Below are 240,179 nucleotides of genomic sequence, written 5' to 3'. Positions count from 1 at the left end.
ACCAGGCTCAGCTGGGAGAGCCAGTGAATTTTCAATTATGAATTTAGTTTACTAATGTTTACTTCTCATGAAGTTTAATCAAATACTTCACATTTATTCTGAATTCATAATATGTACACTATTTAAATACTACTCTATTCAGTTTGATGTAAATTTGTTTTACAATTGAAATGCACAAACCTTAAAAATACTTGAAAATAAAAAGTGTCCAAAATGGCAGGAAAACATACTGGCTACTTAACTTTGGAAAGGTCAGGGGTCACAAAGTAGGATCTTGAGGGCTGCATTCCTAGTATTAAGAGTAATTATTTCCTCTTTATTAGGTGAGTAGACTATGACCAAAATCTTTTATCAAGGTATGAGTTATTCTATATCACGGTAACAGTGACATCGCTATTTTTGCTGGAAATGTATCCCTTAAATATTTTATATATTGCATAACCATGTAGTAATACCTGTTTTGTTATATAGTTTAGTGAATTAGGCCTATTTTATTTATTATTATGTGCAATAAATGATCACTTAGGCCCTTTCTCACACTGACCAAACACAAGATCCAAAACACAGTTTTGTTTAGCATAGTGATCAACTTATTCTCAGCTTCCTTTTAAGAACCAGCCCCACTTGCCCCTCATACCTGCAATCAATGTAGTGGTGGGACTACAACAAGGCCAGCGAATGATTTTGGTGGAATGATAAAAGCTGTAAGGCCTCAAATGGAAGGCAGATCGCTTGCACATTTCGATGTGTATGGCATGAATAATGTGATTTACACAAGTAAAGTCCTTGGTTTTTCCTGTAACAACATTAATGGTGAATCATATCCTTAACACTAACCCTAACTCTATCAAGAACCGTATTGATTGTACCCTAAATATTTAGAAGGCAATGATTTGTTGAACATTGTTCCATGAACACCAATCGATTTTGATCAGGAACATATGCTGCTTGCTAAAATTGAAACTCTAAAATGCAAGTACAAAAGTTGGTTAAAGAACCCTATTACTGACAGTGGCCAACCAGGGCTCAGTGGTTGTTGCTTAATACAAATCAAAATACAATTTAAGATGGCCTTTTCACAGATTGCTCTCTTTCAGCCATATATAATGGGCAGAGACCTATTGTATCAATTTGTTTTCTGCTTAACAGAGGCCAAGCACCGAAGGTGCTGTTGCACCTATTGTATCCGTTAATTTTTGTTAATATTCTTCCTCCCCAATGGGAGTCTATGGCAGCATATAAAACCATAAATAGGAAAATTGTGAAATTTGGCACACTCATAGGGGTGGGCATGAATAGCTCGCATACCAAATTTGGGGTCTCTAGGACAAACTCTATAGCTTGGCCCTGTAATTGCTGAATGCATCTATATTTATTATTATTCCTCTGTCATTGAAGTCTATAGTATCCCCATGAACCATTTGGAGGAAAGTTGTGAAATTTGGCACAATGATTGGGTTGGGCTTTAAAAGTATTCTTACCAACTTTGGGGTCTTACAGACTAACTGTCTAGCGCCACCACCGGTTCAAAGTTTGACTTTCTTTTGCTTTTAAAATTTGAATGCCTTGGCCTAGAAGAGCAATTATTTTTTTTTTCTGGTTTCCTGGTTGGGATTTTCAGTGTATGTTGTATTGATTCGGCTCCGTGAATTTAGGCCTGGCTTGGCCCCATCATTTCTTAAGCTGACCTGCAGGTTATCAATTTTACTGCCCATGAATTATGTGTGCGACAATTTAACTTCTTTAACTCTGACTTTGAGTAAGAAAACTTTCTAACCATTTCTCTGAGTTTGATAGTTCAACAATTGTATTGACACTGGTTTATTGGCAATGGCTTTGGTGAGAAATTGTTTTCCAAGAAACCAGCCTCCCATGTCTGCAATAGAATTTTGCTATAAATAATGTATTTATGTTTTATGGCAATCTTGCACAACATATTAATGCAGTCATCTATAAAGTTTTAATAATAAGTGGGGACTTTCCAGAAGTAAATGGTTAATGGTTATGCAACTGCTAATCTAATGCTCAACCAAAGCTTGATAGTGACAGTAAAGACATTGTAAATGTGGGAGCAACAAATCTGAAAGGAACATAAACATTTACCTGTGGACACTTCCTGAAACTCTCTGACGTCTTTGTTGAGAAATCAAGCATTTTAGTATGACTCTTTACTGTTAGCTGAAACTAATAACTGAGGGTGGGGAGCACGTATGCAACCTGGAAAATTATTTTATTTGATTTATTGGAATTTGATAAAAAAAAAAAATAATGTCCCCATATTTACACAGTGATTCAACAGTGCAGTCAATGTAGAAGATACAATTTTACCGAGGACACTTCTCAAACCCTGGGATGGAAAATAATTCCCTTTAATATAAAATATATTTATGAGAATGATCAGAAAATCAGATATGTGCTGTTAGAGGTTTTGCTTAAATGTTAAGCAGGTAATGAAACAAGTCTCACATTATCCATGACGTCTCAGTCACTTCGATAAAAAAAAAAAATGGTACAGTGATGGTATCAGATGGTAATACTATATGGTACTTTGAAATATACAATGTAATTACATTGTACTGAAAGGTACTTCAAAGAAAACCATGTCATGGTGCAATGGTTAAACAGCATAAAGACTTAATCTGTAAGAATTATATATAATATAATATAATATAATATATGTATATAGAAGATAAAATTTTTCGGGCTATTCAGCCGAGGAGAGGGATAAATGCAGACGGATGCGGCAGTTCGGGAGATAGAGAGCCACACGCAGCTGCCGTGTGTGCATTTGTGTTTGTGTCTTTTTGTTTAAGTTTACATTAAATATTATTTTGACTGTTTAGCCGGTTCCCGCCTCCTCCTTTCCCATTTTAACCTTGTTACAGTTATTTATTATTTTTAAAGATACTTTTGATATACAGTGGTCCAAAATTCTGAGACCACTAGTAAAACTTTAGCATTTTTCTAATTTAATGCTATTTTTTAAATAAATTTTTTACTATTATCACACTTTTTTTTTTTTTTTTACATGAATTTCACAATTTAGTAGTGTTTGGAATGTCGTCCTTTTGCTTTAATGAGAATATAGACTCAAGCTGCCATTGATAACATGTATAACAAGATGATACCAGATTTCCAATGTTCTTAAATTTTTTTTGACCAAACTGACCTCTTAAGTGTGTGGTCATTTACAGGATATCGGAGTGTGCTGAATATATGAGTCAGAGAGGCAGCATAAAGGGAGTGTCACTTGATTAGCTTGAGAACGTCAGTGAGATTCAATCAGAAAACATACAGATAACAGCACATTTCCAGAGAGCTATGACATCTCGTTAACACCCAAAAATGTCAGGTTACATGCAGATTTATGCATGGTCACAGTTGCCTTTGTGTGATTTCAGTTAATTCAAGTCTTGTCATGTCAAGTAAATAGGTAAAGAGTACAGGCAGATGAATTCATACAGTCACGCACATTAAAGTCACACTCAAAAAAGAAGATTTTTGCTGCTTGTTAAATTTACTTCATTAAAATGAACTAAAGCAACATAACATTGTCACAACTTGATTTCATTGCGTTCTATCCATTTCAATTTGTAAAATGAAAGTTTGGACTACATGAATACATTCTTTGGTGTAAATGAGCTTTGCTTGGGACTCGACAGGGAGAGTAAATGTTAAATTAAGTGGGGATTCATGTTAGTGTTTAATTGTTTGTTATGTTGAGATATAGAAGTGTTTCCGTTATGTTGGAGTTTTGAGGGTTACCATTATGGTGAATAGTGGACCTTGATTTTACAATGATGACAGATTAATGTCACACATAAAAATGATTGATTGTTTCGTTAAACAAATGTTGTGCTAACTAAAGCATAGTTACTAAACTACACTCTGTAGTGCTTTTCACCAGCATGTATTTTGCATGCTAACATACACTTTCACTTGTTAGTACATAAAGAAATTAAAGAGATTTATTTGAATTACATTGACACATCTACATTTGATGGGTTTACCCAATTCAACTAGGTTATTTCTACACAAAGTGTTTGTGTTGAGATTACATTGTAATTTTAAGTTAAGAAAACAAATTTCAAACATGTGGAACTACTTTCCATGATTGAATCAATTTTCCTTGATATTTAGACATATAAGAGGTAACTGTATTATAAAAACATACTGTAAATTTCAGAACTCAAAACTTCCTCCTCAGTCTAAAAAGAGCATTTATAGTTGCCACCCTGCTGAAACGTCTCGTTTTGAAATCTGTCTGTTCGTGACGTCATGACACATTGCTCATTTGTGTTTACTGGCGCGCAATTCAAGTCCATAGAGCAGGCCTTCCGTGGCTAACTATTCCTAATATAACACCTATAGGGACCCATCTGGACTATTTTTGATTATTTTTGAATATATTCATGCACTAGACAGACATCTTTGATCACTTGATACATATCTTGTGTGCTTTTAAAAGATGCGGTGTCAAGTTACAACTCTGAAAGGGAGTAGCAATTCTCTTTCATTCAGCTACTGCCTGAGTTGCTTTGAGCACAAACACGTCATGGACACATTCTTTCACCTATCTGCACTATTTTTAATTGTTGATGTATGTAAACATAGGACGTCTTTGAAGATGGATGTCTTTGATGATGGACGATGGACGTCTTCAACCGTTTCGGTGTGTTTCCAGCAATGTGCACCTCATTGCACTTACAGAATGTGTGTGCTTAATTTCACCGTTCTTTGGACTATGTGTGGTTTTTTCGGCTTATGTCAGCATGGATTGCTTGTGAACAGACACAATACGATTCAAGCTTTGCAAAGGAACTGTTATTGAAGAATGGGGCAGTTCAAAACACTTAAAAAACTTAAGAAAACCATTTCATTCATGAATATTTCAATGTCTGTTTAATATGGTGCTGAGTGTTAACAGTTGTGCTTGAGATAAACAGTTTAATATATTCAGATGCAGTGTGTTGGATGTGCATTGTGTAAACCCTGAAAATGTGTTTTATAATGTTCTTCTGATTGAGTTTGCTGAATTTGAGGGCTGCATGATGTTAGCCAATCAGAACAGTGGGTGTTTACGCTGAAGTTTTAAAGAGGCGCTTAGGCCAAAACCGAGCGTTTCAGACCGAGTGCCAAAAACAGGGTGGAAAATGATCATATATTACTAAATTGTGACTGTTTTGGTGCAAAAAGCTTTCATAACATTATCAGTGGACCTCAGGGAAGATAATAAAATTATTTAAAAAACAGCACTTTATGACCCCATGCTGACTTTCAGTATTTTGTCTCATACAGTAGGCCTATGTGGTTTAACAGTTTCTCATAGTAATTACCCATAATGTTATCAATAGTAGTTCAGAAAATATCTAGTTTCTCTGTGTCACTGTGATTGATAGCATATGAACAGGGGACAGATGAACAGTGGACCATCAGAGACATCTCATATGAGCACAACTACTGAGACTTTGCTTCCCTCTACTGGAAGAATCTGCTACTACAATCAAGATTTCTAGTAATTGATGAAACAATGTGTGTTGAGCAGCATTTTCCTTCACTCTTTATATATCAGTAGTTTTTATAACTTAATTAAATTTTAATTTTAAGATGTGCACATTTAAATTTCATAACAATCTTAAACAAAATAATAAATACCTAAATATTTTACATTTTATTAATTTAATTTTGTAAACATTACACAATTCAATTTGATGGAAATTTGTTATGACATTGAAATGCATAAATCTTAAAAATAGACAAAAAAAAAAAATATATATATATATATATATATATATATATATATATATATATATATATATATATATATATATATGCGATTTAAGAGGTGGAAATGTTCAAGGTTTTTATTTATTTATTTATTTTTACATTTTTGAATTAAAGTTTGCAATTTTACCAGTGACAAAAACAGCAAAGTTTAAAACTGTATTCAAACATAATACATATAACAGGGATACTTTTCCAAACTGGCAACAGCATTGACAGAATAACCTGACCGTGGTCTACTTAATAAAAAGCTAATCCTATTACTGTCTGTAAGTACCAAGCACGTATTATGTCCCTGTCCAGATTGTGCAGTTCTCTAAGACACCTTGGGTGTCACAACAAACACTGTGTTTATGGGAGAAAAACATAAAAGAATGATCACAAACTGGCTGTGAAAAAAATATGCACTTTCCTTTCTTCTGCAAAATTGACAGAACAATAGCAGGAATACTTAATGTGAAGATGTTTGGAAGTGGCTCTAAGAAGTGGTTCATAAAGAAGAATAAAAGACAACGGACAAAAGGAAGAAAACCAGTCAACAGACGAAGGAAAAAGTGGGTTGCCAAGGTTCTAAAAGAGCACAGAGAGATGTTACTGAAGGAACTCGATGTCAACACGGTGCTGCCATACTTGGTGTATGACAAAGTCTTTTCTCTTGGGGAATACAAAGAGATACTGGGTCAGGACTCCAGCAACAAACGAGCCGAGCTGTTCCTGGACCAACTGTCTCAGAAGGGCCCGAGTGCATTCAACACCTTCTGCTCGGTGCTAGAGGAAGTGTCCCCTCACCTGCTTACCTGTTTCCTGTTGGATTGTGAAGGTAAGCAAAAGAGACTTTTAGATATGTCTAAAAACTCACTGAGCAACCTACCAAGGCAGCATTTTTGGGAAGGTGTGTGAATCTCACAAACAGTCAGAGTCACATGTAACCCCAAAAACTAGCACATTAAACCTCCAAATTGTCATTATAATTCCTATTATTCTCAATAGTGATTCTTATTAGATTGTCCCACATGCGTAGATCAATGAATTTCACATTATAATGTGAAAGATTTTAAGACACAGATGTTTTCGAAAGTATTTGGTAATTGAGAGCGTTTAATAAATGTTCTGTTTTTGGTAGAAGAAAACACTATACTAGTGTAGATGAGAGGCATAAATGTAGCGAAATTTTCAAACAATTTGCATTATGAAATTGAACTATGAACTTAAATGAGCTGTTTACACACACACACACACACACACACACAAAACTATTTAATAATGCACTACCCTAATTCATTTTTCTGCACTTTATTCACATTATTTAAGTTTACTTAACCTTTGTATTTAACCTTGAATAGTTATAAAAAAAAAAAAAATCAATTTTGATCTCAAGCAAACACTAGGTGAAAAATGCAGATTAATGTGAATTCGGTGACAGTAGATCAAAAAGACTGCCGCTGAAATCGGTCTGTGCTTACCGAAATTCAAACATCTGCCCCAGTGGCTGAAGCTGGAAGTGTTGTTGAATGTAGGGGCACGTGTGAGCTCACTGGAGTAAAAAATTTAATCTTAGCCTCCTGAGACCCGAGCGTGACTGCTGTGTGCATTTTTTATTTGTAAATAGTAGCAACTAATAAACATGCAAAAAAAAAAAAAAAAGGAATACAAATTCTAGTGCAAATATTTTTCCTAAAAATGGATGTCCACATATGTGTTCAGCGGGACTTAGTTGTGAAATTGTAAATAATACCAAGCTATAGAAAGTCTGATTTTTTTTTTTAAATCAAATTGTTTATTATCTTTCCAGGAGTGCTGGTTATTCATGTTTTTGAAATGTTATAGACATTACAGCTGATTTTCTGCAAAGCTGCTTTGGAACAATATGTACTGGGAAACACACACACACACACACACACACACACACACACACACACACACACACACACACACAAAACTGTACAAATAAAAATTATTTGACTAGATTTGACTTTTATGTTACAATGTTTTTTCTACTTTGTCAACAAAATCTCAGTGTTCTCTCTTTGCACTGTCAAACAAACAAGTGATAGCCAGTGCTGAAGCATATTACCAATCAGATATTAGCATAATTAATTCTGATTCAAAGTTATGGCCAGCATTGTCCAATCACTGTCAAATATGTTAAAATAAAATCATTATAAATTCTGAATCTATGTACTGATTAACATTGTCCCATAACTGCCAAACATGTTGAGTGGTCCAAACATCATCTGCAGCCTGAAACTGAACTTTTGATAGGAAGTTTAGATTGAATGCACTTGGCTTCATAGGAAAGCTATAGGATGCTCTCTTGCTCCCTTGCTCCCTATTAAGTTAATGACTTAATCTCCAGTGTGCTGTCTGTCTGCACTGGTGTCAGAACAGTTCGAAATGCACTCCATATAAAGCCTCTGAAAGCAATAATAATAATAATAATAATAATAATAATAATAATAATAATAATAATTTCTCAATGTGAAAATGCACAGTAAATATAAGATTTCTAATGAAAAGTTTGAGCTATTGTACACATTGGTGTAGATTGTTTTTAGCAGCGTGGTGTTTCGCGATAAATCGTTTAAATTTTAAAAATGGCATATCGGATGAAACTACAGACTCTAATCTTTTGTATCATACAGTTTTCAATATAAAAACTTAATTAGGTTTCTTACCAGATGTAGTTTTGTTGGTGTTTCTCCCAAAGACAAACTCCGCTGTGATTAGCGCCATGTTGTTTTGTCACATGAATCCGTACGTCGAAAGTTTAACCTTTTACTGAAATGCAACCTCCAAATGGTGCTCATTATTGATTATGTGAACGTGATTACTTTCTGGTTTCCATGCTGGACCAGAACTTTTGTCTCTGAGGCTGCTCGCACAACACACTAACATTAGCACCACAGGAAAAGGTAAACATATTTGAATTGATGCAAAAATGTCTTATGGGAGATGGCGCTTGTCATTGAATTGGTAGAATGGGGTCGATGTCAGGGTACCAGAACATTCAGTAGCAACATGTTGACTTCCTACAGTATGCGATCATGTTGGAAAAATGTACCTACTTTACATAAATGCAAGTCTCTGGACCTGTATAAACACCATTGCGAATTGCTGAGGTTTGTTATCTTAGGGTAATCTTAAAGTTTAGTTAAAGGCGCTGACTACCATGAAAGTAGACACCAACCAGGTCTATCCGGCCCAGGAAGGCACTTTAATGCAGTGTGTCCCACTAAGAGCCGGCAGAAAATAGCCTGCTTATATCCGCCTACTGAGGAGATTAGCGGCTAGCTTGAGCGACAAACTGTGATGGGCAGAACTCAGCATATGGCCTCAAACTAAACTGTCAAGGTTAAGCTTGTCATCTTATTTAGCTTAATCTTCCAAGTTTGATGTAGACAGATTAATATGTGGATGATAAACATGGCAAATTATGTGGAAAGCTCAGTGATTACTCAAAACCAGGGGTCTCATGATTAATTCATGTAATTAATCTACAGACGTTACCTCTATATAAGACCTCTGTAAAAAAAAAAACATATCTGGGCTTTAACTTTCAATCTTACATTAAAGTTGCCTCGTGATATTAGATCAAGAGTAGCACTTTTATTTGGCAGCTGAAGGGGGAGCTGAGTTTGTACAGTATGAAGACCAGCAGTATATTTTACAACGCCTTGGACTTAAGACACAGTTAGTGGTGTGCAAAACCTTTTTGTTGCTTTGTAAAATTAATTGGCCTATTTCATATGTTTGTTTACATTATTATTTCTGGAAGCATTTGACTTTAAAACAAACTCTTCTGAAAAAGTCCCAGACACGATAAAACAGATTTGTTGGTCCTGAAACAGCATTAATATCAGCCAATCATGTGTAGGGTTAGGTTTAGGACATGGGTTAGCGGCTTAATAATTATTATCCAACCAATCACTTTTCTATGGTTTTAGAGGCAGGTCAGGGTTAAGGGAAACTCAACCAGTGGTGCCTGGTTGAAATTATTATTATTATTATTTATTTATTTATTTATTACTGGAGAAAGATAAAGATAAATGATCATAAAAGTGCAATACCTATATCAAATTTTTGGATTTCAGAAATGTACATCCGCAAAGTTCTGGAAATTCATTATAAGGGTCCATGTAGCAAAACTGCTGAAACACTACTGTATTTGTATTGCACTAATGAAGAGCCACATGCCGCTTATTCTGAACAGTAGTGTATTTTTGGACTCTCGAACATTGAGATGTTTACATAATTGTTTTAATGTGAATAAATAAAGGTACATTTCTAGTTTCAACATTATTTGTTCTTCAGACCTTTGCTTTTTGAACAAGAAAAACTAGCTTCATACAGTGTGATGCATATTTGGGTTTTCGACAATTCAAAATGGGGACATGGGGACATTTTACAGATAAAGCCAAATTGAGAACCCCATGTCTCTGGGATTTAATCATATAGGGTCTTTAAAATAAAGATACAAAAGGGGAAGTTTGTTCTGAAACAGAATATAAAAGTATGTTAAGATATCTTAAATATGTCTGGAGTTATAGGCACTCCAATTTTGGCAATAAAACACAGAAAGAGTTTTAGAAATAGATCTACCTATGTCAGTGTAAAAATAAAATAATGATGCGTGCCACCATTTTTTGACCTGTAGTTTTGCTCCAAAATCATAGGTGAAAATAGTCATTTTGATCCCCTCTACAAAATAATTGATTAATCAGTAAAAATTTATCCATGGCATTTCATATGTTGGCTTTCATCATAATTTATGTTCATCTTTCCTCAGAAAAATATAAACACAATCGAAAATTTCAGCCAGAGCAGTTTTCTGAAATTAGTTTGATTTGGGATGGAATAACGCAGAAACATTCTAATTACGCAAATGTATGTAAAGTCTCATTGTACATATTTAATGTCTATTGGACCGTCACTGTTTTGGTAACAAACCTCAGTACTCAAGCGATGATGTCTGTGCCATTAAACCGAATGTGTTATTATTTAAGTAGCTAGCTATTAAAATGTTGACAGTTAAACTATTTTTCTCAGCACAACCCTTTTCGAACAGTAGCTGACCTAAAAGAGAAAACTGACCATAGAAGAAGATTTATACTAATGTCTGCAATAGTGCCCCTTGTGGTAAAACTGAAAATGCATTGCGTTATTGTGTTTCATTTTGAATTTAATTTAGACCCATTTTGGGAATGTATTTGCATGAGATTTAGCTTGTGTAGCTTGATGTGTTTGCGTTCACTTGCTTAAAGTATATTTTGGGCCTTGGGGTTAGGGTTAGGTTTAGGGTTAAAAGTAGAGGGTCAGGGTTAGGTTTAGAGGTGGGGTTAGGGTTCTGGAATAGGGTTACATTTAGGACTGGAATAGCAGCTTAAACATTATTTTCAATCAGTCATTTTCCACTGGTTATAGGGGTAGGTTAGGGTTAGGCCAGAAACATACTCTTTGCAAGTATGCAAATGTAGACAGATATGCTTTGCCTACACATTGCTAGTGTGCAGTCCAATTGCACATATTTAATGTGGATGTAGTGTTACTTTTTCGGTAACAAACCTGATGTGTTTGTATTCAAGTAGCTAATTATAAATTGTGTTGCGATAGAAACTGAATTCTGCACATTTGAGATTGAGCTTGCGTTGCTAGATGTGTTTGCATTCACTTGCATACAGTATATTTCAGGCCTTGGGGTTAGGTTTAGGGTTAGGGTTAAAAGTAGGGGTTAGGGTAAGAGATAGGGTTAAGGTTTTGGAATAGAGTTTGGGGTATGATTGTCTGATGGGAATGTTGCTACTTGGCTAAACCATTCCAATGATTCCAAAATGCTTCCAATGTTTATCAGCTCTGCCATTTCACAATACAAAAATTTAACTTTATAAATATAATAATTATATTACTATTCAGATACTGAAATCAAAGTAGTTTTTTCAAAGGTGTTTGAAAGATATTTGACTCCTAAATTTGCTGTACCCAGACACGGTTTCTCTCTGATGTTAAATTCATTTCTCCTCACAGATGGCTCAGCTGGAGGAAACAAGAAGCAAGGTCAAACAAAACCAACTCACAGCCAAGAGAACGCTCTGTCCAAGGGACAAGACACCATTTGTTTTCTATCTATGTACACAGACCCACTTTTTGACACAAGGTAAGGTATCACATCATGGATGCTGTAATTGTGACAATCTGTTCCTCCAAGCTCCCTTGATGTCTTTTTGCATAATGAATGTGAACCTGAAAGGACCTACTCTAGTTCTTTATGTAGTGTACAATGTCAAGCTATAGTCTACTGGAAATGGTTGGGCAAAATTTAGAATATAAGAATTGACTTCCTTTCAATTCATTCATTTCGGACTGGCACGCTTCTCAGGATGCAGAATTGGAATTTCAGTTGGAATGTCAGGAAGAGGAATTTATTGAATTGTAATTCAAAGAAACTTAACACAGTCAAAGCAGAGGAATTTTATGAAAACATAAATTAATGAATATATTATGGCTAATTATGCCCATTGTTGACATTATTAGTTTAATAATGTCAAAACAATTACACAATCAAAAACAGATTTTCATTTTGCAATATAGCACCAAAAAATTACTTGATAATAAAACAATAAAATTCAAACTTGACATCAACATGAGAACAATATTTAAATCTATTGAAATTTGGCTCCATTGTAATGACTTTGAAATAAATGCTCAGAAAATGAAGTGTGATGTTTATAAAAATTTTAAAACAATATTAAATATTTTTAAATATATTTAACATTTGTATTAAATGTAATATACACACACACACACACATATATATATATAATGTTTCTAGAAATACCCTATATGTTGTATGTATGATAACGTTTATGGTTAATTCTACTAAAAACAACACTTACAACAGTTATATGAATTGTTTTTTATTTTATTCAATTTTTCTTCTACTTTTTAAAATTCAAATTCAAAATGACAATTCTGATTCCTTTTTGCTACGTCAAATCAAATTCAACTCAAATTCAGGAATTGAACTGAAATTGACAAGGCATTCTCAATTCAATGCTGAATAGCACAAAACCCTGCTGCTGGTTTAATGCAAGTCACTTGTCATTTTGCTGGGTCAAGTCTTTCACATTGTCACTTCACTGGACATGATCTATCAATGGAGGGTGTCACAGTGGGTGAACAAGCATGAAAAGGCAGTTAACTTCTGAGTGGGCCTTTTTGCTTGGCATCAACACATTTGGATAGATAGGCAGAGATGCTGAGAAAGCTGCGGTTTGTCTCTTTGATGTGTGAATTCCTTCTCATCAGTCCTTCGGATTTCTAGAGTCTCTCGAGACATTGACCTTTTCTGAGGGGATGCTTATCTGGCCTGGAGGAAATTCTGCATTTCTGTGCCCTTTCTGTGTAATTTCTTCAGATGTCTAAATTGCAGATATATTATATAAAGTCTATACAGTAATAAGAGTTATGCATGTTGTGCATGTGCAACGTGTGCATGCTTCTGCCTCTAACTCCTGTTATGCACATTGGAGCGGCAGTTACTCTGCCATTGTAAATTATGTTTATTGAAGCAGATGTCAATTGGCATGTGGGTCCATGATAAAGGAATAATTAGTGTTGCCAGGGTTTGGGGCTTTGGGCGCACTAGTCTGAAGCACAACAGGAATTTCAGGTCAATGAATCCTGCAGGATTTTTAGTGTATCCATTAGTATCTTTTTTTAAATTTCAGGCTTTGTTCACACTTCAGGGGCTATCCAATTTGTATTAAATCCAATTTTATTTAGACAGACTTTCAAACTGCAAGTTATATGTGGCAAGAACTGATTTTCCCTCTTCAGACTGCAGTCGTTTTCACTAGCACATCCACACTGGTTATCATAGTAATGACACAAATGAAGCGTAGATTCATCATGTGTGAGACTTGAGCAATTGTTTTTTCGCCATTTATATTTTTTGGTAGACTTAGCAATGCATGTTTTGCAATTGATTATGTTTTTCGTGAGATTTGGCAATGAATGTTTCACCACTGATGATGTTTTTCGTGAGACTTAGCCAATTGTTGTTTCAGCATTAATATTTTTTGGTAGACTTAGCAATGCATGTTTCGCCACTGATGATGTTTTTCATGAGACTTAGCAATACATGTTTTGCCATTGATTATGTTTTTCGTGAGGTTCAGCAATGGATGTTTTGTCATTGATTGTTTTTCGTAAGACTTAGCAAGACATGTTTCGCCATTGATGCTGTTTTCGTGAGACTTAGCAATGCATATTTTGCCATTGATTATGGTTTTTGTGAGACTTAGCAATGGATGTTTCACTAATGATATTTTTTTTTTTTTTTTTTTGTGAGACTTTAGCAATTGTTGTTTCGCCATTGATGTTTTTAGGTAGACTTAGCAATGCAAGTTTAAAAAAAAAATTTTTTATGGGACTTTAGCAATGGATGTTTTGCCATTGATTCAGACTGAGAATCACTAACAAAACACTAAAGAAGGTGGTTTGGATTGGACTTGTATTTTTTGTATTTTATTTCCTGTTCATACTACAAAAAGGGATTCTGTTAAAAATAATCTGATTTTTTTCTGCCTGTCTAGGCCTTAGAATACTATTTGATGTTGTGTAATTTTGTATTATATCAGAGTAATGTCGTTCTACTGGACAAATAAGACTGAAACGTTTTCTACAGTACACAAATACATAATCAAAAATATTTCTACTTGATTTCAAGCATCAGTGCATTCTGAAAGGGGTCTGACTTCTCAATGTTGCCGCAAGGGGCACGATAGCGGGCATTAGAGTAAACTGTCTTCAATAGTCAGGTTTTTTTTTTTCTTTCAAATCAACACTTGGAAGTCTATAATGCCTGTTGAGAGCTAGCATTCGAATTCATCTCAATAGCAGTTGTTTCCGTTGGTAAATGCTATTGGGTGATCGTAGTCCTATTAGAACAACATGATCACATGGGAAGTAGTCATGTGGTTTCAGAATGTTCCAGTATCCTGATATCAGCCCCATCATGCCGTGTTACTGACAAGTGCCACCTCCCATCAGATTTTTTTGTCTCATGTGATTCGACTGATAGCCTGCTCTGAAGATGACATATAAGGAAAACCATACTGCACTTTCCCATTAACTTAGCGTAGTTTGATTGTCAACAGAGACGTCTACATTATCAAAAGCGAGTATAATTTACTATGTTTAAATACCTGTTTCTGAAAACATTTGCTAAGCAAGTTCAAATTATGTTATGTAGGAAATTGGGGTGATTCATGCTTTCTATTTGATTAAAGTATATGTTTATCATCAATTTAATATATCTCCCTGGGTGCCGCCATGTTCAAGTGACGTCATACACCTGCATTTCGGCAAAATTAAGTTTCCAAGTTGAAAGATCAAATTCAAGTGCCGTTCATTTGCACTTTTCCAAGTAGGAAGTTGGAAATTACAATATACCAGGCTGAATGGAATGCAGCATATGTGCGCTAATAGATCTTTTCTTATTAGTTCTCTTCTCATTATAATGCCTTAAAACTGGTTGAAAATGATTATCAAAATTCTTACTGGAATCCTATGGAAATAGCATTCTTTTAGGATTTTAGTCTTGTGGTGGATTAGTTATTTGGCCACATTTTATCCATATTTTGTTATATCTGCACCGTGGAGTCATTCTGTTCTCATGAATTTAAGAATTTTTGCTTTTGACTGTGAATACATGCTGACATCACTGTTACAAGCTTGCTTATCTCATCTCCCTTATGTAAACCCACCACACCTGTCTGTGTTCTAGGAAGATAGTACATCTGTTTGTTACCTGTACAGCCATAAATGGACATCACATCAAAGTGTTTTCTGAACCTTTTCTTTTAAGCATGAGGAATTTTTACAAGCACATATACATCATTTAGAGCGAGGGAAAGGGTACTAAGAAACGAGAGACTCTCTAGATATAGTAAGCATGAGAGAGAGGGTGATAGATAGAGAGTGAAGCTTGCCAGAGGGGTATTTTGTAGTCATGCCATGTGTAGTCGCTTTAGCTGTCGTGTCAGCGTGCTGTTAGATCACCGAGTGTGTAATATCTGACAGTGGTTGTAAGTGTGTAGTGTGTATATAAGTGAGTGGAATGTGACATGATTGGTACCCAGAGCGACCATGGGGCACTAGGAGAAGAAGTTGTGTGTGTGTGAGTGTGTGTAAGGCATCTTTACTTGGCGTGATGGAAGATATTGTAAAAATAGAGATGGGCCCTTCATTGATCGTGTGTTGTCAAATGAAGAGACAACACAACCAGTCATTTTCATTTGAAAACTCTGTTTTAAGTTTCCTTATGTCATAATTACCCAATGTATGTGATAATAGAGAGCATTTTCCAAACGCTCCATTTTTGGAGGAGGAAAATGCAAGCTGAAGTGTACATTTTTTGGTGTTAAAATACTTTCTCCTGTCCCAGCCTAATATACAGAGACAACTATAAGTAAGCCATGTGAACACTGTTCACAGCCCATCCAGCCAGACACAGCAACATCGGGACTATCTGTTTGTTCGATCAATAGAAGACGGGGGGTGTATTCAGAAAGCTGTTTGAAAACACTGTTTAATTTTTGCAATTCCATTCGCTGGCGCTAGAGGGACAGAAATTTCAGATTTAATGCATCTCAAGGCTGTCTAAAATGTAAGTTAAAAGTGCACATTTGAATGCTAAAACTGTGCATTCAAATTTAGAATGTGTGCCAAGCACTAACGATGACTTGGGGATGTTCTGACTGAATCGCGTTCTTGTGCTTAAAAAAAGCTAGATGTAGTGTAACGAATACAGTTGAACATAAAGTCTTGAGATGCGTTTTTAAAGGTTGAAGTTCTTTTTAACTTGATATGCCATCTAAAAAATGCAGTGCTCCTGCACGAAACACTAAGAAAAACGTCCTGGTTACTTGCGTAATCTCCATTCCCTGATGGAGGAAACAAGACGTTGTGTCGATGTAGTGACACTAGGGGTCACTCTTGGGAGCCCGAAACACCTCTGGTCTTTGATAAAAGGCCAATGAAAATTGGCGAGTGGTATTTGCATACCACTCCCCCGAACATACGAGTATAAAAGGAGCTGGTATGCAACCACTCATTCATGTTTTGTGCTGAGGAGCCGAGACAAGGTCCCAGCCATTTCAGCATGTAGTCCAGCGTTGTGGCAGGAGGGACACAACGTCTCGTTCCCTCCATCAGGGAACGGAGGTTACGCAAGTAACCAGGACGTTCCCTATCTGTCACTCACTCAACGTTGTGTCGATGTAGTGACACTAGGGGTCCCTATACGAAACGCCACAACTGGCTGAACTGTTACTTGAACTGGCGGTGTGTGACGGGCAGACCACTGTGTGCCTTGTAGCCAGCGCACCAGGCTGACACGTAACCTCCCCCAATGCTGTTATGAGTGTCGAACGGCCCTTCGGGGTCAAGTCGACTGCCCAAAAGATAGAGACAGGCTAGCCCAGTCGTGGCCTCTTATCCTCTCTTTTTTTCCTCTCCCCCAAAAAAATTAGTTAACCGACTGGGGCCACCGGGGGGGGGGTGTCCCTCCCAAGGGAAAGACACCACGGAGACCACACCCCACCCAGAGAGAGAGGGGGTATTTGAGTGGAAATACATCACATGGTCTTGCCGAGCTTTGTTGGAAGTATGTCATGTGGAGAAGTCCCATGGTAGGTCCTACCCTACGGGGGAGGAGATTCTACAAACATGGTGACTGGAGCAGAGGGGCCTCTGCCCAAGGAAGACGCAGTTTACCAACAGGGAAATTAATTAGCGGAAGATATACGTCGCATGGGGTTACCTATGGGGAGCCAACACATGCGGAGCACCTACCCCAGTACAGGGCTTAGTTAGCACATGTACTGAGCCGGCAGCGAGTTTCTCCGCAAACTCGTCTGCCACAGGGCTTGGAGGAAATCATCCAGGGAACACAGTTTGTGAAGACGACTGGGAGTCAAAAGCGCACGTCTTCAGCTCAGGGGAGGTGAAAGGCACTATGCGCAAGTGATACACCCAGCCAGCTGTTCCAGACTTACCTGCTTGTGCCTGCCACTACACGGGACGAAACCGGTTCCACCCGGAGATTGTAGAACCTCGCAAAGGTGTTGGGTGTTGCCCAGCCCACTGCTCTGCAAATGTCTGTTAGAGAGACACCACCGGCCAAGACCCAGGAGGCCGCCACACTCCTGGTAGAATGGGCTCGTAGCCCTGCCGGGGGCGGTACGTCCTGGGCGTGATATGCCATTGTTATGGCGTCAATGACCCAGTGGGCGATCCTCTGCTTGGAGACAGTGCTTACATCTGCTGTCCACAAAAGCAGACAAAGAGCTGCTCAGAGACTCTAAAGCTCTGCGTGCGATCCAAATAGATGCGTAAAGCGCGCACCGGACACAGCAACGTCAGGGCTGGGTCTGCCTCCTCCTGGGGCAGCGCTTACAGGTTCACCACCTGATCCCTAAAAGGGGTCATGGGAACCTTGGGCACATAGCCCAGTCGGGGTCTCAGGATCACATGAGTAGCCCGGACCGAACTTCAGGTATGTTTCACTGACAGAGAACGCTTGCAGGTCTCGTACTCTCTTGATGGAAGTGAGCACAGTCAGGAGGGCAGTCTTGAAAGAGAGTGCCTTAAGCTCAGCTGACTACAGGGGCTCAAAGGGGGCTCTCCGTAGACCCTGAAGAACTACAGAGAGGCCCCATGAGGGAATGAGGCGTGGTCTGAAGGGATTCAGCCTCCTGGCGCCTCTGAGGAACATGATGATCAGGTCGTGCTTCCCTAAGGACTTACCGTCCACTGTGTCATGGTGTGCGTTATAGCGGCTACATACATCTTCAAGGTGGAGGAGGACAGCCACCTTTCCAACCTCTCCTGCAGGAAGGAAAGCACCGATCCGACTGCGCATCTCTGGGAGTCTTCGCATCGGGAAGAACATCACTTAGCGAGCAGACGCCACTTCAAGGCGTACAGGCGCCTCGTAGAGGGGGCCCTAGCCTGAGTGATCGTGTCTACCACTCTCCCCTGAGGGTAACCTGTTCTTTGTAAATTTTATGCACGTCATTAGTAGTGTTCGACAGATATAGGTTATTTAACGGCAGATGCCGATACCGATATACAGATATATCAGCAATTATATAGATATAACTGACCCATCATTTTTACAATGCTGATAATCTCAACATCAACAAATATTGGTCTAGCTTATAAATTGGTCAACAACTAGCAAACTGCTAATGTCCAACGTAGAGCACTCCACATCAGTTACTTATGAGGTTCCATGAGGGTTAAAATTGTGCCTTATAGGTAGTTTCCTAGGTAGTAGGCAGCATGGTAGGTTTTGGAGCAGAGAGAGAAATAAAGAGACTAATAGTCTTGGAGACTTGGTTTTTGCTTAGATATGGCTTGTATAATGAGGCTACATCCAAGCAGGGCTTGAAATAGAGGAAGTGGGCTTGCAGTGGGAAAGGAAAGACATTGAAAAGATGAATCTCTGTGAGGTGAAGGCACAGTCAGGCGTATTGTTCACCAAAGTAGGCCTCCTTTCTGTCTGACTGACAGCAAATTCATCATGGAGACAACAGTGCCAGTGGTTTGACCCAGAGCTGAAACACATCAAACACACACTCACTGACGTGGCAATATGACAGAATCATTTTGGGTCACACAACTTAGGATACAGACAGACACACACAAACAAGCAGGAAATTTTGAAATCCACAGACACAGTAACGGCACAGAGCCGAGAAGCATGATTATGAATACCATGAGAGGAACGCAGCACTATGGCCGCTGTATGTAAGTACGCTATTTATAACCACCTATTCTAGACATTTCAGGTTCAGAAGTTTGAGGGCGAGAGGTCAGATGTCACTTATAGAATCAGTCTAGGAGGGTGAAAATATGTATTCAAACTATATAACTTCATTTTATGTGGATACTTGTATACAAATTAATGTAGAAAAAAAGAGGGAAAAGAATGAATGAAGGACCTGGTAGAATATGTATGAATACTGTATACAGAAAGAACATCTAGTTTTTTATGTTATTACCTACTTACATATATACATGTTTATAGGTGAAGTTATATAATGTACACAATGTTGTATGTGCTGCAAACATCAATTTTATTGCATCTCTCTCAGTTGACTTTGCTTTGATTCAGATGTGAAAAAATTGATTTGGATAGATCAAATAGGCCACACTGGTAGCAAAGTTTTCTTTATGATGATACATTGCCTGGGGATTGTCACATTTTACAAAACTTGTGTTTTTCTAATAAAGAGTAAACAGAGCTCTTAGCCAAACAAAGTCTTTACAAATGTTGCAAAATGAAGCTAATAGGGTGATTTGTTTGTTTGAGTTGCTGCTCTTTGAGCAAGTAGGACACATCCTGCCTCCAGCCCAGTTTCATGACATCTGAGTATAAACCTAGCATGTGTGTGCGTAGTTTGTTTGCCTGTAGTTGTGTATGGCTTTTAGTGTGTGCGCATGTAAATTGTAAGCATTGTGCGTGCAGTTTAATGTTTATCTTTGTTCTGAGATTTGGTGATTTCAAGTAGCTTACAGCAAGTTTGTGCACCATTTATAATTTAATTGAGAATTTCTTTTAAATACCCATTCAATTCCCGAATTTGAATTGAATTTGAATTGAGGCAGCAAACAGGATGCACAACTGTACAATCAAAATGATAAAAATAAAAAAAACAGTTTGAATTAACCATATACATGTTATCATCAGTGTTGGGTGTGTTTTTGAAAATAACTTAAAAGTAAATTAATTAGTAATGTGATTACTTTGAAATTAACTTATCAATAAATTAATCTGATTACAATTTTAAAATAAGTAATTAGTTATTTATAGTGAATGATTTTTTTGAATAACTTGCCCAATACCAGGGGCGATTCTAGGATTTCAATAGTAGAAGGTCTCAGCCCCCAATGATACACATTTAATATAATATAGACTGTTGCATAGATAGTTTGTTTTTGTTTTGTTTTTTAACTTTGTTTCAGCATTCAAGATAGTTAGCTAATATTCATTCAGAATATTGTCATTTTCTTTAATAAGCAAGCACACTTATAAAGTTATAAAAATGACTGAAACAGCTTAAAGAACCATTCAAATAATTTTTTATTCTCCATTTATTAACAAAAATTGTAGAACATGAATCAATAATTTCGCAACTTAAAAAACGCGAAAATAATTACAAGTTTTATTTAAAATGTATGCCATGTGCACTGTGCACAAAATGTAGCAGCATGCAGAAAGCTAGGGGTCTATAAAAATTTTGATTTCCTAATGCATCATGGTCTTCATTTGAATGATCACAATATTTATTCTTAAATTGCAAGACCGATCTTTTACTCTATGCGTAAGCCTCCACTACAATGACAGGAAATTAATTTGCAACCAAATTTCACGCTATGTGACTAAAAGGTATATATATAACAACTGGCTGTTAAATGTTCAGATTTCACTCACCAGTGATTGTGTAGTATTGTGGTGGAGTATTCAGCAGCGAGATCCTTTCACTGCATGTTGAGAGTAAAAGTCGTTCCGTGTAATACTTGTACAAAGACAAGATCCACACAACCCATTTGTCATTGAATAATGTCTCTTTAATACACTTTCTGTTCTCTACTGTCAGTTGTTGATCAAAAACAACAACAAAAAAAGAAACATTTCATTCTAATCATGCATAGCACAGATGAGATAAAGCCGTTCGAGTCTCTCTCATTAACACGCGCTCATTTACAGACGCTCTTTACAGAACTGCCAGTTTGCTTAAAGACACAGCACCTGTTTTAGCATGTGTTCAACAAATCAATGCAAATACTTGTAAACAGTACAAATTCTGCTATTAAACAATGAAAATGTGACAAGAAATTATATATGCAATATAATATCATATTTATTGATTAAATTGTGGTCAAAATGAGACCAAAATAATGAAAATATAATAATATATAATTAGAAAAAATAATATTTTCATAATTTACCTAGTTAGAAGGTCCCCTGTATAATTAAAAGCATTAGCTGAGAGAGAATTTATTTCATAGTAAGCAAAAGGGACATTATAACTGAAATGTATCCATATGAATCGATATCGAATCGAATCAAATCAAGAGCTTGTGAATTGGAATCAAATTGAATCAGGAAATCTAATTAAATACCCAGCCCTATAGAAAACCTAAGTATACATTAGACTTAATGCAATTTAAATTTAATGTCATGCACCATGTTAAATTTCTTTGAACTCCAATTCAGGAAATTCATTTTCCTTTCATCCCAATTCAAATTCCAGTAGGCCTACATTCTGTGAGACATGGTCAATTCAATAAAAAATCTAACTTGAATTAAAAGGGAACCAATTCTTCAATTCTAAATTTTGCCCAAACCTGGCATACAGTAAAAAGACTTTTCTTTTTCACACACACACACACACACACACACACACACACACACACACACACACACACACACCCACACAAAGGTTCTTGCTGAACAGAAACCAAATTGATTGATCACCACTACAAGTTCACTGTTGTACAGGAGGATATGGTATTTATCTGTTAGGCTCTCACTTTGTTTGTGTCCATCTAATAGTTTTCAGTTTCTTGCTGACTTCGACCAAACATGCAGTTCTAAATCATAGACCAAGACCGGTCTCCACTGGGCCGAGACACAATAAAAGGACCCGGTCTGGCTGGACTTATCTTTGACCATCTACGTTAACTACTCTAATGATTTCCAATTTCAGAGTTCTGTTGTGGAGCTAATGTATTAAATTAGGTATGCAGTTAGATTAGATTTTTGCTTGCGTTGTGTTTGTAACGCCATGTGTGGGTTGAAAGTTAGAAAAGGTATAACATAAAATTCAGTGCCCGTGAGGCAACTGCACTTGAAAATGGAGATATTATTCAACATAATCAAAGATGCAAGCATCTTACGAACTCTCAGGTGCACTTTGTGGATGCTTTGATCAAACGCATAGTTACGAAGAAAATTGTCATGCTACGTTTCATTTTCTGAGCTGTTAAAAGCACCATAAGCAAAATAAAAGTGGAAGTAAAATGAAACATGATTATTAAAAGAGAGATTTTGCTTGTTTTATTAAGTAACTGTCAAATGTGTTATACAACATAATCAAAACTGTAACCATCTTAGGAGCTCTCACGTGCACTTTACAGATGCTTTGATCAAATAGGTCTGTGTTTGATTACAAAGGAACATTTTATGCTACACTAACTTCACTTTCTGAAGTGCATGTTAAGTGAAATATGTTTGCTGAAAGAGAGATTTAGCTTGTTCTGAAAGGTAACCATTGAAATGATCAAATATGCAATCTTCTTACAAGCTCTCACATGCACTTTGCGGCTGCTTTGATCAAATCACGTTAGGTTTCAAAGAAACATTTCATGCTATGTTTTACTTCAGGCCTCATTTCGAGGTGTTTAAAGGACCATAAGCAAAATAAAGTGAAAGTAAAGTGAAATATATTTGATGAAGAGTGATTTTGCTTGTTTTATAAGGTAACTTCTGCATGTGTTATACAACATAATCTAAGACACCATCTTATGAACAGTTATGTGCACTTTGTGGATGCTTTGATCATATTTCTCTGCTACTCTAAATTCAAACCTTTCATTGAGCTGTTAAAAGCACAATAAGCAAAATAATGTGAAACTAAAGTTAAATATAGCCACAAGCGGCAACTACCAGGATCCAAGCAGTTAGTGAAGAAAATTAACATGATTGTCAAATTTGAAGGAACAGATTTGTCAGGGGCAAATTAATCTCATTATTAAGTACTCTGGTTACTTTGCAGGCATTCCATCCGCCATTTTGAGTTTTCTGAAAAACTCCACAATATTTTGCATGTTTCATCTAGACACAAGAGCATCATAACAAAAAGTTGTTCAAAATGAATTTCGATCCATCAAATCATTTAAAAGATATGAATTTGTAGGACGTGGCCTGTCACGATCACTCTCCACGTGATCGTAGGAAAATGAGGGTAGGTTGAAATGGGTATTTATTAAACAAACTAAAACAAACTAAAATACAACAGAAAAGCAAACAAAAAACAAAACCTCCACAAGGGGAGAACACAGTCCAGGGCGACAAACACATAGACGGTCTGGGCTGGAGCAAAACAGATCCGAACAGGAGACACTACAGACAGGAACCGACAGGACAAGGAAATTGTCAGAATCCTGCCAAAAACTACAACAAACCAAATCCAAAGATGGCAGGATCCTGACAGTGGCCCAATTCACTTATCAGCCAGTATCTTCTGAACTATGACAAATCAAAATACTTTTGCTAACTTTTTGTGAAAATGAAAAACTTTTTGGCAAAATGGACCAATGGTCTGGAAGAGTTTGAAAAACTTAAAATGGCGGAAACATTTTATAGACACTACATGCTGCATTAATTTAAAACCTCTTTTAGATGTGTTAAAAGTACAATAAACAAAATTAAGTAAAACTAATGTAAATATGTTTGCTGAACGAATAATTTTGCTTGTTATGTAGGGTAACTACCAAATGTGATATACCACATAATTAAAGTTGACACCATCTTACACTCACGTGCACTGTTTGGATACTTTGATCAAATCTGTCTGCATTTGGTTACAAAGGAAAATTTCATGCTACAAAACACTTCGGACCTCTTTTTGAGGTGTGAAAAGCACCATAAGCAAAATAAAGTGACTGTAAAGTGAAATATGTTTGTTGAAAGTGCAAGATTTTGCTTGTTTTTTTTTAGGCTAATGGCTGAATGTGTGATCTTTGGATCTGTGTCGCTTTTAGCTTTATCTTCTCTCACAGTATTGCTCCTGTTGGCACAGCCGTGGAGAATTTAGTTCATTATTAGTTAAAAATAACCAGGCTGAAATCCTAGTCTGTCAAGTTAGCAAAAGAATAGAAGGAGGGTAAGAGGGAGGGAGATTAAAGTGCCTGGGTTATGCTACACTGTTGATGACTCACCTCATCGCACACAGGGAAAGAGCAATGCGACAGCAATGAAGTGTGACATGAGGGGTGTGTGTGTGTGTGTGTGTGTGTGTGTGTGTGAAGAGAGAAAAGAGTGTATGTGGGTGAGTGTGTTTAAGAAGATGTGGAGTGAATTCACTAAACAGTTGTGCCACTTTGTGCATTGGTATTTCAGTGCAAAAACCTGCATCTTGTTCACTAACCACTTGCAATCAAGCTTAAACTGGCACTATTTGCGCTAGTACAGCACTGCACCATGTGTATTTATATTAAAGGTGCTGTAAGCGATTTTAGCTTTTCTAGAATTTCCACAAGCTGAGCCATTGGATTAGCCATGCCCCCTCTTTCCTAAACCCCACACTCCAAAGATACCAAATGAGCTTTATTGAGACAGACATAGAGCAGAAACGGTTGTCAAAAACAGCAATAAAATAGTGCCCTCAACAGACAACTGTTATGAAAAACATGGTATAAAAATGGCATTAAACCTCAATAATTCGCTGCAACAACAATACTATGAGAACACGCAAATGACTGACAGGCAGAAAACGTCAGAGACCGCGGCCCACTGACACATTTTTGTTTGCTGTTTATAGAATCTATTGCTGTAATAGAGACAGGTGAGATTATTATTATTACTTCATTAATATCTTTCAGGGTGTGGGACAATTTTTTGCATACCTTTCCATGAAGAAATCACTAACAGCACCTTTAAGTTATTGTCATTCTATTCATGAGAAACACGCCTCCTTATGTTTGAAAAAATTATTATAGATTGCGCATTATTCACAGAAGTTAGCACTATTTACCTGCTGCAATTGACATTGTACTATTACCACCCGCGGAAAGCAGGCGGTTAATGGAATTTTGTTAAAAAGAGATGATTGTGTACAGTTCCTTGTGATCATGGTAGTAGTAATTCTTTAACAGATGATCAAATTATGGAGAAGAGCGTTACAACTGGGTATACAGTATATCCAGACGCTCAGTGTAGTCGAGCACACTTTCAGCATTTTAAAGAGTCGATTCAGGTGTCTGGATAGCAGTGATGGAACGATGCAGTCCCAGTAAAGTATGCTTAACCGATAGTGCCAGAAAAGGCAAATGTGACATGAAAAACACAAGTGAAAGTAAAAGTACTTTGATGTCATAAGATAGCATTGAGTTAGGAACAGGGCAAAAGTGTTTATGAACTGATAATCTGTAGTTTAACTCATGATTTGTGTAAATGGGAAAAAAGTTGTTGTTGTAGCGCCTCTAGTGTTTCACAAGAAAAGTGCCATGATACATACAACGAGTCACGTAAAAATGTTGCAGAAATATAGGTTTAGTCACAGGCCCGTATCTCAAATGGTTACATTGGGGGGCATAATTTGTATTCCGCCGATGGGGCATGGTGTGTTTAGATAGGGTTAGGGTCATGACAATACAATTAGACCCTTTGCTTCACTTGCACTTGGGTGGACATAGGATAATTTGGGCTGACAGAGCAAGCAATTGACCCTTCGCCTTAAAAGTGTTTCTGACCAATCCTGTCATAGCAACTGTTAAGAGAAATACCGTCCGCCATTTTTCTGACAAGCACTTGCTTTTTTACAATTAGAGTCTACAGGAGTAATGTGTGTTTGAGTAGTTTTAAGCAGAATTTTATAGGAATTATCCAAAAATGGGGACCAGGGGGCAGTAAGCAAAACTCCAGCTGTGTAGGCAACATGCACTTAGAGTTTACATAGAGAACAACAAAGAAAACTGCCAGCAGACAGCACAAGATGAGAACATGTCCTTGCTTTCAAACACAGCTTTATGGAACGCAATTCCAATTGCATGTATCTCATAACATGTTTTTCTAAGTTTCATGTTTAACGACACAGCGACCTAAAAATGATTTGTTTATGACATGACGCAACCAAAGTGATACGCTCCTAAAGCGTCCGTCTGGCGTAGATGTACATTTACGCTTCTTTAGAAAAGCCCTTATAATAAATCTCGGACTAATTGACGAATTCAGTTGTGAAATGGATTGCTGTAAATGTAGGCCAGTGATTGGCTTATGTTCAATAATATGGAAGTAAACAATATATTGAATTCTAAAGACAATTTTTGTATTGTCTTAGCAATTCTTTTTTTATTTGTTTATTTTTATTATCTATTTTTTTTTTTTACAATATATATATTTTATTTATAATTATTTAAATAAAACTATAAATAATTATTTAATCATTATTGAAGTATTGTTATTTGAGGGGATTTCTCAGCTAATCTTTATATAGGTGATTAATTGGGATTAATTTGATTCAAAATTTTAATCGATTGACAGCCTTGCTAATAACTTTAACATTAATTACTTTTTGTATTGATTTACGTCTTATGGTGGTATATTGTGTGCATTCCCATGTGCACATGTTGGAAGCTCCCTCTCTTGTGTCTCAGAGTGTGTTCTCTCTCCTGGTGCAGTCTGCTCACATTTGAAGGACCGCCTCCTTTTTTACCTCATTTCTCCTCTTTGCGCGCTTGTGAAAAGTCATAAATCACACTGCCCCAGCTGGAGAGGGTTCTTACGGCTTTGGTTCACCTCTCCCTCCTTGGGGAACTGGCTCTGAATCTTATAACCCAATCCTGGACCCACATTTTTCTGTTGGTGGAAGACCAAAGGCACAAGAAGGAGGGCAACTCCTAACTTGTCCTATTTAATGGGCATGTTCCTCACAGCATATCACGCTGGTGTAGTTAACGACACGCTAGGGTTGAGGAGAGAAGGTCCTTGACCAAGTTAGAGTGGTGCGCTTCCAGAAATAGAACTCTGAATGTTTGAATTTGTGTCCTATATAGAGGTAAAGAGACTGTGTCCTTTGCAAATGTAGTCAATATAATGACCTACAGAATGTAGTCGTATCACAAAAAGGTGTGAAAAAGAAGGGCAGGCTCTTGATTGGTCTTGTCTGGTGTGTGTATGTGTGTTCTAGTGTATGACTCTGGGGATTAATGGGAGATGTATATGTGTGTGAAATTATGGTTCTGCAGTAAAAGTGTGCCATGCTCAAGATGCATTAGACCATCAGACTGCAAAAACAGTGTGTTCTTTTAATCATCAACAGCACAGACCAAACAAACCTCAGTGCTGTGTTGGTGTATGATTTAAAATGCATTTGTTCTTCCAAGCACAACATCTATCCCACAACTTTAATAATATAATTTTTTTCTGGAATTCACATCTTTTTCAGTTAAACTGATCACAAGTAAACAGTGCTAAATTACAGGTGTAAACATTGTCCAGAGGAATTTGGCAAAAGTGATACGATCAAACTTAGGACAACTCATAATAATTTGTACGTGATGGTGAAATTGTGAGATATTTTATGACTCATATGAAAGGTTTTGATTTTTATTCCCAATTAACAAACAGAATTTCAAATAGCTACAATACAGGCATTAAAATTTAGCTAGCCTCCTATCCAACACTTTATTTTAAGACATGAAACATGCTTACTCATTCCATATTTTTTATGCAACAGAGATGATGTTGTATGTTAGTAAGCTTTAATTGCTAACCTCGTCTCATTCCAAACCCCAATGTTTTCTTTCTCCCATTGTACACAAAAGTTATGGTTAGGTTATGGTTTGGGTTAGGGGTTAAACTTTGGGGGGAAAAGTAAGATCGCTCGTTCAAAACCCAACGTTTTGTTTCTTTCCAGGTACACATTTTCCGTGGTACACAACAGACCCAACTCATACGATTTTTTAAAGATTTCGACATTGTAGTTTCTTTCTTTCTCTATATGGTAGTAAAGGTTGTATGTTTTTATATGAGACAACTCATAAGATGCTTTACAATTTTGACATCATTTGTTGCTTCGTTTTTTTTTATCTATGGGAGGTTCATTTATTTTTATCTATGGGAGTAAAAGTTGAATGTTTTTATACGAGCCAACTCATACGATTTCGCCAACAAGTACTGTTATTACGACTATCATTAGACTGTCACGATGTCGGTCTGACAGCCCTCTCCTTTCTGTTGTCTGTTAATGTGTTTGTTACTGTCTCGTGTTTGAGCATATGGCTCTGTTGTGTTTTCTGTCTGCCATGCGCTCCTCTTAACCTGCCTGCTTATGTTAGTCCTCATCATGTTGATTGTCTGCACCTGTCCCTCATGTGTGTTCCTCTATATATTGTGCATTCTTTTCTCTTGTCTTTGTTGAATCGTTTGTTAGTGAGTTTGTTTGTTCCTATTCCAGTCTTGTTCCTGTTCCCAATCAGTCCTAGTCTTTATTCTAGTTTATGTTTTGGTTTGTTTTCTCTACCCTGGGAAAGTTTTGTGTTGTCTGTTTTTCTGTTGTTTTAATAAATATACTTACTTTAACTCATTCCTGCACTTGGGTCCTTCTTCCTGCTAACGTACCTTTACAGAATGATTCAACCACAAAAAAAAAGATATTTTTTTTAATTCTGATTCTCCGGTTCGCCAAAGAGCTATCAAAGCCGAAAAGCTCTCTGGTCTCCGTCAGGGGAACCAGCCAGTGAGGGAGTATTCACTGGAATTTCTAGCATTGGCCTCGGGTTTGGGCTTCAACCAGGAATGCCTCATTGATCTCTTTGTGGCAGGCCTGATTGAGCCCATCAATTCTTGTATTCCTGTTGGGGGTGAAGAGGGGAGTCTTTCCGAGACCATAAAATTGGCTTTAAAGTGGGATTATTTTATCTCAGCCTGTGTCTCGGAAGGCTCTCTCTTCATCCCAGCCCGAGGACAGCGATGCCCCCTCACCGATGGTGGGTGCTACAGCCTCTCTTCCCATCACTCATAGGCGAAAGAGACGGAGCTCTACACCTGAGTCCGTGGCTGCCCGCCAGTTTGTCTGCACTATTGCCCGACCGATTTATCAGTCGGCCAATATTAGCCTTTCACCGATATATCAGTATCGCTGTATGTTTACCGATATGCGCAGACATGAAAACTTTTTTTTGTTGCAGAAAACAATGCTTGAATTGGTGTCATAACGTAGTTTGTCCAGCAGAGCGTGCTCCAACTCCATTGTTTACAGAGCTGAGCTGATGGTGGTTCTGCAGACAGGGCGGAGTTAAGCGGTGTCTTCTCGGTAAGCTGCTAACTAGTTTGTGAAATACATACTGGAAGGTTCATGAACAATGACCCCATCATTTTCCATTTTCAATATAACTAATATAACATTAACCCTGTCCCTGACAACCATGTCACTCGTGTTTATCACATCTGTTTGCTGTTAGCCAGCTATAGTTTGTCAGTGCAGTCAGTAACATAGCAGATTGAAAGTTAAACATCAGAGCATCTTTTTGCAGCTCAGCATACAATGGTGCAGTTGTAGATTGTGTCTGTTGAGTGTTGATTTCACACTATGTTGTTACCTAGTTGGTGAGACGCAATGCTGGAAAGTAAAATAAACAACGTCTATATTTTACTCTTCGTGGCAATGAGCTTATAGCTAACTAGCTAACCACGTAGCTGCTTTCATTGCTTGTCAGTTGAGTGGAAGCTAATGTGTAAACTTGTATTCACCACACTGTTTTGTTCAAGATTCACAGTTTGGTACCCACTTCAACCAAACAGTTCCAGTCGTTGCATTTATAAAATGTAATATTTAAAAGTCTGGTTTTTCACTGTTGAAAGTTTCCCCTGAACTTGTATAGCAGAACATGATTAACATCGCTGCCACTTTTTATCTGTTGACTCGGCAGGTGCAAATGCTTTTTTTTTTTTTTTTTACAACCTGCCCCTAATTGACTGGCAGTATTAAAATAGTCAGCATTTGATTAATACTAAACAGTACTGATGTTTATTTAGCTATTTATTTTATTTGAATTTATTCTTTATTTTAATGGTCAGCAATTGACTGATACTAAACATACAGTACTGATGTTTATTTAGCTATTTATTGTATTTTTATTTATTCTTTATTTTCTCAGTGTTCATTTCTAGAATTTGTTGACAATGTATAATAATAATAATAATGTCAAATATTCTTTGATAAAAATATTGAATTTAAGAAAGCAGCCTTCTGAGTACTTTTGCATAGTCATATTGGTGCAAAATTGGTGCACAATCCACATAGAATGAATAGTTTTCATTCCAGCTCAAAAATTAACTACAGTGCATCCAGAAAGTATTCACAGCGATTCACTTTTTCCACATTTTTATGTTACAGCCATGTTCCAAAATAGATTAAATTCATTATTTTCCTCAATTCTACAAACAATACCCCATAATGACAACATGAAAGAAGTTTGTTTGAAATCTTTGCAAATTTATAAAAAAATTAAAAATTAAAAAAATTAAAAAACACACATGTAAATAAGTATTCACAGCCTTTGCTCAGTACTTTGTTGAAGCACCTTTGGCACCAATTACAGCCTCAAGTCTTTTTGAGTATGATGCTACAAGCTTGGCACACCTATTTTTGGGCAGTTTCTCCCATTCTTCTTTGCAGGACCTCTCAATCTCAATCAGGTTAGATAGGGAGCGTCGGTGCACAGCCATTTTCAGATCTCTCCAGAGATGTTCAATCGGGTTCAAGTCTGGGCTCTAGCTGGGCCGCTCAAGGACATTCACAGAGTTGTGACGGAGCCACTCCTTTGTTATCTTGGCTGTCTGCTTAGGGTCGTTGTCCTGTTGGAAGATGAACCTTCGCCCCAGTCTGAGGTCCAGAGCACTCTGGAGCAGGTTTTCATCAAGGATGTCTCTGTACATTGCTGCATTCATCTTTCCCTTGATCCTGATTAGTCCCCCAGTTCCTGCCGCTGAAAAACATCCCCACAGCATAATGCTGCCACCACCATGCTTCACTGTAGGGATGGTATTGGCCAGGTGATGAGCGGTGCCTGGTTTCCTCCAGGCATGACGCTTACCATTCAGGCCAAAGAGTTCAATCTTTGTTTCTCATGGTCTGAGAGTCCTTCAGGTGCCTTTTGGCAAACTCCAGGCGGGCTGTCATGTGCCTTTTACTGAGGAGTGGCTTCCGTCTGGCCACTCTACCATACAGGCCTGATTGGTGGAGAGCTGCAGAGATGGTTGTTCTTCTGGAAGGTTCTCCTCTCCCCACAGAGAAATGCTGGAGCTCTGTCAGAGTGACCACTGGGTTCTTGGTCACCTCCCTGACTAAGGCCCTTCTTCCCCGATCACTCAGTTTGGCCGGGCGGCCAGCTCTAGGAAGAGTTCTGGTGGTTCCAAACTTCTTCCATTTATGGATGATGGAGGCCACTGTGCTCATTGGGACCTTCAATGCTGTAGAAATTTTTCTGTACCCTTCCCCAGATCTGTGCCTTGATACAATCCTGTCTCAAGGTCTACAGACAATTCCTTGGACTTCATGGCTTGGTTTGTGCTCTGACATGCACTGTTAACTGTGGGACCTTATATAGACAGGTGTGTGCCTTTCCAAATCATGTCCAATCAACTGAATTTACCACAGGTGGACTCCAATCAAGTTGTAGAAACATCTCAAGGATGATCAGTGGAAACAGGATGCACCTGAGCTCAATTTTGAGTGTCATGGCAAAGGCTGTGAATACTTATGTACATGTGATTTTGTTTTGTATTTTATTTTTAATAAATTTGCAAAGATTTCAAACAAACTTCTTTCACGTTGTCATTATGGGGTATTGTTTGTAGAATTTTGAGGAAAATAATGAATTTAATCAATTTTGGAATAAGGCTGTAACATAACAAAATGTGGAAAAAGTGAATGCGCTGTGAATACTTTCCGGATGCACTGTATATCGGCCACCATATCAGTAATCAGTGAATTTTCCCCCTCTAAAATCAGTATCAGTCTAAAAAATCCCATATCGGTCAGGCTCTAGTCTGCACCTGTCCCTCATGTATGTTCCTCTATATATTGTGCCTTCTTTCCTCTTGTCTTTGTCGAATCGTTTTGTTAGTGAGTTTGTTTGTTCCTGTTCCAGTCTTGTTCCTGTTCCTGGTCGGTCCTCATTATTTGTCTTTATTCTAGTTTATGTTTTGGTTTGTTTTCTCTTCCCCATGAGAGTTTTGTGTTGCTTGTTTTTCTGTTGTTTCAATAAATATATTTACGTTCACTTATTCTTGCGCTTGGGTCCTTCTTCCTGCTAACGTACCTTGACAGAGACAAACAAAGCAAGACCACCTACATAAATACCATGTAATAATTGTGACAAAACAAAGGTTTTAAACTAGATCAAATTAAATGAGTTAAGAAAACAAGTGTCCAATCAAAAAAATTGGGAGTTCATACATGCAGTATGTGCACAAGACATCATGGAACATTTTGTGGTATAACTGTCTGAATCCAGTTTTCGCATCACATCCTGTCAAGTGAGATACCTACATCTGATCAGTTTTTGAAGGCAGCATAGATGTATCCTTCACTGCCATCAAATCGCACAATCCTGTGCATGCGGATCCATAGTGGTTGAGCTGAAGAAATAAAATGGCGGCCGAAGAGGCATTTTGTGTATAAATGTATTTTTTTTTCCAACTTTTGATTCCATTTTAGCGAGAAGTAGAATTGTAGTTATTAAATATACGCTTGATTATCGACAAAACTCTCTTGATTTTGTTCTAGATTATTAGACCTTTGTGATTCAGTTGAACTGAATGAATGCTGGTATCCTAGAATCGATGTGAAATAGTGCTGCCTAGGAAGCCTGTCTGAAACCAGTCTCCAGGGTTAACTTCATACGCAAACGATGTCTGTTAAGTCATTGACTGTCAATGACTGATACAATACGAGCACCCACAAATGTTCCGCTCAAACTTATTTAAGGATTCAACATAGGCCTAAATGGTAAAACCATTGTTTTACAACGGTAATATTGTTGTAGTAGCCATGGTTAATTTTGTGGTAACTATGGTTTAACTAAATGCTATGGATAAACTATAGTTACTGTAGTAAAACCATTTTTGTAAGGGTAAACAAAACAGAAGTCTAATTTCTGTTTAGGCTCATAAATGTAAAAAAAATAATGACTTGAATTATGACTAAAAATAATATTTTAAATTACCCAGTTTATCCCAAGAAATCGCAAAAAAACCTTTTAATAGAGTCAAGTTTTTCTAAGTTTAAACTACGTTTAATGTTTATGACGTGACTTAACCAAAGTGAGACGCTACAAAAACGTCCGTCTGACAAATGTTTACATAGATTTACATTTAAATGTATTGTCAGTCCTCATTTTTTTTTACATTTGCTTCCTTAATGCTATATTATTATTCTTGGAGCTCTGCGACCTTAGTTCAAAGATGTTTTATAATAAAAGTTTAAAAGCTTCAAATTAAGCATAAATTCCAGCCCAAGTACCATGATGAAAGACATTGTCATATGCCAATGTGCACCCAACACCTCTTTTATAATTTTCAGTTACTCAAAAGCACAAATTTGAAACAAATGAAGCTACATTTCTTTGCCATTATCTGTTTATACTTTGTCTTCATTTGTGTCATTGTTTTAATGGAATGCAATTTTCTGAATGTCATGGACAAAAAAGATTGTAATTATCCTTTGATTACTGGAAATGAAGTACTGGAGCACGAGTCAGTGGGCTGACACCGCCAGTGACATCACAGTCATAATTATACTCGAGATTCAGCACAAACTCTCTCTGTTTCAGCTTCCTCATTCTTCTTTATGCAATTCCATGTATAAAACACAATCCTCCTTTCACATTACATTTGAAAAATATATTTGCATAAGAACTGGGTGATCTAATATCCTTGGATAGAAGGAAAACTGTCTTGATATTCTAAGCATCAACACTGAGTCCAAGAATAAAACCTAGTTAACTGAAAATGGGAATCACAGCAAATTAGCTCTGCACCAAGTGCCCATTTTTAGGCTTTCTGAAGAGTAAATTATTCCCTAAATAGAATCTGCCCAAATTAAATGGCCTACGTAGAAATCAGATGAAGCAGGCTATTTTCTTTCTGGTTAATTTGTAGCCTTGGCTCTATGAGTGGGTGATGCATATTGCAGTGTCATGACCACTCTCGAGATATTACATGAACCTGCATTTCTCGTAGATTCCTCTACATTTGCCTATTTACTTAATTTGAGAAATGCTTTCATTGACTCTATGTTAAGTTTTTTTTCTCTCATGAATGAGATGTCGACGTGTTGTGTCAATTCTAGTGTACCAGAATTTACAGTTCTGCCATTCATTTATAAGGTCATTTAATTCCTGGACAGGTTTTTAATATATTTGTAACAGAAATCATGAATCGCAATGTTTCACAAACAGGGCCGTATTAAAGTACCGTGAGGCCCTGGGGTTCTCCGTTCCACAGGGCCCTTGCCAGCCATCTGACAGTGGGTGGGGGAGGCGAAACAGTGTTACCCTTTAGCCTGGTTTATACTTGATGCAGCCGCTTGCTCACGATGGTGCTGTTGCGGTACCATGCGAAAGTATAAACAAGGCTTATGACGATGCACCACATGGATGGCTTTCGCTGTTATGCACCATCTCCGTGTTTATACCTCTGTCTCCCGCTGAACGTGTTTCCATGTACCCCTCCCGCGAACGCCGCCAGGGGAGAAACAAGTGGCAGATGCTGCAAACTTGCGGGCTGTTTCTTAGCGCTATATAGTGGAGGATGCAGCAGACTTGGTGGAATATATGTATATTGTCAGTATATATTAGGGGTTGCATAGACTAGTCGACTAGACTATAACTAATGTAATCGACACTGTCAGCCTGAAGTGAACTAGTCGCTTTCCACGTGATTTACAAAACACGTCTGTAGGAAATACAGCTGGTGGAATACACTAAAATATTTTCAGACACTCATGTTAACTTTTAGCTATGTTACAGCTCAACTTATGCCTACCTTTTGTTGCACATTTCTAATAAAAAGGTACTTACGAGGAGATAACAAAATGGTTGACGTTGATGATTCAAATTCAACTCTACTAATGGGCTCGACTAGTTGACTTGAAAATCAGTAGTCGTGCAGCCCCTATTACTTTATATATACAGAATTGTGTTATATTGTGTTGTCCTTATTCACATTACTATTGCTGCCATTTTATAAAAGCAGCAAGCCACAGATAGAGGATTTTATGGTTACTGTGGTAAAGGGGATTTAGGCACTTCATTTTGTGCTTTGAAACATCCCTTAACTGTGGAAAAATGACTGTAATGCATGGCCCTTCATGGCTTATAAAACCCTACACAGTTCTGACCACTATGGGTCATTTCATTTCAATTATATTGGGGGAAACTATAGATTTATGATGGTCTATTCTTCAAGCACCTTCACACAGTTTTGTGAAGGTCATCATATATATATTTTAGGACACACTTTCAGCTAATAATGACTTACATTTCAGTTTGCTCTACAATTAAAATTTGTATCTGCTCCTCTTCTGTTAAAATAAATAAATAAATAAATATAGATAATAACTTCCACTGTATGGAAAAGAGCAGCCAGGACATTCTGTAAAATATCACCTTTTGGGGTTGGGGTACTTTTGGTGGGTTCATGTTGGAATAATAGAATTCATGAGCTGAGCACATGAGCGGCCACACAAAGTTGTGTTTAACATTGGGAAACTTCCTTGGAGGAAGCAAATTTGTAGCTATTGGAAATAATTCAGATTTACTTGTGGATTTTTATAAACATTCGCTAGATGGATGTCTTTTGACAACTGCGTCACGTTTCATTGTGTTTTTAGGGTCTCTCACAGGAGCGCTGCATTTTTAGACGTTGTGTCAAGTTAAAAAGTCAACTGATAAAAATGCTTCTCGAGACACTTGCGTTCTGCTCTATTCGTTGTGGTGCGTTTTGCTTTTATAGCGCGAAAACGCATCTGTCTGAACGGTTACTGGAGGAAATTTTTTTTTTTTTTTTTTTTTTTTTTTTGGTGAACTACCCCTGGATTTCATACAGAAATTTGTTTTTAAATAGAAACCGTTTAAAAAAACTCTAACCCGTAGTACAGTACACACCCCAAACAAACCACACTGACACCAGTTTAACACTTGACCATTATAGTAAAAGCTAGAAGCGATAGGCTATTCCAAATTATTTGATAAGTCATTTAACACAGATCACACCCCCCCTCCAGCCCCGAATCCCCTCCTTCCCCTCTTTCTCCAACCACACACACAAACACGCACAGACTCTCCTACCTCACACGCACGAACGCGTGAACGCCGAGCCGCAGAGAGAGAGAGAGAGCGCGCGCGCGTTCTAACCAGAAGTGGCAGAACGCATGAGTGGCGGGAAAAAGAATGCCCATCTCGTGACTAATAACGAATGGACTGGCGAGCTTTCTATTCCTAATACGACACGAGCAGACTGTTTTTGGTGTCATGGGTGGCTGCGGCGTGCTCCCTCCCCGGGAGTGTTTCCCTCTCGGTGCTGCTACGGCTGCTGGAAATGGCGCTGTGATGCTCAACAAGGAAGACGCAGTTGAAGCCGATGCCAGGGAGTAGACGGAGAAGGCGGAGAGTTTAAATTATTAGTAGTAGTACCTGCGCTTGTATTTTGGTGCGGATTTTTGTGTTTTAAAAAAAGCGCTGAACCAAGCCATGGTGAATTACCAGAAATACATAACTGTAATGCAGCTGGCTCTAGGGGTGACAGCCTACAACAGAGATCGTAGCCTGCCTCCGAGAAAACATATGTGGTGAGTATAAATGTATGTGTAAAAAGGGTATTTATTGGTGCAGGTTGCTGGGAAGCAATAATAACGATGTACTTTTCCAATCTGAATGTTGAAATCTCATTGGTGGACTGAAGGCAGCACGCACCATGCTGTAACCGTACAGGAAAAGGCGCAAGCAAAGTTTGAAATGAGGCTGAATGTGTGCATTATGATGTCATAAACCTGCTTCTGTGTAGTGAACATTGTTTTTTTGCTTTTCATTCACTTGTGTGCCATTTCATTCATAAATCACTCTACTACAAACCCAAGCATGAGCCAAATCATTGTGTATGTTTACTGTGTGTACTTTCAAATCAAATAAAAAGTTATGGCATGAATGTGTGTGTTTCTTTGCACCAACCTGTCAATGTAATTGTGTGCATTGGTTTTCTTTATATAAGCATGTATTTGTGAGTGTGTTTTACTCCACATTTGCTACTACATTGTGTTGTGTTTCTATTACATTGTTGAATTTCCCATTCATTTCCATTCGGTCACTTGTGTGCCTATTCCAAGTCCTTTTTGTGTGGGCTGATTGCCTCTGTAATCACTATAGGATTACACTTTTAGTTGAATAGAGGACACAAGCATCAATTAAGTTGCAGTGTGCAGCTATAGATGGAGATCTGACATAATCTCGCTTTTCATATGTGAGCTAAGTGAATGTATTATTGTGAATGTCACCTTTACACGCTTATTGGGTCATAAGGTTTTCAGTTTCTTACAAGGTCAACACATACAAACAACCAATGTATGCTGACCCTTGCTTCCCGTTCATAGCTTTTCAATAAGATCAAATACTCAGGCCTTCTTGGTTATTAATTTAAGATTTTTAAGAACCTTTTTAATTAACCTAAACTCTTTTACAATGAACAGATTCTAGCTTTGGACCACTGTTTTCTTCTTGTATCGGATCACAGAGCCAGATATAATCATATTTTATTATTGTCATCTCATAATGACCATATTTCGCAATATTATCTCCTTCTGACACAGTACCCTTGCATCAAAATTGTTTTTTCCAGGCCTGGAGAAGGTAGTGAAATTAGTCAAATCTAAAAAGTAATGGAAATCTCTACAGTGAACTTGTATTCTAATTATGAAATATTTTATCTGCTAAATATTGCTCTGGAGGTAAACTTGCTTGCAAGCCCTAGTAATGTCCAATTTATGGGCAAAATTGACAGTAGAAGCAAAATAAGAACTTTTTCAGTGTTAAAATACTTTCTTTTATCCCAGCTTAATATGCAGAGAACACTATAAGTAAGTCATTCATAGATTCATTTTCTCGAAAATTGTAAACACTGTGTCTCTGTGGCGCTATAAAAATTCCTGTGTTTGTTTTGAGCGATCCGCTTAGACCTGCCCCAACAACATTATTCAACCAATGGTGTAAGTTGGGGGTGGGACTATGTGACTGTTTAAACAACAACAGAGGAGGGCCATATTCGGAAAGCTGTTTTGAAATCATTTATTTTTGCAATTCTATTTGGTGCTGCTGGTGGCAGAATTTACATACTTCAGTTTTTAACTAAAAATAGTCTGTTTACCAACATTTTGAAGCACTGCCCCCAGTGGCCGAAGGTGGAAGTGTTGAACGTATGGGCACCTGTGATGCCAAAAGTGAGTTGAATTTTTAGTTGTAAATGACGTAACACAACTGCTACAGGAATGCATATTTTATTAACTCAGCCCCCTAACCCCAACCCTCAATTTAACCATCAGTGAAAATGTAAATTTAGAGTGAAAATGCACCCTCTGGATCACGCTCACCATTGATTATGTGAACATAATTACTTCCTGGTGTCTGTGCGACTGCAGTAGTGCCAGAAGAAAACGCTATAACATTTAAATTGATGCAAAAATGTTTGATGGGGGAAGTCGCATGTCAGTAATTCAGCAGAATGGGGTCGATTTCAGGGTACATGATCATTCTAAAGCATCTTGTCAATGTGCCGTGCGATCATGTTGCTCGAGTCAGTTCTTTCCAAAGAACTGGTCAAACTGGTTCACAAATATGTCTGAATGATTCATTGGTGGATCATTCTGAATCAGTTTTGAATCTCTCTCTCTCTCTCTTAATCTCTCACTCTTCCACTGTGTGCATATGCCCTGTTTATTGCTTGGTATTAAGATTTATTTTAGGCGATCCGATTACAAGTGGACAGGGCCATTGCCATTTACACCTGGTAATACAGTATGCATCTCTTTTGACCACTTGTGTTGAGATTTCTAGTGGAGGGTCTCGGCTTTCACGACTGCATACATCAATCATCATGTCAGTGTGTTATGTCATGATAATAAAGTGCAAAAAAGTATAAAACAAAAATAAAGTGTATCGTTTCTGCCAATTATACTTGCATTTAATCTAAGCGCAAACATGCTTAACGTGTGATATCAGGCATACTGAAAAAAGATTTGTGAACGTGTGCATGTGTGCTTTTTAAAAAATAAAAAATAAATAGACTGGGTGGTTATTTCTTTTAAAGCCACATGTAACAAGCAAAGTTTAATATTCTTGTTTTAGTACAGCAGTTGATTGACAGGTAGAAATTTCTCCCCAGAACTCTTTGGTTTCACACCACACTTGGGGAGTCAAAAATCTTTTATATATCCTATGTCATGTGTATACTATTATAATGGATGCTGCGCCCCTGAATGTAGCCCTAGTACATACGAAATAAAAACAAGTATGACGGATAAAAATAGACCATGATGAAACTTTACAACTCAGTCCATCATATAGCTTTCATATAACATATATAGCATATCAAATTTTTATTAAATTGCACAATGTTTCGGTCAGAAACCTTCGATGAGTACTTTACGAAGGTCTCTGACTGAAATGTAGAGTGATTTAATAAAGATTAAAAATTACAGGAAATTAATTGGTCAAAAGTGCGTGAACCCTGGCTCCTACTCATACTTCTATATCTTCATTACTTTGTAGGTTTCAAACAAACCGGAAATTGCCAAGAAGTTATTTGGAGTTGTTAAGGAGGCTATGGTGACTAGGCTCACATAAAATAACTTGCTTAAGGTTGAGAATTGTTGAAGTATCATTGGGACTTACATGAGATCAGGTGACATGCCCCCCATATTCCATCGGTGGTTTGCGCATTAGGGTTTGGGTTAGCACTATGACGATACAATTCAACCCTTTACTTCGTTTGCGCTAGAGGGGGGAAAATGGGATAAAAAGCCCAAAGCCCACCCCAGCACCACCCGAGATCTGGCCCTGAATCCTACTACGGCTAGCAGTCACTTACCTGCATTACAGCGCATTCTCTAGGCTCAGCAGGTCTATAGGCCACACATGGGACAAATTTTACCATAGCAAATTTACTCCAGTGCTGCTCTAAGGTTAATGGGGCAACAAGGTTCTCTCAGGCCACTGTAATTACACGCCAAAGAATCAAACCAGGAAAGATCAAGGACAAACTAATGAACAGAAAATTGTCAGTAAGCAGACACGGTACAACAATTGTTAAGCCAATATTGTTGTAATGGCATTTGTCTTTGTAAGAAATGGTGAAAAGGTGTCAAATGCTGTCCTTAAAGTTATTTTGTAAGTAAAGTAATGTTTGCAGATGGTCTTGCTTCCATGATTCAACACCCATAGGCATTTTGTGCCCCTTGGGGTCAGTAAAGGCAGCTAATTTGAATGTAGCTTGCTGGGTAGTTCATTTGTAACTAATGAGGAACAAGTTGCAAGTACTTTCATGTTGTAAGATTTTGCCCTTATATAGAGGATAGCATGTTTTGCTTGATGTCAGCATTACAGCAAATTCTTAAACGAGAACTCAAGCCATGGCATTCCGTATTCAGAGGTTCCACGTTTGCCACTGCTACAACACCAGAACGTGACAGAAATCAACCAAGCGAGCAAATGCAATTTACCATCAAGCTAATATGCTTAACACAACAAGCTCCAAATAACTATAAAACTTGCCAAATCCACATAAATCCAAAAGGATGATGAAGCACCTTAAACCCTGAGAGACATCCATGCGATGCAATGTTTGGATGCAGGTACTCAGCTTGTTTGAGTTACTGTTAATTATTCATGGGTTTTGGAACATGACATCGTTGCTGTTTACAGGAATTTTCTCACCTCACAGCTGTAGTGGGATTTGCGTCACTTGTAAACAAAACTGGCATCATAAAAAGTTACATCACATTTAATTATATATATAATACCTCTGTTATGGTCCTAAAGGTAGGTTTTATTTCATTTTTTGAGGGGGGAGACGTGCTCTAGACAGGTTTCGTGAAATTCACCTAAAAAATTAAAATAATCGCTTCACACAAAAATCATCTCCAAAATATTTTAGCAACAGTAATTGGTTTATGGGAAAACCTATCATGGATATCACATTTTGCATACTTAATATAAAGGAGCCTTCATACTATGAGACTCAAATGTACATTTCTCTGATCAGAGAATGCTTACGAATTTCTCGTCTTTGAGAGTTCCTACATTCGATTTGTTCCTAGGTGAGCCTCCCTGTCTGGGGTTTAAACTCTGTCCAATTTCACCCAGAAGACTTCAGGATCTATCCAGGAAAAGAGGTAAAAGGACATACATAGAGCAGATGAGTTCTCATGAAGTGATTGAAGATTGCTTGACAGGGCATTATGGATGATAGTCGACAGGCAACATACTTCAGTTTTTGCTTTGTCATATCAAAAGATGCTGTGTGAATATCACGTAACTTCATCAGTCAGATAACATTAGCAAGAATTGACTTGACGTGACTGTAATAAACCATATCTCATTTTTGTTTGATCAAAAGAAATCATGCCTCTATAATCATGAAGACATCAGTTCTGGCAGGGCTCATTTTTGCAACACTTAATGTTAATAATTGGGTTCTATTTAAAGAAATAATTCACCCCAAAAATGTAATTATTTTATTATTTCCTCAACATTGTCTTTTTAAATCCCTATGCTGCTATTTTTCCATGGAAAACACAAGGAGAATGTTTTATGAATCTTCATCCAGCTCTCTCTATACAATAACAGTTCATTGTGACTAGGGCTGGGTATTGATACAGAATTCCAGATTCGATTTCGATTCACAAGCTCTCAATTTAATTCGAACCGATATCAGTTCATATGGATACGTTACAATGTCCATTTTGCTTACATATAAAATAAATTCTCTCTCAGCTAATGCTCTTAATTATAAAGGAACCTTCTAGGTACAATTTGAAAATATACATTTTACAAATTATATTTTATCATTAGTTTTTCATCAAATTGGTCACATTTTAGTTTTGGAAAAATGTTAAAATTCAGTCTTGAAATTGCATATATTATGTTGCAAATATGTTTTTGTAACATTTGTATTGTTTACTTACATAACTTGTAATATTTACAAGTATTTACACTGATATGTAGAACATGTGCTTAATCGGAACTGTCTCTTTAAGACTAGCCTGTAAGTGCATATAATGAGAAAATTAAATGTTTCTTTTTATGTTGTTTTTAATCAACAACTGTAAAAAACAGAAAGGGTATTAAAAGAGACATTATTCAATGACATATGGATCCGTGGATCTCGTCTTTGGACACACAGAATGATATAAACCAAACTTTTACTCTCAACACACAGTGAATGGACCGCTGTGCTAATAACTTCTTCTCTACTATACTGCTCAATCACTGGAAATCTGAATATTTACTAGCCAGTGGCTAATCATGTGAGTTTAGGCACATTGAGTGTAAGATCGATCTTGGAATTTAATAATCAATATCGAGATCGTTCAAATGAAGATCGCAATGCATTGGAAAATCGATATTTTTACCCAGCCCTTATTGTGATTATGGCTCTCAAGCTCCAAAGAGGACAAAAACAAAAACACCGAAAATTTAGTCCATGACTTGTGCACTATATTCCAAGTCATCTAAAGCCATACGATAGTTTCGTTGTGTAAGAAACAGACTGAAATGTAAGTCATTATTCACTAATAATCTTCACGTCCAAAATCTAGACACACGAGAACCAAATACGTTGGTACACCATCTTTGAATCTGGATGCAAAGAATCCAAAAAATGGTCACATTTGAGTACTACACACACAAGAACCAATTGCGTTTTGGCGTCAAGGATGTCATTATGCCATTTTTTAATTTGGACGCAAACACGATCTAAACGCGAGCTTCGGTGGTAGGAAACATTATCAGAGAATAACAACAAAACTTTTGGTCTGTTCCTCACACAAAACTTTTGTTCGGCTACAGAAGACTTTGAATATTGTGTCATATGGCTAATTTTTATAGTGTTTTTGAAGCTTGATAGACATAGTCATTAAAAGAAACTGTAATTTTATGGAAACAGCTGTGTAAAGGTTCTTCAAAAAGTTCTATTTTGTGTTCCACATAAAAAAAAACAGCATTTGTGTTTCAAACAATAAGAGTGCAAGTAAATAATGACAGTATTTTCATTTTTTCACAAACTATTCCGTCTTTGGAAATGACCTTTCTTAACCCTGGGTATTGCCTGTCATGAGTGGAAATAGAGAGGTTCTGAGAATTGATGTTTGAGTCCTGGAAGCATAGCAGATGTTCCTCTTCCCCTGCAGTCATAACAAACTAGAGACTAGCTTTAACATGGCGTAATGAAATTAGCAGCAGTTGCCCACCCTGAGGCGTCTTTACATGTGCGTTTTAGCATATACACACTTATATAAAAGTGAGCTGAGAGTGCATTTGACTGACAGAAGCCACAGAGTTCAGAGAACGCAGCTTGATCACGTTTATGCTAATCTCTGGGTTCCCCCGCGCAATTCCTCACTCCTCATCTCCCATAGACAAGTAGAGTACTCATTGAGACACTCCGTAAGTACCGCTCTTCCATCAAGACAAATAAACGTCTGTGCTTTCCACTTTCATCCCCATCCAGAAATGTTATTTACTTCATTAGCGGTTGATGGTTATAAACCAACAGCCTGCTAATAGAATCCCTCCTCTTGTAGAAATGTTCGTGTTGAGTCAGGGCCGAACACACACGACTGAGCTTGTTCCTGGGTCCATCTGTGATGCCCTTGGCCAATTTAGGGCTGGCTAAAGAGAAAATCATATTAATGTTTGTGATAATGGAAGCAAAGAAAATGTTGATGGCAGTCAGGGATGAAAGCTTTGTGGTCAGCATTCACTCAAAGAAAGAAAAATATTTTGCTGCTTGCTCAATTCACAGATAAAATTAGCAAATGCTACACACTTCTTGGATCATTTTGTCATAACTTCATTCCATAGCATGCAATCCAAGTTTACTTGATCCATTTTGGAACTAAATTAATTTTTGTTGACGTTAATGTTGCGTTGCTGAAACAAGGAATTTCCAGTTCCCAGCATGCTTTGATTGCGACTGAATAGGCAGAGCAAATGTTGAAATGATGTGTTAATTTATGAGTTTTTGAGCAAGATGAGAAACATTTCACACTTGTTAGCATTCTGTTATGTTGGGATTTAGAAGAGTTTTGTTATGTTGGAGTTTTATGACTTCCCTAATAGCACACATACATCACCCAGACATCTATTTGATGTGTGTTTACATCTGGAAGACGTATTTTTTTAGGTTATATGCTCATCTGCAATATGTCTAAAAGACGTTTAAAAAAATTATTCGGAAAACATCTTTGAGAAGTTTATTTTAAGTTTATTAGCATGTATGTAAATCGGCTCTTTTTAAGATGTTTATCAGATGTTAATTGGAATGTGATGCTTTCCAGATGAAATGCTTTAAAACAGACATCTCAGAGATGTACCTGTGCTATCTAGGTTACCAATGTTGTGAAGAGTGGAGCTTTTGTAAAGGTTGAGGACGGGTATTCAAAAATTATGTTATACTGTATGTTGCTTTACTCAAAGGTCACTGACACACATACACAAAAAAAAAAAAAGCTAACAACTTAAGCCAGTGTATGCTGGTTTAATGGTTATAGCTGGTAGGCCAGTCTGTTGGCTGGTTTTAAAGGGTTTAGGGCAATTTTCAGCTGGTCAAGCTGGCGTTGAAGCTAACTCAGATAGCACACGTACATCTCCGAGATGTCTGTTTTAGACTTTTCATCTGGAAAGGATCACTATCTAATTAACATCTGCTAAACATTTTAAAAAGATGAGATTTATAAAACCTTCTAAATCATAAACGTCTCAAAGACATCTGCTGAATGTCTAACTGACAGAGACATACTTAATGACAAACGTCTCATTGTAGATGAGCAAACAACATAAAAAACAAATGTCTTCCAAATGTAATCACACACATCAAATAGACGTCTGGGTGAAGTATGTGTGCTATAAGGACACATGGGATAATTTTGCTTAGCAGCAAACTTGCCGCAAACTGTCCATTGCTGCCAAAGGTTTGCCAAAGGTTCACCACTACCGGCAAAGAGCTGCAAACTTCTGGCAAACATTTGCGTGAATCAAAAGGTAATTTGCATGTGAAAATAATTTGCTGCAAATTTGCAGCTAGTTTAGCTTTTTTGACCAGCTCAGGCTGGTTTTTAGATTTTTTTGTTTTTGTTTTTTGTACAGCAGGGTATATTACTAACATGTGCTGTTGCTAGCTAGGCTGGTTTAAGATGTTTTTAGCAGGGTATAGCCAACATTGTATAGACAGTAGTTAATAAAGAACATTTAGTATACTAACATGCGCTATTGCTAGTTTAAGATGTTTTTTAGCAGGGTATAGGCTACATCAGCGTTCATCAAATAGCGGACCATGGTCCAGGTCCGGACCCCGGCTTGGTTCCACCCGGACCGCGAGACATCTTGACATTTGCTGCCCCATCTCACCGTTTCTATACTTCAAGTGATCAGCGCGACAAAACAACGGAGCTGTGTACAGCGCAAGCGCTTGGGCACAGATAGCACTGATCTTTCAGCGCTGTATCCTCAAAAACTTTTCTCTTTTACAGAACACGCTTACTTTATACACTTTTGTGCGCTGCACGCAGAGTTGCAGACTTGGTTATTTTAACGACGGTAGACCATAGCGGAGAAATACAGTGAGCAGCAATATAGATGGATACTGGCATCTTTCGTAAAACACACTGCAGAAAACAAGAATGAAGTGAAGTGAATTCAACTGTTTTTTTCCGTCTAGCGTTTCAAGCCTTTCACAAACAGATTAGTTTTCAGATTAGTTTTCAAAGATCATCTCTCACATAAATAGCAAAGAAAAAATCCAAAAATTTTACTAGTAGCATAGTGGAGTTCTCATGAGAATGTTTCCATTATTTGATTTGATAATCCTTGGCCAGTTTTAAAGACTATTTTGACTTTGATGTGTTTTTTTTTCTTTTCTTCTTCTTCTTCTTTTACAAAGTACTATTACTGCCAACTTGGAAATTTACAATTAGGCCTACTATTTAATTTTTTTTTGCATTCATTATGCCATTTCATAGCTATACTGACTACTAACAGCATGTAAGTCATTGTCCGGACCTTTGCTGGGAAGGAAATCTAGAGAACGGACCTCTTGAAACTTTAATTGAACACCCCTGGCCTATATTGTATAGTTAATAAATAACATTTAGCATACTAGCATGCACTATTGCTAGCTAGGCTGGTTTAAGATGTTTGTTTTTTTTTTGCCCAGCAGGGTTTACATTATAGTACATATAGTTAAAAAAGTGAAAATTAGCATGCTAACATGCGATATTGCTAGCTAGGCTTGTTTCAGATGGTTTTTTTTAGCATATATATTTAATAAAGAACATTTAGATTCAGATTCAGATTCAACTTTATTGTCATTGTGCAGTGTATGCATACAGAGACAATGAAATGCAGTTAGCTTCTGACCAAAAGTGCAAATAGCAAACAATATGACAAGTTCAATAAAGTATTAACTGTAGAAGTAAAGTGCCAGATTATGAACAGCAGTAGTAATTATAAACAGTAACAGTTAGCTAACAAAAGCAGTGCAAATACTGTAAAAAAAAATGCCGTGCAAGCTATTGTAAAATACAGTGCGGAAGGTGCAATAGTAGCAATAGTCTTGTACAAAGGCAGATTAATGGGCCTGAATGGGCCACTGTGAATGCGCATTGTAAATGTTCATGAGGATCCCGGATGGACCACTGTGTGTGTGCATTGTAAATGTGGATGAGGGTGTGTGAAGAATGTGTTGGGGGTAAGTTAACACATTAGCTCAGAGTTCAGAAGGGCAACAGCAGAGGGAAGGAAGCTATTCCTTAGCTGACTGGTGCTATAGTACAGGCTCCTGTAGCGTCTCCCTGAAGGGAAGAGGTTAAACAGTCCATGATTGGGATGAGATGGATCCTTGAGGATGCCTCTTACCCTCTGCAGGCAACATTTATTGTAGATTTCTGTAATTGTTGGGAGCTAGGCACCGATGATGTGTTGAGCAGTTTTCACCACTCGCTGGAGAGACTTTTTGTCAGCTACTGAGCAGTTGCCGTGCCACACTGAGATGCAGTTTGTAAGATTGCTCTGTGGTACAAACACTAACAGTTCACCAGTATCTGTGAAGACAGGCGAGCCTTCCTCAGTCTCCTCAGGAAAACAAGGCGCTGTTGTGCCTTCTTGACCCGGTGGTCAGTGGAGTTAATGCTCCAGTTCAGATCATCGGAGATATGAACTCCTAAGAACTTAAAGCTAGTCATGTGTTCCACCTCTTCTCCATTTATGTGAATAGTGGTGTGTGCAAGACTCTTCTTGGTCCGTCTGAAGTCTACAATAATTTCCTTGGTTTTTTGGGTATTGAGGGCCAGATTGTTATTGGGACACCACTCCTCCAGGTGCCGGACCTCATCCCTGTAGGCCATTTCATCGTCATTGCTGATAAGACCAACCACTGCATTTTTAGCATACTAGCATGTGGTATTGCTAGCTAGGCTGGTTTAAGATGGTGTTATTTTTCCCAGCAGGGTGTACATTAAAGTACATATAGATAAAAAAGTGAAAATTAGCATGCTAGCATGTGAGATTGCTAGCTAGGCTGGTAAGAAGCTTTTTTTTTAGCAGGATTACCTATAGCTAACATGCACTTTTGCTAGCTGGTGGTTAAAGGTGCACTCAGTAAGTTTTTGTTTTTTATTACATTGACACCTAGTGGCGTGGATGTAGCATCATTCAAATGCAATAGTTTTCAGTTACAGAGGGCAATGTAAAAATTCACTTTTCATAGTCAGCCATGATCAGTTTTATCCATGAGTGAAAGTGTCCAACAACAGTGTGGTAACTGAGATTTAAATAGTATTATAGTAAATAGAAAGCCCATTTCAAATGTTTTAAACCAATGCCAAATAATTATTGTTTGAGTGTTTCTATGTGTGTCGAAACCTTTCTATTGACCTGGGTTTGTTTGGACTGTAACAGCATTAAGCATCCACTTACCACTTTGTTTTGGACAGCAAAATTATCCCGACACTAAACTGCATGCACCAGCATCATTCCTACCGATTGCCATATGCTACTTTTAATCTCAATTGTCATTTTGAAAACACACTTGGGTAGGGCTGAGCAGTATGATGGTATATACTATGCTGAGGTACAAATATGTCAGCTGGTAGACAGTTTTCCTGTTGTTTTTGTACTGATGCCAGACATACAGTATAATTTATTTGTTATGAATCTTTTGGTTTGCATCCATCAAGTTCCAAATTTAAAGACTAAATAGTCCAATTTAATGAAGTATTTTTAATTTGTGAAGTATTTTATTCACTGTAGTGAAATTCTTGGTATGACTTTTCTCCCCACAGTTTATGATAAAATTATATATATATATATATAGAAGGAGTAGAAATAGAAGTAAAAAAAAAAACACAATTTACAACACAATAAAATACACAATAAAATAGAAGAAATATACTGTATGAAATAGTGCATAATGGCAGATGTAGAGCCTTTACCGTTTCCATTTAACACTCTAAGTTACAATCTGGCAGAGACATTGCAGATGCTTCTTAAATTCTTGCTTATTTTATGGAATTCTTAGAAATCAGTAATTGTAGCCCAGAAGGCTTCCATAATCCACCACTTACAATGGAAATGAAGTCTCTGTTTCATTGGTGCCCCAGTCAGCGCATTCAAACAGAAGATTTGCCTTATTGAATTTCGTTTTGCAGGGGTTTTCAAACAAATCCTCTCACAAACACAGTGTGCCCTGATATCAATAAGGGAATGGTGATGTTACAAGGCTTTCAAATTACCTTTCCTACTGAACAGGGACTGTCTTACATCCTACAGCTACTGTAAACCATGTGCTCCTGTGGTATTACATAATCACTCCCCAATGGAGTCAGGACTTTCCTTTATCACAGAATCATTTCAAGGTGCATATTGTTAACTAAAATGTACAAAAATATAGGGACTTTAGCTGTTATACACTCAAACTTTTTCTCACTCAAACACCCATGCAAATATGTGTACGGGCTTTTCTGGTCCTTTTTTGTAAACCAAGGTCATTCCTGTTATTCCTGTTAACATTTAAAAACATGATTATGCTTTTTTATAATATATATATATATATATATATATATATATATATATATATATATATATATATATATATAGATATAATTTAAAGAAGTATTTCTATAAAGGGTGTCCCTGACTTTCAGAAATATGCTCTGGTCTAGCCCAAGCACTAAAGTTAGCCATTTCAAAGTGAGACACTGAGAGTTAGTTTACATGAAGATGTCAATTTTTGTTAATTTTAAATTTTTTAGAGGTGCTTCCGTTACTTACTGATCTTTCCCCTGCTGATTTCCCACCAAAAAATGATGTCACCTTCTGGAGGATGATGTCATTAAGAAACCTGTTTGGATTACAAAAAAAAATTAGTAATCTACATTTATTACCACTTTAACCAATATTCCCAAGTAAACATGTTTTGTTTGAAACATTTCGAGTATAGACGAGAATTTAAAAAATAAAAAATAAGAAAACAATGTTACTAAAACGTAGTAACCCATAAGACGGCAGTGGTTTATGATCGCTTAGGAGACTGCTGATGTCTAGATTTATAGTGAAAAAGGAGCCATTTTGTGCTCTGTTTCCTCCCCAAACCGATTGGATCGCTTCAGAAGACATAGATTAAAACACTGGAGTCATATGGATTACTTTTATGCTGCCTTTATGTGCTTTTTTGAGCTTAAAAATTTTGGTCACCATTCACTTGCATTATATGGACATACATAACTGAGATATTCTTCTAAAAATCTTTGTGTTCTGCAGAAAATAAAAAGTCATAGACATGAGGGTGAGTAAATGATGAGAGAATTTTCATTTTTGGATTAACTATTCCTTTAATAATTTGCCCATTTTTTATTTTAGAAATTGACTGAGGAAATAGCAAATATGGCAACATCTACTCAAACCAAAGTAGTGAAAAGATTTAAAATTCAACCCTATTCTCATTTAATTGTGATACATTTTTTTTTTAAATATGATGTTTTGTGAGTTCATATTTCATTCAGTTTATTATGACATATATGATGGGGACATGATAACCTCATTGGACCCACCATATACCCATATTATTAATTGCTGGGTCAGAAAAGCTGCATTTCTATATAATCAACCTTGGTTTTGTTGTTTATATAATGCTAGATTCACTTGGTGCGGTGCTTTTCCTGTACTGAAATTACACCATAGTGAATGGCAAGATCATATAATTCCTTGTGAATAATGCATATGTGTTCAGCATTGAAGATGCTTCGGGGTTCAGACAGAGCAGATGGGACACTAATTATTAATGACTGAAAATGAATGAAATGACTAAACTATAAAGAGTGTGTGGTATCAACCATGACTGTGATGGCATTTTTTATATTTGGTCACCAAAAACTTTTGTTAGAGTTACTGCCTCTGGGCTGCAAAACAAACAGGGTTTGTTGGACTAATGGTTTTTATATGATGAGGGTATATTGATGTTTAGGACATGATTATGCAGTATAATCAGAGCTTGGCCTGTACTGGCTTTTTTGTGTGTTTGAATGAAAGTATTAACAAATATGGAGTTGATCAACTGATGAGTGAGGATTTAGCTTCAAAAACATTGTTCCTTTTACTTGTTAAGAGGGTAACATTTGCAGATTTAAAGTAAAAAAAAATCATAATTCACCATGTTTACTTTCTTGTAACATACGTAATGTTACTGGTGTTATTTTGAACCATTCATTGGTGCATGTTATTCAAAAGAAAAAAAATTGTCTTTATAATCTTTCATCAAAATGTAACAAATGACTAAGTTCAGGCATGAATTTCTGAATGGCGCAAGCTAACATGTTCTTTGAACTTGTTATTCGTAAGCCAATCAGCTCGTTCACATGTGATATGCCAAGCCGATCGGCTGACATTATAAACTGATGGGTCCTTTGACTTGTAATTAGGTAGCCAATCAACTTGCGTATTCTCTCTTTGCCTAACATTTAAATTTGCTCAGTTTGCAAGTAAGTCGGTTTCACTGCAGGGCACAGCGAGAGTTTTATATGAAACCCTCCACCTCCCCAGCTCCATTTGTCTAGATCTGCTACATGACAATTGTATTTATTTCAAATTGTGCAGCAACATGTCATATATGCTTAAAGGTGCTGTAAGCGATTTTTTTCATGGAAAGGTATACAAAAATTTTTCCTACTCCCTTAAAGATATTAATGAAATAAGTGTCCTGAGATATCTCACCGGTCTCTGTGACAGCTGTAGACTTTGTAAACAGCAAACCAAAATGTGTCCATGGACTGCGGACAATGATGATTTCTGCCTGTCAATTATTTTGCGCGTTTTCAGAGTATTGTAGTTGCAGCGAATTATTGAGGCATAAAGCAATTTTATGCCATGTTCTTAATATCAGTTATCAGTTGAGGGTGCTATTTTGCAGCTGTTGTTTATAACAACCATTTCTGCTCTCAATAAATCTAATTTTGGTATCTTTGAAGTTAGGGGTTTTGGAAAGAGGGGGCGTGGCTGATTCATCAGCTCAGTCTTGTTAGAAATCACTTACAGCACCTTTAACTCAGTATGTCTGTGTATCTTCTAGCAGTAGCAAGTCTCTGTACTTGCTAAGCAGCAGCAGTGTCCAATAGTGTTCAAAAAGATAATTGAGAGGTGAACAAAATTGACATCCTTACCCTTAACCAATGCCTAAACCTAACCGATAACGTCCTAAAAGCAAATCGTCATGAAAAGCACATTTATTGAAGCAACTGTGTAATTTTGTATCGCTTCTATGGCATTTTCACTTCGTTTAGAGCGTCCTTGGCTGACCTCAAGGGTCGGTCTTCTGAATCCAAAGTCCAACACTCTATCAGGAGAGCTACCGGGCAAGTTAATTATACTGGAATAATTGTGTAAATGTAGCGTTTTTCAAATGATGTGTCAGAGTAAAAGTGTTTCGATATCATAACATAGCAGTGTGTGAGTAATAGAGCTAGAAATAAGTGTTTATAAAGTCATAAACAGCCATTGTACCCATGATTTATGAATAAAAAGCGCATCTAGTGTTAATTTCACCAGGGAACTGCAGGAAAATGTTGAAAGCGACACAGAAACACTCAGTTTGCAAAAATTTTGTTACAGTAAAGATCATTCTATTAGACTAGGTTGTATCTGGCATGTAGAGATGACTTTCCAAAAATCCAATCAATTCCCAGTATTATAAAATCAAGTCCAGTTCTATTTATTTATTATTTTTTTCTCATTAAAAAATCCAATTTCACTCTGAAACATATCACATTACGGAAGTAAAATGGGTTGCAAATGCCATTTCATGATGACTTCAAATTAAATTGATTTGTTGAATACAAGTGGAACCCTAGTCTGTAAAACTTTTAGTATATAACAGCTCACACCATCACAGGAATGTCCACACATTTTACCATCCTCGAGCCATCTCCAAATTTTTTCATTTTTTAAACCGAGCACGTCGACAGCATTTTTGGTTAGAACTATTCATACACGAGTGTTTAAATAGTGCAAAGCCCAGTGGCTAAAGTGGCGTAATAAATTTAAAAGCCCCTGAAACCATTTTACGTTATATTAATCTTTAATATCTCCCTGTTCCTCTTGCTTCTCATAATCCTGCAAAGAGTAACAAAGCTTGGTATTTCCAAACTAAAAAAGCATATTGCTTAGAGTTCACACAACAGAAGACAATTGAATAAAAGCAAAGTCAGTCCACTCGGTGGCCATCGATTCTACAAATCTGCAAAGATTATGATCAAAGAACATATTTATTATCAGCAGAAAAATCTGAGAACACTGGAATGCAAAAAAACGAAATTTTTCCAGCTTGTCTAGCTAATGTGCAACGTTTTTGAGTTGATTGACAGGCGATGTCTGTATGTAAAAGGTGACTGGCTCTTTTACCTGTAAGGCGGGATTTCCTTTTCTACATCTGTTGACCATTGGGCGTTCCAATTTCTCCCACTCATTTGAATAGAAGTGGCCCGTCTCTGCTAAATAGTTTCTGATAAAAGTCATTTTTGTTGCTTGAAAATATGGTATTTCATATACTTTTTAGACTTAACTGTTGAATATTTAAATGTTGTTGCATTTCAGCATCTTTATGCATTTACAGGTTAATGCAAATTTATTTAGGCCTAGATGGCATATTCTTGATGGTCCTGCATGTGTATAATTTTTGCACCACCAAATGTAATTGCAAAAATAATGGCTAAACTCGAAATTCCATACAGCCATAGCACTCTTACTATTTCTGGTGTTTATAGATACAGCAGAAATAGTAAGAGTAGTATAGTAGTATGTGGTTTCGAATTTAGTCAATGACTGTTTTCAAACATGCCAATTGGTCGGCCAAACAGTTCCACCCCCAAACTCATGCCATTGGATGAGACAAAATTTGCTATGTTAGGCTCAAAAAACAGAGCAGTGTTCTGATAGTGCCGTGGAGCCAGAGCATTTGTAGAATTCAACCTATGGCTTACTTATTGATGTCTTTGTATATTAAGGTGGGAAAGGACAAAGAATTTTAACATCGAATAAATTACAGACATATACAAATATATTTTTCTTCATATGCTTTCACATTAAACGATTGAATATGTTTTCACATGTGAGCATCTTTATGCTTTATGCATCTTTTTGCAAATTTGTCTAAATTCCTTTTTTTTTTTCGGTCCTGTACTTATATGTGCAAGTGTGCAATAAAATGTTCCAAAAATATTCTCCACAATGTCTCTTTTCATGTTTCTTCCTATTGCTTGTCTTGTCGTTTTTCTGCTGAGATTTAAAAATCTCTATCTTTCTCTTGTGCTTCAATTTTAGGGTCTTCCCCAAACACGACAAAGACAAATACGGACCTGCAGTGTAAGCATTTTCTACTCTTCTCACTCCATTTCACTAAGGAACCCCCTTTTTAATGGCAATTATATTCATTCCACATTCCAACACACACTTTGTGCCTCTTTTTTTCTAGTTACTATCCCAAGGTTCACGGCTTCATCCACACCCCAGAACTCTCTCTTTTGGAAGAATCGGAGGGGTCGGTGCATGGCAAACCATCCCTGCGCAGAATCAAGGGCCGAATTCACCGCAGCAAAAGCCTGGACAGCATCGACCTACTGGACTCAAACGTGAGTTAAAGGCTGCATCCACTGCAGCAATGCCTCCATGTGTGGTGGAGTGGGGGTGGGGAGTGTGTGTATTTGTGTGTGTGTATACAAATTAGATTGCACCCTTTGATGGTGTGTGTTAGGACTCCATGTGCATGTACATAAATGTGTTTACTGAAAGCGATGCCATTGGTGTGTATATGTGCATGTACAGTATGTTTGTTTAAAAAAATGCACATTTACCAGTATGTCTGCATGAGTGCTCAAGGGGATTTCTGCAAGAGTGAACATGCACAGTTGTATAAATCCATTTATTCTCAATTATTCCAGAAATTATTAATAAACTCACATCTGGAGTCAATTTATAAGTATCCCAAAACACATATCTGGTGTAAACGGATGTGGAAGGAGTTTTTTTAAAGGAAGAGTTCATCCAAAAATGACATTCTGTCATCCTTTACTCACCCTCATGTCATTTCAAACCCATATGATTTTTTTTCTTTTTCGTGGAATGCAAAAGCAGATATTTAGAAGAATGTAAAAGCTGCTCTTTTTGATCCTAGATAAGCGGATGGGGACTGCGGACATTCAGCTCTAAAAATGACAAATACATTTTTGTATAAATCCATTTTTTAAATCAATATATATAAATTAGTGTTGTCAGTTGATTACAATTTTGAATGGTGATTAATCGCAAATTTATTTTGTAGTTAACGCGATTAATCGCATATTTGGAGAGTGCTGAAATTTGACACTATATATACATATTTTCCTGTCAAAATGCATTTATTTCCATCTTAGGAAAGAAAACAAAACAATATGTAACAATATAAGGATTTATTAACATTTTCAAAACAAAGTCTTCCACAGTATAAAGATAGAAATGCACTAAAATAGCACCAATTCAAGTAACAGTGATGTTTCCTAAATTCTAATTGGGAGGTTGACTAAATGAAAGAACTAGTCCCCACATAGGTTGCTTTTTCATTGTAATGGGCATTAAATCCCTTAAACTTAAATCCTCCACAATCCTCTGGCAGACTGTGGCTATCCGCTTTCCTACAGCAAATGTGAGGCCGCATTCATGATTCACGTCAGGGTGTCGGTTCCAGCGCAGCTTTGAACTCCACATGAAAAGCGCTTGCAGACAAAAATGTTTGTACATCATTTGTTTTGTATATCAAATAGCGTTAAGAGGTCCTTTCACCATCATTTTAGCATTGACACTGAATCATTGCTGTGTGTGTTTGTGGTGTATACATCAGTGTAATGACTCCGGGTGGACACATTACAAAGGTTCCGCCCTTCCAGCATGTGTTTTTGCTGTATTAACGGTTAATGCGTTAATCGCAATTAAGAAAAATGTACGCATTAAACTTTTTAAAATTGCACGAGTTAACGTGTTAATTCTAACAGCTTTAATATAAATATATATATTCCATAAACAGTATATGCACTATATTCTAGTCTTCTGAAGGCCAGCTGTAGCTTTGTGTGTGTAACATACCACATTTTAAGTAATCCCAATCGTCCGATCTGGTGCAATGTGTCTTGAGTTTTGATTATGCACAAATGCAAATTAGATTTTAGCGCGATGACCGAGGGGAAGATTTTCAGTGAATAATGACTTAAATTTCAGTCTGTTCCTCACACAAAACTTTTGTACGGCTTCAGAAAACTTGGAATGTAGCGCACAAGTCATTTGGACTTTTCTTATTGTTCTTGTATTTTTGAAGCTCGACAGCCTCGGTCCACATTCACTTCTAAAGTATGGAAAAGAGCAGCTTCGACATGCTGTTAAACATCTCCTTTGTGTTTTATGGAAGACAAAAAAATATGCGTTTCACATGAGATGAGGTTAAGGAATCAGAGTTTTCATTTTTGTGTGAACTTGCCGTGTATTCAGCACAACTCCCTTCCAACAAATCTCAACATCTAATATTCCTTCTAAAATTACATTTCCTACCATGAGGCCCCGTGAATGTTGCAAGAGGCTGTCATGTTCGCCTTGTGCACACTGTCTGAATGCCTCATAGATACTTCATAGGGTCATACTTAATGCAACACCCTGGTGAATCCGATCCAGTTCTGGGATGCGCCGGCGTGTGTTCTGTTTGTCTAGGAAACACCTGGGATTTGAATTTGCCAGGATGTGTCTCACAAATTGCCTTGCCTCCTCTGGGAAAACACACTCTAACATGATTATTATTCTAATGAGCTCTGAGTGGGATTTCCATGAGATGCCACAGTGTAAAAAAATCCAGACACTTGTTTGAGTTCCTGTATGGTTCAATTGTTGTTGTTTTAATAGCAGTCCGTAATACAAATGCTCCATGGTTCATTCAGTCTAAATAGAACCAGTCTATTTTAGAAATAGACTATATGGCTTAAACTATATGGATACATGAGCACCACACCCATTTTTGGGGGAGTTTTTAAAGCGTAGTTTGTATTTGAAGCACAGTTTACAATGATTACCAGGAGAGCTGCTCATTGTCAGATTTACATAATCTCAACATGCAATGTAGTTATTAATTTTCCACAATATTCCCAGATGAGTTTGCGATTTCTTTCAAATCAGTTGGTTAGAAAGTAATAGAAGGAAATGGCCATCACTCAAATAGTATAAAACTAGGTAATTGCATAGTTAATCATGGTAAATGGTAATGGTAAATGGTCTGCACTTATATAGCGCCTTTTTTAACCTTAGCGGTTCCAAAGCAGCTTTACACTGTGTCTCATTCACCCATTCACACACACACTCACACAACAAACTAATCATGGATGTCTTATTATTATTATATCGAAATAAGGCCACGTGCTTGAATGCTGCCTTTTTGGGGTCTATGTAGACATTAAGTATCATTAATGTCCAACACAAACATTTTAATGTTACACATGACTAACTGAACCAAAACAGATACAAATGATAAATATGAGTATGTAATGCATTATCTTAAGTTTACTAAGCAAATAAAAACTATAAACTAAGATAATTTCTAGCAGCGTGTATGTTAACATCCTGTTGTTTAAGTCACTTGTAGGTTTTGAAAAACATCCTTAAAGGTTTCTTTCCTCATGTACTCCCTAAGAAATTAATTGCAATTTTGATCATATGTGTAAAATCATGATCACTCACAAGAGATAAAGACCCCAGGCACATCAGTAACCTAATAAAAAAAGTTTTTTTTTTTTTATTCTACATGGAGAGGTCCCCTCCTGGGGGCAGCCATGTTAGAATCACATGACCAGCCGACTACTCGCTTAATCTCAGTAACCAGCCTGTTATTGAACACTTTTTCTCATGGATTAAATGAATCATGCCTGACTGTGAATTGTGAATTTTTACATGACATCTGTATCTAAAATCTATTGCGTCTGAATGATGCTGCATCCAGGCCACTGTCCATTTTATTGAACTGAAAACACGCATTCAACAAATCTTTGCATCATTGCTCAGAAATGTTCACTGAAGTCTCCACATTTTTCACATAGATACATTTAGTAGAATATACTGTAGATGTAGGTCAGTGTTGTTGTGTATTATTATGTATTGCTATATTGGTGCATATAAATGAATATAATTAAATATAATTCTTTCTAAACTAGATCTTTATTGATTGAGTTCTTACATTAAACACTGAATCTGCTTGGCAACAATGGCTGTTGGGTTAATCTGATTGAAAAAAATTTCATTAATAATTTAAGATATTTCAGAGCTAATACATATATATTAAAAAAATTATTCAATATTGTCAAAAGGAAAAAATATATTATATATTAAATACACACACACACACACACACACACACACACACACACACATATATATATATATATATATATATATATATATATATATATATATATATATATATATATATATATATATATATATATATATAGGGAGGGAGAGAGAGAGAGAGAGAGAGAGAGAGAGAGAGAGAGAGAGTATATACATATAGTTCCACTCCTGAACATTTAACAAGCTAAAGGAGGCAGGGCTAGTTCAGTGCCAAATGACTGAGCAAATGTGCATTTCAACAAAGCTTCGTCCACAAAGGCTGTCAGCCTTAGTGAAGTGAGTTAGCACCGGTTCATTAAAGCCCTTTAAAACTCAGCTGCTCTGCCTGTGCTTAAAACATCTCACCTCTCCAAGACATCTCAGTGAAATAAGCAGGTTCCACTGTCCAGGCCCCTGGACTTTAATACTCTACATATTTCTCCCTTAACAGAACACATACATACACATACAGTACACGTACACAGACTGGAGAAACTTGCTGACTGCAGCCGAATGCCAAACGCAGCTGATGAGAGTAACGTTCCGGCACACAGTGAGTGATGATGCCGCAGCAACACTTGAGTGAAGACCTTTCTTCTTCTGCCACTTGCTCTTTGTTCTCACAGAGGGATATAAGGAAGACACATAGAGAATCACCCACTGCAGAGGGTATAGGGGGTTTAACACTCATGCTAATAAATATATATAAACAAACTAGATTATATTTTTGGAAGAAAATGCGAGTGGTTCTTCCATAACTCGTCACAATGCAAAAGTATTGTGGGTGGTTGCTGGGGTGTTATGGGTGGTTGCTAGTTGTTTGCGTACTGGCCCAAGTCAAAAGACCCAGCCCCAAGTCTGTATGATATTCTGGTCTCAAAATATGACTTGAAGTCAATTGTTTTTTTATTGTCCGCCAGAATAATTTTTTGATCGCTTGGAAAAGTAATAGCACACCTTTGCTCAATAAGCTCATCTATTTGGGGTATCATTCATGTCTGTAGCATGAGAATTATGTGCTGAAGTTTTATACTCAGGGTTAGGGATTTAGAACAAATAAACAACAATAAGAGTGCAACTCACAGTGCATTTTAATAGCAATAGAACAGTGATAGACTTAGAAAGTCACTAATGAGACAATAGAAACGTATACAGTAAAAGAGCACTTTGTATGTACTGTATATGATATAGTACCAGTGTTGGGTAATGACTATAGATCCTCTTTGTTCAAAGACTTGTTCAGGGCACACAACCTTCAGCAGTCACCGAAACGCAAACAGATGTACATAATAACATAATTTATGTTTTAAATGAATTCAACATAAATAATATTATTTTAGAAATATGTGTATCCTTAGTAATGTACTTAAAAATAATTAAATTAATTGAAAGTCAGTAACTGTAATCTGATTAAAAAAATTAAAATGTAATGCATAACATTATTTTTTATTTTTTTAATTATAGTCTGGTGTAAAAAATTACTTTGTAATCGGAATTACACCAAACACTGTACATACATACTTCAAACAATAGTGGTTATAAATGATAAAAATTGGCAATATTGTCACCCAAATTCATTATGTTTTATTATCCTGTTCCGAATATGTAATTTAGATGTTTGTTACTTTACAAAATCATAAAATACTGTGATCAAACCAGTTGAAGTAAAATCAAGTAGAAATCCTGTTAATTTTCTCCATAAGCGAATAAATTTTTAACAGTAACTTTCAAACCTTTAAAGACAGGCCTACCGTGACCTCCAAGTTTGTTAACAATTGTATGTGCCTCGGTTGAATTAGTCTGCATTATTTCAACTTCATTTTTTAGAAATAATGTTTAATAGCAGATTTCCTGTTGAAGAACTACACCACCCATAATCCTGAAGAGAAAAGATCCACCAATCAGAGAATCGCAGCCAACAAAGTGCGCCAAAAAGCTCTGCAGTGACCGCCCACTCCCCTGACATATTGTGAATGACGCAATCGAGTTGCTCTCCCTACACTCTCAAACTAATTATATATTTGTAAATATCTAAATATTTAACAATAAAATCAATATATATTGTTTATGCAATATATTTACAACAACTTTAATACAATATTTTATATTATAAATAGTTTTAAAATCAATTACATCATTTGCAATGATTCATATGAATGTAGTTCATTCCTTCATTTAAGACGTTAAGTATGTACACAGTCATGTACCTTTTGTCTTTTTGTCCGATTTTCATAAACTTTTTTGCTTTTTTCAAAGTTTGTAATGCCGTGATTTACCTCGGAGCTGGTTGGTTTGGTTCATGGCTTGGAACTCTTTAAAGAAGATTTTTATGAAATCCCTATTGAATAAATGAATGGGAAAAATACTCCTGGATCCAAGATGGCTGATAAAGTGGATGGGCACTGTTGCGATATATTTCAGGTTACCATTATTTACAGTGTAGTTTACAGACCATTTAGTAGCTCAGTTGCAAAAATTGCATAATACCTGCATCAGTGCATGAAAACATGATATTGTGCTACAGCAGTCCAGACTGAAGCATTTGAAGCATTGTTTTTATGACACTTTGATTTTTATTTATGCATGTGCATGTGTTATCTGTGTTATTGGTCTGGGTTATAAAATTGGAGTGTTTGAAGTCAGAGCGTTTGGCAGAGTGCCCACTCCTGCTATCATCTGTGTTGGCGAGAGCCACTCTCTCTCTCTCGCTCACGTAGAGCATGAATCAGTTGTTAGTGCATAGGTTGCAGAAAAATGCATGGCAGAAAGAGAGAAAGAGAGAGGGCAATGGAGAAATGCAGCACTGTGAAATGCATCATAGAGTTTTGGTCAAGCAAGACCCTCTCTCTCTCTCTTTCAATCTTTCTCTCCATCCATCTTTTCATCTTTCCAACATTCTCCTTGCTCTCCTTTTTGCTGATATCAGCTCTCCGCCTCTCATCTCCATTCAATCACTCCATTCATTTTTTTCGTTTCACCTTGAAAGTCAATATTAAAGGCACGGGAGCAGAAATTATAATAAGACATAAATTGATATTGCTATCCTTCGCTGCACTTCGGTAATCCCTGCGAGGCTTTCAATGTTTTTTTTTTAGGATAAGTGTGAAAGACATTACCATTTTTCCAATGCTTATTCATTCATCCCGTTTCAATGTGAACAAAATATATTATTGGCCTTTCTTGGTAATTGGTTATCTTTGCTCAAAAGGAATAGTTTGCCCAAAAATAAAAATGTGGTTTTTATTTACTCATATTCATGTCGTTCCAAACCTGTATGACTTTTAGAGGTCTTCACGGGAATTAAGTTGAAGCCCAAACCCGATCTGAGATTGTGATCCGACCTAGCCAGTACCAACATGAACACGAAATTGCTTGCTCCCTTTTTAGACATTTGTTGCAATAGAATTTTTTTATGCATCATAGGCAATATTCATAACAGTATATAATCAGTAAACATACTTGAAGTTATAATTGGAAAAACTGACTTGAGCCAGGCCCGAGCCCCACCAGTACCTCAATGGTGTGACAAAGTATACAAAAATCATACAAAAAACATAAAAAAAAAAAAAAAAAAAGTCATTTCACATATTGCCCTCTGCTGTTACCCTCAAATCAAACATTTTGTAATTATATACATCGCATCAGGTTTGAACTGAATTACATCAAACAGCATTGGGCAAGTGCAAGATTTGGGCAAGATTTTTAGTTATGGCAACTTAAATGTAGCCTCACACAAAGCTATTGAATGGCTTCAGATGACTTTGAATATAGCACACAAGTTGTATGGATTATATTTGTGGTGCTTTTTTGTAATTTGGAGTTTGACAGCTTCCGTTACATGGAAAAGAGTGACTAGGACATTCTTCAAAAACGCACCTTTTTTTTCTATTCAAGACATCATGAAGGTGAATAAATGAGGACAGAATTTGTACCTTTAAATTGTGCCTGCACGTTGCTACATTCATAACCTCAGGATATGATTACAAAGGGACACGTATACAATATATTTTTCATGCAGCCTTTTTTAGGCTTTCTCAGCTGTTCTGCTGTGTGAAAAAGTGACACACAAAGGTGTTGTTTTGCTGTACAAATCCACATGGAGCTAGCTGCAGATGACAACAATGCTAAATCTAATCTTAACGCTAATCCAACAATTACTTACTCTACAGATTCTGAAAGGAAATTGCTTAGGCTACTATTACGGCAGTGCACACTCTTTAACCTACTGCTCACAAGTTAGCGTCTTGGTTAGCATCGTAATCAATTACATGCTATTCCATTAGCATGTTAATTTGGCCTTTATAGGTCCCAACTAAAAAAACAACCAGCAGTGACACATATTTTGGCTGCAGTCTGCTGCGAGTAGGAGCACTCCACTCGTTGCATTCGCCAAAAAAAAAAAAAAACCACCAGCGTAAGCACTTAGCGCCCTGCTCAGTGTGGTAAAAGTGCTGCAGCTGCAATTGCAACAGGGACTAGACTGCAGTTGAATTAACCAATCTGCATATTCAGAGATATTTGAGAGAGAGACAGAGAAAGAGAGAGAGAGAGAGTGAGAGAGAGAGAGAAATGGGTTGAAAGAGGTAAGACAGAATGGGGACAGAGGTGTCCTGGCACATGAGGCAGGAAGTGAGGGTTGCTGCCCTTGATTAAGGCATGTACTGTGAGGAGGGAGTATGCAGAGGGTGAAAAGAAACAAGGGTGTGGGGGGTGGGGTTTCGTACCTACAGTATATGTCATGGAGACAGGGAAAGGAGGTGAACTGGAGGGAGGGAGAACTGAGTGCAGAGTGTTTTTAACCTTTACATTGGGGGGATGTTACCTTGAGTGTTGCTAGAAGCTCCATGCTATGGCATAAGGGTCCCAGGAGCATGAGAGAGAGAGAGAGAGAGAGAGAGAGAGAGAGAGAGAGAGAGAATGGGAGGAGAACATTTTGTTCTTTGCAGCACTAGAACACTGCTGTGTGTGTGCATTAGAAAGAGCGTGTCACGTTTGGTCAGTGAAAGGTATAATGAAGTATGTATACCGTGTATTATTTGGTCATTCTACAAAACGGGTGCCATTTGTGTCCCTCCTATAAAAAACGACATTAACAATTTCTAAGTGATGGTGATTATTATATGTTAATATATGGGGCAAATTCACAAAGTTGCATCACTTTTGTGCACAATATATCAGTGTAAAAACCTGCATCTTATTCACTTACCCCATGCAATCCATTACAATTAGAACAGGGAGGAATTTATTTTCGGAAATAGTTTTGCATTCCCTCGCAATAGTTTGCATTTCTTCACAATAAGTTTTGCGTTCTTTTGAAATTATTTTGGGTTCCCTTGCAAAACCCTTTTCCATCCCTTGCAAAAATAGCCGTTGTTTTACTGCAGTAGCCATAGTTGAACTATTGTATTTGTTGTGAAACCATAGTAACAGAAATATTTACCATTGGTTTTACTACAGTAACTATAGTTACTAACTACAGTTCAACTGTGGTATTTGTTGCAAATTTATTGCAAGGTAATGCAAATGATTGCGAGGGAATACAAAACTATTGCAAAGGAATGCAAAATATTGGGAAGGAACGCAAAACTTATTACAAGGGAATGCAAACTATTGCAGAAGAAATGCAAAATATATTGCAAGGGAACACAAACTACTGTGAGGGAATGCAAAACTTTTTGCGAGGGAACACAAACTACTGCAAGGGAACACAAACCATTTTGTGAGATAACGCAAATTAATGTGAGGGAAGGAAAAACGTATTGGGAGGAAATGCAAACTATTGTGAGGGAACACATACCAATTTGTGAGGGAACGCAAACTATTGCAAGGGAATGAAAAACTTAATGCGAGGGAATGCAAACTATTGTGAGGGAAATGCAAAATGTATTGCAAGGGGACGCAAACTATTGAGAGGGAAAGAAAACCATTTTGTGAAAAAATGCGAAACATTTTGTGATAGAACGCAAAACTATTGCAAGGGAATGCAAACTATTGCATATGAACTGAAATTTTTTGTGAGTGAACACAAAACTATTGCGAGGGAACGCAAAACTATTTCTGAAAATAAATTCCCTCTCTGTCCTCTAAGGGGCTCCGTAAAATAAAGGGTGCACTCAGTAAAATTTGTGTTTATGCTGCGCTGACACCTAGTGGTGTAGATGTAGCATCACGCAAAAAGATCTCAGTTACCAATGTCCTTGTAAAAATGCCCTATTCACTGTCAGCCACATGCGTTCTACGACTGCTTTGTGATACTGTTAAGTTGTCGGCAGGCACAAGTAACGACAGGCACATGTGCAGACGGATGTGCATAGACTCGTACTGTATACATGGCTAGAAAACTGACAGACAGTCCCCCTGTACTGTACTGATGACAAAATTTGCGTAACACGCAAAGTGCACGAGACATAGCAAAAACACCTTTGTGCATAAACTAGTCTTATTATAGATTGCGGCTTATTCTCAAAACTCTTACAAAAGCTTTAAAAATCACCTTATCAAATGGAAACGACACCAGTTTCATAGACTGACCACATCTCCAATGTAATATTTCCACCCAATCAGATTTATTTGTGTGTGTGCATACTGAGAAGTGAATGTAGATCAGAAATGGTGACCCTGAATGTCCTTGAATGTGCATTTCATAGCGTGTGTTTGCTGAAAAGGTATGTTACTGGACATCTGTAATGCAAATTTATACTCCACATACAGTATGGTCTTATTCATTGTGAAAATCCATTTATTGAAATGTGTCTTTGTATATAAGTGTATAGAGTATGTGTGTTCTGGGATGTGCAGTTACATGGTGCATATTGGATGTCCATATGTTGTGTGTCTGCAGTATGTATCAAATTTATGTCTGTTTCTGGTTGCGATGTGGTTGTGCAGTGGGCTTGTGGTTTGCAGGGGCCACAGGGGCCCTGCTTAGAGCAGTCCAGCTGTGAAGTCAGACCTTGTGAGTTAAGAGAACCATGCAACCATGTGTTCCCCCTCAAGCTTTCCCATTCCTCAATATATGGTGGAGCGCTTAAAGAATTCTGTCCACACATAATGTGCAGACTCGAACTTCTAGTAACAAACCACACAGTCATGAAGGGTTTTTCAACTACAACGTGAGTTTATTGCATATTTCATATACACAAATAAGATTGAACGCCGTGAGTGAACACTTTGAATGTGAATTTGAGAATTTGTCTTTCAAAGAAGTTGCTGTAGACACTGTGTCATTTGCATTTTGTTTTGTCTTTTGCCATGGGTGAACTATTCCTTTAATTATATTATCATTGTTAGCAATATTGTTCCCACACTTTTACTCCTAAATAATGTGAACTCTTACAGTTGAGTAATTTATAAACACTTTACAGTCGAATCTGCTGTTGTGGTAGAAGACATCTTCATAGTTGAGCAAACATCTGCCAAGGACATAGATGATTCTTTCATACCAATTATATTAGCTGTGTTCAGTAATAAAATATTAAATTGAATAAAAATAATCAATTTGAAGCAACATTCCTTTTATTTTCTTTGTTAGGTGCTTGGTTAAAATGTCACTGTTCAGTTACTGTTTAAACAACACATTGCATTGTCTAACAATCCATTTCGGTTAAAAGAAAAAGGCACTGAATTGATTCTTGCTGATAAAATATAAAATGCAAGGCTTGTCCTTCAGGTTTACTGAAGCCGCTGTTTTCGCATATGTGAAGGTCATTTCCTTCCATTTATCTGTCTTTCATAAAAGGCATTCAGGAACACAACAGAAGCGATTCATCCTAAGGAGGCAGTAATACGTGAAGTGCTGTACTACAAAGTTGCAAATCACTCAGAGAAGCACAAGTAGAGAGTAAGGTGAGAGAGTAGGTAAAAGAATGGATTGAGACTGTTTTTTTCTTGATTTTTTTTTTAAGAAGAAAGAAGACAGTTATTGCACTAATAGTATTGGGTCAAGTGCTTGCGAAAGAGATGTGTCTTTAGATGTTTCTTGAAGTTGGCTAGAGAATAAACTGCTCGGGTGGAGTTTGGCAGGTCTTCCACCCCCGAGGAACAGTTTAAGTGAAAGTCCGGGAAAGTGAATTTGAGCCTCTGTGAGATGGCACCACGAGACACCGCGCACCCACTGATCGTAAGCTTCTGGAGGTCATAGATTTGAAGTTGCGAGTGTAGATATACTGTAGGTGCGCAGCGCCAGTGGTTGTTCTGTAAGCAAGCATCAATGCCTTAACTTGACACGAGCAAACATTGGCAACCAGTGCAGTTTGATGAAGAGATGTGTGATGTGCGCTCTCTTGGGCTGCTTGAAGACCAGTCGTGCCGCTGCGTTTTGGATCAATTGCAGAGGTTTGACTGTACATGCAAGAAGTCCTGCCAGAAGAGCATTGCAGTAGTCCATACTAGATATAACAAGAGCCAAGGAGTTGTGTAGCATGCTCAGATAGGAAAGGTCTGATCTTCCTAATGTTATACAGAGCAAATCTGCATGATCGGGCTGTTCTTGTGATGTGGTCTGTGAAGTTCAAGTGATTGTCAAACACAACCCCAAGATTTCTGGCTGTCCTGGATGGTGTAATTGTTGACGAGTCTGGCAAACACATTGCATACTGATTCTTGAGTACTGGGACAAAACAGGTTACAAAACTGAAACAAAACAAAAAACCGGCCGTGCTGTTTTGATGAATGACTGTCTCTGCCAGTTTACCAGAATGCCCTCTAATACACTCTGCTGTAAATCCCAGAGACGATATTGGCGTCCATGCTTGATTTATGGCTAATGGAATCATTTGGAATCCAAGCCCAGCTGGGTTACAAACCATTGACTGGTCTTTGTGGCTCAGGTGTGAATGCAAATTTTTAGATCAAATTTCCTGGTAAACATTTTAATATCTAAGGTGTATTGTTCGAAGTTCTTGTGTAGAGGATGAAATGCGTCACTAAAGCGATCTGCCCCTGATAGTTTGATTTGATGAGTAGATTTTGATGAGCGCACAGCTAAACATTTACTGTTGACCCCCCCAAACCAGCCAAGTGTTGCGTTAATTTACTCTAATGGAAGGGACTGTGCCTCCTCAGCTGAATACTGTTAAGCTCTCTTGAGAGCTATGACACAAGGCTAAGACTGAGCAATGCTTTACCGCCATATGCACTGTACGACTGTTTTTCTCTTTTTGCGGACACAAAAAGAGATATTTAAAAGAATGTTGCGATTGCTGACTTCCATACAATGCCAATAGATAGTGCCTCACTTTAAAAGTAAAATAAGCACACCAAAGTGTCATAAAATAGTCAATGTGACTTGTGCGTCATAGACCAAGTCATCTAAAGGCATGAAATCACTTTGTATAGTGAATAGACCAAAATTTAGGTTGTTATTCACTCTCAAGTCAAATCAAATCAAATCACATAATTGATCAGATCATGTATGTGCAGCCCAAATCAAATATGGACACTCACTTAACACTTTATTAGGAACACCTGTACATACTTATTTATGTGATTTATCTAATCAGGCAATTGTGTGGCAGCAGTGCAGTGCATAAAATCATGCAGATAGAGGTAAGGAGCTTCAGTGAATGTTCACATCAACCATCAGAATGGGGAAAAAATTTGATCTCAGTGATTTGGACCGTGGCATGATCGTTGGCGTCAGATGGGCTGGTTTGAGTATTTCTGTAACTGCTGATGTCTTCAAGTATTCACGCACAACAGTCTCTAGAGTTTACTTAGAATGGTGCCAAAAACAAAAAACATCCAGTGAGCGACAGTTCTGCGGATGGAAATGCCTTGTTGATGAGAGAGGTCAATGGAGAATGGCCAGACTGGTTCAAGCTGACAGAAAGGCTACAGTAACTCAGATAAACACTCTGTACAATTGTAGTGAGCAGAATAGCATCTCAGAATGCATAACATGTCGGACCTTGAGGCGAATGGGCTACAACAGCAGACCACGTCAGGCACTTTATTAGGACCAAAGTGTTCCTTATAAAGTGCTCAGTAAGTGTATGTTTCATATATGAATACATACATACACACACATATATATATATATATATATATATATATATATATATAAGTTTCGTTTGCTTAAATTATTATATTTATAATGGCATTGTTATAGCATTATTTTGACTATCGCCCACCACACTGCTCTCATAGATATTGGCAATAATTAAAATGCATATCCATTGACCACTACTACAGTAGCATGAACTACCAAAATTCTGGCATAAACACAGTGCTAAGCATGACTTTTGACAAAAATAATACTAGAATTAAAGGGATAGTTCACCCAAAAATTCAAAATCTGTCATAATTTACTTTCTTTCTTATGTCGAACACAAAAGTAGACATTTCAATAAATATCATACTATTTTCAATGCAATGGCAGTAGATAGTGACTCACTTTAAAGCTTTAAAAAGGACCCAAAAGTATCATTAAAGTAGTCTATGCAACTTGTGCACCATATTCCAAGTCTTCTGAAGGTGTACGGTAGGTTTTGGTTAAAAGCAAGCTGAAGTGTAAGTAATTTTTTTGTGAAAATCTTGATGTAATTTGTGCCCTTTACAAGCGCTATGAGAAAAGCTTGTTCATGTGGCTCGCCTGTTATCACAAGAACTTGCATTGTTTTAAAGGGATAATTCACCCAAAAATGAAAATTCTCTTATCATTTACTTGCCCAAATGTACATGACTTTCTTTCTTCTGCTGAACACAAACCACTGGAGTCATATGGATTACTTTTATGTGGCCTTTATGGGATTTTTAGAGCTTCAAAGTTCTGGTCACCATTCACTTGCATTGTAAAGACCTATGTAGCTGAGATATTCAAAAAAACTTTGTTTGTGTTCAGCAGAAGCAAGAAGGTCATACACAACTGGGATTGTATGAGGGTGAGTAAATGATGAGAGAATTTTCATTATTGGGTGAACTACTCCTTTAATCTCTTATTGCACTTAATTTTTCCTTGTGGTTTGTCATGTTGTGTGTGTTTTGTCATAAATCTATTGGATGGTTTTGGCCACACCTACTTCTATTTCATTTGCTACTTTATCTTGACTCTCCTGGTTGTAAATACCATTAAACCACTATTTGTTTTACACTTTGTAATTTTAGTCTTTTATTTTGTTGTGTAGGTGTGTAGCTGTGTAGCTGTGGTCAGCGTTCTGTGCCTGTCAGGCTGGGCTTGTTTGTGCTGTGTTTTGTATGTGTGAGATCTGTGTGGAGCTCCCACTGAGGCGCCATATGCTGCTGAGACTGTACCATCTCCTGCATCTGTAGCAAGAAAGCCTGCACGCACAAAAACACACATACTGTATGCCATGAACATTTCATAAAACACACAGAAATCATGCTGAGCAACATTTGAAATGAAGAGTAAAGCTTTTATTCAGTCAGATGCCATAAGCTGCCCTGTGCGTCCCAAGCAATTAGTCTTTTTGAAGGACATGCTGGGTGTGAGGGTGTGAGGTAGCATTCGCTTCATGTTAGAATGCTCGTTTCTCTCCACATTACTCAGTCTTAAAGGAATAGTTCAGCCAAAATGGAAAGTTCTGTCATTATTTACTCACCCTCATCTACATTTATGTCTGTTTCTGAACAAAAGCTTTCATATAACTTCAGAAGACTTGGAATATTGTGCATAAGTCATATGAACCACTTTTATGGTGCTTTTGCATCCTTTTTATAGCTTAAAAGCTCCAGTCACCATTCATTATGTTTGCATGGAAAAGAGCGACTGGTACATTCTTCAAAAGTTCTCCTTTTGTGTTCCACGAAAGAAAGAAAGTCATACAGGTTTGGAAAGACATGAATTTGAGTATATTTTTATTTTTGGTGTACTACTTTAAATACCAAGCTTTTTTTCTGTGGCCACACCTAGAGCACAAAATTTTGTATAATATTTTTTTTTTTCTTCATCTAGTTCTAAATCACAATATAATATAATAAAAACACTATTCTATCAGACACCATGGAGCTTGTTTGAGGGAATGACCTCTCTGCACCCTATAAAGCTAATTTATGTGTGAAGGCCCCACTTGGCTTTGTGTTTGTGTAGTGAAGTCATCACAGCCGTAAGGTTGATTTGCAGCCAAGCTCCTGTAGAGGGCAGGGTTTTACTATTCAAACAGACTGTGTGAATAATGACCTCACTGCTCAAGCTCTGTGAAGTCAGCAAAGTGAATGTTCTCTAACAGAGGCTTTTAGAATGTCACTAGTCTCACCTTCTTAAAGCAAGTTACGTAATGTAGCTTTGGTTACACTTTCATGGCATATCAAGCATTTTCTTTGCATGTGCATTGCACATTTTGTCATACAGGGAGAATTTCAGGAGGCGTGGGTATGTTTGGTGTCATTATGCGTATATATTGTGGCATATACATGCTTGGACTGTTTAGGTGTTTGTTTCTGCTTGTTTTCAACCAGTTTAGACTTCCAGATGTTATATTTAAAGGAACAGTTCACCCAAAAAAGTTCTAGCATCATTTACTCGCCCTGATGTCATTCCAAACCTGTATGACTTTCTTTGTTCTATGGAACACAAAAGGAAGAATTTATTAAAATGTTCTGGCTGCTCTTTCCCATACAACAGAAATGAATGGTGACTAGGGTTGTCAAACTCTAAACTAAAGATCTCAACAAGAACAACATCAAAAATATCATAGAAGTAGTCCTATGACATGCAAGAGGAACAAACTGAAATCAAAACCTTATTTGCTTAAAATCTTCTTCTCCACTGTAGGTATCAAATCTCATTCGAAATCGCTTCAATTTAAATTTGACATCAAATTTCCGGCTACTAATACACCTTGTCTCATTGTCTGTTGACGTGACATTCAGCAAATAACTATTTACATTTTAGTTTATTCCTCACACAAAGCTATGGTAAAGTTTTAGAAGACTTGAAATATAAAGCATAAGGCATTTGGACTACTTTTATGGCACTTTGAGGGAGCGTTTTTGTACTTTTTGGAGCTGAACAGCATCCGTCACTATTTACTTTCATTGTATGGAAAATAACATTCTTCAAAATACCTTTTTTTCATGTTTCACAAAAGAAAGAAAGTCATACGGATTTAGAAGGATATGATTGTGTGTAAATTATGACGAAATTTCATTTCTGGGTGAACTATTCCTTTAAAAGCCATTTGATGTATATGCACTCCAAAAAAATAGCTATTGGGCTGAACTTGATTTAATCATGGACAGTGGTTCCATGTGTTTGAAATGAGTTTTCTTAACTTAAAATTACTCTGTAATCTCTACACAAACACTTTAACAAAAACTGCAACAATAAATGAGAAGTGCTGATTTCTGTGTGTATATACAGTGTCTGTGTGTGTTTGTACTTTGCTGTTTGCATGAGCGAAAGTGTGTAGCCACTAGTTTCATTGCATTTGAGTATATCAGATTTATCGTGTCATAATATGAAATTATTACACGTGACAATGAATGCTTCTCCTCGCCTTTTGTTCTCTGATGTCATCAGTCATGTCTTTCCGCCACATATTTTGATGTCACTAGGCCTGTTCATGTTTTTAACGTGTCACACAAAGCAAGCTTGTCCTTTACTGTCACTCCTTTAGATGCTCATGTGAAGGGCATACATGGCCATATGGGGAAACATAATTCATGTTTATGGGATTGAAGAAAATAACTCAAAATGATAGCCGATGTGTTCAGTGTAATTGCTTTAGGTCGATCAGATCCAAATGTATTTATAAGTGAAATTCCAGATGATGTACACGTGCAATGTTTTTAATAATTATTTTTGTCTTATTTTTAAGTAAAAAACATCTAAACATCCTTAAAACATGAAACAAATTCTATGAGATATTAAGACTTATTATTTGGGGGTGGGGGGGTAGGGGGGAATCTTAATTTTTTTTTTTTTTTTTTTTTTACCCAGTTGGCAAATGTTTTTTTCTTGTTTTAAGCATAAATCATTAAGCAGAAGTCAACATTATTTAGAAAGTTTTATGCCTAAAACAAGAAAAAACACATAAAGGAATATTCTGGGTTCAATACCAAGTTAAGCTCAATTGACAGCATTTGTGGCATATTGTGGATTACCATAAAAAATGATTTTCTTTAAAAAAAAAAAAAAAGCAAAAATCGAGTTTACAGTGAGACACTTACAATGGAAGTGAATGGGGCCAATTTTTGGAGAGTTTAAGGGCAGAAATGTGAAGCTTATAATTTTACAATAGCACTTACAAAAATTCATCTGTTAAAGCTCATGTATTATTTGAGCTGTAAATTTGTTTAAATCATCATTTTACAGTGGTTTTAGGGTTTTAGGGTTTGTTGACAGCACATCGTCAAGGCAACGAAGTTGTAAAATTGGATATAACTTTAAACAGAAAGGTAGTTAATTGATTTAATCACACTAAAATCATATTAACACACATATTGTTTACATCTTGTAACTATACATTTGTAACAGTGAGTATTTTAACATTTACGGATTGGCCTCATTCACTTCCATTGTAAGTGCCTCACTGGAACCAAGATTCTTTTTTTTTCAAAGAAAAGGACAGACGAGTCTAAATGAATTTTTTTTGTAATCAATATAATGCCAAAAATGCTGTCGATTGAGTTTAACATTCCTTTAATACAATACATATTCTCTTTAAACAAGTCTTACAATTTGCCAATGGGGTAAGAAAAATAAACTTAATTCAAAAAACATATTCTCTGAAAACATGTCCTATTATCTTACACAATATCTCGAATCAAATGTATCTTGTTTTAAGGATGTTAAGATAGTTTGACTGGACAGCAAGACAAAAATACTGATTAAAATATAACCTTGCAGTTTATGGGATAAAACGTTTACCCCTCGTAAGTACTTGATTATGTAATTTGTGAGTAAGGACAATGACAGGAGCCATTTTCTTGGAATGGGACGTAGTCAAGAAGAGACATTTTTAAAGCACCTGTCACTCTTTGAAGAATGACTCACTTTGTATTTACCACCGCCCTCTGATGACTAATGTAGCCCACCCATTGGAAACACACACACGTATTCCTTTCATGGTGGGAACATTCCGTTGACTTCTATTGTTTTTATTCTGAGCTTACGATCTCTTAACCTAACCCTCACAAAAACCTTTTCGCTTAATTACATTTTCATTAAGACATCATGTAGTATGTTATTTAAGCTATTTTGGCTGGTCCCCACTATGTAGATGATTCCAATTTTTACTATGCTTGTGGGGAAATTTGTTTCCCACAATGTAGGCAAAACCTGACCAACCTACACACACACACACTTGAATTTGTATCTCATAATTTCTCTTTAATTGTGTTGGATGGACGTTGAAACATTTGGACCATTTCTTAAACAAACCTTCAATGGAAACTGCAGGTGGGAGTTCACTGAATTGATTGGCAAAGAGAAAGAGCTTTATTACATTGTTGGGGTTTTTTTGCGCAGTGCAGTAGATTAGCTCTCAGTTGATTCCTATTTCCTCACCCCTGCGCTCTTACCCCTGACTACCCCCCTTACCATCCACCAATAAGAGCGTTTAGCTCCGCCTTCACCATATTTGATAATTGTTTTCCCTTAGCGCCAACCAAGCAATCTCATCCAACAACAATTGACAGTAAAACCCATTGCTCATGAGAAATTGGTCTAGAGGATAAATGTGTTGACAATGACTAAAGAGAGTCTGAATTATTTACTGTCACATGTACAGTATATATATGAAGCTGTGTTGCTAGAATTTACAAGAGGGAGCTAGAGACTGCATTTTTGCTCAATATCCTGGCATGTTAACTTTTTGCCCAGCATCATTTGTTTTCTCATCTTCCTATCATTTATGAATAGCCATTGTGTTTATCCAGATATTCCAGCATCCCTTTAAGCCATTGTGAATTGAACGGCATCTCCAAAGGATTATTATTGGTTAGCGGATATGATCTGAACAATGTATGTTCAAATCATTTGGCCCCAGCTCATGAGGCTAATTAAAAGTGGTTAATTAATCTACTGTCAGCCTCTTCAGGATGATGAATTTGGTGAAGCGCTGAAAGATTTTGCTTCTGGAGTAAGACCATCCCTGCTGAAAGAACTGAACACATACTGTAATGTACTTTCACATTTAAATGAATCACATTATTTACATGTTTTTATTAACCTGTATATAGGTATGATCAAACGTAATGTGCTTTCATTACATCTCTTCACACATTTACCAACTGCATGAATTTCCAGGCTGGTTTATTCTGGTTATGTCTTTTGGGCACTGTCCTGGTGGCAGGGTTCCCACAGTGATGGAAAACATGGAAATATCTGGTAGTTTTAAAATTGAGATTTTCAGGCCTTGAAAGTCATGGAAATTAATAAGATCTTAAAAAAACATGGAAATTTCTACTTTGAACTGGGGAGACCGGGGATAACTCTCACACTTTTTACTCCAGGGAATATTTCTCAAGGTTGTTTTAAAAAAAAAAAAAAAAAAGTCAATTTTTGCATAGACTTTTTCTTTTCTTTTTTACATTTTCACCATTATAGCCCAGGAAAAATAATACAATTCATTGAACACATGTTGACCTTTTGTAGTAACTTGGCCAGAAACGGTCTATTTCAGGCTTTTTATCAAGTTGCACAAAATGGTTCATAAAACAACAAAATTGAAGGTAACATAAAAAAAATCTCAAAACATTGTTTTGGCTAACAAATGTTGAAATTGATAAATTGTATACGTTTAAGACAGTTAAACCACATGTGACAACCTGCCCAGATTAAAATGTGACAACATGTCCCCATCAGACTTTCATGAAAAATAACTTAGTCCTAATAACACATTTAAACAAATAAAAATCTGCCTTCATAATATAGTTGACCTTTGCCTGAATGTAAACTAGTGTAGTTTGATTATCTTCGCTTGTGTACACAAGAGCTATAACAAAAAATATGATGATAGTGACTTTGTTTAGTTACTTTGGAGGGTAGAATTCACAAGAATTATTCTATTTTAAGAGGGTTTTTAAAAAGATGTTTGAAACCAACATACAAAACCTCTGCTAGAGAAAACACATATTTGCACAATTGGACTTTTGCCTCCAAATGTTATCGTTATTGAGATATAATCCTTGTGACAAATTCCCCGTGTGACAATTAGCCTCAGTCTATAATTTTTTTAGAGCTGTCGATTTTATGCGCTAATTCTGCTGATGAATTGTATAAAAAAAATGACACCTTAAAAAAATAACGCAATTAATCATATCCCCGAAATATAATCTGGAATATTCCCACCATCAGCGCAATTTAAGCTTGAAGTACCAACTGTTTTCAGCAGGGGCCAGTAAGTGAAATTCCAGCAGTGTAGGCAACGCACAGCTGTACAGAGAAAAAAACACATTCAGGCTTGCTTGACACTAGCAACAGCACAAGATGAAAACACATTCTTGTGTTCAAACACAGCTGGACAGAGCGCAATTCTGAATGCAAGGATCACAAGATGTTTTATTTTATTTATTTTTTGGATTTTCTCCCTTTTCTCCGCAATTTGGAATGCCCAATTCCCAATGTGCTCTAAGTCCTCGTGGTGGCATAGTGTCTCGCCTCAATCCGGGTGGCAGAGGATGAATCTCAGTTGCCTTCGTGTCTGAGACTGTCAGTCCACGCATCTTATCACCTGGCTTGTTGAGTGCGTTACTGCGGAGACCTAGCGCGTGTGGAGGCTCACGATATTCTCCGCAGCATCCACACACAACTCACCACACGCCCCACTGAGAGCGAGAACCACATTATAGTGACCACAAGAAGGTTACCCCATGTGACTCTACCCACCCTAGCAACCGGGCCAACTGGTTGCTTAGGAAGCCTGACTGGAGTCACTCAGCACGCCCTGGATTCGAACTTGCGACTCCAGAGTCGGCGTATTTGCTTGCTGAGCTACCCAGGCCCCCAAGATGTGTTTTTCTAAGTTTTAAATATCTTTTACTTGATACAGCGACCAAAGTGAGACGCTCCAAAAGCGTCCATCTGACGCATTTGTACATTGACACCTCGTTAGAAAAGCCCTTATAATAAATTAATCTCAGACAGATTGATGTATTCAGTTGCAAAACGGATTGCTGTGGACTGTAGGACAATGATTAGCTTAAGTTCAATAAAATGGAAATAAACAATATATTGCCTTCTAAAGCCACTTTTTGTAGCCTGTTGTCTGCTGCAACAATGTAATGCATTTTAATTATCTAAATTATTATTTTTTATCATATTTATTATATGAATATTACTATTTATAATTATTTAATCATTATATATTAAATTATTGTTATTTTAGGGGCTTTCTCAGCAAATATTTACATATGCGATTAATTGCAATTAATTTATCAGCATATCATGTAATTAATTTGATTAACATTTTTAATTAATTGACAGCCCTATTTTTTTTTTAAGCCAGTAATCAAGAAGAGCTGGAAAAGTAATGGAAATTCATTGGTCAAAAGGTGTCATTCAGCTTTTTACATAAAAAAAGTTGACTTAAAACATTCGTGTCATTTGAATTACCATGCCAGTCTTCTCCAAGTCATAGTACGTTTGCTCTTCTCTCTGTCTCCTGGACAGCATTCCCGCAAATGACTGTTCCCTGGTGGATTTGCAGTCTAGATGTTGATTTAGATGATGGATAGGCAGACACCAAGCAGCTGAGAGTGGGAGAGGTGGTGAAAGATGAAGCAAAAACTATTTTTCCACCAGATTGAGAAGTTACAGAATTGTCTTTTTTCGGGAACAAGCAGGCATCCACTTTAAAATCTTGACACATGACAAATCTCATCATTGAAGTATGTCACTGATAGGCTACTCTGTGATGTCACCAAATTTATGGTTGACTGACCAATACAGCTGTTTGTGTACTTTTGATTGGCTGTTGTGGAAATGCCACTTGGTACACCTAAATTAGAAAGTCCACCCTAACTCCTGCATCAAATCAACAATCAATACAACAGCAGAATCGTCCCACATTTATTTCCTGTAAATCGTGGGTGTAAGATAAACCTGGCTGGAAAGAAGATCCCTTGATTTTGCTGTTAGAGGAATTGGAGCTAAAAATAATAATAATGACTAAATTATTCCCCCTTTGAGGTATAGACAGGCCAGTAAGCACAAAATGAGTCTTCTTCCAAATCAATTGCTTAATTGCTTTACAGAGGAGCTCTCCTATAAGAGCTGACAGGACAAAATTCTGTCTAGTAAGATCTCCTTTTCCAATACTGGTGGACAGAGAAATCGAAATTAGGGAAAGAGTCTAATACATGAGCTTCATTACTTACTCTGTGCTTTGATGACACATATCTAAACTATTGACGTTTTCATGAGACGTCTTAATGAATGGACTGAGTGAATCAACTGTAGACAAACATGCCCAATGTGATTTACCATTTTGAATCATTCAAAACTTGATTCACACATTGGTCATAGAGCTTCTTTTGAGTGTAATTCTCCTACAATTTACTTTCTGTTGGTAGCATTTGCATTCATGTATTATCATGATCCATGGAGCATTCTGGAATAACAGCATTAGATGGCAGTATGTGATGCAGTTGTTGATAAAAGTGATTGTGTGATCTTATGCAATTGTTTCCAGTGACCAATGAGACCCTAGTTCTGTCAGAGGAAGATTTGCGTTTTGTTTTGAGAAAAATGTAGCTTTATATTGGCTCATGTGACTCAGTCATGAAAGAGTTACAAAAATGGAAAGCCTGGTCATGGAAAACTTGGAACTATCAGGGAATTTTAAACTAGTGATTTCCAGGCCTGAATGCTTCTGCGACCTTTAGGTGAGCAAGACCTGAGTTTGAAAAGACATCAAAATTGAAATCAAAATCTAAATTGAACCTAATTACCTTCTTAATCTTTTATCAAATGTAACTCGTTACGCATATGAAGCAACTTTGCTTTTCAGTTGACATCAACAAGCCCTCTTACTTTTCCAACCCTTCCACCTACAGTAGCTACATTCTGGTATGTAGGGTTGGGAGGGTTAATTTTAAAATGTATTCCACTACAGATTACAGAATACATATGGTAAAATGTACTGTAATTTGTAACATACTCCATTAGATTACTCACTTCGTCAGCACTGGCAGATTTTTTACTTGCTTTGACTGTAAAATTGAAATACTAGTGAAACAAATCTGCCAATTCAGTAAGACAAAATACACTTACCGGTAGTAAAAATACATTATCTGAAAGAAGCCTAAATATCTTACATATTGTTGCTTCTCAAGTAAATGTATCTTGTTTTAAGGATTTTTTAGATATTTGTACAGGAAAACAATAGATAAAATCTCATTAAGAATTTGATTTTTGCATTATGTATTTGCCATAATATCAAAGGACTTATTAGAGAGAAAAAAACATGATCTGACTTGGATTTTCTTGATAAAATTAATGTAAAAAATAATTGTGTCTGGTAACAGATGCATGTAAGGGCTAGAAATAGTATGTTTGCTTAGCATAAAGCTAAATGTTCTCATAAAAAATACACAAAGTTAACTATTTCATCTGTTTCAAACTTACTTCAAAACCCCACAGAGTCTATACAATGACATATTTTCTGATTGTATTGGATTCTGTTCATAGAATGAGGCAGAGAATATATTAATTGTAGCTTTCTATACAATGCTAAAGGCTACATAGGCTAGCATTTCTCATATAAACACTTAATTAATGTAAAAATACCCAAACCGCATACAAAAACATCGACAACCCATATATTGTTGTAATCATGTATTTATTGGATTAATGTTTCATCTTCATAGCATTTCTAACTGTTTTCTGTTAAGCTGTAGAAACATGCTGCAGTTCCTCTAAATTAAGAGGAAGTTTCTAAATGAGCATGTTTACATGCACACCAATATGCTGATTACTCCCAAAAATCAGTTTATTTAAAAAATCTGACAAAGCAAGAACATTTTTTTTTTTAAATAATTTGAAATAATCATGTTAATCTCTGCTTTTGACGTCAAACCATAAAGAGACACGCACTCAACGCGTGTGCACTATTGACTAGCTGGTGAGAACACCGTTAAAGAAGTGTTTACATGCCAAATGAAATCTGTGTAATGGGCAAAAATCTACCCGTGTCAACCGATTTATTCTTATGCCATTATACATGCATAATCGTGTAAGAACGTGCATGTAAACGCGCTCAATGACATCATATTTACCTTTGATTTTTTGTATTTTAACTACGTTACATGTTTTCCATTACTCCCCAACCCTGAATGTACCTCTCGCTTTTCACAATCCAGTCAATGAATGGATAAAATTAAGTCCTGTCTACATTTTTCTCATTGAATATCCTGTTTCACTCAGACATATGTGAGATATGCAAGTAAAATTGGTTGCAAACAGCATTTCAGGTTGAATAAAAAACCTGGATTTCTTTTCTCAGACTTCCCGGAAGGCTTTTGCTTACTAGACTGTTCTGCAGTTCTTTTTGGTGATTAAGTCTTGCTCAGGGCCAAACACTGTAATAGATTTAGGAATCGCCCATTGAATGCAACTCACTTTCAGCATGTTATTGACTCATTTTGTCCCCCTTAAATGCATACTTTTCAATTATATTAAAGGAAAAAAGGACATTTTGCTGTTGCAGTTGTATTGAATCGATAAAACCACAGAACTTAAGCCTGATGTCATGTACTACCTTTATCTTTATCTTACGCTCCCCATCCCTTGTGTAATTACAGCATATCACATCCTTATAGTTTTTTATTGTTGTGGTACGACCTTGTACCACCCTTAAAATAGTCAAGCCTGCCCCCTCTCCCCCTATCTCTCAGTCCTCTGCTGTAAACGGCATGAGGTCACCTTTGATCAGCAGCATTGCTGGACCCCTGTTCCCCTAGATGGTCACAGGGGACATACTGACTCATTAGTGGCCGAGATAAGAGGTGATAGTGGTCGCCAGGGAATTGCAGAGGGCACAACTGCCTGCTCATACTGATAGTGCTTACATTTTAATAAAGGTCTGAATGCAAGAGTGCATTCATGCACGTTTGACCATGCTGCCTCATTAACCTACCTCAACATTTCATTGTTTACTAATGAAATGAATGATTTGAAAGCACATATTCACCTACTTTTTAATTGTTAAAGACACAAAATGGCATTAGCAATGCATTTAAATTCAGTAACGTGACATATTTCCATAAGAAACAGAATTTTCAGCAGAATATAATCTAAGGTGGGACTTAATTTTATCCATCAGGATTTGAAGTGAAACATGTTTGCGGCCATTCACACCAACGTGACCTTCCAATAAAAGAACACTGCACTATTTCTCGATGTGTTTGTAACAGTTGAAGTTCTTTGTAACTTCAAATGTAAAATGTAAAATATTTGAACAAATTTGACGTTGAAAAACAGCGAGATGTGGTGTAACAGTCAAAGACGTCTGTCTAGCACATGTTTACATCAGAGTATGTGAGTGGAGCAGAGTGGAAGCAAAGTGAGGAGTGGAGTGGCATTATTTTGCCTGGAGCGAGGAGCGGGTTTTAAAAAATTGGAGTGTAATTGTTTTCTCTCGCTTCAGGAGCCCTCCACTAATGCTCCATCACGGGCACAACACCTGTTAATGGCCCTTAATGCAATAATTCACCACGTGTTAGTGTTAAACACTATTGGCATGAAGGAAAGATGGAATTTCTGATATAACCATAAAGAATGTGATAAAAAAATAAAAAATAAAAAATCTAGCGGCACTTGATAATGTTCGACCTCCAGCGTGAGTGTTACTTTCGCTTTCTGTGTTCATGCTCCCTATTATTGAGTTAAGCTTGCGGTAAAGCTTGAGTTAACTACATGCTCGTGTCTCATTTCTTTTATTTTTTCTCCCCAATTTGGCATGCCCAATTCCCAGTGCACTTTAGGTCCTCGTGGTGGCGTAGTGACTCGCCTCAATCCGGGTGGTCGATCCACGCATCTTATCACGTGGCTTGTTGAGCACGTTACCGTGGAGACATAGCGCGTGTGGAGGCTTCACGCTATTCTCCGCTACGATGTTACCCCAATGTGACTCTACCCACCCTAGCAACCGGGCCAATTGGTTGCTTAGGAAGCCTGGCTGGAATCACTCAGCACACCCTGGCGACTCCAGGTGTGGTAGTCAGCGTCTTTACTCGTCTTTACTCATCTCTTTATTCCTACATCAACTGGTGTAATTGAAAATTAATGACGGGATGGCGAAGGAGAACACAAGTGGGGAGGTGATTGCTACGATCAAAGGTTCATTGTGAAATCCTAAACGTGTCCAGAAAACACGATGATAATCCATTCACATGTGGAGAGAAAATATAAAGGTCAGTAATACATAAAAATCTCTCTCCCCTATTAAATATTTTGAATAATCATATAATCATTCTAATCTAATGCATCACAATCTTAACTGTAGGCTATTATGTGTTGCATTAAATAGAACTGAACTTTTAATGACCTAAAACTGAGCTAATCAATATGTTAATATTGCGTAGTTTGACTTTAATCGATTGCCATCAAAAATTTATTTTAGTGCCGTAGGCTAATTTATGTATTATACATTTGCAGATGAAGAAGCTCAGCAAATGCGAACAGAGAGAGATAGATTTAAAATCACAATAAAACTTTTGGTGTGAACAGCCCATTTAGCCCATTGTATACTTGGGGTACAGGATGCGTGACACAAATCTCACCATCAGCAGAGTGCTCATGGACTGAACGCATGCTGCCCGATTTTTCTAACCACGTGTCTTTGAACGCCCAGAATGCGCATGCGCCTGGAATTATTTGCACTAATTAGTTGGTCCACAAGGTCACAACACTCACATTTGAGCCGTTGCTGTTAAGAAGTGCTAGAAGAAGATGTAATTGCTGGTAAATAACAGGAGACGAAGGTAAAAACAACAACAGTGGATATCTCCTGAAGAGAAACAGTCCAGCGTGTCATGCGCCAACTGCATGTCTATGCGCGCACAGTTAAATTGAGGATATTTGACAGGTTCGCGTTCAACTGTACGCAGATGCTGAACATTCGCGTCAAAATTTAAGTAAATTTTGTGCTTTAGGCTGCAATTATTAACTGCGTTTTGTTCAAAATGTGCACAAATCAGTGTTCTTGAATAAATATTTTAAGTGAACGAATCGTTCTCGCTCACTTCCACTCTGACGAATCAGTCAGTTTTAACGAATCAGTTGAATCAATGATTTAATGAGTCACTATTCATAACACACAAAAGATGCTTACTTGTTGCCACCAACTTGGCTGGCATATAAATCTAATCTGCAGAAATGGTGACTGAACAAATCGGAATGAATCTGATACTGAATAAACAGCGAGATGTGGCGCAACGGTCAAAGACATTCGTCAAGCACATGTTTACATAGTAAAACATTTCAAAAACAGCGTGGACAGGCACAACAACATATTCGGTGTGAACGGCCCCTTAGGCAACAATTATTATTTGTGTTTCCTTCATGAAAGAATTGGTGTATCTGAATGCAGCTTTTGAGTGAACGAATCCACTATATCAGTAATGATCAAATCAGGGTGTTTTAACAAATCAGTTGAATCAATGATTTAAACAGTCACTCAACACACCAAAGATGACAATTTGTTGCAACCTACTTGACTGGCCAAAAGATGTTGTCTGCAGAAATGATGACTGAACTAATTAGTGAACAAATTTAAACAAATTTGACAAAAAAAAAAAAAACAGCAAGATGCGACGCAATAGTCAGTCTAGCACATGTTTGCATTGGAAAACAATTGAAAAACAGGAGCTAAAACACATTTGGTGTGTACAGCCCCTTAGGCGAGACTAGTGTCTCTGCAGAATAAAAATGGGCGTTTCCCAATCAGTGGGCGTTTTCAAACCGGGATGGCCGTTTTTCAATGGTTTACATAGTTTGTCTACTGCATTGCGATTCCCCACTTTCATTGGATAGTTGAGAAACTCCCATCCTGGTTTGGAAATGCCCACTGATTACTATATTGAGATTCCCTACTTTAATTGGATAATAAAGAAACACCCACCCCGGTTTGAAAAAGCCCACAGATTAGGAAATGCCTATTATTAACCTATGCTTCCCTTAGGTTACAATTATTAGTTATTTTCCTTAGTAAACGAATCAGTGGTCTTAAATCTTTTGAGTGAACAAATTGTTCTCATTCAGACTTGGTTGTTTCAGATGAGAAAGTTATTAAGATTTTGAAGTAATGAAAACAAAATTTTTTTCTTTAGAATAATATGCACTAATGAATCATGCACAAGAATACCAGGGACATTTATTAAGAAAGTAAACTGGGTCAATTTTTATTTCATGTTGAACATTGCTCTGTGGTTGGGTTTTGTTTTGGAGTTTGTCTCGATTGTAGTTTTGTACATCTCTATACGTCACTCAGAAGGGCTAACACATGTCACAGCCCTTAGGAGACGCCCTGAAAGACAGGTTAGGTAATAACCTCCTCTCATTCTGCTGATTATCTCAGTGTCCTTCACGGTCTCTTCCCAGCCCTTCTCTCCTGTATGTTTTGCCTGGTCTGCGTTCACTTGCTCTTTCTGCATGAGAGCTCATGCAGCAGATGGAGGACATTCATTATTGGCAACGTCACTCGTTTTCTGCGTATGCAGCTAATGATAATGACATGTCAACACCCCAGCTCTGGTTCAAAACCTAGAGAGCTGCCTAGCTGCCTACATACAGTAGGCAGCTTCCTTAGAGCAGCATTCTAACGGTCATGGAACCTTATAAGTGAGTGATTTGGAACACTCTCATAGGCAGCAACTCCAGACGCCACACAAATAGCGCTCCTCATGTGAAATGCATGGAAGACTTTATTCACAATTTTAATTTTTTTATATATTTCATGTATAGTTAGCAGTATTTAGTGAATTGTGAGTATAATTATAACTCACCAATCCTGTTTTATTTAAAAATGAATTGTTTATTATGCTATAAATCTTTAAGAGAGCTGACTGTTGTGCCACACAGAGACACAGGTTTCAAGAGCAATTTATCTTGTTTTTTCTGAGATGTGACAGGTGGGTTGACCTCGCATCGCTGCCATTTAGAGCTCAGTGTGAATGTGAGAGGTCAGTCTCTAAAACTGTAAGATAAAGAATAGCAGTGGACATAGGGAAACTGTAGGGGGAGCAGTCTACAACTGACAACAAAAGAGGGTACGAAAAGATTCCTCTGTTTGGATGGTAGTGTATGGGATTATTTTTGTTTCAAATTAACATAAAAATGGAAAGAGATTTACAAATAAAAAGTTGGTTCACAAATAAATTGAATCAGATCCACAAATAAATGTAAGGGGTTTCACAAAAATGAAATTAATTCACTAGTAAAAAGAATGAGATTTATAAATATATGTTAGGATTTTCACAAAAATAAAGTGAATTCACAAATAAATAAAAAGAGGTTTACAAATAAAAAATTATTTACAAATATATTTTTTAACTCACAAGCACAACTCTGTCCAGCATTCATTTGTCAATTGTGCGCATTTATTTGCGAATCTCTTCCTGTGCTTTTGTGGATCACTACACGCATTTGTCAATTTTGAAACAAATCTAGTGTCAAGATGTGCACACAAATCTACAAATAGGTGGACTCCACCCATCGTCTACTCAAGCCAATCAGATAACGGCCACATTACTCGGACCAATCGTAGCACGTTCTATCTTTAACCAGTCACACTTCGTTTTACTATCAGGGCGGGACCAGAGTCACAGCTCTCATGAGCATGGAATCAAGCACATACAGATAAGCTCCAAGGCCACAAACTTTTAAAGAAATGGACGCCATCAGAGGAATACTGTGACTTAAAGGGTTAGTTCACCCAAAAATGAAAATTATCCCATAATTTACTCACCCTCAAGCCATCCTAGGTGTATATGACTTTCTTCTTTCAGCCAAACACAATGAGAGTTATATTAAAAAATATCCTGGCTCTTCCAAGCTTTATAATGGGAGTGAATGGTACCTTAGATTTTGAAGCCCAAAAAAGCCCATTCATCCATCATAAAAGTAATCCATATGGCTCCAGGGGGTTAATAAAGGCCTTCTGAAGTGAAGCGATGTGTTTTTGTATGAAACATATCCATATTTATAACTTTATACACTATAATCACTGGCTTCCGGTAACGGCCATCCATGCGTTCACGAGAGAGTCGAGTTCCAGCATATGACATAGGTGTAGCATAAGCTCCGGTGAGAAGCGACAAACGCAGAAGCGCAGAGGATTTTTAAAGAAAAATATCTGAGGATTTCGATATAAGAGAAGAGGAGATTGAGTTTTTTGCCCAGCCCTATTTGTTTGAACCGGAGTACACCGACCAGGAACTCACTTCTTTTCGCCGTTTTCCTTTGCTGTAAACAACGCACGCTTCCGCGTTCGCCACTTCTCACCACAGAACGTGTGGACGGCCGTTACCGGAAGCCAGTGATTATAGTTTATAATCACATTATAAAGCTTGGAAGAGCCAGGATATTTTTTAATATAACTCCGATTGTGTTTGGCTGAAAGAAGAAAGTCATATACATCTTGGATGGCTTGAGGGTGAGTAAATTATGGGATAATTTTCATTTTTGGGTGAACTAACCATTTAAGGGTTCATATAATTTTCTGTCAGTTACAAACATGTGCAGTGTGTTGTTAAATGTCGACAGCTGAAAATTGCCCATTTGTAGAGTGTCCTGATTATTAGCTTTATAACTAACCTGCCTGACTGTATGAGTATGCTGTTTTAACTCTAACCAAGTTTCTTGACTGAAATGTGTCATCAAAACCTTTTCACTAAATCTCTATCTATCTCTATCATACTCTATCTATGGCAGATCCAAACAGACACACAAAAGATCAGTAGTACAGATAGTGTCTTTATAAAACATTAATCATATTTGATGATCTTAGGAGCACAAACCATAAATTAATACCCTATATTACACAGTGTACAAAATCTGCTATGCCAATAATTTGGTTTCACATGAAGTTTCACAATCTCATTTTATTTATTTGTGAATTCACTTTATTTTTGTGAAAATCCTAACATATATTTATAAATCTCATTCTTTTTATTAGTGAATTCATTTCATTTTTGTGAAACCCCTTACATTTATTTGTGGATTTCATTCAATTTATTTGTGAGCCAACTGTCTATTTGTGAATCTCTTTCCATTTGTATGTCAGTATGAAACAATTCCATCTCCATAGTAGTGCTCTGTTTTCTCTTTGGTCTGGTTGTACTAAATAACTTAAACATCTTGTTTCACTGCACTACATGTCTGCTCACATTTATTGAAGCAATATAACCTCAGTCTAGACAATTTCTTGCCTGTGGAGGGCTGTGTATTGTACACCTACATGGTAATCCAATGTGAAGGGCTACAATGGTTGGTTTAATTTCTACATTCTGACTGATGGTAAATCTATCCAATATGGGGATAGCTAAAACTACCAAAATGAGACTGAAAAGTTTACAAATAGAAGTACCTAATCTAAGTAGAAATATCTATCTATCTATCTATCTACTATTTGTCCATCTATCTATCTATCTGTCTGTCTGTCTGTGTGTCTGTCCGTCCATCCGTCCAGCCATGCATCCGTCTATCCGTTTATCCATCCATCCATCCATCCATCCATGCATCTGTCATCTATCTATCTATCTATCTATCTATCTATCTATCTATATGTCCATCCATCCATCCATCCATCCATCATTCTATCTATCTATCTATCTATATGTCCATCCATCCATCCATCATTCTATCTATCTATCTATCTATATGTCCATCCATCCATCCATCATTCTATCTATCTATCTATCTATCTGTCAAGTCATTTTTATTTGTATAGCACCTTTCACAACACACATCGTTTCAAAGCAGCTTTACAGAAGATCAGGCATTAACAGAAGATAAAACTGTAATATCTATAATGTCTTAGAGTCATCATTGTGTAGTTTGATAAAATACGATTGTGTATTGTTTAAAAATAATAATTAAATAATAATTGTATTTAGAACCCCAGTGAGCATGCCGAAGGTGACTATCTAAGTATCTATCTGTCTGTCTATCCGTCCATACATCCATCCATCCTGTTAAATATATCGTATATATTTTAACAATAAAAAAAGAAGGAAAAAATACATAAAATATGTGCTTACATAAAAATATTTTACCTTATATTTCACAAACATTCACAGTAATTATGAAATCAATAACCCTAATGCTTAACACCATGGCAAAGTGGAACATCCCAGTTAGGGATGCTGCTGACCTGCTGTGTTCCCAGAACTTCCCACCCCTGGAGAGATGCAAATGGAAATGTCCAGTCTGACAGACATGTCACTGCTGTGCTGTGGGAAAGAGAGCAGAGCTCATCTCATCCTACCGCTAGTACTGCTGCACAGGACTAAACACGACATCCCGCTCTCCACTTCCTCGCAGGTGTACCAACACACCTCTAAACGGATATTAAACACCGGGACAGCTTATAGTACACCACGATGGACGTTTTATATTAAAAAAATTGTGAAATATATTCGCTTCATCAGCAATAAGTGGTGATCGCTGGCAGTACATAGAGAACTTTACGCTGATGTGACATGTTGCTGCTCACCTTTATAAGAGATCACAACACGCTTTAGCCTGACACACGGGTCAGGGGAGGAGGAAACACGGATTTGACCTCTCAGGTGTTGATCAAGCCGATACAACCCTGTTTATTTATTTATTTATTTATTTATTTATTTGAGGCGACAACATTTAGCCTCAACTTGCTTCAGCGCGAGCAGCTAAGGGAACAAAATGTCTGCCCGGGCTGCCTCTAATAAGGTTTGTGCTCGTTTAATAACGTTTTGTTAACTGATAGATACACTGACAGCTGGTGTTAGAGATAAAAGATGACATTTATTGTAACCAAAGCTGTAAAAATGTGTGTCATCGATGCCTGAGGTCATGCATTTGCGCGTGTTGTACCCTCAGCTAACGGAGATTCCTTAACTTATGCTAACGCGCTAACGTTAGCCCATATGTGCTTTAGTTTTGGAGCTTCACTTATTGTTCTAACAGTATAGTTTTATACAACTCTAGTTTTATGTTCTAACGTTTTGTTTTGGGATTGATCTCTTCTGTTTGTGAAATTGTGACACGGAGGCACTAGGTGGTTAACTGTTTAACTAAAGTGGTTTCCAAAGTCATTTAGTTTCACGACGCCTCTCTCGGTTTAAAATATTACATGGGAACGTTTTAAACAATTTTGATTTTTTATTTATTTATTTATTTATTTATTTTTGTGTGTGTGTGTGCAATTTTAGCTTTTGAAACAGCACTGGAATAATTTCGCAAGATTTCTGAAAATATGTCAGGGAGATAAATGCATTTGGCGATTATCTCAATTCTCCTGAAGTTGCTATGAAATACGTGTGATGTAAAAGTGACTATTTAGGAACTTGAACTTTCTTGTTTAACAAGAAGTAGTCATTATTCGTTTAGGCCAATAGAAACTAAAGAGGAGTAAGTGTAAATGATGAGCTGTCACACTGAAACAGTTTCTGTTAGGCGTGGTTTTTCATTGACACCTGTTTATAACGCCCTTAGCCCCTCCCACAACAGGTGAACTTGCAACAGGTGTCAGTATTCCAGGAATGTGCTTCTTCTCTGTTATGACTCATGGGTTGCTATGCTGTGAATAATGTTTGTTTGATTGAGTAACAATAACCTGAATGACCAGATCCACCGAAAAAGTGTATTAAGTTTTCAAGTATTCATTTACAAGAGGCAAGACTTGGAGTTATGATCTGACATTATGATTTTTTTGTTGTTGTTGGATGTTACACCTAAGTAGATGAGCGTAAACAGGGGCCAGAGCTAGCGATTTGCCACACCTGCTGATACTGATACCGATATCTAGACTTGAATGGCTAATGATGGCCGATGTAATGCTGATATATTCGACCTAAACTGTGTCCCAAACGACATACTATGCACATAAATACACTATGCACTCAGCCATGTAGTGAATGAATTTGTGTAGTATCATCCCAAATGGAACAATTAATGTTTTTTACTACACGAAAGCATTTGCTGTTTAACAGCTGATGGAACTGACGTTTCAAACACACATGATTTGTTGCAGCTTGCTTTAGCGTGTTAGCCAACCTCAGTTCAATACTTGTATATTAAACAACGTACATATTAATTCAGCTTGGGGCAGGGGCGGACTGGCCATAGGGAGAACCGGGACTGTTCCCGGTGGGCTGGCCGCGAAACGAAGCCGAACACAATTTTGACTCAAAATGTATTGAAAACTTGAAAAATATCCTTTGACAAGGCTATCAATAGATTTTGGAACTTGTGATTTGCTCAGTGTCATGCACATTTGCTGTCTGATTAACGTGTATACGTACTGGACGGGGGCGGACTGGGAAGAAAATTCGGACTGGGATTTTACATAGAAACTGGCCCAAAAGTTGTTGATCGGGGGGAGTGCTGTCCTTTTCTGCCCCCTTCCGCATATCGCGCCGGTGTTTTGTGGCAAAAACACAATAACGCGGCTGCCCATGCAAAAACAAACTGGTATGATTTTTTTTCCCCTTGATGTCTTAAAGCTAATTGTTTTAAGTCCAACTAAAATCGAGCTTTTAAAGTGCATGTAAACGTACTGAGTAAAGGTCAGACTATCATTCTTTTAATGCAAACTAAACTTAGCTATGTTGTGATTTCTAAAAATTTACTGGCCATCCAGCCAGTAAGTTTACTATTTACTCACCAACAGAAATGTTTTATTGGCATTTGGTGGCGAGTGCTAATTTTCGAGACTTGATTTACAGGCTAATAGCAGTACTTGTTTGAGATGTAGAAACTCAGGGGTAAAGAGATTCTGCAGTAGTTTCTATTGTTTGGATATCCTTATCCCTCTCTCATGGGCCGTGACTTTGGGCTGGTCGTTTCACTGGTCAAGTTTTAGTAATCCTGTTGGTCTAATCTCTTCATGAGATCAAAGGCAGAACCACAACACGATTTCCTGTCTAGCCTAAATGCAGGATTTTGTTTGAGCCTCGCTCATGGCCATTTCTTGGTAAAAACACAGGGAAAAGTTTACTGCCCTAAATTACATCTTAAAGGTGCACTTCCTGAGAAACACTGTTGATATTCAAACTCAGCTGCCAAAACAAACACACCCCTCCCTTCAGTGCGCCTTTGGAAGCTCCGCCCCCCAAATTCATGCACGTGTATTGCCAAGGGAACGACAGTAACAGTTCAATTTGCTGACCACAAGACAAATATGGCTTGACAGGGGCAGTGGAGATGGTTTAGATGCACCAGGCTTATAAGGCGTGAAAGTCGAGGTCTCTTTCTCATAGCTGAAGTGAAGCAAAATTATAATCTAATACGTTAATAAACGACAGACAAGCAAGCACAAAAACAGCATACAAAAAACAGCAACTAGAACTAGCGAGAGTTAGTTGTTTAGTTTGATTTTACAGTAACACATACAAAACCACAGTTACCAAAGAGGGTGCTACCAAACATGTGTTTTTAAATCTTTGTGGCTATGAAACCCTTTGCAAACATTGTGCGGACAAATAATATTAGACGATTAGAGCGAACAACAGCATAGCAAGTAATGTAAATAACATTAGCTATGTAGCCATTAGCCAGCTCCAGACATTCGCAACTCTCCTGTTACTAAATCTAACATCACAACAACAGCATATATGGGTTCTGTGAAACATAGCAAAATATATGTTACCCACCTATCGAGAAGAAAAAGAGCAACTTCTGCATCCGTCTTCAAGCCTTTTATCTCTCTGAGGTCTCTCCACCGCTGAAAAGCCTCACTGATGTTGACGCGGCTCCTAGCCGTCGACTTTATCATGATCCTTCTTTTTTAGTTTATATTCGTCTGACCTTTTTCTCTTGGTCTGTTTCTCAGCCATTTGTCCTCCGTGGAGTTTAGAAAGTTCACATCAGCCAGATTTGCCATTGCTCTTCTAATGAATTTCCCTCTCGCTCTGCCCCCACCCCCCATCCTGTGCACGTGCAAGAACCACCCCCGTTGCTGATTGGCTGGAGTAGTGTTGAGTGGATCGGTCTGATTCACTTTGTTTTTGTCCCATTTACAAAGCCAGGGCTGTGTATAAATCCTAGATTTTTTTTTTCAGCCCACCCACAGAACAGACAGCTAGCAGACTGAAGAATTTGACAAAAAGTGTATTGGATTAGAATTACTGAGTGCACCTTAAAATGAAACTTTAGATTTGTTTAAGCTTTAGACTTGGTAATGCAGTCGGTCAAGGTATCTTGCTGGATGCGAGACAACTTAATGGTGGCCCTGATTTCTCATTTCTGCTCTCCGATACAATCTTGCTTTAGGAAAATAAACCCTCCATCATTATGATAATAAAAGCCAGTGATTTTAATCTTTGTCCAATAAGTACAGTTCAGTGTTACCCCTATATGCTTTCAGTAACGTCGCCATTTCACATGGTTCATTAATATCCACAACTCAACGTAACACTTGCCAGAACCAGTCTGTTGCACGGTTTCTACACTGTGTGCCGTTAAATGGGACACCTGTATGAAGCAAAAGGGACCCACCCCTCCAAATTAGTGGTCATTCGATATATCGCATCAGCCAATACTTTTTACCCTTTGGCCGATTTGTTTCTTGAGGGCACTGAGAATTGCCTACTTGCGTGTGAAGCGACTGAGACATGTAAATGACCAGTCTAGGGCTGCCCCCGACCAAAGATTTTCCTAGTCGACTAGTAGTCGTTAGTTTAAGCCATTTGTCGACTAGTTGTTGTAAGTTTATGATATTAATTTAATTACTTATATATTGGGCGGCTTCAGGAAATGGTGTGAGTTCCAGGGCTGAGAAAGAATAAGTAACATTGCTTACACTGTTCTACATTACAGAGAAATACTAAACCGTAATAATGAGCCTTTAAAATATAAATTTTACAAGTGCACGTATGAAGTAAGCCGCAGCGACACCGGCAAAAGCGGTAATGATTCTGAATGCGTTGGAAAAACCAGCAAGGAGTCTGAACATTTTGTTCATTTATAGAGAGAAATGCACATTAAGTTAAACATGCAGTAAATTAGAGGTACTAATTTAGTTTCCCCACTCCCCACGAACACTTGGGTAAGCCTAATAGCGTATATTTATCTAGGTTATCTAACGTTAGGCTACTTAAAAATGATAAGCCATGTTTGAGGTCGATGAATGATAGGCGAAACTTTGCCTGCAGAGTTTGGATGTCACCTTCTTGGGGTCATCCTTTACCTTCTCAAAATTATCCCACACTTTGGATTTCCTGCCTGTCATAATTAAGTCCCGCATGGACCAGCCATGTAAACGATCATGTCTGTCCGTCACTGACTGTGTGACTTCGCCACTTCCTGTGGAGTTCTTTTTTCTGTGACCAACCAACCAATCAAAACTTGGTCGACCAAGACTCTTCTCATTGACTAACGTTTGGTCGACTATTAGGGGGCAGCCCTAGACCAGTCATGGTTTTTATTGTTATGTCCCATCATGTTACTACAATAATAGACCGGTGTGCAACACAGTGTTATTTAAATGGTCTGCATATGAGAGCCGCAGCAGAGTGCGTGAGTGCAACTTCAAAGTAAAAGCGCTTCACGTGTGCTATTAGTAAATGTCTTATTCACTATGCACTGTATGTTCAATTGGTTTGATTCTGTATATTTTTGAGAAAATGCGATTGCTAACGTGGACATGCCATCCATGGTTGCTGGTCTACTGTGTGTACTGTTATTTCCTTCTTCCTAATATATTAACAATTTCTTCATGTGCAAATCAATTACCAAAATTTGATGATTAAACAGAAATCAGAAGAAACTGCTATCTACCATTTAAAATACAATATTATTTTTTTCAGATTCTTGTTTACAAAGTTAAAGTTTAGTGTGAAATTGAGTAAATATAGTGCTAAATAAGAGTTAATAAATTTTTTAGTAATTTTATGTTTGTTATTTACTATATTAAATTGTGTGTTATATCGCCATTGTATCGGCCTATCAGCCACCCTACTCTCTGGATATCAGCATTGGCCATTAAAAAACCCATATCGGTCGATTACTACTCTGAATACATACAAATACACCCACTTATCCACATTGACTTCACCGTAAAGCAGCCCATCAAAGGCTGTTCATGAGTGTGTGTGTACACAACAGAGAAGCAGGAGACCTACCTACCTCTTCTAGCGGAAAGCCTTTGACTTGGATAACTTCTTTAGTAAAGGTAGTAGAAATATAGGGCTCCAGACTGCGACTAAATGGTTGCATTTTGCGACAATTTTTCCTGCCGTTGAAGTTTTTTTAGAGGTTGCACTGGTTCAACAACAGTTTGCCAGCACTCATTGATTATATGCGATGCATCTGTTTTCCGTTTCATACAAGAAAACGGAATGTAACATCGCTAGCCACTACCCGGATCAATTATCAGCCTGCTGAATGAACAAAGCAGCGCGAGCACAGATCAGTCTCACCAACGCAGCAAAAATGATTATAAACAGCGCTGCGAGAAGCATGGTGTGAGATGCGGAACCTGGCTTTGGCTGTGGAAAAACCCTATTAAAACCCTTAATGTCACTTGCCTTGGTAATTAAATGAGTTTAAAATCATGTTTAACAATTATAAACAATACTGACCAGGACATACATTATAAGGCTTCAAGTCAAAATCAATGCTATACTGTCAAATGTACATTTCAGTGATAAAATATAAAATAATGTTACTTTTTTGTCACAATCTGTAGAACTTGGTGGCACTGGTGCCACTGCTCTCATATGTTAGTCTGGAGCTCTATGGTGACATGTACAGTGGATATAAAAAGTCTACACACCCCTGTTAATACAGCAGGTTTTTGTGATGTAAAAAATTAAACAAAGATAAATCATATCATAATTTTTGCACTTTTAATGTAAAAATTACAACCTATGCAATGCCATTGAAAAACAAAGTGACACATTTCAGAAAAAAATAAAATAAAACTTAGAATAACCTAACTGCATAAGTGTGCACATCCCTGAACTAATACTTAGTTGAAGCACCCTTTGATTTTATTACAGCACTCAGTCTGTTTGGATAAGAGTCTATTAGCTTGGCACATCTTGACTTGGGAATATTTTCCCATTCTTCTTTGCAAAAATTTTCCAGATCTGTCAAATTGTGAGGGCAGAAAAGGGCAACAGGAGATGCCCTTTTCTGGTCCCCCCACATATTTTCTACAGGATTCAGGTCTGGGCTCTGGCTGGACCATTCCAAAACATTAATCTTTTTTTGCTGAAGCCATTCTTTTGTTGATTTGGATGTGTGCTTTGGATCATTCATGCTGAAAGGTGAAAGATCTCTTTATTTTCAGCTTTCTAGCAGACACCAGAAAGTTCTAGGCCAAACTTGACTGGTACTTGGAGCTATTCATGATTCCCTTCATCTTCACTAAAGCCCCAGTTCCAGCTTCACCGTGGGTATGGTGTTCTTTTGCTGATGTGCTGTGTTGTTTTAATGCCAAACATACCTTTTACAATTTTGGGCAGAAAGTTCAATCTTAGTCTCATCAGACCATAACACATTTTTTCACATGGTTTTGGGAGACTGGATATAGGTTTGTTGCAAAGTTTAGCCAGGCTTGGATGTTTTTTTTTCATCAGAAAAGGCTTGCGTCTTGCCACCCTGCCCCATAGTCCAGACAGATGAAGAATACGGGAGATAGTTGTCACATGTAGGGAGCAACCAGTACTTGCCAGAAAGAGCTGCAGCTCCTTTAATGTTGCTGTAGGCATCTTGACAGCCTCCCTGACCAGTTTTCTCTTTGTCTTCTCATCAATTTTGGGGGACGTCCTGTTCTTGATAATGTCACTGTTGTGCCACACTTTTTCCACTTGCTGATGACGGTCTTCACTGTGTTCCATGGTATATCTAATGCCTTGGAAATTTTTTGTAGCCCTCACCTGAGCGATACCTTTCAACAATGGTTTCCCGTTCATGCTTTGTAAGCTCTTTGTGGGCCATGGCTCTTGTAATAGCATGCAACCAAGAAGATGTCAGAAAAATTAGTTAATCAGAGTCACTTCAGGTGAAGACAAGTATGTACTGTTTCACATGAGCTTGATGATTGGTTGATTCTGAACACAGCCACATACCCAATTATAAAAGGGTGTGTACACTTATGCAAGTTTCTTATTTTTATATTTTTTTTCTCTGAAATGTGTCACTTTGGTTTTCAGTGGCATTGCATAGGTTGTAATTTTTACATTAAAGGTGCAAAGATTCTGATATGATTTATCTTTGTTTCATTTTTTACATCACAAAAACCTACTGTTTTAACAGGGGTGTGTAGACTTTTTATATCCACTGTATGTTCTGTTAAATAAGTTTATATTATCTGTTGGTATTTACTGCTGCTGTCACCCCAGTTTTAAAAAAACCCGGCCTAGACCCCTCTGACCTTAAAAATTACTGTCCTATTTCAAATCTCCATTTTCTGTCCAAATTTATGGAAAAAGTGGTTGCCTCTCAGCTACAAACCTATCTGGCCTCACACAAGCTCTTTGAGTATTTTCCATCTGGTTTCCGTCCACTCCAAAGCACAGTGACTGCACTCATTAGAGTCACTAATGATCTTCTAATGGGCGCAGACTCTGGTGCCCTCACTATTCTTGTTCTCTTAGATCTCAGTTCTGCATTTGACACAATCTCACACAGCATACTCCAGTGTTTCCCACAGGACTTTGTGAGGCTGTGGTGGATGGACCTCGGACGCTCTAGGGCAGGGGTGTCAAACTCAGTTCCTGGAGGGCCGCAGTCCTGCAGAGTATAGTTCCAGCCCTGCTCCAAAATGCCTCCTTGTAATCTTCAAGCACTCCTGAAGACCTTGATTAGCTGCTTCAGGTGTGTTTAATTAGTGTTGGAGCTAAACTCTGCTGGACTGTGGCCCTCCAGGAACGGAGTTTGACACCCCTGCTCTAGGGGGTCAAAATTTTTTACATGTTAAATGCATCAATCTGATGCACTTTGAGAGCAAAATTAAGAGGCTAGATCTATGAAGAACTTTGTGCTCTGGTAAACAATTTTGTGCTCTAGTAGTAATTTAATCAAACACATTAGTTGTGTAGATATGAATGGTGATGACACGGCAGAAAAAGTCACACCCGCAAAGCATGGTAAACGAGATGGAGTTTAATGCAGTTCACAAATGGTCAAAACACAAAATCGACTAGAGCATACACTTGAGCCATCAAAGAAATGAAGCAAAATGGTCACCTGTGTTGAACTTGCTCCTCAGATGCTGACTGGGAGTGAGATGCTTTGCCGAAGCAACGGCACAAAACACAACGCTATAGATCTTTTATGTTATTATGAGAAGTGTCAAAATATTTTCAGTTCATTATGAAACTGTGGTGGGACAAATTAGGTAATTAATGGGAAACACTGATACTCATTTCTTGCCTCTCTGCTATTGGCATTTCTGGTACTGTACTATCCTGGTTCAATTCTTATCTCTCTGACCGTCAACACTACATCTCTATTCATCAGTCAAAATCTACTACAGCTTCTGTTTCTCAAGGCATCCATCAGGGTTCTGTTCTTGGTCCACTGCTCTTCATCACTTATATGCTTCCCCTGGGTCACATCGTCCACCGGCATGGACTCATTAGTTCAAAACCCACTACCCCCTTACCTACAAGCTCCTAATCTGCATGTATCAATGACATCATTACCTGGATGACCAATCATTTTCTCAAACTTAACAATGACAAAACTGATGTACTTTTAGTTGGTTCCACAAATCTTATATCTCGTCACTCTGATCAGTCTGTTGATATTGATGGTGTCCTGGTCAGACCCTCCTCTACAGTCAGAAACCTCTGCATTATTTTTGATTCTTCACTCTCCCTCCTCCCTCACATTTCTTCTCTCACAAAAGCTGCTTTCTTTCACCTCTGTAATATTGCAAGACTCCACCCCATTCTCAGTACAAAAGATGCAGAGACTCTTGTTCACGCTTTCATCACTTCACGACTCCACTACTGTAACGCCCTCTTTTCTGGTCTCCCCATCAAAACAATCAGTAAACTGCAGTACATTTAGAATTCTGCAGCTCGGGTTCTCATTTATTCCAAGAAAGCATCTCACATCACCCCCATTTTACATACAGTTGAAGAAAGAAGTTTACATACACCTTAGCCAAATACATTTAAACTCAGTTTTTCACAATTCCTGACATTTAATCGTAGAAAAGATTCCCTGTCTTAGGTCAGTTAGGATCACTACTTTATTTTAAGAATGTGAAATGTCAGAATAATAGTAGAGAGAATGATTTATTTCAGCTTTTATTTCTTTCATCACATTCCCAGTGGGTCAGAAGTTTACATACAATTTGTTAAAATTTGGTAGCATTGCCTTTAAATTGTTTAACTTTGTTCAAACATTTTGGGTAGCCTTCCACAAGTTTCTCACTGTAAGTTGCTGGAATTTTGGCCCATTTCTCCAGACAGAACTGGTGTAACTGAGTCAGGTTTGTAGGCCTGCTTGCTCGCACATGCTTTTTCAGTTCTGCCCACAAATTGTCTGTTGGATTGAGGTCAGGGCTTTGTGATGGCCACACTGTTGTCCTTAAGTCATTTTGCCACAACTTTGGAGGCATGCTTGGTGTCATTGTTCATTTGGAAGACCAATTTGCGACCGAGCTTTAACTTCATGGCTGATGTCTTGAGATGTTGCTTCAATATATCCACATAATTTTCCTTCCTTATGATGCCATCTAATTTGTGAAGTGCACTAGTCTCTCCTGCAGCAAAGCACCCCCAGAACATGATGCTGCCACCCCCATGCTTCATGGATGGTATGGTGATCTTCGGCTTGCAAGCATCACCCTTTTTCCTCCAAACATAACGATGGTCATTATGGCCAAACAGTTCAATTTTTGTTTCATCAGACCAGAGGAAATTTCTCAAAGTAAGATCTTTGTTCCCATGTGCGCTTGCAAACTGTAGTCTGGCTTTTTTATGGCGGTTTTTGAGCAGTGGCTTCTAACTTGCTGAGCAGCCTTTCAGGCTTTGTTGATATACGACTTGTTTTACTGTGGATATAGATACTTGTCTACCTGTTTCCTCCAGCATCTTCACGAGGTCCTTTGCTGCTATTCTAGGATTGATTTGCACTTTTCGCACCAAAATATGTTCATCTCTAGGAGACAGAATGCGTGTCCTTCCTGAGTGGTATGATGGCTGCATGGTCCCATGGTGTTTATACTTGCGTACTATTGTTTGTACAGACGAACGTGATACCTTCAGGCATTTGGAAATAGCTCCCAAGGATGAACCAGATGTGTGGAGGTCCACAATTGTAATTTTTTTTTTTTTAGCTTTTGGATGATTTCTTTTGATTTTCCCATGATGTCAAGCAAAGAGGCACTGAGTTTGAAGATAGGCCATAAAATACAGTACTGTGCAAATGTCTTGGGCACATAAGATGTTTCACAAAAGCATTTGTCTTAAGATGGTTATTTATATCTTCAGCTTCAATGTGTCAATAGGAAATATAAAGGTTAGACTCCCAAACATTACTTTTGCAAATAGAAAAGATTAGAATAGAAGAACAGGGAGCCCCACAAAGCCCCCCACTGAATGTCGTGTCAGTCTGAGATTACATAAAGAGACGGAAGCAATTGAGACAGCCTAAATAGATAGAAGAACTGTGGCGAATTCTCCAAGAAGCTTGGAACATCCTATCTGCCAACAACCAAGAAAAACTGTGTCCAGGTGTACCTAGGAGATTTGGTGCTTTTTTGAAGGCAAGGTGGTCACACCAAATATTGATTTAGTTTTTTTATGTTTGTATGACTTTAAATGATAAATGAAAACTATATGTCATTATTTTTGAGACATCCTCACTATGCAACATTTTTCACAAGTGCCTAAAACATTTGCACATTACTGTACATCATCAGGTACACCTCCAATTGACGCCAAGTAGCCTATCAGAAGCTAATTGCCTAAAGGCTTGACATTATTTTCTGGAATTTTCCAAGCTGCTTAAAGGCACAGTTAACTTGGTGAATGTAAACTTCTGACCCACTGGAATTGTGATACAGTCAATGAAAAGTGAAAAATCTGTCTGTAAACAATTGTTGGAAAAATTACTTGTGTCATGCATAAAGTAGATGCCCTAAACGACTTGCCAAAACTATAGTTTGCTAATGTGAAATGGTTAAAAAGAGTGGTTAAAAAATTAGTTTTAATGACTTCAACCTAAGTGTATGAAAACTTCTGACTTCAAATGTAGATTGCACTGGTTACCTGTCGCTTACCGCATTCAGTATAAATTACTCCTCACTACATTTAAAGCTCTACATGGTCTTTCCCCACCTTACATCAAAGATTTTATTCATCCCTACACACCAACTCGCTTACTCAGATCTTCTGACTCTGGTTTACTACTCATCCCAAGTTATTAGCTAACATCACTTGGTTGCAGGGCTTTTAGCACTACTGCACCAACATGGAATTCTATCCCACAATCCCTCTTTGACCTAACCACCATACATGATTTCAAAACCCACCTGAAAACATATTTCTTTGCCCTATGTTATTCTGACTCTTAATTGATCTGCTCTTCTGTTTTTGCTAAATATTACATTATGCCACATTTCAATCTGATATGTTGTTGATCAGTATTATTATTATAAACTTTCCTCAAGAAACTCAACATCACAAAGCAATGCAACAAAGAAAATAATACATAATTAAAAAAAAAAAAAAAATTGAAAATAAACACTTATAGGCTCCTAATGATAAAAGTCAAATCTATAGAGAATATATATGAATATCTGAAAGCAAACATGGCCATTTTGTTTCCTGATATTTAACATCATTTGAACAGAATTTTAGTATGGGTGATGTTTAGTTTAAAACCCCCTTTATTTTGGCGCATGTGTTGTAGCTGTTTTTCTCCTCAGTGGTGGTTAAAATGTTGGGCTGTTTGAGATGTTTGAATTTCTCCATAGTAGAGGTCGACCGATAGTGGATTTTTCGTATATATAGATGACCAAGGCTTTGGAAAAGGCCGCTTATCGATTAATCGGCCGATAAAAAAAAATTTGGATTAATTGAATGATAAAACTTGTATTTTATCTTTAGAGATTTCTCCTGATAACCAATAGTTCCAAAAATTGGCACGATTAATTGGTAAAACCGATATATCTGTCTACCTCTACTTTATAGTACATTAAGTAAAAAAAAAAAAAAAAAAAAAAATCTCAGTAAAATTCTAAGTTTCACATAAGTTGTAGTCTGCGCTGTGATTTTGAGTAGCGCTAGTGAACCCGCTCTGTGCTCTCCTGTCTCTGGAGCCCAAATATCGGGAAGCCTGCTGGACTCAAACGCAGAGATAATGCATGCGACACTCACGTAAAACACAAATGAGTGTGTCAGATGAGAAACATATTTAGAGCTTAAGTGCCGAACGCAAGTTTAATGTCGTTGAATTTGCTGAATTTCAGTGAAATTTTAAATGTCGGAAAAACCCTGTCTTTTCAATCCTCTCAGTCTCACGTGAAGCCCTGCTCCCTGATAGATACACACACACGTCGCACACATGGATATTTACATATCACGATATACACAATATACACTGCCTGGCCAGAAATAAAGTTGCATACTTTAATATTTCGTTGGACCACTTTTAGCTTTGATTACAGTGTGCATTCGTCATGGCATTTTTTCGACAACCTTATGCAACGTTACAACATTTATTTCCATCCAGAGTTGCATTAAGTTTTGGCCAAGATCTTGTATTTATAACGGGAGAGTCGAACCACTCCGTAAAGTCTTCTTCAGCACATCCCAAAGACTTTCAATAGAGTTAAGGTCAGGACTCTGTGGTGGCCAATTTATGTGTGAAAATGATTCCTCATGCTTCCTGAACCACTATTTCACAATTTGAGCCTTGTCAAATTGGCATTGTCTTCCTGGAATATGCCCATGCTGTCAGAGAAGATAAAATCCATTGATGGGATAACCTGGTCATTCAGTACATTCAGGTAGTCAGCTGACTTCATTTTATTGCTGCATAACGTTGCTGAGCCTAGACCTGACCAATTGAAGCAACCCCAAATCATAACACTGCCTTCAGAGGCTTGTGCAGTGGGCACTCTGCATGATGGATGCATCACTTCATGCGCCTCCCTTCTTACCCTGACGTGCCAGTCGCTTTGGAAAAGGGTAAATCTAGACTCTTCAGACCACATGACCTTTTCCATTGCTCCACAGTCCAATCTTTATGCTCCCTAGCAAATTGAAGTCGTTTTTTTTTTCCAGTTAGCTTCACTAACAAGTGGCTTTCTTGTGACCACACAATTTAGCCCCAATCCTGTAAGTTCTTGTTGCATTGTGCGTGTGGAAATGCACTTCCTTTCACTATTAAACAAGCCGTGAGTTCTACAGTCGATGTGACTTCAAGCATTTTAGTGATCTGCGATCACGATCATTCAAGATTTTGTTTCGACCACATATCTCCCACGAAGCTGCCGGTTCACCACTATCCTTCCAGGTTTTAATAATGCGTTGGACAGTTCAGTGATTTCAGCAATCTCCTGAGTTGTTTCCTTTGCTTGATGCAGACCAATAATTTGCCCCTTCTGAAACACAGTAACATCTTTCCCACGACCATGGAATACGTCTTCCGACATGGTTGTTTAAGAAATGAGAAGCTACACACTGCATCAGTTAGGGTTAAAAAAATTGTTGCCAGCTAAACACATTAATCACTGTGATAATTGTCCAATCATAGTCTCTTACGTCTTATTTAAATCCAAACGGCGACTTTTTTTGGCCAGGCAGTGTATCGTATTTTAACATTTATGGACTGGCCTCATTCACTTCAATTGTAAGTTCCTTATTTTAACTGCAATTAAAAAAAAAACAATTGGTAATTAACATTATGCTACAAATGCTTTCGCTTGAGCTTAACTTGTATTGAGCCTGGAATATTCCTTTAAATTAGAGTATATGTTATCTTATGTGTTGTGGCATAGTAAGCAAGCTCCTAATCATTATATTTAACAACTTTTTTGTTCCCTTAAAAAAAAAAGTATCTTGCAGTACCATAGTACAGTGATGATTATGGTTATACCATGGTACTTATTGGCCAATAAACTGTGCCCACTTGGCTGACTAACAGAAGTGGTAGTTTCCCTTTATGCCAGTTTCAAAATCAACCAGCACCTTAGGCTGTGAATAATGCAAATGTTACTGTTTTCACAAAATTGTTTGCGAATGAAGTAAATATTGCATAAAATAAGTGTTCATTTTAATTTCCATGATTTTGTTTGTCTCTATTACTATCAAATATATCAATCCTCCCCTTGCTGTGTAACTATATCAAATCTGCATCAGCCATTTAAAAACCTATAGGCCTATACATTGAAAGCATGGTACCTGTCCCAAAAAAAAAACAAAACATGCAAATACCATGGTACATTTTGGTACTTTTTAATGTAAATAATGTTCTACCTATATTTCTCAAATATTTATCCCCAGCAAGCTCATAGTGAGCAAAAGAAGTTAAATGGCTACAGCAATTATTAACTGGGATTTGGTCTGTTTGTTAGGTAGTGTTTCTGTCGTAAGTCCTTTTGTCACAGTGAGAGTTTGAGAGTTGGCATGGTGAAGCCACCCCCAATTTGTTTAGTCTTATAAAAAGAATGCGAGAGCTGTCTTTCACAGCAGCACTAGGCAAATCCAAGAGTTGGCCGAGGATATGGAGAGAAAAAGCTATAGGCTGTATTTTCAAACATACTGTATTTCCTAAGGGTGACAGTGTCAGATACATTAAATATTTAATAAGAATGGCAAGCTTTTCTGCTATGTTTTGCAGTATTTAGTTAGTGTATGCGTGTGTGTGTACTTAGTTATCCTGTATAATGATGCATTTGATACATGACTTTAATGAAGGGATCAAGGTCAGAGCTCAGACGCTGTGTGTCTCTCTCTCTCTCTCTCTCTCTCACCCTTTCTCGCTCACTTTCAGTGTCTCACTATTCTATGTCAGGTGACCTGCTTTTCTGTGAAACTTGGACATGTATTCTCTCTTGTGGATCAAGGGATTATTTTATTTGTGTTAGTGGGTTTGTGGGTAGGACACTGACCCAGTACTTTTGCATGTAAGGCTGTAATGTCGTCCACGTGAGATGTTTAGTGGATGTACAGTATAACTGTCATCAGCAGCACATCAATAGCACTGCAGTTAGTTGCAGTATGGACAGTGATTTTAAACTGAAAACAAAATGGATTGCTGAAATGGTAGAATAAGTTGACAATAATGTTAATTAGAAATTGCTCCCAAGATGTGTGGAGGTCCACAGTTTTTTTTTTTTTTTTGGAGGTCTTTGCTGATTTCTTTTGATTTTCCCATGATGTCAAGCAAAGAGGCACTGAGTTTGAAGGTAGGCCTTAAAATACATCCACAAATACACCTCCAGTTGACTCCAATTAGCCTATCAGAAACTAATTGGCTAATTGTCTAAAGGCTTGACATCATTTTCTGGAATTTTCCAAGCTGCTTAAAGGCACAGTTAACTTAGTGTATGTAAACTTCTGACCCACTGGAATTGTGATATAGTCAATTAAAAGTGAAACAATCTGTCTGTAAACAATTGTTGGAAAGATTACTCATCATGCAAAAGTAGATGTCCTAAACGACTTGCAAAAACTATAGTTTGCTAATATGAAATCTGTGGAGTGGTTAAAAAATTAGTTTTAATGACTTCAACCTAAGTGTATGTAAACTTTTGACTTCAAATATATATACAAATTTTTTAACCACTCCACAGATACTGAAACAGTGCATAGACGGCGCTGCCACTTGATACTTGTTACTTGTTTCAGCGCTGGCTAGGATGCAACAATCACAGTCAATTATTATTACTGGATGAGGATTTAAAAAACACTTTTACGGAGACTGCTGAAGCTAATTTCCATTTATAGGTATGAATCCTTGCAATTATCAGTTTTTATTAAAAAAATAACTATTCTAGAGTAAAATTGTCTCCAATGAGATATAAAACTTTCTGGTAGTTAAATGCGGATGAATGGAGGATTCGGTTTTCTGAGCAGCCAAGCGCCCTCTGGAGTGAAGTGTAACCTTCCATTCAGTTTTCATTGTATTTTAATTAAAGCCTTTGTTGTCAAATGAAGATGAAAGAAAATGTTGTTTAATCTTTTAAAAGCATTTTTTTCAGTAAAAACAAAATTATTTTCGATTAGATTATTGGGGCGTGAAAGTTTTTGCTTGTTTCAATGGGAGGCGTGACCCCAAAAAAATGAGAACCACTGGGTTAAGGTGTATGTAAACTTCTGACTTCAACTGTAATGCCAAATAAGAAACTAAGAAAAAAAGTAAAATTTTTCTTTTTTTTTTTAAGCATTTTCAACAGTTTACATTTGTTCCAACATGACAGTAGTTGACCTGAAGGCGAAAACTGGCCATAGAGAAAGACAGTTTACGCTAATGCCTGCTATAAAGCCCCTTGCGGTAATCCTGAGAATGCGACAAGCACTTGTGCGTTGGGTTGCATTTGAAAACATTTCAGAGTGCAGTGACGTGTGAAATTGCACTTGCTTAGCTAGATGTGTTTGCGTTCACATACTCCCATAGAGTAGGTTTCAGGCCTTACATGTGGTACAATATCAGATTAAGATCTTATTTTGTGTTCCATTCCGTTGTGCTACATTTAGCTGTTTTCGAACATGATGCATCCTATGTGAATACACTTAAATGCATTAAATGTTTTAATTTCAAAAGATTTAACAGTTGGTTCATCCTCTCTTGGACAGGTTGGCTGGTAATTAAGTCATGTTTTTTAAGGGTAAAGAATGAATACACACTACAATCTTTCATGCACAATATCATTACATTTTCACTCCAGCCAGAAATAGATGTGCTGAGACACCACATTTAAAAATAGTGCTGTCAGAATAGAGAGACTTCAACTGATATTGCTAAACTTGAGTTTATATTACGATTTGTGAACGTGTGTGGAACGCTTAGCATTGTTGTACAGTATCTAATGTAATCTGTTATTGTATTTACCGTTGGAGCAGTCAGGAGCATTGCAGTAATTTAACATGCTTTTTGAAAGTATGTTGACCGCAGTGGAGGCAAGTGCATCTAATCTTGTCCTGTTCTGCTCCTGTGTCCTGATTCTGGCTGCTGTCTTAAGAATTTTGTGTAATTTTTGGGTACAATTGATCTTACGGCCTTGCTCTCTCTGGCCATCACTATCTCCTGAACCACGCCAAAGTCCTTTTTTATTGCCATCATTTAAAACCTGGATTTACCAGTTTCAATGTTAAAACTCATCTAGATCTAGGAATAGAAACTGTAAGCAATGAGCTTAAATGTTTTTTAAATGAATGATTTCGAGACCGATTTCTGAGTCTTTTTAACAGATTCATTTAAAGGAACTGACTCGAATAATTTGTTCACAAGTTGGACTACTCTAGTCCATTTTAATCCATTATAATTATTCTCAGTTCCCAACCCTATCTAGATAAATGAAAAAACGTTAGGTGTAGCCAATATGCAAGGCAGCAGAAATCCTTGCGAACAACAAGGGGCGGGATTTAAAATTCATACTGCATACCAAGAGGGCATAGTCAGAAGTCTCTTGTTCCTCTTGGTCTCACTTTCATCCATCTACTGAAACTATTGTGTCATCTTGTGTAATGAAAGTAGAGTTTATGTGTGTCATTTTATGCAAACAAAACATAACGTGTCACTTCAACTAGGTGAAGCTTAGTTATGGAAGGGTGTGTTACATCACTGGAGTTAATGTGTGTAATATTTGTGTACACCACTGGCATTTTTTCCAGATTGGTGGCGGGATGAGGGGTCTAAGGTCTGCCTTGACAACGGGGTTAACGAGGTCTTCCTTGCCTGTGTAGTATTACTCTAACTCGTATCACCTGGACGTGAGCCAGATGTTGTAATGTAAACACTATAAGACACACACAGACACTGTGAGAGGGCAAGGACATGCTATTTACCTGGCATAACTTATCTCACATACCTGATTGTAGCCTTTTGTTTTTGTTCGAGTAATCTATCCAGCTGGTTTCGGGAAAACAAGTTGTGTAGACATAGTGAGATGGGCAGAGGCCAGGCGGTGTCTTTCTAGGATTACTTTTGCACAATAAACATTTGGCTTGAATCTGTATTACTGAGCAATTTAGAGTGTATAATTGTAATTTTGGGGTTTATCCCCTTTTCTCCCCAGTTTTGCATGCCCAATTCCCAATGTGCTCTAATTCCTCGTGTTGCCGCAGTGACCCACCTCAATCTAAGTGGCGGAGGACGAATCTCAGTTTCCTCCGCTTCGGAGACTGTCATCCCGCGTATCTTATCACGTGGCTTGCTGAGTATGTCACCGCAGAGACTTAGCACATGTGGAAGCTCACACGGCATTCATGAACATCTCCTCACTCATAAGGGAAACAATGCATGCACTCTATAGAGACCACGCATCCACGTACAACTCCCCACCCATAAGGGAAACAAAGCATGCACTCCATAGTGACCACGCATCCACGCACAACTCCCAACTCACCCCACCGAGAACAAGAACCACCTTATAGCGACCATGAGTAAGGCAACCCATGTGACTACCCACCCAAGCAACCAGGCCAATTGGTTGCTTTGGAAGCCTGGCTGGAGTCACTCAGCACACCCTGGATTCGAACTTGTGACTTCAGTAGTCAGCGTCTTTGCTTGCTGAGCTACCCAGTTATTTTTGAGGAACCTCTTGAAAGTCTTGGACTCTGTATGTTTCTTTTGTAAAACAGGGTCACATGTAAGCACTAGAGGTCGACTGATATATCGGTTTTACTGACATAACGGCACAGATGGTTCCTTCGGTTATTAGCAAAAATGAACACAGATAGTTGCAGATATATATATACTCTTGTAGCATCTATGTCTGTGCCTGTCACGGTAAAGAAATACTTAGAAAAAAGATTGCTTTTTAAAAACTATTGGTCGATTTAATCCGTTATCCTTTTCCACCAGCTTAATTATCGTATCGGCAAAGTCCACTAATGGTCCACCTCTAGTAGGGCCTAGTTGGAGGGTTGTCGGTATTAAAAAAGTCCTGTATATTTAGGCTGATTTAGGGTCATGTCCATTAACTATAACATTTTATTGCACAAAATTATTGTATTCCTCACAAACAAACTGAGATCTACGTATTATGCTTAATAATGGGAATATGTTCATTGCAGGCATTCTGACGTCCGACAGTAATTGTCTTGAAATTGATCAAAGGTGGTGAATTTTATTGTTCCTTTGTTGGCTATTGCATCAGAGTTTTTAAGGGAATGTATTTGGTGTTCAAGGTTTTAGCTTGCTGACAGTCCAACAGTTATTGTTACACTGTTAGCATGCTAAAGTACAGCATGCTATTATGTATTTTTTTTACTGCTGGTGCTTAAAGGAGATGCTACTTTCTATCTTCCTAAGAGAGTGTTTTAGGGTTCTGACAGTCCCTAGAGTTACTGTTACACTGTTAGCATGCTAAAACCACCTCTGAGAAGTTGCTTTTCTAAATTCAGAACTTTGCTGCTTAGGAAAGCTTGAAGATGCTTGTTTGCATGTGGCCACTTTAAATTTCCTTTGTCAGTTTTAGATGCAGCGCCCCGAGACATGTGCCTGTTTATAGGACTTGAGCACAAGCACACAATTATTCTGCTTCTCTAAATGAGGGCATTTTTTACTTTTTGGGATTTATTAAAATAGCATTTCAGCTGTAAACGGTCCAAAAGATGTTCACATATGACATAGGCCTATTCCTAATTGCGTTTTCATTAGAGGCTGTTTGCACGAGTTAGTGGTACACAGAGTCCATCTATCAGTGCCAAGCACAACTATGATCAGTCATGTGACCTTGTTAATCCTCTGAATTAATTACGTGAAACGAGAGCCCTGATATCCATATCTCACTGTAGCTGACCGTGCTGCTTTTGTATACCAGGGGATAAGGTGTGTGTTGGGTGCTGAAATCTTTGTCTGGGACAGCTCTTATCAGGCCATTCCTGGTCCTCCCAGCATGCACTTTGGTGTGATTGGAGTCTGTTACATATTAGTCTGGATTTAAATAGTCACCATCACTTCTAATAGGTCTGATTATTGTTGTACTTAAAGGATCTGTTTTTACCTCCCTTTACGTGCACACTAAAGTTGTAAGGGGCTCTTTTATGAATGCTCTTACATTTAATTTCTGGCCAATACTTTAACAAGATTAATTAAAAAAAAAAGTAATAAGATAAATGTTTAATGTTATGACTGATAATTATTATAAATCTATTTGTACTCTCATCAACAAGGCCTTTCCGTCCGCAGAACTGCCGCTCACTGGATGTTTTTTTGTTTGTTTATGGCACCATTCTGAGTAAACTTTAGAGACTGTTGTGCATGAAAATCCCAGGAGATCAGCAGTTACAGAAATACTCAAACCAGCCCATCAGGCACCAACAAACGTGCCACGTTCGAAATCACTGAGATCACATTTTTCCCCATTATGATGGTTGATGTGGACTGTGGCGAGCAGGGCATGGCCGATTGGCATCTGGGCAGAGCGAGGCCAGGAAGATAAGTGGTGAATGAGTTCCATCTGTGTGCCACACCGGTCTCACATTCCAGTGAGGAGCGGTGGGGGTATTTAAGGAGAGGAGACAGCGGCAGATGGGGAGAGAGAGACACACGGAGCTGTGTGTGTGTGTGTGTGTGTGTGTGTGTGTGTGTGTGTGTGTGTGTGTGTGTGTCAGTGTGTTATGTGTGACACTGAGAAGTGAATAGTGTTTGTACAATTCAATTTCGTTGGAGTGTTCACCTGGTCACCGCTTCCTCTTAAGAGAGTTAAAGAACCTGTTACATGGACTGAAGATCCTGACCTGTTTCTGCATGAGTTTTTGCAGTGCACTGCTGCCACACGATTGGCTGATTAGATAATTGCATGAATAATTAGATGTACAAGTGTTCCTAATAAAGTTCACAGTGTACATCTGGAACACTTGCTATGCTTTTATCACCTTTTTCTCCTCTGAGTTTGCATCCCTGGAGTTGAATTGATTACTGTTGAATATGAAGAAATAAGACCTCATTATATCGGCTTTACGATATCAGCTAATGCCGATACATTAAAAAAATCAGATTCCAATGTTTGTGCATTTTTAGCCTCTAGCTTCTTTGTGTAGTCAAGCATTTTGTCTTCTAGCGCACTTTGTGAATTTATGACTGTCTGCCCTCGTTGCACACCATTAAGGCTGATCTAAAGTTAGCAGTGTCACTGTGGAATAACAGGACATGAGTGATCCCCGACGTGATCCTTTAGGCACAAGTGTGACGTTGCCGGTGGTCTGGTCGTTATCAAAGATTCCCTCTGCCCCACTCTGATACCAACTGTGGTCCTAAAATAGCTGCCTCCAGAAAACTTCCCCCACATGAGATCCAGCACATTTGCTTCAGGTACACTTCAGGAGAATTTAAAATGGTATAAAACCTTTTAAGAGGTATGATGGATAAAGCTTTTCAATGATGTCAATCATCCATGAGAAATCAAAGATACTATAGCAACATCATATAAATGTTTAGCAGTGATTCAAACATTGTTCCTTTGTATTGGATACTTTTCAAAGCCATTGATATCCATTTTTATTATTACTTTATATATTTATTTATTTTTATCCCCTTTTCTCCCAATTTGGAATGCCCATTTCCCACTACTTAGTATGTCCTTGTGGTGGCTTGGTTACTCACCTCAATCCGGGTGGTGGAGGACAAGTCTCAGTTGCCTCCGCTTCTGAGACCGTCAATCCACACATCTTATCACGTGGCTCGATGTGCATGACACTGCAGAGACTCCGCATGTGGAGGCTCATGCTACTCTCCACGATCCACGCACATCTTACCATGCGCCCCATTGAGAGCGAGAACCACTAATCGCGACCACGAGGAGGTTACCCCATGTGACTCTACCCTCCCTAGTAACTGGGCCAATTTGGTTGCTTAGGAGAGCAGGCTGGAGTCACTCAGCACACCCTGGATTCGAACTCGCGACTTCAGGTGTGGTAGTCAGCGTCAATACTCACTGAGCTACCCAGGCCCCCAGATATCCATGTGTTAATCATTTATGGCCTTCTCTAGAGGTCATTCATTTGTGTACATTGGTTTGAGGAATTTCGCCTACTGAATTTTATACATTCCTCATACAGAATGTTGACATCCAGTTACACGTCTTCTCCAATGTGGATGTCACTGGTGGAGGTCATTCAATGGAAATTAACTACAGCATCCATCAATCCATACTGTGTCTCCTTGCTCCCATTGAAACCTGAGCCCTAATCATTACCTATGGGATCTTTATAATACTGTAGAATCAGCAGCCTTGAGTCTATTTATAGCTTTTTAGATACAGTGGTGTTGCTTCACTCGTGTCACATTTCCCCCCTTTTTTCACCCCAAAGAAGACCTAAAAAGACTACAGAAGATGTCGGACTTACCTGGAGAAGCTTTGGATAGCAGTTGCTTTGGGACAATTTTTTTGTACCTACAACATAACCTTAAGCACACCATCAGTTTCCAGACCATTGCACAGTGGCCTGGATTGTTGAAAGAGGCTAATGCTGTATGCACTTCACAGCCTCATTTGGACATTAGATGTGAATTCTGAAGATTGGAATTAAGATTTGATGAGAGAACCAATCAGCTGATCTTTTGGTAGGTCGAATCGGCTGGGTACCAATACTTTGACAGTACTAGTCTCGATCAATACCGTTCTAGTTCTGTCAGGATCATAATATGAACTGACCATACACAATTTATTCTAGATATTGGTTGACGATATTTCGCCAAGGCCGATAAATTGGCCGATATTTGGTATTTAGGCTATGTGTTTCACTCTCCCTCTATTTCCTCAAAAGTTCCCTGTTATTTTTAATTGTCTTGTCTAATAATGAAAAGTTAAATAGAAATAAAACTTCTGTCATAGATTGTCTGCAAATATCTTGTTTAAACAAAACGTTTGAATATCTTTCAAAGATTTAATTCTCGAACCTCACAAAACTTGTACAAATCCAGAGATTTCTTCCTGTAAAAAACATATTCTTGTGGAGTGCAAATAGATTTTCCTGCTCTCTAGATATCTGCATCGGCCATTACAAAACCGACATTGATCACCAGTTGTAGACCATTGACTAGCTCAGACCATCATAGAAAAGGCAAAACTGGTCTCTGATCAGGCTAAGAACGCTGGTCCATAATTGTTCCAAGTAGTAATTTGTTGTGACCTGAAAGAGTATTCACACTGTAGACCGTTCTGATTTGCAAGTCAGATTTTTTTAGGACTGACAAACTGGTATACTGTTATTTATAGTCATTTTTAAGCAGATCTACATAAGTTTCTGTCATATTGACATAGATGTCAAAATGCTGCCAAACAGCTTTCAAAACAGGGTGCAGCAAGCTTGCAGAGTAGTGATGGCTTACAAAACTCTGGATGTTTTTTCCTCTGTATATGTTCATCAGGGTGTCTAGCCATGGTGCTGAACGGGACAACAAAAATGAAAATGGTATAATATAATATATGTATGCATCTAACCCTAACCCTTACCACACCAAATAGCATTATTGTCACTATGGGACATAAAGCGCATGTTACATACTTAATGAGGTAAAATAATGAAACTTGAATTCTAAGTCTGTTCTTACCGATTAGTCTGAATCCCATCTCAAGATATCCGAATTAAATTCAGACTACACATTTTGGTTACCACTGCAAACAAGACTTTACTAACAAACACCTTTAGGACATAACACTGCTCATATTTAATCTATTTGTTAAGTGCTGACACAGCCTGTACAGCAGTAAGACATGTTTATTCACTTGACGAGTCGACGTTATCAGCCTTACACCTTGCAGATTGTATTTAAAGAGCAATAAACACAATTAATATAAAGCACTGTAAGCACAAGAGTTATTATGTCTGGAGTGACTAGACCATTCATAAATGAGCTCTGGTCAGCACACTATTCCTCAGCTGTCTCTATTGAAAGCAAAGCAATCCGTGTACTGCCCGTGCCAAATCATGTGAAAGAGCAAAGACAGGAAAACGTGTGTGGAATCTGTCGCCTCTCCGACTCATACATTCCATTGTGACAACCCGCCAAAGTAATCACACTTACATAGTCCATTTCCGACAGCTATCATTTTTATGGGTTATGGGGTCAGGTAGTTACAGAGCAAGTTTCAAGTTAACTCTAGGAAGCCTAGGTGCCATAGTGAAGCTGTTGCTGGGTTTCAAACTCATCAGTGACGTGCCACCAATTCAGGCTTTTTGGCATTTGTAGACTCACATTTAGTATGTGGTCTTGCACCAAACTGGCCTCTTAATTTGTTTTTTATTCTTTTTAAAACTACTGGTGAAGAAGAAAAACTATACATGCTTTGGTTATGATCATAACAGTCAGTTATTTCTCATTGTCCAGGTAGGTAAATGGGTAATTTAATGATCACTTGTGTAAAATTGTGTTCTATTAACAGCAAGATGCAACCAACACAGGGCAGTACACGAAAGGGTACAACACATTACAGTTAATACAAAAAAGTAGATATGCACTATGTACACAATATGTACACTAAGGCCCATTTACACCTGGTATTAAGATGCGTTTAAAGAGCACCTATTATGTTTTTTCAAATATTACCTTTCATGTAGTGTGTTATATAGCTGTTTGTGAATGCAAAAAAAGTCTGCAAAGTTTCAAAAATCAAAGTGCACGACAAATGGAGTTATTGACTCCCAAAAGAAAGAACCGATTCTGAACACTTGAAACAAGTCGTTAGTAATTCCAGACTTACTTCATGTACTAACCTACGTAATTTGGTAACAAAAAACCTGCCTCTGGTCTTCATTGGCTGCTCGTGAACAGCTTTGACCCGCCCTCAAATACTACACTAAACGGTAGACCAATCACAACAGACTGGGACATCTGACCAATCAGAGCAGAGTAGGCTCTCTGAAAGGAAGAGTTTAGAATGAATCCTTTAGAACGGATCATTGAAAGAGTTGTTTTTGACACTGGGAAAAAAAGGTAATGCTGCAATTTAAATTATGAGCAAATTAAAGTGTTTTTTGACCTTGGGTGCATGTAAGTCTATTGTATGAGACCTTTAAAACAAAATTAGGCACGCTTAAAAACCATAATAGGTGCTCTTTAAAATGGGATGACGGTAAAGACAGGTCTAAACGGGTTCCAAAACTTTTTGAGATTTGCCCATTTTCTTAACACATCCAAGCACATTCGGAGGGGGTTCAATGTGGTCATTGTGGTGTAGAACACATATAACCACATTGGGTTCATATTGTAAATGCTCATCAATTCACATGCATTCTGACAGCAGCGAAGAACCACCTACTCGCCTGTTCATCAGTCACTGCGCTAAAACCTAGAGTTTTACGCAGATGCATTTTTTAATTCTATTGCCAAGATGTGTTTTTAATTGCACACCGTACCTTTTAGAACAGTTTTGCGAGAAAAATGTTACAAGAAGACCAAAGAAGAGTTCTGGATGTAAGATATGCATAAAGAATATTTGTTTCAACAACCTCAAAAGTGCATCTATGCCTAGACGAAGTGATTGTATGCTTAAGACTTCCATTGCATTTCTCTACTATTGTCTGCTTCAGAGTTTGCAGGGTTTGCCTGCAGGCTTCATAGCCAGTGGAGTACTTGAGGGATTTTGAAGTCTTGTTAGCCCTGCAGCATTGAAAGGGTTAAGACCGATACAGTACATTGTACTGCAGATGGATCTGTGCTCCTACTGAGCAGAGCAGTTCTACAATGAAGCACTGCTGCAGATCGGTACACACACTCGCTCACTCACTCACTCACGGAACATTGCCAAGCCACAGGGATTTACTTCAGTGCTGTTAGAGGAAGAAATTGCAGAAAAAGAAAGATGATTCAAATGGAGAAATGCAACTTTACCAGTGTTTCAAGACCTTCAGGAAGTGTATGGAGTACCTTTTAAATGTACCTGGGCTACTTGAAGTGGATCATTGAATCAAAGCTTTAGTGGATGCACCTCTAAAGTGACTGAACAGTAACTCTTGCCGTTTTCTGTGGGCAAATGCTTGATACATTGAGGAAGGGTTAGGACTCTTTTTGTCTATACCTCTCTATTCCTCCCTTCCCCCTCACTCTGCACTATCTTTCTCCCTCCCCCGATCTTGCCGTGATCAGGCAGGTTCAGCATGTTAGCTCGAGGGTTGCCAGCATGCACGTGGGTCTGCAGGACCCTGGATTTAAATCACACATGGGACTGAAGAAAGCTACAGATATGCCCCTGATTTGATCTAAGGAACAGATGTAAGTAACGTCTCTTAGTTGTTAACATCAAGTCACTTACATTCAAGCTGAACAAGTCTTGGCTTATGTTTTGAATGCAGAATGCAACATATCATATATTTGGTGTTGTTGCGTTTAAGTTTCTTACTACTTTGGCGCAGTACAACAAGTGCTACAACAGTTGCACATATTTGACGTTGGAATCAACGTAGGAAAATTCTGTTTTCGTTTAACTGCAGTGATCAGGGTTGCTTTAGCTCCGTAATTCTGCAGCCTTGATGACGTTGGTGAGGTGCGTATGGGCAGGTTGTCACTACGTCCCTAGGGGACAACCACCCTCCTTTGCTGTGAGCTTTCCTGCTTCATTTGAATTAGGGTATCACAGGCTCCTGGATGGGCACTTTTAGCCACAGTCAGCACTTTGAGACACATCTTTCTTCATTTCTAAAGTCATCAGTCATCATCTTCTACATGTTGCAGTCTGATGCTAGATCCAAAAATGGTGTGTGTGTGTTTGTTTGGATGTTTTCCCACCCTCCCTCATTTTTTGGCTTCCATTCAACATACGCAATGTTCTCAGCAAGCATTTGTTTGCAGTGACCAATCTATTGTGCAGTTTCTTGCATCTAGTTACTTTCCACTGCACTAATTATGACTTAAAGACAACACTAAATTATAATTGACCCTATACCCCTTATTTGTAGTGATTGGAATCGTAAGGAATTTAATTAATTTAACTGCTTGTTGCACAATAGTCTATTTTTTTCAAAAAAAATTCTCAACACAACTTTAGTAAAGCACGAGCGGCAGGGTAAATGGTAAATAAAGACCCCGTTTACACCTGGTATCATGATGCGACTCAGGTGATCCGATCACATGTGGTCAGATTAGACACATCGCTGTTTATACCTGGTCCTTTAAATGTGTCTCCTGTGACCACTTGTGTTAGGATTTGGAGGGAAGGGTCTCTGTTTCATGACGACATACATCATTCACTATGTTAGTGTGTTACTGCATGATATTAAAGCACAACAAAGTCAGAAAAGACAAAGAAAGTACAAAATAAAATGCGCTGTTTCTCCCAGATGTGGTTGAAATTAAATCTAAGCACAAATGCAACATGTCAAGCAGAATTATTTGTTACTTTAGTGGATTACCTGTATTAAAGGGCATCAGGTGTTCGTGCTTAACACACTAAAGATGATCCATGAAGCTGTCATGATTTTGTATGTATCTGCTTTTTATAATTTTACAGTTGGATGGTTATTTCCTTTTAAAGCCACCTGTAATCGGCAAAGTTTAAGCTCTTGTTTCAGCGCAGTGTTTAATTGACAGGTGAGGGGTGGTGCTTCGCTACGGCTGGGACACATTCAGGACTGATTACTGTTTTCACCTCAAATGCGATGTGGACACATGCGTTTTTGACCACAATCGTATGTGGTTTCTAAAATCTTTCATCTTAATACCAAGTGGAAATGGGGCCAAAGGGACACCGGACAAATCTGGAGAATGACATGGTGCAATCTAAAATTCGTAACAATTATTTTCTACAAAGGTAAGCACACACCGGCACCTTTTAGCGTAAAAATTTTGAAGTGCCACAGGGCTGAACTTGCATAGTTTTCCTTTTATATTCGACCCAAATCATTATCAAAGATTATTTACTTTAGCCACCACTGGATGATATATTGTGTATGTGTATCTTTCATATAGCCTACACAATTTATTTTCAGTTACAAGTATGTCATTTTGGGGTTTGACAGCTTGAATGAAACCTCTTCAAAGATACATACAGAGAAATTGCATGATAAATGTCGCCATTTCTAATAGTTCAGTTTGTGCATTAACACCAGTTTCACACACTAACCTGCAAACTCATCAAAGTCACTTTGTTCATTCTTGAAGAAGTACAAAAACCTTCGTAACTTTGGACTGCCATCTGCTGCGCCACATCAGCTCATCCTGTGTGTGTGTTTGTTTGTGTGATCATGACCGTCTTCAGTAAATGGGATATCACCCTCTTGTGGTCTCCCAAGGCTATTACGCCAGATGTTAAACAGAGGCCAACTTCTGATTAACATTTTTTATTGATTCATATAGATAACAAAGCAAAACATATATATATATATATATATATATATATATATATATATATATATATATATACACACTATATTGCCAAAAGTATTCGCTCATCTGCCTTTAGACGCATATGAACTTAAGTGACATCCCATTCTTAATCCATAGGGTTTAATATGACGTCGGCCCACCCTTTGCAGCTATAACAGCTTCAACTCTTCTGGGAAGGCTTTCCACAAGGTTTAGGAGTGTGTTTATGGGAATTTTTGACCATTCTTCCAGAAGCGCATTTGTGAGGGTAGATACTGATGTTGGACGAGAAGGCCTGGCTCGCAGTCTTTGCTCTAATTCATCCCAAAGGTGCTCTATCGGGTTGAGGTCAGGACTCTGTGCAGGCCAGTCAAGTTCTTCCACACCAAACTTTCTCATCCATGTCTTTATGGACCTTGCTTTGTGCACTGGTGCGCAGTCATGTTGGAACAGGAAGGGGCCATCCCCAAACTGTTCCCACAAAGTTGGGAGCATGGAATTGTCCAAAATCGCCAAACCCAGACTGGTCCATCAGATTGCCAGATGGAGAAGCGTGATTCATCACTCCAGAGAACGCGTCTCCACTGCTCTAGAGTCCAGTGGCGGCGTGCTTTACACCACTGCATCCGACGCTTTGCATTGCACTTGGTGATGTATGGCTTGGATGCAACTGCTCGGCCATGGAAACCCATTCCATGAAGCTCTCTAGGCCACATGAACTTTGGAGGTCTGTAGCGATTGACTCTGCAGAAAGTTGGCGACCTCTGCGCACTATGCGCCTCAGCATCCGCTGACACCTCTCTGTCATTTTACGTGGCCTACCACTTCGTGGCTGAGTTGCTGTCATTCCCAATCGCTTCCACTTTGTTATAATACCACTGACAGTTGACTGTGGAATATTTAGTAGCGAGGAAATTTCACGATTGGACTTGTTGCACAGGTGGCATCCTATCACAGTACCACGCTGGAATTCACTGAGCTCCTGAGAGCGGCCCATTCTTTCACAAATGTTTGTAGAAGCAGTCTGCATGCCTAGGTGCTTCATTTTATACACCTGTGGCCATGGAAGTGATTGGAACACCTGAATTCAATTATTTGGATGGGTGAGCGAATACTTTTGGCTATATAGTGTATATACAGAATCAACATTTAACCCCACTATTACCCCTCCCAATCCCCAACTCCAACACACACGCACAAAAAAAACATAATAAATAAATATATAATTATCACACAGATTTAAAACTAAACTTCTCTCTCCACTAAACAGAGGCCAACTAAGTGAATTGGAAAGCATGCAAATTAGGCTTTTAATTTAAATGTCGGCTGATTTGAACATATCGATGCTTCAAAAATATATCGATAAAATAATTCTATAGGTGAATATTTTATGACATCCCTACATTTAATACGATTCTTGTAAAACGTGTAAGGGTGACTTTTACAGGCATAAATGCAATCCAATAATTGATCCTATCTCTGCATTTAATAATGACAGATTCTAAACAAACAAAAAAGTGATAACATCAATAATTTATTATTTTGTATCATTCCACTGATTAGAGCAAAACTTGTGTGTGTGATTGAAGTCTCTTGAAGTCTGTAATTTCTCCAAAACATAGAATAGAAGGTCCTCTCTCTGCAGAGGTCAACATTGTACCTAATTTGTTTAGGATGTGGAAGGTATGGCAGGTACAGCTGTGTTCACATTTGGATAAGCTTCATCTCCTCTTAGGCCTGCACTCACACTGGTCACAGCTTTGAAGGAACCAAGGAATGCTGTCAGTTAAATTATTCTTCTCCAGCTGTGCATCTCTTAGCAGCACGATGCCACTACCGTTTCCACTGAATGTCATCTTCCTGTTGTCCTTCCAACACAGCCTCGCCAGTTCCCCACATTTGAACCTACCATCGACAACCGGAGAGCTATTTTTAGTTCCTCCCTTTGCTCTCTCTGTTTCTCTATCTCACTTTCACTCTCCTGTGGTAAGGGATCAGAGCATGTGAGCAGAGCGGTGATAATTTCACCTGAGCGTAGAGCGCCTTTTTGAATAATCCGCTCCGCTCGTTCAGGCCGCTCAGCGCCGCTCGCTCAACCCAGAATGCGCTTCGTGATATGCTGGTTTGGGAATCAGCGAAATAAGCTATAGGCCTGGTGTTATGGAGCTCTAACATTGTTTTAGTGAAGTTGCAAACCTTATAACCTAAATAAATGCAAAGTATAAATCAAAGCTAAGAATGAGGAAATCGTAAGGGAGTGTGGAGAGACCGTGAGAATTAGCAAATATTCCTTCTGGAATCGTATGTGTCACATTGCCAGAGAGCACGAGGATGTGCTATGAGAACATGGTAGTGCATCAAAAGGTGAGATAGTAGACTACGCTACTATTTGATAATAAATTAATAGATAAGTAATGTGTCTTGTTGTTTTGCCATCATGTTAGTGCAGCTGCCATCTAGATGCAGACCCGGTTCTGCAGGGGTGCGAACGTTAGAGCACCCTCAATTGAATATGTAAGATTAATAATACTGTATATTGGCAAAGCATTTTTCCTTGAATCCCAGCGAACACACACACAAAACCAATAAACGTATGATCTTGCAGTGTCCTAATTTGCAGGTGCAGCATTCTGCTTTCATGCCTCTATTGTACAGTTGATCATTTGATTGGTAAAGATTTCCGCTCTCGCATAGAGAATTTCATAGCGGAATTATCTCACTTAATCGACCAGCTTTCGATTTTTGCTTCAGGATAAAGTGGCACATAACTGCTGGTCAGTTTCCCAAAGCCAAATCCACACCTTAACGAGAAGTGAAATGTAAAATATAAAAATGATTCTAGATTAGTGTTTGCGAATATCCTCTTCCGACATCGCTTGCTGCATTCATGCGCAGAGAACAAATCTATAAATGATTGAACATAAAAAATAAAATAACTTAAAGGCAGTGTAATTTGTGAATTAAATAATATTTATTTGTTTTAGGATCATTAAACATGATTTCATCTAATATATATATTGGACAAAATCTCGCTTTATGCAGGACAGTAATTTTGTATTCGTTAAATCCATGGTTAAACCCTGCTGTACATATAAATAGCGCATGAACAAGACATGATTTTTTGACGCATATAAAGACCAGATCACTTTATAATACTTTTAAAATTATCAAGGAAAAACAAATGGGGCACATGGTATCTACTAATGTAATAATTATAATATAAATAACCACAGTCCTTTTAGATTGCATATGATTCATACATGTAAAATTCTAGGGAATATTAATAAAGCAACAACACTGAAAAAGAGAAAAATATTCACTGCTCTTTTCTGGATAATTTAATACACCCTTTAAAACTGAACACAAAATTAGGATGAGAAATTGCTCATTTTAATTTACAGACCCAAAGTCTGATAGCATTAAATCAGAAATCTATTAATGTATCAAATCTATAATCATTCCGTGGAGACAACGCAACTGGAAAAACAGTTATGAATTTCATGTTTTCATTATTGCATAAACGACTCGAACAAACTTTAAAGTTGAAAAGATTATGTTTTTCTGGGTCGTTGAATCGCTCGGGTCCAGTTTAAACCGAAAAGCGCAAATTTGCGCATATGCGAGTTTCCGTGCCAACGCACATATGTTTTATCACTTGTAGAGGCGTGTTTGATAACTTGTTTAAAGTAAATAATGGTAATTTAGAACGTAATTATTTTTTTTAAGGCATTATTTGAAGATGTTCAATGACATGTGCTAACAGAGAAATATTTGACTGATTGCAAATTAATAAGTAAGGTCTGGTTGACACGATTATCTAACAGCCGTTGTAAACCAGTCCAAAATAAACAGCGAGATTTTATATACTAAAACACAACAATACAATCACATAATTTCAGATGTGTACATTACTAATCATTTGATAATTTAATAAATGTTGGCGTATAGTCTATATCTCATCCCATGTGGGCAAAGGGGCAGTTGCTTGGGCCCAAGTATACTACAGAGAAATTAAATGTCGGAGCGGGATTTGAGCGAACGCTTTTTTACTGGTGAGCAGTACTTGAGCGGAGCGTCCGCTTGGGCCGTGAGCGGCTGAGCGGAGCGCACGTGTATGGAGCGGGTTATTGAGTGGAGTGTCACACCGCTCCGCTTCGCTCACATGCTCTGTAAGGGATAGGGGTGCACCAATCAATCGGCCACCAATCTAAATCGGCCGATATTAGTCTTAAATCCGTGATCTGCGATTGGCACATTGTGCCTAGAATCAGGGCCGATCTTTTTTGCAGCATGCAGTGAATCACACATGCACTGCTCGTCTAATGAATGAGTGCTTTCTCAGCCCTTGAAGCATGACAGAGTGGCTTTTGGAGGGTGTTGATGGCAATTCTAAGCATTCACAAATGTAACCTTTCAGACATGATGTAATTCACATGAATATGCCGTTTTGTTATTAAAAATGTATAAGAATTACACGTATGAATATTAAGTTGCCCATTTTCTAGAGTCATTACGGTAGTAATTCTGAATCACTGCACAGTGAGCAGGAAGAGGATAAAGAGGCTGCTAACGGGTATAAAAATGAATTAAACAACAAATAAACATGCGTATACAAATCTGAGTATACGTGATGTAACGTGAGTCGAGACAATCAGACGTTGTGTTGAGCAGTAAAGACTGTTTGAGTGATCATGAGCGCTTTTAACTTTACTCTCTTGAACATGAGCGCTCTCGGTGTCAATCAAACATGCGCGCTCTGCAGGTGCTCTCAATATCCCATCAGTCACTCATCTCAGCGCTATTCTGTGAGGATCTTAATTTAAATCAGATTAATGTTGGTCACATTACCACTAATCATAGCAATTACATTTTAACCATAACGGCACTGCGTCTTTTTCACACGTTTGCTTAATAATTAGAGATTTGTGTTACAACAAGATGCCAAAGACAGTAAACAAATCATAGATACTAATGATTTCTTACTGGAGCAGTTTTAGAGCTTTTAATGGATATATTTTTCTTATATTTGAACGTATCTCTGCTGTGTGTGATGCTCTCATGGTTTTTGGTTGCCAATATGTCACAGTGATCTTTTGATATTGACAACAGAACTATTCATAACTGTTTTCAATACAAATAAATGTTTGCAATTCACAATTATTGTAATTTTAATGTAACTTAATAAAAGGGTTTCATTTCTTTAACATTAGTTAATGCATTAGGTATCAAGATCAAACAATGAACAATATATTTTTACAGCCTTTATTAATTATAATGTTAGTTAAAATCACAATTGTTCATTGTTAGTTCATGTTAGTTCATAGTGCATTAATGTGCGTTAACTAATACAACTTTTGATTTTAAAAATGCATTAGTATTAGTTGTAACTAACAAAGTGTAACTGAGTGCATTAGTTCATGTTAACTACAGTAGTGTTGTTAAATAATGTTAACAAATGGAACCTTTTTGTAAAGTGTTCCTGTAATTTTACTGTGTGGGGCATAAACATATAACTGCAGCATATAACTTGAAAAAGTGTGGCAAAGGACACTTAAAAAAAAAAAAAAAAAAAAAAAAGTATCGTATCCGTATCGGCCGATCTTAGTGTTAAAGACTCAAATTTTCTGATCGGTGCACCACTAGTAGTGTTGTCAAAAGTACAGGTACTTCGGTACCGAGTCGCTACTAAGATAAAAAAGATGTAATGATATCAGTGTTTCTGCAGTACTGAGCACTGACACAATCCAGTACCAGTATGACTGACACGTCTTTAAAATGCTCACAGGCTTATTGCTCTTACACATGCTCTGTTACTCCTTGTGCACTGAAATGGACAATTAATCAAAGTAAAATCGTGACATGTCCTAGTGTGATTTTATTAAACTACTGAAGGCTGCAATCTTACTATGGATGAGCTGCAGACTTTAAATAAATTCGACCACTCATCCACTAGAAACTCCACAGACATTGAGAATCATTCGTGTTGTATGAGATGACAGAGCACTTATCCATTCCGAACCACGCAACACATGTAAAATGTATATTTATATAATTAAAATCACAGCATTTGCACTTTAATCTCAGCTCTGCTTTATTTATATCGCATTTAAATCAACAGAGTTGACCAAAGTGCTTCACAGTAATCAAATTGAAAATATAACATTTCAAAATTGCCCCATACACAAACTCCAATAATCTAAGATACAAACACTTCAAAACAGTGTCCTACATTTAATTTGTCAGACTCAAAGCCAGTGTAAAGAGATGAAATTTCAGATGTGACTTAAAAGTCTTCAGTGGTCACACTGGGCATGTCGCAAACTATTTATCCGGAAAAGTGAAGCATCCGGCAGAAAACGCGTCATAATAAAAGCACGATTCAAAATAAAATCTAGATGCCTGAAATTGAATAAAAATATATTATAACAGTATAGTAAAATGTAATATTCACTAAAAATAATAATAATAATAATTAATGAAAATATCACAAGCAAGACAGCTGTTGAATAAAAGTTTGCAAAAAAATGACGTTGAAAATTTTTTTTTTTTTTTTTTTTTTTTTACTTTTTTTTACTTTTTTTACTTGTTAAAAGTTTTAAGAATTTATAGATTAGACACCATTTTGATGATGAAATTAAATTAAACTAAAAACAATTCTGGAAATGTCTGGAAAATAATCATTATTAAATAATTAAAAATAACTAAACTGGTGTGTTCAATAATACATTATCATACCATATTTTTGCTGTGACAAAGTAACAAATTTCACTGGTATCGGTAAAAACTACTGAAATTTTGGTACTGTGACAGCTCTAACCACTGGTAAGGGATGATGTGCAATATATCCAGATTTAAATAATACATTGTACAATGAGCAGCTAGACAGAGCTTAACAGTTTCTAGTCACAATGCCTGAGTCAGTCATAACAAAGAGATGACTTGGCGCTAAGTAAAGAATCATTTGCACAACTGTCACATTTCTACCCTAATGATACGGGTATCGGTTTTGGTTTTAATGGGATATCTCTGGCCTTGGCATAGTCTCCAGAGTCCCATAAAGTCTTGCCATTAGAAGGCCAAGTGTGAACTTGTGCACAAAATGCATGGATTGTTTGCATGCTACTTGCAGGCCAATTATCCTGACTGGAAGCCTAGACCCAGGTTTTACCATCCTTCCTGTCAGATTGCCTCCGTCCAATTTTTGTCATGAAAAACCACAGATACGTACACCATCTATGCATCTTCCTTTTATAATAGACTATTTTCCAGGTCTGTCTAAACTAATAACCCTTTCCACCTCCTCAGGTTTTGTATCATTGAATAGAAATGACTTGGATAGATTCCTCTTGGATGTTTTGGCCCTGACCGCTCGTTATAGCTGTGCTCAGCTGTCTGATCCATCTGTGAGTGGGTCCATTGCTGCCCAAGCCTCCAGACCTCTGACAGTATAGAGCATTGGCTGCCTGTCAAGCCAGGATTCTTCCTACAACATGAAGCCTAGGTGCATAAATGTGCAGCCAAACCTTCTGGTAAGGCAGTACTTTCTATAATATTGCAAAGAAAAGTGGAGCTACAATAGATGCTCATAATGAATATAAATAGTAGTGGAAGTAGTCTTCACTAAAAGCAAAGAACCCCAGAAAGCCATTTTTTAGGTAGTTTTATTACTTGGTTAAAATTAATAGTTTACTTCTTAAAACGACATCTTTACTAGGACAGAAGATGACTAGAACGCCTAACATTAACTATGCTAGTCAACTAACCATTTAGTTTCCGTTAACCATTGTGAGTACAACGTTTAATATAACATACCAAAGCAACCAAAATACATGTCAGTTTTTAGTTAGAATCCAACATTTTACAGAGTGCAACAGTCGGTTTCCAGAAGCAAAAATCCAATTAATTTTCCCAGTTGGTGAATTAATTTTTTTAATGACATTTTAGAAACCTTTAAAGACACACCTACCATGAACTCCAAGGTTTTTAATTGTTGGAATATGCTTCAGTTGTAGCCATCAGTCCTTGTTATTTCAAATCATTTTTAATAGCACAATTTCTGGTGGAAAAACTACACTACACAGGATCTTGAAGGGAAATGATCCACTAATCAGAGAAATGCAATAAACAGACCAAGGCAAAAGAGCTCTGCAGTGACTGCCCACTTCCATATTACACTGCAAATGATGCAGCTGAGTCGATCTACTTTGTATATATCTGAAATGTTTGCAGTAAACTTGATAGATATTGCTTCTGTACTTATAATAACAACTTTAATCCAATAGTTTTATATTTTTCCATAATTTATATTTTGTTTACTTAACACGCAATGCTTCATGGTATTGTAGTTCATTCCCTAATGAAAGATGTTAAGTACAGTCTTGTACCTTTTGTCTTCTAGAAAAATTGTATGAAATCCCAATTGGAAAATGATTCAGGAACTAAGATGGCTTGAAAAAGTGGGCGGGCACTGTTGCGCTCTATTGTTCAAAGTAGGGTCGACTGTCGATTTCGACAAATTGATTTTTTCATCCATTATACTAGCAGTTTGCTACGTGAGTGGAGAGATTGAATAAAATCACTTGATAGAGGGAAATCCATCAAAATGAATTTAATTTTTTAAAAATGACACACTTAGCTTAATGCTAATACAGTGATTGATAGATAAATATAGGAAAATATATTTGTTCAGAGTTCAACACGAACAGGTTTTCTCTCTGAGAAGTTTCTTCTCTTTAATTCTTTACGTTTAGTCATTTAATGTTGCAGCCATCAAAGTGCCGCTTGTTAACTGTTGGATGTAAAATCCTCTGCTATGGGTAATGTTCCTGTTACTATGCATAATCCACAGATTTATTTGTGAGGTGCTGTGAAGAGTATTTGTCAGGAGTCATTCTACAGATTCTGTCTTACATTGCTTTAATAAATAGTTTAGATGTATAAAGGCTTATCAAACTGTTGAATGCCATGAACAACGTGTCATGCCCATGCAATATTTATAATCTAACAGCTGTGCACTTCTGAATGTGGAGCTGATCGCCATGTGACTTCAAGTGCTGCGGTTACTTGAAGCGTCTCATCTGCGTCTGGATGTGCAAAATCACACTGAACATCATCATTCATCATCTGGGATGTGCATAAGTGATTTTGTGCCACTCTTATTTGGAGCTTTTTGTGTTTCATACTTTTCTTACTTTAGTAGTTTTTGGGATATGAGGTTATAGTTATTTAGCCTATTTAATAGTTGAATATTTGTTAATTATGCCATTAAATGGCCATGCTTAGAATCTATGTGTCCTTATGAAACACATCTGATTGGGTAACATGGACATTTAATGCAGCCTAATTATACATGGGTTCCTTAATACTGACTAGTCAACTAATAGCTCAGACAGTGCACAGACTGGTCAAGTAGTAGTTTTAAATTGATAGTTTTACACATCCCTACCTGCAAATTCTGTATTACAGGGTGAAACAAATGTCATTTCAGACACAACTGTTCTCCAATAGACGTTTCTTCATGAGAAAAAGGAGCTAGCACAGTCAAATATATTAAAACATCAAATCGCAATACTTACAGAATCGCAATACTTAAAAAAATCGTAATACATTTTGAATCGGCATGAAAATATCGTAGTAATATCGAATCGGGAGGTCTGTGGCAATTCCCAGCCGTAATGTATTACATCAGACGGTTGATTGCAGCCTGTGGGCATCCGGAAATATGTGCCATATTGCATTTTTAGGACTGCAGGAGTGACAGCTAGCAGATATGATGTCTACTGTTTTTTGTTTTTCAAGCAATACTTACAATTTCTATTGTCCCAGGGGGATTGTCCCTGTAATAAGGACACTGTAAGTCGCTTTGGATAAAAGTGTCTGCCAAATGCATAAATGTAAAATGTAAATGTAAGTGAAATCATGCAAACCAACTGTGAGGATTGAAGCGGTACGAGAAACTCCGAAGCTTATCAGACCAGTATGTGTGTATGTGCGTTAAATCTGTAAACACGGGCAGAGCGCATTTAAAAAAGAAAAAAAAACAACTTACACCACTTGTTTTTCTGAATATTAACATGTAAAATGATAAAAATGTGATAGTCTTTATGTGGACTCAGCATTACCCTAATGCGTCAGCATTGGTTTCTCTGTTTCTAAGCTCTGGGTGAGTGCTAATGTTTTTTACTTGTAAATCTTTTTTTAAAAATTATTATTATTAATGCATATTGTTCATTTCAACATAGTTTGTTAAAGTGATCTTATTTTGAAAGAGGTCTTGTAATGTTTGTAAATAAAACTAAATATACATTTCATGTACATGTATTACTTGTTATTTTTAAATTGCATTTTTATTTACGAGTAATCGATTACTCGTTTTTTTGCGGATTAGAGTACCTGACTACCAAAAAAATTAAAATACCCATCCCTACTTCAGAAAATTTAAAAATCTAATTGTCTCAATCATTAACCATTATCCTATATCCCTTAAACCTTAAACCTTATCTCTGTTTCATCTTAATTTTTTTGTAGTAAGCTTCTTTGCCCTTTTAATGCTTTAAAGTCATTTGAAGAAGATTGGCGCGAGACAAACCAGTCAATTAGAAAATTAAAGGGGACAATGTCTTTCTCTCCCCACCACCCCCCAGTATGTCTCCCATCATTTCTGCTCTCAAGACCAATTAGTGCGAGTAGATTCCACACTACAAATCTTTATATTTACAAACACAACCTCAAAATGCTGCCTCATCAGAAAAACAATGCCTTCATTCTGCTGTTAGCCCAAATAAAATTGGACGCCTTTGCCAGCAAAAGCAGTCGTCATGCTTAGTCATGGAGCTTGAGCATATCTGCCTAAAAAATAAATGGCTTAAACCAGCCTAAGATGGTGTGGTTTATAGCTGGTTGAAGCTGGTCTCCTAGCCTAACCAGCTGACAAGTGCTTAAAACACATCGAAAACCAGCTAACCATACCAGCCAAGACTTTGATAGCTAGACAGCCACAAAATCTAAGAAACTATGTTGTGCCTGCCTGCCCTTCTTGAACAAGACTGCCAGTGTGTTAATAGCTATGTTTCCATCTACGCTTTTTATGTGCATTTTATGATATCGCATAAATTCTGGTGGATGGAAACACCAAGATGCAAATAAAATCTCTAATGCGCATGGAAAACGTATACGCTCGCTTGAGGTGGTTACGTTTTTTTATTCGATTAAAAAATGCGCATAAACTAGGATGGAAGCACATTTGCCAATAAACTCCTATTGAATTTAACAGGAATACAAGATGTGCATAAAAAAAAAATCATGTGACTGAATAATTAATTCATAACTGGACGAACCAGGGGACCAATCGTCGGAACTGAATTGTTGCCCTGGTCATTCTGAAATACCGGTGTCCTAAAAATCCAAAGCCTGCATAGAATTTGCAGAGCAAATAAGTTAAACACAAACTTGCACTTTTTCCAGAAGAGCAGGTTTATTGATACGTTTAAGAATATCTTATAGATCCACACCACAAAGTCATAATGGAGGAACGCACACACACACACACACACACACAGTGCTCCTAGAACTGTGTGACGCGCTGTCATTTCCAGTCATGAAACGAGTTATTAAAGTGTTTTGTCTGCGCATCCTAAACCGCAATTATTTTATTAATAAAAGAGTCACACAGTCACTACAGTTTCGGAAGTGACTATTTTGTTCTTTTGAATGCAAAGGATGGAAACAATGCTTTATCTGCACATTGTTTTTGCGATATTCAGTTTTTTTGCATAAATTTAATTTGCAACTTGGATGGAAACATCGGTGCTGCCATTGTAACGCATAAAAGACGACTGCTGAGATCTCCAAAGAGCACCGTCCCTGCATGTACACTTAGCCGAAACTTCAAAAGAAACCGTGAACCAAGATTTAGTGTCAACAGGAATCAAGTGGCCCTTTTGTTATCTTTTTGGCTGGCCGATGAAAACCACCCATAAATTCTTACAAAATGGTGCAGGGTATGTTGCATCAACGCTTTTATGGTGGCGATCAGCCTTAAGACGTGCATAAATCCTCCCAACCCCCCTCCGCTCTCCAAAGAGCAAACTTTTCCCAGCCTGGCTTCAGGCTCTCCTGCATTTTGCATTCTTCTGTTTATGAATATTTAAGCTTCCTGGCTTTCTGAAGTGACGTATTGTATTTTTCCTCAGAGAGCTTTCTGCTTGTAAATGCTTGATAGCTGCAATAGTGTCTGTGTGTTTAAAATGTATGTACACATATACAGTGGTGTGAAAAAGTGTTTGCCCCCTTCCTGATTTCTTATTTTTTTGCATGTTTGTCACACTTAAATGTTTCAGATCATCAAACAAGTTTAAATATTAGTCAAAGATAACACAAGTAAACACAAAATGCAGTTTTTAAATGAAGGTTGTTATTATTAAGGGAAAACAAAATCCAAACCTACATGGCCCTGTGTGAAAAAGTGTTTGCCCCACCTGTTAAAACATAACTTAACTGTGGTTTATCACACCTGAGTTCAATTTCTCTAGCCACACCCAGGCCTGATTACTGCCACACCTGTTCTCAATCAAGAAATCACTTAAATAGGACCTGCCAGACAAAGTGAAGTAGACCAAAAGATCTTCAAAAGCTAGACATCATGCCGAGATCCAAAGAAATTCAGGAACAAATGAGAAAGAAAGAAATTGAGATCTATCAGTCTGGAAAAGGTTATAAAGCCATTTCTAAAGCTTTGGGACTCCAGAGAACCACAGTGAGAGCCATTATCCACAAATGGCGAAAACATGGAACAGTGGTAAACCTTCCCAGGAGTGGCCGGCCGTCCAAAATTACCCCAAGAGCGCAGCGACGACTCATCCAAGAGGTCACAAAAGACCCCACAACAACATCCAAAGAGCTGCAGACCTCACTTGCCTCAGTTAAGGTCAGTGTTCATGACTCCACCATAAGAAAGAGACTGGGCAAAAATGGCTTGCATGGCAGAGTTCCAAGACGAAAACCACTTCTGAGCAAAAAGAACATTAAGGCTCGTCTCATTTTTGCCAGAAAACATCTTGATGATCCCCAAGACTTTTGGGAAAATACTCTGTGGACTGACGAGACAAAAGTTGAACTTTTTGGAAGGTGTGTGTCCCATTACATCTGGCGTAAAAGTAACACCGCATTTCAGAAAAAGAACATCATACCAACAGTAAAATATGGTGGTGGTAGTGTGATGGTCTGGGGCTGTTTTGCTGCTTCAGGACCTGGAAGACTTGCTGTGATAAATGGAACCATGAATTCTGCTGTCTACCAAAAAATCCTGAAGGAGAATGTCCAGCCATCTGTTCGTGACCTCAAGCTGAAGCGAACTTGGGTTCTGCAGCAGGACAATGATCCAAAACACACCAGCAAGTCCACCTCTGAATGGCTGAAGAAAAACAAAATGAAGACTTTGGAGTGGCCTAGTCAAAGTCCTGACCTGAATCCTATTGAGATGCTGTGGCATGACCTTAAAAAGGCAGTTCATGCTCGAAAACCCTCCAATGTGGCTGAATTACAACAATTCTGCTAAGATGAGTGGGCCAAAATTCCTCCACAGCGCTGTAAAAGACTCATTGCAAGTTATCGCAAACGCTTGATTGCAGTTGTTGCTGCTAAGGGTGGCCCAACCAGTTATTAGGTTTAGGGGGCAATCACTTTTTCACACAGGGCCATGTAGGTTTGGATTTTGCTTTCCCTTAATAATAACAACCTTCATTTAAAAACTGCATTTTATGTTTACTTGTGTTATCTTTGACTAATATTTAAACTTGTTTGATGATCTGAAACATTTAAGTGTGACAAACATGCAAAAAAATAAGAAATCAGGAAGGGGGCAAACACTTTTTCACACCATTGTATGCATTTTTTTTTGCAGTTTATTCATTTTTAAAGCTGTCTTGGTTAAGACAACAAATTGTTTGTACGCCCTCTTGATGCTTTGTAATTCCTGTGTAGTTTCTTTCCATGCCCTCTAACGGTGGAACTAGCTGTCCAAGCCTGACAGGAGAAAATGAGTTATGGATGAATAATGTGGTGGTTGGAGGAATAGTTCACTCAAAAATTAAAATTCTGTAATTTTCAAACTCTTTTGTTACAAACCCTTTTTTTTACTTCTGTGAATCACAAAAGGTGATTTTTTTTAAGACTACAGTGGCTGTTTTTTTTTCTTTCTCCATATAATTAAAATTTATGGGGACTGGGTGTGTCAAACTCCAAAATGACAAACAGGCACATTAAAATATCATCAAAGTAGTCCAAGTCTTCTGAAGCCATTCAATAACTATTCACTGCAGTCTTTCAGTGAAAAATGAATTAAATTTCAATCTGTTCTTTACACAATGCCATTGTATGACTTCAGAAGACTTTAGATATAGAGCATAAATAATATACACTACTTTTATGATATTTCTTATTTTGTCATTTTGGACTTTGACAGACCCAGTCCCCAATTACTTTCATTATATGGAAAACTGTGGACAGGATATTCTTTGAAATCTCTCTTTTTGTGTTCCATGGGAGAAAGTAGGCCAAGTCAAATGGGTTTTGAATGACATGAGGGTGAAAATACTGTCTCCCCATGCCAATGGGTTTCTTGTTCGCAAGATTTCTCTGATTCAGCCTGTTGTTCCAGAGAGTGGCTGTCTAATGCCCCAAACTACAAATCTGATAAATCTCCAGTGTGCTTGTTCAACTTAAGTAGCATTCGTTACAAAACATTTGGATTTGGCCATCTCTGTTTGGATGCACCGTCTGAACATTTACATCTCCTCTCATGCATGTCCTTTTTAACATTTAACAAGAGAGAGAGGAAAAGATCCTTCAAAAGGCAGATGGAATCTCTAATCCACTTCCTTCCACATGATGTAACGAGCTTGTTTGCTGCAGAGGGAATGAGTGCAGTGATTTGGAGTCACTGACTACATCTGAGTGAGCTTGAATTATTATGAATTAATACTTCTGAATGGGAATGCTTGGATCGTTCTTAAGGTTTTACCTGGATTTAGTTCACTCTCTTTTTTTTGCATACACTCGATTCAATAGATTGTACTGTACTGAAGTTCTTGGATCTTTTTTGTCCTATGTAAATTTCTTGGAATTATGTATTTTTAACATTTTGTTGGCTGTGTGTTTTAGCGAGCCTTGGCTTACTTACGTTTCATCCAATATACCACGGAAAGGCCAGCACAAATGTGGCAGAGGATACTGCTGAGAATGGCAGTGGCTTTAACAAGCCTCTGATGATGCATATGTTAATAGCATACAATCGATCCAAGAAGCTCCCCATTGCAGTGCCGGGCACAGGTGAAGGGTTAAGCTTGTAGTAATTGTCCCCCAGGTCAGCACATTTCCCACCACACAATGCCTTCTCCTTCCCCTCTTTCTCATTTCTACCATCCCCATTACTCTTCTCTCTAGCTCTTGCTGATCTGGGTTTTACTTTAATCCAAATTCCATTAGTCATGTTTCATTTCGCTATAATCGTCTTCTGAATGAACTTGTTTGTCTGGTGTGCTGACGTTACAATACTTTCCTCCGAGTGAACATTCAACCTTCCTAGAGTGGTACTTTTCGTTCTCCCACCTTGCTTAAGGTGTCCGGATAAGGGATGGTTGACCAGTCACCCAACCACCAACTGGTCGATTAGTGAGGTCCACAATTTTATTTAATTTTATTATGTTTTTTTTATTTATTTTTTTATGTAGTTGTTGTTTTAGTTTAGCTATTTTTAGCTGCAATGCTTTTATTAGCATGCTGACAGCGTGTTGAGCTTTATCTGTTTGTAGGGCTGCACAATTAATCAAAAATAGATCAAGATTGCAAGAAAAGTAATCAAGATTGCAGTTATGGCTGCCACGATTAATCTTGAAAACTGCCGATTACAGAAAGTCTACTCCTGTTGCGTTTTTATTTATAACGTGGTTTTGTAGCGGTTGAGTATTTCAACCAATCCCAGACATCTCCGTTTAGCAATGAAATGGCAATGGCGAATCGGAGATGATTAAGTTAACACCTATTCACGCCAAGCCCAAATTTTCTTTGTGATTGTTGGTTGTGAACAACATTTTTATTAGAAACAATGGATTCCTATGGAGCTATTGGCTAGTTACATATGACGGCCATTTTTAAGTTCCCGTTTAGTGAGTGTGGGCATAGCTACTTCTGGTTTCGCCAGGTGCCGGCCAGAGACAGCTGAAAATGACATTTTATATAAGGTGTTTTCAGTTTACAAAAAAAAAAAAAAAAAAAAAATCCCCCCAAAGTAAATCACATCATCCAATCCACCTCTTAGCTTTAGCAAGAGACCAATAAACATAACTCTCACTGTCAAATCAAAGTAGACCTATAGCGTATTTAACTAGCAGCACGCTAACAAGATCTAGTGCACCGTTTAAGATGGGCCCAGTGTGAAGATATAATTCCAAGAAAATGTGATCCATACCATGGAAAAATGGCGATTTTAATCTTATTTCAGTTCATCATGCAGACTTGATGGGTGTTACAACATAATATAATATATCTCAAGATTCTGCAGATTTCGGAGCATTTTGGATGGTTTCCCCATCGGCCATCACAGAGTTTTTACAAAGTGTGTGTGGTCTCCCAAAAACTCATGTCCATTTTTGTCACATCCGTAACGCAAGTTAATTTCCTGGTCTAAACTGGAAAAAAACTTGTCCAGACTTTAACTTTTCTGAGGTCTGTACTCTATCTGTACGGGTCTATGATTAAACATACAAATTGTTTGATATACTGGTAATGAGTACTTTATATATGAAGTTAAATTTCATGTTTTCAGTGAAAATGTCACATCCATAATGCTGGAATTGCCCAAAGGGAGCTGCGAAGTGGAAGAGACACGAGTTGAGTTATTATCTGCAAGGTCAAAGGCACTAGTCGGATGGACTGAGACTTGATCTCCCAACTCGTGAAGATGTGATCCATGGTGTCATTCATCCTTCTTTACTCACCTTGAAGTCATGAGGCAGTCTGTCATGCTTCACAGATAAGGCCAATCAACTTCATCACGTTTTTTTTGTTATAAAAATGGTATTCATTTAAACATCTAATGCAATTTGTTCCAACACACCTTTTGAATTGCAGATTCCTTTACCGAAACTCAACTTCGTTTAAATTAGGGATTTGAAAAATCATATTTTCAAAATAGACGTGTCTGTGATTTGTCAACAAGGTGGTTTTGAGGAATTCCCTGTATAATCAGGTTGGTTTAGGGTGAAGTCCACCAGACATGATCAGACTAGTTTCTTAAAAGGCGTTTATACAGGACATGTTCTTGCTTTCAAAAACAGCTGGATTAAGGGCAAAAGAATAGGAAATGAGGCAGGGGTCTTGAGATGAGTTTTTAAAAGTTTAACTATTTATGGTTCATTGACAAATAAGGTTATCTGAGATGATAAAAATGAGAATTAATGTTGGTTTAATAAACTTTGTAAATCATTTATAGCACTTTCTAAAGTTTTTTTTTTTTTTTTTTTAAATGCAATTAATGTGGATGGGCTACAACAGCAGAAGACCATGTCAGGTTCCAGTTCCGTCAGCCAAGAACAGAAAGCTGAGGCTGCAGTGGGCCTACCATTTGTGTACCTCAGCAGAAATCCAGATTTGTCAGACCAGGCTATGTTTTTCCAGTCTTCAACTGTCCAGTTTTGCTGAGCCTGTGCCCACTGCAGCCTCAGCTTTCTGTTCTTGGCTGACAGAAGTGGAACCCGACGTGATCTTCTGCTGTTGTAGCCCATCCGCCTCAATGTTAGACGTGTTGTGCATTTTGAGATGCTGTTCTGCTCACTACAATTGTACAGAGTGGTTACCTGAGTTACCATAGCCTTTCTGTCAGCTCAAACCAGTCTGGATATTCTCTGTTGACCTCTCTCATCAACAAGGCGTTTCCGTCCGCAGAACTGCTGTTCACTGGATGTTTTTTGTTTTTGGCACCACTCTGAATGAAATCTAGAGACTGTTGTGTGTGAAAATCCCAGGAGAACAGCAGTTACAGAAATACTCAAACCAGCCCGTCTGACACCAACAATCATGCCACGGTTGAAATCACTCAGATCACATTTTTTCCCCATTCTGATGATTGATGTGAACATTAACTGAAGCTCCTGACCCACATCTGCATGATTTTATGCATTGCACTGCTACCACACGATTGGCTTATTAGATAATCGCATTAATAAGTAGGTCTACAGGTGTACCTAATAAAGTGGTCTGTGAGTTTATATATTTTATTTATAATTATTTAAATATAACTGTATAATTATTTAATTATTATTGAATTATTGTTATTTGAGGGGATTTCTCAGTGATTATTTATATATGCAATTAATCGGCATACCATGTTATTTGATTAAAAATTGTAATCGATTGACAGCCCTCTTCAAAACAATTGTTTCACTGCTTATATTTTTAATAAATAATAACGAAAGATTATTTCACACTACTTACGCCAGCATTTCAATATTTCAGCTTGTATTAAGACTTCTTTACTGTCTCCGAACGGGTGCACCACATAGACTTTAAGAAATTTTTTAGACTTTAAGAAAAAAATATATTCAAAAAAATATAAAAATTACTTTGAACTCATGCTCATAAAACAAGTTCATCATAGTAGAGATGTATTCAAGTAATTGTTTTGAACGAATTGCATTTTTTATGTATTTTTGAACAACTTTCAGACAAAAAAAAGTTATCCTTATTACTTATTTTTAAACTCATTTTCAATGTGAGTGCATCTTGTGCGTGATGCTGTTAAAACTTTAAAATGCAACACAATGGCTTGACAGTAACCGTTTTGAAATGTATTGTTGAAGGCAGTGGATTTAGAACAAAAGTCACACTTGTGCACAGTGGTGCATTAAAGGGGATGAATTTAGAGCTGTAACTTCTATTGAGAGTGATTTGAGTGTGATGAAAGCGTCTTGTGCTTTAACATGCTAACAGTAAAACAAAGAGAAAAAATATAGAAAAAAAAATGTCCTAACTCACTATTAGAACTCAGTTGAACGTCGACCATCCTGATGCATCCCTAGTTTAAACTGCAATATGTGAAAACAGTGAATGGTTTTACTAAAGTTTCCCCCTCCCCCTGTCTTACATATGGTAAACGATAAACAATCTTGTGAGTATAGGTCAAAGTCTTAGTCTTGTTTACAGGTGATCTTGTGGGACGTACAGTAATTGTGTCTTACGGAGGGTGGCAGCTTTTCTCTCTACCGAAACAACGAGTCTTGTAAAAAAAAAACGTGGTGAAAGCTAGAGAGAGTGAAGAATAGATATTATTAGATTCAAATGTGTCTGTGTACATAAAAGTAGTGGATATTCCCGCCAGATGCAGCCTCTGGTCCTGACATGAATGATATTCCATATCCTTCATGAATTTCCTCACTCAAGGTCTTGCCGTGGACATGATTGAGTGGATGACATATTTGGAATATTCTAGAGCTTTAACTTGCTATCCTTCATGCTCACAGTTTCTCAGGCTAAACCATGGACAGTTCAGGGATGACATGGTCATCAAAATGACCCTATACACTTTCTTAAAGGGACAGTTCACCTAAAAATGAAAATTATGTAATTTACTCACCTCAAGTTACCTATATTTGTCTCTGCATTAGGGCTGAAACGATTAGTTGATGTTATCAACAACATCGACAATAAAAAAAATTGTCAACAAAAATTTTCGTTGTCGAATAGTTGTTTGATGTCATTTAACTTAACATGAGATCACATTTAACTCTAATGATGATGTGCGAGAGCAGCACTGCAGTTCGCGCCTGACTGAGGAGAGGAAGAATTACACAGCTCACAGTCCAGATGACCTTCTAAACTTCCCAAATAGCTTCAGGTGTTGTAGATCGCAAAGTATGAGGGAATTATACAAAAATACCAAATAAGTAAATACAGAAGCACTCTCGTTGTGGAATAAGCGGAGCTGGAGCTGCCGCTCCTTAAGCAAAACTTGCATGTCGAGCGTCTTTAAAGAAAACACCCCGTTGTTACATCTTTAATGCTGTTATATTTAATGTCTTATAGCTTTATTAAAGTTCAAATAATAAGGAAGCAGGTCATGTAAATAACTACAAACTTCGAAACTAGCATTTCTCTGTGCGGTCAACGCCTCTTCTATGGGGGAGAGATTGAAACCGCACCTGGCTGATGCACACTGTCGTGGGGACGCTCATCCATCGAGCGTGCACGCTTAATGCAGCTAGATTATAACGTGATGGCTCGTGACTTATTGAATCATAATATACGTCACTGTGCATTTCTTATCGTGAAGAAAATTGGCAATACGCAACTTTATTAAAATGAAAGAGAGTTTGTTCTTTGGTGAGTTAAAGATGGATTAAAGTGAACAGAAAGGTGAGAGAGATAGTCTTCACCCCATTATACACTGCAACAAAATACGTTTTGATTTGTTTTTGTTTTGGCTTGTTTTCCAATATAAATATCTAAAACTCCTGAAAAACAACGTACATTTACTTAAGCAGCCATACTGCAGAAGAAAAAATTGTTATCTGAGAATGTTGAATATAATATTAAAAATACAAATATTTTAAAATATCTAAAAAAGATGCATTCACCTGAGAAGCAGCATATATGATATTTAGACTTGCTTTTAGAGAATAGATCTTGAATAGAAGTATATTTTGCTTACTGCACTCGCAGAAGTATAACCAAGTGAAAAAATACACTTATATACAAAATACACTTATATTTAAGATACATTCTCTGAAAGCAAGTCTAAATATCTTATATTTTGCTTCTCAAGTAAATGTATCTTGTTTTAAGGATTTTTAGACCATTTTAGATGGAAAACTAAAACACTAGATAACAACAGGATTTTTTGCCATGAATTTCTTTACTGAATTTAACTTTAAAAAGTATTTTTTTTCCCTTTAATTCAGTGAATGTCATTTAGAGGTATTTTTAAAAGATGATTTTGTCCTCTTTATTGTTAGTAAACACGTTTAATACAACCTTTTAAGTTGGGGCACAAGCTGAATAATCGGTTAAGAGCTAATGATTAATCGTTGCAATAATAGCCGATTAGTCGATTATCAAAATTATCGTTAGTTGCAGCCCTACACTGCATGTTAAGCTGTAATAGAAGAAATTACTTTAACGTAAAAGACATCTCACTTTTACATAATCCAATCCATTCCCAATGGTTTAAATCAAGTCCCTTGGAAATACGTCACATTTCGGAAATGATTCGCATGTGTTGCGAATGCCATTTTATTGTTGTCATTCAAAGTCATTCAGTAAATGTTTTCTTTGATTGTGACTGAACCAGTTTGTTTGTATTGTTTTGGTTGGAGCTAATGATCCACAAAAGTGTGGCACTGGCATTATTGCCATAACTATGTGAAACTTGTAGCAGACTGCATTGCAGAAGCCATGTAGTAATAAATTAATAAATCAATGCTTAAGCACCTCAGGTGGCTTTGTTGTATGTCAGCAGGGAGGTCTCACCCTGTCCTTCTCTGCTGGAACACCATCAGAGGTTCAGAGACTCATGAGATTAGCCTTGTGTGGGCTTTCATCGCCTTTGTTGTTACCTTGACTGTTGTATTACAGTATTTACAGATTCAGTTATATAACATGTGGGAAGGTCATTAATACTAAGTATAGGGTTTACAGTCATTTTTGCTGTTAAACTCCCAAGAAACGCTTTCAAGTGTTTTTCAAGCACGTGTGTTGGTTTCCTCACTTTTAATGAGTGTGTCTGCATCCTTTGGGCTGTGTGGGAACATTAGCAATTAAAGTTGTTGATGTTAATCTAACAAGTTTTGTGTTCAGCAATTAATCCTTTTCTTTCTCTGTCTTGTTTTTTTGTTTCTCAATACAGAGTGCAGCAATGGAGGAGACGGTAATATGGGAACAACACACTGTAACTCTACACAGGGTGAGAATTTAATTGTGATTGTTGATCTGCGTTATATCTCAGATCTTACATAAAGTCTCCCAGAATTTGCAGTAAAATAATATTCAGAATAAAATGGCTTCTTGTTAAGCTGGAGTGCTGAGTTGGGGACAATTTTTTTCTCTCTAAATTAACGTGTAATAATAAACTACTTAATGGAAAATAATGCGTTTGTAGTTAAGTTGCATTATAGTTTTGTCGTGTTTTGTCACACCTATCACTTGCTTTGTACACATGGGCTATGTTTGGAATAGCATACTACTATTTCTGCAGTATTTTCTATGCATAGTATGCACATTTTCTTCAAAAGATGCTGTATACAACATAGTACAGTTGTGCTCAAAAGTTTGCATACCCTTGGAGAATTGGTAATATATGTACCATTTTTAAAGCAAACATGAGTGAGCAGGCAAAACACATTTCTTTTATTTCTTATGGGATTCATATTCAACTGTGGGTTATATCAGAATGGCACAATCATAAAACAAAACATGGCAACAAAGAAAAAAATGAAATGACCCCTGTTCAAAAGTCTGCATACCCTTAGTTCTTAATACTGTGTTTTGCCCCCTTTAGCATCAATGACAGCGTGCAGTCTTTTGTAATAGTTGTCTATGAGGCCCCAAATTCTTACAGGTGTTATAGCTGCCCATTCGTCTTGGCAAAATGCCTCCAGGTCATGTAAAGTCTTTGGTCGTCTTGCATGAACCACACGTTTGAGATCTCCCCAGAGTGGCTCGATGATATTAAGGTCAGGAGACTGTGATGGCCACTCCAGGACCTTCACCTTTTTCTGCTGTAACCACTGGAGGGTCAACTTGGCCTTGTGCTTAAGGTCATTGTCGTGCTGGAAAGTCCAAGAGCGTCCCATGCCCAGCTTTCGTGCAGAAGAATGCAAATTGGCCTTATTGACCCCTCTCCAAACATAGCGCTTATGGTTGTGACCATAAAGCTCTATTTTGGTCTCGTCACTCCAAATTACAGTGTGCCAGAAGCTGTGAGGCGTGTCAAGGTGTTGTCAGGCATATTGTAACCGGGCTTTTTTTGTGGCATTGGCGCAGTAAAGGTTTCTTTCTTTCTGGCAACTCAACCATGCAGCTCATTTTTGTTCAAGTATCATCGTATTGTGCTCCTTGAAACAACCACACCTTCTTTTTCCAGAGCAGCCAGTGTTTCTCCTGTGGGTTTTTCTTTGTATCCCGAACAATTCTTCTGGCAGTTGTGGCTGAAATCTTTCTTGGTCTACCTGACCTTGGCTTGGTATTTTCCACTTCTTAATAAGTGATTGAACAGTACTGACTGGTATTTTCAAGGCTTTGGGTATCTTTTTATATCTTTTTCCATCTTTATAAAGTTCCATTACCTTGTTACACAGGTCTTTTGACAGTTCTTTTCTGCTCCCCATGGCTCAGTATCTAGCCTGCTCAGTGCATCCACGTGAGAGCTAACAAACTCATTGACTATTTATACACGGACACTAATTGCAATTTAAAAAGCCACAGGTGTGGGAAATTAACCTTTAATTGCCATTTAAACCTGTGTGCGTCACCTTGTGTGTCTGTAACAAGGCCAAACATTCAAGGGTATGTAAACTTTTGATCAGGGCCATTTGTGTGATTTCTGTTATCATTATGATTTAAAAAGGAGCCAAACAACTATGTGATAATAAATGGCTTCATAAGATCACTATCCTTAAATAAAAAGTCATGATCAGTCATATTTTCAAAATCAATGCTAAAGTTTCACAATTTCTGCCAGGGTATGCAAACTTTTGAGCACAGCTGTACACTGTAGCATAGCATACTGTATCCCACAATGCAATAGTAATTGCATGCTAAATACTAGTGTGACTAATAAACCGGAAGTAATATCCACCACCATTTTTCTTTACTTATTTTTATATTTGATCGGACTGCCAAGAGTTGAGATGCTTTCACCAGAAAATATTTAATGAAACATGCACAAAATAATGTCATGTGACTATTGTAGCATACTGCGGTTTAAAATATTTTCGTTGCTTGCTGCATACTGTTTCACACTATATGTAAAAAAATAAAAAGGGTTCCCAAGCATCCTGGAAAACCTGGAATTTTGCAGTCCAGTTTTCCAGTCATGGAAAATTAGAAAAATACCTAAATATCTTGTAAAATGATGATTTGTCCTGGAAATTATTAGAGTATAATAGAACTGTTTGACTGTGTTGCTAACAAGGTTTTTGTTACATGTACAAAATCATTGTAACGATCGGGACTCGGAATAAGAGTCAAATACACATTTGTATAATTTTGTCACTGCTTGCGGCTGCTTATTGTGAAACAACGTCTACGGTTAACTGTCATAAATGAAGCCCTGTCACATACTTCCTCTGCTTATCTGCTATAATATCTGCTTTGCTCCGACAGAATAGTTTAAGTATTAATATAGTACAAAATAAGATTTTTTTGTTCCAACATTGCTGTTAATGTTAACCACAAAAACATTTGACCACTGGTCGGACCACTGATTTTTTTGAAAACTAATACACACCCAGAGTTGGTAGCGGGGTTATTGGCCTTCACACCTTGAGATGTGTATTAATTGTGTAAGAGATGTTCAATAATTCGACGATCGGTGGCTGCTTGTACTGCGTTTACCACATGTAGTATGCGGAAAACACAGACTGAATTATGGAATCTAGTCATAAAAATGGCATTTGCTATAAAACGCAGAATGTCATGGAATACGACATATTTGGACAAATTTTTTTTGAATGTACAATTAATCAAATTCAAATTGTGATATGTCCTAGTGTGATAATTAAACTGCAAAAGTTTATATAACTAAATATATAATCTGCAAGTGATGCACGCTTCAAAATGAATGTGTAAATCTGGCCACTTATACACTGAAAACACCTCATCATGATCATCGTGCACTTTTGTGTGTGTGAGATGACTGAGAGCAGAGCACTCTAAAGTGTGCAACACATGCAGACTATGTATTTATTTAAATAACAGCTTTAAGGGGATTCATAATCACACTGGGCCACGTAGCAAACTGCTTATCTGGAGGTGAGAAATTACTGTCAAAACACACAAACGGCAAAATAAAAGCACGATTTAAATGGTCGCATGTGTTTTTGCTTGAATATTACACTTGTTTGGCACATAAAATGTCCTGTAAAATTGTGCCTTGAAAAGAGTGGGAACCCTGAAAAAAGTATTTAGTGTATACTGCACAGTATGCAGTGAGCTTTTGTTCTAGAGGTCGACCGATGGTGGAATTTGCCAATACTGATAATTGAGGTGGGGAAACAATAATTTGAAAGAAAACATTTCACTCAATATAACATAGTGCTGAACTTTATTACGGAATAAACTAGAATGACTTAATCATGATTTTTGTTTTCTAAATTAAATTAATTGAAAAATAAAATAAAAAATACAGATAAACATCCAAACTGAACCAAAAAGTAACTTCAAATAACATAAATAAACTCCAAATCAGGGACTGAAAACAAAATGTTTTTCATTTCTGTTCGTTCTGAGCAAACATAGTATTTTTTATTCTGGTTCTGAAGTTCTGCAGGCTCCTTTCCAAAAGGTTACTGGTTAGAACAAAATAAAAGAACGGTTAATAACGTTCTTTTTAAAATGACAGTACTCTGCAATAAGGGGTGAGTGAAACCCCAATGTTGCCAGATCTCGCAAGAGAAACAAGCGAACTGGTCTGGAAAAACAAGCTCTTATCAGCATAGAAATCATAACAAGCAGTTAATTAACAGTTAAGTATAATTTTAAATACTGATCTGCTTCTCAGTCAAAACCCGGCAGCGTCAAATCTGTATTAATGCATCATATCTAACAATAATTCAGTGACGACTTGGAAACAACCGAGAAATGTACTTTTTTACCTCTAATGCTTTCCTTGTATCTGGATTAACCGTGCATGTACACTACCGGTCAGAAGTTTTGAAACACTTGACTGAAATGTTTCTCATGATCTTAAAAATCTTTTGATCTGAAGGCGTATGCTTAAATGTTTGAAATTAGTTTTGTAGACAAAAATATAATTGTGCCACCATATTAATTTATTTCATTATAAAACTAAAATTTAAGTTTTTGAAATTGATGACTTGGACCAAATAATAAAGAAAAGCAGCCAATAAGTGCCCAACATAGATGGGAACTCCTTCAATACTGTTTAAAAAGCATCCCAGGGTGATACCTCAAGAAGTTGGTTGAGAAAATGTCAAGAGTACATGTCTGCAAAATCTAGGCAAAGGGTGACTACTGTGAAGATGCTAAAATATAACACAGTTTTGATTTATTTGGATTTTGTTTAGTCACAACATAATTCCCATAGTTCCATTTATGTTATTCCATAGTTTTGATGACTTTAATATTATTCTAAAATGTGAAAAAAAAATTATAATAAGGAATGAGTAAGTGTTTCAAAACTTTTGACCGGTAGTGTATATGTAGAATTTATACATAGTTGTTAAAAGGGTCTTCATTCAGAGAATACGACATCCACAAAGTGCTATTAGGCAAAGAAATGTTTGATGCAGCAGTTTCCTTCAGGATCAAAGCACATGTTTAATTTTTTCAGGCAACATGAAGTGGTGTAGTTCCAGAAATTTACTGTGATAAACCCTTTTAGCCTTTGGTTTCATGAAAAAATTATCAGAACAAAATTAACTGGTTATGACTGGTTGCCAGCATTTAAAAATAATGCTTTCACAAAATATTATTCATTTTCGGTTTTTGTTTTTGTTCCTTGAACCGTTTTTGTTACTGTTCCAAATAACATGAGTCAATTTTTAAGAATTAAATGGGTGAACTTTGAACAGTCTTTTAAAAAAAAAACTGCTACTGAACAATAAAACATCTCGTGGCACTCATGTTTACAACTTTACTCTTACAAATTGGACTTCCACATCGACCCTTGAAAATAAAGTCATTGGATCTGAACAAATCATAAGTGACATTTAAAAAAAAAAAAAAAATGCCAAATTAAGATAAAAGCAACTAAGTTCCAAAAGCAACTATCGGTGCCTATTAATTGGCAAAACCGATGTATTGGTCTACCACTGTATCTAGTAAACCATTTTGGACGTGGTCCTTTGTTTTTATGTGTGTTACATTTGCCTATGTTAAGGAGAGGTTTTGTTAGTTTTTGAATGAAATAGAAAAGTAACGTGTTGTAATTTGAAAAGGGGCAGTGGTGGCTCAGCGGTTAAGGCTCTGGGTTACTGATCAGAAGGTTGGGGGTTCAAGCCCCAGCACTGCCAAGATGCCACTGTTGGGCCCTTGAGCAAGGCCTTTGACCCTATCTGCTCCAGGGGCACTGCATCATGGCTGACCCTGCACTCTGACCCCAGCTTAGCTGGGATATGTGAGAAAAAAAAAAAGAATTTCACTGTATATGTGCAAATGTATAACATGTGATAAATAAATACAATTGTTATTAAAAGTTAATGCCTTTTATGATGTAAATTCAAAAACTAACATTACCCTTTTTTTTTTTTTTTTTAGTAACTTGATTACTTAACAGTTGTTGCTTGGAATTTGTTACCCAACTTCTGCTACTGATAATCTACTGTGGCAGAATTCAAGTTTTGTGCTATTGTTTATCCTGTTTTTAAATCTGTGATAAGGTCTTTCTATCTCTGTGCCCTTCTCTGCTCTCCCTCCATATCTCTCTGACCATCACATCCACTCATTTATATTTTTCCTTTCTGTTTCCTTCCCTCTGATCTTATCCTTTCATTCCCTTTATCCGATTTCTGTCCCTCTCCTCCAACATGAATGTGATTTGAATATTTTGGTGCCCCTCCACCCCCCCGCTAGCTGTTAACTTGTAGATGTGTGTTTCACAGGCACCAGGGTTTGGCTTTGGGATCGCTATCTCAGGTGGCAGGGACAACCCTCACTTTCAGAGCGGGGAAACATCCATCGTCATATCTGATGTGCTGAAAGGAGGCCCAGCTGAGGGCTTGCTGCAGTAAGACTGATCTCTTATCCTCCCTACTGTTATGGCACTTTCCATGAAAAAGTTCAAAATAGAGCCAGAAAATCTGGCTGTTATCAAAATTTAGGACATGTCTTAATACAGTTTAATACTTTGCATAATAATACAGTTATCTGTGTGATTGTAACAGGACCAAATGTTGGTTAATAGTTATTGATAAACTTGTATTTTTATATATACAGTGTATATATAAATTAATAAAGAAAACATTTGTTTGATCATCTTTCAACTACCAGTTTGACACTAACATTTGACGCTAATTTTTATTTGTGTAAAATAAATTTGTGTTAAATTATTGAGACTTTTATTGTCTTCCTGACGTGCTGGAGAAAGGTCCAAATTATGTTACTTCTTGAGTGTCACAAAGTAATGCTCCATTTATTGTAATGGGGGAAAATCATCTGGTAATGTGGACTAGAAATGTCAAAAGTACAGTTGAAGTCAGAAGTTTACATACACCTTAGTCAAATACATTTAAACACAGTTTTTCACAATTCCTGACATTTAATCGTAGAAAACATTCCCTATCTTAGGTCAGTTAGGATCACTACTTTAAGAACGTGAAATGTCAGAGTAATAGAAGAGAGAATGATTTATTTCAGCTTTTATTTCTTTCATCACATTCCCAGTGGGTCAGAAGTTTACTTACACTTTGTTAGTATTTGGTAGCATTGCATTTAAATTGTTTAACTTGGGTCAAAGGTTTTGGGTAGCCTTCCACAAGCTTCTCACAATAAGTTGCTTGAATTTTGGCCCATTCCTTCAGGCAGAACTGTTTAGGTTTTGTAGGCCTCCTTGCTCGCACACGCATTTTCAGTTCTGCCCACAAATCTTCTATCAGATTGAGGTCAGGGCTTTGTGATGACCACTCCAATACCTTGACTTTGTTGTCCTTAAGCCATTTTGCCACAACTTTGGAGGTATGCTTGGGGTCACTGTCCATTTGGAAGATCCATTTGTGACCGAGCTTTAACTTAATGGCTGTTGTCTTGAGATTTTGCTTCAATATATCCACATAATTTTCCTTCCTCATGATGCCATCTATTTTTTGAAGTGCACCAGTCCCTCCTGCAGCAAAGCACCCCTACAACATGATGATGCCACCCCCATGCTTCATGGTTGGGGTGGTGTTCTTCGGCTTGCAAGCTTCACCCTTATTCCTCCAAACATATCGATGGTCATTATGGCCAAACTGTTAAATTTTTGTTTCATCAGACCAGAGGACATTTCTCCCAAAAGTAAGATCTTTGTCCCCATGTGCACTTGCAAACTGTAGTCTGGCTTTTTTATGGAGGTTTTGGAGAAGTGGCTTCTTCCTTGCTGAGCAGCCTTTCAGGTTATGTCGATATAGGACTCATCTTACTGTGGATATAGATACTTGTCTACCTGCTTCCTCCAGCATCTTCACAAGGTCTTTTGGTGTTGTTCTGGGATTGATTTGCACTTCTTGCACCAAACTACGTTCATCTCTAAGAGACAGAATGCGTCTCCTTCCTGAGCGGTGTGATAGCTGCATGGACCCGTGGTGTTTATACTTGCATAGTATTGTTTGTACAGATGAACGTGGTACCTTCAGGCATTTGGATATAGCTCCCAAAGATGAACCAGACTTGTGTAGGTCCACAATTTGTTTCTGAGGTCTTGGCTGATTTCTTTTGAGTTTCCCATGATGTCAAGCAAAGTGGCTGAGAGAGTTTGAAGGTAGGCCTTAAAATACATCCACAGGTACACCTTCAATTCAGTACACCTCCTGTCAGAAGCTAATTGTCTAAAGGCTTGACATAATTTTCTGGAATTTTCCAAGCTGCTTAAAGGCACAGTTAACTTAATGTATGTAAACTTCTGACCCACTGGAATTGTGATATAGTCAATTAAAAGTGAAACAATCTGTCTGTAAACAATTGCTGGAAAAAGTACATGTCATGCACAAAGTAGATGTCCTAAACGACTTGCCAAAACTATAGTTTGTTAATATGAAATCTGTGGAGTGGTTAAAAAAATTAGTTTTAATGACTTCAACCTAAGTGTTCAACCTAGCTTCTGTCTTCAACTGTACTTCGGTACCAAGTCAATAATAAAATAAAAACGATACTGATAATGCGGAGTACCAGCTTCTTTACTACCTTTGCTTTGTTTGACTGACAGGCAGCTGCTTTGGATTGTTCGCAAGTATATTTATGTGCGCTCTGTGAAGTGTGCTTGCCCTTTGTGGCAGTGCGCACAAATGGTCAAACACACTTTTCGGTCCTAATGCTTGTGCTGCGAGGTTTTAATATAAATAAAGTTGGTTTGTAAATGTTAACATCCGAAATAAAATATTTAACAATAGGTCTGGGCAAAAAAAAAAAAAAAAAACTATATATAATTTATTTTTTATTTGGTCACTTTGATATCGATTCTCAAAAGCCATGGATCAGTCTTTTACTCTATGCGCAACCCTGTACTGCAGTGAGAGGAAATCACTCGCATTTGCAACTAAATTTCACCCTACTTGACTAAAAATTTATATACAGTATTTGACAACTGGCTGGTAATGTTTACATTTCACTGACCAGTGTAGTTTATTGGTGTAATATTCAGCAGCGGGATCCTTTCACTGCGTGTTGAGAGTAAAAGTTGTTCCATGTAATATGTGTCCGAAGACTAGATCCACGCAACCCATTTGTCATTGAATAATGTCTCTTAATACCCTTTCTGTTGTCTACTGTCAGTTGCTGATCAAAAACAACAAAAAATAAACATTTATTTCTAATCATGCTTAGCACAGATGAGATAAAGCCATACGAGTCTCTCTCATTAGCATGCGCTAATTTAAAGACGCTGTTTACAGAAATGCCGGATTTCTTTAGAGACAGTACCTGTTTTTAGCATGTGTTTAAGAAATCAATGTAAATACTTGTAAATACTGCAAATTAAACAGTAAATGTAACTAAATATAATATATGCAAAATAGTATCATATTTATTGATTAAATCCAAATTAAATCACTAAAATGTGACCAAAATGTGGAAAAATACTTATAAAATATATAATTAGTAAAATTAATATTTTCATAATGTACCTAGTTAGAAGGTCCCTTGTATAATTCACAGCATAAGCTGAGAGAGAATGTATTAAATATGTAAGCAAAAGGGACATTATAACTGAAATATACCCATATGAATCAATATCAGATCGGATTTGGAATGGAATCAAATCGGGAAATCTGTATCGATACCCACATTTTGTGGGTAACACTGTACTAACTGAAATAAATTTTATTTTGCAGTTAGTAAATACATTAGGTATCATAAACTAACTCTGAAGAAATGTTATAACCATTTATCTTGGTTATTTGATAAACACAATTGTTCAGTGTTGGTTCATAATTCATTAATAAACGTTAACATATAAAACGTATTATTGGTACATGTTGAAATTAACAATAACCAAGTTTGATAAGTGCTGTAAATGTATTGTTCATTGTTAGTTAATAACTAATGTAGTTAACTAATGTTACAAATACAACATTATTGTAAAGTGTTACCATTTTGTGTGAGAGTGCAAATAGTTTAACATATCTAATCCAAAATATTTCGTGCCTCAAATGCTTTAAAAAATAATGGGGCACAAAATTGTACCCAATTTGTGGTAAGTGCCTTATTGAGTTTCATAACCTGTAAACGGTTGAGCACACAGTACTGCTGATGAAGCTTTGCTTAGTGTTGTCTCGCACTGAGATCAGTACTGTAAGAGTGGCACTTTTGCTTACTGTCTTTTGCCCTCGGCAGGGAGAATGACAGAGTGGTGATGGTCAATGCAGTCTCCATGGATAATGTGGATCACGCATATGCAGTGCAGCAGCTAAGGAAAAGTGGGAAGAATGCAAAAATAGTACGTATACCAGTCTTTAATTTATTCATTTACTTTCCCTTCCTGCATTAAGATACAGATGCCTCATCCATAATAAACAGGAACCGTGACGTTGAGATAATTATCCCATGTGAAATTTGCATAGAACTGCATAATAGCGTGCAAGGTCATTTGCATACAATGCAAAGTAAAGTTTGAAAATGAGAAAAGTTTAGGACATTACCTAGCTAGCATACATATGTTATTATGCATCATGTAATGTAATTTAAGAAACATCGCAGTATAATATTTTGGACTCGGTGAAGGAGTTCATAGAGATTAATTGATTCCTTGTGCAATTTTATCTTGCATGTTTTAGTTTGGAGAATGTTGTGAAAAGGCCTTATATCTGTTTCTCCCTCCATCCAGACCATCAGGAGAAAAAGGAAGGTACAGGTCCCCATGGGCCGACTGGGCGAGCGCGAGACTATGTCTGAGCATGACGAGGATGATGACAGCTACGAGGACGAGATCTACGAGTCACGGAGCGCACGGAGCGGGACCAGTGCATATAGCGGGGGTGGGGCCACAGGCCGGAGGAGCAGCAGGGGCGACCGGCTGAGCGGGAGGAGGGACCGGGACAGAGAGCGCAGCGGCTCCAGAGAGAGGAGTCTATCCCCACGCTCGGACCGCCACTCTGTGTCCTCCAACCTTCCCCCACGCCCAGCCAAGGTCACCCTCATCAAGTCCCGCAAAAATGAAGGTGAAGATGACCGTGTCGACCCTGCTAGCTAACTTCATCCAATAGCATTCAGCTATTTTGCATTGCTATTGCAAATGATAACTTTACCAAGCAATTTCATGTCATTTGAGCTTAACCAGGTCCAAGTTTCCAGCAACAAGTAATTTGTCAATCACTGGAGGTGAAACTGCAGCGTGAAGTGACACAATCACAATCAATCGGAACGTATTTGATGTTTAATGCACCGTTTTCTAAAGGGGGTTTTGGCCCACTGTTGCAACACAGCTGAAATAGAAACCAAAGTGACTAAAAAAATGTGGTCTTGCTCATCGCTGTAACTTTATAGGACAAAAACTATGATTTGCATGGAATCGCTTGCCCGATTTATTGTGTTGCATGGAGTTAGAACACTGTAATTTCCAAAAAATGATTGTTACATTAAATTCACAATGTTTAGCCAATAATGTGCTAACATGGCTTTTGTTGCTGCGTTTTGCCTTGCAAGTAGAATATGGACTTAAAGGAATTGTTCACCCAAAAACAACAGTTTTCGTTATTTACTCACCCTCATGCCATCTTCTACAGAACACAAACAAAGATTTTAAGAAGAATATCTCCGCTCTGTAGGCCCATACAATGCAAGTGAATGGTGACCAGAACTTTGAAGGTCCTAAAAGCACTTAAAGGCAGAATAAAATTAATCTTCACGACTCCAGTGGTTAAATCCATATCTTCTGAAGCAATATGATAGGTGAGGGTGAGAAACAGATCAATATTTAAGTCCTCTCTTACTATAAGTTCTCCTCCCTGCACAGTAGGTGGCGATATTCAAAGAATGTGAATTGCTAAAAACAAAAGAAGAAGAAAGTGGAGATTTATAGTAAAAAAGGGTTTTAATATTAATCTGTTTCTCACCCACGCCTATCATATCGCTTCAGAAGACATGGATTAAACCACTGGAGACGTATGGATTACTTTTATGCTGCCTTCATGTGCTTTTTGGAGCTTCAAAGTTCTCGCCACCATTCGCTTGCATTATATGGACCTACAGAAATGAAAAATATTTCTAAAAATCTTCGTTTGTATTCAGCAGAGAAGAAAGTCATACACAACTGGTATGGCATGAGGGTGAGTAAATGATGAGAGAATTTTCATTTTTGGGTGAACTATCCCTTTAAATTCAACGTTGGCATTGAAAAAAAACTACCTCTAGCTAACCTATACTAACATGGCATGTGTATGTTTGCTGCTTTTTACTCTGTAAGCAGAATATGGGCTTCGCCTGGCCAGCCACATCTTCGTAAAGGACATTTCCCCCGAGAGCCTGGCGGCCCGAGATGGAAACATACAGGAGGGAGACGTAGTGCTCAAGGTAAGATAAATTACAACCTCTAGGGGAGGAAACGCGATGAGGAGTGAGTGGATAAAATGGAGAGGAGGAATCTATTAAGTCAGTGATTTGCAACCGGGGGCACTTTGATAGATTTCGATTTTACTTTGTCAAACCTGTTTAACAGAAGTCAGTGTCAGTTGATTCAAATAACTGATTATCAGTAATCTCATATGTTTGTTTTTTCAGTTCCTTTTTAAGGAAAGAAATAAGATTTGAGTTTTGTCAATTTGTGTGGATGACACTCTAGCATAGCAGAAAGCAAAGTCTCACTTAGCCAGACCATTGAATACAGCAAAAGTTTCTGCTGATGTTGATGAATGATAGTTCTGAGATCTGGATGTCTCTGAATTGCATCCCTTTTAATTGAATCACTCTTTCTTGTAGATTAATGGCACAGTGACGGAGAACCTGTCCCTGATCGATGCTAAGAAGCTCATCGAGAGGTCAAAGGGCAAGCTGAAGATGGTGGTGCAGAGGGACGAGAGGGCGACCCTGCTCCATATCCCCGACTTGGACGACAGCATACCATCAGCCAATGCCTCTGATAGAGATGGTGAGGGAGTTTTCTGTATGTTCTCCGTTTCTACCTGCTAAAAAAATGTTTTTAAATGGATAGTCCACCCAAAAATGAAAGTTGTCATTAATTATACACCCCCATGTTCCAAACACATATGACTGATTTCCGACGAACACAAAACAAGATGGTATGCAGAATGTTAGGGACAATGAAATAATGAAATTGAATGGTAACTGAAAGTAAACGTCCAGCATAACATCTCCTTTTGTGTTCCATGGACGAAAGAAAGTCATACTGGTTTGGAATGACATGAGGGTGACCAAATTTTTATATTTGGATGTACTATGACTTTTACGTAATAGTTCTTTGGAAATCTCGTAGTCATTGTGTCGTACCTCAGTTTAAATGATTGTGATTGTATCGCTTTTGAGTAGACACACATGAAATGGTGTGAAATGGTGTGAAATCATGGATTTGTTAGATATTTCAGACATCCACTCCGTGGCCTCCGATCATTCCAACCGATCCCATGACCGGAAAAGGAGCAGTCGCTCGCGATCTCCGGACCGCCGGTCAGAGCCCTCGGAAAACTCCAGACACTCTCCGCCACAGATCAGCAATGGCAGGTCTGTTTAACTTGGTTTTCTTTCTACTTTTCTCTCCCTCACTTGTTTTCCCACAGGCACGGAAAACCTGAAAATATCAATTGTGTTTTTCAGGCCTGGAAAGTCACAGAAATGAATCAAATCTTAAAAGTCTTGCATATATCTGTAATGAATGCATATTTTTCTAGTTTTGCTCTGCTTTAAAATATTTCCATGGTTCGATATTGCTCTTGTATGGAGCTTTTTTGGAGTGAAACTCGCTCTCATTCTTGTTCGATTTGTGAGCGAATAATTCCAGTCAGTTTTTTTTCATTCACAGAGTGATCTGTATGATTCATTAGTGAATTGTTCTGAATCTAAATTATTTTAAAATATTCTCATCCGGTAACCACAAGCCACTAGAAAAGTCATGGAAATTCATTGGTTTAAAAAAGTGTGGGAACCCTGTCTGTTATTTCAGTAAGAAACACAAATTTCCACTCCAACAGATTCAGGTGTACTCAAACTATTTTAAGAGCAACACTCAGGCACAACTACTTTTTTTGAATTGGTGATTTTAGGCCTGCTCATTGCTGATATGAGTACAGCCCTGTGATAGACTCTTTCAGACTGTATTGCAAAATTTGACAATGTGTCGGTAATTTGGAAGTGGCCTAGATAGATAAACCGAAGTGTGACGGTAGTAGGGATGAGAGAAGACTAATTTCATCCAAAATGGTCCCAGCATCCTAAATAAAATCCTAAATTTGAAAGTGAAGTGTGGAGTTTTTTCGATGTTCAAATATTTTACCATATCCCAGTTTCATATACAACATTCGTAGTTTGATTTCTCTGAAAAGTGTATATACTCTGTGGCGCTTTCAATATATTGCTCTGTTTGAGCTATCCAGCACGCAAACACTGGTTAAACAATGGCGTGAGTTTGAGGTGGAACCACCTGTAATCAACCAATGGCAGATGAGGGAGCATTTGGGAAAACCTGTTTTGAAACAGTCATTATTTTTGCAGTTCCGTTTGGTGCCACTAGTGGTGCAGAAATTACACACTTCACCCTCAGTGGAACAGCCCAATCCCAGCATACTCCTGTGAAATCAGTCTTCATTCACACTCTCATTAATCATGCAAAATCAGTTCTCTCTTTCCATCAGAAATGCTCTCAGCTGTGGTATGATGGCGCCGGTGTTTGTGGCATGCCGTCTACTACGTGCTCTAGTTGTCGCTTTTTTTCTTTTATACTTTTTAATTCAAGATGTTACTACTGTATTAGTCAAACACTTTTTAATCTCCAAAACACTACTGAAGACTGGACTAAATCTGTTCTACGGGGGCCGGGTACCTACCCTCTCCCCTTCTTAGCATCTGTACCTGCTCATCTGCACCGACTACCTGGCGGTGTCCCTCAGAAAAAAAAACGCTGTAGAAGACTGGGAAAGCGGGAAATGTGAGGCTGTTACTTATAAACTGATTTGGAAGTCCCGGCGTATGCGACAATCCTACCTGCTTTTCCTCATGGCGGATGATGACTGCGGTGGTTTCGTCCCCCATTGCTCATTGGGGAACCCTTGTCAATGGCTTGGATACATCATGTCATGCTCTCCTGTCGGGCTTTCTCTGTGAATGTTGCCACGGCTTTGCCGGCGTGGAGTGGAGTGGACCATCGGAACCTTCGTTCGCTGTACCACCGATCAATATGGTGCTGACCAACGCCAGGTAGCTGGTAAATAAGACCTTTATTCTTAACGATTTTTTCACCTCGCGTGGTCTGGATATATTATGTGTGACTGAGACTTGGCTAAATGTATGGGATTCTAGCCCCTTCTCGGAACTCGTGCCGCAAGACTAATTTTATCAACTCTCTTTGGATCACAGGACGGGGCAGAGGGTTAGCCACTATTTTCAAAAACAAGTTTCTCATTCGCACCCTGCCGACTGAAGTTTATCATAGTTTTGAACTGCAACTGTTTTTATTGGACTCTACAAATCCGATGGTTGTTGCTGTGATTTATCTTCTGCCAAAACTCAATAGGAACTTTATTGATGACTTTGCTGACTTTTTAGGGAGTACTGTACCAAACTATGACAGAATTGTACTACTTAGAGATATTAATATTCATGTGTGTTGTTTATCTAATCCATTATCCAAGGAGTTTTTAAGCCTTATTCATTCCTTTAACTTTGAACAACTGGTGAAAGGCCCTACGCATATACAACTCCATACTTAAGATCTGGTTTTATCCCATGGCCTATCTGTTAATGATATTGACATCTGTGATATTAACTTTTCTGATCACAAACCTGTTATTTTGAATGTCTATCTTCCTGCCCAAACTGCTAAATCCTGTTCCTTTGTTCGTCGGTCTCGGATGATCTGCCCTGCCACTCAGGGGGAGTTCTCTGCGGCATTCATGGATGCTTGCAAATTCTTATCCTTGGACTCTCCTTTACATCATCTAAGCTCTGATGGCCATCTCACCTTATTTAATTCAACCTGTTTAAATATTTTGGACTCAGTTGCCCCACCGAAGTCTAAACGTGAAATCTTTGAATAATACTGTCCGCTCGCTCAGACAGATTTGTAGGAGAGCCGAACGAAAATGGAAGAAAGGTAAATTGCAGGTTTCCTATGAAATTCTTAGTGATGCTCTTTCTGATTTTCAGAAGATGGTGAGGGATGCAAGGAATAAATATTTTTCAGATAACATTGCTGAAAACTGTCATAAGCCAAGGTTTCCTTTTTTCCACTATCAGTGCTGTTATCAATCCTATCGCTTCTGCTTTCCCAGTTTTGTCGTCAACAACGTGAAAAAATTTTCTTACATTTTTGTTAAGACTGCAAATTCAGTGCTACACAATGTTCCTCCTTATCAGACTGCTACTGATTCACCTATTTGTTAAGCTGTTTGGAAGGAGTTTAAGCCTATCTCTCTCCCCATGCTTTACGATACTATTGGTCAAAGTCTACTACCTCCCCTCATGATATTATTCCTACACATTTTCTTAAACAGATTGTTGATACTGTTGGGGCTAGCATTCTTTCCATCATAAACAGGGAGAGCCACATGCTCTTGAACCACTTTTGGCTTGCCTAAAAGTTATAACAAAATGGCTGTCTTCCAACCTTTTGCACTTAAATGAGAGTAAGACTGAAATTATTAGATTTGGACCTGCGCATACTGAATCAAATCCAGAATTGTACATGGATCAATTTGCACTTCATATCAAACCGCATGTAAAAAGTATTTTTACTGTACAGCGAGCTCAAACTCGATATGCATATTAATGTGGTTATTAGAGAAAGTTTCTTTCAACTCAGGCTTCTAGCTAAGGTAAAGCCCTTCTTGTCTTTTAATAACTTTCAAATAGTGATCCACGCTTTTATCTCCTCGCGTCTGGATTACTGTAATTCTCTTTACACCGGGATTAACCAGGCATCCCTGGCCCGATTACAATTAGTCCAGAATGCTGCCGCCAGACTTTTGATGGGTACACGGAAGCATGAACATGTCACTCTGATTCTCGCCTCACTTCACTGGCTACCGGTCCGCTACAGAGTTGACTTTAAAATACTTCTTCTGGTTTATAAATCTTTTAACAACTTCGCTCCTTCCTACCTCACAGAGCTTCTATCTGCTCATAATCCATCCAGAGCTCATATATCATCTGACCAAGTGTTGCTATCAGTTCCTAGATCTAGACTGAAGCATAGAGGTGATCGTGCTTTTGCCGTAGCTAGCCCTAAGCTTTGGAATAGTCTGCCTCTACACATTAGGACTGCTCCAGCACTAACTATCTGGCTTTTGAACATTCTTAATGACACTTCTTAAACTTGTTATATGCTTTTTATTGTTATTATTTTTATTTTCTTACTCTATTATTGTTATTACTAGCATTTTTACTTAAGGGTTTTTATTTACTGCTGTGAAGCACTTTGGTCAACTTATGTTGTTTTTAATGGTGCTATAAAAATACATATGACATTGACATTACCCCTAGTCAGCTGCAATGTTTAACCTTAATCGGTTGTTCTGCGATCATCTCTTTTGAACTGGCCCACGTTTCTATTGACTTGAGAGCAGCATGATGACAACATGGTTAATCAGCCAACCTTGAAATGTATCCAATGAAATTGAAGCGGCATATGCACATATGCGTGAGGTTACAAAATCGTATGCGGTCATACGAAGCGCGGAGCCACAAAAAGCACAATAAATTGCATTTTTGCGTGGCTGTGGATGCATCATATGCACACTGTTTGCACTGTAGATATGAACGATACCTTAAATCATGTGGCTTGTTGAGGAGAGGTGTGCCATTACTTTTCTAATCAATCAGACCTCAGATTATATGATTGGCAGGAATAGTAGTGCAGCACAACAAAAATAGGGGTGTCCTTCAACTGAACACACCAAGTGGTGTCACAATATGCTGCATCAAGCATTTCCGGGGTTGACAGATTTGCTGATTTTGTTGGAGCCAGCTAGTAGGGCTCCAGTTGTTGGGCTTTCTTTTTCGATTAATCACATCTACATTTGAACGATCCTGACATCAGTTATTGAAATCCCAATATCGGTCTTTTAATTTTGGTTTTTAAATTGACATGAGGTTTGGTTGTGTTGATTATTATTAGCTTAAAATAAATAGAAATTGAACTGCAAATTTTGGGCTCAGTTGTAAAAAAAATTGTATTAATATTTTAAAATCTACCAATTTAGAAGGTTCCCTTTATGACTTACAGTATTAGCTGTAGGAATTTCTTTCATTATACTAGAAAAATGGATATTAAAACTGAAATATACCCAAGTCGTATCGGGATCAAATCAAGAGCTTGTGAATCAGAATCTAATCTAATCAGGAAACCTGTATAGATACCCAACACTACCTGCTAGTTTTGTCAACCGATCTAGCCAGAACTGTTGTTGTTTTAAAAAAATTGGAGTGATGCGCTCCATCAGACACTTCAGAATCTGTTGACAGATTCGCTGGTTAAAATGGGAGTCAACTAGTTTTGTTGCGTCAGTCTAGCCAAACTGCTGAGAAGTTTTGAAGACATTTTTAGTGAGAACATTATCACTGATGTTAGCAGCCTCAAGCAGGTTTAAGACACTAGTGCAGGGCCAATTTTTTTCTGCCCCAGAACTGCCTTTTTTAAGTGGAGGCATGTTGAATGGGGCCATGTTGGGCTTCGTCTCTGTGTCGGTGGAAAAGGGGCTTGTGAGAACATGAAGCAAAACTTCCTGTCGGACAAGGGAAAACATAATGAGAGAAGATAGAAGTTCTTGTTCAAAGTCCTCATTGCATGTAATGGAGGAAGTGATGGTACAAATTAAAGACAATGCACTCAGCCTTGTTCCATTGACTTGTGGTCGCCACAAGATTCAAACTTTGAGGGTGAGATCCTGGAGGAATTGGAAAATTTTCTTATTCCACTTGCTCTTTCATGGTTGATTTTACCAGGTCTGGTTCCGGCTTGTCAGTCTGTGAACAAAGAAGAAAGTGTGTGTGTGTGTGTGTGTGTGTGTGTGTGTGTGTGTGTGTTTTAAGAAGTCCTGCAAAGCTTCTCCCTCCATTTCTCACCTTCCATTTTCTCTTTTCAGTAAAAACTAGTCGCATGCCATCCAGAAATTGACATTTGGACACTTGGCTCAGGCATGTTGCCGGTTAGGGTTGTTACAATAGCCTAATTTTAGAAGTCCATACCAATGCCAGTACATTTTCACAATTCATGATAGGGCTAGGTAAAAAAAAAAATATATATTTTTAGTTTTAGTTGTTGATTATTATCTGTATTAAACTGCATAGTTTGGGGCCTGTTGTTAATCTTTTTAATAAAAAATTTTGGAATGTTCTAAGTTAGAAGTTTCCATATACATTTTATACAGGGAGAATTTCTTTCACATGTAAGCAAAATGAATATTAAAATTAAATATACCCAAATGAATCAGAATCAAATCATATCTCTGTAGAAATATGCTGTCTCATGCACTGCCTTTTTAGATAAACTAACAACATAACTGTGTTTACATTAATACTCTGCTGAAACTAACATTTCAACCAAAAAGCGCAAGGTATAAACGTACTTCTCAGAGCACATGCAAATGCTGTCTCGTTGAACTACCAGTACATTAGAAAGACTGGCAACGTTACTTTTTTAATTTAGTATCGACTTAGTATCAAGGTACTGGTACTTTTGATATTCCTATTGCCAGTTACAAAGATCTAGAACCAAATAAAATCATAGTCCAGCATCAGAAATATCAATAGCATCAATAGTTCTCTGTGATGGAACAAAATTCTTAGACATATGAGAGCCACCCCCTCAGCGCTGAGCATTTTATCTCTCTTAGTTGGTTTTATGGATCATAACATTTATAAAGAACCTCGTGTGGGCCATGATGGCTGTAATACTGCAAGGCATTGTGCGTGATGCTACACACTTATCCTCAATGTCATCAGCCAAGCTGTTTTATTGAGCCACAGTGTAATTGCTGAGAAGGATATTCATCAGTGTCATGAATTAAACAGGATCACATGTGGTGGCATGACATTACAGAGATGAAAAGAGAGAGATGCTTCTGCAGTCTTTGAACGTTGCTTGTTGTTGTTTACCCTAATAGCACACGTACATCACCCAGATGTCTATTTGATGTGTGTGTTTACATCTGGAAGACAAATGTTTTAGGTTGTTTGCTCATCTGCAAAACATCTATAAGACGAAAGTCAATAAGTGTCTCGGATGTCAATAAAACATTAAGCAGATGTCTTTGAGACGTTTATGATTTAGAATGTTTGTAAATCTGATCTTTTTAAGATGTTTAGCAAATGTTAATTAGATTGTGATGCTTTCCAGATGAAAAGATCTAATACAGACATCTCTGAGATGTACATGTGTTATCTGGGTAGCGTGACAAAGATCACAGACCAGACCATCATCTTTGGCCGATTGCCGATTTTGGCATGCCTTCATTTACATTTACATTTATTCATTTGGCAGACACTTTTATCCAAAGCGACTTACAAAAGAGGAACACATAAACGAATCATCTTAAGGAGACAGTGGTACGAAAAGTGCCATATTACAAAGTATCACTAGCCTCAGAGTAGCATTCAAAACAGATTAAAGTGCAACAAGGAATTTTTTTGTTAACAAGTGACTGGTTAAGTGCTCATGGAAAAGATGTGTTTTTAGCCGTTTTTTGAAGACAGAATGTGAGTCAGCTTCACGGATGGAGTTGGGAAGGTCATTCCACCAACGTGGTATGATGAAGCCGAAAGTCTGGGAAAGTGTTTTGGTGCCTCTTTGTGTTGGTACAACAAGGCAACGTTCCTTAGCTGACCGCAGGCTTCTAGTGGGCACGTAGCTCTGCAGAAATGATTTTAGGTATGCTGGAGCAGACCTAGTGACTGTTTTGTATGCCAGCATCAGAGCCTTGAACTTGATACGTGCATCAACCAGCAGCCAGTGAAGAGAGACAAGGAGTGGTGTAACATGCGCTCACTTTGGTTGATTAAAGACCAGACGTGCTGCTGCATTCTGGATCATTTGCAGGGGTCTAATTGCACATGCAGGGGGGCCTGCAATGAGAGCGTTACAGTAGTCCAGTCTAGTTATGACAAGTGACTGAACAAGAAGTTGTGTGGCATGTTCAGAGAGGAAGGGTCTTATCTTCCTGATATTGTAGAGTGTAAATCTACATGATCTTGCGGTATTTGAGATGTGGTCTGTGAAATTTAGTTGGTTATCGATGGTTACTCCTAGATTTCTGACCGTTTTGGAAGGCGTTACTGTAGTTGCACCCAGCTGTACGGTGATGTGGTGTTCAACAGCAGGGTTGGCTGGAAAGACTAGGAGTTTGGTCTTGGCTGGGTTAAGTTGCAGGTGGTGTTCCTTCATCCAGGCCGAGATGTCTGCCAGGCAGGCAGAGATTCGAGCAGTCACTGTGGTGTCGTTGGGCTGGAAAGACAAGTAGAGTTGCATGTCATCAGCGTAGCAGTGGTAAGAGAAACCATGTGCCTGAATGATGGGTCCCAGTGATTTTGTGTATATAGAGAAGAGAAGTGGCCTGAGCACTGAGCCTTGAGGTACCCCAGTAAGTAGCTGATGTGACTTGGACACCTCACCTCTCCAGGCTACCTTGAAGGACCTACCTGAGAGATAGGAATTAAACCAGTCAAGCACAGTTTCTGTGATGCCCAGAGTAGAGAGGGTGGATAGTAAGATCTGAATGCCTTCATGCATTAGGGATGTGCAAAAATACATATTTTCAAAATCAGCAAAATGGTTAATTGCATGAACGACTAGATGACTAAATGTTCTTAAGGAAGACCTTTATAATTAGGTGATTCTCACAAAACCTGTCAAATAAAAGTCCTAGTCCTATTTTACTCCAAAATAAAAAGAAACCTATGAGACAATTTTTTACAGATAGAAAATTAAGCCTATTTTTAGGGCCTTTAAGGTTTATGAAAGTGTGTCATTATTTTCATGGCACTTTTTGGGTTCACCTGGACCCAATCAGACTCATTTTCTTAGGGAGCGTTTACATAAGATGCGTTCTTGCATTTAAAAACAAAGTTAGACGGAGTGGAACAAATTGGAACAGAATGCATGGGTCTCAAAATGCATTTTTAAAAGTTGGACTATTTTCAAATTGCCACAGTGCCTTAAAGGCGAAACACTCGTGGCGGGGCGCTCAAAAAACAATGCTAGATGCTGTGCTATGACGGAAGACTTCCATCTGAATGTATATAAGTGTAGTAGTTGTGCTTTAAAGAGGATGAATTTAAAGACGCAACTTTTCTGAGTTTTTGTTATACCATGCAAATCGTATTAACAGCTAAAATACAGCACGCAGTCAGCACTGAAATTAAAGCATCGCCTCTAAAAAGAATATATATATATATATATATATATATATATATATATATATATATAAAGAAAAAATCTAGGTAAACTATTTTCTGGAAATAAAGTCACACCTGAATATAAGTTGCACCGGCTTAAAATAAAATTTTTGAGAGAAACAAAACATGGATAAGTCGCATCTGTGTATAAAGACTCGGGATACTTTGTTTTTCTGCGTTACGGATCGGATCACGCCCGGTCTACTGCATTGCCAAGTATACTCTTTTGACCACGAGCAGATACGAATATGCAAGATGCATGCACACTACGACTGCTTTGTGAAACAATCAACGGCTGGTGCATGCATTGACGATGCACACAGACGAGGACTGTCTCGTGTTGAGAGAATCTTGGCGCGGACAGTCCACGCAGAGTGTGCTTATGCCGAAATTTGCGTCACGCATACTGTGCAGACCAATTAGCAACGTGGACACATGAAGAATACTTTGGACATACATCGCACTTACAGGGGTTGCATACGGCAGTCAATAGGACCCGGGAGCAGCCGCCCGACTTCCCTTCAGCTGCACAATGTGTCAAAACGCGTTCCATGAAGAGGATAACCTTAAGTCTAGGATTAGACTAGAAGTCATAGACCTTTCGGATGATGAAAAACAAATGTGACTTGTATTCCGAAAAATATGGAAGTCAACCTCACAAATCGACTAGTCAGGTTTTGGATGACATTGTAACCCATTCCTATCACCAATAGCTCTCTGAGATGCACCTGGAGTCCTTTTCTCTTTCTCTGTTCATTGTCTTTGACTCCCTGATTTCTCTAGATCAGATAGGCTGCGCTAAATTTAGTCCAACAAAGGAGCAGCATAGCACAGCTGTGACCTTCAAGACTGCCTAGCTTCCCTAAACATACAACTCCCTCCCTTTCTCTCTCTCCTCTCCATCACCCTCCCTCTCATCTGCCATTTGTCTTTCAGTGTAAACAGTTTTTTATCAATTGTGTGCTTAGGCTTGATATTGTGGAAAAAGCGGTGTTGTTTTTGGTTGTCCTTCTGAGTGCAGAGCATGCATTAATCATCAAAAACTGAACAGCATAAAGCTTACATTATCATTGCACATGGTACTGTATAGTAACTGTATTTACAGGTGTATTGTATGATGTAAATTGGTCTGAAACATGCTTTACGCAAGTACAAGAATGCAAACAATTCTTGCTGCACTAGCTTGATTTCATACTTTGTAATGTTCTGAAACGAGAGCGCAACTCAAATGGTAACGCATTTCATAGCTCCTTTCAGCAAGGGGGTGCTAACTTATCTGGTTAAATGGCACAGTAATGGAAGAATACACATCAGTTAGAGACTCCATGCTCACAATGAGTCATCCAAGTATTCAAGTTTGTGTTTGCATTCTTACGTAGGGTTTATATCTGGTCTTAGAAGGAAATGTATTTTTAAATGTATGATGTACAGTAAATAACAGTCGGTAAAGTGAATTTGGGGAGTCTGAGTCATTTTAGTGTTTTTTTATTTTTGAGATAGTGTTTCAATTTATGTCTCAATAACCAGTAAAAAACTGATTTCATGATTCATATCGCAGTCATTACTCAAATGTGTTTCCAGAGGCGTGGTGTTTTATGTACTTGATTTTGTAATTAAATAAATATTTGGTTAAAATATATTAACCCCAAATCAATATGGAAAAAAATTTCTTTATTTGCATGAAGAAAATAAAGCCTACATTTAGGATTGTTAATATTTGTCGCTTTGTGACAATTATTTTCATGATACATAGGATAGCACATTTTACTCCCCAATTCTCTGTTTTTTTTTTAGTGTATTACCATAAAAAAAGATGCTGTTATACAATGATTTTCTATATTAAAATAATCTCAAATGAAAGGCAGTACCAAGGGAGTAGTACTATGATGTATAAAAACTTCACAATTTAAATAATTTATCTCTTTTTTCACATTGCGATACTTAGAATTGGGGGCTATATATCGGCAATATAAATGCCGATACTGATATCTAGAGAGCAGGATGGCCGATATAAATCCTGATACCAATATCTAGAGAGCAGGTTGGCCGATGGCCTGTATACATGCTGATACCGATATCTAGAGAGAAAGATGGCCGATTCCCTGTATAAATGCCAAAAACAAATATCTAGAGAGCAGGATGGCCGATATAAATGTATATACCAATATCTAGAGAGCAGGATGGCCTGTCTAAATGCAGATACAGATATATAGAGAGCAGGATGGCCGATATAAATGCCGATACCAATATCTAGAGAGCAGGATGCCCAATGACCTATATAAATGTGATACCGATATCCAGAGAGAAGGATGGCCGATGGCCTGTATAAATGCCAAAAACAAATATCAAGAGAGCAGGATGGCCGATATAAATGTATATACCGATATCTAGAGAGCAGGATGGCCTGTATATATGCAGATACAGATATATAGAGAGCAGGCTGGCCGATATAAATGCTGATAACAATATCTAGAGAGCAGGATGGCCAATGAGCTATATAAATGTGATACTGATATCCAGAGAGCAGGATGGCAGATATAAATGTGATACCGATATCTAGAGAGCAGGTTGGCCGATATAAATGTGATACTGATATCTAGAGAGCAGGATGGCCTGTATAAATTTAGATACTGATATATAGAGAGCAGGATGGCCGATATAAATGCAGATACCGATATCTAGAGAGCAGGCTGGCCGATATAAATGCTGATACCAATATCTAGAGAGCAGGCTGGCCGATATAAATGCTGATACCAATATCTAGAGAGCAGGATGGCCAGTGACCTATATAAATGTGATACCGATATCCAGAGAGCAGGATGGCAGATGGCCGATATAAATGCGATACCGATATCTAGAGAGCAGGATGGCCGATATAAATGTGATACCGATATCTAGAGAGCAGGATGGCCGATATAAATGTGATACCGATATCCAGAGAGCAGGATGGCCGATATAACTGCAGATACCAATATTTAGAGAGCAGGATGGCCGATATAAATGTGATACCGATATCCAGAGAGCAGGATGGCAGATGGCCGATATAAATGCGATACCAATATCTAGAGAGCAGGATGGCTGATATAAATGTGATACCGATATCTAGAGAGCAGGATGGCCGATATAACTGCAGATACCAATATTTAGAGAGTAGGATGGCCAGTGATCGATATAAATGTGATACCCATATCCAGAGAGCAGGATGGCAGATGGCCGATATATTTTTTGACCTTGGAGAACTCGACTAGTCGAAGAGCGTTGATGATTGGCTAAAAATAATTGTGGGTGTGGTTTGGACATAACGTTCTTTATTTTCCTCAACAAACTAATTTTAAAACTACGCTGCATGTAGTAGAAGTGCAGGCTTTGCCTAGGATGCATTTGTTTGTTTAGATAAATTATGCTCTACACTTTATCTGAACTTTATCAGTCCATGCATTCCATGGGAATTGAACCCCTGACCTTGGCGTTACTAGCACCATGCACTTCCAGTTAAGCTGCAGGAACACAGCTAAGTTTGATGTCATCATCCTATTGGAGATCCTGAATGTTTTTGTTCCAGATAAATACCTGAAGAAAATATTGTCAAATACTGTCAAAAACATATAGCTTGTAATTTTGCTCTCAAACAAACATCTGACATACAAACGTTCTGTGGATCTAGAAGGACTCAAAAAAACTGGTTGAAACGAATTATTCATTTCCAAATCGTACATCACTGCATTAAGCATGACATTACTAATTAAAGATAAACCATCTCTGCTGGATGTCATTTCCTGTGTAGTATTCTAGCAGCTTTTCTTTGTGTTGTCCTTGTGTCCACACACACAGCCACAGAAGTCGTGAGGAGGAGAGGATCTTGAAGGCTGGGCCACTCCCCCTACCTGCTAAGATGGTGGAGGAATCTCCCAAAGAGCAGACCGCTGTCAGAGAAGAGAAACAGCTACCCCCTCTGCCAGGTCAGAGGTCACTGCACATGCGCACACTTACAGGAGCATACATATACACTTTTAAAAAGCATTCCTTCAGAAGCAAATTGTACACATTAATAGTAAGAGGTTTCCAAAAAATCAAGTTCCAATATACTTTTATGCATGTATGTTCTCTATTTAAATATTGATTGTGTTTCAATCCCCTCAGAGCCCAAGCCAGTATACGCCCAACCCGGCCAGCCTGATGTGGACCTGCCCGTAAGTCCAGCGGACGCCCCTGTGCCAAGTGTCACCCACGACGACAGTATCTTACGGTACTACAGCTTTCCCAACACAGAGTTTTATGTCCACACCAGTGGGGCAAACCAATTTTTTGCTCTTTAAACAAATGTCATGATTGTGTTTGGACGTGAATGTTTGTGTCTGCCTGCAGGCCGAGCATGAAACTGGTGAAGTTTAAGAAGGGCGAGAGTGTTGGGTTGAGACTCGCGGGCGGTAATGATGTTGGTATATTTGTGGCGGGTGTTCTGGAGGACAGTCCTGCTGCTAAAGAGGGCCTGGAGGAGGGAGACCAGATTCTCAGGGTGAGAATGCTCTTTCCTGACCATCTCAATCCAGGAACTTCATAAAACTGAAATTAATTACCATTAGAAACTTAATAGTGCTTTATGAGCATCACACTATATCCGCACAACACTTCTGCTCTGTTCCAAAACCTGGTACGTTTCCTAGCTCATCTATTGTCTGTATAGACAGCTACTTTCTAAGGAACCATATTAGCCAAAATGGAACCTCATATATGACTGATTAAAAACACTTTACGTGGGAAACAATTCAGTTAATCCATTTAAATTGTTGTGAAACCACCCAGGTTAGTTCCCACAACAGTTTTGAAAAATCGCATAAGTAGGCATAGGGAAGAAAAGCTTCTGAGAGGAGGGGCCAAAAATAGTGCAAAGAAATACCTAAATTGAAAATAACATATACTGTCATGTAATGTTCATATTATATGTATTTGAAACAGCCTTTACATCAGGAACATGCCTTTATGTTTGACCTTTTTAGCTTAAGTTTTGTCTTATTTTGATACCTGCTTGGTGTGTACTCAAACCATTGCATCTCTTACTGTAGATGTGATTTTGGCCTTAGATCTTCTAGATGATTGTAGTGGCTTTTAGCTGTTGTGATGAATAACTGGAGTGGGACTCTTAAAGGTCTGCGGGTGGAGGGAGATTTGGTGTTCCCGCTTTTATAACACTGTTTTTACGGGCTCTTTAATGGCAGCATTAGTTTTATGGCAGTTCCTGCTTCCAAAATGTCCCTCCACTGCTGTAAAAATGCTGTTCACCTCAGTGTGTGTGAAGATGCTTGCCTTCTCACAGGATGGTTTCCCTGGTGACGTCGATTCCTTCTCCTTTCTGCCAAATTCTGTCTCTTTCTCTTTCTTAATGGGTTTTTTTCTTTATTCAGAACAGTGTTTGTCACCTTATCTTTCACAAAAAAACACATCGCCAGCAATATACACAATCACACTTTCTGTATGTTGCACAGACCTGTTTTGGAGCAGTTAGGACAAAAATTCTCATTCATTAAGCTACCTTCTAGAGAGGCTTTAAGAAAATGCTTTTTTAATGGCTGTTCTCAGGTAAACAATGTGGACTTTGCAAACATCATCCGTGAGGAGGCAGTGCTGTTTCTGCTGGACCTGCCCAAAGGAGAGGAGGTCACCATACTGGCTCAGAAGAAGAAAGATGGTGAGGATATGATATGTTTAAACATATTGTTGATGAAAATAAGTCGAGAAAAAGACTTCAAGATATTAACAATGCATTATCAAGGTTTTTGTTTTCCTTAAAGAATTGACTGAATTAATCCAGTCATAGTATATTGTTTTTACTATGGGGTTTGGGATTTATGGGATTTCCCAGAGTAACTTCTGAAAGTAGCTTATACTTCAATATATTCATTAGAAGTTTTTAAGGAGCTCAGTCCTTTAATCTAACATATTAATCTTTAATATATTTGATTCATGTTTATTAGATCTGTCGAAATTAACACGTTAATGCATGCGATTAATTTAAAATGTTGAATGCGTAAATTTTTCATTAACATGCTTAACTCACGTACAAATTTTCACAGTAGATTCTGACATTTTATCAGCTCCGTGTGAGTGCTGAACACTGATTGAAATAGAGCATAACCTTTGCAATGTGTCCGGGGTCATTACATTGACATGTAATGGAGAATGAACCTCTTAACCATAATCTTTTTTGTACAAAACAAACCCAGATGGGACTTGTAATAAGCCGCATTCACACGACCCACTGGAATGAATCATCAGAATTTACATGGTGCCGTGTTCCAGACAATTCGGATGAAATATAATTTTTGTGGACGGTGCCAGTGCTAAAAGCAAAATAAGATGTTCTCTGCAAGTGCTTTTTATGTGAAGTTCAAAGTGGCAAATCATGTGAAATGCGGCTTCACGATTGCTGTAGCAAAGTGATCAACTATTAATTATGTGGAAGGTGAGGGATTAAGAGATTTAATGCCCATTGCATTGAAAACACAAACAACAAGGAATAAATATTTCAATTAGTTAAAATCCCAACTCGACTTTGAGAAAAGTTTAATGTTACTTAAATTGGTGCTATTTTATATATCAGTTGGTCTCTTTATACTGTGGAATACTTTATTTGGAAAATGTTAATAAAATATTAGTGTTACATACTGTTTTATTTTCTATTCTAAGAAGGAACTAATGCATTTTGACAGGAAGTGTATATATAGTCAAATTTCAGCACTTTCAAAACTGAGAATAATCACGATTAACTATGAAAAATCATGTGATTAACGATTAAATACCATGTGATTAATTGCGATGAACTATGAAAAATCATGCGATTAGCTATTAATAATCATGCGACTGAAAAATCATGCGATTTGGCTATTAATAATCATGCGACTAACTATGAAAAATCATGCAATTAATCGCAATTAACTATGAAAAATCATGTGATTAATGATGAAAAATAATGCAATTAATTGCGATGAACTGAAAAATCATGTGATTAGCTAATAACTAAATGTGATTAATGATGAAAAATAATGCAATTAATTGCGATGAACTGAAAAATCATGTGATTAGCTATTAATAATCATGCGACTAACTATGAAAAATCATGTGGTTAATTTTGATTGGCTGTGAAAAATCATGCAATTAACTATGAAAAACCGTGCGATTAATCGCGATTAACTATAACAATTTGTGTGATTAATTGTGATTATGAAAAATCATGCAATTAACTATGAAAAACCATGCGATTAATCGCGATTAACTATAACAATTTGTGTGATTATGAAAAATCATGCGACTAACTATGAAAAATGCGATTAATTTACATTTACGCATTTGGCAGTCGCTTTTATGCAAAGCGACTTACGCTGCACTTATTACAGGGACAATACCCCTGGAGCAACCTGGAGTTAAGTGCCTTGCACAAGGACACAATGGTGGTGGCTGTGGGGATTGAACCAGCAACCTTCTACCAGTTATGTGCTTTAGCCCACTACGCCACCACCACTCCATTAATCGTGATTAACTATGGAAAACATGATTAGCTATGAAAAATCATGCCATTAATCGCAATTAACAATGAAAAAACATGCAGTTAGATATGTAAAATCATGCAACTATGAAATATCATGCGAATAATTGTGATTAACTATTTTAGTCGACTTACATCATTAATGTTTATGTTATTTCCATCAACTAAAATCATATGCCTCTTCAGTCAGAGTAAAAGTTCTAAGTAATATATTAATCTAAAAATTACAATTTCTTAATAATCTAAAAACTGATGTTTCTCTACTGGCTGATTCTCATGTCCTCTTTTTGCGTCGCAGTATACCGGCGCATTGTTGAGTCCGACGTGGGTGACTCATTCTACATCAGGACCCATTTTGAATATGAGAAGGAGTCGCCGTATGGTTTGAGCTTCAATAAGGGCGAGGTTTTCCGAGTGGTTGATACCCTTTACAATGGCAAGCTGGGCTCCTGGCTCGCCATCCGCATCGGCAAGAACCACCAGGAAGTGGAGCGGGGCATCATCCCGAATAAGAACAGGTATAAAGATTGTTTATTTGTCAGTTTGTATTTTATATTGAGTCATGCATGCTTGATGTGGTATTGCTTCAGCATTTTTATATTCTTTGCAGGGCTGAGCAGCTGTCGAGTGTACAGTACACTCTCCCTAAGACCCCAGGAGGAGATCGGGCTGATTTCTGGAGGTTCCGTGGCCTGCGGAGCTCAAAACGAAACCTGAGGAAGAGCAGAGAGGATCTTTCAGCTCAGCCCGTCCAAACCAAGTTTCCAGCTTATGAGAGAGTGGTGCTTAGAGAAGGTACATACAGCTGTATGCCATTCAAACTGCATCCGTTTTTAGCTCTGCTATGTCGTTGCCATGGTTGTATCTCATTTGATTATCTATTTTTGAAGCGTTTCACAGGTTTGTCTGGCAGTGCTTTCTGTGTCCCCTTATAAATGATAATGTTTTTTCTAATTGTTATTTTCTGTTCAGATGGCTCTTTAAAGACAGTTTGACATCAGAACTGACTGTTTACTTTCTTAATACACTTTCCTGGTCTTATTGTGCTCGATTCATCAGTGCACGTTATTTCAAAGACATAAAGTTTGCCTTCGTAATCTTTCATCAAAATGTAATAATGTTCTCCGCCTCTGAAACAACTTTTATGTTTTTGGCCCCATGGGTGTGGAAAATAATGTTAACCAATAGCCAAATAGCTATTTAGGCATGGTTTAAGGCTACTGTTGTAGGAAATGCAGCTTTTGTAAACTCTTGGCAATAATTAACACAGTATTTTAATGACTGTTAATGTTAAAGTATAAAAGGTTACGGCAATAATAGCAAATAACAGGTGATTTGAAAAAGAACCATTACTATGGGGATTCATTGAGATGCTCTTTAGTGTGAACGTGACCCTCAGCCTCTTTGACTCTTTTTGACCCTTTTTCTACATCTTTTGTTGTTTCTCCTGCATAATAAGCTGGTTTCCTGAGACCTGTGGTCATTTTCGGACCCATTGCGGACGTGGCAAGAGAGAAACTATCCAGAGAGGAGGTGGACCTATTTGAACTTGCGAGTAAGTTTTATTCAAAAGCATTTAAATCATATCTCCTTCATACACTGACGATAATCTGTAGAACAGCAAAAAATTTTGAGTTATCAAACAATGCTGTCTCCTCTCTCAGAGAGTGAACCCAGAGATGCCGGCACAGACCAGCGCAGTTCTGGAATCATCCGTCTCCATACCATTAAACAGATCATTGACCGAGTAAGTATGGACACATAATTCAGTTAACAGCCATCCAGTGGCAATTTCATCTGTCAACTCTATTTTTGCAAGGATAATCCCACAAACCGGACCTCTCAACTGGTTATATTGCATAATTAACTGATCGTGATTATTTGATTTAATCGCTATTATTTTGCTATAACAACAGTTATTGTGCACTTTCAATTCCAGTCCAATATTGCCATCCAATTCCCTTTATTCAGAAAAATAGTACCATTGCCTAATATTATAATAATACCACTATCAACAACAACAATTATAATATAAACAAATAAATATTAAATAATAAATAATACATGATTATAATTTCCAGGTTGACTGGGTTCCAAAAATATAACAGGATGTAGTAGACCCAAAAAGAAACATTTGTAAAAAGAAATGTGTATTTAAAATATTATTCTGCATGCCATTCTACACTTGTTCAATATTTATTTACAGTAATTATTGATTTTATTGTACAATTGTATGATAATGTGAATTAAGGACTACTACTTAAAGGGATAGTTCATTCAAAAATGACTCTCTCATCATTTACTTACCCTCATGCCATCCCAGATGTGTAAGTCTTTCTTTCTTCTGCTGAACACAAAGTTTTTTAGAAGAATATCTCAGCACTGGATGTTCATACAATGCAAGTGAATGGTAGTCAGAACTTTGACGGCCCAAAAATCATATAAAGGCAGCAAAAATTAATCCATAAGACTTAAGTGGTTATGTCTGTATCTTCAGAAGCGATATGATAGGTGTGGGTGAGAAACAGATCAATATTTAAGTCCTTTTTTACAATAAATTTTCCTGCCTGCCCAGTAGGTGGCGATATCCACAAAGAATGTGAAACGCCAAAAACTAAAGAAGAATGTGAAAGTAAAAGTGGAGATTGATAATAAAAAAGGACTTAAATATTGATCTGTTTCTCACCCACACCTTTCATATCGCTTCTGAAGATGTGGATTACTTTTATGCTTCCTTTATGTGCTTTTTGGAGCTTCAAAGTTCTGATCATCATTTGCTTGCATTGTGTAGACCTACAGAGCTGAGATATTCTTCTAAAAATCTTAATTTGTGCTCTGCAGAAGAAAGGAAGTCATACACATCTGGGATGTTATGAGGGTGAGTAAACGATGAGAGAACTTAAATTTTTTGTTGAACTATCCCTTTAAGGTGTAAGTGTATTAAAGGAATGTTCCGAGTTCAATACAAGTTAAGCTCAATTGAAAGCATTTGTGGCATAATGTTGATTACCACAAAAATTTATTTCAACCTGTTCCTCCTCTAAAAAAAAAAAAAAAAAAAAAAATCTTGGTTCCAGTACAGCACTTAAAATTGAAGTGAATGGGGGCCAATTTTTGAACTTTAAAATGCTCACTTTTTCAAAAGTATAATCACAAGACATAAAGGATATGCGTGTAAACATGATTTTAGTGTGATAAAATCACTTACAAACCTTTTCTGTGTAAAGTTAGAGCCAATTTTACAACTTCGTTACCATGACGATGTAATGTCACTAAACACTAAAATGACTGTAAAAATGGCCATTTAAACAACTTTACAGCTCAAATAAGTTTTACCAGAAGAATTAATGCAGGTGCTTTTATAAGATTATAAGCTTCTGTGTGTGTAAATTTCTGTGATTAAACCCTTAAAAAAAAAAAAACATTAATAATTTTTTGTGGTAATCAGCATTATGCCACAAATGCTGTCGATTTAGCCTATTCAGTATTGAACCCAGAACATTCCTTTAAGCTTACACTCTAAGTGACAACACAGACAATTAAATCATTATACGCAATTATTTGTGTGACGAATTAATCGTCAGCCAAAATTTCTGTGACAGACTTTGTTGCAACCTGGCTTTGACATCTATCTCATGATTTCATTGTGCTGTTAGGACAAACATGCAGTGCTGGACATCACCCCTAACGCAGTGGATCGGCTGAACTATGCTCAGTGGTATCCCATCGTGGTGTTCCTGAATCCGGACAGCAAGCAGGGCGTGAAGAACATGAGGACCAGACTCTGTTCTGAGTCCAGGAAGAGTGCCAGAAAGCTGTACGAGCGCGCTCTCAAACTGAGAAAGAACAACCATCACCTCTTCACCAGTGAGTAGAACGAAAGAGAAAGCAAGCAAATGGACCACTAATGCATTGCACTTCAAGAGGGCAGCACATAGTTTTTTTTATTAATGTGTTTAACTCTGATGTTTGTCAAGGCTTCTGTAATTAATTGCATTGTTACTTTCTTTTAGCCACCATTAACTTGAACAACATGAATGATGGTTGGTACGGTGCTTTGAAAGAGAATATCCAGCAGCAGCAGAATCAGTTAGTTTGGGTCTCAGAGGGCAAGGTAAGCTTCTATATTTCTACATCTATGCCAATATACAGATCTCTTGGCCTAAACGGTAGAAGGTCTGGTCCAGATTGCAGATTATTCTGGTTAGAAGCTGTACTTCCAACCTAGTGAGGAAGATTTACCGTTTAGGGGGAGATTCATTAAAAAAACGAATCGTTTCAATTAATAGTGCAGCAGTCTCCACAAATGGTTGTACAGAAAACATCGTGGAAAGTGTATGTAGGCTTTGTTATTAGAATTTCTTTCCTCCCAAAAGTAACATGTACTGATTATTTCACAGACATAGCATCCACTCTCACCCCTCCACCATTTCATCTCCACTGCTGCGGGGCATTAAACTCATCCTAACCATCCCTCCCTCCCCCCTTCTCTCCACCTGCAGGCAGACGGTGCTCCTGACGATGACCTTGACATCCACGACGACCGCCTCTCCTACCTCTCGGCACCAGGCAGCGAGTACAGCATGTACAGCACCGACAGCCGCCACACTTCAGACTACGAAGACACTGATACGGAAGGCGGGGCCTACACCGACCAGGAGCTGGACGAGACCATGAACGATGAGGTAGGCCTGCCTAGTGAGCCGGCCATCACGCGCTCGTCAGAGCCCGTGCGAGAGGACCCGCCCGTCATTCAGGACGCAGCCGGGTACCCAGGCTACCAGCATGCCGTGCCACAACCAGAGCCAGTTAACCGCATTGACCCAGCCGGATTTAAGATGGCAGCGCCCCAGCAGGTACGGATAATAAGGAATACCATAGTGTTTTTATCATGGAGAATTTCAGCTCTATTTTTGTTCAGCATAATGTTGTACATAACCAAATCAAAAGTTCGGACACCTGCTATTACTATTTTTTACATTTTTGAAGAATAGTTAAGTCATTAAAACTACGAAATAACACAAATGGAAGTATGGGAATTATATAGTGAAATTTTTATATATATATATATATATATATATATATATATATATATATATCTTCTGAAGTGAGGATAAAAATTACAGATTTAGACAAAACTGTATCCCCGCAAGGAGTCAGTGATATTTTTTTTATGTTTTTGTATTTGTTTAATTGTTGGTATTACTGCCAGTAACCTAAACTTTTATCTGCAAAGATTTATCGGTAAAAATGATAAATCGGTCGACCTCTACTCTTGGCTTTCTCTCAACCAAATTCATAAATGTCACCTGGGATGCTTTTTAACCTCTTCCACTCTGCGGTCCCACCGGCTGGTCCAAAAGGGGGTGCTATATCTTAAAAAAAAAAAAAAAAGAGCCATTTTTGTACTTGAGTACTTGTCTGTGAGCTTGCTTGTGTGAATAATCCAATGTTATATCTTAGATGTCCAGAACAATATTTGTGGTCCAGCAGGAAAAGCATGCTAAACAAATCTTTTCTAAATATATGTTATTGACTAATGATGATAGAGTATTATACATCAGTGCAAATGGGAGGATCTCTGCTTGCTAATGACACCTAGATTGAGCTTCTAGTCCACTCAGAGGCCGAGATATTCAATGAAACAATGGGAGTGGTGCATAAACTGAAAATTAGACAATGTCTATGGACGAGCACCTCTGTGAGGTCTAAAATACGTTAGAGCACCACCTACATTTCAGAATGGCATTCTGTGACAGAAGGTGGGGAAAAAAATTATACTACTTGCTGCCATCTAGTGGAATAGCCCTAAAATACCCCAGAGTTGAAGAGGTTAAGCATTTAAGCAGAAACATTTTAGATCAAAAGGTTTTAAACATCAAAAGAAACATAAATTCACTTAATTGTACCCAAACCTTTGACTGGTTGTGTATGATAAAACTAAACCTGTTCTCCTTTTTCTTCTTTGGAATACTATTTGAGGTATGCTCTTTGTAAATACATTTTGTAAGTCTTCATTTTCTGCTTCTTTCTAATTTTTTGTGGGGGAAAAAAAATGATATACTACAGGATTGAACCACTTCTAGTTTTTCTGCGACATGTAAAACTAAAGACAGTCATACCACTCATTCAATATCAGGAGAACTTTGTTCAGCTTTCAGTAGTTACCGTTTAACCTGGTCTTGGATGCTTTTGGTGGTTGTAGCTACTTGTTTTAGCTGGTGATGTTGGCAGCATTTGTCTGTAACCTCTTTGCCCCATACTCCACAGCAAACTGAGGCCACACTGGCCTCTCCACCCCCTCCCTCTGCAGTGGCAGCATCGCCCCCTACTGTCGAACCCACCGCGCCACTAGCGGGTACGAACCCCGAGGAGCCACCTGGCACCCCTCAGGCCGACTCCCTTAACAGCCCTGTCCCCGTTCCCGACCCCCAGCCCGAACCCGAGCTCGCTCAGCCCCCAACACACGAACCCCACCTGCCGATTCCTCCTGGCCCAGATCCAAAGGTACCAGCACCACCCAGCACAACCAGAGGCTGGATCCGCTCCTGGGACATTCTGGCCCGGTTTTACCTCAGCTCTCTTTTCAACCTTGCTTGTCGATCACTTTTTCTTTGTCTCCTCCCACTCCACCATCTGCATGATGCTCCGCCCACCCCACGCGTGTGCTGTGTGTGTTCCTATGACACGACGACAGAGACTGTGTAACTGGTACACATGCACCACAGGACAACAAGGCCCCGTTGCATTTGTCTTTTTCTAAGCCGTAGAAGTGCAGTATTCTCACTTGTTGCCTTGTACTACCTCCTCTTGCATGGCTCCTAATGTATGATGTTTCTTTCAGCTTGTTGTGTCTGTAGTAGGGTTGGGCGATATATTGTATATTCGTGATGAGTTTCTGGCGACGTAAATTTAAGCAATAGTGAGAAACCGATAATCAGTTTGACCGATCATTTTACTGATATTCACACTTTTTTGCTTAATCGGTTAACAATTCTTCAATATCGGGTCTACCGATAGATGCCGCTATTTGAGTTCCTTAATAATAGTGCCCACAAAATCCACTACAGCACTTTGTATTTAACTGGTAAAACGATGTTTATTGGTGAAGTAACTTGCTCATAAGTTACTCAACTTTTTACACAACCTCCCTTAATTTCAAATGAGAAACATTTAGCATTTTGAGACCAAAAATATTTCTACCCCAAAACAAAGTTGACAACCATTTAGATCGCAAAACAACTTTTCTTGAATACAATGGCAGTATTCATAATACATATTTTTATTTTTGTAGTCTAATGAAGCAAAAATAAAATTATAATAAAAAAAATTCTGCATATAATTTATCGGATACTTAAACAAAAATAATTTGTATCATAGTTGGTCATAAAAAAAGACTGTCGATCTCCATTGAGCAACATAGTGAATATCGCAATGATTCTGATGCAACATGTAAAGACATGTTGTAATAGCATCTTGGATTTAAACTTTAGTAGCAAAAAACGTGTTAAAAAAGGTAACTCAACGTTCATTCTGAAAATCAGTTCAGAAATTGTTAATTTCAATGAATCTATTCAAAACTCAGATTAAATGATTAGTTTGCAGCATCACTAAAATTAAAATCATACAATGTATTTAAAATTTTGAATCTACTTTGCAAAAAAAAGTCCATTTGGTTGATACAGTGGTCCCTTTATATGAAGAAAAAATAAAATAAAATCAAGAGCAATACATAAATAACTGTGTGTGTGTGTGTATATATATATATATATATATATATATGTATGTATATATGGTCAAAAAGTATCTAGATATAATTTTCTTTGCTATATCGCCCAGCCCTAGTCTGTAGTGATAGCCATAACTGTAGCATTTGGCTTTGACCTGAATCACACCTGTAATTATGGCCGCTGGATGCACTGTAGAGTTGTCACTTAATTGCAAACGGACCTTTCCCTGATTTGCAAGAATTGACTTCTGTAGTTGCATGTTCCTTTAACCTGCAGACAGTATCTACAGCAATGTAAAAGGAAAACAGCTGAATTAATTCTGCATAATGTCTTCAGCGTTTGCTCTCAAGGACGTGAGATGAAGATGTTATGTAGGAGCTCTTGTGTTTTTCACACCGTAAAAATGTCTTGTAGGAGCCATTAGACCTTTTACAGCTCTACTGTCTTCAGGATATACTTTGAAGTTTGAGAAGGAACCTTTCAAGAACAGATGTTTTCGAAGCTCCACTTGATCTTACTATATATTTATTAGATATCTCTCAAGATGAGGAATGGAAGAAACGTAACCAAGTGGAGGAATTATACATGTCAGTGTTGAAGGGCTTCTTATCAAACTGTAGAGCTGTGTAGTAAACTGATAAGTTGCTTGTTTTATTGCATAATTAATCCATTATTAATATTTTTCTGATCAGTCAGGAGTAATTTTTATTATGGTGCTTGCGAGGCAGAAATTGATATTCCACAAAAACATTTTTGTCATTTTTTTCTCACAATTTTCTGCAATTCATTTTGTAGATAATGTCAGTCTTAGGTGTGCTATCTATTTTTAAATATATATGTATATATATATATATATATATATATGTATATATATATATATATATATATATGTGTGTGTGTGTGTGTGTGTGTGTGTGTGTGTGTGTGTGTGTATATATATATATATATATATATATATATATATATATATATATATATATATATATATATATATATATAGATATAGATATCGACATTTTAAATTAAAGCCCCTTTGAAAGAAAATGTTTACTTTTGTTGCTTTTGGTCTATGTCTGTTAGCTTTGAGACTATTTATATGCTAGTGTACTGTTAACCATTGACAAAATATACTTTTAGCAGATAAACACATTTAAAAATTACTTTCTCTTTTGGGAAAATGGACCCAAAAACATGGGTGACGGATCAGTTTTAGTCCAATAAAACTTCTCATATCATGCAGATATTATTGCAGTTGATTTGAAACCTGATGCTCGTTTTATTACCCTTTAAAATATTATTATTCTTTCTCTCAGATTTGTTTTGTTTCTGAAATTCCTTACCTCTAACGATTAAGGTTTTTTTTCTTTCGGTAAAATTGCACATTTGTTGTGAGCACCCTGCACTTTACATTGCAAAGATGGTATCACGTTATGTTGGTTCTGTTGTACAATCACGACTACGGCAAAGCAGCTCTGATGCGACATTTCATTTATGCGGAACCAAATCCTCAAACCTAAACTTACCTGAAACTTCAACACTATTGTTTTGCTGCCTTGCAAGCACTAGTATTTCCTTCAGGAAATGCAGATATTATTGCAGTCGATTTGAAACCTGATGCTTGTTTTATTACCCTTTAAAATATTATTATTCTTTCTCTCAGATGTGTTTTGTTTCTGAAATTCCTTACCTCTAATGATTAAGTTTCTTTTTGGTAAAATTGCGCATTCGTTGTGAGCACTCTCCTCTTTTCTAGCTCTCAGGCTCTAATAGTTGATGCTTTGTCCCTCACAGATGTATAAAAAGGATCTATACAGCATGGATGAGCAAGTCCGAGTGAACCACGGCGTGAAGCCCACCCCTCCCCAGCAGCAGCAGCCTTTAGGCCCCCCCACCTCTCTATCATACAGCCACCAGCCTGTCTACCAGGACCAACAGCCATACCGCCAGTACGACCACCCGCCTTACGGCTACGATGGTGGCGGCTACTCTCAACCAAAGCCTCACAACTGCGACCTGCACCTGCACTACGACAACCGTGTGCCTCACTACAATGAGCAGTGGAACCCTTACGACCAGCAGCAGACTTCACCGCAACCGCTGCCCATGTCCGGCTACCATCAGGGCCCCCAGCCTCCTCCCCATCTGGGGTACGAACCCCGCTCTCCGTACGAGGATGGCCCCACCAGGGATTTCAGTCCCCTTCAGTCCCACCACGATGGGGCGCCCCCTATGGGCTACGACAACCGGCCACGGCACCCTAAACCCGCACCGGTGCGCTACGACGAGCCGTCTCCTCCACCCCCTCCCACAACCTCCTACGATGCTCGCTCGCCTTTCGAACCCGAGCTGCATGGTTTCCCAGGCAACGCGCATCGCTTGCCAGATCCACCAAAGCAGTATTACAGCGATGCTGCAATGAGACCCTCATACAACCATGGACCCTTGAACCAGGCGTACAAACCTGCCCAGCACGAACCCATAGTGAACTCAGAACCTCCCGTTCCACCACCCAAACCAGAAGCGGTCTTGTCTCTAGGGGAACAGTCTCACCCAGCAGCACCCAAACCTTTGCTACCTCCCCCCAGAGATGATAATGATGACCCCGCAATGAAGCCCCAGTCTGTGCTAAACAGGGTCAAGATGTTTGAGAACAAGCGCTCCGTGTCTGTAGACCGAGCCAAGGACACTGGGGACATAACCGGTGTCAGGGTATGTCCATTTTCTTGAGTATATGATGACATTGAACCCATACTTTCTTATAGAGTAGTTTCTTTGTTATTAAATGATTTTGTGTGAAGTTTGTTTGCTGTATTAACTAGTGATGCACCGGAATTAAGTTCTTGGTTGAAACTGAAAATTCTGGACACACTGGGATGAAAATGAAAATTACTTTTAAATTAGACTTTGTTTGGAATGATTACAATTAAAGCTGTAGTGGGTAATTTCTGTGCCACCAAACGGATTTGCAAAAATAAACATTGTTTTCAAACAGCTTTCTGAATACGCCCCCAGTCTGCTGTTTATCAAACAAACAGATAGTCCCACCCCCAACTCAAACATTGGTCGAGTCAATGTTGTTGTAGTATCTGGCTGGACGGGTCGTTCAAAACAAACTGAGCTATTTTTATAGCGCCAGAGAGACAGTGTCTACAGTTTTTGAGAAAATTAACCAACGAATGGCTTATTTATAGTTGTCTCTGCATATTAGGCTGGGATAGGAAAAAGTATTTTAACATACGAAAAAGTAAAGCTGTCAGAATTAACGCGTTAACGCATGTGATTAATTGAAACAGTTTAACACGTTATTTTTTCTTAATCGCAAATAACGCATTTACTGTTTATATAGCATAAACACTGTTGTGAAGGGCGGAACCTTTGTAATGTGTCCACCCGGAGTCATTACGCTGCATTATGCACATGCCACAACTCACTAGGGCTGCATCTAATGATTATTTTGATAATCGACTAATCTAACGATTATTAGAATGATTATTCGACTATTCAGCAATTATTGCAACGATTAATCATTAGCTCTTAACCGACTATTCTGCTTGTGTCTCGACTTAAAAGGTTGTATTAAACGTGCTTACTAACAATAAAGAGGACAAAATCATCTTTTAAAAATACCTCTAAATGACATTCACTGCATTAAAGGGGACAAAATACTTGAAAATATTACAAAAATCTATGCAAAAAAATCCTATTGTTATCAAGTGTTTTTGTCTTGTTTTCCATTTAAAATGATCTAAAAATCCTTAAAACAAGATACATTTACTTGTGAAGCAACATAGAAGATATTTTGACTTGCTTTCAGAGAATGTATCTTGAATAGGCCTATAAGTGTATTTTGTATATAAGTGTATTTCTTCACTTGTTTATACTTTTGCCAGTGCAGTAAAGACAAAATATACTTTTATTCAAGTTCAAGTTATTCAAAATATACATTCTCTGAAAGCAAGTCTAAATATCTTATATGTTGCTTCTCAGGAAAACATATCATGTTTTAAGGATTTTTTGATATTTTAAAATATTTAAATATTAAATATTATATTCAACATTCTCCTATAACATTTTTATCTTCTGCAGTATAGCTCCTAAAGTAAATGTACGTAAGGAGTTTTAGATATTTATATTGGAAAACAAACAAACAAAAAAGACAAATCAAAAAACAGTTTTTTTTTTGCATTGTATAATGGGCTAAGACTACACTCACCTTTTTGTTCACTTGATTTCGATCCATCTTTAACTCACAAAAAACAAACGCTTTCTTCTTAACAGAGCTGCGTGTTGCCAATTTTTTTTCATGATAAGATACACACCATGACACACATTATGATTTACTACGTTGCGATCCATCGCGTTATAATCTAGCTGCAGCAAGCGCGCGTTAGGGATGAGCATCTCCGCACGAGCAGGGTATCAGCTGGGAGAAGTTTGAAACTCTCTCGCGCTGTTTTTCATGCTACTCATATAAGCGGCTCTGACTGCATAGAGAAATGCCAGTTTTGGAGTTTGTGCTTATTTATACAAACCACTTCCTTATTATTTGAACTTTAATAAAGGATGCATTAAAGATATAATGTGTTTCATTTTTAGATGCTCGGACAGGCAAATTTTGCTTCAGCGGAACACCTTGTACAGCTCAGCTTTATTTCATGTCGTGACAGCACTGCTTTTGTATTTACTTATTTAGCATTTTTGTATTATAATTCCCTCATGCTTTGCGATCTACATCACCTTAATCTGTTTGGAAAGTTTGGAGTGTGTCTGGACTGTGACCTGTTCTTTCTTCCTCTCCTCAGTCAAGCGCAAGCTGAAATGCTGCTCTCCCACATCATCATTAGCGTTTCAAATGACAATTTGTTGTTGATAACATCGATTAATCATTTCAGCCCTACAACTCACACACAGCAGTGCTTTTAGAGCTATTTGATGTACAAAACAAGCCCAGATGCGACTTGTGATATTTTTTACAGCCTGTGTAAGGCGCATTTTAATCACCACACCAAAACGCTGAATGAGACGTTTTTGTCTGCAAGCGCTTTTCATGTGGAGTTCAAAGTGACGCTGGTGTTGACGCTCTGACATGAATAAAGAATGCAGCTTCACGATTGCTGTAGGAAAGCGGATAGCCACAGTCTACCGGCAAATTAATATTGTGGAGGATGAGAGTTTAAGGGATTTAATGCCCATTGCAATGAAAATGCAACCTGTAGGGAGACTATTTCTTTCAATTAGTCAAACTCCCAGTTAGACTTTGCGAAACGTTTAATGTTACTTGAATTGGTGCTATTTTAGTGCATTTCTGTCTTTATACTGTGGAAGGCTTTGTTTGGAAAATGGTGATAAAGCATTATATTGTCACATATTTTTTAGTTTTCTTTCCTAAGAAATAAATAAATGCATTTTGACAGGAAAAGAAGTATATATGGTGTCTGCAATCTGCAATTAATCGCGATTAACGTCAAAAAAATTAATTGTGATTAATTGTGATTAACGACAACAAAATTATGAGATTCATCGCGATTAACATTTTTAATCAACTGACAGCAGTACGAAAATGTTACACGCTTCAGCTTTAATAACTAAACGCATTCTAAATATTCTAATAATTTTCTACGTGATTACACTCTTTCCTCCTTCAGGTAGCATTACTACCATTACCATCTAGGCTCCAACAACTTAAAATATTGGACGATATTTTAAATTTACCCTACAAAGTCCTTATGGACAAAATTCATATTTTAAATCTCTTAATATTTTTCCTTGAATCTGTCCATCATCCTTGTTTCCATTATTGCTGAGGAAAAATGAACTGGGTTTCTCTGTGACAGATCTAGTTTCAGATGAAAATCGTGTCTTTGCAAGTATGTGCGAAACTACGAATGCTGCATCAATATATAATCCATCATCAGCTGGATTGTACGAAAAATGTTATTAAACCTGGATCATTACACATGGACACCTTTTCTCCATGTCAATGTTTCTATTATTGGATTTTAAAATAATGGTCTCGGTCAAGATTTTCATCCTTTTTTGTCTTTCAGCCAAAAAACAAAAATGACATTTGGCTGAAAATATTGGTGCATCCCTAGTGTTAACTAGAGTACTGATTCAGTTGTGCTTCTTAATTGTGCCACAACCTGCAGTAGATGTTCTGTAATTTGAATATAAAGTGTTGATTGAACGCATGTACCTTTCTCTTCAGCCCACGGATCTTCCCAAACCTGTGAGCACTCCAGGCCCTGTGTTCAAAGCCAACTCTCTTAGCAACCTGGAGCAGGAGAAACCCTCTTACAGGTATAACCACACATAGATACAAACATCATCCATAATTAATACTAGCCAAGCACCAAATGCAAATAAAATTGTCTTTAGCCAGTAAAAACGTTACTGACCAGTTCATTTTATTAAGAATTACAGTGTTTCCGACAGAATTTTTACTACGCTACACATTGTCATATAAACAAACAGTACCGCTCTGGCAGATTCAATGAGTAATTCATTAGACTCATTCAAATAAACCGATAATTCAGATGTTTGTGGGTCTTTTTGACCAGTCATTAAATGAACCTGCTCATAAGAGTGCTGCTTGTTTGATTTTGCTTGCTGCCAGCAAATACAACATAAGAGGAAGACATGTTTCTGTTTCTGTTTATTTATTTTTTATTATTTCACAGAATGCAGTCTTTTTTTTCTTTGCGATGATACTATAGATTCAGTAATGGTGCACGGTACTAAAGATGTTGATTTTTCCCTTTTATTGTTGCAATTCCAGAAATCAATGTGGGAAGTTTAGCCACCTTAAAGAAAATGTTTTTAAAAGATATATTTGGAAAGTGTATAGTAATAAATATTTAGAAAATGTGTAGTACAAATTAAAATTTTGCGATCAATATTTCAAGAAATATTTGTGGCTGTCATTGGCAGCTGTAGCCAATTTCTTATTTTGGACAGTATATATAATACAGGTTGATTGTTGACATCTACACTCTCTCTCTCTCTCTCTCTCTCTCTCTGTCGAAACGATTTTCTAAGTCTTTTAGTAAAATAAAAGCAACCTGCAGAAGTCACCCATCAATATATTTAGGAAACTTCCAAACATGCATTTGTTCTTTAGTGGGAAATGGTTTGAATACTCTAAGCAGTCCTAGAGTGCCCTCTGCAGGTAGATGTTTCATTCTGAAAAGTACCATTAGATAGTACATAACATGAACTTGTGATCTTTTGTAGTATAATTATTATGCGCTTTCTCATTACTATTCATTATTCTGCTCCTAGAGCCCCGGAGCCCCAGAAACCTCAGATACGTGTAGGGGATGATGTGATCCGCTCCAACCACTATGATCCGGAGGAAGATGAGGAATACTACAGGAAACAGCTGTCTTACTTTGACCGTCGCAGTTTTGACAACAAGGCCATTAATCAACCCAACCCTGGAATCAACCGCTTCATTGAGCCCCCCAAACCATCACAGCCCCAGATAGCATACCCTTTCACCAGGTACATCTTAGTCAAGGTTTCTTTCACCAACAACAGTTAGCATTCAGATTTTTACTACCATTTTCACCTTTCCTCTGGCCTTTAGAATTAAACAGGCTGTTATTGCTACTTTACCTTTAAGACTTTTGTATGTTAATGATGTCTGTTATGATGTGAAATGAGCCTGTCAACTTGCTAAACTCTGGAGAGACACGAGCCCCTCTTGTGTGGCAATAAAGATTTTAGTCTAGATTCTGATTCATTGCATATCTTTTGCATCAGGACGGAGTCTTCAGAGAAGGTGAGCCCTGTGGACAAGAGATACGAGCCTTTGCCACCCGTCAACCCGTCACCTGCTCCATATAGCCAGGGCACCCCTGCTGCTCCACCCGCATCCCTGCCCAAACTCACCAACATAGATGGTAAGACCAGTACTAAAATGTTTTAGAAGAGCAACAGATACATAGAATGGTGATATTAGTGCCACTCAGATGTTGTTTTAAACACGTTTCACTATTTATTCAGTGAAAAAAAACAAGTTGATTACAGTCACCTGTGATTGGTCAATGACAATATAACACTTTTCTGATATTGGCGGTTTGTGCCGCAAACAGTCCTGCATGAAAATGTGATTGAGTTCTTGTAAACGAGCTTGACAAGCAGTGGCACCTCCGTTTAGCTGCTTTGCGCCTCTCTTCCAATCCCAAAATGAATAGGGAACTCACGGTAACCACATCCCATGTAACTGCCCTTAACTAATAGACCCTTCTAGATTTAAACATGTATCTTATCTGTCTGCACATGACATCTCATCTTTAATTATAGGTGCAATATCATAATGTTACATTATATGCAAACCTATCACGCTTATTTAAGGGTTTACCATCTGTTTGTGTGTGTTTACATCAAGCTATTATGTTGCATCAGACATAATGTTATTCTTTATTCATATCATATATATCTATATGTACCACATTATATCTGTTTGTAACATATTCATAATATCTATTGTGCATATCATGTAATGCATTTTTGTTAATATATGCAGCCACACATATAAGCCAAACCTCCTTGGTCCTAAATGCATCTATGACTCTAGTGCTCAAGTCTGGTGCATTTCTGTGCTGTCTGATTTACGAATGTTCAGTAAAAACGTTGAATCTCTTTTCGGCATTATTTTAAAAATTATTACAGGGCTCAATGCTAAGGATTTTTTCTAGTGGCCCAGTGCTTCAGATTTTTACTTGCCCTGCCAAAATTTTCACTGGCCTCAAAACAAAAATAAAAAATAGCTGTTTTTACCATCATGGTTTTAACAAAATGTGTCCGAAGTTAACTATTTTTTATATATATAGTGTCTTTAAGACAATTTCCCCCAACATTGTTACATTTATAAATTACATGACATTATTTATGCCTTATGTAATCTCATACAAGCGCTTTACAGTTATAAATACATCGTATTAACCTCAACCATCCCACCATTTACACGTGTTTATTTATTTGTATTTTTTTGTATTTTCTCCCCTTTTTCTTCCCAATTTGGAATGCCTAATTCCCAATGCGTTCTATGTCCTCATGGTAGCGTTGTGCCTCCGCGTCTGAGACCGTCAATCCGCGCATCTTATCACGTGGCTTGTTGAGCACGTTACCACGGAGACATAGCGTGAGGAGGCTTCATGCTATTCTCCGCGGCATCCACGCACAACTCGCCACACGCCCCACCGAGAGCGAACCACATTATAGTGACCACGAGGAGGTTACCCCATGTGACTCTACCCTCCCTAGCAACCGGGCCAATTTGGTTGCTTAGGAGACCTGGCTGGAGTCACTCAGCACGCCTTGTATTCGAACTCGCGACTCCAGGGGTGGTAGTCAGCGTCAATACTCGCTGAGCTACCCAACCCCCACCCCCCCCACCCCCTTTACACGTGTTTTTAAGCAAAGAGTTCTGTGGAGCTGAGGATACATTAGCCTATATTTTATGTGAGCTGTGAAGCAGCATATAATTGATTTCATCCGCTGAATGAATACAGGTTTTACAAAAACTATGAAAAACCTGAATAAAGGATTTTTAAAAGCAATAGATCTGAATGTATTGCTGTTGTGTTGATTTTTATCATCCCTCTCTGTGTTCTACCAGTGAATTCAGTGCCAGATCCTCACAGTTCTCCCAAAGCCAAACCGGACCTGTCCACTCTCAGAGCTCCCGCTCGGGACGACCCCATCCAGACCAGCTACCTGCCCCCGAAGTCTTCTGTCAACGGCACTGACGCTCCTCCCAAAACACTTGCTGTCCCTACCAGCTACAACCGCTACGTCCCCAAGCCTTACACGAGCACCGCCCGACCCTTCGAGCGCAAGTTCGAGAGCCCCAAATTCAACCACAACCTGCTTCCCAATGACACGCAGTCCAAGCCCAGTGTGAACAACAACCTGAAACCTCAGATCTCACCGCAACCCCTGGACACTGACAGCGGAGTGGACACTTTCACACGCACCATGGACAACAGGCCCAAATATCAGCACAACAACATTAACGCCATTCCCAAGGCCATACCCGTCAGGTAAGATAAGGAAATAGGTCAGCCGATTGGGGTGGGCAACTATTTCAGCCAGCACTGGATTTATTAACGGCTTTTCACAGCACAAACCTTTCTCTTTTCTATTCATGTTGTTCATTTCGAGTGCATTGAATCATACCTTTGCCTAAAAAGTCATAAACATAAACATGCTCACAAGAGAAATGTTGTGTGTATATATATATATATATATGTTATAAGGGTAAATCTCACGAAAAAAGGGTCATATTTTAGCCCAAAATCAAAATTAATATGTACAGTGGCAGGAAAAATATGTGAACCCTTTGGAATTAGCTGTTTTTCTGCATTAATTGGTCATAAAATGTGATCTCATCTTCATCAGTCAAAAGTATAGACAAACACAATATGCTTAAGCTAACAATACACAAACAATTATAATCTTTCATGTCTTTATTACACACATCCCATTAAATATTCACAATGCTGTGGAAAAAGTAAATGAACCCTTAGATACATATAATAATTGGTCGATCCTCCTTTGGCAGCAATAACCTCAATCAAGCATTTACGGTTGCTGCGGATTAGACCTGCAAAACGTTCAGAAGAATTTTGGACCATTCTTCCTTACAGAACTGCTTCAGCTCAGCCATATTTTTAGAATGTCTGGTGTGAACGGCTCTCTTGAGGTCATTCCACAGCATCTCTATTGGGTTAAGGTCTGAGCCCTGACTGGGCCACTCCAAAAGGTGGATTTTCTTTTTTTGTAGCCATTCTGTAGTGGATTAACTGATGTTTAGGTTCATTGTCCTGCTGCATCACTCGACTTCTATTGAGTTTCAGCTGGCACACAGCCAATCTGACATTATCCTGTAGGACAGTGGTTCCCAACCCTGTACCTGGAGGCCCCACAACTCTACACATTTTGGTTATCTCCCTAATCAGACACACCTGATTCAACTCATTAGCTCGTTAGTGGAGACTTCAAGACCTGAATTGGGTGTGTCAGAAAAGGGAGATATACAAAATGTGCAGTGTTGGGGGGCCTCCAGGAACATGGTTGGGAACCACTGCTGTAGGATATCTTAATTAACTTGGGAATTAATTTTTCCCTTGACGATGGCAAGCGGTCCAGCCCCGAAGCAGCCCCAAATCATGATGCTCCCTCCACCGTACCTCACCGCTGGGATGATGTTTTCATGTGTGTTTACGGTGCTCTTTTTACAACGTACGTAGTGCTGCTAATTCTTCCCAAACAACCTTAGTTTCATCAGTCCACAAAACATTTTCCCAGTAGTGCTGTGGAGGGTCAAGGTGGTTTTTGAGCCAGTTTGTAAAACTGTGGACAGATGAATATGAAAGCTGTCCTAGATAACATTGTAACCATTTCCAGCATTATGCAAAGCAACAATTCTTGATCATAGGGCTTCTGAGATCTCTTTTTTGCGAGACAGGGTCCACATCAGCAGATGCTTCTTGTGAATAGCAAACTCAAATTGTTTGAGTGCTTTTTATATGTCATAGTAGCTCTAACCCACACCTCCAGTCTTGTTTCATTAATTGGATGCCAGGCTTGCCAACTCCTGCCTCTAAATTACCTTTCGTTGACGTCATTAGCCTAGGGGTTCACATACTTTTTCCAACCTACACTGTGAATGTTTGAATGATGTATTCAATATGTACAAGAAAAATACAATTGTGTGTTATTAGCTAAAACAGATTGTGTTTGATCATTATTGTAAGTTAGATGAACAAACCAGATTTTAAGACAAATTTATACATAAATGCAGATAATTCCAAAGGGTTCACACACTTGTTCTTGCCACTGTGTATATATATATATATATATATATATATATATATATATATATATATATATATATATATATATATAAATAAAGCTTAAAGGCCATTAAGTTTTTTTTTTTTAATTGTGATGACATTTTAATGAAAATTTCCTGACACATTTTCAAATTCCCATTAAAGTGTCCAGATGCTTTACTTTTGAGTTTCCTTGTAATTCACATTATTCTGATTGATGATTCTCATTCACAGCATGTTTAACCGTGAGGTCAGAACACTATTTCTTTCATGCAGTTGAGACGAAATGTCTTGACACTCTCATTAAGAAGATTCTAGAAGTCCTTGAGAGTGCTATTAAGGGACACATTTAAAAACATTCTTGATCGTTCCACAGACTGCTCAGAGAGATATAACAGTTTTTGTTTTCCCACATTTTACTGAATGACTCACTGTGATCTGTTTTCTAGCCCTAGTGCACTGGATGACGATGACGAAGATGAAGGTCACACGGTGGTTGCCACAGCGCGAGGCATCTTTAATTGTAATGGTGGGGTGTTGAGCTCCATAGAGACCGGAGTCAGCATCATCATTCCTCAAGGAGCCATCCCAGATAGTGTGGAGCAAGAGATCTACTTCAAAGTGTGCAGGGACAACAGCATTCTGCCACCTCTGGACAAAGAGAAAGGTCTGAATCCTTCACAAGACTAGACATGAAAGACTTTGCATTTACGTTTGTTTCTTTGTTTGATTTTTTTTTAAGATTGCTAATTTTTGTTAACTTTGATGTCAATTCATGCTTTTTTAGTTGAGCTGCTTTGAACCTACTTTGATAAACACTAACTTGGACAATACTTTGAACCTTATAAAAACGAACTTTTGCGATAAAACGACAAAGAAAAATAATGGCCGGTAACGATACGTTCACAATGCATTTTGTTTGAGGCCTCTTCACATCTGCATTTGTGCTATTACTAAATCGTTTTGGTCTTTTAAGCTCATTTTGTGTTTGTGTGGTTTCACAGGTGAAACTCTGCTCAGTCCCCTGGTGATGTGCGGCCCTCACGGTCTGAAATTCCTGAAGCCCGTGGAACTGCGTCTCCCACACTGTGCGTCTATGACACCTGATGGTTGGTCTTTTGCTCTAAAATCCTCCGACTCCTCGTCGGGTACGCTGTCCTTTCTCTCTGTCTGTCTTTGGGTCTTTTGGGTTCATGATTGAAGCTGTTTGGAAGGGGTTAATTCATTCATCTTTTGGTTTTGTTTCATTTTCTAGTCTCTGAATTAACATTTCACGCTCAAAGCCATTCTGATCACATGATGCTTTTACTAAGCGGCCTTGGCAAAGTCTCTGGCTATGTTCAGAATAACATACTAATAATCTAATGTATTATTTAGTGAAAACGTTCACTGACCATTGATCTCTTGTGCATGTTCATGATAGGGCACGAGAGCAACAGTTACGCAGCCCCCTCGCAACATTGGGACGTTCAAGTGAAAACTCATTTTGTTTATCTAAAAACAGGTTCTCCACAGTGATAGCGATAACAGAAAACAACACAGCTGCACACAAGACAGAGAACAGAACTTACTAAACATGTCTGAAGAGTTTGTAGTTGATGCATTTCTATGCCCAGCCTTATTTTTTTGAATGGAGTACTCAGAAATCAAACAGAAACATAGAGGTGGCTACAGCAGCCACAGTCACACCGTGTCCTAACCTGATGGCAAATAAAACATGATAAAAAGTATATTTTCTATGAAAATCAGAGTATTTGTCCTAACCAGCAGTGATGAGCGCCGGTACATTCTATCGATCGCTTGTTTTCTATTTTTGGCATCGCGCGGGTAATGCCGTCCGCTGTGAACTGGCACCAGTCCAAAAAATAAGTCTGGGCATAGAAATGCATCAATTCTTCGACTACAAACTCTTTAGTAACACTCAGACATGTTTAGTAAGTTCTGTTCTCTGTTTTGTGTGCAGCTGTGTTGTGTTCTGTTGTCGCTATCACTGTCGAGGACCTGTTTTTAGATAAAATGAGTTTCGCTTGAATGCCCAGTGTTGCGAGGGGGCTGTGTGAACTTGATCTCGTGCCCTATCATGAGATCAATGGTCAGTTAACATTTTCACTAAATAATACATTAGATTTTGTTGTGTTTCTCACCAAACCTTATCATATGCATACAATAATTTATTAGACTTCTGAATTATACTTTTATGTCCTTTTGAATCTTGAAGAGGTAGTCACCATAAACTGACATTTTATGACATCACTGAGCACAAGATTTTTCACAATTTATGTTAAGAAAAAGAATGAAAGTCATATAGGGTTATAACAACACAGGGGTGAGTTAACAATGACTGAATTTTCATTTTTGGGTGAACTAACCCTTTAACTTTGGGCATCCTAGGCATCGAAAAGCTTGAAAACCCCTGCAGTATACAACTGAGCATACTGTAAGAGTACTGTATCTACTGTATCAAAAATGAAAATTCACTCATTTACTCACCCTTATGCCATCCCAGATGTGTATGAACACAAAGATTTTTAGAAGAATATTTAAACTCTGTAGGTCCATACAATTCAAGTGAATGGTGGCCAGAATTTTAAAGCTCCAAAAAGCACATAAAGGCAGCATAAAAGTAATCCATATGACTCCAGTGGTTAAATCCATGTCTTCAGAAGCAATAGGATAGGTGTGGGTGAGAAACAGATAAATATTTAAGTCCTTTTTTACTATCAATCTCCACTCAAATTCTTCTTTTGTTTTTGGTGATTTGCATAATTCGTGCTTATCGCCACCTACTGGGCAGGGAGGAGAACTGATTGTAAAAAAGGAATTAAATATTGATCTGTTTCTCACCCACACCTATCCTATTGCTTCTGAAGATATGGATTTAACCACTGGAGTCTTATGGATTACTTTTATGCTGCCTTTATGTGCTTGATGGAAAAATGAAAAATTGGTGCTGGAAAAAGTACTTGATTTTCATTCAGTTTTGATAGTAAGAACCCTGCTCTGTGCTTGCTGTGCTTTTTATCAATTTTATCAGCAGTCTCAGAACACAGATGTACTTGTTCTTTAGCCCTCATTCATAATTAATCTGTGAAATCTTGTTTAATGTAACTTGAACATTGACGCATTGCTTACGTTCACTGTATCAACTGATCAAAATGAACTCCATAAAGTTCATACGGAGTGTCTATTTATACTACATTCCTCATGATGTAACCTGTAATATCATCATCCGCAGGTGACCCCAAATGCTGGCAAAACAAGTGTCTACCAGGGGACCCCAATTACCTGGTGGGCGCAAACTGTGTCTCTGTGCTGATCGACCACTTCTGAAGAGCGCAACAGCTGGTCTGTTACTGAACGGGAATGTTTGGACTGAGGACGCGAGGAAGACCCCCCCCCCCCCTTCTCCCAGTACTACTACTCAGGGGGAGGGATTTGCACCACTTTATGAAGTATTAATTATTTCCCCTTTGACGGGGCCGAATATATCTTGGAGGACAAGGATAGTGCTGATAGCACAGTGCTGTGGAGCTTTTCCTTTTATTTTCCATTTGTTTTTGCCTTTTTCTTTACCTTTTGGTGCTTGAAGACTTGCAAAAAAAATTCTGAATAAATGAATTACTGAAGAAATCGAACTGTTAACAGAATGCATGACCTGTGCCACAAACAATCCCATTTTTGACATTTGTAGCCTCTTTTTCTCCAGATAATTAGAGAAGTCTTGAGCGGAACCGGAAAAAAGAAATGAAAAATTTAGTAATTAGTTTCTACGTATTTGAAGTGAATCCTACTATTGTGCTCACAAACAGAAAAGTGGATGTATGTAGAACGTTTTTGTTTGTGAAGTCCACGGTCATTTGGTTTCCATGGAATGCTGTTACGGATCTTTTGCAGATCTAGAAAAAATACACAAGTTAGGTCTGGGAAATGAAGAACAATTGCGACGTTGTGATGTGAAGGACTGCTTCTTGCTGTTGAAATATGACTGTTGCACTCACTTGCTGTAGGACTTCCCTTTCTGGCGAAAACAAAAAATGGGCTCTCTCTCTCTCTCTACACGTTTTGAAGCGATCTTTTCTAGTGATGTTTTACCGTAGATCCCATAACTGACTGGTTTTCACGAAACTCCTGCTGTCTAGAGATCTATGCATGTGCTATGACTCAGGTCCAAACGCCTGCTACTAAGTTGAGTACTCAGACCTACCCATCATACACTGCAAGCAGTGATGCCTTATCTGCATTTTTTTTTTTTTCTCGTTATTTTGACCCAAAAGACTAGCAAACATCGAATTTCTGTTACAGAAGTTACGTGTCGGATCTGAAATTTCCGCACCATAATGAAGTCGGTTAACTGGGATATTTAACACACAAATAAATACGTCTGATCAACAGTTCTGCTTTATTTCACTGCTATGCATACTAAGTCAAAGAATATACAAGAACACTAGGATATGTTTCAATTACAGCTGTAAATATTGTGCTAGCATATGGCCTTGGTTCGCTGTAAATGACCTTTTGTACATCTTTTATTTTCTAAAAAAAAAAAAAAAAAAACAACGTTAAAAAGTTTCTTAAAAAAATAAATAAAAAGGAAAACTATAACATTGGTTATGTTTGTATTCTGGTTATACTTCTGAGCCTTGGAATCTAACTTAGCAGTACGAACGAAATTTAAACGAATAATAAAAAAAAATGTCACGAAAGGAAAAAAGGTTATCTTTTATATAAACATATATACAAACACTCCGTAATGGCATTTTTAACAATTACGAAAACATTTTTAATCTTATTTACGAACTAGAAAAGTGCTCGGTTTAAAAAATGTAATGACTCTGTACTTAAGAAGGGTCTGCTTTGGTGGGTGGACCTTGACTTTATTTGTGATACTGGATGCTGTATTGTGTGCCCTGAAATGTATTTTTGTACCAATAGACAGTTTATTAAGGCACATCAGTACTACTTTGTTTTGATATAACACAGCTTCAACCCAGTTTTAGTTTCTTTTCTTTTTGTGTGGCGACATTATTTTATTTAATTTTTCTTTGCAGCACATTTCTAAGTATACAACTGTATTAATAAATTAATTAATTTTTAAAGTGAAAATTGTTTTTACTGCTTGAATGAACATGCCATCAGACGTCAACTGTATTGAACCATCTTGATGATTGTGAAATGTAAATGTACAGCATTTTATTTCCAAGGGTTAATGACCCATGTATTTAGTACAAAATGGAACTAGTTTATTTGTCTTTGCTGTTTCTAGAAGTGCTCATTTATCAGCTCAGAGGTTGATGGGGGAAGGGTGGTCACATTTGGTTCACTTACCCTTTCACCTACTTAAAAAAAGGGCCGCTACCCCAGCTGTACACATCTCTCAACCACCGACACGAGACCGTGGGCAGATTTTTTTTTTAAACCCATTATGTTGGCAAAAACTAGACATGACACAATCTTTTTAGATTCTTATTGAGTTCTTTATTAAAAGTTAAGACAATAGATTGCAATGTACATTATTAACAAGGTTAAGTGATGAGGCACTGTTAGGCATTCTATACATTTTTTTTTTACTGATGTAAAACATTTGACTGTACTGGTCTGCAAAGGTAGATATGAGTTACAAACTGACAAATCATTCACTGTAATCATACTTGTTTCCCTGAGATTAGTGAACAGCTACTGGTTAGTAAACTTCTAAATGGTCAGTTTAGCTTTTATTTATGGAGATTACAATTTAATGTCATGTGACATGATTGACTTGTAAACCTCCTGAGTGAGTGGAATGTATTTCTTTTGAGTCAAATCCAGGAAGTAGAGTGGATCATGTATTAGTTTGGGGTCAAAGCCTTCCTCCACCAACTTCACTTTCTTTATCTTGAAGGTTCCTGTGACTTCAAAGGAATTCTGAAAGACAAATGTACTTTTGCTTAGTATCCCTCAAGCAAAGCCAAGATTGGAAGGAGTGCATCTGCTAGTAAGATGGTAATGGATAAAGGTCAGACGTCTTACCTGAATTCGGATGAAACGGGGTCTGGCGTACACCGGTAGGTAGTTCGCCAAAACACTGCAAGTGGTAACACAGTCAAACTCTTTGCCCTCTCTCAGTTTAAGAGCCGCCATTCCTATCCTTCCTTCATGGCCTTAGGAGAAAAAAATACATTTTGGTTTTATTTTTAATAGCGATGGGAATTGTGAATAGTTTAACTATACTGGTTCCTTAACCTTGTGCGGCCCTATGTACAAATGCATTGACGTTGTATTTTGGCTTCACTATACGCAACACATTATTTAAATTAATTTAAACCAACTGATCTCAGTTCAGAAGACTTTGTGCTATCAGTAAAAGCTTAAACTTTCGACACACAAAGTCATGATAAAACAACATGGCGCTGATCACAGCGGAGGTTGTCTTTAGGAGAAATGCCAACAAAACTACATCTGGTAAGAAACCTAAATAAGTTTTTACATTGAAACCTGTTTAAGTTAAAAGATTAGAGTCTTGAGTTTCATCCAATATGTCATTTTTTAAATTTGAGCGATTTATCACGAAATGTCATGCTGCTAAACACAATGTATACTGTTTACTTAAGCACATTTTTTCCATGGAAATCCTAAATTGAATGTGCATTTACACACTGAGAATCAATGGATTCATCCAAAAGCTGAAAAATTTTGCTTTCAGAGGCTTTATATATTTCAGAGGCTTTACATGGAGTTAGTATTTAAATAAGGTGCATTTCAAACTGTTCTGAGACCAGTGTAGACAGACAGCACACTAGAGGTTAAGTAATTCACTAAATAGGGAGCAAGGGAGCATTCTATAGTTCTCTTGTGCAGCTAAATGAATTAAATCCAAATTTTCTATCAAAAGTTATAGGTCGTCAGATTTTTTTTTTTAAATCAAATTGTTTATTATGTTTCCAGGAGTGCTGGTTATTCATGTTTTTGAGATGTTATAGACATTACATCAGAAATTAGCTTAATTAAATCTGATTCAAAGTAATGGTCAGCATCATCCAGTCATTGATAATCATGTTAAAATAAAATTATACATTATAAATTCTGAATCTATGTACTGATTACCACTGTCCCACATCTGCCAAACATGTTGAGTGGTCCAAACATCATCTGCAGCCTGAAATTGAACATTTGGTCGGATTTTAGGAGTGAATGCACTTAGCTGCATAAAGAGTTATAGGATGCTCCCTTGCTTCCTATTTAGTGAATGACTTAACCTCCAGTGTGCTGTCTGTCTGCACTGGTCTCAGAACAGTTTGAAATACACCTTATTTTCATCTTTACTCAACATAAAGCCTCTGAAAGTGACATTTTTCAGCTTTTAGATGAACCCATTGATTCTCAATGTGATAATGCACAGTGAATATAGGAATGCATTTACTAATGTTAATGAATAGAACCGTATTGTACAGTGATAGCAAAATAAAACAACAAAATGTATATTAAAATGAAGCTAAATGACCCACAGATGTGTTAGAGTTCAAAATTCAAAATAACTGACATATTTTTTCTACTTGTGAGGAAATGAGGTGCCAGTTTCCACATATGTGGACATCGTGTTTATTATTGTGCTGACGCGTGAAATTAACATATTTTTTTAAAGCGGCATATCAAACAAAACTAGAGAATACTCTACTACCAAATAGGTTTCAATGAAAAAATGTAGAGATTTCTTATCAGAGGCACTTTTGTTGGTGCTGCATCAGTATAAGCGCTTCAAAGTAATCGACGGCATGCTGTTGTGTCAAGTGACTCGATGCGGCAGAAGTTTAACCCTTTAAATGACAGTCTTGTGAACAGTATTCATTCAGTTTTTATTCATTTAAATGATGCATTGTGTATAGCAAAGCCAAAATACAATGTCCACGCATGCGGATGCAGGGTCTCACAAGGTTAAGTTGGACACACCAACAGTAATGCCTTAAGGTTCAGTGAGTCAAAAATAGCTTTAACTGATTCAATTTGATTCAGACCAAGTAACTCCTTATTCTGACACTTGTATTATTATATATTATATACTATTATTATAATATTCTATTATTTTGAGTCTTCATGACTGATTTATTAAAATCTAGCTCAACAGATTCAGTTCTGATCAGTCTGGTCGTACTGTGATTGTTGTTGCGTGTATTGAGGACGATGCAATAGAAAGATGAGTTGTTTATTTATTAGGACTGCATAGCGATACAGATTTCCTGATTTGATGCCGATTAATTTCAGTTAAAATGTCCATTTTGCTTACATATGAAATTCTCTTTTAGCTAATGTTGTAAATTATACAGAGAACCTTCTAAATTGGAATATCACGAAAATATACATTAAAAAATTTAACAACAGGGCACAAACTATACAGTTAATTTGCTTTTAATAGATGTAATAATCAACACAACCCAAAATATTCAAGAACCGTTGATGGAACTGAACAACATGAAAATCATTTGGTTACAGTATGTCTTATAAAATCAACTCCCAACCCTATATGCAAATCTTGAAATCTACCTTCAACTTTGACTCCATATACATTGGCCTCCTCGATGCAATCCACCATGGTAAGAATATCTGCAACCTCAGTTGTAGCCACATTCTCTCCTTTCCATCTGCAAGACAATGTTACAATATTTGAAACACAAGTTACAAAGATGTGTGCAAGCGTAGACCAAATGTAGTCACAAACAAGAATGTACAACTAAGTTACGTACCTGAAAGTGTCTCCAACTCGATCTTGGAAGTAGACAAAATTGTCGTGGTCAATCCTGAGCAGATCTCCGCTGTTGAAATACAGATCTCCTTTCACAAACACATTACTGAGTCTCTTCTTGTCTGTCTGCTGCTTATTCCCGGCGTAGCCAACAAAAGGAGAGTGCCTTGTAATTTTCCCTACCAGAAGTCCCACCTCATCTGTAAAAATATTTAATATCAACAATCACTGATGCACATAAAACTAGCTCAAGGTTAAAATGTAACTTTTTATGACAGAGTTCTTATCGAAAGGTCAGTAGGACTGGGATTTTGTGTCTCAGCTTGAGCCTTTCCATTGTAGACTGTAAACCTTCCCTCGGTCAGGGTTAGGTTAAGATTAGGGTTAACCCTGATGACATACCAAGACATATCCTTCTTATGCATTATATAAACATGAACTCATTAGATGCAAAGTTGCAATACGAAGTATTACAAAGCAAAAACTGCTCATTACCGTATTGTTGGAAAACAGGGACTTACCTTTGCCAGCTGGGATACACAAGCCCTCAGAATTCCTCACAGGCTCTTCTTTCTCAATGTCAAACTTGATCAGTGCAAAAGGGAAAAATATCTGTGGAATGCAATTAGAATTTAGCTGACTTTGCACACAAATCGAGTAAGCATGCCCTTTCCAATGCTACCAAACTACATATTGTCTTAGGTTCATTTTTACCTTGGTGAGAATATTGACACGACCAACCACTCCGACTTTACCGGTGTAATTGATGAAACCAACATTTCCCTCAGTGGCAGCATAAAGTTCCCGGACATGAATTTCCCCAAAGCGGTTCAGGAATTCTTTCCAGATGTCCGCACGTACGCCATTCCCAATGGCGATCTTCACTTTGTGGTCTCGATCATTGTCTTTCTACAAAGAGGAAATGTCACGGAGTAGAAAGAGCGTCCTAGTTTTAAGTGATTTTATCTTTGGACTGTCCCAATGCTTTTTAATACAGAAATATAGGACACACTAGCTCTGTTTCAAAACCTAGTGAGCTGCCTTGCTGTCTACTACCTGTTAAGGCAAAATTCTAACTAGGGAAACACTGATATAAATGTTATATGTTTGGTTAATAAAAACCCCTTTTAAATTCTGTAATATAGAGGTAAAATGGACAATGGATAATGCCATCCAAACCGCTAGAGGGCGCCGTTTGCTCACACAGCGCTGAATGCAGGAACACAGTCTTTTAAGGTTTAGTAATCACACAAGGTCATATTGCGATTTCAATCTGAATTCAATCAATCATGCAGCACTAATAGATATTATACCAATATCTCGGAAGTCAAAGTCTGCTGGTTTCAAAGTGTTTTGGATGGTTTCCCTCATCATGTAGCCTATAGGTAAGTGCCGCTTTCACAACTGTTACGTCCGTTTGTCAAGTTTTCCACATTAACACAAAAATGAGAAAGAATACAAATGGAATATTACTTGTTCTTAGGAGTGCCAACCCTTCTAAATATTGTGGATATTATTATTTCTGAATTCTGCATTTTAAATTCACAGTTTTTACAAAGTGTGTTACTAATTAATTATAAATAAATAGGGATGCACCGATGTGAACATTTTTGGCCGATACCAATTTTAACCAAAAAATATATATCCAGATGCTTATACCGATATTTTACCATTTACCTTATTTTGTCATCAGTTCACTGTTTTACTAAGGAATGCTTAAAAAAATTATAAAGAGGTACAAAAGCTTTTTTACTGTTCTAACAATAAATCATTTCCAATGCACCAGAAGTCTAAGTCTGCTGTTTTGGTTGGTTTCGTGTAGCCTATAGGTAAGTGCCACTTTCACACGGGTCACGTTCGTTTTTACTGCATTAACGTGAGAACGAGAAAGAATAAAAATGTAATATTGCATGTTCTTTTGAGTATTTAGTGCCAACCCTTCTACATAAAGTGGCTATTATTATTTCTTTATTAGTTTTTACAAAGTGTGTTACTAATAATATATAAACCATCGGTTTCTCATATCAGCGTTTTCATGCTTATAACCGATATGCTGATGGTTTTAGTTTGGTCAATAATTGGCCGATAAATATCGGCGGTCGATACATCAGAGCATCCCTATAAATAAACCATCGGTTTTTCATATCAGTGTTTTCATGCTTATAACCGATATGCCGATGGTTTTATTTTGGTCAAATAGTTGGCCGATAAATATCGGCAGCCGATACATCAATCCCTAATTCTATCTTGAACAAGTAACCCCAAAAGTGATTGATTTGGACTGCTCTACATAGGCAGCAACTCCACGTCACAATTAACGCTCCTTACGTGAAGCAAACAAGAGACTCGACTCACAAATTGATTCCAATGATGTTTGACGATAGCATGTGGCTAAGCTAATGACTTGATAAGCTAATAAGCAGTGCACATTGCATGACTAGAGCTGCACAATTATTAGAATAATTAAGTTTACAATTACAGCTACCACAATCAACTAATAGTGAAAAATGTCAATTACAGGATTCCATTTAGTAGGACTAAGATCCATACAATGCGTCCAAATGTTCTATATACGTGCTCTATTGCAGCACATGTATAACCTGCATTTTTTTTTGGGCTCATCACAATGCTTTCTGAGATGAAACAAGGGATCTTATAAGCGAGCATAATTTTGCTTCCTACCTTTTAGAACAAACAGCCTTTGCATCAGGAGTGTGCCTGTGAAACCTACGATGCTGTCTGGGTAGGTAACTCAATAGGTTTTCGAACAGAGATAATGACTGTTTAAGCTTCAAAAACAAATTAAAAACGAGAATACTTCTACTATTATAGCATATGACTATCATTGCCAGGAGAGTGCGTTTACCTTTGGCGTATTGCAAAGGTATCGCATTGTTTCTCCGATGTACTGCATCACAGTTATGTTGTACTTTCTGCAGTCATCCCAGAACTGAGTGGCCGAAAACTTTCTTCGCAGAACAATGGTGTTACCTAGTACACAAATTTGTTGAGGTGTTAAAGGAATAGTTCCGCTAAAATGGAAATCTCTCATCGTTTACTCACCCTCATGCCATCTAAATATTGTAGGACTTTTTTTTTCTGTGGACCACAATGATTTTTGTAAGAATTTATTAGGTGATTTTGTCCAGTGTAAAAAAACTTTCAAGCGCCAAAAAGGACATAAAGGCAAAAGTAATCCATACGACTTGAGTGGTTTAATCCAAGTATTTTGAAGCAAAAAGATCACTGGGTGAGAAACAGACCAAAGTTTACGTCCTTATTCACTAACATTGTATTGACAAAACACCTCAGACATTCTTCAAAAAATCTTCATTTGTGTTCCGCAGATAAAGAGAGTGATCATTTTGGGTGAAATTGTCTTTTTTTTTTTTTTTTTTTTTTTTATGCCATAAGCATAGTGTAAAACTCTGAACTGGACAAACACTCAACTGTATAACACAATTATACCTCTTTCAATGGATCCAATAAGTCCGATGAGAAATCCAGCACTGTGATAAAGTGGCAGATTGATGTAGAATATATCTTCAGATGTCACCCCAGTAACACCCTGGATGAAGGACGCAGCCCAAACCCTCTCGTGGGTCACATATGCTGCCTTTGGAAGACCTTCAAAGAACAAAATACCAATTTAGAGATTTACAATATATCAGTCACTATATTGTTATCGGTCGATTTATCATCAGTATAAAGCAGAATCACTTTCTTTTTTTTTGCTGAACACAAATGAAGATTTTTAGAAGAACATTTCAGCTCTGTAGGTGCATACAATGCAAGTGAATGGTGGCCAGAACTTTGAAGCTCCAAGACGCACATAAAGGCAGCATAAAATCCATACAACTCCAATGGTGAAATCTATCAGTACTGAAGCGATATGACAGGTGTGGGAGAGAAATCAGTATTTAAGACTTCTTTTAATATAAATTTTCCTCCCTGCCCCATAGGTGGCAATATGCATGAAGAATGTGAATTGCCAAAAACAAAAGAGGAAGAATGTGAAAGTGGAGATTTATAGTAAAAAAGGACTTAAATATTGATCTGTTTCTCACCCACATCTATCATATCGCTTCTGAAGATGCTGCCTTTATGTGCTCTTTGGAGCTTCAACATTTTGGTCACCATTCACTTGCATTGTATGGACCTACAAAGCTTAAATATTCTTCTAAAAATCTTTGTGTTCAGCAGAAGAAAATCATACACTTCTGGGATGGCCTGAGGATGAGTAAATGATGAGAGAAATTTCATTTTTGGGTGAACTATTCCTTTAATAAAATTGGACTGATTTGTATTGATTCTATGTCACAGCAATAGTAACTGAAATCTCCTTTTATATCTTGTGCTTTGTTTGAACTCATGGTGTAAAGGTTTGTAATTGTGAAAAAATGATCTATTGACCACAACATTTAATTGGCCGATATATATAACCATGCCTACTTGGTTAATTAACAGAAGTGTTAGTTCACCCTTGTGTCATTTTACAAAATCTACCAACAGCACTGCAAATGAATAATAAACATGTTCCATTTTCAAATTCAGTTTTTGAACTGTATTATCGGCATTATATTGGTCTATGTGATCTTTAGATATCAGTATCGCCCATTGAAAAACTCATAATGGCCGACCACTAGACTGAGCCTTTACCATGGAGAGAAATATGACATTACTCTCTGTATGTGGCCTTATCAGATACCTGTTGTTCCAGAGGTGTAGATATACAGTGCTGTACTCCTGATATGAACGTTGGACCTAAGAGATGGGGACAGCGGTTTATCTGAAGCCTCTGCAATCTTCTGAGAGGTACTCTTAATGCCGTCTGTACTGCACTCATCCGACAGAAGGTAGACAGTTATACCCTTCTCTTTCAGTGCAGGCAAGATCTCCTCGACAGCATCACGAAGCTCTACAAGAAAAAAACGTCGTTACAAAACCCTACAGTAAACTGTACTGATTTGTGATTATGACACTCCAATAAGTGCTGTCACACATGAAGCCTTTGTGTAATTTATCAGCACTGTTTCTATTTAGAGGTGTTGTGATTCTTGACATATGGGGGACTAAATCATTACTGACCAATATTATCTTTTTTTTTTTTTTTTTTTTAAATGATCGGTACTGATAATTGGAATCAATGATAATACAGACAGTATTCTGATCTGACTGAAAAAAATCTCTAATACTTAAAAGAACAACATACTACTACAATGGATTTTGGACATGTACAATGACATTACTACGTTTTTTTTGTTTTGTTTAGTTTTTTTGGAAATGTACCATGGGATTATCTGATATACCTTGAAGCACCATGTAAATACACTGAAAAAAACTTTAAATTGGGATTACTTAAGAAAATAATAAACTAGGAGACAATTTCCACACATTAATTACTAGTACATTTAACAGATCAAATTTTCAAGTTAAGACCTAAACACTTGACAATCAACAGATTAAAAAACGGGTCATTTTGTTTTGTAGAAAATGAACTTCAGACTTCACAAAACAAGAAGTTACACAACTTGACAAAATCAACAATAAAATGGTGTAAATCAACTTGCAAATAAAAGTTCATTAATTATTCAAGCATGCTAGGAACACCAGCTTTGAAAAGTTAAGTAAAATGTACTAATTTAATTTACCTGTGAAATTTACTCAAATTAGCAAATAAATATGACAAGGGTTTCTACTTTAGGATTGATACATGATGACGCATTGTAAAGATAATAAACAATCATAAATCATGTTTACTTGTAGGTTAGAACATTAATTTATACATGATTGAATTGAGTACAAATGTAGAATTTACTTGATATTTTCAAGTTCACGCTTAAACTTACTTATTCAATGTAGATAGTACTTAATCTTTTCTGCTTTATATATTTGACTACAAAATATTTTTTCAGCACCATGGTACCATGATATATAGGCAGTTAACACAAAATATGTCCATGTACTTAAAAAAATATATCTAAAAAATAAGGAACGTGTATATTTTACACCGTGTATTTAATATTATCAATATTTTTTCCTTTTTTTAGTCACTAATGGTCCTGTTGTGTTAAATGGATTGTTAAAAGTACACATTTCATGTACTCTCTAAATTAATATAGTCATAAAAGCAGCATTCCCAATAATAATAATAATAGAAATTGCTAAATGATTTTGTTTTTAATAGTTGGAGATGGACTATAGCAAGGATGTCACACACAGCGGGTCATGTCAACTTCCCAAAAGTATGTAAAGTTTACCATATACAAAACTATCATGGTATTACACTGTCCTTATATATATATATATATATAGAAATGGGTCCCATTAGCCACCCATAAAACTGCAAACCCCCAATGGACACTTGCATGGAAAGAAAACTTTATCCAAGTGTTTGCACATCTGAATGCACAGCATTGAGCAAACAACACTATTTATAAGCAGTAAAAAAAAAACTATTTTTCCAAAAGAAAGTGGCTCCTTTTCCTATGCACAGCATGTTCTGGAATTCTTCTAGGCCTTGCAACATGACTTGACATTCCACATCCACGTATAGTAACTCTACTATGACAAGTGCATTACAATCTCACCAGCAGCTGCGATGAGCACGTTTGCACCACAACAGGAGAAGCAGTGAAGGAGTGATTTGGATCGGATATTGAAGTTCAGGAGTGCTGCGGGACAGCCCAGCTTAGCCAGGCCGAGCCAGGTCCACACGAAACAGGGTTCATTCCCGAGGAAAAGCGCAACTGTATCCCCTTCTTTGAGCGCGGCCACCGTGCGCAGCGCATTCGCCACTTTATTACTCTCTCTGTCCACATCCGCATAAGAATAAGTCTTATCTTCGAAATGAATAAAGATTTTTTGCGGGTGTTTCTTTACCGCATCCAAAAAACAGTCCACAACACTATAGAATGGGGTTTTCCTTTTGTATTTATTGAGTCTGATCCCGAATCCGAGAGCTTTATATATGTAAACGAAGTCGTGGAAAAAATACGGAAAGAAAGTTTTGAGCAGCGCGGGCAAAAGAGCCAAACCTGCCAGAACAGTAAACCAGATATACATGTTTGCAGGAGTCTGTGCACAACACAAGGATTTACAAGATTAACTAAAAGACATAGCATGACACTACTTCCAGAGTATTAAAATGCACGGGCCACATACTCTGGGTGCAAGTTCAGCCCATTGGGGGCTCCAGAGAGAGATTTTATCATTGTGGTCCTCCCCCGACTCAAGATCCTCAGCGGGTTGCCAGATCATCCGAGATTCACGGGACGCTGCACTCGGTGCTTTTGAAAGAGAGAATTACCACTACAGCTTACCACTTACAAAAACGAGCATTTTCCATTCATAAAGCAGTTTAAAAGAGAAATGCTTTGTTGTGCTTTAATGTGTCATTTCAAGCAGTACCGCTAAATAATTACATATTAAGTAGTTCATTATAATATACAATAGGAAACTATTATGCGCATTGGTATGACAATTCTTTTAAGCCCAAATTTTCTTTAGTGGCAACTAGGGCATGTTTTGAGCATTTAGGGGCTCACTTACTGCACTTCAATATTGTAAGTTCCCCAAATATTGATATTATTACAATATTTATACACAACGTTATAGACAGGCTTTTTAATAACTAAAATTGAATGCAAAAAATACATAAGCATCATAGAAAAAAACAGGATATACACATGGGTCATATACAGTATATAAATTGTCTGAGATGATGCAATTTAGAAATACTTACTGTTTTGTTATAAACACGTGTTAAGTTCGTAGAAATGTAATATTTGTGTCTGCGTTGGCTTCATAAATATTTGGAAAAACATTTATAGCATTTTCTAAAAAAAAAAAAAATCCATCAAATAAAGATATTAAAATACTTTAACTCTCAAACATAATCTTTAATTTACTGGGGGGAAAACTTTTCAAAATATTTTTCAAGATATATGTTTTTACAAATATATAATTCAAATTAATATATACCCCCAAAACTTCATATTTAGTCATGAGTGTTTTAAGGGCCTCTCTGTTTTTAATGAGACTTTTATGTAGTTTTACTGTCTCCAGACTATGGAGGACGAAACCTGAAAAAAATAATAAGTAAATAAATCCATATATTTGTGCATAAATAAATAAATTAAATGTGCGAGGAGATATACAAATAATTAAATAAATACATGAATAAATGCACCCATTAGTGCAAAACGTTTAATGGGGAAATTAAAAAAATGTCAAAGGAAAATGTAAAATTGAAAGTTGATTTTTAATTCTATATTTCTTTAATCATTCATTGATTTCAGTATGTACTTTCTTATTTTTCCTCCGTGTTACATGCTAATGAGAGGATGTCAATCAAACATCAGTAGGCGGACTTTATGACACCACTGGCTGATCATTGTCAAAGTGCTTCGCATGACTATGACATTAATAAGGTCAATACCAAATTTTCACATTCAATCAATAAATAAAAGTTTAGTAAATTATCTCACTTGTACAATTCTCCAAACTATATTGCCTCGTGGAGCAATTCTGCTATTGACCTTCTCTTCACCGTGGGGAAAATGCAAACTCCCGCTGCACTTGTTATCGATAGTTTGACTGTGATGCCTGAACAGCTGTTGAAATCCTCTCATTAGCATGTTATGCGAAGGCAACATAAATATACGGAACAGCATACAGAAATAAATAAATGATTAAAGAAATATAGAATGTGGAATTAAAAATCAACTTTCAATTTTGCATTTCCATTAACAATTTGCATTTCCTCAACCATTTATTTATTTTTTATATTGTATTATTTTGCATTGATTGGTGCATTTATTTATTTATTTGTAGATCTCTTCGCACATTATTCATATATTTATTTATGCAAGGATATGCAGATTACTTCATTTATTATTTTAGCAGGTTTCGTCCTCCATAGTACAGTAAATCTGAAGTATATAAGTAAAGCTGACCTACATTGAATTTGTGGTTAATTTGGCAACCCTCATACTCCAATTCAACCTTTGAGACATGGAGTGGGTGGTTTTCAACAGCAGCCAATCATCTTACAGAAAACACTAGGTACTTACTGCAGACCACAGAGGAAAGATAATGCATCAAATTATTCGAGATTTACATTTCAGACTTACAATTAAGTACTTTTATTTTCTTATTTTTATCTTTTTAAAGAAAATAGAGAAAATTTGTGATTTCAATGTATTGTGCAATAAAAAGGGAACCATTTCTGGAAACAGTTCCCTCAGGAGTTTTTTAATACACAAAAAAAGCAATAAGCATTTTTTCCCCATCATTACTGTGTTAGCATAATTTCCTGTCTTTATAAAAATCTGATCGAAACAATGCAATCACTCACTGAACTTTTTAATAGGACATTACAAAAAGCTAAACCTACTCTTCACAATTTGAAGTGACCCTCATGTATTGACTGGTATATCTCATGTGTCAGAGGTCTGTAGCTTTTCACTGTGTCATCTAAGATAAACAGCGGGTCATTGATTACTGCAGGGTTGAAGCCTTCCTCTACCAGCCTCACTTTGAGCTGTTTGAAGGTGCAAGTAACAGCCAAACAGTTCTGCAATGAGAAGTAGTTTGAGAAAAAGGAAACATTTAGGATTACAATCATGTAACAGGGTTCACACGATGTGCAAGGAGGAGGCAGGAACCGGCAGAACAGTCAGCGTAACTTTAATAACATAAATTAACTTACACACACACACACAGACAGACAGACAGACACACAGACAGACAGACACACAGACACACACACATTGGTGTGGCTATCCTTATGAGGACTCTCCCTAGACATAATGATTTTTATACTATACGAACTATAGATTTTATCCCCAACCCCAAAACCTAACCTTCACAAAAACCTTCTGCATTTTTACATTTTTTCTTTTTCTCCCCAGTTTGGAATGCCCAATTCCCAATGTGCTCTAAGTCCTCGTGGTGGTGTAGTGACTCGCCTCAATCCGGGTGGCGGAGGACGAATCTCAGTTGCCTCTGCGTCTGAGACCGTCAATCCACAGATTTTATCACGTGGCTTGTTGAGCTCGCTACCGCAGAGATGTAGCGCGTGTGGAGGCCCACGCTATTCTCCATGGCATCCACGCACAACTCACCACACGCCCCACCAAGAGCGAACCACTTTATAGTGACCACAAGGAGGTTACCCCATGTGACTCTACCCTCCCTAGCAACCAGGCCAATTTGGTTGCTTAAGAGACCTGGCTGGAGTCACTCAGCACACCCTGGATTTGAACTCATGACTCCAGGGGTGGTAGTCAGCATCAATACTTGCTGAGCTACCCAGACCTCTGCATTTTTACATTTTCAAAAAAACATAGTTTAGTATGTTTTTAAGTGATTTTAATTATGGGGACACTAGAAATGTTCTCATAAACCACAATTTATAGCATAATACCCTTGTAATTACCAGTTTGTAACCTAAAACAATTTCCTCGTAAACGACCCAAACCCGCCCACACACACACACACACTCACAGCGGCGGCGTATCTCTCTCTCTCGGTCTGGCGCTTACGGCTCTTCTTTATCCCCCTACCGGCTGATTAGGACTATTCAGCGCCGGGCGTGCATCCTCACGGCCCGCCCCTGCCCTCCTCCTCATCACAAATCAATATAAGCCTTCAAATTAAACATTATACTGTATACAGGCTAATTATTGCAACTGTGGAAAGATATACAGTACTAGTAAAAACTTATTATTATAATTTTTTTTTATTTCACATTTTATAATAATAGTAAAGTCATTAAAACTATGGAATAACATAAATGGAACTATGGGAATTATGTTGTGACTAAACAAAATCCAAAATAAATCAAAACTGTGTAATATTTTAGCATCTTCAAAGTAGTCACCCTTTGCCTAGAATTTGCAGACATGTACTCTTGACATTTTCTCAACCAACTTCTTGAGGTATCACCCTGGGATGCTTTTTAAACAATATTGAAGGAGTTCCCATCTATGTTGGGCACTTATTAGCTGCTTTTCTTTATTATTCGGTCCAAGTCATCAATTTCAAAAACTTTTTAGTTTTATAATGAAATAAATTAATATGGTGGCACAATTATATTTTTGTCTACAAAACTAATTTCAAACATTTAAGCATACACTTTCAGATCAAAAGATTTTTAAGATCATGAGAAACATTTCAGTCAAGTGTTTCAAAACTTTTGACCGGTAGTGTATAAGTACTTGTGCACATTTTGTGCGGAAGTACGAGTTGTTTTTGCGGCTTAGTTTCAATAAATGGTCTTTTTGATTGACTACAGTTGAAGTCAGAAGTTTACATACACTTTAGCCAAATACATTTAAACTCAGTTTTTCACAATTCCTGACATTTAATCGTAGAAAACGTTCCCTGTCTTAGGTCAGTTAGGATCACTACTTTATTTTAAGAATGTGAAATGTCAGAATAATAGTAGAGAGAATGATTTATTTATTTTTTGGGCAGTCTTCCACAAGCTTCTCACAATAAGTTGCTGGAATTTTGGCCCATTCCTCCAGACAGAACTGGTTAGGTTTTGTAGGTCTCCTTGCTCGCACATGCATTTCAGTTCTGCCCACAAATTTTCTATCAGACTGAGGTCAGGGCTTTGTGATAGCCACTCCAAAACCTTGACTTTGTTGTCCTTAAGCCATTTTGCCACAACTTTAGAGGTATGCTTGGGGTCATTGTCCATTTGGAAGATTCATCTGCGACTGAGCTTTAACTTCATGGCTGATATCTTGAGATGTTGCTTCAATATATCCACATAATATTCCTTCCTCATGATGCCATCTATTTTGTGAAGTGCACTAGTCTCTCCTGCAGCAAAGCACCCCCACAACATGATGCTGACACCCCCATGCTTCATGGATGGTATGGTGATCTTCGGCTTGTTATTATGTCCAAAATGTTCAATTTTTGCTTCATTAGACCAGAGGACATTTCTCCAAAAAGTAAGATCTTTGTCCCCATGTGCACTTGCAAACTGTAGTCTGGCTTTTTTATGGTGATTTTGGAGCAATGGCTTTTTCCTTACTGAGCAGCCTTTCAGGTTATGTCGATATAGGACTCGTTTGTCTACCTGTTTCCTCCAGCATCTTCACAAGGTCCTTTGCTGTTGGTCTGGGATTGATTTGCACTTTTCGCACCAAACTACGTTTATCTCTAAGAGACAGAATGCGTCTCCTTCCTGAACAGTATGAGGGCTGCGTGGTCCCATGGTGTTTATACTTGCGTACTATTGTTTGTACAGATGAACGTGATACCTTCAGGCGTCTGGTAATTGCTAATTGCTGACTTGTGGAGGTCTACGATTGTTTTTCTGAGGTCTTGGCTGATTTCTTTTGATTTTCCCATGATGTCAAGCAAAGAGGCACTGAGTTTGAAGGTAGGTCTTAAAATACATCCACAGGTTTGACTCCAATTAGCCTATCAGAAGCTAATTGCCTAAAGGCATATCATATATCATATTCTGAAATTTTCCAAGCTGCCTAAAGGCACAGTTAACTTAGTATATGTACACTTCTGACCCACTGGACTTGTGATATAGTCAATTAAAAGTGAAAATATCTGTCTATAAAAAATTGTTGGAAAAATTACTTGTGCAAAAAGTAGATGTCCTAAACGACTTGCCAAAACTATAGTTTGCTAATATGAAATCTGTGGAGTGGTTAAAAAATGAGTTTTAATGACTTCAACCTAAGTGTATGTAAACTTTTGACTTCAACTGTATATGATTTCATAAGACAATGAAATCCCATCTCAAAATAAAACATTATTTTTCATTACATGACCCCTTTAAGACATGTATAAGGCATTATGATGTTACCTGAATCCTTATGAAACGTGGTCTTGCGTAAGAGGGAAGGTAAGTGGTCACATGACTAAATATACCATCGCAATCAAACTGTTGTCCTTCCTTTAATACGATGACAGCCATTCCTATCCTACCCTCATGCCCTTCAGAGTCCAATAAAAAAAAGTGTGAGTAGTGTAGATTAAAAGGAATATTGGTTAGTGGTATGACTGTCAATGGGATGCTTTAAAGGAGTAAAGAAGCATTTAACCTGGAACTGTAACACCATACACGTTCGCTTCATCGATACTCGTTGACATTGTCATCATGTCCGACACCTCATTTGTAGACACATTCTCCCCTTTCCACCTGAGAGAAAGAAAATCAAGCTTTAATTTAATAGGACAGATAATTTTATTCCATTAACTGAAATATGAGAAAAGTTTTGTGCTATTTAAATTTACGGACCTACGGAAAAGGATGACATCCTCAATACATGTTGCCCCCAACTTCCTTTTTCAATCCCAAAAATATCAACACAAGACGCGTTGCCTTTATATATTGTACACATTTACCTAAAATTGTCGCCCACCCGATCCTGGAAGTAGATGAAGTTTTCCTGGTCAACCCTGAACAGATCACCAGAGTTGAAGTAAACATCACCCTTCTCAAACACATTGTACAGTTTCTTCTTTTGTGTCTGTTTTGGATCCCTGGCATATCCATAAAAAGGAGACCTCTGAGTAATCTTTGATACCAGGAGACCTGTCTCACCTGTATTACAGTAAAATACAATAAAATGACATACAATACTTCATACAGGTACAGTAATGGCATATTCTTTAAAGTAGAATGCTAACAATTTAGGTTTATTAATCATATATATATATATATATATATATATATATATATATATATATATATATATATTATTATTATTATTATTATTATTATTATTATTTTATCTTATTAATGGGCTTTTTATGCCAATATCTGACAAGACAGTCGGGATAGACAGGAAAATAGTAGGAGAGAAAAGGGGGAATGGGATCAGGAAATGTTGCAGGCCAGACTCGAACCTTCAACTGTGTGGGAGCACAGAGGCTCCCATATCTAACATGCTCCTTTGGCTCAACTGGTAGATTTCCAGGGAGCATACAGTCATAAAATTTTTATTTTCAATGCACTGTGAGTTGCTTTGGATAAAAGCGACTTCCCAATATAAATGTGCATGTGTTTTATTAAGAATGACATTAAAATAAGCAATCTGACTTGCCTTTAGCAACTTCTTGACAAAATCCATCTGCATTCCTAACAGGCATCTCTTGCTCCTGGTCAAACTTGATAAAGGCATATGGGTTCAATTTCTGAAACAACATTACTGTGTTCAGGCAAATTCAAAAAAGATTTTGTATCATCTATCAAAAAAAAAAGGCAACTCGATGAATTGTGAAATGGATATTTTGTCTCTGAAAAGGAGTATAGAACACAAAGTAGGGTTTTGAAAGTAACATCTCATTCATTTTCTCCACAGAGAAAATTTTAAGCAATAACAGACAACATGTAGTCCAAAATACATAACCAGATTACAAAAGGGTATTTAATTGCAAGTGTATTCAGATTACAGTTACTTTTATGGATTACATTATATATTGATTACATCTGTGTTGGACTCAGGAAATAAAAATAGCCATTATTTGGTTTGATTTCATGTTTACTAATGTTTAATGAAAGTGTGTAAATGGTGTGAACTGGTACTCGTGCAAAACCACATACTTCGCTATATGCAACACATAATTTACATACATTTTAATCTCAGTTTAAAATGACTGATTTCAGTTCAGGAGATTCTGGGCTGTCATTAAAGGGTTAAATGTTCGACAAAACAACATGGCGCAGATCACAGCGGAGGTTGTCTTTAGGAGAAATGCCAACAAAACTACATCTGGTAAGAAACCTAATTAAGTTTTTACACTGAAACCTGTTTGAGTCAAAAGATTAGAGTCTCTAGTTTCATCCAATATGCCTTTTTTAAAATCTGAGCAATTTATCCCGAAATGCCATGCTGCTAAACACAATGTACACTAATGTGTACTTAAGCACAGTTTTTTTTTTTTTCATAGAAATCCTATATTCACTGTGCATTATCAGAATTAGCTATATTGCCAAGTATGCTTACACACACACACACACAAGGAATTTGCCATGGTGACAGAAGCTTTCAGTGCAAGAGAATGCAATGTATATACATACAAACATATACATATAAACATATATACATATAGTGACATTAAAAAAATATAGCAGATAAAAGAGAAATATACAATAGCGCAATAATGTTAGTTAGAATATTTTATATACAGATATACAGTTATGTGCAGGTGATGTGATGTAATGTATTGAAGACATAGGATATGTTAAAGAATATAAATGAAATATGGAATAATATGAAATAAGTAGGAATGGATGGATTGAATATTGCACATGGTTGTACTGACCAAAGGATATAATCCTTAAGAGATATTCACCATTCACAGAAGTCACTGTTACTGTGGAAGCTGTACTCACAGCAAACAAACTCAGCAGTGACACCCCACTTCCATGAAGCACTGTGAATGAACTTATATGATAACATTTTCGTGAAACCACACATGCAATCGTGCTTTCATAAGAAGCTGCTTTTACTGGTGGCTATGAGCAGCGCTGTGGTTATAAAAATTTGTTTAGCATAAGTGCTTGTTAGGTGTTGTTTAGCATAATGATTTTGACGGATATGTAACATGCTGTTAATACACATCCTCACAAGTAGTGGCAGACCAATATGGGGTTTTTAAATGGCTGATGCCGATATCCAGAGAGCAGGGTGGCCAATGGGCTGATACAATGCCGATATATCACACAATTTAATATAGTAAATAACAAACATAAAATTGCTAAATATATATATATATATATATATATATATATATATATATATATATATATATATATATATATATATATATATATACACTGTCAGCCAAAAGTTTGGAATAATGTTCAGATTTTGCTCTTATGGAAAGATATTGGTACTTTTATTCACCAAAGTTGCATTCAACTGATCACAATGTATAGTCGGGACATTAATAACATGAAAAATTACTATTACAATTTGAAAAAAATGTTCAGAACTTCTTAAACTACTTCAAAGAGTTCTCATCCAAAAATCCTCCACGTGCAGCAATGACAGCTTTGCAGATCCTTGACATTCTAGCTGTCAGTTTGTCCAGATACTCAGGTGACATTTCACCCCACACTTCCTGTAGCACTTGCCATAGATGTGGCTGTCTTGTCGGGCACTTCTCACGCACCTTACAGTCTAGCTGATCCCACAAAAGCTCAATGGGGTTAAGATCCATAACACTCTTTTCCAATTATCTGTTGTCCAATGTCTGTGTTTCTTTGCCCACTCTAAACTTTTCTTTTTGATTTTCTGTTTCAAAAGTGGCTTTTTCTTTGCAATTCTTCCCATAAGGCCTGCACCCCTGAGACTTCTCTTTACTGTTGTACATGAAACTGGTGTTGAGCGGGTAGAATTCAATGAAGCTGTCAGCTGAGGACATGTGAGGCGTCTATTTCTCAAACTAGAGACTCTGATGTGCTTATCCTCTTGTTTAGTTTTACATCTGGTCTTCTACATCTCTTTCTGTCCTTGTTAGAGCCAGTTGTCCTTTGTCTTTGTAGACTGTAGTGTACACCTTTGTAAGAAATCTTCAGTTTTTTGGCAATTTCAAACATTTTATAGCCTTCATTCCTCAAACAATGATTGACTGATGAGTTTCTAAAGAAAGTTGTTTCTTTGTTGCCATTTTTGACCTAATATTGACCTTAAGACATGCCAGTCTATTGCATACTGTGACAACTCAAAAACAAACACAAAGACAATGTTAAGCTTCATTTAACGAATCAAATAGCTTTCAGCTGTGTTTGATATAATGGCAAGTGATTTTCTAGTACAAATTAACAATTTATCATGATTACTCAAGGATAAGGTGTTGGAGTGATGGCTGCTGGAAATGGGGCCTGTCTAGATTTGATCAAAAATGACTTTTTTCAAATAGTGATGGTGCTGTTTTTTACATCAGTAATGTCCTGACTATAATTTGTGATCAGTTGAATGCCACTTTGGTGAAGTACCAATTTCCTTCCGAAACAGCAAAATCTGTACATTATTCCAAACTTTTGGCTGCCAGTGTATATAAACTCATATTTAGCACTATATTTACTCAATGTCACACAAAACTAAAAAATAACATTGTATTTTAAATGGTAGATAGCAGTTTCTTCTGATTTCTGTTTAGTCATCAAATTTTAGTACTTGATTTGCACATAAAAAAATTGTTAATATATTAGGAAGGAGGAAATAACAGTATACACAGTAGTCCAGCGTCCATGGATGGCATATCCATGTTAGCAATCGCATTTACTCAAAAAATAACGAATTAAACCAATTGAACATACAGTGCATAGTAAGACATTTACTTATATCAAACGTGAAGCATTTTTACCTTGGGCTGCATCCGAAAATGTAGGCAGCTGACTTGCTACCTTGCTGCCTAATCAGTTAATGGCTTAACTTACAGCTGTTTTGAATGAATGGAACTCTTAAGGAATCTGGTCTCTGAACAGTTTGAAAAGCACCTTATTTTCATCCTACCTCCGTATACAGCCTCCGGCAGCAATTTCTTGGTTTCGGACATAGCCTTGATGTTGCACTCAAGTGCTTGAGCGGATCCAGCGCGAGCAGCATTCTTCTGACAGTTTAAACAGCCTGGATCGCCTGCTTGGATCGTCACGGAGTGATTTGTGAATCAGAGGAACTTATGATCCTGAAATTTTTGATTCTGGCTGATAGAATATACACTTCAGAGGAAGATATTAGATGAGCACTTGACAGGAAGAAAACGCTGGATTTTCGTGAGGTTCGTGAATTACATCTGTTTAAACGAGATATCTGCATATTTGCAAACGGTACATAATAGAAGTTTTTGATATTTGCCTTTTATCATTAGAAAAGAAAGTTAAAGGTGACAAGGAACTGTTGAGGAGAGATTGTTAGAATACATGCTTTAGAGGAAGATTTATGAGTGCTCCACAGGATGCTGGATCTGCTGAAGTTGTGTGAGGTTACATCTGTTTAAACAAGATATGCACATACTTGCAGACAGTATATGATATTAAATTTGATTAATATTTGCCTTTTTATCATTAGACAAGACAGTTAAAGTTACAGGGAACTGTTGAGGAGAGAGAGGGAGAATGAAACAGGCGTGCACTTTAACATTTTGAGCTCAGACGCGTCTGCCGCTCTGATATGCGGAACGTTTAAATGATCCTGTGTCGCACATCTGTGTAGTAACACGATGGCACATAACAACAAAACAAACCGTGACTGGTCGTTTACATGTCTCAGTCGCTTCACATGCAAGGAGGCGATTATCGGCGCCCTCAAGAAACAAATCAGCAAAACGGGAAAATTTATCGGCCAATGCCGATAATTAAAAGTCAGAATTTTGGCCGATTTATCGTCCTCTGCGATATGTCAGTCCACCACTACTTACAAGTATAACACTTCTAAAGAGAAAGGTTGCATATAGAGGTAATAAATTAAAAACACCACCTTACCGCTTAAATACATATTAGTTCACATAAATTAGTAAAGTTCAGGCATGAAACATGACATGGCGCAAGCTGAGTTTCATTGAACTTGTTATCTTTTAGGCAATTGGCTCGCTCACATGTGAGATGTTAAGCCAATCGGCTTGCATGGTGCAAGCTAATGGGTCCTTTGACATGTAATCGGGTAACCAATCAACTCGTGTACGCTCTCTTTGTCTAACATTTAAATGGCTCAGTTTAACAGATAAGCCGGTTTCACTGCAGCATGTTGCGAGAGATTTTTCTCTGAAATCTTCCACCCTGAATGTCGTTTTTGATTTGATTAACTCATTTGCAATGTTTCATCCCATGAGTAGTTCATTCCCTCATAAAAGACATAGTTCTAGACATAGAAAAGGGATTCAGTCATTTTCATTTTTGGGTGCACTATCCTTTTTAGTACACAGTCTTGGTTTGGTTTAGTGCATAGAACTCTTTTTTTTTAATGCTCATGTTAATAGAGAAAATAAATGGGGAAAAAATGTCCAGAACCTATGCCACTTAAATAGTGGTTTTTTTTATTTTTTATTTTATTTTATTTTTTTTCTTACTTGAGTCCTAGAATGACTGTTCAGTATACTTGAATCTTGTATTTTGGCCTAAACACTATTAAACACTATCTGACCAGCTAAATAATGTTTTTATTAAAAAAGGCTTACCTTATGAAAAGTGTTCATTCTCCCAACAGCCCCAATTTTGCCAGCGAAGTTCATGAAGCTCATGTTTCCCTCAGTTGCACCGTAGAATTCTTTGATATCAATTTGACCGAATCTGCTTATAAATGTCCTCCAAACATCTGCCCTGAGCCCATTCCCAAAGGCGATTCTAACGTTGTGTACTTGGTCACTAAAACGCTTGGAAGAAGCGAGAAAAGACATGAGAACAGCAAACAGAGATGACCACATAGCACTGCAGATGGGGGTAATCTTCGATACCAGAAGACCTGTTTCAACTGTATTATTGTGAAATACAATACTTCATACAGGTACAATAATAATATATTCTTCAAAGTAGAATGCTAACAATTCAGGTTTATTAATCTTATTTATGTATTTTTATATTATTTATGGGCTTTTTATTCCAATATTGACAAGACAGTTGAGATAGACAGGAAAATAGTGGAAGAGAAAAGGGGGATCAGAAAATGCTGCAGAGTGGAGTAATGTGCCATTAGCTAACTTTATAGGTACTGTTTATTTTTTATTTTATTTTACTTTATTTTTTTTGCTACTGCACGTAATAAATGACTAAAAGAAGAATTATCTTTAGTCAAGTGTGCTGTTTGGCTTCTACATTTCAGACACTTTGAAATGCTGAGATACCTTTGGTGTGTTGCAGAGGTAGCGCATTGTCTCTCCAATGTACTGAATCACTGTTACATTGTATTTCCTGCAGTCATTCCAGAACTGAGAGGCAGAGAACTTTCTCCTCAAGACCACAGTGGCTCCTAAATACGAATGAAATATCATTAAAACAAAATCAATAGTCAGCTAAATCAAAGCACAAAAAAACCAACACAAAACCAAACAAAAAAAACACCACCACACACAAGAATCCAACACAAAACCAAATCAAACAAAGACCAAACCAAACGAAAGCAAAAAAAGCCAAACACCACACACACACACACACACACACACACAAGAATCCAACACAAAACCAAATCAAACAAAGACCAACCAAGAAAAAAAAGGAAACAAAGCAAAAAGAAAGAAAACAACACACAAAAACACAACACAAAACCAAATCAAACAAAGACCAAACAACACACACACACACAAAACCAACACAAAACCAGATCAAAGACCAACCTATTCCAAAACAAAGAAAACAAAGCAAAACAAAAAACAACACACACACAAAATCCCCCAACACAAAACCGAATCAAACAAAACCAAAGAAAAACAAAACAACAAAGCAAAACAAAGCAAAAACAAAAACATAAAATTAAATCAAACAAAGACCAAACCAAACAAAAACAAAGAAAAGAAAGTAAAACAAAACAAAACAACAAAACGAATAAAAAATAGTAAACTAAACAAAAATACCTATAAATACACACACATACAACTACCGCAAAACAACTACCCAAACGTGCTCATATACATATAAATGTCATTTATTTCTTACGACATCCAGGTGCTTTTGTGACTAAATATTTTTAAACCCATAGTGAGGTTTTTGTCTGGATTACAAACAAAAAACACACAAACACACACACAAAAAATATCAAACAATACAAATCATTTTTAAGTGCATTTGTGTCAAAAATATTGGAAAATTGGTTCTTAGATTGGTTATGCATTCTTTCTTTTTTTTTTTTTTTTTTTACTCATGATGGCGTTTTGTTTGCATAACCAATACAAAACACAAAGAAACTCCATTAATCACATACCTCGTTCAATGGAACCTAAAAATCCAAGGCAAAAGCCAGCACTGTGATACAAGGGAAGGTTCACATAAAACAAATCATCAGAGGTCACTCCACACAGGAACTGGTAGAAGGACATGGCCCACAACTTTTGATGATTGATCAGTGCTGCCTTTGGAAGACCTGCAGGGGACATGGGACGTTAAAAAACAATGGTCCAACTGATTCAAGAATTACAAATTTGTAATGTATTGAAGATGCCTTCTTAGCCTGACAAAGTTGGGGAAACTGCAATATTTCATATTTCCCTGCAACCTTGATTGTTGAAATGTGAAATAATACGCTCTTAGTTTGTTCAGTTCAATAAATGATCTTTATGTAAACTTTTCTCTGAAAAAACTGTTTATAAAATTGTTTTATTGCTTCACAACATTTTTAAAAAAATGTTTCTCCCCAATTTGGAATGCCCAATTCCCAATGCGCTCTAAGTCCTTGTGGTGGCGTAGTGACTCGCCTCAATCCGGGTGGCGGAGGACGAATCTCAGTTGCCTCTGCGTCTCCCCTCGACCATGAGGAGGTTACCCCAACATGAGTCTACCATCCCTAGCAACAGGGCCAATTTGGTTGCTTAGGAGACCTGGCTGGAGTCACTCAGCACATACTGCTTCACAACATTGAACTTTTCTGCATATTAAAATCTATCCTGGCTGGTTTACAGATATCCTTGTGTAAATAGGAATAATATACTACACAATAATTACCAAAAGATTCAGCTTACCCCTTGACATTGCACATTTATGTCACAGAGTTCTCTTTTTATTCAAGACAGTATTACCTGTTGTGCCTGATGTATAGATGTACACCGCAGGGCTGCTGAAGGTAACATTGGCTCTCAGATCTGCAGGAATGGACTCATCTGAAGCCTGCCTGATCTTGTCGGTTAGACTTTGCATTCCCTCAGTGTTAACATTATCAGTCAGTATATAAACCAAGACCCCCTGCTCTCTCAGCGCAGGCACTACCTCCTCAACAGCATCCTGTAATTCTAAATAAAATTATTAGAAAATGATTGTATCAGATGTCAATCAAAACCATGATGCTTTGATCATGGTATTGCCATCAAAGATTTGGACAGAAGAATTATACAGCAGTTTATCATTCTAGTAAAGTCATCAAACTATGAAATAACACAAGTTGAAATTTAAGAATTATGTAGTGACCATGAATAAAATGTGAATGAAAAAAACGATAGTTTGTTACACCCTTAAGGTTTGCGAAATCACTGGTCTGATTTTAATAGCAGCTAGATAAAAGTTTATAAAGACTTTCATGAATAAATCATTGACACACATTATATAATGTGTAACAAAACCGTAGATTATGTGCATTCAAATAAAATCACCAAAAATATATCAATTAGTTTTAGAATCTAATGCATTAGCTAATTAATGCTTGAAATTAGTCGTGTAGAGAAATAAAATTAACAAACAATAAAATTTTAACCCTTCTACAGTCTTCTGTCATTTTTGACCGATTGTCTTTATTTATTTATTTTTTTATTATTTTATAAAAACGGTTTCCTTCATCGGAGTGGTACAATGCACACACCAAAAAATCTGAATTGATTCTATGAATCTAGGTGTTAATGTTACACCTTTCGTGTTCCTGGTCACAGCAAAAAAAAATATAAAAATACAATCTATTATGAAAACAAAATTTCATGTAAAGTTATACATGGGGCTTTCTTGGGCCTTGCTGACAGCGCAATGACAAAATAAAATGTTTGACCGATTTGACTTCTGTTTTTGTAATAAAAATGGTTTCCTTCATCTAAATGAAACGCTCGGTGACTTTTTCTACACTTGCCATCTCAACACACAAAAAAAATGCTAACTAGATTCTACGAGTCTGTGTGATTTTCAAAACTTTATTATTTAAAGTACAACTTTATTAACAACAAGACTTTCTTCACTGTTTATTACTGTTTTTTATAAATAATTTGTTTATTGCTATTCATTATCTTCACATTTTTATACTTAATTTACTTCACTAACTGAATTTGAATTGAATTTTCATGTTTTCAAAAGAAATAGTTTGTAACAAAATTCTTACTCTAAAGACGGTTGCACTAGTACACGGCACAGGTATCAAACACGGGGCACGTCGATGTGGTTCAGGTTGCAGACAGTACACACAAAAGTTACCAAGGTTTTTCCCTTGTTCAAAAATGAAGAACGCTAAATAATCGATGTCCTTTGATAATGATTTGGCTTGAATTTAATGGAAAATAGAGTTGCGCTCCATGGTGCGGCAGAAATTTGAGCAGCCTTCGAAGTCTTAGCTGGTGGCGCCAGTGTGCGTACCTTCATTGAAAACAGTTGTTTCGAATTTTATAATGTGCCATGTGCGACCCACTTAAGTCTTCTCTTTGTAACACCATGGTCAGGTTTGACTGCAAACATAAAAAAATGCTACTCTTTGACAAATAATAGTCAGTCTTTAATCATATCTAAATATATATCCAAATTCATAACTTAATATCTAAAACCCTTTCACAGGTACAATTAAACTGGTGTGATCATGCTATGCTGGGCTCAGACAGGTACGATCAAACTGGTGTGATCTGCATTCGTGCTGCTGTTTACCAGCAAGAGGGACTGAAGCGATTGTCATAATGAACCAGCTGCTCAAATAGTCTTTTCAACATTACAATATCTTTATTTTTGTTACAAACATTCAAACAATTACTAAATAAAAGTTTAAAGCCGTTACCGTTGGAGCGCACTGTTTTGATGCAGCGATGCGGCCAAGTTTTTTGACGTCAAAAAAAGAATAAACAAACTAGTCAGTCCACTATCCGTCCGTCACTCGTTCTAACCACTTCCAGAGCTGGGAAAGTGGAAGGGCTATGTTTTTAGGACCTTCTATGCTTCTATGACGAACTCGGATTCCCATGCTGCATTGCATGTAAACAATATGGCGGCACGCATAGCCGGCAAGCGCATTCGCGATCAAATCTTATCTATCATAATCAATCATTGTAAACATCTAAAAACCATATTATACGTTTGATAATATATAATCTGACCTTCAGTGCACCTGCTGCGATATAAACTGCCCTCCAGTGCAACTGCTGTAAGGTAAGATTTTTTTAAAATTACAGTGCGCATTAAAGAACTCACGCTGGGGGGTCCGTCAGTACAGGAGACACTCACATGCGAAAAGGTAAACTTTGTTACAACATTGGTCTACAGATGTGTGGATCGCTGCAGCCATCTACTGGTTATAATTGTCATTTCATGTAAAAAAAAAAAAAAAAAAAAAAACATTCCAGCAGATAGCAGCAGATGCTCCAAATGCATGACACATTTTGATATTTTCTTATTTTTTCAGTTTAATTAAGTGCATGTTTTTTATTAAGTGAAAGTAATATAAAATGTGTTTATTTTATATGAAAATAAATGGTGTAATTTTGTAATTTAGTGGAAAATTTGGTCTAAATACCCTAAAATTCCAAAATAATTTATTATGTTTAGTGTTGTTACTTTAGTGAAGTTAGTTTTATTACATTAAAAAATAAAAATAATAATAAATACATGATTACTGTATCCGGTCAAATTTGGGGATACTAAAAGTGTCTGCCTGTAATGAAGACTTGTGACTTGGTTGGAAAATTGTAGTAATAATAAGTAGATGTGTCCAAACTTTTGACAGATAGTGTATAAGCGATCATAAAATGTGTATTGTTATAGTAATAATTAAGAAAAAAATAACAAACTGTATTGTTATAATGATCTATGCTATGCTATATGATTATATCTGTTCCAATTATTTTAACAAACATCATATAATGTTTGGAACAGATAATGTTATTAAAACAAGTCATTTTGTTGTCAGCTGACAGATTTGATCAGGTCAAGGACGCATCAAACACTAGTGCACGGTTTAAACACTGCTCAAATACAACTTTGAACTTAAAAAGTCACAGTACCTGCAGCAGCAATCAACACACCGGCCCCACTGCAGGAGAAACAGTGCAGCAGTGATTTAGATCTGATGTTGTAATTGAGAAAAGCAGCAGAACATCCAATCTTGGCCAAAGCCAACCATATCCACAAGAACATGGGCTCATTCCCCATGAGAAGCGCAACTGTATCTCCTTCATGAAGATTTGCGTGCTTTAACAAAGTCATCGCGATTTTATTACTCCGTTTATCCGAATCCAGATATGTATATGTGTCATCCTGAAAGCGAATAAACGCTTTGTTTGGGTTCTTCTTAACGGAATCCAGAAAACGATCCACTAAGGTATAGTATGGTTTGGATGTTTTGCGTTTTGACAGGCGATATCCGACTGAGAAAAGTCTGAACACGAATAGGGCTTCTTTGATGAAGTAGGGATAACGATATCGCAACGCATATAAAAGTAAAACAGCGCTTAAAGTAAACCAAAACATGGTACAACGTGATCCGATCCTTTCCGCTATGCCAACTATTTTCTTTGGACGCAAAATGTGATAAAATCATTTAATTATGGGCGTTGAAAAGGCGGCGCTTCACTTTGGTGGGAATGAACAGTGACTAAACCAGTTCGATTTGAAGTGCAGCAATTCACATTAGGGATGGGCGATACCACTTATTTTCTTTTCGATCCGATATCAAGTTAGGCCAATATCGCCGATATCGATACCTATACTGATACCACTATTAAATAAAATTTTTACGAATTCGTTGGATAAAATTAGTCACTTAAATTATTACTTACAAGAGATATATATATATATATATAAAATGTAAGTATATATATTTATATATATATATAGGCCTAAACAGGAAATTATTAGTCTGCTTTGTTTACCCTTTAAAAATGTGAAAGAATAAGCCACATATAAAACCTCAAAATTAACCATAGATATTATTATAAGGTTACTATTACTAAAACACTGTAGTAAAACCATGGTTAATTGTAACAAAACCTTGGTTACTGGCAAAAAAAAAAAAAAATTAATCCATGGTAAGTTTTCATAAGGGTATCATTTATTAAGGAGGATTACAGATCATTATTACAGATCAGAGTTTTAACAACTCTGAATTTAAATAAGCCTGCACATATGGTCACACAAGCCCATTATAATACATGTCATGTCTAGGTTTGTCATTACTTAGTGTGAGTAACTCCAGAAGCTGTTTTTCTGTCATTACCTCAGGAAAGCACTGCTCCCTCTTTGAACGAGCACTGAAAGAGTGAGCACTGACTGATAGTGTATTTGAGCATTTCTGCGCTTCAAGATAAGCGGAAGAAAAAATAGTAGGTGCTGTGTAACTATTTGCAAATATAATTTTTTATTTATTTTTTTCCACTTCAAAGCTTATGAGATGCATTAATATTTAAATAATAAGATCACTTGTTTAAAAAACCTTCAGAATCAATATTTTTATGTGAGGATTAGATAGTCTTGCCCAATTCCCAATCTTGGGCTTTTAAGTCCTCATGGTGATGTAGTGACTCACCTCAATCCGCGTGGTGGAGGACGAATCCCAGTTGCCTCCGCACCTGAGACTGTCAACCCACGCATCTTAACATGTGGCTTGTTGAGCGCGTTGCCACAGAGACATAACTGTGGAGGCTTCATGCCATCTACCGCAGCATCCACGCTCAACTCTCCACGCGCCCCTCTGAGAACGAACCACATTATAGTGATCACGAGGAGGTTACCCCATGTGACTCTGCCCTCCCTAGCAACCGGCCAATTTGGTTGCTTAGGAGACCTGGCTGGAGTAATTCAGCACGTCCTGGGATTTGAACCAGTGAACTCCAGGGGTGGTAGCCAGCGTCTTTTACCACTGAGCTACCCATGCCCCCTAGGATTGATATTCCTGATACCACATCAATATCGGAAGTATCGATACTTTAGTATCGATCCGCCCATCCCTAAATTCATATTGACAAACTTTGCTTGGCACCTACACTGCTCGCGATGCGACAAGCTAGAGCGCTTCCATAATAATTAATGAAGTATGACGAAACTATTTACAGGCCATATTTGGCCCCAAAATACAAATATGGGTGTTTTCAGTTTGAAATTATCAAATTATGAATCTCATTAACACAGTAATAAAATAATGAAAATCCTCTTGTTCAGACATTAACATTAATTTTTCTTCTTTTTTAATCAGCTAATTTTCAGGCAGTACAAAAAAATGCTACCATTATGTATAGGCTACTTTAAAATGTAGATATATAATTTGTATTCCTCTAATGATAATGACATTTATTTTTCGCATTACAGTAATAAGAAGTATTTTCATGATTAGTAACCATTTTAACCCAATTCTCATTACTGAAATAATGCCTCTGGATGTTTTAGTTTTGAGTTATTTGTTTTTAATTCTCTAGATTTTCTCATTACCGTAATACAGCAATGAAAACACAAATTCCTGAGTCTAATTGATAATGAATTTATGTCCACATTGTTTTCCAAATCACCTTTTCCCCTTAAGTGAAGACATGCACATTCTGCAAAGACACTCAAAAGAAAGTGAATTGTATAGTAGATTTTTATACATCAAATGTAGAAAAGTACTAATATAGAATAGCCTGGACTTTGAGAGGGCATATGAGGTTCCTAGAAATGTGGACTTTGTGTGACCCAGGAGAGGGCATATGAGGTTAAAAGTGCTGATGTTACAAGAAACACTCCGTGCACTAAGCTGTAGCAGAAATGTTGCAAGAAACACTCTGTGTCCTCAGCTGTAGCAATGAACAATGGTGCTGAGACATGAGAAAACTCTGGGAAGCACAGCAAAAGTTAAAGATTAACACAACCAGTAATCAAAAGTAACTATATTATGCTCAGATTGTGATTTATTATTTACTCAGAATGTATAATTTCATGATAAATGAATTTAAAATGTTATTATTTAAAATGGACTAAAAGCCAGGTATTTGCACTGACTGCACATACTCACTGGCGTCAAAAAACTGAAGTAAGCGATTTTTGCTTAAATGGTGTTTTTGTCACCAAGTCTGTTGCAAGGTTTGGCCCAGGTGGTAACTCTAAAAAGGCCTTTCCAGTCTCAAACTGAATTAAATGACTAATTGGATGAAATAGAGAACTGGGTTCCAGGTTTCAAAAAACTATGCATGCAAATGTAAATATGTCTTGTAAATAAGTTGAAGTGCACAAAACTTTGTGGATACCGCTCTCAGGGGAGCACCAGCGAAGAAAGGGAGCCTGCACGGACAGAGGCCCCTGAGCTGGTAGAGAAGCAGTGAGCCCACAATTTGATGGTTGGCACTGTTTGTCATAATAGCACCACTGGGAGGGCTGAATTGGCAAGTTTGAAAATCCTGCGGATATGGCAAGGTGCAGCGACACTAGTGAGGATTAGGAGCCCACATGGATGGTTGCCTTTCAACTAGCTAAGAAACAGGGAGCCCACATTGGATGTTTTGCCTTGTTCTCAAAATAGCACTGCATTTTGGGCTGAATTGGCAGGCACGCAAGAGGCGTGGTCGCCCAAGAGGGGCATAGTGATAGTTAAGATGTTTTCATATTTAAAATTACGTACTGAATAGTGTAAATACGTTGATGTGTTGAATAAGTTGAGGTAGAGAGGTATTTTGGTTGTGTTAATTTGTGTACAAAAGGAAATGCATTGCTGTTGTATGTTGGCTGCGTTGGTTGATGTGTTTATGATGACTGTATTGTGCTTATGCTGGCTGGAATGTGCTATGCTGTATGTGTGTGAGATCAGGCTGTGAATGTGTGGTTGAGTGTACTGATATGTGTCCATGTAATTGTTTTTCTCATGAGAAATGTACTGTAGAGAAACAGAGATATTAGGCTTAGTATTTGATAGTTATAAAATAAAAGAGAAAAATTGTGAAAAGAAGTTAGAAAAATCATTCCAAGAACTACAAACGTTCCAAGATATGGGCTTTGCAGACTATTTGGACATCATCCAAATTGTAGTTGGTGTGATCCAGATAAAGAAAAACAATTATTAATAAAGACACTAAATTAAAGTTATGAAAAAGCACCTGTTTCTCTCTTCCACAGTGGGAGTAAATGAGTACAGGATTGAGTGTGTGAGACTGAGAGAAGAAGGAGAGAAAAGGGAGGGGCTGAAGTCAGTTTTGTTTTAGAATTGTATTGTATTTTTTGAGAGCTCTGTGTTTACAAAGGCCTTATGTTTGTAAAAATGTTAGTAAATACTAACAATACATACAGTACAATACAACCTACTGTATATTTTATATATACTATATATACTATTTTTATTGTAAAATGTGTATTCTATATTGTGTGTATGTGTATTCTATATTGTGTGTATTGTATACTGTACATTGTATATTATTATTTGTATATTGTGTTGTGTGTAAATATGTGTATATTAGATATGTAAATTGTGTTGTGTAAATCTGATGTTTATTGTAAATTGGTATATGTCTCATCACTGTCATGACTGCTGTGTTGCTCGGAACTGCACCCAAGACTTTCACCCACTATTGTACTTGTGTATATGGTTGTGTGACAATAAAAAGTGATTTGATTTTTGATTTAATTTGACTATTAATGGAAACACAGGGAATTAATAATAATTTCTGTAAAGAATCTAAATACGTAGACTGTGTAGGCCAAAAAAGGAACTGACAGAACAAAAGAAAAAAGAGTTTTGGAACAAATTGACTACAATCACAAATTTAAAGGAAATAGAACAGAGGCCATCTACAGACTGGAGATCTATAGTGGACAAACATTTGACCTTTGAACCACTGGTCCAATTGAATGATCTTTATATGTTGAGTCCTTCTCAATTGGGGCAATTAGCATCATCAGCAAAAATACCCATTGACCCAGTATATACTGTATGCCTTATGTCAGAAGAAATTCAAGAAGCCGATGGCCAAAGGGGGCAGGAGGGGCAACAATTTTAAGAAATGGCTACCTTATGATAAGATCAGACATACGGAAAAGAAAGACACTATTCCATAAAGACAGTAGTGGAGAAATAACACCAATTTACAAAACAAATGGAACTGTAGGAAAAGTGGAAGTAGCAATTGTGTTAAGCAGAGATCCAGAGCGGAGGCAACAGCTGTGTGTGGAAGTATATGGGTGTTAAAACGAAAAAGAAATAACAGCAATTAACCACTGTAAATAATGAGTGATTCTTATAGAATTAGAAGAGGGAAAGGGAGAAAGAGAGGAAGGGGAATTTTTAACCAAGAGGAAAGGGAAGCCCTGACTGACTTCCTTGAACCTTTTCATTTGGAATATTGTGATAGAAGTGAATAAAATATTTCTGTAGTTTCATGGGGAGGGTGTCATGTAAAATTAACCCCATCTCTCAGTTTTATGCATTGGGCAGAAGGAATAGCTGCCAGAGGACGCTGGTTTGCTGAAGATGAACTTTGGAGTTTTGACATAATTAGCCTAGGAGGAGACATTACCTGGATGCAGAACAATTCACATTGGTTAGGAGCAGAGGAAGTGCCTGTAAAACCATTAAACAGAAAACAAATAAATGCTATTCTGAAATATCTGAGAAAGACCAATAAAATACTTTAGGAACTGTGACAAGTCCTCAACCCAGCAAAAGCCCAGGGGAAGTCAGGGGTCGGATACTTTTAGTGATCCTCGTCTGACCAGCCTGGTGAAGACTAGTTAAGGATAGATACGAGCTGGGGTTAGACAGGTACATTAAAATCAATATACACTGTGATAATAAAAGTTAAGCAACAATGACATCAACACCAGTAGAACAGATGTGCTCAATGTATCCATTATGTAAAGACATAATAAGGGAGCTGTTTAACAAATGGGAAAAAAGAACAAAGGGCTTAAACACAAAATGGCCAGCAGAGGGAACATTTAATGTGGCTATATGTAGAGAAATGGAAGCGTTGATTAAAAATCACAAAGCCAAAAACAAAAGCAAAAAAAGAGAAGATAAGAGAGAAAAAGAACAAGAAGTGCTGCAGCTGTTTAAAAATCATGGGATAAAATTAATAAAAGCTGAAAGACAGGTAAAAAGACCTGTAGAGGATAAAAGTGAAAAAACAGAGAGACCACCTCCCTATGCACCATCTATTGACCAACCTGTTAAACAAATGCCTGCTATATCAGGTACAGTACACAGAACATAGACATACAAGATGATGATACTGATAGGGACAGTAAAGGGGTAAGCATTAGAGACGAAATGGGAAATATAACCTCAGAAGGTGTGGAGATCATGAACGCCTATCAACATGTAATATCAGCATTAGCTGAGATGACAGGAAGCCAAGGAGAAGAACAAAACATGTCACAAAGACAAGCAGACCTGAGAGATGAACAAGAAATAGAAGAGGAAGATAGGCCCAGGGCAAGAGTTACACCTAAGAGTGACTTAACAAAAAGGCTAAAGGCACTGGAGCAGGAGATAGTGGAGACTGGGTAGCAAATAGCTATGGAGAAGCAAAAGAGGAGAGAAGAAAGATGCAGAGCACGTTCAAACAGCCCTAAAAGAGAATATTAATGTCACAGACAACCTGGTCCTTGAAGATGTCCCAAAAGAGAAGCCAAGTTGGACAAGAGACCAACAAAGAAGATTGGGAAGAACAATGAGCATGCGTCTCCCAAGTGCCTACCCAGGCAATATGCATCTCACCAATGAATGGTTAGAAAGCATGAGAATACATGATCTTTGATGAAGAGCAAGGCTATGAACATCAACCCAGAAGATATCCAAGTGACATGCAACCACACAGTGAAGAGCAGCAACAATATTTCAGTGATCCAGAGATCCCCAGTAAATATTTGATGAAAAGTTAGTGTCCAATTTTAATCAAAAGTAACACAAGGACAGTACGTGCCATGGGCCAGTCAGGACCTTGATGGACTGATAGCCTGCCTTCCAGACATCCATGAGTGGGCTGGAAAATGGATCAGAGTTGTTGAAGAAGAAATGACAGGAAAACTTCTAGCAACTGGAGATATCAAAGTGTTATTGTCCAAATGTCTAGGGGGATCCAAGATGAATAAGATCCTTAAAAAGGTGCATCTAAGAGGAGCAACTGACAATACAAAGATGGATGGATTTGCATTTGACAGATATTGTGCTGACATGTGGGGAGAATTGAGGATAGAATATCCAACACGAATGGATCCAAGATCCCTGAAAGGAGAACCAATAGGTGAAACTGAAAATCCTACTGCTTATATTCAAAGACAGCTGAGAAGATGGAAACAAGAGCTGGAGAAAAACCCGGAAGTAGATCCAGTAATGACTACATTATTCAGAACTGCTATAGTAGAAGCTATGCCAACCACAGTGAAAGAAAAACTGGAAGATGTAGTTGGCCTGAACTCCAAATCACACAGGGAGTTCTGTGAACATGCTGTAGAACAACACAGAATAAACTATTTATGATTTAAACATCAAGAAAGAGAACTACAGAGAAAGCTGACACAACTGCAGCTTGAAGAACTAACTGGGAAAAAGAAGATTCAAGCCACAGTCAAAGAGAAAGAAGAACAATGAAGAACAATTAGTAGTAATGGCTCCCGTCAATGTGCCTGTATCTGCTGCCCAGTATGCCCTGGTATCACCTGTACCTGTTGTCCAGAACACAATGTCACCAGCAGGATGTGCGTCACAGCCACCAGAACCGATTGTAATACACTTAAAACCAGAACAACCAGGAAACTGGAACAGACCACAACAAGGAGGAAGAGGAAGACAGAACAGTGGCCCTAGAAATAATGGCCCACCAGGAGTATGTTGGGGATACAATCAGTCTGGACACAACAGAAGAGATTGCCCCATTAATCCATGGCAAAGCAACCAACCCCCAAGTCCAAGCAGTACCCCATGGCAGCAAGAATACCAAGCTCAAGCACCAGGTCCACTCAAGCCATGGCATGGACCACAACAGGGCTACTAGGGCTGCCCAGAGGATCCTACAGGTAGGGGTCAGCTTCCAATGATATCATCTGATGCTGATCAAGAACCTATGCTGCAGGTTAAAATAGAGGGCAAAACAATACCAGTTATGCTAGATACTGGAGCTATGTTTACATGTATAAGTCCAAATTATGCCTCTCACCTCCCCAAGTCTGGAAAATATGTAAAGACAGTAGGATTCTCAGGACTCACGCAGCTAATTCCAATGACAGCTCCAGTCAGCATAAAAGTAAATGATGCAGAAATAAAAATTCCCATTCTAATCTCAGAACAAACACCTGTCAACCTGTTAGGGAGGGATGCTATATGTAAAATGAATTTACAGATATGGTGCTCTCCAGAAGGCATATATATATATAGACAACAGGGGCATCAAACAAATGACTGTCACAAAGTGTCAAGAATCTCAAGAGCCACAAGCAAACATATATTGGTTAGGAGATGTAGGAAAGGATGTAGACAAAACAGTAAACAAATGGGGAAAATGCATTAAAGAACAGCTCTGTGAACCAAGCATGCCAAAAACTGAATTTCATTGTACCATAATATATGATTTAGGAAGGGGGGTCCCTTCCCAGAGCTTGAAAAGAAATGGTTGAATGACACAAAAGGACAAGAAGTGCCATTGAGTTCACAATATATAATTGTAGGGCCAGAAGGAGCAGCACTACAAATTGAGAAATGTAACTTTATTGAACAATAGTTTCAAGTACCAAATTCAGTTCCACATGTTACCTTATATGTGAGTAAGGAAAGTCAGGCAAAAGATCTATGACCAATGATGAAAAGAGCGGAAAAGTAAAAGTGGGAAGCCACAGAAAATACATTAATCTTTGAAGCAGCAGATAAAACATACCTAAAAATTCTATGTTACACTGCTATGGGAGGCATTCCAAGGGTGGTGGTGACTACTAAAGAAAAAAAATTAGATTCAAAAACAGTTGAACTAATGTCAGAAATGAAAAAACATGTGCCTGCTGAACTGTGGTCTCAGCATGATACAGATGTATGTTTAGTAAAAATCTGCTAATCCAATTAGAATTAAACTTAAACCAGGAATAAAACTACCAAGAAAACAACAATATCTGTTAAAACAGGAAGCTGTAGAAGGAATTAAAAAGACAATTGAGGGATTGAATAAGGCAGGGGTGTTAACTGAAACAGTAAGTCATTGCAACACACCGATATTGCCAGTTGTTAAGGCAGAAAAATCAAAATGGCGCTTAGTGCATGATTTAAGAGCAGTTAATGAGGTAACGGAAGACTGACCTACAGAAGTTCCAAATCCACATACGCTGTTGACTAATGTTCCTCCTGCTGCCAATTATTTTACTGTTATTGACCTGTGCTCTGCTTTTTTCAGCATCCCTCTAGCAGAGGAAAGCAGACACCTTTTTGCATTCACATATCAAGGTAAACAATATACATACACCAGAATGCCCCAAGGATTTAAACATTCACCACATGTTTTCAATCAAGTTTTGAAAAATGATTTGGAAGATCTTAGATTGGATAGCACATTGATACAATATGTAGATGATCTGTTGATTTGTTCAACAACATTAGAGCAATGTCACCAAGACTCTATTAAAGTGCTCACTAAATTAGCTGAAGGGGGTTACAAGGTCTCAAAAGAGAAAATGCAGTACTGCTTACCACAGTTAGAATACTAAGGACGAATCATTACACATAAAACTTAAGCTATATCACCAAGCCAATTGGAAGGTATAAGCAAAGCACCCCAACCACAGTGAATTCTCCCAACAGTGGGACAAATTATGACCTTTTTGGACATGACAGGTTTTAGTGCTGATTGGATAGAAAACTATGCTATTAAGACAGCTCCCTTAAGAGCACTGATGAAACAGACAGGGCATCAAAAACTCCGGGATAACATGGGATACGGATGCATTGATAGCCTTCGAATCATTGAAAAAAGAGCTTCAGACAGCTCCAGCGCTAGCAACCCCAGACTATACTAAACCATTTAATTTGTATGTAGCAGATAGAAGAGATGGATATGCATCAGCAGTCTTAATGCAGGAGACCTGTAGTGGAAGAAAAAAGCAACCAATAGTTTATTATAGCACCAAATTGGACAATGTAGCACAAGGCTACCCGCCATGCCATCAAGGACTTGTAGCAGTGTATTTTGCTTATGACAAAGCTTCCACTGTGACAATGGGCTATCCAGTGATAATTTGTACTCATCACAAAGTAACAGAGTTATTAGAGCAAGGTAGATTTGTTTTAATGCAAGCCAGGTGTTTGGCATATTCAACACTGTTAACTTATGCAGATATTTCCATAAAACGATGTACAACAATAAATCCAGCCAATTTCATTCCTCTAGAAGGGGAGGGAACACCTCATGAATGCGTAATAGACTCTCTAGCTTTTACTCGTTTAAGACCAGATCTGGAATCAACACCAATCATAGAGGCAGAGGCAGATTATTTTGTGGATGGGTCATGTTTCAGAGATCATCTAGGAAATGCTGTTGTCAAAAGAGATGACAAAAATGTTGTTCCGATTGTGATGCAGCATTGTGAGCAGCCATGCTCAGCACAACTGGCTGAATTGAAAGCACTGACTGAGGCTTGTCTCTTAGCTAAAAATCAAACTGTCAATATTTGTACAGATTCCGCATATTTACATGGAGTATGCCATTTATTTGGAGCAGTTTGGAAACAAAGTGGGTTCAAAAAGACTGATGGGACACAAATTCAGCATGGTGACCAAATAATCAAGCTCATTTAAGCCATGATGCATCCAAAGAAATTGGCTATCATCAAATGTCAAGTACATAAAAAAGGCAATGGTTTTGTTATTCAAGGAAATAATGCAGCAGACTTACTTGCCAAAAAGGCCACAGGATGCCAAATAGCAGTAATGGCAACTGTCAGTTTTGCTTCAGCCTCAACCACAATTAGATGACATTGCACGAATGCAACATCAAGCTGGCCCTTATGAACATGGGGTATGGCAACAAAGAGGTGCGAGCAGAGATGTAAATGGCATATGGCGATCTCATGAAGGACATATGATTGCACCAACAGCACTCCTTACTATTCTAATCTCAGATGCGCACGGTTTTGACCATTGCGCAAGGGGGGAGGTAATTAGGAAAATAAAAAGACAGGGATATTGGTCCCCATATCTACAGGCCATGGCAGATGAATTTATGGCCGAATGTGAAATTTGTGCCCAAAACAATGTCAGAAAGGGTACATCGGCACCAATAGGTCACATACCATTCCCAGAAGTACCATTTAAACATCTTGTAATAATTTATGTTGACATGGCAAAATCAATAAGAGGAAAAAGATACATGTTTGTGATAATAGACAGATTCAGCAGATGGGTGGAGGCAGTACCATCAGCAGACCAGGGAGCTCAAACTGTGATAACATTTTTGACCAGAGATGTCATTCCAATATTTGGCATACCATCTGAAATTAGCTCTGACAATGGTGCAGCATTCATTCAAAGAACAGTGAAAACAGTGATACAACAGTTGATAATAAAGCAAAGACTAGAGTGTGTCTACCATCCACAGTCCCAGGGAATGGTAGAAAGAGTGAATGGAACTCTCAAAGCTAAGGTCAGTAAAATTTGTGTTGACATCAAACTCAATTGGGTAGATGCTCTACCCCTTGCATTGATGAAATACTGCATGCAGACCAATAGAATCACTAATCTAACACCGCATGAAATGCTAACAGGCAGACCCATGCCAGTACCGTATTTGAGAGGTCCTTATGAAGGCCCACCTTTAGAACAATTACAGATGGAGTTAAGAGCTTACATGAGACAATTAACTGCTATACACAAAGCTATTTATTCACAGGAACAGAATAGGGGACCCAGGCAGGAAGAAGTAGTGCCGTGTCCCATAGTTCCTGGAGACCAAGTTTATTTGAGAGATTTTAGGAGAAGATGGAATGAACCCAGAAGGGAAGGCCCTTATAAAGTAGTGAGAGCAACCCCAACAGCAGTACAGTTCGAAGATAGTACAACATGGTATCATTTAAATCACTGCACTAGGGTGCCTAAGCTGAGGTGTTCCTAAATCAATCGTCCGGTAGGCAGCCGATGGAAGAAGCAGTATCTGGGACTGGAGCGCTTTGCGAGTGGTTTCTGATCATATTGTTGTTTTAGATAGAAGACAGCGATTTATCACTCGTCTAGAATCCCTACTGCTTCGTCGTCGACTACACGAGTCAGTGGGTGGGATCTTCACGCTAATGAGAAGACTCTCCTCTCTCCTGCAGTGCGAACATCACTCTGCCTCGCTGTTTGATGCTTTGCTGGTGAACGGGCCGCTTCAGCATCCTGATTCCCCGTGGCGCTTCAGCAGGAGTAGTGTATCCTTATAAAGCAATTATATATTGTGTGTGTATGTATATTTTATATATACACAATATATATGAAAATATAAAAGAGTCGCTTACGTGTTTGCATCTTTTTAAAGATGTTGTTCCAAAAGTGTTCCTTGTGCGAGAGGTACATCCCACCGTAAGATCAGCATGAGAGCTGCATTCTCTGTCTGGGCCATGCCCACACAGAGTCAGCTCTCACTGAGACATACTGCCCTCACTGTGAAGGCATGAGTCTCAAGACGCTGCGCTCGCAAATCACCCTCATTCTGAGGGACGATTCAGCCGCCCGCATCCTTTCACCCGCCTCTTCTGTGATACCCGAGGGCTCACATGAGGAGGCACGGCGGGGCCATGAGTTCGAGCAGGATGAAATTGAGGTGGACCTCGTGCCGACACGCACCACGAGCCCCTCAATCTCCATGCAACGCGTCTATGCCAATACATTATGTGCGTGACGAGCTCCGGCCCTCCACAGGACGCACGGCCTCGTCTTGTTTGGTGGTTCTGACGCTGGGGATGATGACGATGTCATGTCTCTGACTGCAACAAGTGAGTGGTCAGTGGATAATGCTATTGCCCCTTCCCCTGTGGATAAGTTTGCCGAGCGTTACATTGCGACTCAGCAAGCCATATGGCATAGCAGGCTATGAGACACTTTATGCCGAAACGGAGTATTCACGCAAGCCGTGACCCAAACGGAAGCAGCTGTATCAGCGCACGCCCCGCACAGCAAAAGTGCTCCTGACTGGCACAGCCCTTTTAAGTAGAATGCAGAGCTCACTGTTCCCTCTGGGTCTGCTTCAAAGAAGGCTCGATTGGAGGCACACAACACTGTTCCCCATCTCCCCACTGTTCACAATATTGTTCAAAATATTTTTGTGTCTCACATTTGTATGAATGCAATACAAAATGCAATAAACGCAAAAAAGAATACAGCGCTCATTGCACATGCACGAGATGCTCACACATTCTCAATAAACAGCTCTTTTCCTCTTCTAAGCCCTTAGATTGTGCACAACCGCTTCCCACTGGTGAGCGGAGCATTATGTCATACAATGAACAAACTAAATTGCCCTCTGTCCCATTACGCGGATGCGTGGCGAGCCCTTAAAGGTATTTCAGATTGGGTGCTAAAAACAATCGAACATGGGTATACGATCCAATTTGCATGCCGGCCACCCTGTTTCAATGGCGTTCTGTCTTCCACCATTTCGTCCAAAGACACGCCAGTGTTACGAGCCAAAATACACAATCTCCTCGCAAAAAACGCGGTAGAGGTTGTTCCAAATTGTCAAACCCAAAAAGGGTTTTACAGCCGTTATTTTCTTGGATGGCAGGCTTCGGCCAATCCTAGATCTGAGACATTTGAATCACGCACTTGCAAAGCACCCATTCAAAATTATTACTCAGAAAAGGATCTTATCGCATGTCCTGCCATATGATTGGTTTGCATCGATAGATCTGAAAGATGCGTACTTTCATCTCCAAATTGTACAACATCACAAGATGCTTTTGAGATTCGCGTTCGAGGGAACAGCGTATCAATTCAGAGTCGGTCAATGGCTGTTTCTGCCTCCTTGCACGTTCACAAAGTGCATCAATGTGGTCCTCGCCCCTCTGAAACTGAGCGGTGTGCACATTTTGAACTACCTTGATGATTGGCTGTTACTGGCCCAATCAGAGGCTCTGATATGCCAGCACAGAGACTTACAGCTTCAGCATCTAAACAGCTTGGGCCTCAATGTCAGCTGGGCAAAGAGCACACTTTTCCCCAGCCAACAAATCTCCTTTTTGGAAGCCCGCCTCGACTCCGTGAGCGGGCATGCATACCTCACGAGCGAGCACGTTCAGGCTATTCTACAGTGTCTGTCTCAGTTCAAATTGGGGAGAACCCTTCCACTGAAGCGGTTTCAAAAAGCATTGGGGTTTATTGCGGCAGCATCCATGGTCTTTCCATTAGGTCTTTTACACGAGATCTCTTCAGTGCTGGCTCAAGCCCCATGTGCCTCGACATGCTTGGCACCATGGGCTCACGTGCATCACTATATCTCGCCACTGTATAGCTGCTCTAGCACCTTGGACAGCTCCTGCCTTTTATCAGCGAGGTGTCACGCCGGGGCAGATTTTCAGGTGGAAAGTGGTGACTACGGACACTTCCAACACAGGTTGGGGGGCGGTGTGCGATGGATGCCTGGCTTTCGGCACCTGGACAGGTGTGAGGAGGGTGTGGCACATCAACTGCCTAGAGCTATTGGCTGTATTCCTAGCCTTGAAGGCTTTTCAGTCAATAGCGAACCGTCATGTTCTGATTCGCTCAGACAACATGACAGTTGTGGCTATATAAACCACCAATGCGGAATTCATTTACCGCCATTGATGAGACTGACACGTCACCTCCTCCTGTGGAGCGAGCATCATCTCCTTTGCCTGAGAGCGACATATGTCCCAGGCCGTCTGAATAATGGTGCGGACCTATTGTCTTGCCAAGGGGTGATACCAGGGGAATGGAGACTTCAAAATGTCCTGAGGATTTGGGAAATATTTGGCAAAGCAGAAATCAATCTTTTTGCCTCAGTGGAGAACACCACTGTCCCCTCTGGTACTCGAAGACCCAAGCCCCTCTGGGAGCAGACGCAATGGCCCACAAATGGCCGGCGAAACACAAATTCACAAATTCACACATATGCAGAGTCAGAGAGGACAAGGAAACGATTCTATTGGTTGCACCAAAATGGCTCCCCATGGGAAATACCGCTGAGGAGGGATCTCCTCTCTCAGGTGCTAGGCACAATCTGGCATCCCCAGCCCAAGCTGTGGAACCTGCATGTGTGCCCCTGAACGGAGTGTGCTAAATGCACCAGAACTTATGCGTTCAGTCATGAACACCATTTTACAGGCCAGAGCGCCAGTAAACTGGCCCATACATGAGATTCTCATATTTCTTCAAGAGCGATTAGACGCAGGACTCACTCAGTCAACGCTTAAAGTTGATGTTGCGACTATATCTGTGTATCACGCACCTGAAGAAAGCGCCAATATAGGCAAACATGATTTAATCATAAAGATCCTTAGAGGAGCAAGACGATTAAATCCACCTCGGCCGGCTACAGTCCTGACTTGGGACATAACTTTGGTCCTAAAAGCGCTCGCAAGGCCCCCCTTCGAGCCTTTGGACTCTGTTGATTTGCGCATGTGCTCCATTAAGACCGCAATTCTGCTGGCCTCAGTAAAACAAGTCAGTGACTTACATGCACTATCAATTGATAATTCATGTCTGGAGTTTGGCCCCGGTCTTTCAAAAGCCACTATCAAACCCAGAAAAGTCCATGTGCCTAAGGTTCTAACCACACAGGTGGTTCACCTTCAAGCATTCTTCCCTCCATTTAATTCGGATGAGGAACAATCCTTGCATTTGTTATGCCCTGTGCGGGCGCTACACGCATACGTTGAGCACATCCGCCAGTTCAGACTGTCTGATCAGCCCTTAAGTGATATGGAGGACAAATGAAAGGAATGTCCATCTCCTAGCTAAGACTTTCTCACTGGATCATTGATGCGATTGCCCTGGCTTACAAGTCGCAGGGTAAGATTTGCCCAATTGGTGTAAAAGCACACTCAACTAGAGGCATGGCCTCCTCATAGGCATGGACGAATGGTGTATCTTTACAAGACATATGTTTTGCAGCAGGATGGTCTTCTCAAAACACATTTGCAAGGTTTTACAACCTAGACGTAACGTCTCTCTCTTCACAAGTCCTCTCTGTTTAGAGTGCTTGCTATTTCGTTTGCCAAACATATACTTATGCCCTTCCCCTTAAGTACGGGCTCCCTATCATTTTACACAACCGCCTGCATTCAGGCCATTGTAATTAACCATAAAACACAAGCAGTTTCATTATAAATAAACTCCCTTCCTGACTGGGTTCGTGAAGGGGTTAATTCATACTATATGACTATAGTTCATATATTCATTCAGAGTGCTCCCCTCCTGGTCCAACATGAGGGTCACTAACTTGTGGCATAAACATATCGGTCGCCGTCCTGCGGGACTGCGGCATCATGTTTCCCCTCTGGAAGGTTATGTCGTGTAGTGCGGCATGATGATATTTTGTTCCCCAATGCGTTAGCATACAATGTCAAGTGTACTGAGTCATAAAGGAACGTCTCGGTTACATACATAACCTCGGTTCCCTGAGACGAAGGGAACGAGACATTGCAAACGTCGGCCACACTACAAGAATCAAAGTTCTTTTGAAGTGCGAGCGACGTGCTCCTTGTCCCTCAGTCACAAAATTCGGAGAAATGGTGTTTGCACGCCTGCTTTTATTGCAAACAGCTTCGCGCCTTAAAGGGCAGGGCTCAAACACCATAGCCAATATTAGAATATTGGTGTTATTGTAGAGAGGTTTCAACTAGGTCGTGTGGAAGGACACTCCCCATATGCGTTAGCACACAATGTCTCGTCTTAGGGAACTGAGGTTACGTACATAAGCGAGACATTTCGCTTGATTATTAGGATAGCCATTAACTGCACACATTGTCCGGGGAATTTTAAAGACATCTTACAACATTTAAAAAGCAAGAATCTAACCGTATGACACGCAAGCAAGCAGTGACAGGCTTAAAAAAAAAAGAAAAAAGCAATTCCGCTAGCCAACCGGAAATTCTACCCACCTTGCTGAGAATATTGTAGATAGGGTGTGAAACAAATGCTACCATAATGTATACTTTAAAAGTTATGATTATACATTATTATCTATTTTACATTAGAATTATAATTATTTTTTCACATCACAGTAATGAGAATTATTTTCATTAGTGAGTATATTCACCCAATTTTACTGTAGTGTGTCTGGATGGTTTGTAATTATCAATGGTGATTCTCATTAGATACTCATTAAAAAATAAAATCATCCTGCATTCTGTTCGGACATCTTTAGTTTTTTTCTTTACTTTAATTTGCATAATTTACAGGCAATACAACAAATGCAACTACAATGTATACTTAATTTATTATAAAAATGATTCTTTTTTTTTCCTGGGGTTTGAATTTGCTCTCTGTTTCATCTTTGACCTCATCTTCTCTGACATTGGACTGTTATTGTTGATACAGATGTAAAATCTGGAATTCAATCATCCTTAAGATACACTGAAATTAAAGTGTAATCAGTAAGTGTCTAGGATTTAAATTCTCATTACGAACTGTCAAGACATTAGTTGACATTGCATTACGTGTGACATATGGTGCATGTTGGAACTTTAATGGTGGGGTGTTTCGGTTATATTGGCTTGACAAAACCAACATACTGTTAGTCTACAAAACCTGGTTTAGGGGTTTTTCAAAATCCCTAAACAAAGACCAAAATTGCTAAAGCCATGTTTACACTGCAATGAGGCGCAGAAGCTGCATCTTAAGTGTTATTTACTGTAGGTGTATTTACACAGACTGTAATTTACACAGGTAAAAACGCATTTATACAGAGATTACAATTGCATAAATGTTATGAAATTGTTTTAAATATAACATTAGGATTATAAAAATACGAGATGATTAAAAAACTCTATAATTATACTTTTAAATATGAAACTAAATTATGAAATATATGCTCTATCATGATAACAACAAAGTGTAATGCCGATTTGATGCTGCATTTCATTTACACAGAACCAAAGCAGCATCAGAACTGCCATTGATACTAGTGGCTGAGGTGGGTCAGAGCAAGCTTAATTTAGTTTGGCTATTATGTGGCATTGCGCCTTTACTTGACTTAACTGTGAAGACACCAACTCCTACTAGAGCTATAAATCTACAACCACTTAACTCTGCACAAACTGGATTTA

The 240,179-nt window shown here is 37.7% G+C and overlaps 3 protein-coding genes across 19 annotated transcripts; 1 reads left to right on the top strand and 2 right to left on the bottom strand.

Annotated features, from left to right (window-relative positions):
• Positions 1-36,932: 36,932 nt before the first annotated feature.
• Positions 36,933-192,800, top strand: LOC127435738 (tight junction protein ZO-1-like). Of its 13 annotated transcripts, none has more exons than XM_051689381.1 (30): positions 36,933-37,430; positions 54,712-54,753; positions 54,863-55,019; positions 139,221-139,277; positions 145,156-145,280; positions 149,078-149,180; positions 149,568-149,901; positions 151,149-151,252; positions 151,658-151,826; positions 152,272-152,416; positions 165,128-165,255; positions 165,437-165,542; positions 165,662-165,812; positions 166,874-166,982; positions 169,135-169,354; positions 169,447-169,631; positions 170,296-170,391; positions 170,501-170,583; positions 172,493-172,703; positions 172,850-172,950; positions 173,339-173,692; positions 175,107-175,343; positions 178,358-179,275; positions 182,775-182,866; positions 183,848-184,069; positions 184,331-184,470; positions 186,192-186,615; positions 188,859-189,076; positions 189,414-189,497; positions 191,645-192,800. In XM_051689381.1, the coding sequence occupies exons 1-30, from the start codon at positions 37,333-37,335 to the stop codon at positions 191,737-191,739; spliced, it is 5,508 nt and encodes a 1,835-aa protein (XP_051545341.1). In that variant the 5' UTR covers positions 36,933-37,332; the 3' UTR covers positions 191,740-192,800. The 13 variants fall into 13 exon arrangements, with proteins under 13 accessions (XP_051545341.1, XP_051545340.1, XP_051545330.1 ...); XM_051689380.1 differs by having other exon boundaries at positions 189,414-189,518; XM_051689370.1 differs by having other exon boundaries at positions 189,414-189,557.
• A 1,061-nt stretch (positions 192,801-193,861) lies between these two features.
• LOC127435740 (long-chain fatty acid transport protein 2-like) lies at positions 193,862-204,307 on the bottom strand. The gene is made up of 10 exons (XM_051689384.1): positions 203,713-204,307; positions 201,831-202,040; positions 200,591-200,749; positions 199,989-200,113; positions 197,837-198,031; positions 197,644-197,734; positions 197,124-197,322; positions 196,924-197,021; positions 194,416-194,546; positions 193,862-194,310 (listed from the first exon to the last, which is right to left on the bottom strand). The coding sequence occupies exons 1-10, from the start codon at positions 204,185-204,187 to the stop codon at positions 194,134-194,136; spliced, it is 1,860 nt and encodes a 619-aa protein (XP_051545344.1). The 5' UTR covers positions 204,188-204,307; the 3' UTR covers positions 193,862-194,133.
• On the bottom strand, positions 201,899-222,553 carry LOC127435741 (long-chain fatty acid transport protein 2-like). Of its 5 annotated transcripts, XR_007896285.1 has the most exons (12): positions 221,993-222,553; positions 218,837-219,046; positions 218,026-218,184; positions 216,953-217,077; positions 216,290-216,484; positions 211,210-211,300; positions 210,509-210,707; positions 210,205-210,302; positions 209,967-210,097; positions 206,520-206,699; positions 206,084-206,195; positions 204,476-204,960 (listed from the first exon to the last, which is right to left on the bottom strand). XR_007896285.1 is itself a non-coding variant. In XM_051689388.1 (11 exons), exons 1-10 carry the CDS (start codon positions 222,456-222,458, stop codon positions 206,523-206,525), a joined length of 1,851 nt encoding a protein of 616 aa, XP_051545348.1. In that variant the 5' UTR covers positions 222,459-222,553; the 3' UTR covers positions 201,899-202,040; positions 206,520-206,522. The 5 variants fall into 5 exon arrangements, 4 of the variants coding, with proteins under 4 accessions (XP_051545348.1, XP_051545349.1, XP_051545347.1 ...); XM_051689388.1 differs by lacking the exons at positions 204,476-204,960; positions 206,084-206,195 and adding an exon at positions 201,899-202,040; XM_051689389.1 differs by lacking the exons at positions 204,476-204,960; positions 206,084-206,195 and adding an exon at positions 204,336-204,411.
• Positions 222,554-240,179: the final 17,626 nt, after the last annotated feature.

The sequence above is a fragment of the Myxocyprinus asiaticus genome, chromosome 46 (assembly GCF_019703515.2).
Source record: "Myxocyprinus asiaticus isolate MX2 ecotype Aquarium Trade chromosome 46, UBuf_Myxa_2, whole genome shotgun sequence".
NCBI classification, from domain to species: Eukaryota; Metazoa; Chordata; class Actinopteri; order Cypriniformes; family Catostomidae; genus Myxocyprinus; species Myxocyprinus asiaticus.
The sequence above is the reverse complement of the archived record's forward strand: the minus strand, read 5'-3'. Positions and strand labels throughout refer to the sequence as shown.

Excerpts from the sequence above, each read along its gene's own strand:
- LOC127435741 (XM_051689388.1), bottom strand. The coding sequence starts at position 222,458 with ATGTTTTGGTTTACTTTAAGCGCTGTTTTACTTTTATATGCGTTGCGA. Across the intron at positions 210,708-211,209 it reads TTGTCAAGAAGTTGCTAAAG|GTGAGACAGGTCTCCTGGTA; the intron begins GCAAGTCAGATT and ends ACTGTAATACAG. Across the intron at positions 210,303-210,508 it reads CGGGTGGGCGACAATTTTAG|GTGGAAAGGGGAGAATGTGT; the intron begins GTAAATGTGTAC and ends TCTTTCTCTCAG.
- LOC127435740 (XM_051689384.1), bottom strand. The coding sequence starts at position 204,187 with ATGTATATCTGGTTTACTGTTCTGGCAGGTTTGGCTCTTTTGCCCGCG. Across the intron at positions 197,323-197,643 it reads GTGTATCCCAGCTGGCAAAG|ATGAGGTGGGACTTCTGGTA; the intron begins GTAAGTCCCTGT and ends ATATTTTTACAG. Across the intron at positions 194,311-194,415 it reads CCCGTTTCATCCGAATTCAG|AATTCCTTTGAAGTCACAGG; the intron begins GTAAGACGTCTG and ends TTTGTCTTTCAG.
- LOC127435738 (XM_051689369.1), top strand. The coding sequence starts at position 37,333 with ATGGTGAATTACCAGAAATACATAACTGTAATGCAGCTGGCTCTAGGG. Across the intron at positions 149,181-149,567 it reads GTGGGAAGAATGCAAAAATA|ACCATCAGGAGAAAAAGGAA; the intron begins GTACGTATACCA and ends CCCTCCATCCAG. Across the intron at positions 189,077-189,413 it reads ACCTCTGGACAAAGAGAAAG|GTGAAACTCTGCTCAGTCCC; the intron begins GTCTGAATCCTT and ends GTGGTTTCACAG.